The sequence below is a fragment of the Ictidomys tridecemlineatus genome, chromosome 4, assembly GCF_052094955.1.
Source record: "Ictidomys tridecemlineatus isolate mIctTri1 chromosome 4, mIctTri1.hap1, whole genome shotgun sequence".
In the NCBI taxonomy this organism is placed as follows: Eukaryota; Metazoa; Chordata; class Mammalia; order Rodentia; family Sciuridae; genus Ictidomys; species Ictidomys tridecemlineatus.
In genome coordinates, this window is record NC_135480.1 from 64,239,979 (window position 1) to 64,528,336 (window position 288,358).

Genomic DNA, 288,358 nt, shown 5'->3' on the forward strand with positions numbered 1-288,358 from the left:
GGCACAGCAGGGGCTGGGGCGGGTCCCCAGCATCCGCCTCCCTTGGAGGCCTGGGTTCTTGTGCGAGGGGTGCAAACTCGCTCTCGAGCCAGGGCAATGGTCCTTGAAGCCAGGAGAGCATTCCTTGTCAATGTGACGTGACTGCAGGGGTCAGTTGGAAAGGGCGGGAGAAATGGGTCATGGGAGGGAGCCAGAGCACAGCGAGTGCTTCCATCCATCTGCCCAGCTTCATCCTGGCGACCTAGTTCACTCCGAACCTACAAAAGACTGGTAAGGCAAGGGAGACTCAGAGAGCCTCAGTAACTTGCCCAAGGTCACACAGCCACATGGCAGCCCCGCTGAGTCTGAGCACCAGCCTGCTTCTCCATTACAGGCCTCCCTTGCCGCCAGCCTCTCTCTGGCTCACACGGGTGGGCTCGGGGAGGCAGGAGTCCGTCCTGCCAAGTGCACTGAGGCGTTGGTATTGGTGGTGACGACTGAGCTGCCGTCTGCTGAGAGGGGGTCACGGTCTGCAGACGCCACGGTCTGTTGGCTTTGCCAGCGGATGAAGTGGCAGGGCCCAGGTGGTTGGGTAGGTTGGGGGCCCTCGGCTGAGCCAGGGGAGCGCTGCCTGGGCCCTCCTGCTTCCCTGCCCCTTGGAGTGTGGAGGCAGACAGGCCACTCGGGTCCCCTGTGCGGTGGGCTTCTGAGGAGTGGGCTGGAGGGGGGCGGGTACTTAGAGCCAAGAGCAGCATCCCCTCCCCCACCCAACACCTGCAGATTAGTCAAGGGTGGCCACTTGGGAGCCACATCCTGGTTCCCATCTCAGCCACCCAAGCGCCTGGGCTGAGCACCAGGTCTCCTTCCAACTCCCTCTGCCCCTCTCCAGCCTGCCTGCCCCTCTCTGGGGCTCAGTCTGTCTGTCTGCAGGGAGTGGGTTGGCCCAGGATGGAGTCCCTGAGGGGTAGGCCACATCTGCCATCCTGAGCCCTGAGGGGAGGGTGTCTAGGATTACACAGGTGACAGCCCGAGGCAGGAGGCAGGAAGGCGAGATGGTCTCCTGAAGGACAGGGTGGTGGCAGAGTTTGGGGAGTGTCCCCAGGGTGGGTAGGTGGGTGGCGACCATTTTACCCACATCACCTGCCCAGCTAACAGGCCAGGGCCCTGAGGCAGTGGGAAGAGGATGAAGATGGGGGCACTTCGCTGCTCCCCCAATCCAGTTATCTTTCAAAAGCCAAAAAGAAAGGCTCAGTTTTTCTCTTTGGTGTGCATAGACAAAGATTGCCGTGTGATTTGGAACTGGACATACATAGGTTCCCAGCCCACCTTTTCCCCTGAATGCTGTGTGACCTTGGGTGACATACTCACTCTCCCTGGGCTTCCATTTCCTTCTGTGTAAAATGGAGCTAATGGCCCCCTCTGTCACAGGTGATGGCATATGGGAGCCAGAGTGGGCTCCTAGAAGATGCTGCTACTTCCCCTCCTTTCAGTGACTCAGTCCACCCACCCTGATGCTCCTAAAGTGGAGCAGGCCCTGGTGCAGGCGGGGGCCCCACACAGACCAGCCTCGGTCTTGCTGAAATTGGGCTCAAGGGTGACTGGAGAAGCCAATACTGTGGCCAAAAATGTTGGGATAATCAAGGGCTTTGTGCTGGCATGGAAGTGACAATGTTTTTTCATAATTGTTGACATTGGGCATTCATTACACTGTTCTGTGTAATTATTTTGCCTGTGTTTTATATTTCCTGAATTAAAGTTTTTAATTCTCATGAGTCACCCAAAATCATCTCAAATACTCCCACCTCTATGCAACCTTCAACCTGGCTTCCCCGGACACATTTGAGACTTGAACTTTATCTTCAGTTATTCCACGGAGCACAGAGATGCTCGTTCTTTCCGAGACACCCATCCTCTCCCTGGTTATAGCCCCTATGCCTCTAGTGATGCAGCCAGAAATAATACTGGTTTCCTTTGCAGCCTCCCTCTGCTGGCTCATGGCCATTCTAGCCTCTGCTCCGATTCTGGGTGGCCTGCCGGTGGGCTGAAACACAGGTGGCAAATATTTGCTGAAGGAGGGAATGCATTGTCACCAAAGACAACTCAGCAGGTGTCTGTGTGGCTTGTTGGAGGCGAAAGGGGGCAATCACTGGGGAAAGAATAAGTCCCACACCTGTGAAGAGGCCCAGCCAGTGGGGACCCAGCCCCTGCCGGGGTCAAGTTCAAAGGCTGAGGGAAAAGACCGGGGCCAGATCTGATGCTTGAACCGGTGTCATCAAAGGCAGGGAAGACAGCTTCAGGGTCACTGTTCTGAGCTGGCATGAGAAGACAAGTCAGGTCCCCAAGCAGGCTGAGGGACAGGAGCCCATCGGGGTCAGCTTGGAGACTGGTTTGGCTGTGCAGTGTGCTGGACTCATAACCCCATAGAGTCCCACTGCCACCCTGAATCTGTCAGCCTCAGCCAGGACACCTCCCCTCTGTGGGTCCCCTCCCACGCCCCCACGCCTCTCACCCCGTCCAGCAGAGATGACAGTGCCACCCTCTCCGGGGCCGTTCAGGGCGGGGCGGTGGAGGCTGACCAAGGGGCACTGGGCAGAGGAGCTGCGGTGTCCGGTCAGGTAGGGTCCAGCCCAGCTGCTCCTGGGAAGTCCGCTCGCCCGTCCACCTCTGCTTCCTGCATCCTGTCATCCTGTCAGGCCTGGGCCAAAAGCCATGCCCTGCATGTGGCCCTTCCCAGCAACTTGTAGAAGTGGCAGCTGCCCGGTGCTCCTGAGACTGGGGAGCTGAGAGGCCTCCCTGTTGCAAGACCAGCACACGAGTCCACTCAGGGTCATGCCAGCCTGGCTGTGGGCGCTGCTGGTCCCTCGGCCACTCCCCCTCTGCAGTTGCCACCTGGCCACGCAGCTGGCACCACCACCTCCTGCCCCCTATTGACCTTAGAGCAGCTCATGACAAGGTGCCGCTGGTCCTAGAGGCAGAGCTGTCCACTGCCTGCTGAGCCCCCTCTCAGGGCAGGGAGAGCCTAGGGACCCTGGGGTCCTGGGGAGAGAAGGGGTCTTGGGAAAGGGGAGTGAGAATTCCGCCATTACCCAGGAGAGGGCTTCAGCAGGCAGGAGTCCGACATCCCACGGCTTGCCACCTCCAGGCCCAGTGAGGACCCCGGCTTTGGACCCTGGCTGGGTTCTGCCCTGAAAGAGGAGGAGCAGAGAGAAGGGACAGCTGTGTCTGCAGGAAGGCCCCGGCACTGCAACCCCCCGTCCCACCAGGGCGGAGGCAGAAGAAAGGGTGCCAGGGCTTGGAAGTTTGGGAGCCATGGGGTGGTCTTGAGCTCAGTTTCTAGAGCCTCAGTTGCCGCCCAGAGGACTCTTTGGCTGGCAGAGTGTCCAGCAAGGCGGTGGCGTGAAGTCCCCTGCGGGCCTTTCCCTTGTTATTGATGTGCAGCTCAGGACGTGGGCCTGGCTGTCCTGGCAGTGTCCCAGTGGAAGGCAGCAGTGTGGTCTGCTCAGATAAGGGCCTGTCACTCCCAAACAGGATGGCAGCAGCACCGTCTGTGATTGCAGGGTCCATCCTAACAGACAAACCCCGGGAACAACAAATAATCCTGCTGCCTTCGCCTCTGTGCTCCCAGAGGGGACAGATGGGAAGTACAGGGGCTGGGGGGTGGGGTGGGAAGGCCTGGGGTCCTGCATCTGTCTGCTCTGGGACTCTGGGAAGGCCCAGTCCCTGCCTCCATGTGATCTTGGAGGTCCTTGGCTCTCTCTGGACGGCAGGGGTGTCTGTCTTTCTTCTCTTTTATTTATTTATTTTTGGTACTAGGGACAGGGACACTTAACCACTGAGCCACATCCCCAGCCCTTTTTTGTATTTTATTTAGAGACAGGGTCTTTCTGAGTCACTTAGGACCTGGCTAAATTGCTGAGGCTCACAGCAATCCTCCTGCCTCAGCCTCCTGAGCTGCTGGGATTACAGGTGTGTGCTGACTGTGCCCAGCTCAGGTGTCTTTCTGATTCTGGTTGATCCCAAACTGGGAAGTGAGAGGCAGTGACCACAGTCTCACCAGAGCTCCCAGTCTGCAAAGTTGCCCAGGAAGATCAAGCAAGTGGACTGTGAGTCCCAGGAGAGGAGGAAAGGGAGGGGAGGGCCCAGCCAGGGAGGGGAGAGTCAGTACCTGCCAGAGCCACTCCCTGGCTGCCTGGCGCCCACCCTGGTCCAGGACCCTCCTAGGGTTGATGTGTCTTTGTCCTAAGTTGTTACAGAGCTGGGAACCTACTGGGTTGAGCTGGGGCAGCCAACGCAATCCTTGGGTGCCAGTTCTTGTGACTCTTGGTAGGATGCCAATGGGGAAGGGCATCTGTCTTCCCCAGAAAGAATTTGAGTGAAACACAGAGTAGGAAGCAAAAGTTTAATAGAGCAAAAGGAGAAGGTCACGTGGAGCACCGGCACTGACTGCACGGACCACCTTGAAGAGGAGAGAGGATGGTGCGGTGCTCAAATGGCTGGAGCTTTTAAGGAAACCGAGTCCTTGGCTCTTGCCTTGATTTCCCTGCCTCCCCTAAATTGCCTAATTACCCTGTGGCTGGCCTCCAGCAACTTCCCCTGTGAGGGCCTGGATACTCTGGTTGACAGGGGCTGTGTGACGTGGTCAGTTGTGAGAGATCATGATGGCTCTTATCTGGAACCACAGTGCCCCTTGAGGAGTTATAATTAGCTGAAGCTGGGGGTCTTGATGGACCAGACCCTGCTTATCTGTGTTAGTTAGGGTCCCAGGATTTGAAGTACTAATTCCCTCGGGGGATTCCAGTTCTCTGCAGCCCGGGGAAGGCTAGGCATTCCGGGTCGCATTTCCAATGCTTGCCTGTTCAGAGAAGGTGGCCCACAGTTTGAGGTTTGTGGCTCCTGGATTCTTCTTGTTCCATAGGTCTGATGTCTGTCCTTCACTGTCCTTTCCCTCCACCCCCCTGTTCATCGATAACTAACCCACCTAACAAAGTGATGGGCCTCCCCAAGTTCTGTGGGGTCACAGTGGGGCATGAGATGCGCCATGGAGGTGTCCAAAGGGAAGCGCCACGTGGCTCACCCCAAGACCGAGCACCTCCCAGGCCACCCTCCCCCCAATCACATTGGCAGGTTCAACAGATGGAGGTTCAGCAGGGTTCAGGAACATAATCCCCTCGCTGATGAGAGCGGCTGTGAGGAAGTCATGACTCTGAGTCCCAGTGGCTCAGTCTAGGGCTGTGGATAGCCAGGGCATTCTGGGCCAGGTAGGCGTCCTGCGCAAGGAGGCTGCCAATCAGCATCCTCCTGGGAGCTGGTGCTGGGGGCAGGGAGTCCCTCCCATCTTCACGGAGCCTCCTGCACCCTTGGCCTTCCCCAGTCCTTCCCCCCATGCCCTGCCCCATCTGTCCCAAAAGCCAGGCACCCTAATTGTTCTCCAGGATCACCCTCCCAGCCTGGAACTCTGGGGACAATGCACATTCCATTCCAAGAATTCCACAGCCCCCACCCCTGCCCTCAGCCTCCTTCAAAGAGGCCGCTGGGCTGGGGCTGGGGTCTGTCCCAGCAGAAGTGCCAGACTGCATGTTCCTCCAGCACCTCCCGCCTTTCAAGGCCCAGTGCCTCTGTAGTTCTCCAGATGGTGATGAGGAGGGACCCTGCGGTGCAGGGTGCAGTCCAGGGCCTGACCAGTGAGGTTGAGCTTGGCTTGCCTGGACTCGGGCCAGCCCCTTCCTTGGTAGGCTGGGCAGCCCAGGTTAAGCCACTGCCATCTTGGGACCTCAGTTGCCCCCTGTGTAAAGAGAGACCAGAGGCTTCGGGGTCATGAGCCCCGGATTTGCAGTCAGACACCTCGGGGCTCTGCTTCCAGCCTTGACCCATGCAGGTTGCCAGGTTCCACCAGGTCTCAGTGTTCTCTTCCCTCAATGGGGGCAATTCCAGCCCGTCTCACAGGAGGTTATGGAGTTAGAGGAGCTTCACAGCAACCCTGTGCCTGCAAAGCCATTCGTTTAACCCCTCATCCCAATGTGATGGGGAGGCGGGGACTTCGGCAGGTCATTAGGTCATGGGATAGAGCTCTCAAGATGGGTTTAGTGTTCCTGTAGGAAGAGACTGGAGAGAGATCACTTCCTGTCTGTTCTCTGCCACGAGAGCACTGGCAAGCTCACAGCCATCTGTGTCCCAGGAAGCTGCCCCTCGCCACACTCTGGCTCCCCTGGTGACTCCATTTGGGACTTCCAGCCAGTTCCCTGGCTAAGGCACCAGCCTAGTATTTTGTTATAGGGTCCAAACTGACTAAGACACCCGTAGGACAGGTTCTGGTCCTGGTGAGGCTCAAGGGGGACAGCCATTCCTAAGACACCTTCTGGCAGCCTCCCCAGCATCGCTTCTGCCATTATTTGCTCCCAGCACTGACTCCTGGGGGACTCTGCCCCTTGCCTTTCCTTGTGCTGTCCCTGCCCAGCTTCTCTCAGCTGATCCTCACCTGAGTTTAAATGCCCCCAGGGTTGGGAGACTGAGGCAGGAGGATTGCAAGTTTGAGGCCAGCCTCAGCAACTTAGTGAGACCTGGTCTCAAAATAAAAATATAAGGACTGGGGATGTAGTTCAGTGGGTTCAATCCTCAGATCCTGTGGGGGAGGCCTTGGGGGATGCCAACGGGGAAGGGCATCAGTCTTCCCCAGGGACTTGCCCATTTCTCCCACCCACCACTTGGACGTCTTCTCCTCTCTGTCAAGTGCCCCTTGTGGTTGGCACTGAACACACACAATGCCCCCCCCCAAGACACATCCCTTGACCAGATTCCTGGCCCGACAGGGACCCTTGCTCATTTTACCATTCAGCCCCTTTCCTGAGCTCCTCCCCTGTGAATTGCCTGCAGCCTGCTTCCAGTCTGTTGGGGACAACAGACATTTGACACCCTCTGAAACACAGACATCAGAGCATGTAGGAGGCCAGGGACCACCCAGAGGAGAGGAGGGGACTTAACCTTGTTAGAACAGGGACTAACCTAGGAAGGCTCCTCAGAGGAGGTGGCATAGAGCTGGATTGTGAATGGTGGGTACAATTCTTCAGATACAGAGCAGGCACCTGCACCCAGGGTGCAGGAGCCTGTACCCCCAGGCTCCTGCCCTCCAGCCACACTGGCCTTGACCGTGGCCTACCCACCCCTCCTTCCCCAGCCTCCATGGGTTCTTCCCTCTGCCTGGGATGCCCCTCCTCACCCCTCCTCTGACCATCTCAGCTCTCCCTCAGGCCTTGCCTTTTAGGACCATCCCTACCCCAGAACAGCCCTTCCTGACCCTCCAGTTAGATCAGCTCCCATCCCTACAGTCCCATCTCCACATGGTCACCTATGAGGCTTACGGCTGTAAGTCCCATGAGGGCAGGGACCTCAGAGAGGCCCAGGGGGCAGTTCCTGATCAGATCCCAGAGGCAGGCAAGGCGGTCAGGGAGAGGAGCCTCTCTCCTGGCCCTGCATCCAGAGTCCCACACTCCCTCACAGGTGGGACAGGGCAGAGCCACTCCTGGGCCTCACACCAAGAGTCAGGAGCCACAGCAGAACCCCGGTGCCAGCCCCTTGTGCCAGCCTGGGCCTGAGCCTCCTCCCACCCTTGCCCCCACACTTTCTCCTCACAGTTCCTTGAAGTCGTGAGAACCTAGGGAGTTTCACCCACAGACCCAGGAGGGCCAGACGCCCACCTTCCCCTTTGGCCATGAAGAGCCACCTGGCATCTTCCCTCCCCTGAAGCCCTTGCTGATGCTGTCAGATGGGTTGGTCACCCATCTCAGAGCACCCACATGTCATCAGCTGCCTGCCAGTTAGTCCTCACCCTGCCCCCACCCCCCACAAACAGGACATGGGGGCTGCAGCCCCTTGGAGGCAGGGTCCAGGCCTGCCCCCTCGTGCATGCCCACTCCATATCCCCTACTCCCAGCCCTGGGACCTTAGTTGGGTTTGATTTTGGGCAGATAGATGGAGGGTGGGAGGAAGGACAGATGGACAGCAGGATTAGAGGAAGCCTCCAGTTTCCTCGAAGCCCCGAGCAGTTCTCTTGGTCCCTGGCACCTCCTGCTCTAGCCTCCCAGTTAGACAGCAGTAGGCCCTGCCCCCTCTTGCCAACTCTGATCTGGGGGGTCCCCCGAGATGGTGAAAGGAGTCTGGGCCCCTTCCCCTTCCTACTTGGCCCACATGCCCCTCTTGCAGACTCTATGCCAGAGAAGACCCCTGGGGGGAGGCGTCTGTCAACAGCATCAGGGGAGGGACACGATCAGCTCATTTGTCAGCCCTGCTGGCCGACACCTGCCCAACCTGCAGGGAGAAGCCGGCTCTGGCCTCCCCTCCGGTGGCCTGTTTCCCTTGGAGCCGGTTCCAGAGCTGCCTGCTACCCACGAGCAAAATCCACTCGTTTCCTTCTGAAAATACAAACCACTTCCTGGCCTTGCAGAGGACTGCCTGGGTGAAATGGGCCATGGTCGGAGAGAAGCCTACGCACACCTCCACCCAGCTGCTCAGAGATGGGCCCCTCCCCAACACACGGCATCAGCCCATCGCAGACTTCATCAGGGACTCCTGCCTGTGTGGCCCTGGGCAGGGGGCAGGGCAAGAAGAGTTCAGCAGACTTCCACGGGCACCCTCGCTATGCCAGGGCCTGGGCTGGCCATCGGGCTGACAGGTGAGCATGCCCTGCCCATGCCCTGAGGTCCAGAGAAAAGAAGCCAGATTTATCCCTCCAAACTGGATTTGCATCCTGGCTGAGCCACTCCTGGACTTTGGTACTGGATGCAGAGGACGCAGGGCTGAGAACAGAGGTGCTTCACTGTGGAGCCCCTGGCAAGCCTTACCTGTCAGGCAGGTGGCAAGGCCAGATATTCAGAGCTGAGCAGGCACTTGCCTCTGGAAGGGCTGAAGAGCTTTCAAATTATGGTGTGGATGAGAACGGCAGCCCGAGTCCCCAGGGGCCAGAGCCAGGAAGTCTGCCCCTACTGTCTCCGTCATGGTCCTGGAGCCCAGGCCTCTTGCTGTACAGAAGGGGAAGTCCAGAGAGGAGCAGGACCTTTTCTTAGGTCCACACCCAGGTGTGGCAGTGGCTGGGGTGGGAGGCGCCATGGAGCCTAGGGTCACTGGGGGTGTTCCCAAACCTAGAGAAAGGAAAAGAGGAAGATGGAGGCAGGAGAGAGAGGCTGTGGCAAGGATGAGGCCCCAGAAGGTGTGAGGTGAGTCCAGGTGTGGGTGGGGGGAGCAGGTCACTAGATTCTTGATGAACATCCACCCCAGGAAGCCCAGGCCTCGTCCTGGCTGCTGACATATGGCTGGTGACCCATAGACATCCCACAAGCCCTGCAGGTTCAACATGTCCATCCACCCCCAGACCAACTCTCCTTCTGTTCTCTCTCTCTCTCTCTCTCTCTCTCTCTCTCTCTCTCTCTCTCTCTCTCTCTCTCTCTCTCCGAGATGGCATCCATGCCCTTCAGAACCACAGCCAGAGAGTGAGCATGACCAATGGTCCTGCCTCTCCCCTCCTCACAGTGAACCTTCATCGGTATAGACCCCGGTGACGATGCTGAGCCCAGAGCTTACACACTACTGGGGGGAGTGGAAGTCACTACACACGCTTTGAGAAGCTGCTGCAGTTGAAGCTGACTGTGTCCTCTGAGCCCAGGTGTGGGTACACGTTTAAAAACTGGCTTTTAAAAAAAGAAGCTGTGATTTATAGTAGTTGCCAATTCTTGTGGTGTAAATAATCCCACGCTGGCCCACTTCAGACTTCCAAGGTGATGTCACCGAAGTCAGAGTCACAAATGGCTGAGTGTCCCAAACACGTACCCAAATGTCCCCCAACACACACATATTAGAATGTTCATAGCAGCGGTATTCCAACAGGACACTACCCAAACGCCTGCCAAACACAAGAAGGGAATAAACTGTGGTCTCTTCACACAAGGACCGCCATGCTGCGAAGGAAGTGAGACCTGAGCTTCCAGGGCCCGCAGCCCTGTCGCAGCTCACTGCCCAACGCAGAACGGAGAAGCCAGGCAGAGCTGTGAAATTCCACCGAGGCAAAAAGGCCAGGAACTAAGGAGGAGGAGGAGGGCAAGGGCAAGGGCAATGCCATCGTTCTGCCTCTGGGCCTCCCAGGTGGCTAGCACAGGTGCTCACTGGATAATTTACTGAGGGGAGTATTTATGACTTGTGCACTTTCTGGTACGCATGTTATAATTCAAGAAAGTTTTCATTTATAAAGATCACAACGAAAACTTGACTTCCCCTCACTCCTCCCACAGCCCTCATCATCTCCCCTGGACCACTGCCCTGGCCTCCACCTCACCTAATGCCAAAGGCAGCACTTGCTATTCATCTGAGAAGCAGATTTAACTGGGCATCCTGCTTTACCTGAAAACTCTACGCCAGCCTCCTGAGAGGTCTTAAAGGCAGTTCAGTTCCCCCCAACCCCTACTTAAACCCCTACCCACAGCTTAAACCCCTACCCCAGCTGCCCCTGGCCATGGAACACACCAAACTCCCAAATGTGACATTCAAGACTTTCTCAGCTGCCAGCCCCAACCTCTTTCAACCCCCAAGCCAAGTTCTTTTTTTTTTTAAGAGAGAAAGAGAGAGAGAGAGAGAGAGAGAGAGAGAGAGAGAGAGAGAAATTTTTTAATATTTATTTTTTAGTTTTCGGTGGACACAAATCTTTATTTTTTATGTGGTGCTGAGGATCGAACCCAGTGCCCCGCGCATGCCAGGCGAGCGCGTTACCGCTTGAGCCACATCCTCAGCCCTAAGCCAAGTTCTTTACACTCCCTCATTCTTTCATTCAAAGCATGTTGACCAAGCACTCATTGCGTCAGCCCTCTCCTGCAGCTCTAAAGCGTCCCTCTAAAGAACTGTCACTTTGCAGGTGCCATTCCGTCTGTCTCTGAGCCTCCCCAGAACTTAGCTGCCCAATTAATTCATCTTCAACATTGAGGTCAGGTCCCCTCTCCCCCCACCTCTGCCATCCCAGGGGATTCCCTGACCCTCCTGCCCCCAGGCTGTGTTAGGGGCCATTCTCGGGGCTTCCCTTTGTCCCAGCATTGAGTATACTGGTTTGTCATTGTCATTGCCTACGTCCACAACTGTCTCCCCACCAGATTGTGACCTCATTCTGGACGAAGGCCAGGTCTGACTCATCTTGAGGTCCCTAGCCCCCCTAAGGCCTGGAGCAGAGCTGGCAGCGGGCGCAGGTGGAGGAATGGCTGATACAGGAGTGTGGGGAGCAGCCCTGGAGCTTTCATGGCTCCAGTGCAGGTCCTTTGCAAGTGCTCCCGCGAGAACCCAGGTAGGGTCAGACCACGGGTCTCACTGCTGTTTTAGAGAGCACCAACTGTCTACAGGAGAGGCCAGAGCCTGGGGTGTGGGGTGCATAGTGGGCTGATAGCCAGGGATGGGGTTCTAGCTCTGCCTCTGCCTCAGTGGACCCCTGCTCCCTCCCCTCCCCAAGCCCACTTCAAACTGGCAAGGTGATGTCACTGAAGGCAGAGCTGAGAAGAGATGCTCTAAGGGACTCTTCCAAGTGGCACTGACACCAATGGCTGTGAAGGGGGCTGGGGAGACTGGAAGGTGTCTGAGAGTCTTTGCCATACGCCGTTTCAGCCCTTGCTTGTCTTCTCCAAGCTGCCCCTGGGCCTCACGCTCCAGCGCCTGTGGCTCTGGGGGGTGAGACTGACAGCAGCAGAGGTGAAGCCCGCGGCATTAATGGGGCCCATGTTTACCCAGGCTGGGCCCATAAAATGCCTCAAGCGGAACTGAACTCGGCTTTGAGCTCTGGGCATTGTCCGTTCCACTGCGGAGCCTTGGAATGGACCACCCGGGCGGGCATTTCATTCCCTAGACACCTTGGAAAACTCCAGAGGAGAGCTTGGGAATGCCTTGGACGTGAAAACTGGACAGAGATGGGTTGCAGGGCTTGGGGACCTGAGAGGCCAACTTGTCCAGCCCCCTGCCACAAGCAAAAATCCTCTGCAGGCTGCATGATGACCAAGGGAAGGACGACTTGGGCTTTCCCAGTATGCTTCCCCTCAGAACACTCAACTGGTATCCAGGGGACATGGCTTCGTGACGGGTCACCTCTGCCTGGCCTATGTCTTCTTTCCCCACACTTATAGAGAACTCTGAGGTCAGAGCCCTGGGTCTCTTCATCCTCTGTCATCCAGCCTGGCTCTGGAGCTCTTCTATGCACTGCCTTGAGCTCTCCAGACCAGGAACCATCAGACTTAGGCTTGACCTTGGGAAGTTTAATCTAGCCAAGAAACCAGCTGGGTCTCCAATGAATTAGAACATATAGCAAGAATTCCATCCATCCAAACACCCATCCATTCTCCACCCACCCTTCCATCCAATCACCCACCCATCCATCCAATCACCCATCCATCCATTCATCCAATCACTCATCCATCCTTCCATTCATCCTTCCACCCATCCACCCATCCATCTCTTGAGAACAGTTCCATCAGCTTCTAGGGAGCAAAGTTACCAGTGAAGACTCTGGGATCACATGACTCTGACTTTAAACCTATCCCCCACCGTATGACTTTTGGCTTCTGTCAGTTATATCATCTGAGAGGATGCAGGTACACAGATCATGACAGCTCCTGACATGGAGGCAGACAACCCAGGAAGTGGATCAAGTCTCCAGTTCCTGGTCCCTTCCCTGCACTTGCCCCTTTTCTGGAACAGACCCCAGCAGTGTGTTCCCATGGTCATATGCTTTTGTAAAATTTTGTAAAAAGTAAGCTGTGTTGGCCACAAAGCTCTGGTACCACTGTTTCTTTCCCCTCTGACTTCCCCCTCCATCTTCCCCTCCTGTCAAGGGGTGTTGAGTGGCTGAGGCATTTGGGGGATTTCGCCAAGGGGAGCTAGTGGAGGATCCTTTTACAGTAATTTGGGATTAGTGGTGTACACTTATATGGTTTGCGGTCACTTGTGGGTACAGTTACTACTAAAGGTCCTGGTGTAGGAACAACTTCCAGAATGAACACCCCTGCTGCCCACCGTACCAACTCATTTGGCCTCATAACTGCAACTGGCCCTGGAAGTCTGTGGATAGTGAGAGACAAAGTTTGAAGTGTGTGGAGCCAGAAGCTGCTCTGTGGAATATTCTTCCCGACATCAGATGTTTTCCACTGTCGGCAAAGAATTTGGGCTCTATCAAAACAAAACAAAACCTTTCCTGTCAAGAATATAACTGACAATGCAGTCTAATCAGAAATTATAAAAGCTTTTTTTCCCCTTGATAGGATCATGTGAAATAGAATTTACCAGAAGTCCTATATTTGTAAGGCACAGATCTAGAGCAATACCACAAATAGCAAATATATTTGGGTCTGAAGGTGCATGTTTTAGGCATCCCAACTATCGATAATAATAAACCAGTAAATCCTATGAGAGGAAAGACTGAATTACTTTCTACTCTTTCTACAGACAATATTGCAAAAGTTATTGTAATATGAGGAAACAAAAATCACAGAATTCAAAATTATAAGAGAAGTATTATAGGGATATGTCTAGCATATGAAAATATGTTGTTTTACTGACTTTGGTGATATGTGTAGTAATATTTGGCTTTAAAATTTTGTAATTGTGATCTTTCTCTAAAAAATATTCACTTTTGCACTTGGCTTTGTAATTTTGTATTTTTCTTCTTAAAGATACTCAATTTAACCCTGACCCCCCTACCCCAACAAACTGGATCCATTAATTGCTGGCCCCATTAATTGCTCAGTTAGAGCCTTCTTACTTGGTCCTCATCCTGGTAGGATTCCAGTTGAGGTCCCCCTCCTCCCATCATGCCCCCCAACATTTCACACTTGCAGATGTCCCTTGACTTACACAATAGGGTTACATCCAATGAACCTATCGTAAGTCAATAGTGCACCTGACAGTGAACTTGGCAACCCGCTGTCCGCCTAGCCACACGGTACCTGGAAAAGAGGATGTTCATCCTGGTGATCCTTGGCTGCCTTCCCGCACAGCCCAGCTTCTCGACGGAAGATCATATAAGCCTATTGCTACCCCAGAAAAGATGTACCTTCAAAATTCTGAGAGCTGGGGGTACCTGCCTGTAGACCCAACTATTTAGGAGGCTGAGATGGAAAGTCACTAAAGCCCACAAGCTCAAGACTAGCCTGGGCAACATAGGGGGGCCCCATGTATATTGCTTCTGTGCCACGATGAGGTTGAAAATCCTAGGTAGGTATAAACAGGTACATGACAACACAGGGACAAATACAAGCTCAGTGATGGCTGCTCTGAGCCCAGCTCAGCCAGCCAATGTCCCTGCCTCTCCCACCATAAATAAGCCCAGTCAAGGCTGTGTGTGACTCCCCTGCGTCCCCAGGGAGCAGGCCCCGTTTGGAGGAGGTGGCAGACCCACGGGGGGAATCAGGCTTGGTGACAGCCACAGCTGGGCTGCTCCTGGCTTCCTCCACTGTATCTTATGGAGCGAGAGTACACTTGGTGGTCTTCAACTGATCCCTTAGGATCCCTGGGGTGGGGTCAGCCTCAGTGGCCAAGGGACAGCTGAGTCAGCAGGGCTCCAAGTCCCCCTCACCTTCCTGCAATCAGAGCACCGTCCTTTTTATCTGACTTATTGATTGAGGGAGTTCCCTCAGAAAGTGTGATACAATCCCCAAAACTGGATGGAAAAATGACCGGGTTCCTCCTGCCTTGTGCAGCTTCTAGAAAGCTCTGAGTGGTGATGGAGGCTCACACTTGGAAAGCAGAGAGGGGCTGTGAGCTCACCTTACCTTTCATGCTTGTATCTCTTTTTCCCTGATCTGATTTTCCCTTCTCCTTTTAAAATCTGGTCATGTATTACATATGTCTGTGGGCCCCGCCCTTTTGGAATGAGGTAAGCTGGGGAGACATTAAGGGTTTAACAAAAGTTAAAAGTGGTTGAATGATAGATCCTATAATGTCCTCCCCTGAGCCCTGCCCTTCTCACAATGCTCTTGGTCTCTCATAGTGTAGCAGTCAGCTCCTATCTTCCCTGCTAGGGAAGAGACCCTCCAGGGCTTTATGCACCCAGGTCCTCAACAGATGGTTCCAGTTCTCACTGGAGAGAGAGGGAAGTATGGGGGGCAGGATATTTCCTAGATGGTAACCACCCCATCACTCATGGCACGTAGCAGGAACACTGGGACTGTGGAGTCATACACACTTAGGTTCAAATCTTGGCTTCAGAATCTGCCAGCTATGTGACCTTGGATAAGTCACTAGTTGTCTCTGAGCTTCACCTCTAAAATAGACTCAATGATCCCTAGGATGCAAATCAGTGAAGAACCAGTGAGAAAATATGTGCAAAGCACTCAACCTGCACCTGCCCCATAGTAGGTGATCAGGAAAGGGCTGGAGAAGGAACTGAACTGGCTGAGAAGAGCTTATCCCAAGCAGGCGCCTCCTCTCTCCCATGAACTCCTTGGCTCCAAGTCTAGTGGGGCAGAACCTTTTAATTGGGCCAGGCCTGAAGGGTGGGTGGGTGGAGGCGATCAAGCCTGCCCTATGTTGGCAGGCAGCCTGGCTCCCGAGTCTGCCTGTGTCGGCTGCCAGGCCCCCAAAAACGGGCTGTTCCAAGGCCTGTCTGCCACACGGCCAGCCACTGGCCACACAGCTTGCTTGGCTCCCCACCCTGTGGAATTCCTGAAGCCTGGTGTGCATGGTTAGGAGCTCAAGGTGCAAGGCTGGGCACCCAAGTAAGTGGAGGCCCCATAGAAAGCAAGTACCTCTGTGAGAGACAGAAACCCCTGGCCTCATGTGGGCAGAGTAAAATAAGGTCATATCATCCACTTACTGAGTACTGAGGATACGTAAAACATATTAATATAATTTAACTCCCTCTCAGAGGATTAGCCCTACTTTACAGGTGGGGAGACTGAGGCTTGGGAAGTTAAAAACGTGCTCAAGTTCACAAAGAAGGCATGTGCTATGGCCAGGGTTCAAGAGACACACCCTGCCTCCCCATGCCAGGCCCCTGGTACCAAGCCCTGCTCTGTGCCAGCCTGGCACTGGGGCTGGGTGACAGCATAGAACTGCAGGCTCTGCCAGGGCACATTGGATCCACATAGACAATGCTAAAAGGGGGAGCCATTCCCAGAGAGGAACCTGAGCTGGAGGGGAGGGTAGAGTGGCCTCTGTGCAGTCTTGAGCAGAGAGATGAGCCTCTGGCCATTGCTTCAAGTCCCCCGCGATGCAGAAGAGACACAGAAGGACACAGGGAGCAGGGGGAGAGAAGCTGGGCTTGTAACCCAGGCCCTCACCCCCGGCCTAGGGCTCCAGCCTTACCCTCTACCCACAGCTTCCCAAGGGTCCTTGATCACTGTTCAGAGGGGTGGCCAAGTGGCAAGGAGGTGGGAGCAGAAGGAGAACTGACCACTAGCCTGGCACAGCTTCAAGAGGACACAGTGGGAGACTCATTTCCCAAAGGGGCTGTCCGAACAGAGGGAATGGCAGACACATTGGATGAGCGAATGGGCGAATGGGTAGGTCCCAGGGTGCACAGCGAGGACAACGGAAAGGAGGCGCAGGAAACCAGATGTTGGAACTGGAATCCTAGAGGGATTTCTCCAGGGCAGATGAGCTCACATGAAAGTGCTACCCTGGGAGGAGTGAGCACTCCATCAGGGAGGGGTGGAGGTTACTTCCTGGGGGGCCCTTGGTCAGGAGGGCCAGAGTCAGGATTCCCCCCTGAAGATCTCGTCTCTGGCTCCCAGATTCCACCAGGGACAAGAGCCAGTGTCCCAGCCAGCTGAAAGGTGACCCCTGGGACATTTGGCTTCACCATATGGCTACATAAAGGGCGTCCTCAGTGCTCTCAGGGATGTTGTGACAGGAACTAACTCCCGTTACCCCCACTTTGCAAACTAAGACCTTGTCTACATTTTTCTTTTTTATATACATGGGGTGGGAGGACCTCATACTCAGATAGTTTTTTTAGGTACCCCCCACCCCCCACTCCTGCTAGAGTGGGGGGTGGGGGGGTTCCCCAGAACGGTCTGTTCTGGGTCATTTCTTCTTCCTCTTTATCTTCCCCAGGGCCACCTCCTTCCCCCAGTCCTTTCACATCTCTGAGTCTCAGTTTCATCCTCTATAGATTGAGAATGTAAGACTATCATGCACAATCAAAACAAACTGAGCAAAGTTATTAAAATAAAAGAATTCCCCCCCACTGGATTTGGGGCTACTGGGAGTGATATGCAGCCTCGAACATGCTGGGCCCCCGTGGGCCCTGCAAATGCCATTGGGAGGCCAGGCAGCGGGAGCCTGGGCGCTGCCCACGAAGGGCTGCTTCCTCTCGCTCTCCTACTTTGCCCCTCTGGCTTTGGCCCATCGCCTGGGACACATGGAAACTCTGAGGGCTTCAGACGCCATGTGTTTTATGGGCGTCTATAAAGTTGCTTTAGATAGTTTATAGGCCCTGAGACCGCCCGGGATCCCCTGACCCAGGGAACTCTGAGCTCTCTGGATAGTGAGGAACGAGGTTCCCAAACCAGAAGATAAGCCAAGGGGACTTGGGGACTGGGATAAATCCCTCCATCTGCCCTGCTGCTCCGAGAGTCTGAGAGGGCGCCACAGAACACTCTCCCAGCGGAGGGGGTGAGAGAGTTTCTACCTGCAGTGACTTCAGTGGTATCTGAATTTCAGAGGAAATAATATATCAGCCCAGCCAGGACCCACCTCCCATCAAAGATGTGCCACAAAACCATTCACCCAACAGTACCCTCAGGTCCCTAACCCGATATTTTATCTGGTCCATCCTTACAGGGCCTGATGTGCTTCAGTCTCACAGGCAATTCTACCACTAATGGTGACAATAACAACAACTAGCATTTGCCGAGTCTCATTCTCCATGTACATGTTACACGTTAGATGTACCACATGTTACATGTTCATATATGTAACTGACTTACATATATGAACTCACTTAAGCCTCATCGTGATACAGATGAGGACACGGAGGCACAGAGGGAAGTAACTTGCTCCAAACTCACAAGTAGCAGAACAGGGACCGAGACTTGTGAAGCCTGGTTCCAGGCCTCCAAATGACCAGGCCATACATTCCCTCATGAGATGTGAATAGAGACTGGAGGCACAGGGACCATGGGAACAGGGGAACAGAGAGGTGTCCTCTTGTCTAGACAGTCACAAAGTCCAAATGCAGATGTTCTGCTCAAACCATGACCCTAGTTCCCGGGGCAGGGGGGCAGTTGGGGCTAAAGAGGGGAAGGAGCAGTGCAGCCCAGACCCACAGAAGGGAAATGAAGGACCCCGGGACCCCATACTCAAGGGCCCAGAAAGCTCTTGGATGGCCTAGTGTCTTCAGAGCCTGGCATTCAGGACCCTGCTCCTGGTTGGCCCTGACATCATCCCTCTGTGAAAGCATCAGGTGAGAGTGGTGTTTTCCAGAAGGAGCCGCTGGACCACAGGCACCTGTGGAGGCACGTTCCCAGGTGAAGCTGCTGAATTAGAAGCTCAGGAGCCGGGAGGGAATGCTGGGGTAAAGAGAGCTCTGTGGATGTCGGAATCCCTTCAAATGCTAAATCCAGGTGCATAAGACAAGCCAGGAATTTTCTCTGAGCCTCCAATTTCTCACCTATACTTTGGGGATGAAAAAGCTCATGGCCACGTTGGTGCTGTAGTGTCCACGTATGGCCTGTGGAACAGTCTGGACTTGGTGGCTTGCCACTACAACAACTCCTTTTCACTACCATCTTTAAAACCTTCCCTGTTGGATCCCTCTCCTCGTTCTGAAAGAGAGCCAGGTGGGCCCCCACCCCCTGCTCTGTGTTCAGTTTAACAGACAGGCTCACTTTCAGGGGGTAGCAGGTGCATCCAGTCTGACTCCAGTGGGTTAATCTGACCCCCAATTCAAAGCTCCTTTTCCTCCATCACAGTCCATTCCCGATCCCCGGCTGGGAGGGAGGGGTTAGCTGGCTTCCTGTTTCCTCACTTCCTTGCAGACTTCCACCTTGGTCAGGTCTAGGATGGGGAGCAGAAAACCTTACCTGGGGCCTTCCTGGGCTGCTGAATCTGGTCTGGCAGCTTCTCTCAGGAGAGCAGAGTCCAAACACCAGCTTCTTCTTTGGGAAGCCCACAGTGGGATTCTCAGTGACCCTCTCCTTCTCAGTGACACTCTGACTTGCAATTCATTGACACAAGTGAGGCCTCCTCCTCCTGCTATCTTCACCTCTCCTCTTACCCCCAACAATGTCTTCCATTTTACCTTCAACTCCATGTGGATACCTTTAGTTGGGGTCTCCTGACTCTGCCAGGCAGCAGATTCTCTGGACTGGTTCTTATTAAATGACTCTGGAGTGTCCACTTTGGTCCACAAAAAAAAAAAAAAAAACCAAAAAAAAACTTGTTTCTTTGCCTGCCACCCTTTGGCCAGGCAGAGGTGTATCCTACAGCCCCCCAGCAATCCCTCCAGTACTAAGCCTTTATATGCATCCCTGTGCCTCAACTCCTGGACTTGCCCTGGGGAGGGACAGTCCTTGCACACACGGCCTCTGTCTGTCCTCTGTCTCATCTTAAACCAGGTTGGAAGTGGTGCTGGTCACAGAACTAGTTTAGGGCCATTTCTTCTTCCTGGGCATCTGTGGTGTGTGGTTTGGGGCCTCAGCACCTAAAACAAAGAAAATGTCTAAAGAAGATTCCAGACTCTTCCTGAAACAGAAGGAGATACAGATTCAAGGGAGGAAACAGCAGAGCTGAGAGCAGGGCTACCCCTGAGCCTCAGGTAGAGCAGGGCCTCTGCAGGCTCCCGGAGATGGATATAAAACCAGGGATTGGGGGGGATTCGTTTTTAATTAAAAAGCAATAGAGGCACAGATATAAAGTATCATGACACTAATGGTCCAGGAAATCTGGAACCTTAAATCATAGCAATTTCTCCCTGGAGGGCAGGCCTGGGACCTCAGGATTGGACCGAGGGCTTGCTGTGTGCCAAGGCAGGAAGTGATGAAAGCGAGCACGGGCTCCTCCCTGCTAAAGCATCTGCACAGGTGAGCACTTAGAGGCCTCTAGTCTCGTTTGGGGCCATCATTTCCCCAGTGGGGAAAACTGAGGCCAGAAACAGGTGCATCTACGTGGGGTCTCCTAGAGAGCAGGGTCAATGTGGGAACCAGAAACCGAGGTGGAGGCTCTCTTCTTGAATGGGCCTCGTGATTACATCCCAGCAGGGTCTAGGGAAGAGGAACTCTGCCAGGGTCGCTGAGCGCAGAAACTCAGGTTACTGGGAGGCAGTGGTGGATGGGCCTAGCATGGAGACCTAGTAGGGCAGAGGCCACCGGTATAGGCACTATCCAATGTGGCCCTTGTCCTCCACCTGCACCACCTTCCAAAAGGGGTTCCCTGGGTGACTCTAGAATCCTTGCCAGCCTCTGGCCACTCCAGCCTCAGTTTCACCATCTACTGGGTGAGGAGCTTGAGCTGGACCCTCATAGAGGCCCTTCCAGTGCTGACAACCTGTGATTCTATGAGTCTATTAGCCAGTTGTTCTGTTCCCCAAAGAGAGGAATTGCAGAAGGCAAGCACTGGGGTGGGGGCATGATGAATGGGGAGACAGGAAGTATTTTGAGCTCCCAGGGAAAAACTGTAACACCCCCCCGCAACCTGGAGGATCCCTCTGTGCCCCCTAATTCTCCAGATTTCCCTCCTTAGGGCTAGCCTGAGCCAAAAGCCAGACACTTCATTCATTCATCCCACAAGGATTTATTGCTTTCCAGGAATGCACCATGCTTCTTCTATAAATCTTAGGACGTCTGAGATGATCTAGCCAAAGTGGGTGGGTCTCCCCGCAGCAGCTGAAAGAAAGATAAGCTGCCAAACACCCGATGACCTCTTTGCCACATCAATAGAGATCTTGGACCCAAATCCAGAAAGACAGTTTTCCCAACTTACTCCATACAACTAGATTCCTAGAGAGGGGTGATCAGTGTGGGAGCAGAACTTTGAGTATAACCAGAGGAGGCATCCAGGGAGGCTGGAGTTCTGGAACCTAGAACACGGAGAATGTTGAGGTAGCTGGGCCAGGTCAGCTGGAAGAAAAGCAAACTTAGGAGACAAGGGTGCCACCAGCCCCAGGCTTCTGAGGGCATCTTGGGACAGAGGGTCACATGTGCTGAGACTTGAGAGCTAGAAGACCTCAGAGATTTCTGACTCAGTCTCTCCCCATGGGCTCCCTGATGGTCAAACTCTAGTCCAGCACCCACACTTCCTTTGACAGGGAGCTTCCTCCCACCTGCCATGTGTTTCCATGGTAACAAAATTTTGGCTGATAGGAAGTCCTGCCTATTTGTGGTGCCCCTCCTGTTACATCTGCACAACCTCTGTCAGATGCTGGACTGGGTGCTTCACCATCCTTTCTTCATCCAATTCCCACAAGGATGAGAAAAATGATGTCTAATTTCTACAAATTCTGAGGCTCAGACAAGTCAGATCCCTCCCTTAAAGTCCCACAGCTAACAAAAGAGCTGGGGTTCGGTCTTGTGGTTACAAAGCCATCTACACTACAGATCATTCTCTCTCCTGCTGCCACATGGAACTTCTTGTCCTTCTCCTCGTCTGCAATGCCCTTCAGGAGCCACCACCTTTGCCTGCAACCTCCTTGTGCCTGGAATGTTCTTCCTCCACATCTAGGAGAGGAAACACTTCCTTTCTCAGTTATGTCTCTCTTCATCGCTGTTTCACACACACCCCCAGCGCCTGTGCCTACTCTGTTCTGACACACAGTAGGCGCTCTGTGTTTGCATAATCAATACATGAATGCGTCCATAACGTCAGTCCTCAACTCAACTCTCCCCACCATGGAGTCTTCCTGCCTGCTGCCTCCAGGGTGAGGCTAGTTCTGGAGTCCTGCTCCCCACACACAAGTCCCCACACACTTCCCAGGTGGCCCTGGCACAGAAGAGGGGCTCAGAAAGGAATGTGGAACGCCAGGCAACAGTGGACCCCCAGTGAAACATCACGATGACCCTATCTAAACCCCTGCTGTTCCGGGAGAGGAAGCTGAGGCCCAGAGAGGAAAGAGATGAGAGGATGCGGATCCAAGCACTAAGTTACCATCCCATTAGATGTCCTGACCAAAGAAAGAAGGAGGCCAACAGGACCAAGAGGAGGCCCATGGAGGCCCAAGGTACCCCACTCAAGGCTCAAGTCAGCCACGCTGCCGAGGAGTTCCTGAGGCTACCTCTGGGGCCCAGGAGGGGTGAGCTGGGGGTCAGGGGGCGTTACTGAGGCCTCTGCCTCCCCACAGAGGCCTCTCATTTTCCAGGCCATGGGCCTGCTCCTGACTGCTGGAGGCTGGAGGAAGGCCCCTGTGGGTGTCGTGTGTAAGCCTGAGGTTCAAAGGCTGCCTGCAGCAGGCGCCAGCCCTCAGCTTCCGCCATAAATTTACAACCCCCAAAAAAGGCCTGCCTGCTGGGGCGGGGGAGGGGCTCCATGGCCGGCCAGCAGGCCCTACAGAGTCCACGACTTGTTGGAAAATCTGAGACAAAGTGGTTCATCCATGCTGGGGAAAGGCTGGGCCTGGCTCCGGGAAACGGGGCCTGCCCACAAGGGCCTCACAGGACGACACTGCTCGCACCCCAACCCACCAGGCCACTCCTGTAGACCACAGAGAGGACCCTAAAGTGAATGTGGGAGCAACAGAGGTCTACCAGGACACACCGAGGGGGTGATCAGTGATTTGGGGATTACCCCAGGAGAAAACAGCCCTGGGGAATGCCAGGGCAGCGAGCAGGCCAGGGCCACCTGAGACCTTCTCGGTCTTCCTCAGTTTCCTGCTCTCAGAAGCTGGCACCTACACTGGCCTCTAGTACGAGAGGCAGGACACCCCAGAAACTGCTTTTGAATCCCTGAGGTGGGGGGGGGGGCTGCAGGGTTCCTGACACCAAAAGCCCAGGTTTTGCAGAATGGGAAACTGAAACTGAGGGAGCCAAGCTAAGTGGTGAACTGGGTCTTCATTCAGGGTGGTCCGTGCAGCCGAGTGATCCCCTGTCTGGGTGAGGACATAGCTCCCAGGAGGAGAGCTAACAGGCAGTGCTCACCCAACCTCCCTTGATACCATCTCTGTGCCAAGCCCAGGCCTGACCTGAGGCCCTAGGACTATCAGATGTGCCCAGGGCCTTCCTGGTAGTTTCCTGGTGAGATAGATCCTGGGAGAGACCCCACCAGAATGTTAAATGCAGGCATAGGGACAAAATCAGGTGACCTTAAGGGAAAGTGGGTAAAGGAGACCTGGGCAGGAACCAGTATGTGCAAAGGCCCAGACAGCACACCCAGCAGGGAACAGGTGGGTTCTGCACAGTAAGGTAAAGAGTGGAGTTGGGGGGGGGGGGAAGAGAAGCAGGAAATAAAGCAGAAGAGGCAGGCAAGGCTGGGTTGGCAAGGGCTTTGTGGGCCAAGAGAAGGAGCCAGGCAGTCCCCTGAGCTCAACAGGATTCAAGGCCATCCCTCACCCACACAGCTGGTTGTGGCAGAACCAAACCAACACCCAGGTGCCCAGCTCTCTCACTCACTACAAAGAGCCGTGTGTCCCCCGGCCTGGGATCGTGAGGCACCAAGATCTGCCCAGGCACAGGCTGAGGTCATCCTCCACCCCATGATCTTTTCAAGGTCCCCTTTCTGGGGCCTTGGGAATCTCATCCTTGGCCAGTCCTGCCAGTCTTCTCTAGCCAGAAGTCAGCTCCCTGAAGTCTTTATTTAATTAGGCTCGTTTTCTCCTGGGTTTCAGGCTAAAAACAAAAACAAAACAACAATCTTGACCTCTCCCTCTGATGCTTGGAACTGATTTTCCCACCAGGTAGAAAGCAGCCCCCACACCCATTTCCCCACCGTTATCCGGAACTCCCAGCGTGGGCCAGGCCTGGGGGCCAAAGTGCGGTGGGTCAGGCCTGCCCCACTGCTGCCTGGGGAGGACTGGGGCACAGAGTCCGTATAAATTAATTTAATTGGGCCCTATTATCACTTTGCTCCGGGCCTGCAAGTCTAATCTAGCGTTGAAGTAATTCATTGGGTGTGAAGTGTCCTGGAGCCAAGACTTCCCTCTGCTCACGGAACAAACCTCTCCACACTTGGCCCCGGCCCTGGGCCACTGCAGCCTGGCTCAGCGGAGGGGCCATGCGGGGAGCAGGGCGGGCAGGGGAGGCCTTAAAAATAGCTCTTGCCTTGGCTGCCTCCCCTGGCTTTCCCAGAAGGAAGCCCCAGCCCACGCCCACCCCTCAAACACACGCTCAGCCACACAGACACATGTTGAGGGCGACACTTGGGCCTTCACAGACCCAAAATACAAATGCAAAGGTCCTAGAAGACCTGGGTGAACCCCAGATTACTACAAGATTTGGGGTAAGATTTTTTTTTTCTCCTTTCTGGGCCTCAGTTTGCCTTCCTTGTAAATTTTCCTGGCTTCTCTCTTTAGTATCTGTGAACTACATGACCTTTGGCAAGTTCTCTTAAGACTCAGTTTCCTCCCCAATGAAACAGGGAACCTAATAATGCCTAATGGTGTTGTTGAAAGGGTTCAATGAGTTAATGTGAATAACAGGATGGAACTGCGTCGGGCATACAGTAAGCACTCTGTACATGTTCCCATGTTAGTACTGTGATACTCAGATGGATGGTGGCAGGGAGCCCTCTGTGGAACTGTAATTGTGGAGACCAAGGTGCACATTGTAGTTATAATTTCAGAAAAGCAGGAGGGAGCGGGATGGCGTGGTTCCCACGAAAGTTTTGTCCCAGGATTAGGGCACCTGAGAGCTGAGAGAATGCAAGTTGCCCAGGATGGTGTTGTTATGATTCAATTTGCATAACTTATGGTGCAATTATTCATACCCTGATGCCAAGCTCATTAAGCAATCAGGCACCATGAACCTACTGGTTGAGCCCAAATTTGAAGGGAGACACGGCCTCAGGGGCCCCTCAGGGGTCCTGGCCCAAGGGCAGAAGCAGCACACTCAGGCGTGACTGCGAGTGTGCCCATACACACCAAAGGGGCAGGTGCCACCAGGACTCCTCAGGAGAGTGAGGAACACTGGCCTCCTGAGGTTGGAGAGACTGAGGATTCACTATGGGCCTGGCACCTCCCTTACCAACTAACAGTGGAAGCCTCCAGGCTCTGGACCTGTGCCAGCCCTGGCCATCTAAGGCACAGGCATCCTAAAGACCATTTACAAACCATGCTTCTAATTGTGTGTGTGGATGGTGATGGAACCCAGGGGCACTTTACCTACCACTGAGCTACATCCCAGGTACTCCCTCCTCCTCCTCCTCCTCCTCCTCCTCCTCCTCCTCCTCCTCCTCCTCCCCTCCTCCTCCTCCTCCTCCTCCTCCTCCTCCTCCTCCCCTCCTCCTCCTCCTCCTCCTCCTCCTCCTCCTCCTCCTCCTCCTCCTCCTCCTCCTCTTCTTCTTCTTCTTCTTCTTCTTCTTCTTCTTCTTCTTCTTCTTCTTCTTCTTCTTCTTCTCCTTCTCCTCCTCCTCCTCCTCCTCCTCCTCCTCCTCTTCTTCTTCTTCTTCTTCTCCTTCTCCTCCTCCTCCTCCTCCTCCTCTTCTCCTCCTCCTCCTCCTCCTCTTCTCCTCCTCCTCCTCCTCCTCTTCTCCTCCTCCTCCTCCTCCTCCTCTTCTCCTTCTCCTTCTCCTTCTCCTTCTTTTGAGATAGGGTCTCTCTAAATTGCCCAGGCTGGCCTTGAAATTGTGAGCCTGCCTTAGCCTACTGCCGAGTAGCTGGGATTGGGATTATAGGCATGGGTGGCCAGACTCCTATCGTCAATATCTATTAATGGACAAGGAAAGTAAGAGCTGTCAGGTCCAATCAGGATCTCTCTCTTCTTAACAAGTACAAAAGTAAAACCAAAGCCCTCTGCCTGCTGATATCTGTTCCCTGACTCAGGGATGGTAGGAAACAGGTCTGATCTTTTTGGATGAAACTGGGGAAAATAGAAAGAACCCTGGGTTGGGAGTTAGGAGATTTAGGAGTGCCTTTGCCTCTTGGACTCTCAATCTCCCCCTCAAAGCAATGGGAGAGATCCTCCCTCCTGCTGGGCTGCTGTGCAAATTGGGGGAGGGGGCACTAGCTTACAAACCCCATGTGGGGCTTGGCACAGCATGTGAACTCAGCCCTAGGAGTGCCAAGCCAGGAGAATGCTCAATCAACCCCTTACCTCTGCAAGAAGAGGCTTCATAGAAATCAACCCCCTGCCCTCCACTTGTAACCCAAAGGAGACTCTCCCACAGGGTTGGGCAGTGGGAAATCAGGATCCCAGCCTCGTTACCCAAGATGGACTCTTCCTCATTCTGGAGCCAGTAGCCGACTGAGCAGTCGGAGCTGGGGGAATGACTCTGCTCCCTGTTTCTTCTTTTTCCTCAGCACCCAGGACTCAGCAGAATCCAGGCCAAAAGGTTCAGACAACATTCACATAGGGTTCTGTGGCAGAAAAACCTCCAACACACCTGCAAGTTCAGACCTGAGATTACCTGACCAGGCCTGGGCTGGGGACGTGGAAAAGTGGTGGCTTAAACCTTGATTCAGAGGGTCTCCTCATCTTGCTCTTGCCCTCCATCCTGAGTTCTACATCCAGGTTCCCACCACCCGGCTGGATATCACGGTGCAACTCACTGCTGCTCTGTGAGCCCCACGGACTCATCTTTAAAATGGGTTAACACACTGTTCCTGCTCGCAGAGCTGTGAGAACCACCGCAGTGTACACAGCAGAGCTCTTGGTGGACAGTGACGGATGGCTGGGGAGTTGGGTGTTGGTTTGGCTTTATTGTTTGGCCTGTTTGATCCAGGATCCTGGGAATCACACATCCCAGCTCTGGCTCACCTTTCTTTCCCCTAAAACATGTTACATCACCCCCTGGCCCTCAGCCAGGACCGGGGCTGTGTCCCTGGCGGGGATGGGGCCTGGGACGCCAAGCAAGGATGGTTCTGATGCTGTGAAGTTCCCGCAGGAGGCCCAAGAGCTCCCCCACCTCCAGATTGTGTTCCTGGAGGCAGCCTCTGCAATGGCCCTCCAAGCGCCCTTGGTGGCTCCCTGGACCAGTCCCCTCCACTGGCCCCTCAACCTCCTGTGCACAGTGCTGGACTGCTGAGTTATTTGCAGCACCCTTCAGACACTGGTCCCCAACTGCCTCATGGTTCCCCAATGTAAAGCAGGTGCCAAGGAAGGAGAGGACACCTTGAACTTTCCAGCACTGTGAACCGAAGAAATTTCTGCTCATTGTAAATTACCTAGTCTAAATGGATGGAGCTGGAGGATGTAACACTAAGTGAAATTAGCCAGTCCCAGAAAACCAAATGCCGAATGGTTTCTCTGATTTAAGGATGCTGATCCATAATATGCTGCGGGGGGAGTGGGGAGGATGGGAGGATTAAATGAACTCTAGATAGGGCAAAGGGGAAAAGGGGAGGGAGGGGAAAGGAGGGGGCAGAGGGTAGGAAAGACGGTGGAATGTGATGGTCATCATTACCCTAAGTATATGTATGAAGACACGAATGGTGTGACTCTACTTTGTGTACAACCAGAGACATGGAAAATTGTGTTTTATATGTGTAATGTAAATTGTAACGCATTCTGTTGTCATATATAACAAATTAAAATTAAAAAAACAGACTAAAAAAAGAATAAAGTCTGTATCTATAGATCTAATAAAAAAATAAAATAAATCACCTTCTGTTACAGTGACGCGAAACGGACCAAGACACCATGTACGGGTGGTGCCACATACCTCACATGTGCTGGGCTTTCCTCGTCCCTCTTCAGGAATGACGTGCTAGAAGTACCTTGGCCTCAGCTGTTAGTCCCTTGGTGGGTGGGGGGCGTTTAGCTCTGCTGAGGAAAATTGCCTTGCCCAAGATCACTCTTCATCTAGGGACCAGGAGACTTGTGGACAGGGGCAGCCCAGACTTCTCACCCCAAATTGAAACAACTCTGAGTCTCATCCCAGTTCCAGAGCCCCCCATGGGGCCAGCGGAGGCCTCCATGAGATCACACCTCAGCTCAGGTTCTCCCCCGGCTCTGTCCTACTTGCTCCCCTTCCCTTTTAGAGTAGACAACTCCAGGAGCACTCTGGACACTACCTGCGTCCCAATCTCCATTGCAGAGGCAGCTGCCTGTGACCGAGGCTGCGTGAGGAGTGGTAGGTGCTGGTCCCCACTTACAGTTATCCACTTAGTGTTTCTTTGGCTCCCCGACTAGATTCCAAGCTCCAGGAGGCAAGGACCATGTTTTCTTTTTTATCACTGTAGCACTAGGCCTGGTATACATCCATGTTTAATAAATATGGGTGGCAGAAAGGGCAGAAGTTCAGGTGACCTTAGTGGGGGAGGGGCAGCTGAGAGCACACAGGTGGTTTCAGGGTCAAGGAAAACAGGACCAAAGAATTAAGGTTTAGATTAAGCCAATGTGAGGGAAGAGACAGGCCAGCAGCGGTGGCCATGCAGTGGGGTTGGGGGGGTGGGTAAGCAGGAAGACATATTCTTCCAGGAAAGAATATGTCTTTTCAGCTCAAAGAAGCTGAAAGAAGGCTGGGTGTGAAGCCCACCGAAGCATAGATGAGGCAAAGAGGTGGGCCCAGCTGGACACTGACCGGCAGAGTATGGTTTTCACCTGAGGGCAATGGGGAGACTGGAAGAGTTTACAAAGTAGAGAGAAGACACAGTGAGGTGTGCATTTTGGAAAGACATTTCTCTGCCACATGGAGGACCGGAGACCAGTCAGGCAACAGTCATGACCTAGGTGACGTGGATGGTGTGATGGAGAGGGGCACGTGGCAGGGGCCTACTGGGGGCAGTATCTTCAGACTTTACTTCCTGCTTGTTGGTCTTAGGGTGAGAGAGAGGAGGGAGGAGTCAGGAAGGATGCCTAGATTTTAGGCCAGGCCCTAGGATGGGGTCTTTTACTGCCCCAGGGAAACCTTGAATAGAAGCAGGTGGAGAGGGGCCCGGGGCACAGGTAAAGTGTTCAGGTTTGAGGAGCAAAGCGTTTCGAGGGATAAAGTCCAGACATCTGTGAAACCAACAAACAAATATTCAGGCTGGGACAGAAATGTGAGAGCAACTTAGAGACGGATGGTGAGTCTCAGAGGGAAGGGCCCTACAGAGGCTGCTCTGCAGTTCCACATAGTCTATACCTGGCACAGAGACCATGCTGGGTCAGTGTGGTTGGGTGGGCGGAGGGATGACTGGATAGGTAAGTGGATGGGTGGGCGGGTGGATGGATAGAGACAGATAGATGTATTCCTACCTTCAGGCTCCCCAAGGGTGAAGGTTGGACCCTTTCTTTATGCTCACAACCTGTCCTGGGCCTCAAACACAGCCACTACACAGGATGCCACTGTAGCCACTACCCTCACTGTGAGGAGGAGGATGGAGAGAGTGAGGAGGAAATGGGAGGAACAGGGAATAGACACTGCCCTCCACTAACGGGCAGGGAGCTGAGGTACCATTTTCCAGAATGGTGTGGCCGCGGCCGGCTCGCAGCCTAGCACTGCCAAGAGCCTCTTCATCCCTACAAGTACCTCTAAGGATCGCCAGGCCACACAGAGGCCTGCAGGAAATCACCCACTTGCCCAAATTCATACCCTCAGTCAGGACTAGGTATTAAAATAAATGGGTGTGGGGGCTGGTGTTGTGGCTCAGTGGTAGCGCGCTCGCCTAGCAAGCATGAGGCCCTGGGTTCGATCCTCAGTACCACATACAATCAAATAAAGGTATTGTGTCCACTACAACTAAAAAAAAATGGGTTTGGAGTTTTAAGCGTTGACTTCACATTTCCAGCTGGGGCTCCAGTCACTGAGCACTCACAGGTGGTCTGGCCTCTCCCCCTGTGGGTCCCGCTTTCCTCATTGACCAGATGAAGATGGAGATGCCAGCCCTCTGGAGCATGGAGGCGCTGGGCACGCTGCAGCACAGGCTGGGTGACCTGCAGAGCATTGCAGACGCTTTCTATTTCTGTGGGTGGATTGCAGGCCCTGCCCCCAGCCGCCCCCCCCCCCCCCCCCGCAGGCTCTGGCTGATGTCAGTGGGTCTGTGGGCCAAGCAGGCTTGCTTGGGGCAAGAGATCAGCTGAGACAGAGGTTTGTGAGATGAGGCCATGAGAAGCAGCTCAGAGCTATGGCAACTTAATGGGCTCTTCCTCCACCTTCCTGGGGAGGGGGGTTTAAGCTGAGGAGACAGAACAGAACAGGGAGGCAGTTTTATGCTGAGCATCTGTCTATGTTCTAGTCCAGCCCATATTCCCGATTCTCAGGGGCAGTGGGAAGACCCATTAAACCACAGCTGGGGCATTTGAAACCAGGGGGGACAGGGCTTTGGCCCATGGAACCCAGTTGGCTGGTGGCAGAGCTGAGGCCCAAAGTTTGCACAACAGGGAGAATAACTCAGGCCCTTTCTTTTCTTTCCTTCTCTCTGTTTCTGTCTCTGTGTCTTCAGCCTTCCTTCCTGGCCTGTCAGGGAGCTAGCTCAGACACAGAGAGGAGTCACAGGAGCCCCTGCCCTCAGGAACTCCGGGTCTAATGGGGAAACAAACACAGAACTAGTCAATGACAACACGGAACCTGTGCGACAGCAATCCACAAGGACCAGGGGAGCTCAGAGGGAGGCCCCCTCCAGGCTCAGGTGCAAAACAGCTTCCTGGAGAGGCTGAGCCTGCAGAAGGGGGCCCCTGGGGCTGTATTCCCACTGGGCAGGGAGCAGAGGTATGAGGGTCACGCACCAGGGCAAGGCACAGGAACCCACCGAGGGGACACTCCATGCTGATTCCGCCTCCCCACCAAAATCCAGAGTCCTTGTTCCTCTCCTCAGACTTGCTTTGCCTACCCTCGATAGTGGGGGGTTAGAGGGGGAACCACATGCCCACAAGCTGTGAGGAAAGCAGGACTCTGCCATCAGGCCCCGGGGCACATTCTCTCTGGCCCAGTAGCCATCTGCACGTAGGACCAGCACAGCCATCTGCTCGGTAGGACCAGCACAGGACATCAAGATGGGAGGTCACCTCATCTAGTCCCTGGCCCCCAGTACCACTTCAGTCATTCAACAAACAGTGATGGGCCCCTATTATGAATGAGTTATTCCCACTATTATAGTCATTTCAAGAAAAATAATAAGTAAACAAGCTTTCTCTGTACACAAGGGGGGGCTACTTGGGAATGAATGTAGTTCTGAAAAGCTACCTTCGAGGATAGATTCCCCTCCTGAGTGACTTGGCAATTTGGGGTCTCAGCTGCTCAGTGGGGATGGTGACACCTGTGCCATAGAGTGACCATGAGGGCTGGTGGAAGAGGTCCTTACATGGAGCAGAAGCACAGAGTGTGTCCCCTATGCTGAAAAGGGACGAGTGCCCTCCACTGGGCAGGGGAGGGCTGAGGCGGGGCGTGGGGAAGAGCAGGAGGCTGGGCAGAGAGGCCTGGGGCATGCTGGGACTCGCCTGGTTTCCCACTTGGGGTTGGGATGAGGCTTTACCCTCCGTCTCTGGCGGTGAATTGGTGGCACTGTCCCAGGGGCTGGTCTGACTTTTCTCACCAGGAAACCAGAGAGACCCACACAGGGCAGTAGTGACCAGAGGCCTTCATCTAGAACTGGGCAGTGGGGAGAAGAGGTCCCCCATCCTAAGACTGATGACCCAGGAAGAGCTACCTTCACAAAGTGGTGGACCCCTGGCTGCATCAAGGAGAAGCCCTGACCAGGACCCCACACGAGCCTCTGGGGAAGCCTTCCAGAGAGAGGATGACCTCACCAAGTGGTGTCACAGGGCTGGTGAGTGGGTGGCTGCCGTGTTAGGTATTGCCACCAAGCAGACACCCCTCCCTTCCCCAGCCACCACCTCTATGCCAAACATTACCCCACGCAGGGAGGTTGCAGCTAGAGGGAGTGGGGGTAGACTCAAGGTAGACTCCAGCACTGTCTGGATGGATTCAGACCAGGAAAGCTTCTGCACTCTCCCTCTGAGGGATGAGGATGGAGCTGCCATTGCACTAGTATTCGCCAAAGGGCTTCCTACAGGATCTGAGCAGCAGTCTTGGAAGAACAGGAGGCAGTGGCTTTGCATGGTCACTGAGTAAGTCTAGGAATGAGGAGTCCTGGGCTCTGGGCCTGGTTTGTCTTGGGTCCTGGGCACACACAGTCCTCCTCTGGGTCTGTTTTTCCTTCAGATCATGAGTGGCTGGGCTTTGACCCCCTCTATCTCTGACTTCTGTGTGGCTTTAGGTCTGGGCACAGGATATAGAGCGCCTGGGGGTACCTGTGGTACCTAGAGGGGCAGGAGTGGGCCAGGATCACTCAGCACGCAGAGAGTCCTCCTGTTCTTTACGCTGTGACCCAGAAGCCTGGCACTACTGCTGCAGACCTCTCATTAGCATGACCCCATCAATAAATATTTGCAGCTCGTTACCACACCCTGCCTGGCTTCTGTGGACAGCCCTGCCGTGGCTTACCTCCGACTGCTTGGCATCCTGTCTGCCAGCCACAGGGCTCCTCAGAAAGTCTTGGTATTTGGGCCCAGCCTGATCCCAGACCCTGAGTTTCCGGTCCGCCTGGGCCTTGCCTCTCCTAGATCACACGGTCAGCCTCTTCACTGGCCTCCAGCCACTGGTCCCTGCCTCATGGCTGCCACAGAAACACCATTGTGTTCAAATCTGTCCAGCCCCTGCCTGACTCCAGAACAGCTTGGGCTCCCCATGCTCCCAGGCAGAGAGGGAACCTCTCTTCTTCTTCTTCTCCTCCTCCTTCTTCTTATTCTTTTTGATGTTTATTTTTTAGTTGTAGTTGGACACAATACCTTTATTTATTTTAATGTGGTGCTGAGGATCCAACCCAGCTCCTCGCACGTCCTAGGTGAGTGCTCTGCTGCTGAGCCACAACCCCAGCCTGCCCCCCCTCCACCCAGTGAGAACCTTATTTCTTGAGGCCTTCTGTCCCAGGTCCCCAGATAGCTTTCTGAGAGCCCCACACTATCCTTGGTCAGACCCTGTGGGAGACCTGGTCCCCACTGTCCTGTAGCCTGAGAGTGGCCTACCCAGCCAAGCCAGTGCCTTCAGTGGCAGTCTGTGGCCTTGCTGTGCCAGGTCACCTGTGAGCCAGCTTCCACCGCTCACTTCCATGTGACCACAGGTGAGCCACCCCCCTCTCTGGGCTTCAGTCTCTTCAACAAAACAAGGATAATAGTTCCAGCTGGACCTTGATGTGAAAGGCTGCATGTGAGAGCATCTGGCACAAAATCTAGCCCAGGACAGGGGACACTCTTCTTGGTCATGATCATCCCAGACTGTGCCCATCAATCACTCATCAAAAAAGGCTGCCCCTGAGCTCCAGTGCAGGGCCAAGGCCTGGACCAGGGGACAGTAGTAAATCAGAGGCACTCTCAGCAATCAGCAGAGGAGACAAGTGCAGGAAGCTCAGGCACACTGTGCGCTCATGGTTGTGGGAATCCAGGAGGGACACCTAAGCCCCCATCTCAGAGGTACCCACTGAGGCATTGAGGACAGGTCAGAGTTTGACAGTAGGCCAGCACAGGGAGAAGAAGCAGGGGAGAGGCTGAGGCCAAGGACCTGGTGGACTGAGTGGCCAGGGATGCAGGGCAGATTTGCATGCTCAACCCTGTAAGAAGAGGGGGACATTGTCACTGGCTGAGTAGCCCTGGGGGATGGGAAGCAGGGAAGGGTTTCAGGGGGGAGGGTGGTTGTTGAATTTGTGTGTGAAAAATCCCTGGGCTAGGTGGGGAGGGGCAGAGGCAGGTGTAAAAAAAGACCTGCTAGCTGGTCCTGTGGGGAGGCTGGAGCAGTGGTCCAGGCCTGCAGACAGCACAGCTGAGTGGGAAACAACCCGGGGGTGGCAGGAAGGCAGTGAACTGGTGAGGGTTTCAGGAGGGGGAAGGGACAGATGACCTCCCACATCTGGCAACTGGAAATCCCTCTGGGCTACTAGCCTGCCCAGGGACTCAACCCATCACGCACTAGGCCTTAGTTTCCCCACCTGTGGAACAAGAGCCCTGGAGACCCTCCCTGCTTACATGACACACCTGTGGTTCTATGAAGCAAGTGGCCTTCCCCAACCTCATCCCAGCCCTTCTCTCAGTCTCCGCACTGAGGAAAGGACCCTGGTGCCCACCAAGCAGGATGAGGAGGCCAGCCTACCCAGGTGAGGACAGGTAGCCCCGCCTTGCAGGCTGAATGCACAGAGCTGCAGCGCCACCTACTGTCCACCTGGAAGAGGGACCAGTCCCAGGAGCCTGGATCTGACTTAAGTCCCAATAGACTGAAACATAGCAAGGGGTTCCTAGATGGGCCCATTACCCCCTGAGCTCCCCCAGGCCTTTCCAGGCCATTTACTAGACTCAGGATATTTTCTTCTCAAACGGAGTCTGACCACATCACCTTTGTTCAGAAACATCTCATGGCTCCTCATTGCCTTTGTATTCCACACTCACCACTCAGCCAGGCGTTCAAGGTCTTCCCACCAGAACCTGACCTAGGCAGCCTCATTTCCTGCTCAGCAAATATTCAGCTGTCCCCTAAATACTTCATATTTCTCCACCCTGATGGCTGTGCAGATGTTTTTGCCTCTGCTGGAAATACCCTTCTGTCTTCTTGGCTTAGGAAACTCCTACACAACCATCAAAGACCAATGCAGATGTCACTCCCTCCATGAGGTTTCCTTAACAGACATTGCTCCCCAAGTTCTCCACAAAGCACAGAGCCTGCCCCGAAGTAGAGGTTCTATTGATCCACCACCCCTGTGTTTTCCTCTGTCTCTGCATAGGCCAGCAATGTTTGTGTACCTACCTCTTCCTCTCCCAAGGCTTGAACTCCTCAAGGAAAGGGACAATTTTTTCTCTGTTTCCAGACCTATGTTTCCAAGCATAGGGTCTGGTGTTGAGCAAAACAGTATTTATTAAGCATCTACTATGTGCCATTGGACTAGCTGCTTTCCTGTGCTTAATTAACCTCATTATGGTGAATCAGTTCACCTGTGTTGAACACAGGGTCCTTTACCATTTTGCTCCTGCCATGAGCTTGCTGCATGACCATGGACTCTCATCTGAGCAAAGAGAAGGGTGCAACATCACCACTGGTATGGCTTCTTCAGATGGGATCCACCCAAATCCTGGGGCTCTGCTCACATGTCTCATCCTGTTGCTCCTAGGATGCCTGCCTCCCATGCCCTGGTGTCTTCCACAGCTGTGCCAAGCCAGGCCCTTGACAGTCTGTCTTAGATCTGCAGCTGGAACTAGTCTTCCAGGTATCTCTGCCTCCTAAAGAAACCAAGGCCCAATCCAATTACATCACAAGCTCCTCTGGAGGACAGGCCTCAGTCTGGTCTCTAGAGGCCTGTACAAGGCAATACTCCTGTGTCCCTATCAGGGTGACTCAGAGGGAAACCAGACTCCCAGGCCAGAGGGAGGAGTGTCACCACCTGGAAATGAGCACTGCTATCCTACAGTGCTCAGGGCTCCACTGGAAACTGAATGACCAAAGGTAGCATCGGGAACTTTAGAGCCTACCCTCTTGTTGTCCAGGGTACACAGAGGTCCCCTGACTTGTTTGAAGTCACTTAGAAAGTCCACAGCAGGAACCCAGGTCTTCCAATCTTTCTGTTCCTGCACTCTGTTATTTTGGTCAGAAAACTTTGGAGACGTTTCAGGAGACACTCAAAGGGTCCTAGTTTGGTTTCCAGGCTGAGCAGCTCTAGTGGAAGAAAAGCCCACTCACTGGGCACACCCCATACACCAGGCACATGGAATCCTTCAAGGGAGGGATCATGATCCCCATTTTATATGAGAAGAAACTTTCAGTGAATGAATGACATTCTCAAGTCACAAGTCTTCCCTAGAGGTAGAATTCTCCTGTGGTCTTAGCCACTGTGACCCTAAAGGCTGATGATTGTATAATACCAGACAGCAAACAATCAAATACAAGCTTTGCCTTCTGAAACCTTTGAGGGAGGAGGAAAGGCTTCCTGAGGTGGGGGGAGGGGATGCTGAAAGAAGAATCAAAGCTGGACAGTTAGGGAGGAAGGAATTTCCAGGAGGGACACATTGTGAGAAAAGGGAGCATTTAATCCTTTGTTTCCTACTGGGAAAGGCCCTCCTTCCATTCATTGTCTCATTCCTGATCCCATCTCACTCTGTCACCACTAAGGTCCTATCCATTCTACCTCTGAAATTCTCTTTCATTCAGCCCCTCTTCTCTATTCTCACCACTTATATACCCTGGCCCAGGCACCATGACCTTCGCTTTCAGACTCCTCACCCATGTTCCAAAGACCTCTCCAGTCCACCTCCCACACCACGCTGGAATGGGCTTCCTTGAAAGCAAAGAATCTGGTGTGTCCCACAGCTTGCCAGGACCCGTCCAGCACAGTAGTACAAGACCCTGCTTGGGACCCACCCTTGCCACTTTCTCCATCCCCATCTGGTGACACTTCATCTTTAACTCAATGTTTCAGTGGCACAAAATAGTTGTAATTTCCCCCAAATGTCACCCTCCCGACATGCCTATCCTGTTCCTTCTGTCCTTCATATTCTTTCATCTTTCCGAACTTATCTTAACCTTCTTCAAAAGCCTTCCTTTCCACCAGGGTAGCGTACCGAGCCCTTCTCTAGACACCCACCGCTGATCTGTGTGGGTCCCTGGCCCCGCCCCCGGCCCGCGCAGGGGGGACGCTGACTCTCCTGCTTGTAGGGTTCTGCGCGGGCGAAGGTGGGTGGGGGCCAGAAAGCGCACTGGAAAGTCATTTTTCTCTGCTTCCTTCGGGCCCAGGGAATATTTATGGGCTGCTGGAGGGAAGGCAGGGGCCTCAGCTGCCCAGCGGGCGGGAAGCGCCGCGCACTCGGCTCCCCTACAGTCCCCGGCGGGAGGTCGGCGCGTGCGGAGGAAAGCGGCCCCAGCCCCCAGCTTTGGGGCCTGTCCGCAGCCGATTAGAAAGCGACCGCAGCCTGGAAGCCAAGAGCCCCCAGCTGTTTCCTCCAACCGCGCTGGCGGGCCTATGGAGGTGGAAAAGAGCTTGGGAAGGAGACAGGTGTGGCGCTCGCCTGAGCAGCCCTCCGGCAGCTGGGGGCGCCTCTCCTTCAGAACTGCGCGCACGGCCCACTCCACAGGTGGGAAACTGAGGTGGTGCCGAGGCCAGATCTAGGAAGAGCGGTGCTAACTCCAGGGTACCCTCTGTTCACTGTGCCTCTAGGCACCAGTGGAGCTCGCTTATAGAGGAACACAAGAATCACAGGACAGTTGTTTAAAATGCAGATTCCCGGGCCCATCTCCCAGAAACCGGGAAGATCTGGAGTGAGACCTAACAATCAGCATTTTAAAACAAGCAGACAAAGTCACACATTGTGAAGCATTGGTGAAAAGACTGGAATGGGACGTCTCCCTTCAAAGGATGCCCTGGATAAAATAAAGGTGGACGGGGTGGGTCAGAGAGCCTGGACTTGGAAGGACAGAAGGAACAGAGCAAGCACAGGCCCAGAGGGCGACATTTGGGGAAATTCCACTTAGAAGGGATGGATTTGAATCCGAAGACAAACACTTTGCAGCGGAGTGGTTAACCTCTCTGTTTTTATTTTCTCTTGGTGAAAATGGAGATTACATTTGGCCTACCAGGTTGTATAATATAAGCGATCTGTGTAAAAGGGCTTAGCAAACTTCATCACCACCATGTTATTATTCACTGTGATTATGTAAGATTTTAGGCTCAGAGGGTGGAGGTGGTGAGCTCAGATGCCTGTCCTAACATTCACCCTGATTGGGATGAGATGCTCCTTCCTTGAACCACACATGGCTCCACTTCTGTTCCCAAGTATGTACTGCTTTCCTATGCCTAGGCTGACTTCTTTAAAGAACCTGTGCCACTTTTTTACCAGAAGGTGAGCTTCTCCTTTGGGGGGTGCCTCAAAGTCAGCAATAATATCACAGAACTGGATGGTGGTAACAGACCTGAGTTCAAATCTTAGTTCTGTCACTTACTAGCTGTGGTCTCTTGTTCTTGATCAAGCTCTCTGAGCCTCTATACCCCTAAAGTGTAAGGCCTAAATGGAATCATGTCTATAAGGTACTGTAATGTTGGTAACTCATTTGGTCCAAATTGGGTCAAACAAGACACACTCGGAGACTGAGGAGGGCATCACAAGGGTTGGCTTTTGACCTGGGCTTTTGGAGCCATGAAAGTTTGTAACAAGTAAAGAACTGGTGGCAAAGGGTCCTTCCAAGTCCTCTTTCACATTATGTTTACACTCTGTTTATAAGTTGCAGCAGAGAATTCCTGCTCTGAAATATGTTGTTGCTATTCATTTAGAATTGAAATAGGATAAAGACAGCAATTTGAACTTGCACTGTGGTCTTTCCTGAAACCAACTAAAATAACAGTAAGGGGATTTATCAAAATATTGGAAACCAGACACAGCCAACAAAGAATGAGTATAACTGAGTCCTAAGCAGGCAATAAAGGAAATTGAAAAGCAGCCCAGTTTACACTGTGAAACTCCCACATGTTCAGGCATTTGCTGTACCAGGTACTCCTGAAATTGGATGGATTGGGGAGGCTAAAAACAGGAAGATTGCTTGGAAATCTATTTAAGAATCAGACTCCCAGGTATTTTCCCCCACCTCTCTGCAGAATGCTAATATTTCCTGTAGCAGACATACAATATGATCCAGGCAGGAGACAGAAGGAGCTTTTCTCTGGACTAGCCCAAGAGACATGGAATGTCTCAATCAGATCTTTGTAGACAGCCCCAGTCATGTTTGCAGGGTATCAAATTTGTGATCTAGTATCCTCATTCTTAAATACAAGCAGACAGCAAAGCATGAGTGATGATTTGAGGAAAACCTTTAATAAGAAAGAGATTAAAACAAATAGCAGGAAGAAATTAAAAAATTAGAAAAGAGTAACTTTGCAAAATCCAGAAATATTAAAAAAGAAAACTATAATTAATATCCAAAGAAATAAGATATTATACCTATGAACAAGATTAGGATGCTACAAAAAAAGAATTACTGGGAATTAAATGTACAATAACAAAATTTGAAAAGTTACAAATAATGGTTTTGGGGGCAGAGAACAGAGATCTCAGGGCTGAAATCCAGCTGCTGCTCCACTTGCTGTGGGGCCCAGTGTTTCCAGTGGGGAGGTGGGAGGTGGGGCTCAAATATGGAGGCAAGTGGGAGCCAAGGTACCTCAGACAGTGCCAACAATTCCCAGCATGACTCTGGTAAAATGTTTATGGGTGGACTGAGCTGGCAGACCTCACCAGAAGGGTCAGAGACTATTTAAAAAATTTTGGAGAAATTAGAGAATGTCTGGTCATGAGAGACCCTACTACGAAATGCTCCAGAGGCTTTGGTTTTGACAAGTTTGCAGACCCAAGAAGTATAGATAAAGGGTTAGGTCAGCCACACCATGAGTTATGTTTCAAGATGATTGACTCCAAGGTTGCATTTCTTCTTCCAGCACAATCCAAGATGTTCACAAAAACAAATATTTGTAGGTGGATTATCTGGTAATACATTAGTGGAAGATGTAAAGCAATATTTTGAGCAGTTTGGCAAATTGGAAGATATTTGATAAAATCACTAATAGGCACAGAGGGTTTGGTTTCATCACTTTTGAGAATGAAGATGTTGTGGAGAAAGTCTGAGATCATTTTCAGGAAATCAATAATTTAATAAATTTAATAAATTATTGATTCCTTGAAATCAATAATTTTAAAAAAAAGGTAGAACAGGGGCTGGGGATATGGCTCAAGCGGTAGCGCGCTCGCCTGGCATGCGTGTGGCTTGGGTTTGATCCTCAGCACCACATACAAACAAAGATGTTGTGTTTGCCGAAAATTAAAAAAAAAAATATTGAAAATTCCCCCCCACCCTTCTCTCTCTCACTCTCTCTTAAAAAAAAAAAAGGTAGAACATAAGAAAGCTCAGCCAAAGGAAGCCACATTCTCACATGGATGTGTTCATGCTTGGCATGAGAATGCTGGGCTACCCCAACTTTATAATAACCTATGGCCAAGGCTACCTGGATTCACTCCTAGCTACAGCTATTAGTTTCCAGACTATTTGCTGATTTTACAAGGTATAATTTTTATCAACTAACACTTAAGTGAGGTGTAGCAAATTGGGGTTTGGCACCATGCAGTCTGGGCTGGGAGCACTCCTGCTACTGCCAGTGCCCACTGAAACTCTGTTCCCACTGCCTGTTTGAATGAATATTCTTTTTCTCATATTTATTCTTGGAAAATACCTTATTCCTTCACTTCATGTTTTTTCTAAACTTATTTTCCAGTTCCCTTCCATTTAGCCACCAGTATGCATTGTGACTAACATCACTCTCAAATTCCCAAAATGTAATGGGGCCAAGGGAACTTCTCACAAACGTCATAGAGACTCCTGCTGGGTTGGGGGTGGGCGATCTAGGAAGAAGGTGTAAAATTGTCAAAATGATCAAACAGGTTTGTTGGGGCACTTCATGGGGTGAGCTTTTAAGTGCTGGTAGCCCAGAAGGTTGTGGCTGTGTGACGTGGAGCATCTATGTTCTCTCATGAGCACACACAGGACTCCTCTACAAAAGCATGTGAGAAATGTAAACTTGAGGAGCAACTGTGAAACATTATCTGATGGTTGTTTGAAGCCAGTCTCTCAGTGGCTGTCACCATAAGAAGCATTCATCGAGAAGGAGCAGACAACACAGTTTCCCTGGCACCTCCATGTGTTGGCGCATGGATACCAATCTATACTAGGCTTTTTCTCAACTTCATACTCTCACCTCCTTGCCCATACTGGCTCCACCAGGCTAGGAAGAGATGGGCCACTGAGGACTTACTACCCAATCAGACCACTTTTCAGGGCTGGCATCCCTGATGGTCACCCCCATGATCCTTACCCCCTCTATGAAAGACTTCTTTGAAAGACTCTCAGTCTCTTGGGGTAATAGTGTTCAGCTCAGTTGGACCTCAAAGAGTCACCCCTTTGTGCTCATAGCTTGTGAGAAGTGACCCGAGTGCTTCCATTTGATGCATCCAATGTGAGAAAATCCATATTTTTGAAGGTCAGTGTCCTTGACAGCCAATATGTATAGCTTGGCTTATCTTATTAAAGATGCTTGATATAAAAATTTGTTAGACCTAGGAATTAGACCACAGATCCTGCACCTAATAGAATAAGAAGTAGGCCCAAATCTTCATCATGTCGGATTAGGCCCTGACTTCCTTAAAAAGGCTCCCAAAGCACACGAAATAAAATTAAGAATCAATAAATGAGATGGATTCAAACTAAAAACCTGCTTCTCAGGAAAAGAAATAAATCAATGAGGTGAAGAGAGAGCCCACAGTATGGGAGCAAGTTTTTACCCCACACACATCAGATAGAGCACTAATCTCCAGGATATATAAAGAACTCAAAAAACTTAATACCAAAAAAAAAAAAAAAAAAAAACAAAAACCAAAACAAAACCCAATCAAGGAGCTGAACAGACACTTTTCAGAAGAAGATATATAGTCAGTCAACAAATATATGAAAAAGTGTTCAACATCTGTAGTAATTAGAGAAATGCAAATCAAAACTACTCTAAGATTTCATCTTACTCCGGTCAGAATGGCAATTATCAAGAATACAAACAATAAGTGTTGTAGAGGATATGGGGGAAAAGGTACATCATACATTGCTGGTGGGAGTGTGAATTGGTGCAACCACTTTGGAAAGCAGTATGGAGATTCCTCAGAAAATTTGGAATGGAAACACCATTTGACCCAGCTATCCCACTCCTCAGTTTATACCCAAAGGACTTAAAATCAGCATACTATAGTGATACAGCCACATCTATGTTTATAGCAGCTGAATTCACAAAAGTTAAACTGTGGAACCAATCTAGATGCCCAGCAATAGATGAGTAGATAAAGAAACTATGGTATGTACACATATGGTATGTATGAATATTATTCAGCATTAAAGGAAAATAAAATTGTGTGTGGCATTTGCAGGTAAATGGATGGAGTTGGAGAATATTGTGCTAAGCAAAGTAAGCCAATCCCAAAAAACTAAAGGCTGAATGTTTTCTCTGATTAGTGGATGCTGATCTATAATGGGGGTGTCAGGAGCATGGGAAGAATGAAGGAACTTTGGATTTACCAAAGGGTATGATGAGGAAGGGTTATGAGGGTAGGAAAGATGGTGGAATGAGACGGACATCAGTACCCTAGGTATATGTATGATTGCAGGAATGGTGCATCTCTACAATGCGTACAGAGAATTGAAATGTTGCACTCCATTTGTGTATGATGAATTGAAATGCATTCTACTGTCATGTATAACTGAGTAGAACAAATTTTAAAAATATATATAATAAAAAGTTAAAAACAAGCAACAAAAAAATTGGTTAGTTTCCTTTGATTTTCTCATAAGCTTTTTCATGAATTTTTAAAATTTGTATGGTTTTTCCCAACTTCTTATGTTGGTTTGCTATGAATTTCTTTGCTTAGTTTGAACTTGACCTCATGCCTCAGAAACACTCCAGCCATTGTGAATTTTCTTCAACTCTGTAAATAGCTCATCTGTTCTGCTTCCTAATGACAGCACTTCCTTTAAGCAATTGAGGTAGAAAATTAAATTGTTTACCACAAACAAAATAAAAAACATGGTTGGTAGATAACTTGAGAAAATAGAGCAAAAAGGCAAAGAGAAAATAAAGAAAATTAGAGGGTAGTCAAGGGGATTCAACATTTGAATGACAGGAATTCTAGAATAAAGAATTGGAGAGCATATTGAGAACTGAAATGCATGAGTTGAAGATTTAAATGACTCATTGAGAACTCAGCACATTGTGTGAAAACAGATTCATACCAAGCCATCAAAATTTCAGAACTCTGAGAACCAAGAGAAGATCACAAAAGTTCCCAGGTAGAAAATAAAAATAAGTGGCCTTCCTAGAAAGGAGTCAGAATCAGAATGTCATTAGATTTCTCAGTAGCAAGATGGGAACTAGGAGTTGATAGGAAAATGCCCCCCAAATTCTGAGGGAAATAATTTCCATCCCAGAATTTTGTACCTGGCCAAATGATTAGCAAGGGTGAAGACAGGATATTTTCAGTCATGTAAGGTCTCTGTGCACTTTCTCGGGAAGCTACTGGAGGATGTGCCTCAGCATAAATGAGAGAGTAAATCAAGAAAGAGGAAGGCAGGGCATCTAAGGGAAGATTCAACCAGGAGAGGCGCAGAGCAATCCTCAGGCATGGTCATGCACCTGAAGGCAACTAACGCCACCTGGAACAGGTTGAAAAACTGGGAGAGCTCCCTTCAGGAAGATGAGACTGGTGGCAGAGCCAGAGCATGTCAACATGTTGAGAGATTTGCATAACTGTAACTGTTACTGTTACTCAGGGAAGGAAAAGTAATCAGAATACTGCGCGGCTCAGTTGTCAGCAGCGCTGACATGAGCTAATAATGAGAACAGTGAACGCTCTTCCAACCAAACTTGTGATGTGATACAGGGAGGAGGTGAGGAAACACTAAATGGACATGTGTATGGAAAGAGTGGTGCGGGGGTGGAAAGAGAAACTGAAAAATCAAGATGTACCAATATTAAGCAAATAATTTAGAATCAAAATTAGTTGCCTCTGCAGAGTGGAAAACGGTGTGTGTTGAGCTCTTTGCCAAGACAAACATTGTAGACTTTCTAAACAATGTGCATGTATAACCAATTTTTGTGTTTTTTTAAATTTTGGTGTGGTATTGGGATTGAATCCAAGAGCACTTTACCACTGAGCTGTATCTCCAGCCCTTTAAAAAAAAAATATATATATATATATATATTTTTTTTTTAATGTCAAGACAGAGTCTTTAAATTGTTCAGACTGACCTCAAACTTATGGTCCTCCTGTCTCCGCCTCTAGAATCACTGGGATTATAGACGTGTGCTACCATATGTCTATAATTTAATTTTTAAATTGAGTGACAACAAGCTTCTAAACTGGGGCACTAGTGGCACGAAGGCAGTCATTTTCAATAGAAGGCCTAGCCTGACACCTCCACAATCCTGAAGGAGACAAACAGAGTGGGGGACCCTGGTGGCTGAGTAGGTGGAACACAATTCACCCATCAAGGCAAATTCAAGTGCCATGCCTTTGAGACACCTGTGGTCCCTGCAATCTCATGTAATGCTTCCTTCCCTCACCCCTTCCCCTCTTTCATTAATGTGATGACTATATGAATTCAACCATGGCAATTTGGTTTGCTCTCATCTCTCCCTTCCATCTATGAACTCCCCAAAGACAGTGACTTCAGCCTGGTGACACAGAGAAGCTTTTCATTGGCTGAATGTGTAAATGATGAGCACCTTCTGAGAGCACATACTTAATGAATAGGAAAATACTATTGAACAGAAAGGATCTTCTTCCTTAGAATCACCCTTTCAGGAAAAAAGCAATCAAAAGCTTTATTTCACAACATTACTCACACATTGCTTTCATCAATTTAGTTCTCGGTTAGAAACAAGTCTCAATGAATGCATTTCCCTGCTTGAGGGGTGTGCCCTCCTGACCCAGCCTGCTGTGTGATTTGAACAGATCTCTTAATCTTTCAGAAGGGTTCCAGGACTTCCCTATATTTCAATAGAGAAAAGAGAGTAGAAAATAATCTCCAGGTCTGGAAGGCATGACTTGGGAATTGAGTTGGGGGAGATGGGATGTGATGATGGGGCACAAAGTATGTCTGGGAACCCACAGGTGTCCTGAGGATCTGCCCCTGGGGAGATGGGAGGGAAGAGCAAAAGCTAATGAAAAGCGGCTGCAGAGTGGCCTAGATGGAGGAATGATTCATCCCTGGAAATGTCCCACCCAGAGCCACTCTTCCTCACTGACCCTGGCTTCCAGTGTCCTGTCAAGCTGAGTCCTTCATCTGGAGGGATGTCTCTGCCAGATTCTTCCCACTCCCTGGGATGGGGTGGGCAGGGGCCCAGGCCCAGGCCTGCTTCTCTCTGTCTGGTGCCTCACTGCTTCAGGGGCTCCAGTAGAACTGCCGAATGCTCATCCTACCCAAAATGTTATTAGATCATCTAGCCTGGAAGATCCCCAAATTTTAGACTTTATGGGCTGATAAAATTTAAATAAAGAGATGATGACCAAAATAAAGTTACTAACTTATTTTGCTAAGGAAAAATGTTAAAAAGAACCACCAGTTGAATGCAGTGGCACCTGTGATCCCAGCATCTTGGGAGGCTGAGGCAGGAGAATCCCAAGTTCAAGGCCACCCTAAGCTTAGTGAGACCCAATCTCAAAAAAAGAAAAAGAAAAAAGAAAATGCTGGGGATGTGGTTCAATGGTAGAGCACCCCTGAGTTTAACCCCCAGTGCCAAACAGACAAACACCAAAGTCATTGTCTGGGGATGCAGCTCAGTGAACACTTACCTAGTATGTGTAAGCTCCTGTTCCCAGCACTGCACAAAAACGAACCAACCAACCATCACAATGTTGTGTCTTGACCTGCATGGGGGTTACACAGTGTTTGCATTGTGGAAGTGAATCAAGCTGTCCATTAATGAGCACGAGTATTCCAAGTATGTATTGCAGCTTTGTAAAAAGTTTACTTGAAAAATCATCACATACTATTGCACCATTGTTTCATCTAAGAAAAACTCATTTTCATGCCAAAATATGAAAAATGCATAATTTCAATGAAAGATCAGCCTAAAAAGGACATTAGTAAATTTACTTCACATATAATAGCAAAACAAATTTCAGGAAAAAAGCAATCAAAAGCTTTATTTCACAACATTACTCACACATTGCTTTCAACAATTTAGATTCGGATGCAGAGTGGAGTCCCACATCCAGCCGGTTCTTTCTTTTTTTTTCTTTTTTTCTTTTTTTTTTTTAGAGAGAGAGAATTCCCTTCCTTTAATATTATCCTCCAGGGGTCCCACATCCAGCCGGTTCTTTTTTTTTTTTTTTTAAAGAGAGAGAGAGAGAGAGAGAGAGAGAGAGAGAGAGAGAGAGAGAGAGAGAGAGAGAATTCCCTTCCTTTAAAATTTATCCTCCAGTTTTCAGCAGACACTACATCTTTGTTTGTATGTAGTGCTGAGGATCGAACCTGGGCCGAACACCTGTGGGTTCCCAGGCAGGCGCGCCATCGCTTGAGCCACATCCCCAGCCCATCTAGCCAGTTCTTAAACTCTATCACTGTTGTTGAGAAAATCCAGTTGCCCTTAGTTATCTTGAGGGAAGTGGAGGCCACACCCAGCATAGTTCCACTGCATTTGCAATACTCTCTGACCACTGAGAGAGGCTGAGAACCGAGACTGCAGCTGCCAACCCCACTGCTACCCACACTCTCCCTACCCTTGCAGGGTCAGGCCAGGCGCAGGGGACTCAGCCATCAGGCACCCTGATTGTGCACCACAGAGTAGTTACACCTTTATGGGAAAGGGATGCTGGAGACCAAGGACCTGGTGGCCAGGCAACCCATTTTCAAACTTAGGGACCATCTGTCAGGCTCCTTTATGTGAAAACTGGGGCCAGAGAGAAGAGTTGATATACTCAAAGTCACAGCAATTCAGTGGAGAGCTGGTGCTAGGACCTCAGTCTCTGGCCTGTCAGCCCTGTACTCTCCCCACCCACAAGTTCTCTGGCCCTGGAAGTCACCCTCTCCAGATCCTGAAAATTGCTCACAGGTCCTGCCATGTTGCTATAAACTCTTCAGAACCCTGGCTCTGGTGGCCAGAGCTGGGCTGGTTCTGGGCTACAGGAATCAAGTTACCTGCTCAGAGAGGCCCCCTCAAAGTCAGCAGCTCTCTAGCTTGGCAGGAGGACAACTTGGAGAGGCTGGGCCCACATTGGATGCCAGAGCTGCTACAATGGAGGGCTTCAGCCATCCAATACCTCCTCCAGGGCTGCTGTCACCAAACTCAAGCTGACACCCTGGCTCTGGGCAGAGGGTAGTGAGGGTGATGGAGGAGAGGAAGGTTGTTAGGCATGCTCTGCCAGACAGGTTGGGGGAGGGGGTTCTTGGCCTCTGCAAAATGGGTCTCTGTATGCTTCAAAGGCTTTGCTCAGCCACGTCTCCTCCTTGCTTCTCTCTTTATAAACATGCCCAGTCTCCACTGTTTACACAATGCTTCTTTATTTAATGATGCCATAGAGGCTACTTCAAGGAACTCAAGGGGCCTGGTCCACTCTTTGGGCCTTTGCCACCCAATCTGTGAAATGGCCAGTTGTGAGTATGTGAACATTTTTCAGGTTCCTATGAAAGCTGATGCCAACCACTGTGGTGGGGGCTTCCAGATGAGGACATGGGCCCTGGCAGTCCAGGTGGTATATGCTACTCTGAGGGAATGGGTAGGAATCCTTAATTTCCTCAACACATGTCAGAAAGACTCAAAACAGGAAAAACATCCCTTGGACTACGTGTTGAAAGGACTTGGAGTTCTGACTGTTGATGGATGAAAGAGTAATAAAATTCAGTTTAAGATTTTTTTAAAGAAGAGTACCACTAAACAATAAGATCAAAGACCTAGTCCAGCTGTCCTCATCTGACAGAAGAGGAAGCTGGCCCAGTGAAGGGCTGTTTTGCTGAAGATCATGGGAGCACATGGGGACCAGCCAGGAGTCCTGAGCCCAGCCACCTGACTGTGAGAGTCCATCAGAAGGCCAGGGCTGGCCACTCCATGGCAAATCTGCAGCTTCCAATGACACTCCCAGCCTTCAGCTTCTTGAAAACCTGCCATTCCATGGCTGAACCCACTGTAACCCGTCTTTCACTGAACTTCCTCCAACTTCTCTGCCCCTCCATGGGAGAGAGGCTGAGAATCAAGATAGCAGTCTGACTAGGCCAGCTGTTCAGCTTCTTGAAGCTTAAGCCTGCTCATCAAAAAGTGAGAAATTTCTGACCGTGAAGGACTGCTGTGTGGCCCACAGCTCCAGCCAAGAAAGTGCATGATAAAGTCAACATTTATGGGACCCCTGCCCTGGGCCAGACACATGCAAGACAGAGGATTATTTTCTGCACAGAGCAGTGTAAAGGTTGGGACAGGTGTGAGAAGCCTGAGTTAGGATTCTAGCCCAAACATCAATTGACTCACTGTGACCCTTAATAAGTCACTTAACCTTGCTAGGATTCTCCTTTCTTATCTGAAAAATAGAGACAAAAATACCTACTGTAGCCAGGCATGGTAGCACATGCCTATAATCCCAGTGGCTCAGGAGGCTAAGGCAGGAGGATCATGAGTGCAAAGCCAGCCTCGGCAATTTAGTAAGATCCTAAATAACTTAGTGAGACCCCCATCTCAAAATATTTAAAAAGGCTGGGGATGTGCCTCAGTGGTTAAGCATTCCTAAGTTCAATCCCTGTTACCAAAAGAAAAAAATACCTACTGTGAGGGTTGCTGGCAGGATGAAATTCAAAGCCTATAAATGAAGAGCTCTGCCCAGAGCTTGGCATAGGCAGACACTCAGTGCAGGCAGCCCCCATGCAGTTCTCTGCTTGCAAAGAGTTTCTGTGCCAATCCCAATCAGGAACACACATCCCTGGAGCTGGAGTCCTCACTCCAAGGATGTGGAATCCTACTCAGGTCTAACTGGGAGCACCCGTGTGGAATGAGGAGGCCCTAGGATGGGGAACTTGGAGTGGGGGTGCTGAGTGGGGCCAGCAGCCAATCAGGCCCAGCCCTGAGCCCTAGGGCTTTAGATCCTTCCCTCCCTTCAAGCAAGGAAGCAGGCTCTATGGAGGCCCTGGCCAAGCACAGTGGAACCTCTGTGAGCTCTTGGCTCTCCCTCCTCATCCCTGTCATCGCCCCCAGAGAACCCTGGGGGTGGAGCTCCAGGCAGGGAGCAGTTCTTAGGCTTTCCTGCTCCCCAAAGCCTCTAGCCACCTCTGCCTGCTTTAGCCTGGCATTCAAGGCCAGAAGGTCTGGTCTTAGCCACTCTCCAGACTCTGCTGAGCCCCCTCCCCTCCCAGGCTGCCACTGTCTCTTTGCACATCTGGTTCTCTCTCCCTTGGATCCTCTGAAGTGGAGGACTGTGGAGGGCCAGGGAGAGGCTCTTGCTCCAGGAGAGGTCAGCATTGTCCCTGTACCTTAGGCTGCTCCTAGGGCAATATCTCATCTGTGACGTGGCTAGCCTAATCCTTTGGGCCCTGCTTCAAGTCTCTGCTGACAGGGAGGCTTCATCCCTGAAAGCCACTTTCCTCCTTTGTTAGAGAAGACATTTGGCCTTTTGCAGGACCCTAGTAGGGCAGTTTCTGTTCACCTCAGGGATTCAAGGTTTCTTGAACTCCTGTTCTTGCCCCAAACCAGGTGCACATGTTAATTTTGTTAAAAACAAAAACAAAAGAAAAAAACCCCCTCCATCCTCCAAGTAAGTTGTTTCCTGAAACGAAATAAAGACCTTGGTACACTCAGGGTTAAGCAAAGTAAGTGTCTTTGCTGCAGGATTTGGGACTGGGTGGCCTTGAATATGCTGCTGTGCCTTGTGAATCCACCCAAAGGTTGGTGCTTCCCAAGCTTATTGCTGGGACTCTTTCCATGGCTCATCTCTGGGGTCTAGCATCATGTGGAGATATTGGGGTTGCTACCTCTTGGTGCAAGCACAACTGCTTTCACACTTTCTGCTCCCTACTTTAAACACACATACACAATACCTCGGCACTTCCCGAAGTACATTCCTTGGCTCACTGAGCCTATGATAGGTTCCACAGTCAAATGTTCTTGGGAAATTTTCTGTCAAAGTAGATGACAAATGATTGCTCACACCATTCCTTCCATCTGGACTGCTCTTTGTTTCAACCCATTTCTGTCTCATGAATCAAGGCTTGGTTCCCATGCTTTCTGCATTCCTGAGGAAGGCTTTTGGATCCTAGCAAGATACTAAAGATGCCTTATAGGTGTCCTAGATAGTCACTGAAAGAAAGAAGTTACTGGGAGCAATTGAGGGGTGACTGAAGAGGGGAAAGAAGGGACAAGAAAGGCTTGGTGCAGGATTAACGAGGTGACCGTGATTGGGCTAATAAGTGGGGCATGGAGAAACGTATGCTCCTGTGTCCACTCTACCTATTGTGGGTGGTGCAGGAACTCAAGCTCCAGCTAAAGCACTTGTTGAACAGCTCTTGGGAAACCTCCAGGGACAGCAGAAAGGTCCCTTGCTCTTAAACCTCCCCGCCGGGCTCCCATCCCAGTCTAAAGTCCCAAGAACACTTCTCACCTTGGGATATGGATCTGGGGGTCACTTGCCACATGGCTCACTCTGCCCTTTAGACCATGGCACTGCATGGAGCAGGTGTCTTAGTTGGTTTGACCAAAAACCTTGTGGGACTCTGGGCTGTCCTTGCTTTCCACCCAGACTCTGTAGTTCACTGAATACACCAAAACTGCCCCCTCCCCCTTGCTGAAGAGGGACCTCCCCAGGGATGCAAAATGGCAAGAGGTCAATTGACCTGCTTAACCTTAAAAATGTTTCCTTAAGAGCAATTCCCTCTGAAACTTTCAGCAAATTGCCTAATCTCTTTGAACCTCATTTTCCCAAACTCTAAAATAGGCCTGCCTACCTCACTGGCTACTTATGAATATAAATAAAGTAGAAAGTGCCTGGCACATGGAGGTATTTAGCAGCAGTTACTTCCTGTTTTCCCTAATGCCGATTCTGAGCTGCTAGAGAAAAATTGCTTCTTAGTTTTCCACTGTGTGGCATTGAAGAATCAGTTGGGATGGTCATGAGAGGGTAGCTGTGGGCCAGTTCATGCCAAATACAGATCTGCCCATTTCAAGGCAGCTTTCCCATGCTGCTCCCTCTGCAGAGTGCTCTTACCTTGCTGTCTTGTAACTAGCTGGTTTTCCTATTAGTCTTTCCCTCACCTCCATCTACGTCCCATAGGTGTGAATTCCCTTCATGTGAAGTGCCAGGGATGGCTCATCTGTGTCCCCAAGGCCCTCAATGACTTGGCACAGAGCACACTTACCAGACAGAAGTTTGGAAAGGCAGTTATCTGCAGTTGTCAATGAAGGGAGCTAAAAGAACAATTTGTTGCAGAGAGGGTACTCAAGGAGCCCTTGGCAAAAGTAAGCAGGCACTGGGGGCTCAGGCACAGAGGGGAGGTGGAGGTGAGAAGCAGGACAGATGGAGCTCAGAGACAAACAAGCTACTTTGTGACCTGTTCTGGGGCATTCATTCATTAATTTGATTAACAAATTCTAGCTATCTACAAATGCCTGGATCTTTGCACATTCTGGCTTGGGGTACTGCAGTATATTATATAAGAGGAATGTGGATCTGGCACTATGCATTCTTGGAGAAGTTACTTGACATCTCTGAGCCCCAGTGATATCATCAGCAACATGGTCATAACACCCAATGTTTCATACAGTTGTTCTGAGGATTGCGTGAGTTTATATAAATTGCCACATAGTCTCTGCTACATAACTCTTTGCTAACACAACTGCTAGAGATAATAATATTCATTCAGTCCTATGTGGTTAGAGCAAAGTCTCCAGCAGACCTTGGAAGTGAGACCAGAAATCCAGCTGTCACCTGACAGCTGAGAAAATGGGGACAGGGAAGACAGAGGTGCAGCAGGAACAGAACCCAGCCAAGAACTCTCGGGGCACTTGCTTTCTATCTACGTGTTGTTTCCCTAGGTTTAGAGCCAGAAGAGTGGGCAAGATGCTGGTTCACCCAGTGCTCCTTCAGGGAAAGTGGTCTGTAAAGCTGGGGCAGTCTGCCCATGACAGTACAAACCAGGCGGCTTCCTGGACGCATAGCTGAGGATGAACTTAGGCGCAATCTGCTGCAGGGCCTGCAATGTGTTGTGATCCCCTCCTCTCTGCTGAGTTACAGCCTGACCCAGGAGAGTTCATTTCTTCACTCCAGAACACTCTTACTGGATGGAGTGTGAGGCAATAGTGATACAGTGTACTGTGAGATTTTTACAGTGTCCACAGTTCTGTAATATCCTTGACTTCATTTGACCTCCACAGCATTTTTTTTAAACAGCTTTAGAAACTTTGGCTCAAGGAGTTAATTAACTTATCTGAGGTCTTGGTACAGTAACTAGGTATTTTCTCTAAATCTAGTGTTCATTCAATACTTTAAACGAGAGCTGACACTGAGTGTCTCCTTGAGGCCTGTTTGAAATGCTCCACCTGCATGATGTCCTAACACTCCTCACAACCTCCCCAGTCCTCGCAAAAATGAAGAGACAGAAGGAACTGACCCAAGAATACACAGATGGTAGGCAGCAGAGCCAGGGTTCAAACCCAGCCAGCCAAGTTCTATTGCCTATCTTATTCCCTTCTGTATCAGAGGCGGTGGCTTCTTCTCTTTTTTTTTGGCACCAGGGATTGAACTCAGGGGCACTCGACCACTGAGTCATGTCCCCAGCCCTATTTTGTATTTTATTTTGAGACAGAGTCTCACTGAGTTGCTTAATGCTTCTCTAAGTTGCTGAGGCTGGCTTTACAATCCTCCTGCCTCAGCCTTCCATTCTTCTGGGATTATAGGCATGTGCCACTGTGCCCAGCTGTATCAGGGCTTCTTAACCCAAAAGTTAAGAAGTTAAGTTCAGTTCTTAACACTTGGTCCAGATTATCCTGAGTTATGGGGGCTGTCCTGAATTACAGCATTTTTATTTATTTGCTTATTTTTGGTACTGGGAATCAGACCCAGGGCCTGGCAATCACTAGTCAAGTATTCTGTCATTGAGCTACACCCCCAGTCCCTGTAGGATACATAGTGGCATTCCTGGCCTCTATTCCCAAGGTGCATGGGAGCACTTGCCTCCCCATGGTTGTAATAACCAAAGATGTCAAATACCCCATGGGGGCAAAATCACTCCTTGTTATGAACTCCACTCTGTTATACTATCCTAAATGACAGCATATGGTTATTTTTTTTAAAAAAATATGGCAATACCTAATTTTAGACAAAATGTTTCTATAGAACTCTTTCCAAAATGAATTAACATTCAGATTCAGTCAACCCTAACTGCTCACTCCCCACCTAAACCCATGCAATTTATAGGCCATTTTAAGAATGAATTGATGCTTAGGGAAATCAAGTGACCTGCCCAGAATAACAAAGCCAGTATGTGGCAGAACAGGAATTTGAACGTTGGTCTCAAAATCCACATGGCTTTTTTAGTAGTATTCATTCTGAAGTGACAGAATTATATTTTCTCAATTCTAAGATATACATTCTCCCCACAATTTAATGGTTTTAGAATTGGGATGCAACTTAATACTAGTGTATGCTTCTAGTAGATTTTTAATTCCTCCAAAAGCTATTATTTAATTAAAAGTACATCTCAACAAACAAGTCTCTTAGAATTAAGCATCAAGGGCTTGGGCTGGGATATAGCTCACTGGTAGAGTGCTTACCTAGCACGTGCAAGGCTCTGGGTTCAATCTCTAGTACCTCAGGAAAAGAACTGTGAGAAGAGAATAGAGAACTTGAGCAATATGTTGGTGAGCCCCTCCTCTCTGCTGTTCCTGATGCTGAGTTACAGCCTGTGAGTGTGGAAGATGCTGATGGAGGTGGTAAGGAGAGAGCAGAGGGCAGTCCTTCCTCCTCAAGAGTGAGACCTGTCCTCTGCACCACTGTCCACACCACCCAGAATCCTTACCTGTCAACCCCCATCCAGCTCTGGTGACCCAGTTCATACCACACCCCTGTAGTAAGTTTTGCCAGGTCATTGATGTGAATCTCAGTTTTTCTAATTCCATCTTGAAGTTTCTTTTTCTACCCAATCATTTCAGCTGTAATAGAGTGTTTGACTGACTAAACACCTTCTCCTTCATCAGGGGCAATGTTAGCATCTTTGCTTCGTAGAAAAGGAGGCTGAGGTCCACAGAAGGACAGCAACTTGCCCAACATTTCTCTCAAGGTCAGTGGCAGGCCAGCAAGGGAAGAGTCTCCACGTTCTTCACATCGACACCTCATGCTTGCCCTGCTCACCACAACCAGCTGGTGAGCCATCAGTTCTGCCAAGGTTTTTCTTGGAGAAAGTGGCATTACAGGATGAATCTATGGTAAAAACTGTGACATCTGAGCTCAGAGAGGTACAGAGACTCAACTAAGGCCCCATAGCACCTCAGCAGAATTCAGACAGGGGCTCTTCACTGCTGGGCTGTGCAGCCCTGACCCTCTTTCACTCGAGCTTCTAAAGCCGGTCAGGCCTGCCTCTACTCTCACCAGCAGGAAAGGGACAGCAGCCTGTTCCAGGCCTCCCCAAGAAAACGAGGACTCTCACTGATGTCACAGGGGTTGTGGTCTGTCCCTCCAGTATGCCCCAACAATATTCTAACTTTTTAAGAGCTGGGCTCAAGTCCCCAACCTAACCAGTGACCTGACTAAAACTGACCGAAAGCCTACAGGGCTGGAGGAAGACAGGAAGTCTAGTCCCAGATGGTGCAACATCTGGGCAAGTAAGTTCCTTGGGGATGACTCTACCTCTTACAGGTTATTATGAGGACTATTAGCTTTTTGTTGCTGGGGCCAAAATACACAAGAACAACATAAAAACTTAATTTCAGGCTAATGATTTCACAGGTCTCAGTCTGTGGTCAACTGACTCCACTCTGGGCCCAAGGTGAATCAGAACAGCATGGTGGAAGGGTGTGGCAGAGGAAAGCTGTTAGCTCAGGGCAGCTAGGAAACAGAATGAGAAGTCAGGAACCGAATATAATCCTTCACGGCATGCCTCCAGTGACATACTCCCTCTAGCCAAGGCCCACCTGTCTACATTTATCACCCAGTAATCCATTCAAATTATTAATCCATCAAGTGGATTAATCCCAATTAGGTCATAGCTCTCATAATCTAATCATTTTACCTCTGAGCATTCCTGCGTTGCCACAGGAGCTTTTGCGTGACATCTCATATCCAAAATGTAACAAGGACTGTGATGATACAAGTCTGTGGTGCACTTTCAAGTACCACGGTGGGCTTGAAGTTGGCTACACACCTGTGTAGATTGGAGCCTCTGACTTTGCACAGTCATGGACCATGTGATCTCAGGAAAATTATCTCTTTGAAATTTCGTTCTCTTGTGGGCATAGTATATCGAGCTCATCAAATTATGAGTCCCTGGCATATGGGAGGCACTCAATTAATATATTCCCTCCTAAGAAAGCATCATTATATGAAACATTTCAGAAGTCAAACCCTTAATTCTATTATTTAAGCACGTGGATAAATCTCAAGTAATGGGCAGGAATTTAACCTCAAATGAATACTGAGATTGCCAATGATTTTAAAGCACCAGCAACTGCTTTTACATTTAGTTGTCTGCCTTGCAGGGAGGCTACAAAACTGGAAAAGAATTGTAGTCCAGAGGAAAATGCCTCTGTGTAGCAGGGGCAATTTAGGGGGGCACATCTCTTTATCCAGTTTCAGGTTTGTCCCCCTTCTCTGCAAAAAGGCAGGAGCCAAGACACAAGCAGGTTCTAAAGAGGGTCATGAAAATTATATGGGTTGTGGTTTGAGAAAGGAAGGAAGAAAAAAACATTGCAGGAATTACTTGACTTGGAAAGGAAAGGGTAAGACTGGTGATAAATAGGAGAGTATTATATTGCAGAGGAGGGTGGTTAGTCACATGCTAAGGTCATTACTGTGGCAGGGATCTGGAGGGACCAAAGGGATCATGTCTCAAGACTTGGAACATTTTGGGAAAATTATACAAATCATAGATATTATTATGATTAGCAATGTCCAAGGTAGGGTTTGCTTTTTAGTTTGTCTCTCTCACTTTGTAAATGTGCCCAGAAACTGTAGGGTGCACTCTGCCATATATATCCTGCACATGAAGCACACTGCTTATATGGCCAGCTCACATAGGAGCTCTAGGTTCAGCATCTCTTGGACACCCCTTGACCAGAACATATTGGCCAATACCTGGGCAGGACTTCCAACGGTTTTCATGGATTGATCTCTAAATCCCTTCTTCTTCTCCACCTCTGGTTGCTTTCCTCTCCTCAAATGCCCCAGCCACTCTGAATTCCTCACTGGTCCTAGAACACATCATTTGGTCATTCATTTAATAGTGTGGAGGGACCTGCCTAGAAGTTTCACACAGTGGGGATACCTCCACAGTGAACAAGACAAAGACCCTGCCCTGGTAGAACTTAAATACTAGTGTGAGAGGACAAACCATTTCTAAGAAAGGTAGGCGGCTAGTTCTGAAAGAATAGGCAGAAAAAGCTTCTCTGTAGAGATAAGTTAGGAAAGCAAAGACTTGAATGATGCAAAAAGTGAGCTAAGAGCTAATGAGGCCACACGTTTTAAGGCACATGTTGAATAAGCTTCTCTAAATGAGTTTGGGACCAGGAGAAACCAAAGATCATTTACAGATGGGCAGAGTGAGAAAGAATCAGAGTCTAGAGGACAAGAACTGAGGATGATATGGATCAATTCAAAGGCCTTAGGTCATGATCAGGAGTGTGGATTCTGGTGTAAGTGTAGGGGAACACCACTGGAGATGATCATCACTCTGTCTGCAGGATAGGAAATAAACTCAAGGGAAAGACAAATTCGAGATGGCTTGGACTAGGGTAATAGCAGCAGGGTGGTAAATACCTGGGGGAAAGACGTAGGGATGCCCTGGGAAGACACTTGAGGGGACTTTGAAGAATTAGCATCTAACAGTTTGCCATCAGGGTCAATGTCTTATCTTTGTAATCAAAACATGTGGCACAATAACTGGAATGATATAAGTGGACTTGGAAAAAGTATCAAATATTCTGGAATAAAAGTGTCATATATGTAACACTGAATTTTCTAGTTCAGAATGCTATTTAATCCATTCCAAGAGAGGAGAAACATATATATACATATATATATATAAAATGTGGAAAATAGAAATGTGAAGAAAGGAAAATTTATAATTCCTTAAACTCCCATCACCTGGAGACAAGCATTGGTAATTTGGTGTAATACTTTTCCCTTGGTCTTTTCATGCTCATTTTTAAAAAGCTGGGTATTTCCACTTTGACAAGAGGCCTGCTCTACTGGAATCAGTTGGTTTGGGTTTGAATCTCACTTTAACACTAGTGGCCTTGGACAAGTCACTTACTCTCTAAGCCGTGAAATGGAGATAGCAGCACCTACTGTGTCACAGTATTGTGAACCTAAATGATTCATACAAAGCACTTAATACGTGCTCAACATATGGTAGCTGTTATCAATACAAAGAAGTCCAAATATCACAGATACAATTATAAGGAAAGCTTTCAACATCTCATTTCATAGGAAAAAGGATCTGCATATCTACAATCTAATCATATGTACTCTAAGGAAAAATAATCATACCAAAAGTAGGAATTTGCCAAATAAGATGTAAGCAATATTAAATATTTTTAAAACCAAAATTTTATAGAAGCAAAAAACCGAACTGTGCCAAGTACTAACCCCAGATCCTAGCCTGTTTAATAAATCTCTCCCCTATAAAGCTGACATACGTATGGGATTACAGTTTACATTAATAATAGTATAAAGGGCAGATACTGCTCACCTGCCAAGAAATGATTCTTTCAGGTTTTTCATCTTCAGTTACGTCTGTGTGGTATGACAGGGCACAGCACCAATTCAGGACACTTCTGGTCACCCCTGGCTTCTGCCATCACGAAGCAATATGATTCTGAGTAAGTGTCCTCTCTAGTCTTCCATAAAATGAGAGGGGTTTTCTTTAAGACTCATTCAATAAGTTCTCAAACTCTACTATCATGCGAAATTTAGTTTAACAGGTATAATACAGGTATGAGGAAGAAGTACTACATGTTCACCAGGTACCGTGATAACTTGAAATTGCATACTTAATATCTTAATTATCATTACTGCTTATTGGGGGAAAATAAATCACACATTATGTGGTGTACTTCTAATGCCAAGAAAACAACAGCCACATTTTCACTGAAAAGGAAATGAGAATAACGTGAAAACATCTGGGGTCATGAGTCCCATAGTTGGTACCATTTTCAAAGGTCCATCTATTCGTAGCAAATATCAGTATCTCAGTGGCTTTAAACCTATTCCAGCTGGGTTTATATTGACAATGATGGTGGTGAATGCGGCTTAGTTTTATATACCAAAATTATTCATTAATAATGCTTGGGGAACAGCTATTGCTTTTATACATTTCTGAAAAACCTGTAGCCCACCCCTTTAACCTCCTGCATGCAATGTGGTATACTACTGAGCTTCAAACTGGGGGCCTCATCAGAACCACAAAGCTTCTCACAGGACTCATAAAACCAGGGGAAGACTTGGCAAACCTGAAAGCATGTGTAAGGGTTATGATCCAGATTCTAGGGATGGGGAGGCCTGCAGAGGAAGTAACATCTAAGCCAAGGGGTAAAGAGTGAGCAGTCAGTATGAGGGTAACGACATGCCACATTATCTGCACCCAACTAAAGGGCACCTCTTCTAGTTGGTTAAAGCCCTCCCATCTGTACTCCCCACATACCCTGGGATTTCCTCTAGCTATAGTGACCTTAAGTCCTGCTTTTCTCTGGACAGTCCTCTGCTTGAGTATTAATGGTGCCCCCTTTACAATCAGATGTACCCTGGTTAGGATCATAGATTACACTGTTACCCTACCTTTTAGTCTCTGGCTTGCTTGTGACTGAGCTCACCAAGGGCCTAGACTCCATATTCACCTTTGAATTCCTTTGCAAGCTGTTCCAGTCACTTTTGTATCACACCACTTAGCCTGGTGTCTGATGTAAATACACTGAGCAACACAGTTGTCCAAAACAATGTGTGAAATCAGAATGAACAGCAAATTCAAGAGATAACACATCAAACCTGTGAATCATTATATCATGTTGGAATCCTGATTTCATCTTTCTATGTGCCCTTCTGATTCTTAGGATTTTATCTGAAAAAGCAGGATGAGTACCTTCCTCACAGGACAGAGGAGTTTAAATGAGGTAGGATGAAGTGCTTCAGCACATACTTGCATATGGAACACTGTCAGCAGCTGCGGCTACTGTAGACAAATGCCCCCCCCCCCCCCACTGCCACAACACTGTTCTGCCTTAAGAAAATCAAATCAGCACCTAAGAAGCACCTAGTGGAGACTTGGTAAGTGTGCACTAGATGAATGCTTAGTCTAGTGCTAGGAGCTGGGTGCTGGCCAGATTCTTGGGTTACAAGATACATTTGTCAAAATTACAAACTACAAGTCAAAAGTTTTTACTCCTTTAAGTGCAGTTTTAATAATAAATTTCTAAAACCTCCTCCTTATAAGCATAGATTACAAAAAAAGGCAGCACCATCTAGTTATATTCTACTTGTGCTAATTAACAATTTAAACTTCACCTTTCTTGTAATGATACTCTAAAAAGTTATTCATATGAGCATGCCAACTTGGATATTTTGGTTCATCTCCTCTCTGAACTGTCAGCCTCTCAAGTTTTGTGTGATTAATGTATACAGAGAAAAGTAGAAAGGTCTTAGATTGAGTCCACAGTAGTTTTCTTGATCCCCAATTACAATATCCTCTTTTGCAGTATATCCTTGTCGAACATTTGGAATGAATTAAGACATTAAACTTCCAGATGTTTAAACTACTACTGTAAATTTAAACTCATTAAAAGGAGGCAGATTTACTACCTCTACTTAGTTTTGAAGTCTGTTGTCCACTGTCCAAATAATTTATGAGACCAAATACAGTGGCAGGTAGTGTATTCTATTTATATAGTATTCATGTCGAGAAATAAGGGGCATTTAAAAAGGTCTGGAAATTTACTGCCATTTTCACCAACCTATAGATCACACTTATTGTTGTTTCTAAGTTAGTAATTGTTTCCTGAAACTGATCTAGTAGATATTTTTATGCTAATCTGTACTAAAAATTACTTTGCTTTTTCTGGCCATAAAAAGCTGGCTGCAGAAGAACATTTGATTATGGTCAGAAGACAGCTGCACCCACTCTTGTGAAATAAATGAACCTGGATCTACGATCCTTTGTGGTAGTGTCTTGGCAGCCAAACAAAGGTGGCAGCATTTCTACACCCAGTTTGTAAAGTCTCAGGCTCCAAGTTTTTTTGCTGTTGTTGTTCTTTTTCTTTTTTTTTGCAAGGAGCCCATGTCGACTATAATGAGTGTATTTTAGATGTTGTGCTGAAAGCTGGCAATGGATAAAGCAAGAACATAAAAGAAGTCTATTCCCAAAGCAAATATTGCTTTTGCAAACCTTAAGAATGAAGTGGCTTTCACAATCAATTTTAAGATCGAAGGAGTGGACTGAAGTGCCAAGCTCTGGCACTTATTAGCTACATAATTTGAGGCAATTAATTTACTACTGTGAGCTTGACTTCTCAATTGAAAAATGGGAATAAAACCTCCTGAGTTCTTCTGAGGACTCAAATGAGATAATCAAGGCGCTTTGTAAACTCTAATACTGCAAAGTACACTTTCCCTCTTTTATGAATTACTCACTTTGAATAGTTCTTAAAAAATGGCTGCCCTAAAGTAAAACAAAATTAAACCAGATTCAGCTAAGTTGCTGCAGAGGAGCGGGCCTCCAGAGAACTCTTTCATCTCAAACTACTAACCTCATCAGATATCCTAAGAACTAAGTGAAAATTACACACATTATAAAGGATTTGTTCTGGGCTGGGGATGTGGCTCAAGCGGTGGCGCACTCGCCTGGCATGTGTGCGGCCCAGGTTCGATCCTCAGCACCACATACAAAGATGTTGTGTCCACCGAAAAACTAAAAAATAATTATTGAAAAAAATTTCTCTCTCTCCAAAAATAAACAAACAAGTAAATAAATAAATAAAGGATTTGTTCCCATTTTATAGTACCACATCCAATATTGGGCTTCAACCAGATAATTTAAAAAGGATGAGAGTAAATATGTAAAAAGCCAAGATTCCTCTAATTAGACACATTAAATCTTGAATGTATATTCTTAGATTTTACAACTGTTTAGATATGATACAGAACTTATTTATTTTGGTACTGGGGATGGAATTCAGGAGTGCTTAACCACTGAGACACATCCCCAGCCCCACTTTTTTAAAAATTTGATATAGGATCTTGCTAAGTTACTAGGACCTTGCTAAACTGCTGAGGCTGGCTTTAAACTCATGATCCTCCTACCTCAACATCCTAAGTTGCTGTGATTATAGGTGTGTTGCCATGCCCAGCAGAACATACTTAGAAAAAAAATAAAACAAAATGCACAAGGCTTTCCTGAATACTGTTATTGTTCTTTCCTTTAATTTTGGTAAATCTGATTTACTAAGGTCTATCTAATTTGTGTATGTAATTATAAAAAGTACAACCGGCTGGACATGATGATGTATACCTGCAATCCCAGTAACTCAGGAAGCTGTTGACAGGAGGATTGCAAGTTTGAGGTCAGCCCGGGCAATTTGGTGTGACCTTGGCTCAACATGAAAAAAAAAAGGGTTGAGATTGCAGCTCAGGGATTCTGCCTAGTAACCTAGCATGTGTGAGGTTCTGGGTTCAATTCCCAGTAGTGTCTAAATAAATAAATAAATAGTGCAGATTGTAGTCCCAGGGGCCAACTCCCAACTCTAGGCTATAAATTCTGAGTCAGAAGTAACTGGTATTGACAGCACCTAGCTGAGAAGTCAGGCATACAGTAAGCATTCAACTAATATTTGTGGAATACACACTCCCAGGTACCTCTTTCCAAATACCTTGCAAGAACAATCTTTTTCATCTGTGATCCTAACACTCACTCAAATTGCCATCAAGGATCAGTTTTTGAAAATTAGGACTTTTAAGCTTTCATTAAATGTCCAAACTAGAGAATATATATATATATATATATATATATATATATATATATATATATATATATATATGTTATAGACACAAACAAAAATAATGGGTACCTTAAAAGCTTAATCAATCCTTGTTATTTGAATGCTTTGGGATATATGATTGTAATGGATGAAACACAGGCCATATTTTGTAGCTCCTCCTAACAAGGGGAATCAACTCCTTGTCCCTTGAATATAGGCTGGCCAAGTGATTTGCTTTAAGAGTGTGGTAAAGGGGCTGAAATTGTGGCTTAGCGGTAGAGCACTTGCCTGGCATGTGTGAGGCACTGGGTTTGATCCTCAGCACCACATAAAAAATAAATAAATAAAATAAAGGTATTATGTCCACCTACAACTAAAAATATACTTAAAAAAAAAGTGTGTGAAGTGATGTGCCATAATTTCTTAAGTCATTTCTTTCATAGTACTCTAGGATCATCAATCCATAAGCCCAAGAAAAAAGGTCACATGAAGTCATCCCACCCCAGACTCAGCCAACCTGCTGGTAGAATGCAGAAAGCCCTGATGAGACAAGCAAAAGAACCAAGCAACCCACAAAATTGAGAGAAATGATGAACTGTTTCTTTAAGCCATTAAGTTTGGGTATGCTGATAAGCAGCAAAAGGTCACTGATGACAAACTACTTAATCTTCACAGCACAACCTTAAGGTAGGTTTTCTAGCTAAAACAAAGCAGGGTTAAAATTATTTAGAGGTCACATCATTCTCAGGAGTCCCTAATAACTAGATGCAGGCACTGACAGGTCAGTTTTGTGTCTCCTTCACTGTCATCCTGCAGTCATGAACTTGATCAGTTCTTTCTGCCAAGGACAGCAGCATCTCATCTCTTAGCACTCTGGCTATAATAATAAGTCTTATCTTTTTATAAGCTACATGGGCAACGTGTCCTGACTGGATAAATTCACTGGGCTTGCCCATGACAGGAAATGCATTTTGAGTTATAATTCAGACTCAGCACTCCAGCAAATGCACCCATTCTGCTTTCTGAAGCTCAAATAACTTATCCCAACATAAAACAGTCCAGTGGCAGCTCTGCAATTAAATTCATCCATTTACATTTTATCCAGCAATAACACAAACCCTGCTAAAATAGGGATGAGGATGAGGCTCAGCAGTAGAGTGCTTAACTAGCAAACATGAAGCCCTAAGTTCAATCCCCAACACTACAAAAGAACAACAACAAAAAACAACAGCAACCAAACCCGCCCCCCCCCCCAAAAAAAACCAGTCAGGCAAATCATACGGTTAGTAATTTCTCAATTTAAATCAACATCTTTTTCTATACCCTAAGTAGAAAACACACATACCAAGACAACAACCCCACAAAACACTTCATTTTTAAAAAAATTATACACGAACTTATATTTGTTTATTTATTTATTTTTATGTGGTACTGAGGATTGAACCCAGTGCTTCAAATGTGCGAGGAAAGCACTCTGCCACTGAGCCACAACCCCAGCCCCTTCATTTTGAAATTATGAAAATCATGAAGCTGGTTATCAAATATAGTTTAAAATAATTTACCATAAGAATGTTTTGGACCCAAAAAATAATGTACCTGAACTTTAAACAAAATTCACATTTTATTTAGATTGAAATAAACTATACAAAATTGATTTTCTTCACCAAAAATAACAGCAATATTTTCTGTATTATTTCTAGATAAACCGTGAAACATTTATTTTGTAGGTTTTCCAGGTTTTGCTTATAAATCAAGACGAGGCAGTAGATATAGTCATGGAAAAAGAAACAGACAAGTTGCCCATATCCACAGCCTCTGATTCTGTCTTGACCGTGAAGCAGAAGTGTTCACCATTTACCTGCTAAAATGAAGGTGTAGGCTTATGAAGACGTAGGCTCAACAAAGGAATGTAAACAGCAACAACCAGATGTGGAACAACTACAGCAAGCTCTTCCACTCAAATTTTAACTGTAACTTGTTCTTTAAATTCTTTTGATAAAGACAAAATCTATACTGAAATCTGTTTGGTGAGCTCACAACTCTGGTTAACTCCCTTAATTGTCCATTATAGATTTTAACACACTTAAAACTCCTAATAGTCAAAGGTCAACAGTAGGCTTCATTGTAACATTTCATAAGATGCATTCTTTTCTTATACCTCCTCAAAATTTATTTCTTCAAAATTGATAATAATACCTGACAACTGGATCCATGGTAATAATACATTTTATAACCTAAAAGACTTAACTAAAACAATTTCAGAGTGCTACTAGCAGAGGTCACGCAGAGGTGAAATGTGGTACTTCCAATGCAGTCTTCTGGAAGAACAGACAATTTTTCAAAGCACGAGAGCTCAAACAGGTGCCATGTACATAGGCAGATTACCAATGGCTAATGTATTCATGAGGCCTGTAGGCAAAGATATTCAGTGATAAGTGACCTACATATACCTTACGGCTTTTCTTCCAAATATCAAATATAAGAGAAAGCCCATTTAAAAAGTCTTTTAGGTATTTTCAACAGTTTCTGAATTATCTGTAGGAAGCTCTGACTTAGTTGTATATAGTTTGATATATGTGTCTACCATTAAATCCAGATCATGTTTTATATCAAAATTTATGTTAAGCAAAGCCAAGTTACTTGACCTTTGGTCTGTCAAAGTGTTCCTCAAGTATGCTTTAAGACGCTTTCGTCCATTTTCATAGCGTTCATTCTCAACCTTCATTACAGGAAGAATACACAGGACCTTCAGCAAAGCATATACATTAGGAAAAAACTTGATATCAGGCAAATGAAGGGCTTCATAAATAGTGGATGGAAGCTCTATATCTTTCCCTCGATGTTTCCATTTGATTCTCCAACAGTGTAGCTCAGCTGAAAGCGTGTCGGGATTAGGCAAGTCACTTCTGTACATGTCAGCATGGTGCTCCTCTGATGTATTAAATTTGAGCTGTCCCATGACTGACGGTACAAGAGATAAGCATTTAAGAGCTTTGAGGTGCTGTTCTGAAAATATATCTTTAAGTTCCTGAATGATGTGTTCCACTGTTGGAACACTTAGGGTTTCTTTATAGTAACTTTCAGAGGTTAGCTGAGATTCCAGGTTACCCTGCTGAGCCCTACGAAATTTCCCAGGAAGTTTCATCTGAATATCAAGTTTGGTTGCCAAATTTGTTGCTTCCTCAAACCAAAACTCATGATAAACTTCAATATTTTCCATTACTTCATTGAGTGAATGTAGTACTGCAGTTAAGCTACTGGCAGCAAAGAAGACATCAGAAGTTTGTCCCTGGAGATTTTTCCCAAAGGCTCTTGTAAAAGATAACACATTTTTAAGAACAACAATGGTAACAATGAAATCAAAATCTGTTACTGCACTACAGAGTACAAATGCACGACCAGTTATACAATTATTCCATCTAATATTTGTGTCACTATTTATACCATCTAAACATAAAACAAGTGCTTGCAGGAGATCCACCAAAATTTCAAAAGCATCATGCCTGCCTGTCCACTGAGAATGGCAAATTTCCTTCAGTTCTTTACCCCTTTCTTCACTGTTCTGAAAAAGAACAGAAATTACATTGTCAAGTTCTAATAGCAGTTGTGGTGATCGATGGAAAAAAGAACAAACTTCTTCAATTGTTCCTAATGCAACAGACACCCCCATCACAGGCACTGATTTTGCCAACCACATGTTTAAGGCACAGGAAGAGCAGAGTGTGTAGATAGCTTGAGGGTATTTCTCTAAAAGTCTAGAAGCAACAACTTTCATTTTGGAAGAGAATCCGCTAGACACAATGTAAGCCTGGCCACGACAATACTCCATATTTAGTCCCCACTTCTCAGTTATGGTAGTGTGAAATTTCACAGCCAAAATTTCTGCATCAGCTTCATAAGGCAGGAAGCCCACAAATTCCTCTCTCAAGTTATGAGACTCATCTACAAACCTCACCAACACGGGAAGGTGCTCTTCCCCTGCTATGTCCACCACATCATCAGTGATAATGGAAAAGAAGTGCGAGTCTCTCACTTCCCTGAGGGTTTCTTCCCGGATGCAACTCTCACAGATCTCCAGCATCTGTTTCTGTTGTGTTTTTGAACAGAACAATGTGTTAACTGCTGTGGTCTCAAAGCGTTTTCTCAGGACCTCTTCACCAGAATTTATCCGGCACTCCAACAGGGCCTGAAAGTTATCAGGAGTGAAGAGACCTTCTGGGATTTCATCAGCCTCATGCCCGTCCAGAGGTATATTTTGTTTTCCCATAAGAATCAAAATTTCAAATAAAGATTTTAAGTACTCTTTGTTTTCCTTCTCTTCAAGGGTTAAAGGCAAAATATCTTCATCCTGTTCATCACCCCCTTCTTCTGCACTGGGGTTCTGAGCATTGCTATTGTTTGTTTCTTTATGTTTTTGTTCCTGTTCAGAAGTTTCATCAACTGGAAAACAGAGAGTTAATTTTACAATCCCATAAGAAATCACACAATACAAAGTACATTTTTGGATTGGCTAATATTTTAAAACCATAAACTCATTCATCCAACATTCACAGCATCTATCTACTAGACCACAGAGGAAGACAGAATAAAACAAAGACAATAGAAGGAGAAACACTGGGAACAGATTTTAATTATATGTGTAAATAAAGTTGGAATGATTTTTAATTAACATATATATTATACAGAACAGTGACAGTCCATGCCTTCTGAAGTAAAAGTAAATATTTATGGAGGACACTGTGTTTAGCATTTTGTGTGCATCACATTAATCTTTATTCAGGCAGATGGTATCAACCCCACTTGACAATAAATTACTTGCCCAAGGCCACAAATGCATTTATAAGAATAAAAGTGAAATTCAAATTCAAGCTTGTCTGGCTCCAAGGTCCATACAGATGCTGTTTCTACCAAACCATTAAGCCACACTTTTATATGAGAGATGAGACAGTTATACAACCAATCCAATATAGATTTATGTAACTGTTAGGGCTAATATTAGAAATCTTCACCTAATCTCATATTTGGATGAGAAAAGTGAGGCCCTATAAGTTAAGAGTCCTGCCGACAGTCATACTGGTCAGTGGCAGCCCTAGGAAAATAATCCATATCTGAAGAATCACCGAACCTAGCTCTTATATAAGACTATGAGAGGGCCACCAAAAACTGTACATTTTTACTGGGGGAAGGGAAAAAAGTTCAGAAGAGAGAAGCTGCATTTGATTCTGATCCAGATAAGAAGACATGAGGGCACTTCAGTTGGTAGAAAGTATTCCAGCAACAGCACCAAGATAAAACAGAGAAGCGGGCTACCCAAATACAAAGCGAAATCTGGTGTGATTAGAGGCTGGGTAAGCTGTGCTTCCAGGCCTGCCAGAGCAACACCAGGGTTGAGCAAGGGCAGGGATTACTCTTTCCTCACCCCTCCTCAGCTCAGAGGCCATCTATTCATCATACTACAAAGCAAACAGTGTTTTCTCCACTATGCAGGTTTTTGCCATCCACAAAGCAAGAGGTTATCCTGGATGCCTGCCTGACAGCCTGTCTCCTTTCCTCCTTCCTATATTCCTTCTGACCTCCATTACTTCTCTACTCTCAATCAACAAGTATTAATTCTATTGTTTTATTTTTTTAAAGGGATGTTCATTAAGGAGCAAAAACATAAGGTGAAAAGCTAGTCACTCTCCTTTGGACATCTTTCCATTAGTAAGTCATCTGTTTACAAATTCCCTGAGTCCTGGCTTCCCTGCCAACAGTGTTACTCTTCCTACTTCCAACAGTGTTCCACATAACATGAAATGAGGTTCATGCCATCACCTACTTACAAATTCCTCAATGGTTCCCACTGCCACACCCTATAAATTCTGGCCTCTATGGTCTCCTCTGGGTTCATTTTCTAAGTATCATGGTTTACCAGAAATTCCAATACCACCAAAGTGAGGGCACTTTCCCAAATCTAGCACCCTATTTCATGCCACTCTACTTTTGTATAGAATCTTTCCCCTCCTTTCTTTGCTTGAGTCCATGTCTCCTTATCTATAAAGGGAGAATTAAAATATTACTTAACACAGAGCTCTGTCATAAATGAATTAATATTAAGTACTTAAAATGATGATTTGACCTCAATAATAGTTTATGTTAATTGTAGCAAGAGAAGAGAGATGAAGAGGATAATAGTAATAACAGGAACAAAAACAACTTTCAGCTGCCATTCTTTGGCAAAAGCTCAGGCATCAGCACCTGCCACTACATCCAACACACCAAGTGCCCCCCATAGCATTTATTTCTTAAATGTTTACCAAAAACCTATTATGCACAAGTTGGGTAGACATAAATGTCTGCCCTTCCTTCCCTGCCCTGGGATACTGTCTGTGTTCCTGACACCTGAACCACATAGAAAGCAACACATTTTCAAGGCCAGCACAGGGCAAAGTGTGTGGCTTGGCAGAACTCAACAAAGACAAACTAAAAGACTTTAGTCTCTGATAACTTCAGACCACAGGACAAAGCTGACACGCTCTTACATCCATTCTCAAGGTAGGTTGTGGACATAAAACATATTTATTTGTTCTTACCAGATCAAGGCCTTTTAAAAAGGCATTCAGAAGCTGAGTCATTAACACTATCACTTACTTTTTTTCTGTTTCAGTGTCCTGATTTCATCTTCACTCTAAATAACAAAAAAATAAGAAAAAATGAACAAAAGAAAAAAAAACCATGTTTTAGAAAACTGACCTCTAGTGTATCATCTTAAACTCAAATAAAAACCTATTTTGAATTGTTTTACTCTTTCAAGAGCATAATTTATATTAAATATGTTCTTCAAACAGATGATAAGAAAACCAGAATAATAATTATTTGCTAATTACTCCAAGCTTATAATAAAGTCCTAGAGGGGAAAAATATATCACTTATTTTCTCCCTAAAAACCCTAACTTTAGGTTATAAGTGTTTACTAAATAATAAAGGGAATGAAAAGTACACCAAGGCACTTGAAATCAAATTCAAGAGAAAGTAAATTATCTCCCTTCCCAATCTAACCTTGGAGATGCCTCCTAAGAGGGAGGCTGCTGAATTGTAGAACCTAACAAAAATGATGAGGATTCCCTGGGAAGTAGAATTAACAGAGTGCCAGCATGGAGAAGAAATGAATGCATATAGCATAGTTTATGCACTATGACCCCTACACAGGATTAGATGGAGGAGGAACTTTCCAGCTGAGTCCTTTACTCTCCCTCCAAACCTCAGTGATAATCAGATCACAACCCACCCATTACTTTTGTGGAAGGAAAGTACCAGTGCCAGTTATAGCTGGGACCACACAGTACCCACTGAACAGCTCTGGATATTCTGCTGATAAGAATGTTTCCAGGCAGGTCAACCTGCAACACTCCCTCCTTAACTGGTGGGCTGCCCAGTTACAAGGCTGGAAGACCTGGAAGTGTGCCTGCTATGAAGTATTTGATGTTTCCTAAGAGGGAGAGTTACAGGGGCATGGCAGCTACTGGACAGGAAGTGATTGAGCTCCTCACCCCTGGTACAAATTACTAAGAAGAAAAAATACTCATTAAAATAATATGTCAGCATTTATGTATAAGAAGTTTCAGAAAAATAGAAATAACAGAGGAAAGAAGTGCATGAAGAAATTAAAACTGAGAATTTCCCAGAATTTAAAAGATATAAGTCCCAGGGTGGGGAAGCAGCTTAGTGTCAGAGTGTTTATCTAGCATGCATGAAGCCCCAGTTTAATCCATAGTTACACAAAAAAATAAATACGTAAAGAAATTGTAAATAAAGACATAAGTCTTCAGATAATGGTCAATATGCTAGATAAGAAAAAAATTCACACACACACACACACACACATATAGTTCAATGAAATTTTAAATGTCAAATGTAAAAAAAAATTATAAAAGTTTTGAGAGAGAAAAAGTAGATCACCCAAAAAGAATAGAAATAAAGCTGGTGTCAGATTTCAACAGCAAGATGAAAGCAAAAAAATAGGGAGAGGGCTGGGGTTGTGAGAGGCCTAGCATGTGAGAGGCACTGAATTGGATCCTCAGCACCACATATAAATAAATTAATTAAATAAAGGTATTGTGTCCACCTACAACTAAAACAAAACAAAAACAAAAAACTAAGAAGAATCTTCTCCCACTAACTATGTGCACCCTCAATGCATCACTTAGTAACATGTCAAATAAAAAAACACAACCACCCCATCTCCACAAATTGAGATGGGATATAGCTCAATCACAGAGCACCTGCTTAGCATACACAAGGCTTTGGGTTCAATCCTCAGCACCAAAAAAATCCGACATTTTCAAAAATTTGACTTTGTGTGTTCCTAAAAGTATTTTAATAGTTTCTTCAAAGAACCAGCATTTAGACTTATCAATGATTGCTGTTATTTGGCAGCTATTTTATTGGGTTTCTTAAATTCATGGATGGAACTAATTATTATAATAAAAATGTCAATTCAAAGCAATTATATAATGAAAATCCCAGAGGATTTCTAGGACAACTTGACACAAGAATTCTCAAATTCATATGGAGGAATAAAGGTTCACAAATAGCTAAGAAAGTTTTGAAAAAGAAGAGCTTAAAAGTGACTCTATTTGAAAGTAAGATATATTACAAAACCATAGTAGTAAAAACAACGTGGCACAGATGTAAACAAACAATCCAGTTTGGAACAGATCCAGAAGCAGCCTTGTGTTAAACCTGGTATAGGGTGGGGGATGTGGCTCAAGCGGTAGCGCGCTTGCCTGGCATGCGTGTGGCCTGGGTTCGATCCTCAGCACCACATACAAACAAAGATGTTGTGTCCGCCAAAAAACTAAACAATAAATACTAAAATGTTCTCTCTCTCTCAAAAAAATAATAAAATAAAATTGTCTCTAAAAAAAAAAAAAAAACTGGTATATAACGAAGGTGGTATTTTTTATACCACTGGAGGAAAGGATGAATTCATTAACAAGATTATTGTTAGGGTTTGGATCTTAAATGTCCCCAAAAGGCCCACATGCCAGTCTGAGGCGTTGCTGGGAGGTAGTGGAACCTTTAGGAGGTAGGGCCTAGTAATAGGAATCTAGATCCCTGGGGGTGTGCTCTAGAAAAAATATAGTAGGACCCTGGCTCTTTCCTCCTTTTGCTTCCAAACAGCCATGAGGTAAGCCGCTTTGCTCCACCATGAGCTCCCTCCCAAAGTACTGTTTCGCCATAGGCTCGAAAGCAACAGATCCAGCTAACAATGGACTAATACCTTTGAAACCATGAGCCCCAAATAAACCTTTCAGTTGTCCCATATATTTGTCATAGGAATGGGAAATTAACACAGCCACATCAAAAAACCTAATTTTTCATAAGGAGAAATATAAAGTTAAATGTCACTTGGAAACCATACAAAATCCAAATGGACCAAAGATCTAAATATGAAATGTAAACAGAAAAAAATGAGGAAAATTTAGATATTATCTTAAAAAACATATAATAGATGAATTGATAATGACATATATTAAATATAATACCTAACTACCTAAGAGAAATGGAAATAATAGTGGAAGAAGGAAACACAGTAAAATAAAATAAAGGCCTTGCCAGTGGCAATGAGAAACAGAAGCCATGGACTTAAGGAGTCTGAACAGCTTAATTTTGTTCACTTAAGGTCAACAAAAACTGAAAATGATCAGAACTGAAAAATATCAAAGGAATATAGAAATACATGTAAATTATGCTGTATTCAAAAATTTAAAGCTTTTCTAACCCTTGTCAATATTTTAATAGTGACAGAATCCTCATCTCTAAAACAATCCATGCCTCAACTTTTATCTCTTCCTTCTCTTTATCCCTTTGTGCTTGATTCTGGAAACCTACCTCAGCTCCATTTTCCTTAATACCAAAGAAAAAGTAGCTCTTCTGATTATCCCCAGTCCCAAGAATAAAATGAACTAGTGGCCTGAAAGTGGCAGCACACTTGAGCCTAAGTCAACTAGTATCAACTGGTTGGCTAAATTCAAGGGAGGTTTTCCAATTTCAACTGTACCAAAACAGATTAATTATCTTACATCCAGTTTTACTTAGTAATCATAGAATTTGTTTCCCATTATGTTACCTTTGAAATAGAGAACAACTTGGGTAAATTTTTAATATAAATGCACCTTTATTTGACTTCACAGTATTATGGGGAGGTGGGAAATCTGAAAGTACAAAGACATACCAATTCTTTTATTCGTTTTCTGTGTCTACTATGTGGATTGTTCAAATGACTGGTAAGATCAAATATTGTTGGTATTGCATTATCTCGAAGTACTGTCCTATAAGGACTCTGAAAAAGAAAAATGTGTTAATTCAGAGATGGTCCTTCAGAAAAAATAAAATTCTATATTAAAGATTTCTCCAGTATTTCTTTAGCTCTAATATACAGACTTGCAGTATCTGATGTCAATTTAAGTTGGTCTATACTTCTGTTTTTGTATTTGCCCTTTTGGTAATCTTACTATTATAAATTAAGAAACTGAATTGATAGTAGGTAAAAAAAAGGTACTTAAATTTTGTACATATATTTCTAATTCAGTTTCCCAGCCGCTTCATCTGTTCTATCTTTCCATGAGCCCACCAGGCTATAGGATGTACAAATCTCCCAAATAACCTACCTATATGTCCTACAACAATGCTTCCCTCCTTACCTGCTGTTCACATCACTTTTGCTAATATTACTGAAGCACCAAGGCACAGTAAAAATAATATTGCACTGGGACCCAGGAGATCTAGGAACTAATCCAAAATCAACTAGTGACTCACTAATAGCCCCTTAGCTAAATTAGTTTCCTTTTGTGGACCTCCTCTTTTGATTCAGGTACTGACTAGATCAACATTTCTCAAAATGAAACTATGCACACATTAGTGATCAGAATGCTTGCCATTTCAGTTGTACCACTATCACTTCCATACAATCTATTTAGTTAACCCTGTCTTAAGCAACCAAAACCGTAAGAATAACTTCTAACAGGCTATTTATATTTTAAATACATATTATAAAATCCTAAGATAAAAATAGACTCAAGAACAACAACTCACATACACAATCATTTTTGCAAACCCTACACTGGGTATTTTAAATTCCCTTCTAGCTCCAATGATCTTATTATTGAAGGATGATTATTCTCTATTTTACTTCCTGTTAATTAATACAACTTAGCTAGAAGCTGGATCCATACCTAAATGGTAACAGTTTTCCACAGTTGGCCCAGAACAAACTAGGTGGGACAGGAAGTTTATTAAGAGGGTAACAGATGAATAACTTCTATTATACCCTTGGCTAGTCAAAAGACACACTAACTTTACTTTCTCCCTTAAGTTGCTATGGAAAACACCACACACACACACACACACACACACACACACACACACACACTCTCTCTCTCTCTCTCCATTTTAAAAACTTTCTTGGGAGCAGTAATTGTTTCAAAGCTGACTATTGAAGTACATTCAAATATATCAAGCAAAAATAATAACCCTTCTAAATAAGTTTTTTCATCCAGAGAACAGAGGTTAGAAAGGACTGAAGGGAAAATATGTATCTAAATGGAACAAATGATCTTGGGTTTTATCCAAAAGATACTATACTTCGGAAGGATTTCTATTCAGAGACAGTATTTTCCACTTTAATCCCATGCATCACAAAAAACACAAAGAAGGAAATATGATTTCTTAATGATACGCTTCTAGCACCTGGCTAGTGATCCTGAATCTACTGGGGAGTTTGATCAGGAATCAGAGACACAACCACTGAAAGGAGCAAAACCTCGGATATCCTAAGCTTCTCATCTTTCCCATTGAGCAAAAGCTTTAAAAATAAACAAACATATACATACATACAGTCAACTCTTGATATGTTAGCAATTATTAAGTAAAGGAAGGGATAAAACAGTCAATGAATTTTAAAAATTTGAATTAATTTGCTATTTTTTTTAGCAAATAAAGCAAAGACCAGAAAACAATGAGTCAAAAAAGTGACATTTTATAAATACTTATTTATAATTATAATATATGACAAAAAAGTTATAAGCAATTTATTTTAATTCAGTATCAAGAATTAATCTTTTTAACAGCTGATTTAAGGTTTGTGCAAACAGTATTAATCTTACTTTACTTTGGGGGGTGGCAGGGATTGAACCTAGAGGCGCTTAATCACTGAGCCACAACCCCAGCCTGTCCCCCTTTTATTTTGAGATAGGGCCTTGCAAAGTTGCTGGGGCTAGCTTTGAATTTATGATCCTCCTGCCTCGGCTTCCCCAGCTACTGGGATTACAGGTGAGCACCACCATGCTCTGAATATTAATCTTAACTCTAGCATCAAAGATAATAAAACATTTGGCTTTGGCTGAATTAGCCATGAATATTTACTAATGAGTACATAAATGCCAATCTAATGAGGCAAAAACTCTTAAACATTTTAATACAGATATCAGATAATCCAGCTTTTAATACCAGCATCATCTTATACATACAGATAAAGAACATTTTTCACATTTGGGTTAATTTATTTGAGACTGACAAATCATTCAGAAATTATAAAAACAAAATCTCACCTTTTTGTTCTATGCTCTGACTAAACAAGAATACAAGAGTACACTACATTTTAAATTTCTCACATTGATATGGTTGGAATTATCCAAATAAAAAACCATAATTATGACTAAAATAAAAATGCATAGGGCATTTAAATAATCTGGGATATTTTTACTTAGTGTCAAGAACATAAAAGCAGTTTGCCTTTTAAACATATAAAACCTCTTATTTTGGTTGATCATTATTACGCTCTTAACAAAGCAAGGCAAAAAAATATCCCTCAAATATTCGTGATTAAACTGTTGAACCGGAATTGGCTCACCTCCCAATGACTTCACAAGTATCTGCTTCAATTAATTTTGAGAAATAAAATAACCCAATCATTCTTTAGTTTTCTGATGCCTCTGCAAAATGTATCTGAAAAAAATATCAAAATAAATTGCTGCATAACAATATATAGTGTACCTTCAAATAAAGTTTATCTCGATATCTGAGATGATACATTACTTATACCTAAACAAGAACACTGTATATATTATTTACCAAAACTTTGTTCCTTACTGATTATAAAGTGTTTCACTTTTGCTTCATTTCAATCAAATCTGACCTATTTGTGCCCTTTATGCATCACAGCAGTAACAGAATCCTAGAGGGTTAAAAATCTAGGTCTGGTCTAATCTCATTAGAAACTGGGGCCCAGAAAGGGAAAGGTCTGAATGCAAAGATTCAAATTGCTGATGGAAATGTTTTTTTCAAATTACCTATGATTTATTTCCTACAGTATCTAGCATGTAAAAATTAATTGTTGGTTCTAAGAGTACATTCAAAAACATGAAAACAAAGAGTACTACTCATAGATGAAGATATCACTTATGAAAAAGTTCTAGAAGAATTGCTCCAAGTTAAAACATCATCTTAAACACAGTATTATGATCATCTAGAACTGTCTAGAGGATTAAAAGTGGTCACCTCTGGTGAGTGGGAAAGGAGCATCAGGAATAGGGGAATTAAGAAAACCTCAGAAATTTTAGAACAAAATAGAAGCTATTCCACTCCAAATTTATCTTCATTTTTTTTTTTTAATAATTGTGGGGTAGAGGGATACCTTTCAATTATTAAAACTTACATTTCCAATCAGACAGAAAGAGAGAGAAAGAAACCAAGCTCTCTTATTACTTACAGTTCTACAGATCATAGAGGTCTCGAAGTGTTTGGCACATAATCGATAATGTTTATTTAGTTGATCAGGTGTTTTATCTTCCAAGTCAGCTCTCCTACAATTCTCCACCCACTTCTGGCATCTATAAATAAAACCAAAATACAATCACAAAACATGAGCTAAACGTTTAAATTTCAGCATTTGGTTTTAAAGCAAATACATATTAATAACAATGAGTTCCTGCTCCCCTCCCGTAGAAAATAATTTGGAGAAGTTGATTAATAACAAAGTGAGAGTTGGAAGGGACCTTAGACATCATAAAGTATGATCCCTTTGATTACAGACAAGATTAAGAAGTAATGTGCTTAGTTATGTCCAAATTCAGCAGCAACATCGTTGGAGAGGACTCAACCATCAGCAGTAAAAGTGAAAAAGTTGTACAAGGCCAAAAGTCTAATATTCCTTTCAGAAATTAAGCAAATGAAACAACACCATTACTGCAGAAAATTAGCAGGTAGAAGTACAATATATAACTAGAATTTCTTGGGGAAGCATGAAGACTATATTTAATCTAAAATGATACACAAACTAGATTATAAGTTCCATGAATGCAGCAACTGTGTCTACACCATCCAACATACAGAAAATATTAAGATCCTGAACAAGATAAAGTCCATGTCCTCTTAAGTGCTTAGCTAAAAGGTTTTTTGTTTTTTGTTTTTTGTTTCGTAGCAATTGGCAGACTTTAATATTCAAGAAAAATTAAGTCCATCATACACATTAAAAATATAGGAAATTTCATGCAGACATGAAGCTTCCAATTCAGCCTTTGTGGCAACTTTTAGAAGGAGAATTACATATAAATACAGTACACTTTGTAGTTCCCAAACTTCATAATTTTATACTGTGATTTATACAGCTTCTCTTTATATTTTATATATCCCACCTCACTCATTTAACACAGCCTAAAATCTGCACCACTTCAGAATATGAAAAAGAGGGGGGAAAAAAAAAAGCAAGCACACTGACCATTTTGCAAACAATTCTTTTGTGTTTTGAGCTAAATTAAGGGGGGAAAAATGTTAAGGCTTACATACTTTAGTAGCCAGGACTAAATTTAAGAAATACAAAGTTAAATAGATCCTCCAGTGACATTTCTATTATTGATTAATACCACATTTTCAAGTTTAGAATATATTAACTGCAAAAGTTACAAGAAAAAAACTGATGCAAATTTGAATAGACATTTAAAAATAATATTCATGATGCTAAAAGGTTATTTGCAGAATTGTAGCTCAGTGATAGAACGTTTGCCTAGTATGTGTGAGGTGCTGAGTTTAATTCTTAGCACTGCAAATAAATAAATGGTCCATTGGCAACTAAAAAAAAATTTTTTTTTTTTTTTAGAAAAAGAAAACACTAACTAAAAGCCCAACCAAACATTACTATATACCCAAAAGAATGACTATAGTATAAAAGGCATAATACCAAATGTTGGGGAGGTAAAACAACTTTACCCATGGACAAAAGAAAGGATAAACTGGTATGTTCATTCCATGGAATGGGACTTGCGATGGAGTGAACAAACTGCCTGTGATCACACAAATCATGTTAAATGGAAGAAGCCAAAAATACCTATTATGTTAACAGGCAAAACTCATCCATGGTTTTGTTCAGAAAAAGTTAACACAGATCATATGCCTAAAATTGCATTCCCCAGAAAGGCTTGTTAAAGAGTGTGTGGGAAATTAGCTGGTAAATAGTTGTCCACACTGATATAAAATACTTCCTAACTGGTAAGGTGGCACTGTGCCTACACTGTGCAAACAATATGATTTATAATGAATAACTGCCCTCCTTCTGGGAGTCCGGAACTTTTGAATATACTAGGCAGAAGTTGCTTATTGACCAGGCCCTAATAAAAACTCTGGGCACTGAGTCGCTAACGGACTACTCTAGGGAGAAACGTAGCCCATAGATTGCTGCATTTCCTGGGGGAAAATGGTCTCTGAACTCTATGGGAAGGATAAAGTATAAGGAAGCCTCAATGAACTCCTCTTAATTCTGCTGGTGTCTTTCCCACTCATGATTCAGATGTATACCCTTACTATAATGCTGTAATATATCTTAGCTATGAGTACCACCACGTGGAGAGTCCCGTGAGTCCTTCCTATGAATCTCCAAAGAGGGGGTGGTTTAGGGTTCCCCAACACAGTGAAAGTCAGTGTAGATACCACTGGAGAGAGGTAACAACTGGCAGTAGGCATAAAAGAGGACTCTAGGATCCAAGTAATGCTCTGTATCTCAAATAAAAAAGCTTCTCCTTGTTCTTCTCCCTGCCTCCAAACCTAACTTACCTAAATTATGTGAAAGTATACTAATCTAAAGTAGTTATTGCTAGAGCAAATGAGATAATGACTAGGAGGGCCACAGAGGAAAAGGAGTTTGGAGTGCTAGCAATATCCTATTTTTAAAAAAATTTCATGGACATGTCATTCTGAAAGTCCAAACATGATGTAGGCTTATGATTTGTGATCTATGCATGTTTTCACATCAATAAAGTTATAAAAATTATTTATGATCACAGTCTTTCCTACATACATGTATACATGTATATATTCTTAATATATTATTTATATATTTGTGTGTACATGTAGAACATACACATACATTCACACAGTTATATAAGTATCTCTCACATTTTTACTAACATCTCCCCTTTCCCAGTTTTGTCATTGTTTTGCTTCCTGTATTCCACACTGTGGGCTTTTCCTTTAATAAAGTGGATTCACATATTTCTTTCCATCACTAATACCTTTTTATCTATCAATATATATCATTATAGACATTAAAACCGAAAACAATTTTAAAATGTTTATTAATTCATTAATAACCTCCTTTCATGTTAACATATGAATATTTTAATGGAAATATACTTTCAAAATAAACCACATACTTTGGATTAGACAGAGGGGAGGGAAGGGAGGGGAGAGGATGTGGGGGTAGGAAGGATATTATGATCTTATGTGCATATACAAGTACATGACTGGTGTGACTCTATATCACGTACAATGGAAGAACGAGAACTTATACTCCATTTATTTATGATGTATCAAAATGTATAACTAATTTAGAACAACAAAAAAATCCCACACTTAGTGAGAATGATATTTTCCATCTCTGCAATTCTCTTTAATATATTACTTAAAGATACATTCTCAGCTCTGCTTCTGTTTTTAATATGTCCACGAATCCAGCCTTACATTAATATGCAGTTTTAAAAAATATATTTATTTTTTGGGGGGAGATGTACACAACACAATGCCTTTATTTTTATGTGGTGCTGAGGATCGAACTTGGGTCCCACCCATGCTAAGCAAGCCCTCTACCACTGAGCCACAATCCCAGCCCCTTAATATGCAGTTTTAAAAGGCTATTAAAACCTCCTCCCTGGTGGATGTGGTGGTACAAGCCTATAATCCCAAAGATCCAGAGGCTGAGGAAGCAGTAATCACAAGTTTGAGGACAGCCTCAGCAACTTAGCAAAACACTCAGCAATTTAGTGAGACCCTGTCTCAAAATAAAAGAACTGGGGCATGTAGCTCAGTGACAAAGTGCCCCAGCATTCAACCCCCCACTACCCTAAATTTTTTTTTAAAAAATCTAGAAAGCGCAATACATAACATCCAAGCAATAATGCATTTTGTGTTATATAGCCCCCAAAATTCCATTGCATATTCCTGAGGGCATGAGCATGAAAAAGAACAATAACATCAGTGTTATGAAAATAGCGTTGACACTGCAGACTCCCTGAGAGTCTTGGGAACTGCTAAGGTCTGAATGTCTGTATTCTCCCCAAATTCACATATTGAAACTTAATCTCCAGTGCAGTGCTTTTGAAAGTGGGTAATCTGGGAGTGATTAGGTCGTGAGGGCAGAGCCCTCAAGAATGGGTTTAGAGCCCTTATAAAAGGGACCCAAAAGAACTTGTTTGCCCATTCTGTCATATTAGGATACAGCAAGAAGGTACCCACCAATGATGCTGAAAGCAAGCCCCTCACCAGATAAATCTGCTGTCACTTTGACCTTAGAATTCCCAGGCTTCAAAACTGTGAGAAATGAATTTGTTGTTTATAAATTATCCAGTCTAAGGTATTTTGTTATAAAATTTGTTGATTAACAGATTACTTGGTCTAAAATACAAACCTTTGTGAGTCCCCAGAAAACCACTGTTTTTTTTTTTTACAATTTAACAAGACAGAGAACTCTCAATTAACTTTGATTAAACTGCCAAAGGAACCTGGAAGACAACCATCACCATCACTGCCTCATAGGCGAGTAGGCACTAACTGCCTGAGATGGAAGAAGAGTGCTTCAATTGCCCAACTCACTCTAATGGGTGCAATTCATTGATTTGGGCCTGAGCCCGGCTGAGAGCTGCCCCTAGGTACCTCCTGCCAAGACTCTGCTTAGGCAAGCTACCCTGAGACAACCAAAATTTCGGGCAATAATTTTTTAACTTTAATTTTCAGTAATCAGTGACCTCCATGCTCCTGCCCTAAGCTAAGCTGATCATATAATTTCACTTAAAAAAAAGAAAAGCATATCAATGGCATTTTTCTAAACCAATAAGAACTATTATGTATGTAAAATTGTACATTTTGTTCATTACTGATTATGCTCTTGAATTTTTAATTATTTCTAAATATCTGTTCCTAAAAGTGTACATGGAATTTATAAATATGATAGATGGGAAATGCACTGTTTAATAGCATTAAATATATTATCTTAGTTGTCAGTTAACAATGTCAATTAACTTCAACAGGTAGGTTGGTAACACACCCTTTATCAACCTTCCTTACTACTCGTTTATAGGAAAAAAAAAAAACTACTTCTTTGTACAGATTAACTGTGGGCACAGTGAAAAGGAAACTGAAAAGTTACTTTGAAGACATTATGTTAAATAAAATAAACCAGATATAAAAAACAAATCTTATTATTCCACCTATCTGAGGTACCCAGAACAGGCAAGTTTACAGAGACTGAAAGTGTATTAGAGGTTACCAGAGACTAGGGACAGAATAAGAGAAGTGACACTTCAAGGTTACAGAGGTATTTTTTTGGCATAATGAAAATGTTTTGGAAACGGTGGTGATTGTTGCACAACATTGTAAATATAATCAATACCACTTAACTGTACACTTAAAAATGGTTAAAATGGGGCTGGGGTATAGTTGAGTGGTAGAGCTAGCATGTGTAAGGTCTTAGGTTTGATCCTTAATACCACAAAAATAAAAATAAAAATGGTCAAAATGATCAATTTGTTATATAGACTTCACCAAAAAATTTAAAATAATGTAATATACCAAAAGCCATTGAATTATACACATTAAATGAGTGAATTATATGTGAATTATATCTCAATAAAGATATTTTTAAAAAAGAGTTCAGAAAAGTTTATTATTTGGTCTTGAACTATTCAAAGGGCTCTTACATGAAACAGGGAACAGACTTGCTCAGTGTCAATCTGGGGACAAAACTAAATCTCAAAAGCATAAATGACAGGAGGCAGATTTGCACTCAAAACAAGAAAGAAACAATAGCTGCTGCTGTCCAGGACCTCTAGATGTCTCTCACAAAGAAACCTGGAGTATTTTAGCAAAGGCAGATACCACCTGTCAGGAATGCATATGGCTCTCCAGAGTTCATGAGTGCCTTTATGGTGAAATGCAAAACTGGATTTATTTTGTTTTCAGGAAAAGAGTCCTTATTTTAGATTCTCAAAAGGGACAATAACTTCAAAGAAGGTTAAAAGCCATGACTACTGAGGGAATTTCAGCATTCCAAGAAGACTCCACTAGACCTAAAATTCCTTCCAAATCTGAGAATATAATCCCCAATAGACCATATTTCCCTGAATATAATGAAAAGAGCACTCAATTACATATGGACAGAAATCACTAGTATCCCTTAATCTGTTGTTTCCCATTCCTCCTGTCCTCTACTCCTTGGCACCCACAAATCTGCTTTCTGTCTATGGATTAATCTATATATTTATATTTTATATAAATGGAATCATACAATATATGATCTTTTATATCTGGCTTCTTTCACTTAGCATAATGTTTGAAGTTCATCTATATATCAACAGTAGCAGTACTTCATTATTTTTTATGGTAGAACAATATTCCACTGTATTAGTACATATTTTGTCTGTTCATTCAAGCACTGACAGACTTGGGGTTATTTCCATCTGTTTTGAGTATTATAAGCAGTGCTACTGTGAATGTGTGGTATATGCTTTTTTAAAAAAAATTTAAACACCAGTTTGCAATTCTTTTGGCAATATACCTTGGAATTGAACTGCTGGGTGGTATGGTAATTCTATGTTTAACTGTCACCTCACTATGGTTTTGATTTAAACTTCCCTAATAACTATTGGTAGGGACCATCTTTTCAAGTGCATGTTAGTCATCTGTATCTCCTCTTTGGAGAAATATCTATTCTGGTCCTTTGCCCATTTCCTCACTGGGTTATTTGTTTTTGATTGTTGAATTTAAGAGTTTTTTTTAAAAAAATATATTTGTATTCTAGACTCATCCATTCTATTCTTTACAAACATCTTCTTTCATTCTTTCCACCTTTTGGTAATGTTTCTTGATAAACAAAAGTTTGAGTCAGATGTGGTCATGCAGGCCTATGATCCAGTGACTTGGGAGATTGAGGCAGGAAGATCACAAGTTTGAGGCCAGGCTCAGCAACTTAATGAGGCCCTAAGCAACTTATCAAGACACTGTCTCAAAAAAATAAAAGGGCTGGGAATGTGGCTCAGTGGTTAAGCACCTCTGGGGTTCAATCCCCAGTACCAAAAAAAAAAAAAAAAAGTTTATTTTGATGATGCCCAATTCATGTATTTTTCCTTTTATTTCATGTGTTTCGGTTTCATATCTAAGAATCTGCTGCAAATTCCACAATTTCTTCTAAGAGTTCAATGGTATTAGTTTCATGTTTAGGCCATTTAAATATTAGCCATTTTGAGTTCATTTTTGCATATGATATGAAGACAGACATCTATTTTTTAATATCAAGTCTTTCAAACTTCACATGACCCAAATCAAACTTTTAATATCCCACCACCAACTCTACTGTTCCCAGTGTTTCCCGTCTCAGTAAATGCTCAGGTTAAAAATTTCAAGTCATTCTTGATTCCTTTTTTTTTTTTTAAAACCTGTATCCTATTGACATCATCTTCAAATCTTATCTCAAATGAAACAATTTGCCACCTCCTTTTTTACTAATCTGGATTATTGCAATAGCCTTTAACTAGTCTTACCACTTTGCCTCTCTACAAGTTAACAAGCAGTTAGTGATCCTGCTAAAATTTCTCTGCTCTAAACCCTATCTTAGAATAAACGCCAAAGTTTTCTATGGACTACAACTTCCTGTACAATTTGTTCCTCTTATACACACCCTTTCTGGTTGCATCAACAAGCATGCTGTCTTTGCACTTATTGTTTGCTGAGTCTGGAATGCTCTTCCCCAAGATATCTTCATGGCTGGCCCCCTCACCTACTTTAGCTCTTTGCTCAAATTCCCCATTTTAACAAGGCCTTCTCTGATCACTCTACTTAAAATAACAATTATGGACTGGGGCTGTAGCTCAATGGCAGACCACTGGCCTAACATGTGTGAGGCACTGGGTTCCATTCTTAGCACCACATAAAAATAAACAAATAAAATAAAGGCATGCTGTCCATCTGCAACTACAAAAATAAATAAATAAAAACGTAAAATAGAAATTATGCCTTCCCTGCTACCACTAATTTCCCTCCAATCTTTGCTTCATTTTTCTCCATGGTATTTATTACTATCTGACACACTATTGTATATATTTTACATGATTGCACCCCCCTCCCCCAGAACGCAATCTCCTTGAGTAGGGACTTTTGATTTTTTTCAACTGTACCCACCAGTGCTCAAAACAATGCCATGCACACAGACCTTCAACAAATATTTGTTGAATTAATAAATAGCATGCTATAGCTATATCGTAACCGCCTGTTGATATATTTCCCCCAATGACAGCGACACTGGCTCATTCACCTCTGTATTCCCAGCACTTAACATTAGTGTTCGCACATAGTAGGCAATGCTTTTAAATGACTGAATCAACAAGAAAGGCTTATGCAACATTCTCAATCTTTCCAACAGTCCCTACTCTATCACTTCCTAAATGTAAGTTCGGTATGTGGGTTACCTCAAAAAGGTTTCAATATCAATTCCCACGCCCTCACGCGTATTCCATGATAGCCCCACAATAACCAAGAGAGATTATGAGTAACGGTCAAAGCCTGAACTTTATCATTGTGTAATGACAAGTCCGAAGAAAGGAATAGTGGCCATCAGACTCGAGATCAAAGCCGGCGGGCGGCAGGGTTCGGAACAGAAACGCTGTCTTGGGGTGGGGGATGGCAAGGAGAAAGAAAGGCCCAGGTGACCACAACTGGAGTCCAAGTCCCAGTTTGACAGCTCAAGAAATGAAAGTCCAAAGAGGAAGGCGACTTGCCCGAGATCACACAGCAAGTCAATCAGGGCGAGAGCCCACCTCATCCCGCCTCCGCGCCAAACCCCAGCCAGCGCACGTGCTCCGAGGTCCCCTCCACCCGCCGGCCAGCAGCGAGTCCCTTCTGTGGTCCAAGACTAGCGGACAACAGTGTGCGGTACCTCCCAGGGCCCTCGGCCCAGAGCCTGCGGCCGGTAGCGCGCACCGCGCAGGTGGGCCCGGCCGCCCGCTCCAGGGCGCCCTTACCTGGCCGGATCCCGCGGGAACCTGAAGAAGGCCAGGTCGGACTGCGTGCTCTTCCGCGTGCAGTTGGGGGCAGCGCAGAAGTTCGGCATCGTCGCCCGCCTGCCGGCCGGCCCAGCCCTCCCCTCCCCGCCTCCTCAGGGCAGCCACCCGCCCGTCGGGGCCGGGGAGGGGAGCCAGGCCGGCCAGCCGGCTCGGCAGGGCCGGCGCGCGGGGAGGGGCGGGCGCGCGAGAAGCCGCGAGGGGCAGGAGGGGCGCGCGGTCCGAGGCCGGGCTGGGGACGCGGCTCCACAGTGCTGTGAGCGGCCGGGAGGATTTACCGCCGCCGCCGCCGCTGGTGCACCTCCCGCCCGCCCGGGACGCTGCCGCCTCCTTCCCACAATGCACCCTGGCGCCCGGGGGTGCCCTCTCTTCCCTCAGTCTTCCTCCCCCGCCCTCCTTTCCGTCGACTTCCCCGCAGCCGGGCACGCGCACGGAAGCGCGCCTTTGCCGGGGTGCGGCAAGGAGGAGGCGGGGCCTGGCGTAGGCTACCGCAGTGCGCCTGCGCACAGCCTAACCCTCAAGGAGCGAGTTGCGCATGCGGGACAGCCTCTCGGGACTCTGTAGCTGGCGGGCGCTAGGTTCCTCCGGTAGGTTTCGCGTGTGCGGGTTTCTGCAGATCTGGGGCGAGCTTGCACGTTACATCACCATTGCATCTCTCCTTGCTTGTTCAAGTTGCCACCACTTTAGACGTGTGTGGCAGAAGTCGTAGAGCCGCGGAATTGGGACGATCTTGGTGACCAATTTGTAAACTCCAGGCAGAGCTGCGTGTACGATTTGGACGCAGACGTGGATTGCAGGGGATTTGATTTTTCTTGACTTTGCAGCTCCTTTTTGGCCCCGTTAGCTTTTCAGATCAGACGTTAAGGGGCGAAAAATCCGAAAAGCAATTACTCTTTCCTGATGGGGTTTCCAGGGGAGAAAGAATAGCGACATGATTATGGCTATAGCCCTATAGAGATTGGTCCCTCTGTCTTCCCCTTATAATTGTGGCCTGTTAACTTTCCTGTGTATACTGCCAAAATGAGTGACCGCTATTTAGAACAAAGGATTAGTATAAAATTTTGCGTGAAATTGAACAAGTCTGCAAGTGAGACCCACCATCTTTTAAAAGAAGCCTATGGGGACGAAGTCATGTCAAGGGCCCGAGTTTTTGACTGGCACAAACGATTTAAAGAAGGGCGGGAAGATGTTCGAGACGATGCACGAAGTGGTCGGCCTGTCACCCACAGGACAGATGAAAATATCCAGAAGGTCAAGGACTTGGTTTGTTCAAACAGGCAGTTAACCGTGAGGATGATGGCTGAAGAGTTAAATTTAGATAAAGAAACCGTTAGACTCATTCTGAAAGAAAACTTGAACATGAGGAAGGTTTCTGCCAAGGTCATATCAGGTATTTTGAAAGATGAGCCTAAACATGGAAAACTTGATTTGCGATCACATCTGTCAAAGGACACTAGGAAAAACAGCTCATGTGTGAAGAAGAAGTTAACAAGTTCTGAAACACGGAGTCATCTGCAGGGGGAAGCTGGTGGGGAAATGCCTCTGTCTGTGTCGGGTCCCAGAATCCATTACCCTGACAACCAACTTCTGCAGCCATCATCTTCTGCCAGCTTTCCCATCAAAGTGGCCCAGGATTGTTTCACACCCTGGTGAAAAGAATCTGAGGGTAGCTGAACCTGAGCTAGGAAGTTGCATCACTGTTGGGCAACTTCATTTGCTGCTCCTGTTTTCTGTCTTCTCTACTGCTCCTCCTTGCTGGCATGGCCTTCCTATTTTATGCTGGACTGTGGCCATCTCCCTTGTTTTTCACCACTTTGAAGTGCTTTGGGTGTTGACTTCTGTTGCTTGCTTCTTTATATTTCTCTTGCTTAACAAGTTTGGATCTCTTCATTGCCCATATGTCAATTTGTTGTGGCTGTCCTGTTCTTTTGTTCTCAACGTTCTGCCTCAGGGGATCATCCATATCTTTGTGCACAGGGAGAAATGTCTTCTGGGAGGACCCCAAAAGGCCTACTGTTTCATTTACTTTGCAGTCAGAGCCTAAGGTATGGTACAGAAGGCAGTGGCCTATGGACCTGTTGAACAATCTGGGTCAAAGGCCCAAATGACTGGGTAGGAGCCCCTCAGAACTGGGGGGGAGGGGCGTTGGCCACCAATACTGATCTTCTTTTGGACCTCCCTTTCACAGAACAACTGGATCTGTTTCATTCTAGTCTTGGACTTTGGCCCCCATTTATTTGGGTTTCCCCTCACTGGAAGAGGAAGATCTGATCCTAGGAAATATAAACTAGGGGATGCAGGCCAAGACTGATATGTGAGGAGAAAGACCAGATGATTCTCCAGACCCTAAATTAAGGGAGTCTGCAGTCTATTTGGTGTGTTTTGAGCACCTGCTGTTTTTAGAACACTTCTGGGCAGAGATAATGTAAAGTTCTTAAATGAGATCACCAGGTGCAGTTGGGCTTCACAAAGGAGCTGGTTCTTGAACTGGATTCATGAGGAAGGGTGAGACAAAGGGCTATGAGATTAGGGAACACTTCCCAGGCCAGTGAAACAGCACGACGCTGGCAACCTGAAAGTGGCCGCAGAAAGTGATGATACTTGGCTAAAATAACAAAGATTAAAGGTGAAGGTGGTGGTATTGCAGAAGATGAATAATGGGAGATAATTTGCTTTCTCTCCCCTGTCCTCAATTCTATGCCTGCTGGCAGTTTATAAATTACTTCCCCGAGTCTGTAAGTAGGTTTATGATAATGCATTTCTTTGGTTATCTGATTTTCCCATTGAACCTCAAAAAGTAGTCTCTCTGTGTCCAAACTGTCTTCTGTGTTCTTGCTGCTCTGCTAGGACTTATGGATTGGAACTTTTCCCCAGGGGCTTCCAACTATTACCACATAAACTAGCAACGTCTCAGAATGTCTGATAGGGAACAGGAGAAGCCAGGGGGTAATAGCATTTCACAGCATTGGTTGGTGTTACCCAAGGATTTTGACACAACAGCTCCTCTTTAACAAGTAAGGAACTAAACTAAAGTGGGGAATAATAGAGGTTCCACACTTATTCATTCCACACAGGTAACTTTTAGTTCTGTTCTTTCATTGTCTACCACTTTCAAAAAGTTAGAAACTCCTCTCTAATACCTGTCAGTTTGGAGAAACTTTGAAAGCTAGACCTTGTGCTACAAAGAAAAGATAATAAGAAAACTCTTAAACCTAGCAGATTTCCATCTACTTGCAATTTCTAGACATTTTGTTTTAGGACCATTAAGTCTTCTTACCTCAGACAAAGTCCTGGGTTCCCCAAAGCACACTGGACTTCAGGAGCAAATCCCCACCACTCATTGTTGCAGTTTTATTGCTGAATTTATTTATCCTGCTCAGGCCCTGTTGTAATAATTGCACAATCACATGTTCCTGGGCTCAGGCTAGAATCCCACAACACCTGAAGACATTAACTCCAACCTATAATAACACAGAGGTCCTGCAAGAACTTATTTCTGGGTTTTATTGCATTCCCTGTAAGCAGGGCTGGGGTAACGATGCCGCTCCCTGGTGATGATGCCGGACCAAGACCCACGCAGGAGTGTAGGATACCAGAAGCGAAGTTGGCCCAGATAGGGTTTGAACACAGAACACCTGGAAGTAAGGTAATTGGGAGTGTGAATTCAAATTTTTCCAAGTGTCTGTCATGAAATGGACAGCTTATATCCTTAGATGATGTCCTAAATAGTCATTAGTTGAACTACTACTTGAACCATTGTCCCTTTGCAAGGCTTCCCATAAAATATTCAGTGATGATGTCATGCTTCAGATTTTTGAGAAGTAAAATTTCTGTCCTAAAACTCATCTAGAGCAATCTAGTCTCACATAGTACTCAAATCGCTAAACCCAAGACTTCCACATGATCACCCTGGAGTATCCACGGGAGTTCTTAGAACTCCTTATGTACCCACTTGCCAAATGTACTCCATTGCTGACCCACATTTACCCTGGTCTGCACTTGTGGGCCAGGTCTCTTGAGCTCCTGATCTTGTAATCTCAAATCCAGCCCTGCATCACACTCAAGGCTCTTGTCTTTGGCTCATGCATATACCCCTCTCAATTTATTCTTCACCAGTTTGTTTTCTGGTTCTGGACCACACCTCCAAGAGCACCTTTTGGCCACTTTGGTGTGTTGATCCTTGAATTGCTCTTTTGTTATGGCCTTTCACTCAATTTACTCTTATTTCTCTGAATTTTGGGTCCCTCTTTGAGCTCTCTGCTTTAGCCATGTTTCATTGGAGCAGAAATTGTCTGCTCTACCCCTACCCACCTCTCAAGAAGTGGGTAGGGCAACGAGGGGAATATATGTTCTGGATTTTGTTTTTTTTTAATAAGGGGCATCGGTACCCAGGAGGATGGGAGGAGGTCCTTGCCTCTCTTAGCCACTGTTGGTTGTACTCCCCAGATGCAACTAGTTTCTCAAGGAAGCAATCTCCTTATCTCTGGCCCTGAGAATCATGAGTATTCAGAGCTATAACATCCAAATCCCATTCTCCCAGCCACTGTATTCTGTCTGGCAGGAGAAGTTTCACCTAATTGCAGATCAAGCGTGGCTCTCTGTGGGACATTAGGAGAAGAGTTGGCAATCTGCAAACAATAATTCTCAAAACCATAATTCTCAAGCTTAAAACAATCAGTGAATCTTTTTGGCATTTAGGTAGATCTTCCCCTACCCACCCATATTCTCACTCCCATTTTGATTCAGAGTCCACATGGAATGTTCTGTGCCAAAGCTAAAGTCCAAGAGGAATAGATTGTTCCTGGGGCAGATCATCCCATCATTAATTTTATCTAATTCTCTCGCTCTCCGCCCTGCTCCATTTACCCCATTAAAAATTATTTTAAAAAGAGAAAAAAAATTTCACCAATCTTTGAGAAAAACACAAGTACGGTTCTATAGTCTTCTAAATTCTGCCCCTGGCTCTGAGTCCTTTTGGAAATGTTATCTTTTGGGGAGAATGTATACCTGGGACCTACTTTCCAGAGCCTTCCTTTCAGATCCATTTCTTTGTCAAAGTCCACACTTGATATGGGAGATGCCCAGATAAGTCTGGATTCTAAATGACTTAAGGACACCTACTAAAGGAGTGGATCACTATTGGGGAACTGTCTGTCACTCCGTTGCATACACGATTCACTTTGCCTGCTCTTTGCAGACATCATCACCAGCAAGCCTTGCTAGGCTCCCTGGGATTACATCTCACCAGGATCTGTTAGAGAGCCTCCCTTTGCTCCTGAACTAACTTATTCTGCATTCTTCAACTACTGTTGCAGGGATCAGCCCTCCTAGATTTTACCAGGCTTTTACATCCTATCGGAGGCAATCCTTCTATATTTATGTTCTCTGCCTTATCAGATCTTTACAAATACTGTGCAAGTTGTATCACCCAGTATAAATATCCAGAAACAATCTAGTGGGGAGCTTCAGTACCTCCAAGGACCCACTTGGGTCTACTGAAGAGCCAGCAGACTTCTATAAAGAAAGCATCCTAGGCTTTGTGGGCTCTATCATCTCTGTTGCAGTTACTCAACATGTTAGTGCTAAAGCAGACAAAGCTAATATGAAAACAAAGGATCATGGCTATGTTCCATATGAAACTTTATAAAGGGATACTAGGATTTGAATTTCACATAGTTTTTACAAAATATAATCTTGATTCCTTTCCCCCAACCATCTAAACATGTAAAAAAGAAATTGTTGGGCTGGGGTTGTGGCTCAGTGGCAGAGTGCTTGCCTAGCATGTGTGAGGTTTGATTCTCAGCACCATGTATCAATAAATTAAAAAAAAAAAGAAAGGTCCATTGACAACTAGAAAAAAAAATTGTTTAGCTTATAGACCATGGAAAGACAGGTGGTATACCAGACTTGGCCCATGGGCCATAGTTTGCCTACCCCTGATCTAGTGTGTGTGTGTGTGTGTGTGTGTGTGTGTATGATGATAGCTTGTTTTCCATCAATAACATCGTTAAGGCCAAGTGGATCTGTCAGTGTCTGACGATTTACTATACAGAAATTGTGGAATCTTGAGACCAAGAGAATGACCTAGAACTGAATGATTGGCTATTTCACCTTGACCATATTCCAGTTCACAAAATGAATTTTGTGCTTTTTGATTAAAAATGATTTTTTGCAAACTACCACCTGTGTTATTCCCATGTAATATCTCAAAACCTATTTTGGCAATATTAGAAATGGTGCCAAGTTGCAATTGGCAATAATGGAATGAACTAAAGGTAATTCTGAAAATGCTTTCACCATGGCATTTGAATATGTTATCACTTATTAAAGTGTGTACTATGGAGGTGGCAAATCACAAATTTTTTTTGCAAGTTTATAAAAATAAATACTATATATGGGTGTGTGTATATGTATGTATATTTACGTGTATATATATTTGTGTGTATATATGTATGTATATATGTGTGTGTGTGTGTATATATATATATATATATATTTTTAACCATGTAACTGTTGTAACTGGTGCCAGAGTATGTACTTTTAGATGAGTATACTTGTTTTTCCTCAAAAGAGATCTTTATTGTATCACCTTCACTTAAGCTGATTTCCCAAAGTTGCAATAATCTCAAGGTTGAACAGAACTTTATAAAGAGTGATCAGCCAATCATTTTTCCCTTGAACTAGGAGTAAATCAACCCTCCACTGGCTGAAAGGCTATCTGAAAGAAGATTCTGTATTAATTCACTCAATGAATGTTGAGTGGCTGAGGTACCAGGCACTGTCCTGTGTGCTGAGGTACAGCAATAAACAAAAGAGACACAGGCCTTACATTTGACAGTCTGAAATCTAATCATATGACTCTTTACTCTTCACTGTTCCATGTGTTCATACTAACTTCTTGTTAACTGCAAACCTGGAAATAGATATGACCTTTGCCCCAAGACTTTGTGCCGTGGTCATGATGCTTCTCCAACTGCATTAATAATGGGAGGACTGTATGCTCCACTTAAATTTTATTATCCTTTACATGGATCTATATTGGTAGAAAAACATGCTGGCAATGTTGGAAATTGTAAATTGGCAACAGCTTTCTGAAAAGCAATTTGGCAGTATCTATTAGGAGGAACTTTAAAAATGTTTATATCCTCTGATCCTCTAATTCCACTTCTGGGAATCTGTCCTAAAGAAATAGTCTAAAATGTGAGCAAAATTTATGCTTACTTATCTAAAAGTCCAACAGGAGAAAATTGGTTAAATAAATTATAGCATGACTATACAATAGACCTAGTATGCAGTCAACATAATAAATGTTTACTAAGAGTATTCAGCAGCACAGCAAAAGTGTTTATAATGTTTAGTGAAAAGAGTGATACAAACTGTACATAGGAACCCCAAAATGTTTTTTCCCCCAATGGTTAGAAAGGATCTGCCAATTCTGGGTGGTTGAATTTTATGGGTGTTTTTAATTTTTTCTGTTTTTTATACTTCCAAAGAATATTTCTCCAAATAATGTTACTTTTATTATCAATAAGCATCAAAAGTTGGCAATAGAGAGTAAGGCTACATCTGCAGTGTTGATCCATGAACAAATTAATTGGCTGGGTCAACATGGAGGCTGTATGATATTGTGTTGGTTTGTAACAGAAGGGAAAAGGACCTGCCCCGGAGGAGAAGGGGAAGTGACCAAAATGCCTGCAAAAAACCAAAGTTGTTATTAGGAGATACCATGAGTGGAATTTCCTGTTATGTGGCCCTAGGTAGGTGAAAGAACACTTATGAATCAAGTATATTCTGACAAATGAAAAAGGATATGAAATTCTCTCCTGGGTAAAATTAACCTCTTTTGGATTTTACTCTCACATTCTCTCATACAAAATGAATTCTTAACATGGATTTTATTATAGCTGATTCTCTGAAGAATTCTGAGCCTTCCATATAATTTCTTTAGTATAGGAATAGCTTTCAGTGTGCCAAGTCTACCTCCTCCCATACAGGGACACTCAAGCAACAAGGGTATATATATACTGGAATATTTATGTTCAGCATTGAGAATGCTACATGCAAATCATTAATCATCTTTAATGTAACTTACAAAACTCTTAAGGTTTGCAAATGTTATTTTGATGGTATCCAAAATTATTGTACTTTTTATTTATGTCTGAAGAATAATAATCACATTGTAGGATTTTAAAGTGAGATATTATATTGCTAATGCCTACCCATAGATGAAATTGTTCTGGTGGGAAAACATGTACTCACTCACTTGTTGTTTTTAAAAATGATTATCATTAAAATGTTAAATATATCTCCTTGGTGAAGTTTCAAGCCTTCAAATATGTATACAAGGTAAATACATGTTTTATAGACATATAGTTTATAAATTTGTCAAGCTAGATGAATTCTTCAAAATCTTAACGTGTAAGTCCCTCGTTTATACAAAGGACAAGAGTGAGACTTGGGGTTTAGTTTTGGTTCCTTAGCTAGCTGGGTGATTGGGCAGTTCATTTGCAGCTTCCAAGTATCTTAGCTTACTCATCCATGACAGTAAAATAATACCATTTATCTCATAAAGTTGTTCATTTTTTCATTCAACAAGTATTTATTGAGTGTTTATATGTATCTGACACCGTTCCAGACATAGAATACAGCAATAAATAAGACAAAATATATTTCTCCACATGAGCATGCATTTAAGAGAGGGAGACAGATAAGCAATAAGATAAATGAGTCAAATATAGTATATTAACCAAATGCAGTAGCATAGGCTTGTAATCCTCGCCACTCAGAAGTTAAGGCAGGAGGATCATAAGTTTGAGGCCAGGCTCAGCAACTTAGTGAGACCCTATCTCAAAATAAAATGTAAAAAGGGCTGGAGATGTAGGTCAGTGATAGAGCACCCCAAGTTGTTCTCCGTACTGCAAACGAAACAATAAACTATACACATTATACATATATTTGTTAGTGATTATTAAATGTGAAGCTTATATTAAATAATATATATCAATAAAGTATATGAGGTACAGGACACAAGACCTAGCATGTAATAAGTGCTCTGTAGATAGTATCTTTTGCTTCTTTTTCTTCCTCCTAGCACCTGAATTATTCTACGTGATTGTAGCAATCTGCAAAAGGCCTGAGCAATTATTGCCTTCTGTCTCCTGCTAGTTAATAAGCCTAAATCTGCTTTTACCTAAAAAGACAAATTCTTAAGTTATTTTTGTACTTCCTGTATGGCAGAATAATCAAGGTGGTGCCTAAATACTGTTAGAAATGGCCTTTTCTGGAACTCGTTGGCAGGAGTCTTTGAGTAGGGCTGAATGGCAGGTGTTAGTCCACAAAGACAAATGCACACTATAATTGCTTTTTAAGAAAAACAAACCAGAAGACATATTAATGACTGTTTCTCTTAAAGAGAAGCGTGTGCCCTGTGTCCTATGCCAGACTTTGGAAAACTGAGGAAAACTTGCAGTGTTACGAGACTGGCTACGACATTACTTGTAGGAGACTGGGGCCAGGAAAAGGAAGCTTTAACATCTGTGGTTTGTTGGTATTTTTGCTCACTGTAGAAAAATTGGAAAGTTCAGAAATGTATGAACAATCAGCCAGAAGTTTATCTCTGGTATTCAAGTCTTTCTCAGTGTCTTAGTTTCCTCTTTCAGAAATATCCAGCAAACAGAATTTACTGAATTTCTTCATTAGGCCTGGTCCTGTATTAGGCACAGAGGATACAGCCCCTGCCTGAGACACTACCCACCTTTGTGAGCTAGGGGAAGAAGGGACAGAGGGGCTCCAACCACAGATCTTTCCCAGAGGACTGTCTAAGGAACAAGCTTTTGTAAACAATTTGGAACAAAAAAATTGGAATCATTGTACTTATCATACTTGTGGAAATGAGAAATCTGTGGTATGAACAGGTGAAATGAATAGCACACTGATAACTGGTTTCTGGTTGTGCCACCCCTAACTCTTCTAGAAGGGACCTGAACTCTATCCACAAGGATTTGGCTTAGCATATCATCTCTCAGAAGAAAATGGACACTAGGCCGTGGCTCAGTACCCCTGTTATCTTGCTTGAAGAAGCTAATAAGTGAAAAATCAGAATTATAACCCCGATTGGATGAGGAAATTGGCTCAGGGAAGTTGAGTGACTTTTCTTGAATCACACATCTAGTTGGTGGCAGAGCCAGCATAATAATGAAGGACCTTAAGCCTTTCTCAATCCAGTGAGTTTTTTCTGTTATACCGTTGGTAATAATTTCCTTTATAAATCATGTTAAATCTTGCATTAAAATCATGTTCAACCTTTCATTTAACAAATGATTTACCAACAGTTGATTTATACACAATTTTTAAACAGTATATTTATGGCAACATGGTAGAGGATTTTTCTAAATTTTCTTGGGGTATCTAGGTCCCCTGGTCCTTCTTCCAGAGGTGTGTATTCTTAAGTAAATGTTGGAATTCTGTCATTCTTTTTTTTCCAGATGTTCTTCCCAAGTGATGTGTTTTGTTTTGGGTTTTTAATATTTCTCACATATGTTCTTAAAGTCTGGGACCATAAATCTTAATAAAACTCTCGATTATCTCCTCTGTGCTGTCTCAGATTTCCAAGTGTGTTTGTATTTATGATACGATGTCTGAAGTCATGATGCTATCACATAATTAAGGTTTACATCCCTATACCCTGATCTTGTATTTCTACATGTTCTAAAAATTCTTTACACTTCACTTGTAATGCCAGTATAGTGTGCCATGACATTTCCATAGTAACATGTTTCAAACAGGAAAACAAAGAGAGCCCAAGAAAAGAGAAGGTTTCAGTGAAAAGGAGAGGAGGAGAGAGGGAAAAGAAGAAGAAAAAGAAAGAAAATAATTAAAACTATTACAAGTAGTAGAATACATAAGATGAAGTGAGGTAGTAGGGAAAGGGATTATATATTCTATTCTAGTGTGGTGTGTCTCAAGAGCACAACATTGTTTGTACTCAACTTGTTATGTGGGTGCCACCCACCAAGTGACCCACTCAGAATTACATGTTTCTTTCACCCTTACATCTGGGTGGGTCTGCGTCATTCTTCTATCATTTCTTACTATCACCTACCTTTCGCCATACTGTCCTGAAATCCACCCTCTATGTTTCACTTGTGCTATCTGATTTGGAGTTTGTTAAAAACCAGAGATTTGGACACTAGTATTTTGAGCTGGCTCAGCCTCATTCTCTCCTCGGAATGCCTTCCTGCTGCCCTCCACCTGACAGGCTCCCTCTCAACACTCAAGTCTCAGCCTTACCATACATTTTCCCTGTCACCCCATTGGTAAAGCAGTCATCCCCAGTACACAATGCATATTCTTATGTTAAAAAATTGTAATGTTTGTCTGTGTGAAATGGTACATGCCTGTAATTCCAGTGGCTGGGGAGGCTGAGGCAGGAAGATCATAGTTCAAAGCCAGCCTCAGCAACTTAGTGAGGTGCTAAGCAACTCAACAAGACCTTGTCTCTAAATAAAATACAAAAAGGGGCTAGGGATGTGGCTCAGTGCTTGAGTGCCCCTGAGTTCAATCCCTAGTACCAAAAACCAAAACTGTAACATTTAACTGAACTTAATTGTTTGCATGATGGGTTTTCTCTCCATCACATCTGATTCTTCTCTGTATTCCTGGCATCTAGGATTAATCTTGCCTGGAACTGCTGAATAAATGTTTGATGGATGAATGAAAGAAGGGACTTTTATAGTAATTGCTTTTTTGTTGTGGTAAAATTCCCATAACAAAATTCACCATTTTAACCGTGTTAAAGTGTGTTTCATTGGCATCTAGAATATTTACAGTGTGGCTCAGCCATCACTACTATGTAATTCCAGAGCATTTTCATCAGGAAAACTCATACCCATTAGATGGTAACTCCCCTTCCCTTTTACCCCCAGCCTCTGACAGTTATCAGTCAACTTTCTTTCTAAATGGTTTTGCTATTCTGGAAATTTCATACAAATTGAATTATACAACATGTGACCTTTAGCAGCTGGCTTCTTTTACTTGGTATCATGTTTTTGCGGTTCATCCATTTTGTAGTACATATTAATGCTTCATTCTCCGTTGAAGGTGAATAATACTCCATTGTATCAATATATCACATTTGTTTATTCTTTCACCCATTGACTATTGTGAATAGTGCTGCTATGAACATATATGTACACATTTTTGTTTGCATACCTGTTTTCAGTTCCCTTGGATATACCTAGGAGGAATGGAATTGGAAGGATTATAGGGTATTCCTATGTTTATCTTATTGAGGAACTCACAGATCATTTTTCATAGTCACTGTACCATCTTACATTCCCAAAAGCAATGTAGGACATGAGGGTTCCAATTTCTCCATATTCTTTCAACACTTGTGATATCTCATTGTGATTTTGATTTACATTTCCCTAGTGATGGCATTGAACATCTTTTCCAGTGCTTGTTTGACAAGTGTATATCTGATTTGGGAAAATGTCTATTCAAGTCCTTTGTCCTTTATTTATTTTATTTTTTTTGTCTTTTGTTGTTGAGTTGTATGAGTTCTGTGTTCTCGAGACCTTTAACAGATATATTATTTGCAAATGTTTTCTTTTACTCTGTGGATTTCCTTGATTAGTAGATAGTATTCTTTGAGACCCCCCCAAATTTAATTTTAATGAAGTCTAAGAGTTATTTAGTTTTGGTCTTTGAACCATTTTGAATTTGTTTTTGTATATCATGTGAGATAAGTGTCCATATTCATTTGTTTCTGCTTGTGGAGAGCCAGTTGTCCAAGCATCACTTTTTGATAAACACTATGCTTTCCCCATTCTCACCTTTGTTTTTGATCAAATTATAAATTGACAGGCCTTTTTTTTTTTTCTTTTCTGTACCACAAAGATTGTTCCACTGTCCCCTGGCTTGCATTGTTTCTAATGAAAAGTCTGTAAAATGCTTATCTTTCTCTGTACACACTGTCTCCTTCCCTTTTTAAGAATTTATGCAGCTTGATTATGATATGTCCTGGTATAGTTTTCTTGTTTTTTGTGATTGAGTTTCATTGAGCTTCTTGGATCTGTAGGCCTAAAGTTTTCATCAGATTAGGAAAATTTGTGGCCATTATTTCCACAATTTTTTTCTGTCACCCTCCTCTCAGGAACTCCAGTTACCTCCTTGGACCACTTGAAGTTGTCCCAGAGCTAACTGATGCTCTTATTTTGTCTTGTCTTTGTATACTTTTTTGGTATATTTCTCTTGCTATGTCTCCAAGTTTACTGATTTTTCATTCTGAAATGTCTACTCTATTTTTATTCCATCTTGTATATTTTTCATTTCAAATATTGTAGATTCCATCTCTAAGGAAGTTTGATTTGGATTTTTAGTATATTTTAAATTTTGGAATAATTTCAAATTTACAGAAAATTTGTAAAGGTAATATAACTGGAGATATAGTGTTAGAGCACATGGAGGCCCTCCTGAGCTTAATCGTCAGCACACACACACAATCACAAAGTGATTTCTCTTCCATTTCCAGTTCTCTCTGTTTTATCTTATAGTACTGTGGTGCAATTTCAAAAGTAAGATACTGCTGGGTGTGGTGGTGCAAGCCTCAGCAGCTCAGGAAGCTGAGGCAGGAGGATCTCAAGTTCGAGGCCAGCCTCAGCAATTTAGCAAGGCCCTAAGCAACTTAGACCCTGTCTCAAAAAAAGAAAAAAAAAGTGCTGGGGATGTGGTTCAGTGATAAAGTGCCCCTGGGTTCAATCCTAGGTATTAAATATATATATATATATATATATATATATATATATATATATATATATACACATACATACATACATTAGGGGGTGGGGTTGTGGCTCAGTGGTAGAGTGTTCACCTAGCATATATGAAGCACTGGGTTCGATCCTCAATACCACATAAAAATAAAATAAAGGTATTGTGCCCACCCACAACTAAAAAATATATTTTAAAAAAAGTACATTACTATTTTTTTGACTATGTTACACAAAACAAACTCCACACATTATTCACATTTCAAAAGTTTTTCCACTAAAGTCCTTTTTCTGTTCCCAAATCAATTGAGAATATACCACCTTCCATTGAATTGTCATGTCTCTTTATTTTCCTCTGATCTGACAGTTTCTCAGGCTTTGTTTTTCATGATCTGGAATGTTTTGAAGTAACCTTTTTCCTCCTCCCTTTCTTTTTTTTTTTTTTTTTGGATATATATTTTTTACTTGTTCTTTTTAGATACATGAAAGTAGAGTATATTTTGACACATTATACATAATACATGGAGTATAACTTATTCCAATTAGGATCTATTATGGTTTGGATGTGAGGTGTTCCCCAAAAGCTCACAAGTGAGACAACGCAAGAAGATTCAGAAGAAAAATGGTTGGATTTTGAGAGTCTTAACTCAATCAGTGAATTAATCCTTGATGGGATTAACTGAGTGGTAACTGAAGGCAGATGGGGTGTGGCTGGAGAAAATAGTTTTTTGAGGGGCATGACTGTGGGGTATATATTTTGTATCTAGAGAGTGGAGTCTCTCTTTTTCTCTGCTTCCTGATGTAAGCTGCTTACTTCTGCCACACTATCTCGCCATGATGTTCAGCCTTAGCTCAAGCCCCAAGGAATGGAGCCAGCCTTCTATGGACTAAGACCTCTGAAACCATGAGCCCTCAAATAAACTTTTCCTCCTTACAATTATTCTGGTCAGAACCTTGGTCACAGCCGTGAAACAGGTCCCGTTCTTGTGGTTGTACATGGTGTGGAGTTTCACAGGTTTCCTCCTTTCTCTTGAACTCACTGCCTTGTGCTGAAATACCCTTCTTATTATCATAATAGAAAGTATAATAGCCACAAAACATTGATGATATTAACTTTAGTTACTGGATGATAAAAACTTTTTTTTTTTTGGTATAGGGGATTTAACCTAGGGGCACTTCACCACTGAACCACATCCCTAGCCCTTTTAATGTTTTGTTTTTGAGACAGGGTCTCACTAAGTTGCTTAGGTCCAAGTTGCTGAGGATGGCTTATGAACTCAAAAACTTCCTGCCTCAGCCTCCGAGTCACTGGGATTATAGACCTGTGCCACTCTGCGCCCCGTTTGCTAATAAAAACTTTAAGGAAATTTTTGCCACTTTTTTTTCTTTCTGTGAAGCTATTCTTTTCCCCTTCTCATCTCTGGAAGCAAATCACCACATTCAGCCCACACTCAGGGGAAGGGGAAGGATTAAGTTTCATGTCCTGGAAGGCAAGAGGTGATATCTAAATATATTATTTGAAAATTTTTAGACACCAAGATATGGACACTGAGTGTATCTGTTGCTACTAGGATTTGGGTCTTTTTGATATGTTCTGTGTCTCTACTAACAAGTCCAGTCTTTAGATTATTGATTACATGTAATACTTTTAACTATTTTAATGTCTGTGGGGAGTTGATGGCATGTCTTAAGATGTAAGTGTGTCGCCCCATGGATTGAATTACACTCACCTATTCCCTTGTAATACTACTCCTTTGCAGAGTTTGGGATAGAATGTTCCATGGAAACTCCCTTTGTGTGTCCCCTTCTTTTGCTCTGCCTTTGGGTGTGGCCTTCCTAGATGTCAGTCAACCTGCTGACACCAGACATCACAAAGCTATACTCAACTCCCTGAAACCTGACCCCGTGCTTCATTTAAATGACTTCTCCTCAATAAAAGTGTTCAGCACATGCTTTCTTTTCTCCTTCTGCAGACCCTAAAGGTCAGAGGAGCTATCACAGGATCCCAAAGAAAAAGGTATCTCTGTCTCTGTGTGATTATTTCATGCAGCCCAGTTCACTTGGAGTGACCCTGAGTGTTTTAGTTGTGAGGAACGTGACAATGTCCTGATTTATCAGTTCTACCTATTTCCCTCAGTTTCAGTTGATTGATTTTTCTCCTCATAATGGGGCCCTTTTGCTTTTTGGAAATAGTTTTTGGCTACTACTCTTGAGCTTTGTTGGATGGAACCAGAGTAACCTGTTGTGGCAAAACCCACTTGATTTCTTGTGAACTCTTATCTTGTCATGCTGAGTGTTAGAATCAGGAATTGGATCATTGTTATCTCTGAGAAGGGCCCTTCTAGTTCTTTCCCTGGCCTTTGGTAGTTTACTCCTATACATGCTGAAGACTTGTGGGGGATCCTCAGCAGATAGACATAGCTTTCTTTCTGTGCAATTCTCTTCTCTATGGTGTTCTTCCCTATAAACTCTAGCCACATTGATTTCCCCAGATTCAACTCACATAAACTATCAGGCAGGCTCATTCTGGGTTTACCCCCAACATCATGGCTTCTAGAAACCCTCCCCAGGAAGTCAACAGGGAGAATCTTAAAGCTAACCTTATTTCTACCTTGTTCTAAGGGATGACCATGATATTCAATGTCTTAAAAATCATTATTAGGGCTGGGGATGTGGCTCAAGTGGTAGCCCGCTCACCTAGCATGCGTGAGGCACTGGGTTCGATTCTCAGCACCATGTAAAAGTAAAATAAAGATATTTTAAAAAAATCATTATTATTAGGGCTGGGGATGTGGCTCAATGGTAAAAAGCCACTTTCCTAACATGTGTGAGGCCTTGAGTTCAATCCCCAGCACCGCTAAAAAAAAAAAAAAAAAAATCATTATTATTTTTTACTACTACTAATAAAAAATAATAATTTTTTACTAATATTTGAGATAGGGGCTCACTATGTTGTCTAGGCTTGTTTCAAAACTCATGAGATCAAGTGATCCTCCTTTCTTGGTCTCCTGAATAGCTGGGACTACAGGCATATACCACTGTTGCTGGCTCAAACCATTATATTTTATGTTCTGTCCAGATTTCAAGCTGTTTCATGCAGGAAGATAAATCTAGTTCCTACTTCTAAATCTTGGCTAAAAGTGAAAGCTAAGCATAGGGAATTATTAGAGCCAGAGGCTCTAATAATTGGAACACAGGTGTACATATTGTAGGATCCAAAGAGGTAACGTCAATAGTGCTTAAGGATGACTGCCTGGATTCAAATTATGGTTCTGTACTTCACTAGTTATATATCCTGAGTCAATTATGTAATCTTTCTGGATCTCAATTTTCTTATCTTAAAATGGGAATAATAATAGTCCTATTTCATTGGTAGGAGATGAAGGTTAAATACATGCAAAGCATTTGGAATAGTGCGAGGAGCATTCAATAGATATTAAGTATTATTATTATTTTTTATAACTTGTTGAATAAAGTCACCAAATTTTGGCTGCGAGTTTCCCAGTGATCCTAGCAAAGTAGAAATATTAGTTAAGAATTTAGTGCCTGTAAACTATACACAAAACTTATTATTCATGAGAAACACAGATTTTGCAATTTTTTTCTCCCAAGATTCCTATTAAGTAGATACTGTATGATATCTGAATAATGTACCAGTATGGAGATCCATTCCCCAGGATTTTTTTCTGTACCATCCTTTCAAATAAGCCCATAACTTCCTACCAGAGCTCAATCTAGTAAAAGTGATTTCACCATAACTGATAAATCGAAATACATTTCCCCTGGCTGAATCCAGAGGTAAAGTTTATAATGGCACTGTACAGGGAGCCTCCACACGCCTTGGCAAAGGGAAGAAGGACTGTCAGGATCTAGGAACTTAAGTTTGGAAAGTCTTAGAAGCTTGATAGTCAATAGTGTTCAAATTTTCAATACTAATATTTTGTCAGCTTACCCTAGCAGTTATAGAGGGAAGTATGTTAAAAATCTCTCATCAGGGGCTGGGGATGTAGCTCAAGTGGTAGCACGCTCACCTGGCATGTGCAAGGCACTGGGTTCGATCCTCAGCACCACATAAAAATAAAATAAAGATATTTGTGCAAGTTACTATTATGGCATTATGTAAAAATGTGGATGTGTAACCGATGTGATTCTGCAATCTTTGTAATGTTTTGAATAACCAATAAAAAAAAGATATTGTGTGCACCTAAAACTAAAGAAAAAAATTAATATTTAAAAAAAATCTCATCATATGGACTTAACTATTTTTTTTTGTAATTCTGTTAGTTTTAGCTTTATATATTTGGAGGCAATGTTGCCAGTGGGTACATAGAGGTTCTAGGACATATCTTCTTTTTTTTTATTATACATTTTTTATTGATATAATTTCTTTAATGGTCATTTAGCAAGGATCCATGAATAGTAAATGTGACCTTTGAAAATGAATGTACTTCACTTTTATTATTATCTGAGTATATGATATTAGAATGATCTTTTTTCCCCATCTGCTTTTTTTTTGGTATTTCTGTTCTTTATATATATATATGACAGTGGAATGCATTACACTTCTTATTATTACACACATAGAGCACAATTTTTCATTTCTGGTTGTATACATAGTATATTCACACCAATCTGTGTCTTCATACCTGTCTTCAGACCACACTCTACTAGGACATATCTTCTTGATGAATTTTCTTTTTCCATCTATCATTAATAATGTTTTATGAGTTAGGTTAATAAAGTTGATTAATATTCATTATTTTGCTTAGTATATTTTCCCCATTCTTTTAATATGAGTCATTGTTTTTAATGTATTCTAGTAATCAATGTACCACTGATATTTTAAAAAAATCCAATCTAAGAATATTTGCTTTTTCTTAAGCAAGTTTATATATTTCTTATTATTATGATATATTGGGGGATATTCCATCTCATTTTGTTTTGTCTAATTGCCATGTGTTTTCTCTTATTCTCTTATTCTGCCTTCTATTGATATGGTTATTTTATTTAATCCCTTTTATTCTCAATAGTGTTTTGAAAGTTATTCTAGTTCTATTTTTTCTATGGTGTTCCAACATGATTAATGTAGATACTTGACTTAGCACTATGAAGTTAACCAGTATCTCTAGTTCATTGTAAAGATTTCAGGAGCTTTAGAATTATTTATTTATTTATTTTAAATAGTTTTTTAGTTGTTGATGGACCTTTATTTTATTTATTTATATGCAGTGGTTGAGAATTGAGCCCAGTGCCTCATACATGCTAGGCAAGTGCTCAACACTGAACTATAACCCCAGCCCCTAGAATTATTTATTTCTGATCTCTACCCTCTTCTAACATCTAAGCAATTTGAGTTTCAGTATTTTAGTTCTAACTTACTTTAACCATTTACCCACTTACCCCACAATTAGATGTTTTAACAACCAATGTTTGTTTATATTTGCAAATCTGTGTATCAGTTTCTTTGCTTACTTTTTATAGAAATACAGCTAATATACAGTAAAACTCACCCTTTTAAAATGTAAGTCTATAGTTTTGAATATATTTAAAAATTTATGTAACTAGCCAGGCATAGTAATATAAGATCACAAGTTCAAGGGCAACCTCAGGAACTTAGTAAGACTCTCTCTCAAAAAAGGAATAATGAGGGCTGAAGGTATAGCTCAGTGGTAGAGAGCCCCTGGGTTTAACCACAAATACCACAATAAAAGAAAATTTTGTGTATCTTTCGACACTAATTTTAGAACATTGTGGTCATTCTCCAAAATAACAAACAAACCCATACCCATTTACCATTACTAATCACTCCCAATTTCTCCTACTCCAGTCCCTGGAAATCACGAATCTACTTTTGTTTCGTGGATTTGCTTATTCTGGAAATTTCATATAAATGAAAATCTAGTTTATCTCATTTCTAGCTACTTTACTTGGCAGGAAATGAAGCTCCATCTTCTAAGCTTTAGTATTCAGTGGAGACCCAGTTCACCACTCAGAAAGATTGTCTGAATTGCCAAAGCCATAAGACTTCAAGTGGGTAAACAGGTTTTGTGTTCAGTCTGTTTGTCCATAAAATCTCAAGGAAGACTTCCAGGTATCTTAAGGGTAGATTGGTACCTTTGGTTTCTCTCCATCATTCGTCTTTATGGACCATTTTACTGGCATTTTGCTAAGCAGATACTCTGAAAGAAGTTTCTCCTGTTTACTAGGTAAGGCTGTTTTGGGAGCAGAAGAGGGTGGAGTAGAAAGCAAACAGGGGAAGCCATGTTCTCCTGAACCTGAGAACCTCTAGAAAGATGTAGAGGCCAACAGGTATTTCCCCCACTATCCAGAAACATCTCCAAGCTCCTTTGAGGAGGATAATTTTCTTAAACTTAGCAACATTTATATCAAAGTTAGAGTTGCCTTCTCCCAAGACTTCAACCTAAAAGGGTATATTTATTTGAATAGTGCTTCCATTGCTTTAAGAATTTCTATACCTTTTATTTGAAAATTGGCTGCAAACCAGACAACACTTTATTTTAAGAGCTGGGCATGCTCTTGCAATGGGGGAATTATAAATTGGTTTTCTTTCACAGAGCAATATGGCAGTGAGCATCATGAACCTTAAAAGAGTTTAAGCCAGTTGGCCTAGAAAAAACATTTCTAGGAATACTTCTTAGGAAAAGAGATGCCAACAAAGACATGTACATGTATACATATGCAGTTTATTCATTGCAGCATTTTTTTGTAAAAGAGTAAAAAGAAAATGCCCCACAATTGGGAAATTGTTAGGTTAATTATTGTATACACACTGAATAAAATAATGCAGCCATTTAAAGTGATATTTTTAAAGAATCATCCATGTTGTTTGAAGATGTTCACAATAGGTAATAAAATCACACTATAAAAACATATACATTTGGGCTGGGGATGTGGCTCAAGTGTAGCACACTCACCTGGCATGCGTGCGGCCTGGGTTCGATCCTCAGCACCACATACAAACTATGGTGTTGTGTCCACTGATAACTAAAAAATAAATATTAAAATTCTCTCTCTCTCTCACTCTCTCTTTAAAAAAAAACATATACATTGTATAGTCTCATTTTTACTTCTTATATGCTAAAAAAGGCTTAAGATACACCCAAAATGTTAATAGTGGTTTTATCTGAGTGATGAAATTATAGAGGATTTAAAATTTCATTATACTTTTATACAATTTTATTATTGTGACTATAAATATTACTTTAATAACTAGAAAATTATGTATAATGAACATTGACATTGCTTTTAAATAAAGAAATATATTTTACTTGGAGAGAAGACATCTACATCCAAGGAATTGAAGATTTAATGGAGGAAATCAGACAGATACACAAATAAAGAGTGCTGCAAGGCAATAACGGCAACAACAGAATTTTTACCAAGTATAGAGGGAACGCTCTACCTGATAGAGTTGAAGTTTGGTAAAAAGAGAAAACATTTGTGCAGGGTCTTGAAGGATGAATAGGAGTTCTCTAAGGCTATGTAAATTGTTAAGCACTATGTAAGTGGAAGTTAGTCTTTGGCCTTTATTATTACTGCCAAGACTTACCTCATATAAAGCTCTCTTTCTTCTCTCTTTCCCATGGTCCCTGAAGCACAGGATTGCTGGGACAGGAAGCAGCAGCAGTTAAACAGTCACACATCAGTGCTCCAGCAAGTGAACTGAGGTGCATCCAACTAAGGCCCAGATTCAGGACCAAAGGACATAAAATTATCTGGGAGCAGAGCCAGGAAGGTGCTGGTGGGTAAACAGTTCCCCTCTGTTTGCCACCCTGTGGAAAGACTGGCTTTGCTTGGGGCCTCCACCCTGACTATGGGGCCATCTCTACCTGGGGGATGGTAAAAACTGAGAACGAGTATCACACATCAGTCTGTGATTTACATTGGCAGGAAATGATGTGTCAGATGTCTTACAGCCTCCAGACAGGGTGGAGTGGAAAGAAGGGGTGTGAGTGAGGGGACCAGGAAGGGTGGTAAGAGATGATCTGTTCTGGAGAAATTCTTGGAAGCTCGAGATTAGAAAGGGTTTCAAAGTTTTCTGATCTGTTCCTCCTGGTCCTCCCAACAATCCCATCACATTGTTATACTTCTCTGCTTTCAGGGTGCAGCTCAGTGGTCCCATTTTCTGTTACCACCTACCTCAATTCCTCTTGCCTTATTAATATCATGAAAAAAAAACCAGTGCTTGTAGTGTGCCAGGCCCCATGCTTATGTTATTTTTTGACTGCAGCATGTACTCCTGTGCCTCAAGTTGTTTATTTTGTCATGTAACAGACATGTATGGAACACCTACAGGCAATGCTCCAGATGTTTTAACAGAGTGGAGGAAGAGACAGCCAGGATCTCAGGTTCTCATGAACCTGTCTGTCACTCTAGTGGGAGAGACAGATAATAAACAAATTAAAAATATGAAAATATCAGGTTATACATGGCACAAAGCAGCCAAAGTTTTTACTACCTCTCAATACCACCATGCTAGGGACCAAGCTAATAGTCAGATGAAACTTTGGGAGACAAACCACATCTAGACCATAGCAGAAGAAAACAATAGCAGTATGCCTGGAACACCCTTCCTCCTTTATCTGCAAATGAAAATCTTATCAGGCATCTGAACTCAATTCAAGTATTGCCTTTTCAGGCAAATCTATCTTGATTTCCCAGGTAGAAGTGACCACTGCCTCCCCATTAATCCTGAGTGACTTGTGTGTGCACAGTGTAATGCTCCGCCATTGTTACCATTCCAAATCATTGCTACTCTTTAGGACAGCACTGAGCTCCTATGTAAATTTCCAATGCATAGCACAGAGCCTGGCACAGGATCTGTGATCAGTAACCATTTGTTTCTGGAATATAAGAAATGTCTCATAGCACTCTATCAGAACCTCCCTGATGGTGCTTATTCAGTCGTGGCAACATTTATTGATCACTGCCAGGCCTTGTGCTTTTACTGGCCTCACAACTGCCATGTGCAGTGTTATTCTATTCTGTAGTTAAAACTCAGACCATCAAAGAGACTACCTGAGGCAGCTTAGTAATATAAATCAGAGTTGAGATTCAAGCCCAAGTCCTCTTGATGCCAAATTCCAATGCTTCATCTCTTATGTGGTACCATTGGCAATGCATTAGTTCATCCATGGATCTGTCTTCTCTTAAAGAACCACTTCCCAAAGGAAGGCTCTGTACTTGTCTCCATTCTATATTCCTTCTGGCACCAGAACAGTACATATTCAATACATATGTCTTAAACCTACAAGAGGTAGAAAAGAAAGAATGAATGTGTGAATGAATGCTTCAGATATCAGTTCATGGGAGGGTGTTGAGCTGGAGGAAGAGGAGCTTCTCAAGGGGCTGATATCTCCAGGTCTTCTCTAAGAGGACCTGGGGAAAGCTGAGGACACTGTCTCAGGTCTAGCTCATTTCTTAGAAATCACACCTTTTGCTCAACTGCACATCTTTGCAGGCAGGCGGGCAGGCAGGGCAGAAGGGAACATGCATGGTTTCCAATGAGTTGGGAAAATGAGGTTAGGTTTCGATTCAGATAGTTATTTGTATTTTCTGGGTCTGCACGGTCAATAAATTTCCAACGAGCAGTGATTCTGTTCCTCATCTTTCACTGCTTTATGGGACATCAGGGAACGAAAGCATAACATCCTGCTTTCCCATAAGTTCTCTGGCCGCTATCCTGGCATCAATTAAAGACATGTCTATGCAATTAATCAAAACCAATTTGGAAGCACTCTGGCACTGTTCCTCTGATGTGCTGCCTGCTCTACATACAGTAGTTCCTCAGCTGCAGTGATGGAGCCAGGCACATAGGGGCTTTTGATGAACTGGCTGTGCTGGCCCCAAGTGTTAACTATGTCATCTGACATGACTAATGAGGCTCTGGACTTGATCTGCGTGAGTGGAGCAGCCCTGCTGTCTGGAGGAGGTTCAGTTTCCACAGCCAGCCTGGGAAGAGGGTTCAGCATTTAGGGTCCACACTCCATTATGTCTACTGGAGTCCTGGAGGCCTCTAGTGTTGGAGCTGGGAGTTGTCCACTGGGAGGGTGATGGAAATTGTGGGCAGAATCTGTGCTGGGCGCTGGCGTAAATGTGACCCAATTTAAACTTCAGCCTCATTTATAGACATGAAAACCAAGACCCAGCAAAAGTGTGGGGCTTGCCAAAGACCTGAGTTTGAGAGAGAGAGAAAGGAAAAGGGATGGCTTTTTGACCTTGAGAAATTAAACCACTAGTGGAGCAGGTAAATGGATAATAACTGGGGCTGGATGCAAATATATGCTATCAAGGTTAAACCACGGGGTTCCTTCCTTCCCTTTGCAAACCTTTATCAGGGAGAATGGTTGCCTACGCCATTGTCACCTCAACAATGCCAGGAGAATGGGATGTGGATCAGAGATATGAAATTGAATCCCAGCCCTACCTTGAGTTGATAATAATCTTGGGCAAATCATTTCATTTTTCTGAGCTTTAGTTTCCTCAGCTGTAAAACTGGAACAAGTAAATATTGCCCACCCAGCCTACTTCCTATCCTATAGTGTCTTTGTGAGACTTGACAGAGTTAATGGGTATGACAGAATAAGAGTCTTTGTATATGTTAGTTTTTAATCATATTATCACCCCCTCTAAAGAGCACTGGCTGAAATCTCTGGAATATGGATCTACAGATAACTTTAACTCTCTTCCTCTTCCTGCCTCTTTCAGAATGCACAGGAAAGAAATGGATATAAAACCAATTGGTCATCTGCCTATAATCCCAATAGCTTTCCCAGAGAGTCCATCACATGTAAAGAGGAAGAACTCAGCCATTGTAATTTAATGTCATTCCACATGTTGATTGAGCACCTACCATATGCCAGACTTGGCCATGTTGTGTGGGGAATCAGAATTGAATAAAACATGTTTCTTGGCCACCTTGAGAAGCTCACTAGTTAGTAGGAGAAACAGACATGGACATAAATAACTATAATGTACTGCAAAAAAAAAAATTACAATTGCCATAGGAAAAATACAAGTCAAGCGCTTTGTGAGCCAGAGGAGGGAATGATTCATTCCCCAAAAGCACATTGGGAAAAGGTTCATCAAGGAAATGGTACTAAAGCATGAACAGGGTTTAGCTTTCTCAAGAAGCAGGAGAAAAGGCACTCCAGACTGAGAGAACAATGTGGGCAAATGTGTGGCATCTGGAAAGGAATGGTGACCTAAAGGACAGAATGAAATCAAGTGAGGTATGAATATGAATATGAACAAAAGAAACCCAGGCATGGACATTGCTGTTGCATTTTGCTTTTCTGGCTGATGTCACCTTGGCCGCTGTCTCTCAATTAGAGAGAATCTCAAGCAGGCCCTTCCTCCAGTGCAGTTAACTAAAGCCCCCACTAGGAAAGCTAATGACATATGAAAAATGACAGGGAACCAACAGATGAAAACACTCCCAGGCTAGATGGTGCTGGATCCCAGCTGTACCTCCCCAGCCAGGCAAGAGATTCATGTCAGATGTGGCAATGACACCAACACTGCAGAGAACCAAAACCTCTTGGCCTGGGTCACATGCTGCATTTTTCTCCTTCCCTCCACTGTCCAGGAGAAGCCAGCTTCTTTACCAGTGCTGCCATCAGAATGACTCTGGAAGACCCACAGCTACAGACGGACTCCAGGCATGCTGTGGGCCACCCCAGAGGTTCACATTTTCTCCGTCCTTTCCCTCTTTCATTATAAATTGGTTTTTATTGTGCAAATGATACAGTGATAAGAATGGAAACCCTAAAAATAAAAGAAAGAGGAAAAAGAACACTCACACACTACCTGTTCCCATTTCTCCTTGCTCATTTCTGCTCTTTTCTGGGACATAATTGCTTTTGGTTGCTTTTATCTCTGGTACAACTACACATTCTATTTTGATGATGATGATGCTTTTATCTCTGGTACAACTACACATTCTATTTTGATGATGATGATGATGATGATGATGATGATGATGATTTTGGTACTAGAGATTGAACTCAGCGGCATTCAACTATGAGCCTCATCCCCTATTTTGTATTTTATTTAGAGACAGGGTCCCACTTAGTGCCTCACTGTTGCTGAGGCTGGCTTTGAACTCGTGATGCTCACACATTCTATTTTTACTGCTCAGCATTGTATTTTAGTATTTTCCATTTTGCTATTCACCAGTGTCCATGCAGTCTTGCCCTTATTACCCAAAACTGAACAAAAATGCCAGTAGCCATGTAAAAGGGACTTCCCTTAGATAACATGATCTTTATTGATGATTAGCATCATGTTGCAAAGGAAAAAACACTGCCCTGCCACCACATTGACTTGAGTTAATCTCAGCTCCTCTACTTTGAATCTACAAGCTCTTGGGTGGATTACTCCATCTCTTTGAGTTCTCAGGATCTTATTTGAAAAATGAATATGGTTTTAGTACCACCTGTATTGGACTGCAGAAAGAATTAAGTGATACCAAAAGGAAATGCTCAAAAAAGGTAGCTCCCCTTATAGAGATTCACCCAGCATCCACCTTGCTTTTTTCTCTCTTGTCTACATTTGACTACCTTTCCTTCCCCAGGCCCAAAAGGACTCCTGGGAAGCTCACCCAAATTCTGACAGGCATATTGGTCTGCATATTTACTGCTCATTGAGTGAATGTGCCATCCTTTACTTACATATTCTCCACTGATGGAAATTTTGGTTGTTTTCCAATCTTTCACTATTTTCAATAATGATACAATAAATATTTTAGTGGATAGTGCTCACCCATCCTTTAAAAACTGCATCTCCTTAGGAACAATTCCCAGGAATAGATTCACTAACATAGAGATTAGAAACATTTTTAATGGCCTCTAAAGTAAATTTCTAAATTGTTTCCCAAAAGCTTTGTGCCTGTTACACTGCCGTAAGTTCAAGGGAGAGGACCACTTGGGCTGCATTATAGGTTCTTGGACTCTGGCTGCAAACCTCTCTTCTTGCTTGGTTTCCTACTATTTTTTTTTTCTCCCAAACTGCCTCCCAAACACCCACACTGCATGGGACAACTGACTATTTCCCCCACAAAATGATGCTCCCATGCTTTTGTGCCTTTGTATTTCCTATTGATCTTTACCACCCTTGTCCAAGAATAACTTCCATTATAATGCCTTCTCACCTGGAGCTCAGCCCCTGTGGAACTGGGAATGTCTATACTCCCTGAAGACTCAGCTCAAATCTCTTGATTCTCTGTGAACTAGTTCCAATTCTCCCAAAAAGGGTTAGTCATTTCTGCTATATGTGATGCCTAGAGGGACCTTTGGCATCCAAGTGTTCACTGAGAAAGAATCATTTCCAACCCAGCTAACCAATCTGTGTCTCTTTTCTCTCCCTGATTCCTCAACCTCTTGTACTGAACAATCACCACGTTATACTGAATTATCTAAATATTCTTGGATCCACTTTTCTCTTTCTCATTACCTTTGCTATTGGCTATTGCCTCTTGCAACCATCTCCTAAATTTAATTTTTTTTTTTAAAAAGAGTAAATGCACATAGCTCAAAAGTCAAAATTTTCTCTAGGGTTTATAATAAAAATAGTAGAGTCCTGCTCTATCCTTCCCCACTTCTAACTTTGCTCCTCAGAGACAACAAAATACTTTTTAATTCATTCGGTTGTTTCTTTGGTATATGCTTTCATTTTCCCAAAAGATACTTATACTGCTGTCTCCTGATCTTAAGTTCAAACATTATCTACTGATTTTGACAATAGATTTCTCATTTTCTTGTCTATAATCCAGTATACTAGACCTATAATTATATCATAATTTTTTGTTAAATAATTGTTCAGTACTTACATATTATAAGCAGAATTACCATGAAATATATTTTTTTCTCTGAGATGCCAGCATCCCCTCTAGGATTACTGTCTCTCCTGGTAAGGTCTAAGCCTGCTGGGGGCAGGCAGAATACTTCTCTAAGTATTATGGGATTATGCATGGGAGGTGAGGAAGGCTAGTTACTGGCAGGGGGCACCAGAACAGATTCTGGATGTTTCCCATGCAGGGTACCTGGGCAGGCAGGTGTAGCAAGTAAGGCTGACATAGGCCTTCAGAGGGAGCCAAAGGCAGTGCCCAGAAGGGACTAGAGGGTGATGGTATAAGTACTAACTGATCTAAACAGATGCTGGCCTTTTGGGCAGGGTTCTAGAGCCCCTGGCTATACTTGGTATTATATTTTTAGTGCTAGATCCTGGGAAGTTCTAGAGAGCTCTAAGATAGGGAAGTGTGGGCAGGGGCAGCCAGGGCAGTGGCAGCAGAATACTCAGAGTTCAGGGTAGTTAGTGTCTACTAACTACTACTTTCTACTCAGCATAGAAATATTTCAATTGTTTAACAATTAATAAGGTCCAACAGAACTAGCACAGTCTTATTGGCTCTGATTATGACTCTATGAATATTAGTCACAATCAAGTTGTGTAAAGCTCTATAGTTAAGTTTTCATTCTTGTTAAGATTTTAGTTTTTTCCTAGAGTTAATAACTGCCTTAATGTTTTCTTTTGATTAGTTTCTATGTAACCATCACTAAATCTTCTTCCAAACTCTTTGATGGAACAGTATCAGGTATTTATCATTTCTAGCTATAACCCAGATACTATGCTAGGCAGTAGGGACTCATCTAGGAGAAAAACAGACATGGTCCCTGATTTCATTGAGTTTATAGTCCAGCAAGGGATCAGATATGAAGCACAGTTATCCATTGGAACTCATGGGTGGTTGATTCCAGGACCACTCTAACAGGTGCCAAAATCCACAGATGTCCTTTATATAAAATGGACTAGTATTTGCATATAACCTACATACATCCTCCCATATACTTTGAGTCATCTTTAGATTAGTTATAAACACAACACAATATAAGTGCTCTGTACATAGTTATATACCATATTGCTTAGGAACTAATGACAAGAAAAAAATCTGTACATTTTTATTATAAATGCATTTTTTCCTCAACTATTTTTGAATCTCATTTGGTTGAATTCGTGGACGCAGAACTTGTGGGTGCAGAGGGCCATCTGTAATAATTGTTATAATGACAGAGGGTGGGTTCTCTGGGAACATATAGCAGAAATACCTCATCCAGTTAGGGAGAGAGGAAAGATTTCACACCTGAAGAGTGAATGAAAACTATTCATTCGGGTAATATATATTTTCTGAGTGCCTATTATATACCAGGAACTATTATAAGGGCTAAGAATACAGAACTTCACAATATAAGGCAGTTAGCTTCCTGCCTTCCTGGAACTTACATTCTAGTAAGGAGAGGCAGAAAATAAATACAGAAGATAATTTAAAATAAAACAAGAATTGTAAAATAAACAGAGTGCCATGATGGTAGATGGTTGGACAGGAGGTCAAGAGATGAAGCTATTTTAGGTAGGTTGGCAAGGTCATGGAAGGTCTCTCTGGGCAAGTCAAATCTGACTGATATCTGAAGGATATGGATAGCCAGCCATGTAAAGAGAGAGAGAAGAAGAGTGTAAGATCTGAAGAGGAACAAGTTTCCAGGTGATAGGAAAAATGGAAAGAAGTTCTATATGCTAGAGCATGAAGGGGAAGAGCTGTTACTAAAGCTAAGCCAATAAATATAAGCAAAGGTAGGGGGCCCTGTTTCCTGTCCTAATAATATCGATAAAATCCCCACTTTGCAGTTATTTGTCTATTTGTTGTAAGATACATTCCCACCCTCTCTGTCCTCCTTAGTATTACAGGAAGTATAGAAACTTGCAAATTATATTCTTTGAACCCCCTTGCTAGATAGAAGGTGTTGGTGGGAGTGAAAGTGTGTAGGGGTAAGAAATTCTGTTTTGTTCTACTTTTTGGTGGCAACTCTAGGAGTAGTGGTAACAGCACTGGCTCCTAGGATCCTCCAGAGCCACTATTCCTTCTCAGCAGCGTGTCCCTGGTAAACTAGTACCTACAGGAGACCGTTTCACCCAGGGTGGCAGCACCTTCCTCATCTCTCCTCTAACCTTTCATGCCCTTTCCAATGTGGGCACCTTCAAGTTCTCAACATCTTTGTAAACAGTTTCCTGCATTAAATCTATTTCTGCTTGAAATTATCTAGAGCAGCACTGTCCCATAGAACGTTTTGTGATGATAGAAACAGCCTAATTTTGCAGCCCAATATAGTGCCTCTTAACAATATGTAGCTAATGTGATTAAGGAACTGAATTTTCCATTTTCTTTAATAATTTAAATGAAAATAGCTACATGTGGTAGATGAGCATGGTGACACATGCATTTAATCCCAGTAATTCAGGAGAATGAAGCAGGAGGAACTCAAGTTCAAAGCCAGTCTCTGAAACTTAAGAGACCCTGTCTCAATTTTTTTTTTTTTAAATAGGGTATGGGGAGGAGCCTGGGGATGTAGTCCAGGGGTAAAGTGCCCCTGGGTTCATGGCTATCATATTGGCTAACACTGATCTAGAATGATTGTTTTCCTGATGGAACACTCACTGACAGAAAAGTGGTCATGGGAAACTGACCCTCAAAGATGGGAATCTGGAATTGTAATATGACCTTAGCAAGCTAGAATTCAGTGATGACCTCATTGCAGTGGAAAATGGGACACTGTGTCAGGGAAGAGCCCTAACCTCCTGGAAGATAGCAAAGAGTAATAAGTCTCAGTGAAAGTGTGTAGGGGTAAGAAATTCTGTTTTGTTCTACTTTTTGGTGGCAACTCTAGGAGTAGTGGTAACAGCACTGGCTCCTAGGATCACATGGCAACTACATGTAGTAAGGTTGTGCTCTTCCTAAGGATAAAGCCTAGGCCAAGGGCTTAACAAGCAGTCAACAAGCACATCTCCCTCCCTGGGGAATGAACAGTTGGTATAGTAGCCATGCTGTGGCCCCCTTGACCTATCTTATTGTCTTTGTAACTATACCGAAATGACTTAGGGCCAGAGGATGTTAGTCCTTGCAGTTTGGCACATTTTATGAGGCTATACAAAGACATATCTGGAAGCCTCTGGTGAATATCATTTCCTAACAATTAATGGTCCATGACATGGCATGCAGTATCAAAAGAGAACAGAAGTTTAGTAGATTAGACAATAAGGAATGGAGGGAAGGGAGGGAGGATAAGAAAAGGAAAGACAGTGGAATGAATCTAACCTAATTTTGCTATGTACATTTATAAAAACATCACAGTGAATCCCAAGAATGGGATCCTGACTAGAATAAGATACCCCTGCTTGTATAATTATATCAAAATGGAGTCCACTGTCATGTATAACTAAAGAGAACCAATAATAAAAGAAAAATTATTTAAACTCACATGTGAGTACCTAGGATGAAATGCTTGTTGAAGGCAAGTCTTTGTGATTAAAAGGATTTTTTTTTTTTGGGTACTGGGGATTTAACTCAGGGGTACTTTTCTACTGAGCTACATCCCCAGACATTTTTTTTTTTTTTTGGGGGAGACAGGGTCTCACAAAGTTGCTGAGGCCTTGAACTTGCAATCCTCCTGCCTCAGAGTCCCAAGTCACTGGAATTGTAGGCATGCATCATTGCACTGGCTAATTAAAAGGATTTTAAATGGACTGGCTGCTTCTGACTGTGTCAAAGATCTCATAAAAAGAATTACATGTTTAGAGTTCTAAAATCTTAGTTCTAAGTGTGTTCAAAGAAACAGAGAGCTTCTGTTATAGTTCTAAAATATTTTTTAAAAGTCTGAGCTATGTAGGACTAATATAATTGAAAATTTTGATCCTTTGGGCACAAAGTTATAATGTTATTAGGAATCATAAATTCCTCAGGCTTCTTACATGGAAGTTAAGGCACCAGATTGGAAGGAATGGGACCTTAAAATGTGGAATGAAGACATTTGGGTCAACTCAGACAAATAGGAGAATCTGGTATGCCTAAATCCTTCTGAGCTCCAGAAATATAAAAAATAAGCTAAGTGTCTCTTTTCTAATTTGTTGGGGGAAGGATGGGAATATGATCATGATTTTTTTTAAAAATTAATCCCTACAAAAGGAAGAGAGGGGTGGGGGGAAAGAGAGTGAGCGTGTATGAAAAGAAGGGGGGTGGGGAGAGAGTAGGAAGAAAAGAGAAAGTGAGAGCACATGTGGGCAATAAGGTATCTGTATCCCCTTAAGACCATTCAAGATTCGTATGTTTGAAGATGTACTGTAAAAATTCAGAGTTCTTTCCAAGTAAAATGAATCTAGGTGTCCTACCTCCTTCAAATCACTCTGCTGCTATGTCCCATCCTGCCTGTTATTGTACTAGAGGCAGGAGAGGTCCATGTGGAAACACAAAATTCCCTATCATAAATCTGTCAGCTTTGGATGTATTTGTAGCCCTTTGCCAAGTCTGATTCCAATCCTCCTCTTGGGGGCCTATATTTCCCTCTTCCATTTGTTCTACACTTTTATTGTTTATTGAAATGCTCCACTTTCTGGGATAGTCTCCTCAGGAAGTAAGTCATCATGCTTTTTTGCTGTGGTTGGGATTCCAGGAGTGAAGAAGGACGAAGGGGGAATGATTCCAGGGTGCTATCTGGGGCTCCATGCAACACCCATGGCAACTTTACTGGGAACTGCAGAGCTAAGACTTCAGTGCAGTGATAATACTTGATAATGCCCTTTACTCATCAGATGGTAAAGCAGTGAATAAGTCAGGGGTGTGTGTATGTGTGACCTTGCTCTCAATCTAGTGGTGAAGACAGAAAAGTTACAATCCTGGGAGATCAATGCAGTGATACAGCTGAGTGCAAGGTGCTTTAGGATCACTTAAGTTGTGGATGGGAAGTGGAGAAAGAGCAAGTACTTTCCTGAACCTCATCCTCAATGGAGAGGAGGGGTGACTCAGGTGAGAATAGTAATGAGGTTGGCATTGATCTCAGCAGAGGAAGTAGCATAGGTAAAGGATGGGGAGAGGCAGTGTGGTCATTCAGGAACACCAAGTCTTTGCAAGGATTGGAGGCTTGAGGTTGAGGGGAAGTGACAAAAGATGACCCTCCAATCCATTTTACACATATTGGGAATTAGAATAACATGCTTTGCCTAAGGTCACACTTCCTGTAAGTGACAGAGCTGGGATAGGAGCTGGGATCTGACACATAGCCATGGTCCTGGGTGCTGTGGAGAAGCAAAGGAGACAGGAGATGCTTCCTGCCCATCAAGTTCCCATCCTGAGTTGAGGACTCAAAGTGATCTGGCCTTTTAGTCTTGGCCATTGAACTCTTTGGTAGGGGAGGTGGGATTGCCTCTAGTACCATCTAAGGGCAAGGAAGCCAGGGGAATGGACCACCTAGCACAGATCATTGTGTCATTGGGCCTCCTGAAACAAAGGGGAACTACTGGGAATGGACAATTGTACCTACCAGATTAGGGTCTGGCACATTAATATACAGAATCACAACTGTAGAACAATAATTATAAATTGTTACTAGTGCACAATTCTTCAGAGTTTTTTTCCAGGCTGGGACCAACCCCAAGATCCTTCACAGGAGATCTGTAGTCCAAGTATTCTGACAATAGTTATAGATAATTATAGTAACTAGCTATTATTTACTAAGCACCAAAGACTACATATGTGATTTCATTTAATTTTATAACCATTCAACAAATTAGATAATCCTATTCCTAATTTACAGAGGAGGAAATAGGGGCTTTAGGAGATTTGTGACTTGAATAAGTTTGTATAGTGAATAAGAATAAATAACAAGAATAACTCACAAATATTCAATGATTACCATGTGCCAGACTTAATGTTTTAGCAGGCATTGTTAGGTGTCTTTCTGTTAGCCCTCTGCTAACATGATCCTAATTTTGTTCAGATACCCATTCCTTAGGAAAACGGACTCTATCTCCAGTATGACTGGCCACGCCTTTGTCAGTCACTGAATTAAAGTCAGGTTTATTACCCAGCTCTGGTCAAATATGTGGGAGAAAACATCAATAAGGAATTTCTGGAAAAGGTATTCTCACTATTAGACACAAAAGAAAAAAAATGACCTTTTTCTGCTGTTGCATATTGGGGTCTGTATGTAATGCTTGGAACTGTAACAGCCCCTTAAGATCATGAGGAAATCTAGCCTAGGAAAGCCTTCACACTGAGGTTAGTGTAGAGGATAACCATGGAACAAACCTGGGTCTTTTTTTTTTTTTTTTAGAGAGAGAGAGAGAGAATTTTTTTTAATATTTATATTTTAGTTTTCGGTGGACACAACATCTTTATTTTATTTATATGTAGTGCTGAGGATCGAACCCAGGGCCCCTGTGCATGCTAGGTGAGTGCATTACGGTTTGAGCCACATCCCCAGCCCAAACCTGGGTCTTAATGAATGTTATGGTTTAGATGTGGTATCCTCCAAAAGCTCAGAGTGAGACAATACAAGGTGGTTCAGAGGAGAAATGGTGGGTTTGTGAGAGTCTTAATCCAATCTGTGATTTAATCCCCTGATAGGGATTAACTGAGAGGTAACTGAAGTGATAGGGTATGGATGGAGAAGGTGGGAAATGAGGTGTGGCTTTGGGTGTAAAGTTGTATTTGGGGAATGGACTCTCTCTGTTTCCCTTTGTTACCCTCTCCTCCTTCACCTCAAGCCATGAGGAATGGAACTGGCCTTCTGTGGACTAAGAACTGTGAAACCATGAGCCTCCAAATAAACCTTTATTTCTTTACATTTGTTCTGGTCGGGTCCTTTAGTCACAGCAGCGAAAAAAACTGACTTAAACAATAAATGAGGCACTGGGGCTGTAGCTCAGTGATAGAGCACTTGCCTTGCCTTGAATGTGTGAGGTACTGGGTTTAATGCTCAGCACCATATAAAAATAAATAAATAAATACATAAAGATAAAGAAGCTATTAAAAAAAAAAAAAGAATGAGCCAATCCAGAGAATTCTCTACTTCTGAACTTGTTATGTAAAATAATGAATTGTCTTTACTGTTTTGGCTATTTTGAGTTCTCATTTGTTACTTGGAACTGAGGCATCCCTGGCTGATACACATTTTTCTCATTTAATTGCCACCAAAAGTCATGAGGAGCCGGAGTTGTGGCTAAGCAGTGGAGCACTTGCCTAGCATGTGTGAGGTACCACATAAAAATAATAAATAAAATAAAGGTATTGTATCCAATTACAACTAAAAAAATATTTTTAAAAAGTTCTATTTAAAAAAAGTCAATGAGGATGGTGTCACTATCTCTATTTTACATATTAGAAAATGAAAGCACAGAGAAGTTGCATAATCTGTCCAAAGTCAGAGATAGGAAATACCAGAAAAACATTTTAACCTAGTTCTGCTTAACCCTAGAGTTCTTAACCAATCATATTGAGTAAGACAATGAAAACTGAATCCAGTCTGGCTGACTCCAAAGACCATGCTCTTTCTTCCACATTTCATTGCCTACTGATTTCTGGATGAACTTCATAGAATCTTTGATGTTTGGTACTTAGAACATGATGCCCCCCATAAGGATGAGGTGGGTCAGTCACAGGACACAGGGCAGTTTTGCTGCAAGTAACACACGAGTTGGTTTGGCCTTAGTCCTCTATTGCTAGCAGTCTGGGCTTTTCTTGGCACTGGGGATTGAGAACATCTAGCCTAGACCCCAGTGAGACACAATGGGACTAAATCTGGAGCCTTTCTGCACAAAATTCCTCTCTTGTCCCAGGTATTTATTTCCACCTGGATGGATCAAACCACTTTTCTGATTGTCCTGATGGAAAATGACTTGACATCATCCCCTGGCAAGGATGCCAGGGAGATTCCTAATATAAAGGATTGACAAAATGACACCTAGGAGCTAGTCCTTTGCTAAAGAATATAGGGTTACATGAGAGGTACCATGAAAGCTTTTTTCAAATCCACCTAAAATATGGCAGGAATGGGAAACACAACCAATTCAAGTAAATATTTCTGAGCATCTTGCATTCACCAGGCCCTATCCAGAATACGGTGATACAGATACATGATATCTGACCCATTGTCAAAGCTCAGTCTGGAAAAAAAGGCTAAGGTATAATTAATTTTTATATAATTATAAGGCCATACAATTAAAATAAGTAGTCTATACCCAGGATGTGTTGCAGGTATGTCAAGCTTAAAGAAGTAACATGTGACTAGGCTATTGGGGGCATTAAGAGGTGGCATTGTGATGAGATTTATAGGATGGATAGGGCAAGAAAGAAGAGAAGAACCAGGGCAAGAAGAGAAGAGAAGAACCAGGGCAAGAAGAGAAGAACCAGGGCAAGAAAGTTCCATGCCTGCAGAGAATGCCAAATGTCACTCTAGCTGGCACATGTGTCATTTAGAGTAAGAGATAAGACTAGATAAAGCATTTTGGAGTCATCTTGGGAAAGGCCCAATATGCTAGGATACATAATTTAGTTTTAATTTTATAGAAAATGAGGACCTGCTGAAGGCTTTTGACCAGAAGCATAGCATATGTAGCATGTGCTATAATGTACATTAACTCTGCAGTTATAAGCAGAATTGATGTGGGAAAAGTTGGGGAGCAGGGAGATCAATTTGAAAGCTTGGGAATCCCTTCTCCCTGATCCCCCTGGTGAAAGTACTGTTTCTAAGACTAGTGGATCCCAAGCATCTGGCTTGCTGCAGAGAGGCAGCTTTGATGACCTGGGAGGAAACTCACACTTCACTTCTAGGGTTCCCGCCCAGCTGGGGGCTCACAGATGTCATAGTTTACATCGCAGAGGCGCTGACAAAACCAGAGGACTGGGATCAGTTACACAGGGAGAGGAGGTAAGACTGCCAGAGCTGAGCTACAGAGAATCATCACTGAAGACAGGAGGCCCCCAAGGAGCCCAAGGCAGCCTTCTCTCACCAGCTGTTTGGAGCGCAGAAGCAAGAGTTCAAGTATCTCAGGGGGCTGGATACTTAGAAATGAAGTGCAGTCCTAGGATGTCAGGATGGGGTGGCTGGGGGGAGTGGGCGGTGGCCTGAAGGATTCAGTAACCCTCTTACTGAAAAACTGGGAAGTTCCCAGGCCCCCAATTATAGGGGAGCAGCTCAGTCTTTTGGCCCTAGTTCCAGGGGTTGGGAGTGTACTGCACTCCCTCTGGGCTGTTGCTGGCTGCAGAGAACTCCTGCCATTAGCTGCTTTGGGGCCCAGGACAAGCTCTTTTGTGTCTTCTCAATTTCTTTCTATTTGATTCATCACTTATTTGAGGCTCTGAGAGCGAGTGCTGGCCTCTCTTCGACAAGCTCTGCCCAGACATGTACATCTCTCCCACACCTTCTTTAAGACTAGCACACCCGACACATTCCTTCCTGATGGTCTGAGTATTGCAAGATCTTATGAAAGTAAGGTGGCTCTGTGAAGTCATCACTCTTCAGATAACAAACAAATGAAGAGAACTGGTTTTAGGAGAAATGTGAAGTCTTTTAAAGCGGGGAGTTTCTTTGCTTCCATGCAGAGACATGCATCTTTCCCATTTTGTGAAATGCCTGGCTCCTGTGGTCTAAACCTCCATTTCTCTTCTTTTCAAGAGACAGTGGTACTCAGAACTATTTCTCCCTTTAAAGAAGAACAAGAGTGCAAATATGATGACAAAAGGTGTGGTGAAGAGTAGCAGTTCCAAAACACATATGGGATCTAAAAAGACAAACAACACTCAGTTCATGTGGGAATATATGAGAGTCCAGCAGGGCCAGATCTTCATGTTTTTCTACAGAAGGTAGAGATCCAGAACTTCCTATGAGAGCTCTCAATTTAAAAATTTTAACAAAACAAGAAAAAAAATTATGTAGGGCAAATAAAGCACATCTCTGGGCCAAATCATCTTGATAATTTACAACTTCTGTCCTACTGGGTAAGGCTTGAACTCCTTAGTTTGGAACCAAAGACATTCATGACCTGAAATTTAGTCATCTTCCTCCATTTGCCAACTATGTTGTCATGTTCTTCCACCACACCAAGCCATCTGTGGTCCTCCAAACTCTGATCTCTCCTGTCCTCACACCTCTGCATCACTACTCTCTGTAAGGCATATCCTCCCTTTCTCTGCCTGGGAACCTCCTATGCAATTTCTCAAGACTCAGATCAAACTACCCTCCTCTGAGGGCTAGCCTTCTCTCTGAGAGGTTAGGTGCTCTTCTATCTGCCCACAGTACTCTGGACATGCTTCAGCCAGGCCTCTTACCACACTGTCCTGAAACTGCTGGCCTCCTTTTCTGTCGTTTACCAGCCTGAGAATTCCACGAAGGCAAGGACTTTCATAGTATTTAACCTAAGAACCTCAGGTAGGGTGTGGAAAATATGCCAACAAAGTAAAAATAGCTAATCAAAGAGGAAAATGAAAACTCAAATGAGAGAGATCCAAGGCCTGAATATTTCAAGTAAAAGGTCTAAGAGGTGATAATGGGTCATAAACAGAAGCCAAGCCAAGGAGTCTGAAATTGGGATGATTATGAATTGAGAAGTAGGATGCAGTGAATGGTTTAAGACATAAGCTACTGATGGGGTGAGGGTGTCTGGAGCCTGTTTTTATAGGGTGCTAATAGTGTGACAGAGATATGGGTCTCACTGCCTTAATGTCTTAGTACTGGGTTCCACTACCAGCTTCATAGTCTGATGAGTTTCTGTTTCAATCTTTCTTTCTTCCTTCTTTTTTTTTTTTGTGATGTTGGGGATTGAACCCAGGGCCTTGTGCATGCTAGGCAAGCACTCTACCAACTAAGCTATAACCCCTGCCCCTCTATTCTCTGTTTTAAAAACTCATTGTCAAAGGAAACATCTATTGGACATTTACACTGTGTTAGGCACTCAAACATGATAAACACAGAGAGGAGCCAGATATTACCACTGTGCTTGAATTTACAGAAAACTATGAACTGTTATAAGATGAACATATAAACTAACAGATAATGACAATAAAACAATATAAATGTTTCAATAGAGAGAAGTACAGGGACTATGGCAGCATAGAGGAAGGAAGCCTGATCCATTAAGTCCTCCAAATGAGAATTTACCTGTGGTCATACTGCTAGAGGAGCAGAACCAGGATTAGAGCCCAGGCCTGATGGACTTAAAAGTCCAGACTTTTTCCATTTTAGTGAATTATTTTCCACTATAGAAATGACTTTATGGTTATGGAAGTGGTCATCTTGGGTAAGCTGCAACTGTATGGTTCTTGATTAAAATTGACTAAAAAGCAATAGTTGTATGAGTTTTGGGAAGGAGAAGTGAATTTACAGCCATTGTGCTCTGACAATAATGGGAGTTTGTAATAGTAACAGATGAAGAGGTGACAGAAGTTTCCAGCTTGTCCTCACTTTCCTCAACTCACCCAGCTTTTCCTGACTCCTGACCTGCTTCAAGCCCACCACCAGACATTTGGCTACGGATCCAAAGATTCTGTAGATGTTTCCATCAGCTCTTCTTTTATAGCCCCTAAATGACAGCTGGTTGTGCTTGGCTTCTTCTGGAATTAACTAGTTGGTGATCCTTGCTTCCAGCTACCTTCAGAGTATGCTTTCCCCAGCTACTCTCACAGTCATAAAAGTTCAAATTCTTATAATAATAAACCCTTTATTCCTTAACTCACAGTAGTTCTGCTTCTTTAGTTAAAAAATGCTGTGCTTTCCCAATGAAGAAAATAATCAAGTGCACAAAATAACAGACTAAAATTAGGTTTACATTTCCACAAGTCCAGTGTCCTGTATTTGGTATTTCAGAAAATATTTGTTGAATTGAAGTTTTAGATTACTTCCAGTTAGTTGTTAATGCAGATATCATTGCAAAGAATAGCTTCTGGGAAAGATTCTGTTTTGCTTCTGTTTCTTTTCCTAAAATCAATTCAAGGGTATAGATCTAATCCTTTATGGCTTAGACTCTTTTAAGTTTTTTTTAGGGGGGGTTGGGGAGTGCCAAAGATTGAACTCAGGGGCACTTGGCCACTGAGTCGCATCTCCCACTCTATTTTGTATTTTATTTAGAGACAGGGTCTCACTGAGTTGCTTAGTGCATCACTTTTGTTGAGGCTGGCTTTGAACTTGTGATCCTCCTGTCTTACCCTCCCAAGCTGCTGGGATTACAGGCATATGCTACCATGCCTGGCTAGACTCTGAAGTTTTGACCCAGAACAATATCTGTTATCTTGGCTATATCTGTTCTTCATCCCTTCAGTTGAGATTTTCCCCTGGCTTCAATTTTCCTCTCTCCACTTTCTACCCTTGGGGTGGGGAGTGCAGAAAAAAATTTACTCTTGTGCATTTTCTCCAAAGAAAGTATTTCTTCTATAATCAGATCAGCAAAAGAAGGTATTTTGGGTTACTCTTATGGGAATGTTTCCCTGGCCTGGCTAGGTTAGAAGTGAGAGAAACAAAGACATCTGGGAATTGAGGCTCTGCTTACTTGGTCTGAATGGACTGCAATCAACTGTAAACCACTTAATTGCCAGGGAATTTTCTCCTTGCTACTTAGACCATGCAGCACTTGTTGGGAAAAGACACATTACATGTTCATTTGCCTTGTGGAATGTAGGATTAAATATTACTTCAATTAGACAATCATTTATGGAATGTCAATCCTAAACTAGTCCCCATACTAGTTGTTGGAGATATTGACCTTGAGACATTTTCAGTCTATGGGGGAGGGAAACACAATAAGTTACAGCACAAGTTGGCCTATAGTAAGTAAGTTCCAGAAAAAAGGCATAAATAAGAACTCTGGAATGATGAAAGTGGTAAATGTATCTGATAAAGAAATGGAGAAGTTGGAGATAGGAACCAGAGAGGTGTCAAATAATGTATAGGTAGAGGAAACTAATACTTAATAAACTGACCTGGGTTTCATACAGGAAGGTGAGCAAGGCTAACATTTATTCATTGATAATCCATCCTGTATCAGTCACTGAGCAAGGTGCTTTACATATTTTATCACATAAAATCATTCCAAAAAACCCATCTGGAGGAAATTGAAGCATAAAGAGGTTATATAACTTGAACTTGATATAAAGAACCTGAAAAATGGTGGAACTGGGATTCAAATTTAGAACTTTCTGACTTCTAAGAACATTCCCTGCTCCCATTTGTGCTTAGAGAATTATTTTCAAAAGACAGGGCTGGGGTTGTGGCTCAGTGGTAGAGCACTTGCCTAGCATGCGTGAGGCACTGGTTCGATCCCTGGCACCACATAAACAAATAAAAGAAAGGTAAAAAAAAGAAATCTAAAATCTAAAAAAGAAAAGACAGTGAGATGACTACACAGAACAAGGATTCTGAAAGACTTAAAAAGGCAAAGAGGTGGAAGAAGGGATGTGGTAAAATATTCTAGGAAGAGAATGAATGAGAGGGATACAGCTACAAGGTAGGGCCTGAAGGGCAAGGCCTGTTTGTGGGGAACTCAGGTAGGGTGGTGTGACTATTGGAAAAACATTGCCACATGCCTGTGTCACTGCCTTCTCAGATTCAACAAAAAATCCATTTATTAATTCTGTACTGCTGAGGATTCAGAGCTTTAAAAGCTTCAGTCATTGCTCTCAAGGAGTCTCCAACTAAACATAATATGGTAAGATAACTGCTATTACTACTGCCTTATATGCAGGATGTTTGTGTGCATGTGCGTGTGTTTGTGTGTGCATGTGCACATACTCATACAAGCATTATTTGGATCACTTCCTTCCTGCAATCATTTCTCAACAATATATTCCCTGAGCTCTCCATAAGCGTGTGTTCCTCTATTACCTCTGCCTTTAACAAGGGTTGGATATGAACTGCTGGCCTTGAAGTGATACCTTTAAAGCCCACAGCTTCTCAACAAGTGCCCTTTCAACAAAAGAGAGACCTGACCTGATCTTCTACTAGCTCACTTAGAAAATAATGATCAACCCTGGGGTCACAAGGGAAAGATCTTAATTGGAACTGACAAGAAAGTGAACACCTTCTACCATTTCTCTGCAGACTTCACAAGTGCTCAACACTTCTTAAAAAGAATATGGTTCCAAGCCTTACATTCAGCTGGCTTACAGCAGAGTTTTAAAAAATGCATTTCATCTCTGGCAAATCATAGCAGAACATCATAAACAGCTGGAAACTCTCTGAGGTGAAGACAAGTTGGATATTATGTTTGGATTTATAGGTCCCTCCCCCATAATAGCTGATTTCCATTTCTGACAGGGTTATTATTTCCATCTTTATGAAATATCTTGGATCTCACCTTGGATAATTACTGATTTTCATCAGCTCTTCATCTGAGGAATCTTAGCACTTGGGCGAACCTTAAAAAAAAATGCCTTTTTTTTTTTTCATTTTTCCAAAATGAACTAAGGGAAAACTCAATGTGTGAAACTGTGTCTTTAGTTCTGTTTTCATTTGCCATTCTCTTTGGCTTCCTAATAATCAAGTCATTAATCAGTGTCAAATCACTGTCCAAGGCACAGGCAAAATTCTTGCCACTCAGGTTACAACATGGATTAAATAGCAATCACTTGTGTTATTAAGTCTTGTTCTCTCCCATGAGGTACTATGGAAATTACAGACCCAGAAACTGTTAGGGCATAGAAACCAGCTCAGAGGACATCTAAGATTTTCATCCCGTAGTGTCCATCACAGTTTTTGATAGAGGGCTTGAAGTTATTTGGCAAAAACTCCCAGCTGAGGACTACGAAGAATCTAACATTCCTCATGTTAAGCTGTTTTTTTTGAGACAGGGTCTAGATAACTTGCTCAGTCTGGCCTTGACCTCACAATCCTCTTTGCTATGTCTCTCAATAATAGGATTGTGCCATCACATTCAGCTCACTTTGCTTTTAGAGGTTGCCATGCTGTATGTCCTCTTGTGTTTCTGTGCTTTGCATCTCTTACTCCCCTGCCTTGAGACTCCTGATATTCTCCCCTCACTTCTGCCTGGTAAACACCTGATAATTTTATGAGGCACAGTTTAAATGCTACTGTGCTAGGAATCCCTCTGTGATGGGAAGAATCCTTTTCTTGCTCCCATAGAATTTTTTTTTTTTTTGTACTGGGGATTTTGAACCCAGGGGTGTTAACCACTGAACTACATCACCAGCCCTTTAAAAAATATTTTATTTAGAGACAGGGTCTTGCTAAGTTGCTAAGGCTGGCTTTGAACAGGCAATTCTCCTGCCTCAGCCTCCCACACTGCAGGAATTATAGGCGTTAATACCATAGCATTTCATAAGTGTATTTTTGAACCTTTTGTTCCATTTTGCATTCCACCAGCAATGAATGAGTGGCTCCACATCCTCATTAGAATTTGGCATTGTCAGGATATTTTATTCTAGCCATTTTATTAGTGGTATCACATAGTGATTTTTTATTTGCTTTTCTCTAATAACTTATGTTGAGCACATTTTGTGTGCATATTTTTCTCTTTGGTTAAGAGTCTTTTCAAGGTTTTTTGTTGTTTTTTTTTAACCTATTTTTAAATTGGGCTGTTTATTTTTGTCAGTTAAGTGTTTTGCATGCAGCCTGCCTTTTCATTCTCTGAGGTCTCTTGCACAGAACATTGCCTTCACACCTTTATGAAAAATCAAGTGAGACTTTTATTTACAGGAAGATGTAATGTAGTTTATTTATTTCTACTCTTTTTTCTAGGTAGAATTAAAAATCCTGTACATTACATTTAAAATATTATATGTAAAACACACATAAACATAACAGTGACTCATATATATATATAAAACATGTCAAATACACTCTACTGTCATGCATAACTAAAAAGAACAAATAATTACCAAAAGACGACGACAACAACAACGACTATGAAAGGTGGAGAAGCAGACTGGCCAGCGCAGAACTTAATACTCAAAGAATACCATGGTGCTGAGTTCTTTGGTTTTTTTTTTTAATCTCATGTACTCTGGAGTGGGCAAGGGAGAAGTTACTACTCAGAAATGCCCAATGGGTAGATTTTTTTTTTTTTTAAAGCCTTGAGAAGTCTAGCTCTCTCTTGTAAAAGAAACTTTAGGAAAGGAGCAGCCTCACAAGACAGAAAACTGCTAAGACTATAAGTGCTTTACTCCAGCTGAATACAACAGAACACCCTCTTCCCCCACAAAGGCCAAACCCTAGCCAGGCTGAAATGAAACTAATTCCCTCTCCCCACTCCTGTGATCATGTCAGAGAAGACAGGGAAGCTTGGCCTATCATTCTCAAAGGGCAGTAGCAAAGGATGGGGCTGTGGCTCAGTGGTAGAGTGCTTATCTAACATGCATGAGGCACTGGGTTCAAATCCCCCGCACCATATAAAAATAAACAAATAAAATAAAGGTATTGTGTCCAACTACAACTAATATATATATATATATATATATATATATATATATATATATATATATATATATATATATATATAACCCCAAAGGGCAGTAGCAAGGCCTTCTCTCAATACTTCCCCCTTTCCCGCTCAATAAATGCCACATGTAGACCATGGATTTCTATCTGCACCTGGTGGTAATGTAGTGCCTCTCTCCTTCTCTGGTGGGAAAGTATCAGATAAGGCTTAGTGAGAGTCAGAACTTTCATCTCTGATTAGTGATGAGGCGACTCAAAAATCTCTGACTAAACTGAAATGCTTGTGTTTCCCCAAATTCCAGTGTTTATGCTTATGGATCTGCCATTGCTATTTCTTTCTCTGCTTTGAGTATCTGTTCCTTATTTAATCCTATCTGTTAAGGCCCTGCTTATGTGTTGTCTTTTTGGTGACTTTTTCTTGCTAGCTCCCAGGAAGAGTGAGTGTGGCTCTTTAACTCTTTTACTCACGACTTCATAAAACCACAGACACCATCTCTATGGCAATTATCTATATATCTGTCTCCCCTCTGTAAATTATGAGATCTCAAAAGGCAGTTTATTAATCTGTTCTCCAGAGTCAGGCAAACTGCTTCACTCAGTGAGTACTCAATAATAAACAAAAAATGAACTTTACTAATATGCAAATTCTTTAATGTTTAACTAAAATCATTTTTTTTAGGAGAGAAATGACACATCTAACCTTAAAGAATTACTCCCTTGCTTATACAACGCAATTCTTTTTTACAGCAAGTAAAAGCAGAGACTAACTGCTTTCACCATATTAGTATGGAGTTGGTTGGCAGCTCTGTGTAGTTTGTTTTCAGATTATATCTTTCCCCCTTTAATTCTTCTTTTGCACACAGATCATTTTGGCTTTAAAATTTAATATTCACCCATCTAAAAAGCAAGACAATTGTATAATGCAGATACATGGGAAAAGCATGTGTTTTTTAAATCAGATCTAAGTTTAAATCTTGGTTTGACTGTTGCAGTTTGCATTTCCTAAAAATGGCCAATGTCCCTGCCAAGCCCTGATCAAATTTCAGATTCTTGGGTGAAAATAAATCTTACTATTTGAGGCCAGAAAATTTTGTTTTGTTATGCAGCAATTGATCACCAGGTCAAATTTTGATACCAGGAGTGGAATACTCTTATAATATATATCTAAGATATAGTTTTGTGACCAGTGTTAGTGGATTGTCTTGGAGAAAACCTAAAGGTCTTCAAAAGGGCTGTCAGCAGCTGGGCATAGTACAGCACACCTGTAATCTCAGCTACTAAGGTAGGAGGTTCACAAATTTGAGGCCAGCCTGATTAACTTAGTGAGACTGTCTCAAAAAACAAAAGAGGTGGTAGTTGTACCTCAGTGGCAGAAAGCTTGTCTAGCCTGGGTTCAATCCTCAGTACAGCAAAGGAAAAAAAATCCTCAGTTTTTTGCAAAAGGGAAAAAAAGAAGAAAATCTAGTAATATTGTCACTTGTGATAACATGGAAATAGAAAATGTGCCTAATGGATTAGATGACCTTATTGATAAGCTTTCTAAACAAAGTAAAGAGAGAGAAAGAATAAACTATTAAGGATAAGGGAGGGGTTGGGGTTGCTTGCCTAGCATATGTGAGGCATTTGGGTAGATCCTCAGCATCACATTTAAATAAATTAAATAAAGGTATTGTGTTCTTCTACAACTAAAAGTATATATATAAAAAAAGATAAGGGAGCCAGGACTTGGTAATTTTAAAAATAAAAATTTATCATTCTTAGCTTCTACAGAAGGCAGATGATATTAAAATTAAGAAATTACTTCTGGATGGAGATTAAATCTTGGGTGCTATTAGGACAACATGGTCTAAAGGTAAAGTCAAGGGCATGACTTCAGTTATGGTGGCGTTTCAGACAAAAGTCCTGCTGATGATTTTTTTTGTTTTAAAATTTTTTTTTGTAGTTGAAGATGGACAGAATGCTTTTATTGTATTTGTTTATTTTGTGTGGTGCTAAGGTTTGAACATAGTGCCTCATACATGCTAGGTAAGCAGCTCTGCCACTGAGCTACATACAGCCCCAGCTCCCTGCTGAGGATCTTAAAAGTATGACTTGAAGATCTTTAAGAAAGAATAAAATTGTAATAAATGTTAAGCTTATTGCCCCACAATACCCTTACAGGAAGAGCAAGATTCAGAAGAGTTTATCTTGAGGTTTGTGAGTGGGTTTTTCATATGGTTTGTTAGAAAGATTCAGGGTTGGAGATGTAGCTCTTGGTAGAGGACTTGCCCAGCATGTGTGAGCTGTGGGTTTGATCCCCAGTACCGCAAACAAAACAAAACAACTAAAAAAATTTTTTAAGAGAATTGTATCCAAGTAAATATTTCACATTTAGATCAAAAGCAACAGAATACTTAAAAAGAAAATTGGCCTTTGGATTCCTGAACTTCTCTGAGCTGGGAGAATGAGAAATTACTTGGCTTCAAACATCAGCTTTTTTTTTTTTTTTTTTTTTTAATGGAAAAAGAAGAATGACTCAGAAAGCTGAACTCACAAAGTTCTAAAGGTGGAATCAAGAGCTGCAGAGGATCATGCATAGGCCATAAGACTTGAGCCCTTATTAGAGAAATAGTTTTAGAATTATTATGGTCCAATGACTCTGTGGGCCTTTGCTTCCCTTTTTAATATAAATGTGTAAAGTGGTTATCCTATGGCTGTGCCACCATTGTATGTTGGATGTATAGTGAAAAGTCTCTTTAGTTCTCAGGTCTTCACAGGGAAAGGAACTACAACTGAGAAATCTCACCTACACCTGGCTCTGATTTAGATGACAGAATCCTTGTCCTCAAGCCTAAGTCTTCTGCCATAATGGGAAGAAACTCTGAGGGATCCTGGGTAAGGGAAATTGAAGGACTATTTTTGCATGTATGGGGGGATATAAATTGTTATGAACTGTGGTAGTTGATATTTTCTAAAAATGGCCACAGTAATAGTCCTGGTCCCACGTGGTCTTTATGAATTCTACCACACTTCCATCAAGAGATGGAATCTATTTTCCTTTTCCTTGAATCTAGGTAGGCTTGACTGTTCTAATAAAGAATATGGTAGAAATAAGGCTAAATTGCCTCCAGAGTTTCATTATAAAAGTGATAATTTCCTCATCTTTCTCTGGTCACTTGCCTTGGAATCTGCCCATATGTTGTAAATCTGCTCATATGGAGGTACCACAAACAGATGTTTCAGCTGATAACCTCACCAGATTCCAGTCAACAGCCTACGATGATTATAGAAATAACAGAGCTCTTAGATGATTCCATACCTCATCTCTCAGCCTTCAGACTGGTCCAGATGATGTGAGTAGAGGTTAATTAACCCTACAAAGCCCTACTCAAATTAGAAATTTGTGAGCAATGGTTTGTTAGGCAAACATGGATAACTAGAATTCCTTAATATCTGTGTGTTCTTGGGAAGAGTCTTCGGAGATACGTGACTTTGGATGAATTATTTTTTCTGTCTAGGGCTTGGTTTCCTCAGCTGTAAAATGGAACAATAATTACTATATCTTAGGGACGGCATAAGGTTTAAATGAGATGCACACCAGTTATTCTTTTATAATGGGTCTTCAATAAATGCTATCTATATATATATATATATATATATATATATATATACATATACATATATATACACACACACATTTTTTTTGGGGGGGGGTACTGGGGACTGAACTCAGGAGCACTTGATCACTGAGCCCATCCTAAGCCCTATTTTGTATTTTATTTAGAGATAGGGTCTCACTAAGTTGCTTAGTGCCCTGCTTTTTTTTTTTTTTTTTTGCTAAGGCTATCTTTGAACTGGAAATCTTCCTGTCTCAGCCTCCCAAGCCACTGGTATTACGAGAGTGCACCACCGAACCTGGCAAATGCTATCTAATGCTTTTTCAACTTGTTCCCATCAAGTTTTTCTAGCTTTTCTGCTTTGTACAAATTTCCTTTCAGGGGATGTGTTATATCCATTTATGCATGTATATATAAACTTCATTTTATATCATGTATTTCTACATATGTACACATTGTGATACTGTAGCTTTTATACTGTTCTTTTTTGGATCACTGTTCTGGGGCAACTCAGCTACCACATCCTGAAAATGCTCAACCTTGTAGGGAGATCCACTTACTAAGGAACTGAGACCTCTTGCCTTTCTAACTTGCCAACCACACTGAGTGAGCTGCCTTGGAAACTGACCCTCCAGTCTATCAGGCTCAGATGACTGCAAACTCTTGAGAGACCTGAGCAAAAATCACCTAGCTAAGTCACTTTTTTTTCCATTTATTTTTTTATTGATTTTTCTAAAAATTAAATGACAGCGGAATGCATTACAATTCTTATTACACATATACAGCACAGTTTTTCGTATCTCTGGTTGTATATAAAGTATGTTGACACCAATTTGTGTCTTCATACATGTACTTTGGATAATGATGTCTATCACATTCCACTATCCTTGCTAATCCCCTGCCCCTTCCCTTTCCTTCCCACCCCTCTGCCCTATGCTAAGCCACTTTTGATTCCAACAGAAACTGCAAAAACAGTATGAAATTCATAATACACATATTAAATGTTGTTAAGCCCCTAAAATTTGGGATAATTTATGATGCACTAATGGTTAATAGTTCTATACATAAGGGGCAAGGATGTAAGGAAAAAACTGACCTGTAGTTAAGGTCTGTTTTAGGGTCAATGTGGAAGGAGAGAGAACTGAAAAGTGTTGAAAAGACTTGAGTTTGAAATAAATGACTGTAGGGTCCAGGATAGAATGGGAAGAAGTAAATCCAGTGAAGGGGAACAGACTTGGAGAACTAGGAAAACTGTAAGCCAGCAGATTTCACTGAAGTTGAAGAGCAGGTTTGGTGAGTGCAAAGGACTAAGAAATCTGAAATAAAAGAAGGATTGGTTTAGAACATGAACTGCCATGGCTGCTGATATTCAGAACAGTTCAGGAGAACAAAGTGCAGGATATGGTCCCAGAAATGAACAGCAGCAGTAATGAAAGGCTTTTATACTGGTGTTAAGGTCACAGTGGACAATGAAGCAACTTAAGCTGATGATAGCACACTTGTCAAAAATCTTCTCCCTAACAGTGAAGGAATAGAGATTACATGGCTTAATGGTGAAAGCCTCAATGTAGATTGGTTTGGATATTGTAGTGACAAGTTACAAGAATGTCAATTTTTATTCCTGGTTCAAGACATGGAAAGTGGGAGAGCAGGAAGAAGTCTCAAAAGAACTTCAAGAGAACCAATGAATTTAAGGAAAATGCAAGATTCTAGACAAGGTAAAGAGGTGGCAGCAGTGCTCTAGGAAAAGGTGAGATATACAGCTAGCACAGGCTTGCTTGCAAAAAACACTATAATTTTTATTTTGTTGGTAATTAGGAGTCATGGAAAAATTTAAGAGAAGTGATACAATGAGTTTTTGACTGCTCACTCTGACAGCCACAGAAATATGATGGACGTACTGGGCAAAGGCTACACTGAAGTTCCTGTGAAGGAAAAGGGTTTGTAAAAAGCCCAATCCACAGAGGTGACAAGGACCTTACACTCCACTAAAATAATGAAGCTTGCTATTTGGGAAGCAGAAACTACTAAAATTCAATGGAAGGCGAGGGTGCTGAATGAAGACAACTAATAATTACTTTCCAATCCATTTTAGATTGTCCAGAATTGTTTTTTGATAATCCTTTGAACCTGGGCATGTAATTCTAAGGTATCTCCAGTTTATTTTTTTCTGTCTCCTGGATCTACTTATGTTATCTAATATTTGATATTCTACTCTTTTGACTTGATATTTCCATTCTTAGTACACACTTTAGCTATTATCAGTGTGGTAATAAACTTCCTAAAAGTAAGAATTTAAGGGCCATATTGTATAGAGAAGAGCAGTCAACAAAGTTCCAGCTCCAGTACTGCCATGAAATTCCCATTGACTTTGGTTAAATCGTTTGACTTCTTAAGATCTCATTATATTTTTCAGTACTGAGGATTGAATCCAGGACCATTATATCACTGAGCCACATTCCCAGTCTTTTTTTTATTTTTAGACAAGTCTTGCTAAGTTGCCCAGACTGGCCTTAAACTTGTGATCATCCTGCCTCAGCTTCCCAAGCTGCTTAATTAACAGCATCCACGACCATAACTGATTTTTCTTTTCTTTTTTTAAATGTAGAAACAAATCTCTAAGGACTTACCCATTCTAATTTGCCTTTCACAGACACTTTTGTCATAATGGTAAGATCTACCTTTACCAATACAGCATGACAATAAAAAAGTGGTAGATAGAAGGCATCTTGAAATTTAAGGCCAAGCTGCTTAGCTGGAAGGGGAATGAAGCTTAGACAGGTATTATGCTTTTGTACATTTTCTCAGGCTAGAGGTAGTTATAATTATTTGTGTCTAATAGGATATTTAAATCTTAGTTTTGGGGCCTGGAGATATAGCTCAGTTGGTAGAGTGCTTGCCTTGCATACATAAGGCCCTGGGTTCAATCCCCAGCATCACACCCATACCCCCCCCCCAAAAAAAAAAAAACAAACCAACCAACAAAACAAAAAAACCACTTAAGTTTCTTCTTTGTAAGTGTAGGGTGACTCTCATTTTATTGACCACACACTTCCTGGAGCCAAAGTACCTTCACATGAAATCATGGTTTTGCTAATTACTAGCCTATTACCTTGGGCAAGTTATTTAAACATTCTATGGCTTAATTTCTTCATTCATAAAATGGGGCTAGTATGAGGCACCTGGAACAGAAAAAGCCCTGGATACATTTTAGCTATGTGTTAGGCACAAGAGTACACAGATCTGGTGGGCCCCTTGCCTTAAAAAAATTGTTATCTATAGTCAGGAATTTTCAAATGACCATAAATTAGTGTTCTGCGCTTTGTAACAACCTGTGTAGTAAGTGATGTAGGGACAGACATGGGATTGACTGCCTGTTTCATCCTATAGGGAATGGTAGGGGTAGGGAAAGTTTTTTGAGGGTAGTTTGAGTCTGATCCTTTAAGAAGAAAATATTATGAAGCAGCTAGAGACAAAATGGAAACAGTAGTTTCTGATTGCAAAAAAGTAAAATAAATAAATAAAAATTATTAGGAAAAAAGGGGAGTGAGGTAGAAAGTAGTAGTTGACAGCACCATCACTTAGGAGCTCGTTAAAAACTACGTCTGACCTTTATCAAGCTATTTAACCTCCTTCTTCTGCCTCAGTTGCCTTAACTGTAATTAGGGATAATAACAGTTTCTACTTCAAGAAGTGGTTGGTAACTCTACTAAACTTTAAATTGTTTAGAACAATAGTTGGCTCCTAGCAAATGCAGGTAACCACATTCACTTAAATGCTGCTTCTCGTGTAAGGCTCTGTTTTTATAAGTCCTTGTATTTCCATTTCTGTCATTTTGATATTCCTTGTACAGAAAGGTCACTTGGAGTTCCAAAAGTCTTGGAGTTACACAGCCCAGTTATCAATTCCTAGTTGTGTGAAACTGGATGAGTTCCAGTTTCATTCATAGCATGGGGGATATATAAATTGTAGATGGACACAGTACCTTACCTTCATTTTATTTATTTTTATGTAGTGCCAGAGATGGAACCCAGTGCCTCATGCATGCTAGGCAAGTGCTCTACCACTGAGCCACAACCCCAATTAATTAATTGGATTTTTTTGAGAGAGAGAGAGAGAGAGAGAATTTTTTTTTAACATTTATTTTTTTTGTTCTCTGCGGACACAACATCTTTGTTTGTATGTGGTGCTGAGGATTGAACCTGGGCCGCACTCATGCCAGGCGAGCGCGCTACCGCTTGAGCCACATCCCCAGCCTTAATTGGATCTTAATTACAATTGCCCGAGATGTTGCAAGGCTCAAATCCAAGAACGTATGTTACATTTTACAAAGTCTTCTATTAAGATTTCATTTACTATCTTATCAAGAATTCTTAAGCTACTGGCCTCAAACAAATGTAGTGGAAGATCAAAGAGGAAGGGTAAGAAATTTAAATGCTGTCACTTATTTTCTTACTATCCTCCAACACCAATGATCTCACACATTTGTTCATATTGGTTCATAATTTATTAAAAAAAACTTTTATCTAAGTTGTGTATCACAACATCCCCACTGGGTAGTATTCCTACTTTCTTCTTTTTTCCCCCGCGGAGCTGGGGAATCAAACCGAGGACCTCCCGCACTCTACCACTCAGCTGCTTGCCCAGCCGCAACTCTATTTTTCGAGAAGTAATGGAAATAGCAGAATGCATAATAAAAACTCCTTTTGACTTAAGCATTTCTACCGCATCCTATATTACCATAAAGACAAAATTTAGAGGGAGGACACCCACAAAATTTGCTAGAATCTTCAAAAATACCAGGCACTGGCTTCGATCTCACGGCCCTGAATAACAATATACTGGGCGCTTTTCTATCTGTAAAGTATGGGGTGACAAGACCTTTACAAAATTGTTGAGTGATTAAACAAGACCAAAGGCTGAGGGTGAACCTACCACGTTGTAGTGCCTCAAATAAACCCCTTCTGCTTCTTTCCTTTGACAGATATAGCGCCAGATACCATTATCATTCCCTCTTCACGTATGCAGGAACCCGGTCGGAAAACCTCCGGTTCTCCTTCTCTACTCGCAACTCCGTTACCCCGAGATCGGGCACGATCTCTGCGATGTTCACTGTTCTCGTTGCGTGGACTATCTCTTCTCGAGTGATCGTCTAGGCGGCTGGAGGACACTGATATTTGCCCCCACGACGCTGAGGAATCTGATCCTAATCCTCAATCGCCCTTCAGAAACGAAGCTATGTACCTAACCTCGCTGGAGTAAAGGTCGCCAAGAAGCCTCAGCTCCAGATACCAGCGCCATCTTGGCCGCTACGTGTGGCGTCACACGTAGCAGAGAGCGCAGTCGATTGGCTGGAAGACAGCAGCCGAAGGAGAGGCGCGCGAAGCCGGAGACAGGAGGGTATGTGGGAGAAGCCAAAGCCAAAGGAACTACAATCCCAGCCTTCTTTGCGCGTGCGACGGCAAACTGGGAGCGAAAGAGGATGGAGTTTGGATTCGGACCACAACTCCCAGCAGCCCACGCGATGCCTGCCCTTTCAATATGCGAAGGAAAAAAGGGACAGGATGAATGGAAGGCCTTTTGGTACCCGTTCTTCGAAAGGCGGGAAAGGCGAACTACACCTCCCGACCGGCAGCGCGCGGCTGCGCCTGCGCACTGGTACTTGTCGCCATCTTGCCCCTTCTGAGGCACCGCAAACAAACCCAATTCCTGGTGTCTCCTAGTCTTGGCGGAGGAGCATTTTAGATGAGCCCCGAAAGGCCGGGCAGGTGGGTGACTCTTAGGCAGGGTCCTGGGAAGAATTGGCAAGCAGCCAGGGCAGAGGAGTGCCGAGCCAGGCATTCGGAGCCCGGCTTGGGGCGCCCAGCCCCATCCTCCGTTGTTTCCTAACGGGATCGTGGGGCTCCTGGGGGTGGACTGAGGGGACCTCCGGCAGGCCTGGTGCTGGGATGCCGGGGTCCAGCTCTGGCAGCCTCCCGTCGAGTCCGCTCTGGCTGGCTGTCCGCGCGCCTACTCTTTCTCCGTTGTCCTCTCCGCAGAGGAGGGAGCGCGGCGCAGATGCCGGCTGGAGCCCCTGACACCGGCTGCTGGCTGAAGGGACTTGGGTCTCGCGGGCTTGACATTGGGATCGGCTCTGAGAGGCGCGGGCGCAGGGCCTAGGCGGGCTGCTCTTGTTGTGGTGGTGCGAGAGAGTGCGTGTTTGCAGAGGGGGCGGGGCGGGCATGCCTCCTTGACACTTGAGTGGGGGAGGATTCTACGAGATCCGTGTTCCGAGAGCGGGCTCTGGCAACCACTGCCCGGTTTCTGATGCGCTGCGGCCGGGCGGTGGGTTCTGCTGGCGGGGACGCGTTGGGATGCCGTGACGTGGTGCTCGATTCCGGCGGCCGCCGGCCGCCTTCAGGATCCTATCGGGAGGCGGGGACAGGCTTGTGGAGGGAGAGGATTCCTTTGGCTCTGCCCCTTCTTCCTCCTCCACACCCCTTTTCTTTATGTCATCCTGCCAGCTGCGGCGCGCAGTCCAGTTCTGCTTGCTCTGGGTTGGTTCTGAGCTGAGAGGACTATGGGAAGTAGGGGGAGGGGGGCTCAACTTCGGGCGTAGAGTCGGAGTTAGCAGCCCCAGCACCTGGAACAGGATACACAGTTATTTTTGTTCAGTGTTTTACTCCTAGGCTAGACAGTGAGCGCATTCATTCATTCATTCATTCATTTTATTCTCCCGCCAGCCATTCTTTTTATCTGTCTTGCAAATATTTACAGCGGGTCTACAGTGTGCTAAGCAGGTTTTGTGTGAACACCCAGCGCTGTGTCTTTTTGTCTTCTAGACTAGGGAATTCCCAGTAGGAGGTAAGTTCCTGGCATCTAAACTTTCGGCAAGTAATGGTTTAATGACTACAGGGTCTAAATTAATATTTCATGGCTAAGATTTGACGGGAGAGTTCTTTATTGAGTTCCATTAACCCAAGTGACACGCTAGGAGCCTTACCTATTTATCTCAAGAGGAAGCTCAGGGAAGTCAACTATCATGTCCAAGGTTGCACAGGTACACGCGTCTATTTTTAAATTACATGTCAGCCACTATGAAAGAACTTGACATGCACTGTTCTTTAATACTCATAACACACTGGTAGTATTTACTCTGTTTCAATAGATTTGTAAAGTGTAGGTTCAGAGAGGTCAGTTTACCCAGGATCACACAACCAGTAAATTGGAACTAGGAACTGACTCTAAAGCTTATGATCTTTCCTGTGATAGTAAACTCTTCAATGGTAATTTAAATTTTCACTTGTCAGAAGTTGGAAAGTGTGGTAGTAAAACATTATTGTGAGACATCTTACTGTTTTTAACTTCTTAACCTGTGGATGGATTTCCAGGTGAGTGGCCTTTGGAATGTACTTTGGTAATTTGCTATTTTGTTTTTACTTCTGGTAGGGAGGACAAGCTCTTTGGGGCTACCAAACAGAAGCAGCAATGCCTGTTGTGTGGCCAACCCTTTTGGATCTCAGCAGGGATGAATGCAAAAGGATTCTTCGAAAATTGGGTATGATTTTCATTTTTGATGAAATGAAATGATGTTTCATTATTTCATTCTATGATGTTTTCCCTTTCAATTTGGATCATGGTTGTTTGTATGGATGTAATATCTCCTGCTATACCCAGATCCTTTGGTGGTATAGTCCTTACTTTTCTTGTTATTTTTTCAGTGCTTAGCATGGCCATTCGTACATAGGAGGTGCATGAATCATCATAATATGAGTAGTTAAGACTCATTGAGAGCTGTTTGACTATTCTGGGTCCATTACACTCAATATCGCACATAATTCTCACTTAAGCCTAAAAGGTAGGGGTTCTTTTTTTTGGTCTTGTATCTTAAAGATTGAAGGTTGGAACCCAAGATAATGCTGACAGTAAGTCTTGGAGTCAGTATTTGACCTCGAGAATATGATTTTCAGTCACACTTTAGCATATGTGTGAATTATGTACTATTTTTGTATTCTCAGTTAATGCAAGATTTGCCTTCTTTTCTAACTTATATTTTATTAGTATCAGAAATAAAACACACTTTACATTAATAATATACAATTTAGCGCTTCTTTTTCCTTATAGCAACCTTTCTCAACTGACATTTAGGGAGAGAATTAAGTCCTAATGCCAAGGCATCTATTGAATGTAATGGACTGACGTCTCCCATGCATCTAGAATGGTGTTAGTCATGTGTCATCATTGGTAAAATTTGAGAAAAAGTTACCCAAATTGTTTTCTGTGTTCTTTGATTCAGATGAAGATCCATAGTTGAGAAATGCTGCCTTAGACTCTAAGGCAGACTTATCACTGAAGTCTCAGGCTTGTATAATAAATGAAATAAATGAAAAATAACTTGAAAAAGGAAAGCAAATGTGTTGGCAGTGGGTATAAATTACTTAGATAAGGGCCTGTGATGATTCCTGACATCTGAGCATGTTTAAAGTAGTTACTTTCAAACATCACTTATTTGCAGCTAAATCTTTGCTTCAAAGGAAATCTTTGTTGGGAATTCTTGAATTTAAATCAGATACAATCATCACTACTTTAGCCCTGCCTGCTAATAATTCTTGCCCTTTTTATTTCCCTCAGGTTACTTTGAGGATTTCAAACCACTTCCTAGTATTGTATTTTAGCAAGTTGAAGAGAGTTATTTTTTCTGGGGGTGTGCTGGAAGATGTCAATCATTCATCTCTTTAAAATTTTATGCTATATCTCAACTTTTAGTACTAATTTGAAGATCGTTTTCTATACGCTAGCAATTAACATAATTTCCTATCTGCTGATTATAAGCGAGACTCATATTTATTTCATAACTGAAATTGTTACGGAGGAACAGACAGTAGATTAAATTAGAGTTTCTAGGTTTTGGGGCCTGAATCTAGATGTCATATTTTAATATAAAAATGATAACCCAGTATCTGTTAAGTCTAAATTTATCTCTAGTTGTTCTCATAAATGGCTGAAGTGATCTATGAAAATGGTTAGTTATTCTTGTGACCAAGAAAACCCTACAAAATCAAGAGGTTAAAATCTTCATGTTCACTTTAAGCATACCAGTGAAGCTGCCCAGACTGTTAAGGGTATGCATCCTGAAAAGCCACGAAGTATCTGAAAGATGTCATTTTGTAGATGTGATGAGTACCATTCTATCATTACAATGCTAGGAGATTTGCCCAGAGCAAACAGGAACTGGATACAGGGTCAGTATCCGGAAAAGAATGCTGAATTTTTGAAGCACATGCTTTAACACACAGTGAATAATGCTGAACTTTGGGGTTTATGTGTAGATTTTCTGGTCTTTGAGTATATCCAGGTGAACAAATTAGTTTAGGATCAGATTAACCCATTCATGAGCTCCCCCTTTCACATCAAGATGATCCTACTGAAAAGGAACAAGTTATTCCTAAACCAGAAAAGAAGGCTGCATGAAAAAAGAATGTATCACAGAAGAAACAAAAATGTACAGTACAGAAGTAATTCATTATAAAATAAATGCAAATTTAAAAAAAATTAGAGCTGTGTGGGTAATGCTGCTGGAGGAAAACAGCTGTCCTACTTGGTAATATCATCTTCTGTGACCCTTTGGGAGTGTGAGTCTTCTTAGTGATTTGCCAAAACACTTCCTCCCCACCTATTGGCTCATTATCATAACAACAAACCTTTGAATTGCCTTCAAATGCTAGCCAAAGGTCCAAAGTTTAGGGAAGTTTAGGGAAGATTCCTTATTTAAAAATTAAAACAGTTTTAAGATTAGTTTTGTCCTTTTAAAATAATTATAATAGTTATGTGCTAAACAGATTTTACTTAATTATCAGGAAATTGGTATAGAGAATTTCTTTATGATACACTGAATATACCAGTGATAGGTAAATGCTTTTTACTTTCTGTCCTGTTTCTCCCTTGTCCTATTTTTAAGAACACTCCTGAGCTATATCACTAACATGAGGCTTTATGGACTAGAGTATAATTGAATAGCTGATTTGGCTAAATGGAATGGCTTGAGGGCTTTATAAAAATGGTTTGACTATTCTTTTGTTTTCTGAAGTGTTCTTGTTTATTATTTCATTATACTTACTGTTATTGGCGTTAACACTATAAAAGAATGGCATAAAAAAATAATACCATATGGGCTAGAGATACAGCTCAGTTGGTAGAGTGCTTGCCTTGTATGCACAGGGCCCTGGGTTCAATCCCCAGCACCACAAATAATAATAATAATAATAATAATAATAGTAGTAATAATAATGATAATGATAATACCAGAGGGGCTTAGATTGTAGCTCAGTGGTAGATTGCTTACATGGCACCTGTGAGGCACTGGTTTCAACCCTCAGCACCACATAAACATAAAAGTATTGTGTCCATTTAAAACTAAAAAAAAAAAAAAAAAAATTAAAGAGTAAAAACAATTCCAGAAATTCAAGTTTAACATGTATGAAGATTTGAGAAAACCCATGAAAATGGTTGTCAACAAACGTGAAGGAATTTGGGAAGCTAGAAAGGCTTCTTCACAGTGAGTGAATTTCTTGAAGGAAGTGCTATGGATTGCCTAGATATGATAACTGGTCAGAGTCCTAGTTTTGTTTGTGTGAGGTTACTATCTTCTAGTTTTGTGTATGACTTTTTATTTAGATTTAAAATGAGACTTGACCAGAATGCAGTGGTCAATACTAGCAAGTTCAGGAGGCTCAAACTGAGGGATCCAGGTTTTCGGGTCAGCCTCAGCAATTTAGTGAGATCCTGTCTCTCTCTAAAAAAAAAAGACTCAGATGTAGCTTAGTGGCAAAATGCCCCTGAGTTCAATCCTCAATGGGGGTGGGGGGAGACTTAAATATTTGCCATATTTTTTTTCTTTGAAATAGTATCTTGATCATCATAAATTCCATAAGTCAAAGGGAATTTCTTTTTCTTTTTCCTCTAACTTCCTCCTTCCTCTGATCTATTTCTTTTTATGGCATTGCCATTCTAAACACTTTACAAATGGTAAAACTTGACTTTTTTTCTTCTGCCATTACTTCCACAGTCAGTCAATTACTTTGCCTTAGCAAATAAAACTTTTTAGGCGGGAATCAGAGACTTTTCTTAGCCTGGCCACAAACTACTTTTCCATATTTTTTTAAAAAATACATTTTTTAGTTGGAGATGGACATCTTGACTTTTATTTATTTATTTATTTATTTATTTATTTATTTATTTATTTTTTATGTGGTGCTGAGGATCAAACCCAGTGCCTCATATGTGCTGGGCAAGCACTCTGCCACTGAGCCATAACCCCAACCCTACTTTTCCATTTTTATCTTCTTTATTCCCATACATGTGTGAATAAGACTTTTATAATAGTTGTTTTTATATATTTATATAGTTCCCTTGTTCTGTTTTAATCATTTTGAGGAATGAACTTTTGGTCCTGTAAGTGTTTTTCGTGGCATCTTATAGTAGTAATTTTCAGTGAGTAGTTTGAAATGAATTAGTGACTGTCAGATCAGGCTGGGCAGCCAGCAACCAGTGACTATCCAAGTCAATCATTTTACTTTCCTTAGTGTAAAACTCTCAATTGTAAGTTACTAAATGTTTTTGGAAGTTAACTGAAGTAATATAAAATACTACTACTCTACCCTCTCTATTCTTTTTCCACATTTGCACCCTCCCCTCTCCACTTGGAAACATTTCTCTTTCTGAATAAAGCTTGTGTTTCCAAACTAGAGGATTGTTTCTCTTCTGTGCCTTTACACTGCATGTAAACTGTATCATAATTGCCTAATGACTGGTTTCACTGTAGCTGTATTCTACAGTTAACTCCTCAGGGGCATGGTTTTATCTGGCATATGTGTAATAGAACTCAATATTGATTTGTTGTATAAAATAGTCTATAAATGGGGGCATAAACATTGAGAGTATAGTGAATTCTTTATTTGGTTACCCTCAGTGCCTTTTTGTACTCTATTCTGGGTCTGTTTCCTTGAATTAAGTATTCCCTTTACTATTTCAGAGTGGCAGTCTTGTCCTTCAAGAGAAACCGTAAATGTCCATAGTATCTAGTACAGAGTGAACATTCAGGATGGCCGTGCTTAGGGTAATACAGTTGGACCTGACATTTCTGTCTAATGTAATTAGGCTATTCTTCGATATAAAGCTTCTTTTTGTCATAATTGTGAATGATATGAACTGAATGAAGCTACTGGCCTTATTATTGGTATAGCACTTAGTCTGTAGGCATGCCTGTGTTGTATGTTCCACATTTATTGTCTGTTGTGTCAGGCATTGTCATTAGCAAATACTTGCAGCAGATATCTCTAATCTGAATATTTATATCCCACCATTCTGTTTTGTTCAAACATCTGTTTCATAGTGTTAATGGCTGAAAACAACAAATATTATTTCTTTCCATTCTGTAAATTGCTGGCATTATCTGAGCTCTCTTGTACAGCTTTACTTAGCTTAGCTGGGGACTAGGTACAGCTGAGGTGACTGCGTCTCTTCATGTGTCCTTTTTTTCTGGGCTTCTTCACAGATTGGTGATCTTTGGGTTTCAAGAGAGTAAAGCCTCAAGTGCAAGTGCTTTGCAAGCATCTGCTTGCACCCTATTTGTTCATATTCCTTGGGTCAGAGCAAGTCGCCAAGCCTAAAGTCAGCGTGGGAGGACTGTACAAAGGCTACATAGAGAGGCAGGCATGTTTCATTGAGAGCTCTTAAAAACTTTTGGTTTTATATTTTAACCAGTACTAGAGACTGACAGTTTCATTTCATAATGGTTGTTTCTGTGTGAAGAGTGAAATGAAGCTGTTGGGTATTATAATTCAGTACATTATGCCTCCTCCCCTTTTTTAAGAATGTTTCATGTTACTTAGCTAGACATTTTGATGGTAGTTTTTGTAGATGTAGAGGATCTTAGATCTGGAAGTTACCTACAAAGTTCCTTTTAGGTTTCTTTAAACAGGTTCAGAGATGAGAAAGGATTTGTCCAAGATCACACACCTAGTAAGCAGCAGTGCTGGAACCAGAATTTTTGTTCCTGAATTTCAGTTCTGAGGCACTTAGAGTATTCTAAACTACCCAGGTGGCAGGCAGAGTATAGTTTAAGTTCTTAGTCAGGCTTAAGGAATTATTTCAAGGGTACATCAGTGAAGGTACCTTTCAATAATGCTAAGAACTTATCAGCCTAATTATATAACCTAGAACTTATTCCAAGTGTTGGTAGCATGTGAATTAAAGTTTCTTCAGTGATGATGTGTGAGATTTTTATACCAAAACATTTTACATATGATTGATATGAGGCAATAGGAAATAAATGCTATAAATTGTAAAAGCCACATTTTAATCTTATTAGATTCAATTTTTGAAAGGAATTTAAAGAATAGTTGCTTTTAACTGATTTTAGGCTTCTAACTCTGAAGTTTAAGTATGCATAGCCATAGTATTAAAATATTAAAGGCCTATCTTGATAAAATAATTTTCTTCTTCTAGAATTGGAGGCATATGCTGGAGTTATCAGTGCACTTCGGGCACAGGGGGATCTCACCAAGGAAAAGAAAGATCTTCTTGGAGAACTCTCAAAAGTTCTTAGGTAAATTATCATAAAAGTTTGGGTGATGTGACTCTAGACATTTCATTTTGAGGGGGTTCAATACTTTTCACTCTAAAGTTGAAGAACAGAGGTATTCAAATTTTTAGTGCTTTGAGATCCTATTTCAGTTTGTGTGCTTCGTTACAGAAAATTGTGTGACTTACCCTTTATTTTGTAATCCACTCAGAAAGGGTATAAAGCAGGCTATTTTAATTTTGGACCTCTTGGGAAAGGAAGTTACTTTTGACATAGGTGAAGGAAAGAAAAGGTGGCAGCAAATGAATATAAGATCTAGAGTTGGAGGGAAGAAAGGGATGCCTTTCTTTCATATCAGGTATCCAGGAAGATATCTGATATGAAAGTGGGTGGTACTATAATCTTACACAAACTGTCCCTTCTGCTTTACTAGAGTGGTACTTGAATCCAGTAAAAAGTTATGGTGAAAGGTATTCCTTGGTACTTTTGTCTTGATCCATTCTAACATCTGGAGCGGTTTTTAGAAAATGTTTTCTAAACTGAAATTTGCTTTCTGCATTTAAACCCATTTTGTCTTTTTTTTTTTTTTAAGTGAAAATATGGAAGAGGCTCGTCCTCTTATTTCACATTAATATAGGGGTATTGTTGAGCCAAATTCTCAGTCTTATTGTTTGTTGTTTATGTTTCCTCATGAATTTTGCTTTTTAGCCGTTTAAATGTTTTGGTCCATGGTACACCTTTAGCTTTAAGTGGTAAAGAATTCTATTGGGAGAGTGGTATTTATTTTATTATTTATGAATAGAATGGGTTTTTCTTTTTAAAAAATTGTTTAGTATTAACTTTATATGTATTCACTGCAGGCAAAGGATCAATATAAGCACATTTTTACCACTGGTAACATACAATAATGTAGATGATAGCTGAAGTAATGAGTAATAAAATATTATTGCTCTGGTGTTAAGTTTCATAGCACATAGCATTATATTGCCACTCTCATTTCTTTATTATATTCACTAAACATGAATTATGGATACTTAAGCTTTAGGCAAGATCTTAGAAGATTTTGTTCTAAGTTCCAAATCTTCTTTTCATGCAGTCAATCAGCAATCAGCATCATGATTAGGAGGTCATTGAATATCTGTTTGCGTATTTAGATAAACAGAAACTCTGCTAATCTTGTCCATGACCAAAGATTTCTAAGATTTGGAAGTAATGCCTTGATAGGCTGATTTATCTGCCTGTAATTTCTATTTTTTTCCTTCAGTTAACACAGAATCAGTATGAATCCTTTTCTAAGACTTTGAAGCATTTAGAGATATATATTAGGCTCTTGTCTATATCTTTTCACAAAACAATCTTGTTTCCTGCCTGAAACAAAATGTTGGTTTAACCATTAATGAAAGTATAGAAGAGAACTGCCTGCTTGGCAGAGTTCTATAATGGCTATTTTTTTTCATAGCATCTCAACAGAACGCCATCGTGCTGAAGTTCGGAGAGCAGTAAACGATGAACGGTTAACAACAATTGCACATAAGTAAGCCATTAGTCATACCACCCTGATTTTTTATGACATAGTATAACATAGTTTTGAAACAGTCTTCCTATTGTGTAGCAGATTCCTGAGTCCTTTATCTTAATAACAATATCTCTATACTCGGGGATCCTGACTATAGTGGTAACTGTTTATTCAATTGGTTATATTTTTTGCCTTTTGTTAGTAGATAGCTGAAGGCAAGCTTGAAGTACTCAGGTCAAATCCCGTTACAAGGTAATCTCTGTTTAACCAAAGATCAACTCAAGTTAGCAGATGATTCACTTACTTGAAGGCTAAGTTCAATAACAAAATAATATGCCTCCTCAAATTGAAAGTCCCTTAGAGGTTCTTTGTAATGATATTTGATATGTATGTAATTTCATAAGTAGGCATTATAACTTTGATATCTGGCTCTAATTATTTCCCATATTTTGAGATTCAGAAAACAAGACTGTAAAAGGTATGTTCTACTTTTAAAAAATATGAATATATTTAAATTTACCTTAAAAACCAACAAAATGATAAAGGATTCATATCAAATTCATATCAAATTTTAGATCATTAGAAGTGACAGATGGGTGGAGGGTGGTGGAGGACTGAGAGCAGGAATCAAACATTAATTGAATATGAATGGAGACAGTGCCTCCTAAAGAATAGAGTGGAACAAAATGATCCTTTCATTGTTAATATAAGATGATAGAAACATTTCATAAAATGTTATACTATACTGTTTTTTATTTTTATGTTTTAACATGAAATAAAAATAAAGGAAAAAATTCAGTGCATTTCCATAATGTGATAACTTAAACTTGTATTTAAATCAATTGGCAGAATTTGAATTTACCTTAAAGATCCTTTAATTTTATGTTGTGCTTCACTGTTCCTCATTTTACTTAACACATAAAATGGGGTGCTGTCTTTTTAACAGCATAGTTTGAAAGTTGAGCTGTTAATCCTGCAATTTTGAGATTCTTCAGTGGGAGGTATGCACTGTAGAAATTTGGAAATTTTCCATTAGAGACATTTAGAATTTAGTTGTTAGGGTAACATGGTTGAAACATTCAAATATTAATGTGTTCCTTCTTTAATTTGTTTCCAAACTTTTGAATTGGGATGCTCTAAAAATAATAATAACTGACTTTAGATTCCATTTTGAGAACTGGTAATAGGAAATTTTTGTGCTAGATAATAAAGCAGAAAACAACAGTAGCTTGTGTTCAGAGGCACTTAGAGACAAAATTAGTACTTTAGAAGCGTTGGAACAGTATTGTGGGGCAACTAGTTGTAAGTTGATGCATCAGTGTCATACTTAAAGGATAACATTTATTTAGTCTCCTTTTCCTTTTTTCCCCTTTAAAGAATGAATTTATCCTTATATTTGGGTGAAAGACCAAGTTACAGGTATGCAAATAGGTTATTATTATTTCAGGCTTTTTCTTGTATTTATTTCCAAATTGAAGCTCTCAATTATTCAGGGGCACATCATTCCATTTATTAATTAACCATGCCCCTTGCTTTTCCTTCTCTTCCCCTCCTCCCCTTCCTAATATTGCCCATCCTTTAGCCATTTTGCTGCTTGGGAGTACCTCTAGTCAGAGGGTGGGAAGGGAGAGGAGGTGAAAATTTTAATTAGTCATTTCACTACTTGTTAGTTATCCTGGAAAAGATTTGATGGAAGAATTTACTAGTATTTGCCAAAATATTTTTGGATAATATATGGGTTTCTTTAATCTATATGACCTCTCCCTTTCCCTCCTCTCTCCATTAGCATGGATAATTGAGAGTTGGCTTTTATCTGCCTGTGTTTCCTCTTTTTTTCTCTCCTTTCTGATTTCTTTAATATATGAATTTCATTTTTTGAAGAGTTTACTTCAGTGTATAATTTTAAGCTTCTTAGGTCTTTCTATATTCCTGTTTTAATATTTTACATTGTGGTTTTGGTTTGACCAGATGTATTTATTTGGTGAGCCCAAGGGTGAGTGGGGACTGATGACTGCCTTCTTCTGAGAAGTAGCAAAGAGCCTAGTTCCAAAGATTATCTATGGGAGGGCTTCATACTCTGAGTTTGAAAAAACAACTAGAGGAATGCATCTGAACTGCCTACATTCCCTTTTTCCTCTCTTTTTCCTCCCCCACTGACTACAGCAGTTTAGGCCAGAAAGAATGTGGTTGAAAGGTGATTGGAAAGCCCAGAAGAGATTGAGCACAAAGGAAGGAGAACAAAGGGATCAAAAGTGCGGTGTCTGGGATCAAAGTGAAGCCATGCTTGTGGTTTAAAGCATAGCATTTGTTTATTGTTTAGCACCAGGCCACTTATTAAGTTTGATACTATAATTCAGTTTTGAATTATAACAGAATATTAAAGCTTCAGATTTTTTGTTGTTGTTGTTGTTGGGCCATTCTTGCCTGCTTCGTCTCTACAGTAAGAATAAAGTGGCTGTCTGGAATTTCTGCCCTCTTTAATCCTTTCACCATCAGTCACATGTTCCCAGGATACTTGTGTTTCTATATGAGGATGAGAATTTCTTATTGGTGGTACCCAACACACCAAAGGATTGATGTGAGGGTCAAGGTAGTTTCATTAGTATCATTTTAGATTTCTTAGAATAAGGCCTAGAGCAAGGTTTCCACCTTCCTTTGTCCTACTTAGTATAAATAGAGAGGCATGCTTACATCTATACCAAGATATCCCGTGAAGCCCTTCAGTAAGATATTCATAGTTTGTAAATTCAGTTTAGATGACTTGTGTAAACTAATGCATATTTACACCTTCATTACTAAGCAAATAGGAATTTTGATCTAATTCTAACACAGTATTTAATATTTCACTTACTTAAAAAAGTTTGAGCATGCTTGCATGAGTGGAAATTTGGAAGATTTATAGATCTAAAAAGTTGCAGTTGTGCCTTTCGCACCGTAAGTTTGTCTTTTCAATAGCATATATTCATGTGCTTCAGATTATTAATCTTCCATAATTTCTGCCACCATTTAAACAATGCACCAGGTAAGTGTAGATATCACTTTGTGTGGTAACTCACACCACGCAAGTTTCTAATAAAATGTTAGCAAATAGAAGTAAGCCAATAAATATTAAGTAGCTTTTAGAATTTTTTCCTTAACCAGTTAGCTATACTCTTTTCTGTCTTATTCATGCCACTTTTGTTTTCCAACTAGTATCAATGTGGATCTTATGTAATTTGTGAGGCTTATCAGGGTTTCAGGATCTCCTCTTTTCTTTGTCTTAGATAAGACTGTGTTACATTATGAGGGAATTTATAGATTTTCCACAGTAACACATGTTGACTCCTCAATTTCTAGAAGGTCCTTTCTGAACTAATGTCCTTCTTAAGCTGTGAAGTAATTTATTCTATTCAGTGAAAGTTGGTAGTCATTAGACAACAGTGCACAAATTGGTGTAAATCAAGGGCAAAAGTTAGACATAAAAGCCATTTGGAAAATTTTATATTTTCTACTTATGTAAGCAGATAATTTCAGCAGCATGTTGTATGCTTGTTGAAGGAGACATTTATTAGTTGTGGGATCTTATGCAAGTTATTGCACTAGTCTGTAACTCAGTTTCTTCATCTATAAAACAGAGATAATAAGACTATCAACTTCATAGGTTGTTGAGAGAATTACATGAGTTAATACACGTAAAATGTTTAGAATAATGCCTGATATATATTAAGTCCTTAATTGATTTTAATTATCATTGCTGCCATCATCATTATCATCATCATTGTCATAATTCCACCGCCCACTAACAAGGGCTTTTGTATAGTCTATCTAAATCTAGAGAATCAGTGAATATACAGAATCTTAAACTCTAGGTTGAGTTGTATAATCTGTGGTTTCAAAAAAAGTCCAGATATTTCTGATTTTGTGAAGAGATCAATTGTTTCTGGATAAATCATTAGGGTCTTTCATGGAACCAAATTAAGAGAACTGATAATGTCTTTTGATATTGCAATCTCTGGTCAGATTCCTGGAACAAAACTTGCTCAAGAATTTAGGGTAGAGAACTAATAGTGCTGTATGCCTAGAGAAAGTCAAATTGCCTCAAATCTGGCTTAGAGTGAAGGGTGGTATCAACAAATAAATATAAAATAGCAGCAGATTTCTTTTACCATCCTCATATTTGGTCTATTTTTAATAGGAGATTAATATAATAATATGATGAACATGGACAGTGACACATACTGTCATACAGCTGTCTTCTTCCTTTACTACTTATTAGTTTCCCTCGTTTACTGCCTCAGTTTTCCTTGTTTGAAAGCCTTTAGAACCTCTGGCCATTCAGGCAGTTAGATAATTCTGCAAAAGTTCAATGAATTCTATCCTTAATTATTAAAGAAAATCTGATTTTTTTATGAGCACTTTTTACTTTCTTGGTTTAAGTATAAAATAAAATTCTAAGAGCTAGTAGAAATAACAGTTTTTATTAGTGAAAACATTTAAATTAATGAAAACAAAATATTTAGAAGGCAAGAAAAATTTCATATTATCAATTATGTTTATTATAAGATTGAGATTATAGAATAAAATGTATAAAATCTAAGTGTATGATATCCCTTGTATTCGTAAGTTTGATCTTGCTTGCTTAAAATAAAGCCTCTCCTATTCATTAAGAGTACTTTTTGTAATTTAAAAAGTTATGTTTATTTGATTCATTTTTAATAATTGAGAACCCTTGTAGCAGCATTTTCTCTTTTGTTTAGTATGTCTGGACCTAATAGCTCCTCAGAATGGTCCATTGAAGGTCGTCGGTTGGTACCACTGATGCCCCGGCTAGTTCCCCAAACTGCCTTCACTGTAACAGCTAATGCTGTTGCAAATGCAGCCATCCAGCACAATGCATCCCTTCCAGTGCCTGCAGAAACAGGAAGCAAAGAAGGTGAGTAGAAAAATAATTCTGTATTAGTGATTACTTTTCCCAGAATTTTCAATAAAAATTATCTTATTTTTCATCTATTTTTGTCCCAGTATTTAAAGGTTATGAAACATAATGGATAACTATTCTGAAACTAAAAACTACCAAGTTTTTAGCCTCAGCCCAAATTAAATCTTCCTTTTATTGAAAATGTGAATTATGTTAATATAAAATTGCAAAAGCCTTCTTGGGATGAATTTTTGACATCAGTGTATCTTGTTAGAAATGAGTAGAAGACTTTAATGGAAGGCATTAGAAAATAAATAAGATGGCAAAAGTCATTCAGGTGCTGGAAAAAAAAAGATACTAAACTAATTTCTTTAGAAAATAGAACTCTCTTTTTTTTTTTTTTTTTTTTTGTCTTTTGGAATCAATGGTATATGCCTCCAATCTGTTCTAGTCAGTGTGCTGAATCCATTACCTGGCAGATGGAAATACTTTCTCATTGTTGTTTAATCTAGTAATTGACACATGCTTTAAAAATTCTTGAATTCTCCTGAGGCCACTAAGAGTCATATTAAATTTGAGACCATATTTAAATTGACTGTAGTAGTTTAGGCTGGTTTTGTAAGACAACAACCCTGAAAACAATGCATTTTGTCAGACTATGAAGAATTGCTTTTTCTTGCCTACCCATGGGCTATGGAGCAGAATGAGACACTTCATGCATGCCAGGTTCTCAAGGAAGCTGTATTTGCAGGGAAGTAGTTATTAGTGTGCAAAACTTAGCCTCCACTTGGTTCCAGCTTTCTCTGTTGTTGGAGAGGCATCTTTCTTCTCTTCCCACTTTTGCCTTTTCCACCTACCAACTGTGGTAGAGTGGAAAGAATATATGATTTCCAGTAGTCAAATCTATATTTGAATCTGAGTTTGCCATTTCCTAGTTTTGTGACTGTCAGCAAGTCTTAGCATCTGTGAGCCTTGGATCCTCTCTAAAATGAGGATTCGGTGGTGTGAAAATTAGTGATAATGTATGGAGAGGATTTGGCATATAGTGCATGGTATCCAGTAAATGGTGCCTATGAGCTATTATTCTTGCTGTTGTTGAGCTGTATCCCTTCACTGAATGACAAGAGGTTGAAATTTAATGTTGTCATTATTTTAGTGAGTTACTGTTGTACCACTTGGGTGGCAAATGACTAGTGAGTTGGCTTATATAAAAGAACCTTGTCTTGGTTCTTCTAGAAATTGCTATGGTTAGGGAAGAATTATCCATCACCCCGTCTTTGATGCCATTAGTATTAAAAGGGAATACAAATATGTGTCGTTGTCCAACTCTTGCCATGAATGAAAAATGATTTTCATTTTTTTCTTAGTATAGCTTTGAGTTTGATTTCTTTGTAGCTGTGTTTTCCATTGGCAAAGTCACTCTGCAGATAAACTGTTAAATATTTGGGGAAAACTCCTTTAAGTGATGATTTTCAGGATAATATCTTTTAATCCATGGACCTAATACTGGCCTCTAATCTCTGATCACATGAAAATAATAAAATTGGCCTGCAATAAAAATAATTTTTCTGTGTGCCTGGGCAATTTTGGTAAAAGTTAACAGCAAACTTTTTTATCGTTCCTTCAGTAGTGGTTTGTTATTCCTACACAAGTACCACGTCAACCCCAACCTCTACCCCTGTTCCAAGTGGCAGCATAGCAACGGTTAAGTCTCCAAGACCTGCCAGTCCTGCCTCCAATGTAGTTGTCTTGCCAAGTGGAAGTACTGTTTATGTCAAAAGTAAGTGATACTCTGAGTGTTATCAGGGCCATCTTGGCTAAATACTGCAGCATAGGCTCCAATTAGATCTGCTTCCTGGAATAAATCATCAGGCCACTATTAGCAGTGGTTAGTTTTCAAAGATTCTAAAGAATTCCTTTCTTACCTGTGACCAGGAATATACTGCTTTCAAATCAGTTCTGGGGTTTGAAAAATAACTTCTTTTTTGTTCTCTCTGGGGAATCTGCTTTGAACGTGCTATCCTTCAAGTTTTCACTTGTTTTGATTGTCATGGAATAGAAGTGTGAATAGAAATGGAAAGAATGAGCTTATGTGATTTATTCAATGTCTATTCCTATAATTGTAATCTTTGTAGTGTTTTATATTTCATATAAAATATTATCTACATGTTAAATTCAGTGAAGCATTCTATAGAGTCTTTTATATTTCTACTTGGTTGTAACTTTTAAAAAAGTTTTTATTTTTGTGATTTTTAACTCCTTGATTCTACCCTATGCAGCATTCTGATGTGCTGTTCGCTTTTTGTTTTTTTCTGGTTTTTTTGGTGTTAAAGATATGGGGCTTTAGTGATACTGTAAAAAGTTATTTTACTTAAAAATAATTTTGTTTTTTGTTTCGCTTTTGATGTCAACTGGAAATCATTAGCATTTGCTTTTCATTTTACTCAATGTAGTTGTAAGGTGAATTTGTAACATTTAGAAGTGAGTTTGCTATTTTAGATAGAGCTAATTCTAGATCATTGTCAGCCCTGTTTAGTGTCTAAACATTAAAGGCATAAAGAGTTACATTTTATTACCAACCCATGAGTTATAATGTAAAATTTTTTGTATGTCTTCCCTACACCTCCTGTGTAGGTTGCTATGTATATTTCTAATTTGATTTTTAAGAAGTCTACAAATACAGTTGAGGTTTTTAGGCATAAAGAATAAACTGAGAGCCTTGGACTATTAATAAGTTTATAATTGATTTCTGTGGATTTAGCCAAGGTGGTCTTTTAAAATAACTCTACAAACCCAATTTTTGACCATTTGTTTTTAAACACTGGAAGTGAATTCCAACATGAAGAAACCATTTCACAAAGCATGCAATTTAAAATAAGAAGTATATTGCTTTATACTCAGAAATCAGACTAAATGACATCAGTTTAGGATATGATCAATTGTTGATTTACCTAACTTTGTATGTGTAAGGCACTATACTGGGGAAACCAACCAGTAAGATTTAGTTATTTCCTTCTGGGAGCTTTTTAATAATGGGAGATATGCCCATAAGTAGTCACATTGCCATGTGATAAATGGTACAGAAGAGAATTTACAAAGTGCTTTGTAAGTTCTGAGGAGATGTAGATTAGCTTTGCTTAGAGGAGTAAGGGAAAGCTTCACTAAGGAAATAGTTTGCAGGATGATGAAGAGGTCTTTAATGGTCTTTAATTGTTTTTCCCCAAAGAACAATCCTACATAGAGACCCAGAAATTGAGTATCTCTGGGGAATGATGAGTAGTTCAGTATGCCAGGATTATAGAGGTGTCCAGAATCAGATGCACAAGGCATTATGTTTTTGGAAAGATATGGGGCCTTTAATGATATGGTAGTGATTTTGTGCCACATCTTACAGGGAGCTAAAACTACTAAAGAATTTTTAGGCAGTGAATTTGTCATGATTAGATGTGAAATTTAGTAACCGGTAAAAGGATGGAAGGTAGAATAGAGGTTAAAAGATTGGAAATACCAACATCTTTTAGGAGGTGATTGCTAAAATACAGGCAGGAGGTAAGAAGGCTTGACATGGAGAAGTGGCTAGAAAAAAAGAGGGAGAAATTTCAGGGCTCCTTGGTTGTTTGGACAAAAGGCAAAAGGAAAGGTCAGGGATGACTTGATCACAAACAGGTTTTAAAGATAAGTATAAAATACAGTATTAGTTTGATGTAAATATAACAATATTATCATTGCCTTTCAGGTGTTAGCTGTTCAGATGAAGATGAAAAACCCAGAAAACGAAGGCGAACAAACTCCTCTAGCTCCTCTCCCGTTGTCCTAAAGGAAGTTCCAAAGGCTGTTGTTCCAGTCTCAAAGACCATCACTGTGCCTGTGAGTGGCAGTCCCAAGATGAGCAACATCATGCAGAGTATTGCCAACTCCTTACCACCCCACATGTCTCCTGTGAAAATAACCTTCACCAAACCATCAACACAAACGACAAACACAACAACACAGAAGGTATGTAGTGGAGGGAGTCTCTGTCTACCAGTTTTTCTTTCCATCGCTTTGGGAAAGTATGATTTTGATTTAACAGACTTGCACTGAGTGCTTACTGTGTGCTTGGCATTATGCTGGGAATGTTCACATGTCTTACTTGTTTAATTCTGCATGTAAAACTTGAGATAGGTATTATTATTTCACTTTTTGTATATGAGACTTAGATGTGGAATGATTTGCCTAAGGTGACATAGCTAGCAGGTATACTTCTAGACTTGTGCTCTATTTGATAATTGTAATGTCTTTTGGAAAAAATTTGAAATAAAAAAGTTTTTTGAACTTAACAGTAAGCTTACCTTTAGGAACTCGTTTTTTTTCTCTGTCAGATAATGAAGCTGTCAGAATAGGTGTTTCTTAGAAAAATGGAGGAGTATAATTAAGTGAATAATTGTTATTTTCTTTTTTATTCTTTGAATGCTATCATGAATGTGTTCCTAAGCTCTTCCCTAGGTATGTTTAAGACCTCAGTATTCTGTCAATTTCATGTTATTAGAACCCCCAGTCTTCCCACACTAATGTGGACTCATGGCTTTCTAGGCTTGTTGTGCACCTGTATTTCTGGAATCTCCCTTTATCATCATTCTGATTGTCCCCTCTTTTAGTTTATGCATTCATTTTTCTAGAGCATATTTTCTAGTAGTTTTCTGGTATATGGGTAGATGACAAGTCAATTTCTTGAGACTTTGCATGGTAGAGTGCAAAATTTTTTTTCCTACCCTTTCACTTTCCTAATGGTTTAGTTAGGTAAAGTGTTGTAGGCTGGAAATCATTTTTCTTGTAGGCTTTTAAGATATTGTTCCATTGGCTTCTGGCTTCCACTATTGCTTTTGGGAAACCCAGAGCCATTCTAATTTCAAATCCTGTTGTCTTTGAAAACTCTCAATAACTTTCAGAGTTCTGAAATTTCAAGGTAATGTTCTTTGATTTGGATCTTCATTTTATCCATTAGCTTGTATCCTCAGTGAGCCTTTTCATTTTAAACATTTATGTTCTTCAGGACTCAGAAATTTCTTGAGTTACTTCTTTTTTTTTTCCCCCCCATTTCTTCTTTTTGCATCATCTATTATTTAGGATGTTGAACTACCTGAATTGATCCTGAAGTTTTCTTATTTCTTGTCATTCCCATTTTCCATTTGCTTCCCCCACTCCCCATTTTTGCATAGTTGTTAAAAATTTGAATTCTGGAAGCAGACTTTGTGGATTCGAATCCCAGCTCTTGCCACTTACTAGATATATAACTGTGGGAAAACTAAACTGTATAATAAAAATTCTTATCTATAAAATAGAGAAAACAATATATTTTTTTAGGATTTTGGGATATAAATAAATGAGATAATTTATGTAAAGCTACTTGAGTACAGCCTAGTGCATAGTAAATGTTCTGTAAGTATTATTAGTGTGTTCTGATCTTTTAACCTTCTTTACTATTTGTATGGAATTTTTCATTTTTGCTTATCATACTTTTAATTTCTAGTAATTCTTCTTCTCTGAAAGTTCCTTTTTTTAATTGAAATAGCATGTTGCTAAAGATTCTATGAAAGCTTAGAATCATTGTATTATTTTACTTGATGATATTCATGATAATTTTTTTCACGTTCTTTATCTTACTTGCAAGTTCCTTTTTATCTATTTGTTTTGATCTTTTTCATTTCAGAATTTCCTTAAGTGTCTGGCTGTCTATTTATATATGAAAGTGGGAAATAAAGAAGACAGAAATCTGTCTATATGAGTGGGGCATGTTGACTGGTAACTTTTTAAATATTTTTTTTAGTTGTAGGTGGACACAATACCTTTATTTTATTTATTTATTTTTATGTGGTGCTGAGGATTGAACCCAGTGCCACATACATGTGAGGCAAGCACTCTGCCGCCGAGCCACAATCCCAGCCCCGACTGGTAACTTTTTTGTGAATTTTCCTAGCGGCTGTTTTGTTAAGAAACACTATCTTTTTATCTCCAGCACTTGTCACTATTTTTTTAGGGCTTTTTTTTGATTGGTCAGATTCCTCAGAGAAGACTCTTCCAGTCTCCTGCCTTGAGCAGTATAACTCTAACTGCCAGTATTTGAGATTAACTAGAAGAAGAGGTCTGGATAAACTCATTATATTGACTTGACTTAATCTATTTTCAGTATAACACCAGCCCACCTCAGCTATATCTAGTGTTATCAGATTCCTTCAGATTTAGTCCTTCTCTTGAGACAGTGAAGTCCTAGTCTTCCTTGAGATTTTTAACTAATTTTCCTCTCTTTAGTCCCACTTTTACTCTCACTTCAGAAGTGTCTGGTGTTCTTAATTCCTCAGTCTTTCTGGGATATTCAGGGTTTTTTTGTTTGTTTGTTTGTTTCTTGCTCTTTTGTTTGCTGCCATAGGTTCCCATTTTCTTGGGTATGCTTGATCCATTACTTGTCTGTTTTCCAGTTTCCAAAACTTTGTAGCTGTGTCTCCCTCTCTCTTTTTTCTTTTCTTTTAAGATAACATCTTACCATGTTGCTCAGGCTGTCCTTGAACTCTTGGGCAGAAATGATCCCCCTGCCTCAGCCTCCCACTTAGCTGGGATTACTGGAGTGTGCCTCTACGTCTGGCTGTTTTTTGTTTTAACTCTACAAGGTTTATATGCTTTTTCCCCCTTAATAAACAAACAAACAAATAAATAAATACAAACCCTACTGTTTTAGAGGGATTATGGGGAAGGAGTAGACATAAATTCTGTTCAGTGCATGGTATTTCCACTTTCGAATCTTTAATTTCATGATAACTTTATTAGAATCTCTTGAGTTTTCTGAAACAATATCATTACATAATATATAAATTATTCTTAATGACTGGAAGTGATAAATGGAGCTGGTTTTATTTTCAGTCTGAGGATAAGTGGTTATAATATAGTATTAAAATCAAGCAAGAAATTTTGTTTCAGGAGTCTTGGGTTGGAAATCCAGTTTTCCAGCGTGAATTCAGATAAATCAGTCTTTCTAAATCTTTTTCTTTATCTTTGAGATGAGAGTAATGCCCATCTTAAGAGGTTTTTGTGAGGATTAAATGAGATTGGGTAAAGTGAAATATAAGGTATGTACTAAAAGAAGGTTAGCTTCCTTTCTGTCTCTGTCTAGGTGTTTTATAGAAAGTAGTGTTTTGTTTATCTACACTGTTGGCAAGGAGTTATTCCAAATTAAGTAAGTTTATCAGTTTTCCGAAGCTTACGCCTTGATGTGTTAAAACTGACTATTTTGATGAATCCTTAAATGTCATACTGAGCATAATTTTTATATTTTATTTGATGACGCTTAAGATAATCCTTCTGAATGTTACTTGTTATATAGTATTGTAGTTCTTGTTTTCTGAGCTGGTCCTAGATTAGGTGGCATCAGCCTGCTATATTTTGAATTGCTAAGGCTATTTACTGTAATGTTTTTACTGCCTTCATTACTGGATCTTATTATATCAGTAGTAATTCTCTCTTCCTATCTTCTATTTTTAAAAATGTTGTATCTGAGAAATAACATACTAACCGATAGCTAAAAGAGCACCTATCTCTGATTCATATCCTTCTGCTCCCTTACTGTGTTTTATTTTTATTCATTATACTTATGAATAAAATGACGCATTATAGTTTAAACTTGCTTATTTTCTATTTCTTCTATATAATATATGCTACTGAGGATGGAGACTTTGTCCTATTCATCACTGTATTCTCTAGTGTTTAGAATAATGCTTGGTATGTACTAGTTGCTAATTAATATTTGTTGAATGAGTGAATTAATTAAAACGAATAAATAGATCTGGTTCCAATACTAGCTCTGCTACTTCCCTAGAGCCTCAGCTTCTTTGTAAAATAAAGACAATAATAGTACTTCTTGAGTTATTAGGAGAATTAAAAGGGATGATTCTTGGAAAATAACTTAACATTGTACTTTATGTCACCTAACATTATTAACTTTACAGTCTTTCTTTCTTGGTAGACTCATGTAAAAATGCTTATAATAGCTGGGGTTCATGTGTAAGTGATGTCTGTAAACTAAGTTTCTTTTGATTCATTGATTTTAGTATGTCTTTATTTTATTCTTTCGAATTTTCAGTTAAGAGTGGGTAGTTAAGTTTATCAGGCTTGTGGTACTTTTAAGACGGCACATTTATCTCCAAAGTCACTTACGAGCCATACCATGAAATTTCAGATTCAAAATCTTAGATTTGTTTACTGTATTTAAAGCTAAACATTAAAGGGAGATAAAAAAAAAAAGACTCATTTATTCTACAAGTAATTATTGAGCATCTACTAAGTTCCAGAGGTAAAACTCTTCTACTTCATGTGTACTCAGTGCCATCAGTTTTATTATTTCTTGGTCAAGTGGAGTATGGGTTGGACTACTAAATATTCTGTGGCTGTTTTATTCTTTTGTTGTCCTTTTGCTGGGTAATTGGATTCACTTGGAATCTATCCAAGGCTGTTGTCGTTACTGCATTTGCCTTGAATTTCTCCCAAATCTTGTATAAGTCAATTTAGGCATTATTTTAGGTAAAGTGACTTTTAAATTAAGTATAATTATTTATCAATTTGTGGACTTTATTCAAATTCAGATAAGTTGTTCGTTTTCAGAGTAGACAAATCTCCACCTTTAATTAATGTGGTGCCTTAATTTTAAATATAACATTGGTACAGCACTGATATAAACAAAGCAGCAGAATATAGCTTTATGCTTTCATGTGCTTGATTGATATTTTTCATTTTGTCCTTAGGGTGCAAGTCCCAGCACTCTTAAGGAGTTTTTGTGAGTGCTAGAAGGTCAGTAATTTGAATTATGGCCTGAATAAACTGTTTGGTTCACTTGGTTTCAAAATCCCTTTACTTCCCTATTGTAACAAGTAACTTTAAAGTGCAAGCAGATTTCCCCATGGTGGATCTCTAATTTTGGGTAGCCTCTTTACAGATCAGAAATCATCTTGCACAGTGATCTCAAAATATGCTTTATCATTTGTATCTATAACCTAAAATGTGCTCTTAAAGACTCCAGATTTATTTTGCTGAAATTTTTGTTGTCTTAATGTTATAAGTCTACATGGATACTCTTGTTCTGAAATTGCAATATATAACAAAGTGATCTCTTCCTTTTGCCTTGCCCATGACAGAAATTGCTAATTAACTGAGGCATACTTTCCTGCCACACTGTGGTTAAATGCTCTTCTGTACCACAGTCATTATAAACATTGTGTCTCCAGGAAGATACTACTACTGGTTTAGAATTGACAAAAGTGAAACCTAATGGCTGTTGCTACTCTAATAAGTTTGGTTGTAGTAGTAGCTATGAGTTTTTTGAATTTTAAGGGGCAGTAGAATTTGGAGTGAAGATAAAGAAAATGTTTTTAATGAAACAAAAATGAAGCACATTTAAATACATTTCCAGATTGATTTGATACATGCCTTTACTGATAACCCTTTAACATTTATTATGTAGGAATAATCTACTAATAAGTACTGTTTGTTAACTGCCAAATATTGACCACCTGCTATGTGCCTAGTAAATGCTTTGCATGATTATTTTTTCTAACCCTTGTAATGATTTTTGCAAGGTGGGCATTATTATCCCCATTTTATAGATGAAAAATGGAGACCAGAGATTTTATCGTCTAGGGGCCTGCCATTTCTAAGTGGCTGAGGCAGGATCTAAGCACAGGTTCATTTGACTCTTATGTTTATAGTCCTGTTATCGTATTGGTCGTCTTCTCAGTTTGTATGATGGTTTCTTGGTGGTTGTTTTGTTTTTTTAAATACTATGTAGATATTTGCTGATAAAGGTGCTTATTATTCAAGACCTGTCTTTCTTGACTCCTCAAATAATTACTTGTAATGGACAAGTACTTATATCTTGCAATTCTTTATAAAGCTGAAAATAAATAACATTATTATAGTTGAAGCTTCTTTGAGATGCAGATACTGAGTACAGACTTATTTAGTACATTTTGATTGATTTAACTTCAGGCTTTCTTTACGACCAGTGTAAAAATGAAAAATAATTTCTCCCTTAAATTCTTGGGATTTTTCAAAACTTTTTTTTTTCTGTGCTGGATAGGTAAAGATAATGTCAGTGAAAGAAGAGGAAGATACTCTGTTCTGTTTTGGAAGAAGATACTCTGTTCTCTTTTGGATATTGCTAAAGGAGCATTTTTTTCACCTCAGAGTAAAACTGTGATACTACAGATTTATGAATAGTTTAAGGGTTTTCAATTATACAATGGGGATAATAATAGTATCTGTATCATAGGATTGTTGGCTTATTTTAAAAAGCCAATATATGTTAGCTCTAGGAGGTATTCTCTTTTCTATTTTTTTCCTCATCTTGCCATTTCCATTCATCAACCAGTTTTATTTTCTCTACTTCTCAGAATAATCTGAATTTGATAATTTTTTTTATTCGTACTACTAAAAACTTGCCTAGTCTACTCCAGTAGCTTCTCACTGCTTCTCTTCTTACCTCTCACTACATAGCATCTAGAGTAATCTTAAATATGAAACCCATTTTGTTGTTTCTTTATGTAAAATGCTCCCTTAATTTCTCATTATTCTTAGTATAAAATCTAAATTCTTTAGGTTTCAAATTTGATCTGGCCTCTACTTACTCTAATCTCTCCTTGCCCTATATGCTTTTACTACACTTCCTTTTTTTTCTGTTTATAAATACATTGCTAATTCTGACCTTAGGTTTTTTATTCAATACTGTTCTCTTAGTTTGAAATGCATTTTCTCAAAGCAGTCTACAATTTTCTAGCCGTATAGGCTGTAAACCTTGATGTCTTTTTCCTGCCTTTCTTTTTTCATTTTTCCCTACCAACCTATGAACAAATTCTGTTGGTTTTTCCTTTAAAACATATTCAGAATCTGTTCACTTTTTATGACTTCCACTGCAAACACTTTGGTCACCATCATTTCTGCTTCATTTATTACAAAAGTTCCTAATTTGTCTCTGTTTCTACCTTCACTACCCTCCTGTACTTTCTACCTATTAGATACAGTGACACTTAAAAAAGAACAACAAAATCTTATTTGTTAGAACAGTTTTAGATTTATAGAAAAGTTAAGAAGATGGAACAAAGAGTTCTCATACACCTTATACTATTTCCCCTATTAATATTTTTCATTATATGAAACATTATTGTAATGAATAATATTAATGCTTTAGTATTAACTGAAGTCCATAGTTTATTTAGATTTATTTGGTTTTTACTTATTGTCCTTTTCTGTTCCAGGATTCCTTCCAGGATTGCTACTTTGTATTTAATTGTCCTGTCTCCTTAAACTCCTTCTTTTACTGGAGTTTTTCAGACACTCCTTGTTTTAGATGACTTTAATAATTTTGAAGAGTACCATTCAGATATTTTATAGGATGCCTCACTATTAAGATTTGTGTGATGTTTTTCTCATTATTAGATTAGGGTTATAGGCTTCCGGGAGAAAAACCACAGAAAGAAAGTACCACTTTCATCTCATACTGTTGAAGGTATAAAGAGTCATCATGGTCTTACATGACCTAATCCATCATTACCTCTTTGTAGTTGTCTCCTACTGCTCTCTGCCATATAAATTTCAATCATATTCTTTAGATTGTACCAAGCTCATTTCTGCCCTAAGGACTTTGTGTTTGCTACTCCCTGTACCATCAGACACGCCTCTAGATAGAAATACGGTTCATACACCTACCTCCTGCTTTCTGCTCAAATGTCATCTTAAAGATAGGTTTTCATTGAATACTTTGTAAAATACCATGCAGTACTCCTATCATGCTTTATTTCTTTACCTCGCTTTATTGTTCCTTCAGTTATAACTTCATGACATTATTTATTTTATATTTTCTCTCGCCATACTAGAATGTAAATTCCATGAAAGTGTGAACTTTGCTTTGTTCTTTTTCTATCCCCTGCATCTAGAACCATGCCTGGCACATAGTAGATGCTCAATATATATTTATAAATGAATGTCCAAATTACATTTTAGAAAGATTGTGCCAATTTATACTCCCTAAGTAGTAGGTTGAAATGTTCACTCCATCTTACTGTATATTACCTTTAAAATATTTAGCAAAAATTGTTACTTTTAAATAATTTTGATGATTGCTAGTAGAGTTTTCATATATTTTTAGTTGTATATTCCTCTCTGTTGAATTTTTGTGTAGTTTATAATCTATTTCTAAGTGATATATGAGTCTAAATGCATTTATAGTATAGTAGATATATGTGGAAATAACTCATTTTTCCTTCTTTAGGTAATTATAGTGACCACATCACCAAGTTCAACCTTCGTGCCCAACATTCTCTCCAAATCCCATAATTACGCAGCAGTCACTAAGCTTGTACCAACATCAGTCATTGCTTCCACAACTCAGAAGCCACCGGTTGTTATAACTGCTTCACAGTCCTCTCTGGTCAGTAGTAGCAGCAGTGGCAGCAGCAGTTCTACGCCATCACCTATTCCTAATACAGTTGCAGTAACAGCTGTGGTATCCTCCACACCGTCTGTAGTCATGTCAACAGTAGCACAAGGTGAGTGATTTACCATTTAATTCTGTCTCTGTTGGTGTATGGAAATTTGAAGAAAACTGAGTATGGGTGAAGATCTATACTCTTAGATAAGTGATTACTTACTCTTCCACTTCGCTCAGTTTGAGAATGTTAAATTGGTAGGTTACTCAGTTGTCTTGTATCTGACTCCTACATTCTGTCTTGTCCTTTTTTTTTTGGTTAATTTTTTTTTTCTTTTAATTGGTTTTTTATTTATCGCTCCATTTTTAAACAAAGAAGTAAACATGTATATATTGTATTTTGCCATTTTCTTTTTTTTTTCTTTTTATACTGGGGATTGAACCACGGACGCTTTACCACTAAGCTACATTCCCAGTCCTTTTTTAATTTTTTATTTAGAGACAGGGTCTTGCTGAGTTGCTTAGGGGCTTAACTGCCCAGCAGGTTTGGAATTTTTTGGTAGAATTTGCTGTGTGTCATATTTTATCTGAACTACACCATGTTATCTTGGAATATTTCTCTAGGATTTGGCCAATGTTAATTCCTTATTCATTTTATTTACAAAAAAAAAGCAAAACAAAACTAAAAAAAAAAATGGTAGAGGGAAAATGCCTAGGATGAAAATGATTGATACTGTTTAACCAGCATATTGTTTAATAGTCTTTAACATCCTAAAAGACAAAACATAGGTTATATTCTTACATTTATATATCATCTTTTCATTTACTTGGCTTTACTTTTTAGTGTTTGTTTAGGGGGTGGCTACATTTTTTCTCTGGGGCTCATGTTACAACTCAAATATTTCATATTCCTTTTTATTATTCCAATGAACTATCTGAAAGTGTATAACTTTATAAACAAAAGAGGTTTATTTGGCTCATGGTTTTGAAGAAACCCTAAGGGTCAAGGACCCTCATCTGGTGATGGCCTTCTTTCTGGCAGAGTTCCAGGATAGTGTAGCGCATTACATGGCAAAAGACAGGGAGCCCAAATGTGTCTCTCTTCAGGTCTTTTTTCATGTTTTTTTTCTAATTTTTTTTATTTTTTTGGTCCTAGGGATTGATCCCAGTGTGCTTTACCACATCCCAGCCCTTTTTATTTTTTATTTTGAGAGAGGGTCTCTAAATTGCTTAAACATTTGTTGCTAAGTCACTGAAGCTGGTCTCAAACTTGAGATCTTTGTGCCTCAGCCTCCTGAATTGCTGGGATTGCAGGTGTGTACCACTTGCCTAGCTTCTTTCCCTCCTTTTCAGAGCCACCTCCTAAATGTTCTGCCTCTAAATACCATAGTTGGATTATTTCTCCCTTTTAGTATATTATTTTTTGTATTAAATTTCAAAATGTGAGCCCTGTGGGGAGACACTCAAACCATATCTAAACTGTAGCACACATTCATTCTGAATTACCAAAATGTAGCCTGAACTATAGTTCTTCCAAACATGGACTAATATGTTTATTTTAGTGGTGTTCACTGATATTCTTTTGGACATTCAAATGTTTAAATAAATTGATTGTTACAGAGCTCCTGGATTGCTAATACCCAATTTTACTTGCCAAGTAAGTGTTTGCAGTGGTTACAGTGATAAGTGATTGAATACATGACTTCACATAAATCTGTATTGGTTGAATGACTGATTTTTAACAAAAAGAAAATTTATTATTTCACAAAACCAGAAGTCCAGAGGAGGAAGGCTTTACTTAAGTTAGGCAGTAGCATATTGACCATCAAGGACTTTTTTGCTTTTCGGCTTTTCTTGGTTTATCAGCTTTTTTTTTTCCAGGTAATGCCATCATGAGCAGGATGAGTACATTACAAGTATTACATTCAGGTTTGAAAACATCCCCAAAGACTGAAGATACAATTTACTTATTTAGATATATCTTGGGAAAGAGAAAACCTTTCCCAAAAGTCTCTGAGGACAAGATTCCCTTCATGTTATGTTGGCAAAAATAATTGGGCTACCACGACTAGCTTAAATCAGTTAGGAATTGCCCTCTAGGGCTGGCCTTAGGGCCATTCTCCCCCAAAAGTACATGCCAATATCCAGGAATATAGATCCTTACAAGAAGAAAAAAGGGTTCTGTTTAAAAGGAGGGAGGGCAAAGGAGAAAGGAAACCAGATTGACAACCAAGATTGTGTGCTGCATTAGATTATTTAATAGATGGTCTTAGAACAATTGATTTTTCATTTGAATCTGTACATGTCTGAGATTGATAAATCTAAATATAAAACTAATTGATACAGGCTGGGAATGTGGTTCAAGTGGTAGTGCGCTCGCCTGGCGTGCGCGGGGGACATTGGGTTCGATCCTCAGCACCACATAAAAATAAAAATAAAAAAATAAAGATGTGTCCACCGAAAACTAAAAAATAAATATTAAAAAATTCTCTCTCTCTCTCTCTCTCTCTCTCTCTCTCTCTCTCTCTCTCTCTCTCTCTCTCTCTAAAAAAAAAACTGATTGATAAAACTGATAAACCTAAAAGTGATTGATAAAAATTATTTAAATTCTGCTTGTTTTTTTTGTTTCTTTGGTTGGTTTTTTGGGGTACCGGAGTTGAACTCCGGGTGCCATTGAGTCATCCCCAGCTCTTTTTAATATTTTATTTAAAGACAGGTCTCCCTAAGCTGCTTAGGGTCGTGCTAAGTTGCTGAGGCTTTTGAACAAGATCCTCCTGCCTCAGCCTCTTGAGCTGCTGGGAGTGCACCAGCATGCCCGGCTAAATCCTGCTTGTATTGACTTTTCTTTTTTTTGGGGGGGGGTCTACTTGTGTCAGTTACTGAGAGAGGAATATAAGAATTTCTAGCTATATTTATAGCTTTGTACATTTCTCCCTTTTATTTTGTCGGGTTTTGTTTCATGTATTTTGAACTCCCTTATTAGGTATACAAATTTAGGATTGTTGTATCTTGATGAATTGACCCTTTTGGTCAATTCATGAATCATAAAGATGAAATGCCCATCTTTAACTCTGGTAACTCTTGATGTTAATTAACATTAGTGTTTCAATATCTACCTTTTCTGACATTAATATAGCTACTCCAACTTTCTTATTATGATTGTCCTTTTCATTTTAACTCGTGTCTTTGTTTAAAAATATATTTCCTATGAACATTGTATAATTAGGTATTGCTTTTCTATCCAGTCTTACCATTTCTAACTTTTAATTGGAATGTTTTTATCCATTTAACATTTAATTTAAATATCAATATGATTTAGCTTAAGTTCATCATCTTGACAGTTGTTTTTATCTTATCTGTTGTTTATTCCCTTTCCAGTCCTTTTTAGAGTTTATTGTGTTTTCTTTTTTTTAAAAAAGGATTTCAATTTTATTTCCTCCATTGGCTTAATAGTTATACTTAAAAAAAAATAGGTATCCTAAAGTAAGGTTTTCCAGCATATGTTCTCAATATTATTATACTCCATATTATTGACATTTTGGTCCAGATAATTCTTTGTTGTGGGGACTGACTTTTTCATTGTAGGATGTTTGGCATTATCCTTGGCCTTAACTATTAGATGCTAGTAGTGTACCCACTCACAACAGTAAAAAGTATCTGCGTGATTGCCAAATATCTTAATTGTCCTCAATTGAGAACCCAGCTTTAGAGCTTACAATATGCATTTTAAATTTATGACAATCTACCTTCAAACAATAAGACACTTGGGGTTTTATGTTAGAATGAATGCATTTCCTTTTTCCCATCTTTGTGTTATGGTTTTTGTATATGTACAAACCTCTATTATATGAACTTTGCCTTGTTAATAGGCTTAAACAGGCACTTGTTTGATTTTTAAAGGAATTATAAAAGAGGGTGAAAAAAAATCTGGGGATAATTATCAAGCTCATCCTGTACTTTTGCTAATCCAGCCTTGGGATCAGCTATTTCTCCAAGGAGCCATAGTTGTTTTTTTTTTTTTTTTTTTTTAAAGAGAGAGTGAGAGAGGAGAGAGAGGGAGAGAATTTTTAATATTTATTTTTTAGTTCTCGGCGGACACAACATCTTTGTTGGTCTGTGGTGCTGAGGATCGAACCTGGGCCGCACGCATGCCAGACGAGCGCGCTACCGCTTGAGCCACATCCCCAGCCCAAGGAGCCATAGTTTGTTTAGTGGAAAGTGATAAGCAGAAGCTAAGATATGAGTGCTAAATATGCTTACTGATGGAGAATATGTGCGTATAAAAATGTGTGCATGTGTGTCTACATGCACATGTTCACTCACATTAATACACACACATATTTATGTTTACATGTATTTCCCATATGTTGAAAACTGTTCATACTGATACATCCAGTTTCAATCAAACACTGCATGTTAAATTCTACTTTTCTCTTTCCCTACTTTAATAGTGGAAAACCTAGCCTCCACTATCATATATTAACTTGTTTTATCAGTCCTCTAATATGTAACCTATTTCTCATCCTTGAGGCTATGGCCTCCTTCCCTAAGCAGTAGCTCTCTTCCCTCCATTAGATCTGATAACCTACATACTTCTGCCTCACATCAGTTGAGTTCTAACGCCATTCCCCAGCCACCCCTTTGCTTGGGAACCTAAGGGCAAAGGAAGAGGACCTTTTACTTGTTAAAGCACACGTAACCCCTTTCTTTGAAAGGATAGATTTGTGTGATCACATATGATTATTTTCTCCTGTATGCTTTGTTTTTGCAGTGCTAGGACTTAAACCCGGCTCCTCATTTATGCTAGGCTTCTCTAAACTTGAACCCTCCCCAAGGTAGGGACTATTCGCAAAATAGTTTCCCCAAGATGTAGCATATAGTCTGTGTTCAGTGAGTTATTACTGAATGAATAAATACTCAGAGTCTAAGTACATCATTCAGGTCACAGGCTGTTATGTGTTTATGTGTTGAAGGCATGAATTAAATAGAATTCTTTGATTCTTAAATCACCCTGAATGCTTTTACATCTGATACTTTTCCTATACAAAAGTGTATGGAGGGCTGGGGTTGTAGCTCAGTGGTAGAACGCTTGCCTAGCTCGTGTGAGGAACTGGATTCGATCCTCAGCATCATACATGTATAAAATATATACTACTACAACTAAAAAAAAAAGCATATGGAGTGAAAATCTTTTTACCTCACAGAGGTTTACTCATTATATTGTTTGACAATACTGAAGAACTCTAAAGCTTTCAGGTAAGTTATATTCATTTTTCTTATTATAAAGGAAATTGTCCCATTTTTTTTTAAAAAAAGTATATGGATATAATACAATAATATTATAACATAGAGGTAATATAGAGGTTAAATAGTTTAAAAATAATCTTTCACTTGTATAACATTTTATACTCATTGGATAATAAACTCATAAAATGTTGGCACCAAAAGGGGCTCCAGAGATAGTCTAATTCAACATGATTAAGCAATATAGAATACATATGTCACAAAAATGACTCCTAACATAATGAGTACTGCCCCTGATAGACCATAATGAAGAATGTGAACCTGGTACTGTAATGAGGGACAATTCCCAATGTCCTCTCTTTGAGTTAAATGAGAACCTGCCTCTAGAATCTCCTACTTGCATTCCTTTTCTGCTCCAACAAGCTGATTTCAAGAAATGGGTGGGAGTGAAGGAGATGGGGAAGTGTCTAAGTAATGAAAACTGTTCCTCATCTTTGGTTTTACATAATCCACACAGTAACTCTTGCAGAATTTTAAGGAAAGGAAAATTACAACACATGAGGACATTGAGCCTATAGAGACTGACTTCTTAAGGTTTATCCATCTCCATCTTTGCTATTCTTGAGAGACATTTACATAAGAATGTGGTATTAGGACTGGGGATGTAGTTCAAGGGTAGGGTACTTGCCTTGCTGGATGCTCTGGATTCAATCCCTCCACCCAAAAGATTGCCCACCTATCCCCTGCATTAAAAGAGAATCTGTTGTTGTTGTTATTTTGTAATGCATGTATTTGCCATGGTAGAAATGTGGTAGAGGAAGCTGTTAAATAACATCCCTAGTACTTGAGAATTAGGCTGTTTATACTTAGTTTTTTTTTTTAATTTTTAATTTTTTTTTTAGTTGTAGATGGACACAATACCTTCATTTCATTTTATTTATTTATTTTTATGTGATGCTGAGTACCAAACCCAGTGCCTCACACATGTGAGGTAAGCACTCCACCAATGAGCTGCAACCCCAGCCTTATACTTAGTTTCTTTTTATCTTTTCAGCAAAACTTAAAAAATTAATATGGTGAGTTATATTCTAGTTGTTCCTGCTAGGAATATTAACTCATTGACAATGTCTAGTTGAAGAGTTAATAAATTACAATAATATTACAGCTGAAAATTCTGAGAGAGGGAAGAACTTTTCAAACTCATATATATTTAGTGGAAGTTACTAGTACTCTTTACCTGAGTGTGCTTGCTAATACGAATATATTACTGAAAAGAACCACCAGAATTTTAACTGTGGATATATTGCATATGCACACTTATAACTTTTCACAAGATTATTTAATGACCAAGAGTTCTTAAGAAATGAATTTATAGATGATTAGTGATGAGATATAGAAAAGCTACGTTGCCATGCTAAATAATTGAAAAGACAAATGGTTAAGTGTGAGTTATTTTATCTGATGCCATGTTTAAATTGGGTGATGACAACTTGAAAAGTAATATTATAAATATGTATTGCATATAGGATTAAATAATTAGTTCACTTCCTATAGAGAGATCTTTCTGCAAATTTTCTGTCTGCTACTCTTTCTTTCTACCCTTCACCAAGGGAAAATCAGTTGTTTTCCTCTGAGAGCAGTACTGCCTACCTTGCAGTTTGAGGACAAGGCATCAAATATATAAAGCCCCATACATTATATCTTACAGGGTGCTCAGTAAACCATAGTTTTTGTTAAATTTCTTGGACTTTATTATCTACTGTAGTAATCTAAAGTAATTTTAATTATGCTTTCCTGTCAAATTCTCTTTACCTTTCTATAGGTGTATCTACATCAGCAATCAAAATGGCATCAACAAGACTTCCTTCCCCCAAAAGCTTAGTGAGTGCTCCAACCCAGATTCTCGCACAGTTTCCTAAACAGCATCAACAGTCTCCTAAGCAGCAGTTACATCAAGTGCAACAACAGACACAGCAACAGGTGGCCCAGCCTTCTCCAGTATCTCATCAGCAACAGCCTCAGCAGTCCCCTTTGCCACCTGGTATTAAACCTACCATCCAAATCAAACAGGAGTCAGGTAATTGGAAAATGTTTACAAGATATGTTACCTCTTTTCTAATCACCCGTTCTCTGAGTCCTCCAGTCCGTAACATGGTGTGTCTATGTATTTAGGTTGTCTTTGACAATTGCTGTACATGTTTTGTTAGATTTATACCCAGGTATTTAATTTTCTTGGAATTATTATAAATGGCATTGTGATTTTTAGTATCAGTTTTTGAGGTTTTCATTGGTGTATAAAAATGGTATTAAATGTATGTCCTTGGGGCTGGGAATGTGGCTCAAGCGGTAGCGCGCTCGCCTGGCATGTGTGCGGCCCGGGTTTGACCCTCAGCACCACATACCAACAAAGATGTTGTGTCCGCTGAGAACTAAGAAATAAATATCAAAAATTCTCTCTCTGTCTCTCTCTCTCTCTCTCTCTCTCCCCTCTCTCTCTCTCTCTCTCTCAAAAAAAAAATGTATGTCCTTAAACCTTGCTGAACTCACTTATTATATCTAGGAATATTTATGTAAATTCCTTGAGATTTTCTACATACATAGAATAATTTACCTTTACATTTTTTCCTTTTTGTTACTGGGAATGGATCTCAGAAGTGCTTTATCACTCAGCTACATACTCAGCCCTTTTTTTATTTTTTATTATGACACAGGGTCTCACTAAGTTACTAAGGTTGGGCTTGAACTGCCTCAGCCTCCTAAATTGCTGAGATATAGGCATGTGTGTCCAGCCTAGAATAATTTTTTAATTATGTCATCTATAAATAGAGAAAACTTTTTGCCTGTCTGCCTGCCTTCCTTCATTCCTTCCATTCTTCCCCCCCTTCCTTTTCCTTTCTTTCCTTCCTTTCTTTTTCTTTTTCCTTCCCTGCCTCCTTGCTCTCCTGCCTTCTTCCTGCCTTCTCCCACTGGCTAGAATTCCCAGTACTATGTTGTTAAATGATTGATGAGAAAGCATTCTCTTTCGTCGTTAAGTATGATGCCAGCTGTAGGTTTTTTGAAGATACTTTTTATCAAGTCGAGGAAGTACCCCTCCTATTTTTCTGGGACTTTGTTATGAATGGATGTTGGATTTTGTTAAGTACCTTTTCTCTGTTCAATGGATATGATTTTTTTTTAGTCTGTTAGTATGCTGGATTACATTGATTGATTTTTCTGTTGAACCAGCCCTGCATATCTGAAATAAACCCTACTTGGTTTTGATGTATAATTCTGTTTTACACATTGCTGGCTTGAATTTTTGTTTCTGTTCATCAGAAATATTGACCTGTTGTTTTCTTATTTTGTACTGTCTTCAGTTTGCTTGAGCTCATAAAATGAGTTTGGAAGTGTTTCTTCCTTCTCTATTTTCTGAAAGAGATTGTATAACATTAGCATTAATTCTTTACATGAAACCATCAGGGCCTGGAGATTTCTGTTTTGGGAGCTTTTAAATTATGATTCAATTTCTTTTAATAGAGCACTATTCTGATTATCTGTTTCATCTTGGTTGAATTTTGATGGCTTATGATTTTCAGTCCATTTCTTCTAAGTTATCAAAATTTATGAGTGTATATATATTTTTGTGTGTGTGTGTGTGTGTGTGTGTGTATATTTGTTAGTATTAGTTCCTTATTATCCTTTTCGTGGCAACAGGATCTATATTATTGTTCCTTGTTTCATTTTGTATTGGTGGTTTTTGTGTCTTTTTCTTTGTCAAACTTGTAAATAGGTTTATTTATTTTATTGACGATTTTGTGTGTGTGTATGGTAAAGGGGATTGAGCTCATTTTATCACTGAACCCTATTCCCAGCCTGAAGTTTTTTGTTTTTTTAATGTATTTTTTTTTTGGTTGTAGATGGACATAATGCCCTTATTTTCATTTTTATGTGGTGCTGAGGATTGAATCCAGTGCCTTCCACATGTGAGATGAGCACTCTACCACTGAGCTACAACCCTAGCCCAAGTTTTTTTGTTTTTTAAGAAATAGATTTTTGATTGTTCCTTCCCATCATTTTTCTGTTTTCAAATTCAGTATTATATCCTTCCTTTTATTTTGGGTGGGTTTATTTGCTCTTCTACTTTCTTGAGATTGGAACTTACATTATTAAGACTTTTTCTAAGCATTTAACATTTATGTCTACATCTGTATAAATATGTTTGTGATAAATTTCCCTCAGGCATGTTTTAGTAGTATCCTGTATGTTTTGATATGTTGTGTTTTCATTTTCATCCAATTTTGTGTGTTTTTAAAATTTCCTTTGAGACCTCCTATTTGATCTCTGGATTATTTATAAATGTTTTATTTTATTTCTAAACAGTTGGAGATTTTTCTATGGTCTTTTCAATATTGATTTTTAGTTTGATTTCACTGTGGTCTGAGAACATACATAACATCATTTCAGTTATTTTAAATTTGTTGAGGCTTGTTTTTGGCTCAAGATATGTTCTACTGTGGTAAATGTTCCAGGGTGCTTAAAGAAATATACTAATATTGGGTGCACATGTATAATGTGTAAGTCAGATCTTGTTCTTTTTTTTATTAATTTATCCTGGTTTTTGTCTTTGTTTTTTGGTACCTGGGGTTGAAACCAGAGGCTCTTTACCACTGAGCCACCTCCCCAGCCCTTTTTATCTTTTATTTAGAGACAGGGTCTTGCTGAGTTACTTAGGGCCTCACTAAGTTGCTGAGGCTGGCTTAGAACTTGCAATCCTCCTGCCTCAGTCTCCTAAACTTCTGGGATTAGAGGCATGCACCACCAAGCCTGGCAGTTATTTTGCAGTCTTGTTAGATTTCCTATATGGTTAAATTTCTCATATGGTTATCTATCACTGGTCAGAATGAAATGTTAAAGTTTGCAACTATATTTGTAGGACTTCACCCCAGAATTATTTATGTGGTTTTGCTTCATGTATTTTATTTTATTTATTTATTTTTAAAAATTTTTTAGTTATAGGTGGATACAGTGTCTTTATTTTACTTTATGTGGTGCTAAGGATTGAACCAAATGCCTCATGCAAGCGCTCTACCTCTGAGCCACAACCCCGCCCTCCTTTATGTATTTTAATGCATCTGTTGTTTGATATATATATATTTAGAAACATTATATATCTTGGTAGATTGGTTCTTTTTCATTATTTAGTATCCCTTTTTTTCCCCTCAGTAATTTTCTTTGCTCTGAAGTCTACTTTTCTTAGGGGGGAAAAAAAGATGATGTTTTATTTTTATTTCCATTCTTGAAGTTTTATTCCAATTTCAATTTGGAAAGCTTGACACATAATCTACAAAATGATGATATCAAACCCACATTAGTATATTTAGTCCATGTAGTAGAAAACTACAGTGATTTTGGATTTGCCAGGTATTATGTTGATTGGACACAGTGAATTGTATTGCCTTTTAAAGTCTACTTTATCTATAATTAAGATAGCCACTCCTGTTTTCTTTGGATTCATTATCTCAACAATATATAATTTCCCATCATCTTATTTTCAACTATGTGTGTTGTATTTGAAATGATTTTCTTGTAGACAGAACTTAGTGTGGTTGGGTTTTTTTAAATTCACTCTGCCGGTCTTTGTCTTATAAATTATGTCTTTGGACCATTTACATTTAAGGTAATTGTTGATATGGTAGAGCTTAAGTGCTATTTTATTATTTGTTTTCTGTTTGTTTCTTCTGTTTCTTGTTATTCTGTTTGTATTTTCTTGCCTTCCTCTAGCTTGTTTGAAAATATTTTAGGATTCAATTTTGATTTATTTATAATGTATATATCATTTTCTTCTATTTCCTTAGTGTTTGTTTAGTGTAATGTGGTATTATAATATACTGAAAAAAATTATCACAGTTGATTTTTTTCCCTGCATATTACACTGTATTTGAAATAGTTTTATCTTTCTAGTAAAAAGGGGATTTTATTATATGTATATACACTGTTTCCTAGTTTTGCAAGGTTCTAGTTTCTGAGGTGTTTTGGTTACATTTTTATTTGTGATTCAGTTATTTATTTTGACATTCATCTGTAGTCTTTGTGTGTGTGTGTGTGTGTGTGTGTGTGTGTGTGTGTGTGTGTGTACAGTTCATGTCAGGTGTTTTTTTGTTTTTGTTTTTGTTTGTGTTTGTGTTTGTGTTTTTTTCTTGGTACCAGGGATTGAACTCAGGGGCACTTGACCACAAGCCACATCCTCAGCCCTTTTTGTATTTTATTTAGAAATAGGGTCTCACTAAGTTGCTTAGCATCTCGATTTTGCCGAGGGTGGCTTTGAACTTGCGACCCTTCTGCCTCAGCCTCCCCAGCCATTGGGATTACAGGTGTGCACCATCACTCATGGCTTCGTCAGGTTTTTGTTTCCATGTTATGTGTGCTTCCTAGCAAGAATTTTAAAATTTTCCCTTTTTTGTATGGATTAAAAATAAAATCAAGTTTTCTTGAGATTATTTCATAAAGCGTTTGCTTAACTCATTAAATGTGTTCAATTCAATGGTATTTTTAAAAAATATTTAATTTTTAGGTGTAGTTGGACACAATGCGTTATTTTATTTACTTATTTTTATGTGGTGCTAGGGATGGAACCCAGGGCCTCACACGTGCTAGGTAAGCACTCTACCACTGAGCTACACTACAACATCAGCCCATCAGTGGTATTTAATATGTTCACAGATCATCTATTATGATTTTAAAATATTTCTATCACCTCAAAAAGAAACCCTATATCCTTTAGCTATTACCTCCTACTCCTTGTACCGATCCATAAGCATCCCCTGTTATGTTTTTCTTTTCTTTTTCTTTCTTTTTTCTTAGTACCAGGTATTGAACCCAGGGGGGCTTAAACATTGAGTCACATCCCCAACCCTTTTTATTTTTTATTTTTTGAGACAGAGTATCACTAAGTTGCTTAAGGCCTTGCTAATTTGCTGAGGCTGGTTTTGAATTTGCTATCCTCCTGCCTCAGCCTCCCTAGGTGCTGGGATTTTAGGCACAAGCTACCATGCCTGGCTCCCTATTATTTTTGATTTCTAGATTTTCATATCCTGTACTTTGATATGAAAGAAATTATATAATATGTGATATTTTGTGTCTGGTTTTATTCACTTAGCATGTTTTTAAGGTTTATGTATGTTGTTGTATATATTAGTATTTGATTCTTTTTTCTGTATTTTTTTATTAGTGTGTTATCATGGGATTTGTTGTTATATATTTGTATATGCACATAATATGATTTGGCCAGTATCATTCCCCAGTATTTCCCCTTCCCTCTCCTTCTTCCTCCCCCTGGTTCCTTTACTCTACTGATCTCCCTTAGATTTTTCATGAGATCCCTGCTCCACATTTCTTTTCCTTTTTTCTGTCTAGCTTCCACATATGAGAAAACATTCAACCCATGACCTTTGGCTTATTTTGCTTGGCATAATGTTCTTATATTCTATCCACTTTCCTGCAAATGACAATTTCATTTTTCTTTATGATTGAATCCATTGTGAACAAATACCACATTTTCTTTGCCCATTCATCTGTTAATGAACACCATGGCTGGATCCATACTATGGCTGTTGTGGATTGTGCTACTAAAAACATGGGTATGCGTTTGTTCATTTGGATGGACATTGATATATATTTGGATGGTTTTTACCTGCTGGCAATTATGAAAATGCTGCTAAAAACATTTGTGTGTGAATTCTTGAATATTCAGTTTTCGTTTGTGTGTGTGTGGGGGGTGTGTATTAGAATTGCTGGGTTATATGATATCTCTATATTTAATTCTTTGAAGAACTGCCAGACTATTTTCTAAAGAACTGCATCGTTTTACATTCCCACCAGCAATGAATGCATGAGAATTCCAAATACTCTACATTCTTGCCAATACTTGCAGTTCTACTTTTTGATTCTAGCCATCCTAATTTCTAACAAGTGGTATTTCATTATGGTCTGAATTTGCATTTCTCTGATGACAAGTATATTAAGCATCTTTTTATGTACTTGTTGGACCTTTCATATATCTTCCTTGAAGAAATACCTACTCAGATTCTTTGCTCATTTTTAAATTGGGTTGTTTGTCTTTTTGCCATTGAATTGTATGAATTTATATGCTTACATTAAACTCTTATCACATGCAATATCCATATATTCCTCCCATTCTCTTTAGTTGTTTCTTCAGTTTCTTGTTGATATCCTTTAAAGTACAAAAAAAATTTAAATTTTTGATGATGTCTAGTTCATATCATTTTCTTTTGCTGCATATGTTTTTTTAATATTTTTTAGTTGTTGATGTACCTTTATTTTTTATTTATTTATATGTGGTGCTGAGGATAGAACCCAGTGCCTCACACATGCTCTGCCACTGAGCTACAACCCCAGCCCCATTTTTGCATGTGTTTTTAGTGTTATATTTAATGATTCTTTGCCAAGACCCAAGATCATAAAGTTTTTTTCCTATCTTCTAACACTTTGTTTTACCTCTTTGGTATCTTTGATCATTTTTTACTTAATTTTGTATATTATGTGAGGTAAAGGTATGCTGTTTGGATATGGTTTGATTGTGTTATAAGGGTTTATGTGTGAGAAGTTTGGTCCACGGAGTGATAATGTGAGAGGTGGTGTGGACCTTTAAGAGATGGGGTCTAATGGCAGGTCCTTAGGTCATTGATCAGCTATCCTCAGAAACTCTTGTGGTACCCCTGAGTTATTGTGAGAGTCTGTTACAAGACAGCCTAGGGTTGGGGATGTAGTGTAGTGTTAAAGCACTAGCATGTGCAAGGCCCTTAGTTTGATCCCTAGCACACACATAGACACACACACACACACACACACACACACACACACGAGTTCTACCCATGAATTATTCTTTGGTGATGTTTTATTCTTGCTTACACTTCTACCACAGTGCTCTCACCAGAGGCTAAATCAGTAGGGCCAATGATCTTGAACTTTTATACTCCAAAACTATGAGCTAGATAAGCTTCTTTACTTTATAAAACTAGCCTGTCCCAAGGATTTTGGTGTAGTAATAAAAAAATAGACAAATACAAGGTCCTATTTCATTATTCTGTATATGCTATCTAATTATCCCAGCATAACTTGTTGAAAAAATATTTTTTTTCCCCATTGAATTGTCCTGGTAACTCTGTAAAAAAAATTAGTTGACCATAGGTGTATTGGTTTATTTCTGGACTCAGTTCTGTTCCATTGGTCTGTGTCTGTGTGTTATGCCAGTACTGTACTGGTTTGATTTCCATTGGTTTGTAATAAGTTTTGAAATCTTAAAGTGTGGACTTTTCTGTTTTGGATTTGTGTATAGAACAATTTGTGTCCCAGGCATTGTTTAAAACAACAGAGAAATTATTCAGCAGTTGTAATATGAAATTTGTAATTCACCTATCAATTTCTACAAAAGTCATCAGAATAGGAATTGGATTCACTCTGTAGATTAATTTGAGGAATATTATCATCTTAATGTTAAATCATTTGCTTTGTGGACATAATATATTTTCCCATAATTTAGATTTTCCTAGCCTGGCACATTGGTGTGTGCCTATAGTCTGAGTTACTTGGTGGGGTGTTAGGTGACTGAGGCAGGTTCAGGTTGGTTGCTTGAGGTCAGGATTTCAGGGCCAGCCTGTGCAACATAATGGACCCCATGTCTTAAAAAAAAAAAAAAGGAAAGAAAACGAATTTTTTTTTTTAAGTGGATTCCTTAGTTTTTTCTAAATAAAAGATCAGGTCATCCGCAATAGAGATAGTTTCTGCTATTCCAATCTGGATATTTTTATTTCTTTTTTCTTGCCTAATTTCCCTGATTCGAACCTCTAGTACAGTATTGAACAGATGTGGGAAAAACAGACGTTATTCTTTTATTCCTTATTCCTTCTAGTCATAGAACTACCGTTAGTGTCCCTTGTGAGACACTAACCAGTACACTAGATGTACTGGTAACACATTCTTTCAGTTTTTGCTTCTATGATAAAGACTTTGTTTCACCTTCATTTTTAAGATAGCTTTGCTGAATTATAGGATTTTTCCAGTGAGTTTTTTCTTTGAGCTCTATTTTATCCTTTACCCTGCTAACTTCTGTTGTTTTTACTGAGAAGTAAACTCTTAACCTCATGTCAGTTCTTTATAAGTGATGAATTGTTTTTCTTTTACAAGATTTTTCTCCTTAACATTGAATTTTAGCATTTTTACTATGGATCTTTTTATGTTTATTTTACTTGAAGTTTTTTAAGCTATCTGGATGTGTAGGTTATTGCATTTTGGTAAATTTGGAAAGTTTTCAGCCATTATTTCTTCCTGTTTCTTTGCATGTCCCCTAATGTTTTTATTGGAAATTGGACATTTATTGGTAATATAATGTAGCCAAGTACTGGTCTCCTCCCTCCAGGAATTTATTATTGTTATTTGCTTAGTTATTTGTTTAGATAGTTATTTTAGAAGTCTGTTTTCTTCTCCCTCCTGCACCTCCTCCCCTATAGTGTTTTTATTTATTTTTTTAAGTGTATTTTTAAATTTTTTAGTTATAGATGGACACAATATCTTTATTTTGTTTGTTTATTTTTATGTGGTGCTGAGGATTGAACCCAGTGCCTCACCTGTGCAAGGCAAGCACTCTGCCATGATCCATAACCACAGCACAAAGTTTTTATTTTTTATTTGTTCTTTTTAGTTACACATGACAGTAGAATGTATTTCGACATATTATAAATACATGGAATATAACTTCCCATTCTTGTGGGTTGTACTTGATGTGGAATTACACCGATCATGTATTCTTTTTTTTTTTTTTAAAGAGAGAGTGACAGAGGAGAGAGAGAGAGAGAATTTTTTTTTTAAATATTTATTTTTTAGTTCTTGGCGGACACAACATCTTTGTTGGTATGTGGTGCTGAGGATCCAACCTGGGCCGCACGCATGCCAGGCGAGCACGCCACCGCTTGAGCCACATCCCCAGCCCCCGATCATGTATTCTTATATGAACATAGGAAAGTTATGTCTAATTCATTCTACTCTCTTTCCCATTCCAATCTTCCCACTTTCCCCCATTCCTCTACCATGTTAACTCTGATACTATTCCTCAGGGAACTTTGACATGACAATAATATTAGTATGGCTCTTTCTTTTCCCTGGCCACATCCAGCTATTAAACTCTACAACTGCTGAATAATTTCTCTGTTGTTTTGAACAATGCCTGGGACACAAATTGTTCTATACACAAATCCAAATTTTGAACCCTTTGACAGAATAGTTTCTGGGGTTCATTTTTGATACTTGTTCTGACCCCAGGAGGGCTCCTTTCAGTTTTCTTATTCCCCAGTTCTCTTCTATAAATTAGCCTGTAATCTAGATTGTTGTCTTCATTAAATTCTTGAATCTCTTTCCAATTACCTTTCACCACATCCTCCAGTATTCTTGAAAATGCTCAAAACTTGAACTTCTCCATAATCTGATACAAATGAAGTCAATTCCTTTGGGAAGATAGTACGAGCTGTCTGTTTTTATGACTTATTTCTATTTTCAGACATAGTCTCTGAGCCAGAGCTCTGGAACTGGGAGGAGTGGGGTCAATGGTAAACTACTCTCCAGGTAGCACCCCTGCTTTAGGCACTAAGTGCTCAGTGAAGGTTGGATCTGGAGAGCAGTCTGAAGTTAGTTAAGCTTGCTGCTCCTGGTGGTAGATCCACTGCCTCATAAGCTGGGCTGAGGTGATTAGTGCTCCAGTATTCTTAGTGATGCCCCACCTGAGTTAGAGCATTTGTCCATGAATTAGGGGCTGAACAGAAGAAGGAAGCACCCACCGCTTAACTGCACTTGCTCAGAATTTAGCCTTAACAATAAATAGCTAGGGGCAGGATGGGATAGCTTAAGTCCTGTTCTTTCTAAGAAGAAGGCCCTCCAACTGGAGTAGGGGCAGAAGGAACCCTGTGTCCTTGCCCACAACAGTCTGAAACTGAAAGGGACAAAGGAAGAAACTATTTTATAAACTTTAGGTGGATTTTCTTGAGTAGATTTCTTTTTTCATTTGCTATTTGACCTAGAAACCATTTCCAGAGCCTTTCAAGATTATTGTTTCACAATTTTCATCACTTTTCACTGGATTAGTAGATTAGCTTAGTCCTTCATGCTATCTTACCAGAAATGTATCTCTGGAATGGTTTTAAGTACATTGGAATTATTATTTTTTAAAGGACAGTAGAATTGTCCAGTGCAAGTATCTGGGTCTTATACTTATTGATGGGGGATGGAGTTCTTAAAAATTTCTTTTATGTAAACTTGTCTATTTTAATTGACTTTCTTTTCCAAGGTCAGTTTTCTTTAAAAAAATATATATATATGTTTTTATTTATACACAGACACAATACCTTTATTTTTATTTATTTATTTTTATGTGATGCTGAAGATCAAACCCAGTGCCTTTCATGAGCACTCTATCACTGAGCCGCAACCCCAGCCCCCCAGGGTCAATTCTAGTAAAGGATATTTTCCTAGAATATCATCCAATCCAGATTTTCAGTTTATTTGTTTAGGATTGAGCAGAATTATCTCTTATGATTCTCTTGTTTTTTTCTGTGTCTGTGATTATTTCTTTAGTGGCTTCTTTTTATATTTGCTTTATTAGAAGTCATTAATGAAATAGAAGTCATTATTCATCTTACAGCTTCACTGTTTATAGCTTATTATATTATATTATCAATAATTATTTATTTTCACAATAATAATTATTGAATTTTTTTCATGTATTAGTCAGTTTATAATTTGAATTTATTTAATCCTCACAATAGCCCAATGAGATATAAACTAATATTATTTTTACTTAATAATGATAAAACTAAGTCACAGAGATTAAGTAACTTGTTTAATTATGCCTAGATACCATAATTTTAATTTTTTATTGACTATAAGATGTTTAATATTTAAGAATTAAGTTATTACGAATTATTTAATTATTAAGGCTGTTAAATACGTAGACCTGTTTCCTTCCTAATGTCTCAACCTAAGTCACCATCTAAAAAAGTTATAATCCTTGGTGGTTGTCTATAGTGAAATATTTTGTTTCATGAATTATTCAGTGAAAATAGTATTGTGACTTGGTTTGATTTCTTATGATATTCCTTTCATCCCAAGTATTTGTGTGGAACAGATTTGCTTGTAAAAGTACAATTGCTAACTTTGATTTAAAAGCTCTTATATGATCCCAACATATACAAAAAGTCAAGATTTATTTTTCTTCAAGAACTTTGTTAATGTAATGTCCTACTTTCATTCCTGAAATGAGAAAAATTAGGAAAGCCAGGAATTTTAGGCTAAAAGTTGAAAGAGTCTCATCAATATGAAAAAAAACATCTCCTTGCATAAGACTGAGTAAATATATGTATTACTGCCCTCTTGGGTTGGTATAAGGGACATGTTTTTAAAAAACTTTGTACTGAGATTCATCTTTCTTCTTTCAAAGGTGTTAAAATCATCACACAACAGGTTCAGCCAAGTAAAATCTTACCTAAACCAGTGACCGCAACTCTTCCCACCAGTAGCAATTCCCCTATTATGGTGGTTAGCAGTAATGGTGCAATTATGACAACTAAACTGGTAACCACTCCTACGGGTAAGTCTCATGAGCATCAGTCCATTCATTCATATGTTCATCAACCAAAATCTCTGTACCAGTGATATTCTCTACATTGGGGATCAAGAGATTAATGAAATAATTCTTCAGAGACCTTTCTTGATCCACCTACTTCCCTAAAACTGGCTGTCTCTTACTATTCTTTCTCATGGTCCTCTGTTTTTTTCCTTTATAGAACTTACCACAATTTCTCATACTTTGCTAGTGGTTAATTTATTTTTCACCTATTAGGTTGTAAGCTCCCTGAGGGTAAGGGATCACGTCTTGTTTATTCATCATATATAGAGAGTTGGCCTGTAAGTAGGTGCTTGTTGAGGATTTGTTGTCCAAATGAAAACAATGCCAACCCGTACAGGATCTTACTCTGCTGAGATCAAGAACCTGTGTCATAGGATAGTAAGTGTTATTGAGGCTGAGGGAAGCACAGGATGCCATTATGCCCAAAAAATAAGCAGTCAGCCTGTGTTTGAGAAAGTGATATCGTAGGACCTTGTAAATAGTACTATCCTTTGTGACCTTTAGCAGGTTACTTACTTTTCTAAATCTTTTCCCCTGTCTAATTTAAATGGGAGACTAATATCTAACTCATAGATTATTGTAAGTTTTAAATGAAATCAAGTATGTAAAAAGTCCCCAGTATAGTGCTCAGTAGCTATTACTATTAATATTAGAATTAGCCATTACTAATATTTTAAATGTCTTGTAACTCTTTTTTTCCCCCAGTGGTGTGCTGATGATTTAACTCAGGGCCACATGAATGCTAGGCAGATACTCCAGTTGCTGAGCTATGCCCATGGCCAAAGTGTCTTTAACTCTTAACCAAACTTTTTGAGGAGGGCCAGTATTTAGATGACACAGTTTTAGACTGTACTGTTTAGCAGTACAAAATGATACCTATCTCAAGTATTATAAGCTGTCCTTTATTGACCAGTATGTTGAGATCTGTACAAGCATTGTATTTAATCTCCTTTAGGCTTTATTATTTCCATTTTCAGTGACTTGCATCAACCAGTTTGCCTAAGGTCACATAGCCAATAAGAAGAGAGCTGAGATTTGAACCCATATCTGTTTGACTCCAGAACCTATGTTTTGTTTTGTTTTTTAATTTTGGTTAAAATATACATAATATGAAATTTACCACTTTCAAATATACATTTTATTGGCATAAAGTACTTGTCCATTGTTGTACAACCATTAGTACCATCTATCTCCACAACTTTTTCCTCTTCCCACACTGAACCTCTATACCCATTATATAAGAACTCTCCATTTCCCCCTTTTTTATAGTCCTTGGCAACCACCATTTTACTTTCTGTTTCTATTTTAAACACTGTTATTCTCATATTAAATATATCATACTTAACCTAAACTTTTCTCCATTTGGCTCAAAGATATTAATATTATGTGTATATATATATGATTCCTCATGTTAGGGGAGGGCAGTGAAAAATTATACTGTGCCCGTGTTTGTCTATATTAGAATAAGTGTTTCCTATTTTAAAACAAAAGCCAAAATTGAATGTATGATTCATAGAATTCAAACCTTTGGTGCCCATGCCTTATTTACTTTCTACTAGGGTTTTTGTTGTTGTTGTTTAAATTTGGATGTATGTTTGTAACTAGTTCAAACTGATTCTACTAAATGTTTCTTCACTCCTCCCTTTTTTGAGTAATGGATGTATTTTTTAAAGGTTAATAAATTGCTAAAATAACTTTTTGGGGGGTTGGGAATATTAGTGGCTATCAGAATAGTCTTTGAATCTAATTATTATTATTATGACAAAAAAAATTAAGTTGAAAAAAGTATTACCTTGGTTGTTGTTGTTGCTTTTTTTTTTTTTTTTCATTTCCCCAAGGCTAATAATTTTTTTTTCAGGAATAGTCTGAGACTATACTGTAATAGTCTTACTGGCTGTGTAAGAAATAAAGAAGGCACATCTGGTTAGTTTCTAATTCCTGTTTGGTAAAGAGAAAAGTCCCCAAAATAGTGGGAAAGGATATAAAATCCTTTGAGAGATATAAAGAAAAATATTCTAGTAGGTCAGTTAAAGTTGAGGAAATATGTAAGTGGAGAAAATTTTTAGCTATAGAGAAATATTCCTGGCAACTCTTGGCAGCTTCAGCTTTAATCTCTAGTAAAATGATGGAATAACCCTTTAAAAGATGGAAATATATTTAGAGGTCAGGAGAGTATAAAAAAGTAAAAGTTTATAAAATTTTAGACAAATAATACTGCCTTATTTGCTGAGTGCTGACGTCAGGTTTGGCACTAAGACAACATAAAACAGATGCAGATACCTTAAAATCTATAATAAAAATATCTAAAATGCTCTGGCAGGAAAGATGATTAAATTTTAAGTTTCTTTTGGCATAAAACTAGTGGAAGAAGGTAGTTGAAGAAGGGAACAGGCTTAGCGCTACTTTCTTTTGAGTTAGTAATTTGATGCAACACATCACAAAATTTTAAGTGTAAAATTAATTCAAATTGACTTGGCATTTGTTCTTGCTATGTGCATTGAAGACTGACTGTAAAACTCTAAATTAATGTCTTGACACCTGAAAATTCCATTTTCAAGTTAAAGCAATGTAGGTTACAATGAATTATGGTTAAACAAGTTATTCTTCTGTAAGTGATGATGAGTTTTTCTTTTGGCTTTTTCTCTTCTGTAGGTACACAGGCAACCTATACCCGGCCAACAGTGAGCCCATCCATAGGTCGGATGGCTGCAACACCTGGAGCTGCAACCTATGTGAAAACTACCAGTGGTAGCATCATTACAGTAGTACCCAAATCATTAGCTACTTTGGGGGGCAAGATAATTAGCAGTAATATAGTTTCTGGTAGGTATATCTGAAATATATCAAAAGCATAGGTATTGTATAGTGAGAGGAAAAACATTTTCACTATTGAAGGATTGCTTGATCTCATTTTTCTTAGAAATCTAAAGCTTTGTTTTTAGTTCTTGTGTTTAGAGATTAAATATTTCTTAGTTTTAGTATTAAATATTCACATGTAAAGCTTTTGATAGTTCTAAAATTAAAAGAATAATTACTTGTTTTTAATCACAATGCAAAGATTATGGTTGATTTTTGCATAGAGATTTTTAATTTACAAAATATTCTCCCATTTGTCAACCCAGTCAGACTTTATAGTAACTCTTCAGGTGGTTATTATTGTGCCCATTTTACAAATGAAGACAGATTTGGATTTAGAGATCCAACTGACCTATCCATGTCTGTACAAGTTAGAGCAGTGGAAGAAGTAGTATTAATACATTGAACTCAATTGAAGGAACATATCTCATAATTTCAGTTACTAATGTTACTTTAGCCTGTTAAAAATAAAAATATTTGAATATCTTTAGTTGCTTTTCACCATTTATCTTAACTGTTTGCTTTTAAAAAATATTTTACTCAGATAGTAAGGTTGTTAAACATCTGCCTATTTATTGTTATATTGGAATTTTACCTGGTTTTTATTGGCCTGCAATATTTGGGTCATGGACCCTGACGTGGAATGTTAACATGGCATCTATTTTCACTGATTATTATTTTTTAATTAAAATGATCTAAATAATCTCTGATAAAGCAAGCCTTATGATTTTAACTGCTGCCATTTTTGTAGACTAGTCGTATTTTGTTTGCTCCTGGTGAGTTGTTCTAATATTATAAAATCAAGGGACTGAAGTTTCTGGCAGTAATTTGATGTTGCTGATAACTCAAGGAATGAAAAAAAGCAAAGCAGAGCATGGTATTGGCATCAAGCACTATATTTAAAGCTGTTAATTTTGGCTCTTCTTTTAAGTGTGTAAGTGAGAAAATTCAGTGTTTGCCAAACTGAGGAAGATGAAAGTAGGGAAAGAGTCATTGTACTCTTAACTTTTAAGAGGATATTTAAATAACACAGTGATAACTCAAATTATAATTTATTACTTGACAATATCTTCAAATAGTATAGAACATTTACTCAATTAAGCATTTTTCAAAAAGTTATGTTTTTCATTGGTAGGTAACTTTTTATGACCTTAGGATTCTTTTTTTTTTACTTATATATGAGTTTATAATACCATATAGCTTAAAGGGAATGTTAGATGAAGCCTTATTTATAGACCTTATTCATGATGTAGTTGTTTTGTAGTAGGTTAGAGGAACATAAGCAGGCATATTTTCCTAGAGGCAGAGATTTAAGATCTATATCCTTTATATGTTATCCACCTTCATATTAAATATAGAACCACTCACTTGTTTGTTATTTCAAGTAAATGGGTATACATGGGAAGAGTTATTAAGCTTTTCTGGCACTGTAGCATATACTTACTTGGTATACATGCAACTTTACTCATTGCATGAAGATTATGATGTCTTCATATTTCCTTCACTGTTTGGCATTTTTCCTCATTCCTGATTGTTCTAAATGGATCCTATGTTTACTTATCACTGTTCTTTATAAAGATAGTTCTCTTTTTTTTGTAATATTCTGTTATTCTGTGATCCTAGGATTTAGGTTAGTTTATTAGTAGTTTTTAAATCCCTTTGTATATTCATCATAAACTGGTAATCTGGTTGAATGAAGTTAGTAGTTTTCTGTCTTCATCCATAAGCAGATATTAGTTTCTAAAATTCTTTCCCTCAAGGGAAAGGAGAAATACTGGGGAATGATATTGGCCAAATTATATGGTTATATTGTGTGCATGTACAAATATATAACAAGTCCCACCATTATGTACTACAACTATAATGCACCAATGAAAAATGAAGAAATAAATAAATAAAATTTCCTCCCCCTCCAAAAAGCAGTTTTCCTAAAATACATTTCGACATCTAGCTATAAGACTAGAAGACTTAACAACAACAAACTTTCCTTTCATTGTGGGGTAATTTAGAAAAGTACAAAGATAAAAACCACATAATTTTGCCACCCATGGAAATGTGTTAAAATTGAAATGTATTTTCATTCCTTTTTTTACTCATTTGTTTATGTGAATATATGTATATTTTTAAAAATTGGGACATAATTTTTATCCTTGTTTCATAAAATGTGTTGATTATTTTTACATACCTAGTAAATATATTTTGATATCCCTTCCAGTTGCCACATAATATTTTCTCATGTGATTTACCATAATTTAACTATTTTTTTATTGTTGATGTTTTTGATTGCTTACAGGTCTTTTTATTGTTATAAATAATCCTGAAATGAATATTATTATATATAAATTATTTGTGAATTCCTTACTCCCTTTGTATAATACCCTAGAAGGCAAATTAATGCTTCTTCAATACTTTCTAGAAAGCTCATTTTTTTAAACTAGAGTAAGCAATTAAATGGAAGTGATGACTGTTCTTACAGCCATTTAATTCATATATTAATCAAATAGTTATATGTGTATATACATGATAATTATCAGGTTTGTAAGCTTTTGTGAGCCATATTGAGTGTTGGTTGAAGAAATATACCTATTTTATGTAGAAGTTTGAATCCTTTCAAAATGAATCCATTTTCTTGACTCTGAGGGCATTATAAGAACCTGTGACAATGGCAAGACTTAACTATGATTCTCTTAATCTTTACTAAAATGTCCAGACAAGGAGCTCTTGTTTATACATTTTTTTCCCATTCATTCATTGTCACATTATTTGAGAAAAACAACATAAAACATTACCCAAGAGACTGAGATTGTGTGGGTTTTAAGAATCTGTGAATAGTAAAATATAAGCCAATAAATTTCTGTTTCTCTTTAAGCCAACCTACCATAACATGCAAACTTTTCCAAGTGTATTTTTTTAAAAAATAAGAATCATTGGAATGCATCAGAATCATAGCCCATTATGAATCAAATGTGATTCACAAGTTATTTGCAACCATTATGCCTTTACTTTTAAGTATGGACTATATAGTGAGTTCTCTGATATGTTATGATTCAGATGCTATGATACTTAGACTTGAGTTTAAGTACTAGAGTTTCATTCTCTGCCCTAAAGAATGCTAAACAAATGACTTGGGATGCATTCTGTTGTATCATGAGAACTATAAACTCTTTACTATAAAAGCATAGAAGATGGTCTCTCACTGTGTGTGTGTGTGTGTGTGTGTGTGTGTGTGTGTGTGTGTGTGTAATGAGTAATATTTCTAGATATAGAAACATGCTCCTTGGAATTTCAGATATTTATAATTGATCATTGTAGACAAATTTTATATTCTATTTTAATATAATGTTGAACTTGCTTTTCCTTATACTAATCCTTTTTCTTTGAGTTTTTTAACTTTATTCCCCACCCTCCCATTTTGTTAAACTGGTGGACATGGTTCGCAACTATTCTTATAAACTGACGGGCCTTTGAAATGAAAAGGATAGACAAATAAAATCCATTGGTTGAGCAAGTTTTGTCAAAAAATGGTTCATATATTTTGGTGTAGAGCTAGAAACATAGTTTACATTTCCTTGAAGTAGATTTTTGTGCTTCCTTTCTAAAAACATTTTTTCAGTTATCAAATATTTGGTGAGAAGTGCAGTGTCCAAAGAGATCTTCACAGTTAATTACATACGAGGGACTGGACTTAAGAGTTACTCTTTAAGTTGGTTTAACTTTAACTTTAATGGGTAGCTTGGTTTTTGTGGCTTGTAACAACTTGCTTATTCAGACTGTAGATAAAGGGAAAAACTGTTGTGAAGCTAGTGGGTGGATAAAAGTGTTTTTTTATATAATCTCTGAATGTTTTACTTTGAACTGATGAGATCTTGGATAATGACAAGTATGTTATAAAGGTATTTTTATATCAAAATTGACAAAATTAATAATTCTTAATAAAAACAACTAGAGTACGTCTATTCTTAGTGTAATCTTATTTATAAAATTCTATTAATGATTACTACTGATTTCCAGTGGAAAATAATAAAATTTTGTTTAATTTTTCTTTTCAAGAATATGAGTCATGTTTTTATTAAGTTCCTATTCTGTACTTAGTCACTGTTAAGTAATGTATAGACCTTTATAAGAATATGACTACCTGCTTTCTTATGCAGAGAAAATTATAGGAGCAAAAGTAGCATTGCGGTTGGTGTGATCACCATGGAAACCAACACTGAAGGAGAGATACATGTTAGATAACCTAATAATTCACACCTGACAGAACCCTAAAAGCTAGCTGAGGAATTTGGGGCTTTATGTGGTAGTTTGTGGGAAACCATAAAGAAAAAATTACTTGTTAGCCTAGAATTTATGGAATTTACCGTGGAGTAGGAACTAATGAGATCATATTGGTAGAATTAGGGCCAGAACATGTAAGATTTTGAAACACAAGAGGGAAAGTTGGGATTAGATCCAATGGAGATTAGGGAGGTTCTTAACCAATTTAATATGTTCCGGATTCTTGACATGATAAAATTAGTTTTTTTTTTAGTATGTTGGATATGTCAGGGCGCACCAGAGCTGTTTCTGTGATAGAGAAACTTGAAATAGGGAGGCAATATGGAAACTAGAGAAGAGGAGGGCCTGCCTGTTGAACTAGCGTTGATAACATTTTAAAAGACGACTTTGCTGATAAAGTGAGCTCATTGACATACTTAATGAACAAATGTTATAAAGTAATTCCGTTCACTGTGCTAAGCACTGAAGGAATCAGTGGCACAAAGAGTACAGAGCTCATGGGCTTTCATTTGTTACTGGGTGCAGAGTCAAGACAAGGCATAAATCAAGGATTTACAAAAGGATTTTCAACTTGGACAATTAGAATATAGAGCATAGATTTAATAGGTGGTTAGATTTGATAGGTTGAAGAGAAGAATTTTATGGAAGGATACAGGGAAGAAGACAATATGGTATTATGTTTGTATAGTAGATCTTAATGGTTAAAAATAAAAATCTACCTATAAAATATACAGTATAAGTCAAAATTTCATTCTCACAATCTCTAGAGTTCTGCAGATTACAAAAGTACATGTTGAATCTGAAACTTGGTCTATGTGTCTGTTTACTTTTGTTTTGTTTTTACCTTTGCTTAAGGAGAGATTTTGTTTTGTTTTAATTTTGCACAACATAAACAGAAATGATCATCACTAGTTCTTAACTCAGGCCTCCTTTTCTTCCCCCTTTTCTAAGGAACAACTACCAAAATCACTACAATCCCAATGACTTCCAAGCCTAATGTGATTGTTGTGCAAAAGACAACAGGAAAAGGAACGACCATTCAAGGCCTCCCTGGCAAAAATGTTGTCACAACATTGTTAAATGCTGGAGTAAGTAAGAGCTTGAACTGCAGATTCAACAATACACTGAAAATTTTAAAGATTAGCTATACAAATATTTGCCTAAGGACTTTTGAACCCTACAATGACCAGAATGGCTTGATTTACCACTACTGTGATATAATAACTATTAAAACATCACCAACTGATGCCATTTTTTAGAATAATTTCTAAAGCATCTGCTCTTATTTGCTCATAGTTAGGTTGCTTCTGACCATGATTTAGATACTTAGCTTGGTCCAGATGGAGAATTTCATTGGCTTAACTGCAGAAATACTTCTTTTGGAACATGATTTTATTCATACTTATGGCCAGTAGATATCGGAGGAGTATTTGGCATAGACTAGGCAAAGAGAAATATTTGGGTTTAAGATGAAATTAATTTATGGGGATATGTTACTTTAATTTTTTTCATTTTTATCTCTGACCTAGTTTTTTAAAAAGTCAAAGGACTGATTTATAGTTCTGAAGATGTTGTCGGGACAAATGAGGCAAGGCACTGAAGATAGCAGGAAACAGTTTTATTTGGCTGCAGCCAGGTTCAGAGGGCACAGCTTTTGCTGTAATCAATTAATCCCCTGAACCCTGAGTTCAGGGAGTTTCAGAATTTTATACCCAGCAGGTAAGGGGAGGGGCTCAGAAGTTCACAGTCTGCAGAAGTTCACATAAAAGCAGCTTTTTCTTTCACTGTTCTGGGCAAGTTAACTCTTCAAGGACAACACCTGAGAAGGGGAGAGCTTCTTCTCCCCTTTCTTTCCTCACTCTGCCAGCTGTTACCATGGAGCCCATTTGTAACTTATCTTAAAAATGTAGACATCTCTATGAAGCCCAGCTCAAAGCCAGGGCCTTGTTTGCACATTTCTTCAAAGTACTATTCTGGATATGTTTGTGAAAAACTAATAAGGGGGTGTCCAACACCTGGAGTGCTGGTATCTTCTTGGCCAGTGGCCAAGTAAACAGGGCAACACGAAAATAGGAAGTTTATCTACATTGGACTCTTTCGCAGAGACTCTTTTGCTGAGAGTCCTAAAATCAACCATGGTGAAGAGGGCTTTTCTGTGGAGAAAGGGGGTGCCACTTCAAAGGCAGTTGTTAAGAGGTTTATAGGTAGATCTGATCTTGTGTCTTAATATTGTACTTGTTTGATCTTGGGTGACTTATTCAGCTTCTCTAATCTTTCATTTCCTTATTTGTACATTGGGGATTATGGTAGCAATTTTAAAAGGGCTTAAAATAGTGTCTAGCACATAGGAAGTCCATTATCATTGGTTTTCTTTAGATTGCTACTACTCTTGGTATTTAACTATTTAGGCTTTGTAATGTCCTTACCTTTTCTGACTTCTCTAGAAAATGGAATGCTGTCCTTTTAAGTAGATCACATGAAAGCTTCTTAGGCATCATGATTTTTGGAATGTTGGAAGGGATCTAGCAGTAGACTTTCAACATGTGGGAAATCGGATTGTTTTTAGATTGAATTCACATAGTAAACCAAAAATAGAGCCAAGAATAGAATTCAGATTTTCAGAGCCCTTTTAAATGTGGTTTATAGTTCAATAGTACTTGATATATAAGCAGGGATGCCATATACTATTGGTCCTGTGTGGTTGGAGAGATCGAAGAGTCCTGTGAGAGTACTCTCTACTAGATATATCTGAGCAACAGTTAAACATAGGCAATGCTAATAAAATAAGCAGATCAACATATAAGAACAGCTTTTTTACCACATAGGAACATGCACTTGCTCACCTATGCATGCCCAAAGTACACATCAGGAAAGCTTCTTAAAAAAAGTCTGCTAGTTATTTTTGTTCACGTTGTTATACTTGGATAGGACCCATCAAGCTGTTGAATAGATAGGCGTGCCCACTTGCAATCTAGTGGATGTTGGCCACTTTCCAGAACTGCTGCTGTCAAGGATGTGTGTGTATTGAAATAAGTAATCACACAATTGGCAGACACTTTGTTTCCCTTAGATAATTACCACAGATAGTTAAATTTAACATTTTTTGTAATGCAAATATATTTAGCTCCAAGTCCACAGAGTGATTGCTTTTTATCCAATTGACATGGATAAAAAGCACTTTATTTTTATTGGCTGCTAAGTTTGGAAGGCCACGCATCTAGAAATTAAGAAAAACTAATAAGGTAAAAATTATGAGGTCTTTTTTTAATTTCCTTTTTATTTCATGGATCTTAATTTTAAAACTTTTTTTTTTTAATAGAGTCTTACTATATTGCCTAGGCTGGTCTTGAACTCATGGGTTCAAGTAATCCTCCCACCTTAACCTCCTAAGAAGCTGGGACTACTACGTATGCCACCAAGCTCAACTTAATTGTAAATTTTTAAATAATTTAGTAAAATCACTATATTTGAAGTTATTTTAGCTAACTTCAAGTAAAAATGTTGAAATCATAAATGACCAGAAAATGATATTTAAGAATAAGGCAGATAAAAATACAAAAAATGATGAAAAGTTACTGGACTTTATCTAGTGTAATTAGTGATATTAGTAACATACTAATAATAAAACAGGGGGAATGCCTTAAGTTTTTCCTTTTTTTAAAAAATATAACTTTAGAAAGAATTTTAATATCTTTTCTCATCTGTTGCCTATACTTTTTCATGTAGACATTCTATTGTGTCCCCTTGTAATTTCATATACATAGAATTTAAGGGATTTTATTTTGTATTTGTATATTTAGTTATAATATATTGCACAATAACTTTTTAATTTCATAAATATTCATTTCAGATACACTGAAAGGTAAAGAAGAATGTTGGGGTGAGACCTAGGATCCTAACTCTTGGATGTTAACATATATTCTTCCAGAATTTTCTGGCTCTGTTTTAATATGTGCGTTTTATGAATGGCATAGTATATTAAGGATTTTTAGATGTAATAATTTTAAAAAATTTATACATTATGAAATAATTTTAATTTTTTCTTTGGTAAAGTTGTTCAGATGACTTCTAAGATCATTTTATTTAGGTCTGGGATTTTTGATAATTTAGGAACTTTGTACTTTGTTATATAATCCTTTTCCCATCATCTTGGTAAAAACCTTTCTGTGCTTTTTCCTAAGAGGACTGTTTTTATTATTTAAATGCATATAAATCTCTCATATATAACTATTGATTTCAACTTAGGGAGAAAAGACAATTCAGACAGTGCCAACAGGAGCAAAGCCAGCTATCATCACTGCTACAAGACCTATCACCAAAATGATTGTAACTCAGCCCAAAGGAATAGGTTCCACAGTTCAACCAGCAGCTAAAATTATCCCAACAAAAATTGTTTATGGGCAGCAAGGGAAAACACAGGTATGCTACAAGATATGGTGATCTTTGTTCTTAAATTCCTAAAATTTTCAGGTAGAAATTAGAAGGAAAAGATTAATAAACTTAAAAAAAAGAAAAATTATGAAAAGTTTGGACTGAAGTGTATAATAATCTGATCTCAAAATCTGTTTTTTTTTCTTTCGTACTTTTTTAAAAATATGTTTTTAGTTGTAGGTGGACACAATGCCTTTATTTTATTTATTTATTTTTATGTGGTGCTGAGGATCAAACCCAGTGCCTCATATATGCTAGTTGAGTGCTCTGCTACTGAGCCACAACCACAGCCCCCAAAGTCTTTTTTTATGGTATATTGCATATTATATAATTTGCTTTACTTGAACCCTTTATAACAGAGTTACTAGTTGAAGATCTAGGAACTTTTCTGAAAATTTGCCTACGAATTTGAGGCTCAGGATTTAATATTATGTTGCCAGGCTAGTGTCTATTTTGTAGATAATTTAATTGCTTTTCTGAGAATACAAAGAAAGCAATAGCAGCTTTGGTTGAGAAATGCTATATAACATTTTTATAAAAGACAATAATTTACTTATAAACTTATAATTTGCCTTTAGGATCTATTCTCTCAGATTATAGCCAAATTGTTTACATACCTAAAAAACTAATTTTAATGGTAAATTCATATTGCCTACTGAGTTCAATAGTAAAAGTTTTATTTGCTTCATCATAATATAAACCATGTTTTCATTCTTGAACTCTTAGAAATGAATGACTTCACAGAGTCTGAAAGGTTTATAATCTTGTAGATGGTAGAAATAAAAATGGCTGTATTTAAGTTGGCATTTTCATTCCATGGACAGAATTGAAGTCATCTCCTTGAGCCCAGATTTTGAAGTAGAAAGGTTCAATTTGAAAATTTTCTCCCACTTCATTTGTTTCAGTATTTATTTTAACTTTTACCAGAAGTTGATCCATCGTACTTTCTATGTTGCTTCTGATAGTAGTTTCAACAGTGTTTCTCTGGAGTTTCTTCAAAGATTACTTAAGTCTCAAGCAAATTTTCTTTTTAAGGGTGTGTTAGTTAAGAATTTCATTTGGTTCCTGATGAAAAGACACTTTAAAAATAGTGGCTTCAACATGTGAGGGTTTCATTTTTATTATATTAATAAAAACCAAGAGGATGTTCTAGACTGATGTTGTGGTTCATAAATTCCATTGGGAATTTAGGCTCCTTGTGTCTTTTTGTTCTACTGCCCTTATCTTGTGGCCATTATTCTATTATAAGCCTACTGGTTGTAAAATGACTTCTGAAATAATTATGGATGAGAAAAAATTATGACTGTTGCAGTCTGTCATGTACTATTTAAAGTGATGTACATGGTTTAACTGTAATTTTGTCCATAAATTGAATTTGTCTTTGGTGGTCAATGCTGTGCCCGAAGCATACACAGAATGATGTTTTCCTTACCAGAAAAAATGTTAGTTCATAATCTAGAAGTTTAGCATTTTAAATAATGCTCTAAAATTTCATCTGTTTTTGCTTTTCCTGTAGGTTCTTATTAAACCCAAACCAGTAACATTTCAAGCCACAGTTGTTAGTGAACAAACAAGACAGCTGGTAACAGAAACATTACAGCAAGCATCCAGGGTAGCAGAGTCTGGTAATTCATCTATTCAGGAAGGAAAAGAAGAACCACAGAGTTATACGGATAGTAGTTCCTCTTCCACAGAGTCCTCTCAAAGTTCCCAAGGTAAGATTCATTTTAATTCTGATTTATGTAAGTACTACCTGACATAATACCCTAGATCCAAAATAGACATTACTTCAGGGATTTCAAACCAAATTTGTATGCTTCAGTATGTCAGTTCTTTTGATTTTAGTTTTTTTTTTTCTTTGTTTGATGTTTAATCAGTAGGCTAAAATTTTACTTTTGGTAAAGTTTACCATTCTTTCGTACATGGCATGTATTCATTAAATAATTGATAAACTTCAGATGATAATTTTACCAGGTAGGTAATATTAAACTCTTGATTCCCAAATGGTAATTTTTATATTCTGCTGTTTGGTTTGGGTAAGAAAGGGAATAAGTATATGAGAAACTGAATATACCTTTTGAAATGATTATTGATAAGCCTTGAGAGAGAATCAAGATATCCAGAGATGAGCTATAAGTGGGGTTCTTTTAAATTTCAGTTTACATGGGATAAGTCCTAGTTTTTATGTGTGTTGTTTTAGCATAATTAATAATGCTCCCTTTCACTGTCAAAACGATGGTAATACTATGGTTGTCTTAATTTTAAAAAGAAACTTTGAAGCTAGACTCCATAAGACAGAGGCTGTTTGTCCTCAATGCTCTTTTAAGTATGTTACTTTTCTAAGAAGTCTCTTGGAATAAACTCAAGCCATAACTTTGAACTTTGCACAAATCTCATTCTCATATCACTCAGTTATCTTAACTGCCCTTCTTGTCAGGTGGTACAGGTTGAGTAGCCCTTATCCTAAATGCTTGGAACTCAGAAGGGTTTCAGGTTTTGGAGTCATTAGATTTTGGAATTTTGCATATACACAATGAGATATCCTGGGAATGGAACCCATGTTTAAGTATGGAATTCATTTATGTTTCATATACATCTATATACTTAGCTTAAGGATAATTTTATACATTATTTTTAATGTACCTGCATTTTTTTTGTTGGTTGCTCAAAACAGTACAATGCTCTTGACATATCATATTTCATACATTTGATTCAAGTGGGTTATGAACTCCCCCCTTTTGCAGTGTACCTGCATTTTGACTCCCATTTGCAGTGTACCTGCATTTTGACTCAAACCATTAAGATCAAGTGTGGAATTTTCCACTGGTGATGCCTTATCAGTGTTCAAAAAGTTTCAGATTTGGGGATTAAAGTTCTCAGCCTGTGTGTCTATGCATTCGGATGCATCTAAACAAAGTTGTTTATTTTCCTTATTGCTCTTTCTTTGCTCCGTTTCTTCTCTCTGCCTCCCCATTAGATTTGCTAGCATGCTTTCTTAACATCATCATTTTTCTAAAATATATTCTTCACATTGTGCAAATACTTTTTCTTCACCATCATCATTATTTTGAGTTGGGGGTCTCACTGTATTGCCCCTGCTGGGCTCAAACTTGTAATCCTGCATTCTTAGCCTTCTGGGTAGCTGGAATTATAAGCATTTGCCACCATACCTGGCAACACTTGAATATTTTAACTCTTTATTGGAGTATTCACACGTTAGTTTTATATGGTTTACATTGTGGATCATTCTATTTTTTTTCAATTTGATAACTATTTATTAGTGTACTATGTGTTAAATATTGTGATAGATCCTGTAGAGGTTGAGTAAAATATAGTTCTTGCCCTCCAGGAGCTTAAAATCTAGAAGAGGAGATTAAATTTTAAAAAAAAGGAAATACACATACAACTCCAGTGTAACAGTTTTATTAATAAACAGCAACAACAAAAAAATGTCAAAGGCTGAAAGTGCATACTCCAATGAGGACAGGATGAGAAATCTTCATGAAGGAGGTAGCATTTGAAACAGTCTTAAAAATAAATGAAAATGTTGATTTTAACAAACAGTATATTACTCATTTTAGAAACTGTATGATTTCTTTCAGCATATTATCAAAGATGTTCTGATTCACTTTATCATTCTGTATTGATTATAAACTCAGTGTATATACTATTTGTGGAGTGATGTTTATTCTCTAGTCATTTCTTTTGGACCTGCTAATTTGGTATTTATAGATTCTGTTCTTAGTTTAACCAGTCAACTGCTTTTTCCTCTTTTATTTTTAAGTCTTCAGGTAGTTCCTTAAGTAATACTAATCTTTTTTTTTTTCCCCAAAAGAAATTTTTCATGGAGGGCAGGTAAAATGTTAGCTTGTGAGTTGGTGCTAAAAGGGGGTCATGAATAGTAGATGTCACTATACAGGTTATCCTTTGAAATTGCTAGTCTTTTCCTAAGGGAGTTAAAGGACAATTAGTACTTCCCCAACATGCCATTCCCTTAGTCAGATCTCTGCCTCATATATTATTTGTTCCATATCTTTCATTACATATTCTTTCTTTCGGTGGGAGACACCAGGGACTGAACTCAGGGGCACTAGACCACTGAGCCACACCCCCAGCCCTTTCTTGTATTTTATTTAGAGACAGGGTCTCACGGAGTTGCTTGGTGCCTTGCTTTTTTGCTGAGGTTAGCTTTGAGCTCTAGATCCTCCTGCCTCAGCCTCCTGAGCTGCTGGGGTTGCAGGCATGCACTATCATGCCCCACTTGCATATTAAAAGTATTCTGTTGTGAAACATAAAGTTTTCACAATTTAGAATAAGTGTATCTATTAGAGTTGACTATAAAGCCAGTTTTTATACTCTGTTTTCCCCTCTCCCCCATTGCTTATATAACTCCTTGAGTGCATTCTCACAAAGGCCAGGGCTGGGAATGTATATGCTGTCATTTAAAGAGAAAGGGATTAAGGTTTTAATCAGTCAAGAATCATGCTGACTTTGAAAGTGTAGGAGGGCCATGCCTACTGGGAATATGAGGAGTATCTAATAACCCATTTCCCCGCTACATTGCTGCTTTCAATGTTTTTAGCCACATTTTGATGTTGTTTTGTTTGAATATTAGGGATTTACTACTGAGCTACAACTCCAGCCCCCAACTTCCCTTTTTTTTTGAAATGGGGTCTCTTGAAGTTGCTGGGTCTCTTGAACTTGTAATCTTCATTCAGCTTTCGAAGCTGCTGCGATTACAGGCATGTTCCATCATGCCTGGTCACCTTTTCTTTTGATAAGATTTCATACTTATAGAAAGGTTACAAGAATAGTAAAAAGAACTGTATACAGTATATATTCTTATCTAGATACACTGTTTGTTTACATTTTGCCCTATTTACTTTTTTTTGGTGGGGAGTGGGTATCAAACCCAAGACCTTGTGAATGCTAAGTGCACACTCTACATTGAATTATACCTACAGCCTGTTTATTTTCTCTTCCATGTGTATAATTTTAAAATTTCATAACCATTTTGGAGTAAATTATAGGTAGCTTTTTGCCCCTTAACATATTTGTAGGTCTGTATTTCTTACAGGTTATTCTCCTTATAACTAAGTACAATTATCAAAATCAAGAAATATTATGTTGTCATAATATTATAATTTTAATATTTAATAATCCATATTCAAATATTACCAATTATCCAGTAATGTTCTTTATAGCTTTTACACCATCCACATTCCAATTCAGGATTGTGCGTTGCATATAGCTACATTTAACTGTCCTTGTTCTTTATTCTCCTTTAGCCTGGAATAGTCTTTTAGCCTTTCGTTGTATTTTTTGACCTTGACATTTCTGAATAGTGTACGTCAGTTATCATGTAGAATATTTTTATCTAGTTTTGTCTTATATTTTATTATGATTAGATTGAGCAGAAATTACACAGATAGGTATCGTATCCTCAGTTTTATCAGGAGACACATGATATCACTTGATTAAGATGATGTCTTACAGTTTTCACCATTATGAAGGTAATATATTTCCCTTTGAGATGAATAGTTATTTGTGGAAAGGTGCTTTGAGACCACTTAAATATCATATTTCTCATCAACTGCTTTCCAGTAGTTTTAACATCCTTAGGTCTTTTTTTTTTTTTTTTTTTTTAGTACATTTGATGGTTGACATTCTAGTCCAAGTAAAACTCAACCTTTTCTTGACTTCAGATATTTGGGATATTTGCTTCCTTGTATAAGCAAGTCCTGGTGTAAGGATATCTTATGCCAAAGAAATAGCCTCAATTCCACCTGTGCTTCCTATATTTCTCCCCAAAGAGGAGACGTTTAGGCCTTATGTGTTATTCCTAAACTGTCTCCTCACAGGCTAGAATAAAAGTTTTATCGTTACCCCACTGTGAGACTTCCCTTGATCACCTGGGAGGATTCATAATTCTTTTTACATTTTTATGCTGCCAATATTGTTTTTTTCTACCAGCTGTTTTAACAGTGACCACTCTGTACCTTTTGTTGGGTTTATTATAATTGTTTTCTTTTCTACTAGTCTGCCACCTTTTCAAGGGCAAGTGAGGATAATATTCATCTCCGTGTATCTTGTATTTGGCAAAGAAATTAGGTACCACCGAGTAGTAAAAGTTTCTCAGAATGAACAAACAGTGGAAGAGCAACTATAACTGACTATGGCATAAGGTTAAACTTTAGCCTTATAAATTCATTTTTGTTGTCTGAATCCAAAATGTTTCCTTTTTGTAGTTCCCCCTAACCTAATGGATAGGCTTTTTAAGTTGTATAATTCTTGGACTATTGCTGAGATAATGATAAATAGCTAAAAGACCAGGTCTAATGGATCAAGTCCTTACTTGGCTAAGTAACTTACTGAAGATTGGACTGTATGCTTCCTATTAGTCCTGTTCTTTATTTTCTCCCCAACTGGCTCTTCTGTTTTTCCTTTTCTCACTTAGGAATGGGCCATCCATATTGGGTTCTAGATTTTTTTCAAATTATTAAATATTTTTTCATCTATATTCAGCCTTATTCCCAAAAGGTTTTTAAAGTGGGTTGAATAGAAGATTTTATTAAGTCAAATGGAAGAGAACAAGGAGACAAAATCAAAGGTAGAGTATTAAAATGGAGCAGGGCATGAGGCAAATACAAAAATGATATTGTAAAAATATTGCTTTGAGTAAATCAAAACTGAGTTTCTAGGATGATTTTTTTCCTAAAGATTCATGATCTTGGTAGGTCAGAATGAAGGTGAGAAATAAATCTAGGTTAACTACTAATATACTTTTTTGCAAAATCTTTCAGAACCATTATGTGCTCATTTGTGTTGTGAAGGATGAAGAATGGGATATAAAATATAAACTGTTACTCAAATTTTTTGAACATGAAACCCTCCTTTTGCAGAACATTTTGAGAAAATAATGTACTCTGAAATATTTTGGGCAATGCTGCCTAGGCAATCAAATACTGTGAAGGCCTTGAGCTTTATGATAGTGCTTCAGAGGAAGGATATCTTGTATGTCATTGGAGGAATACAGATATCTTAAGTCTAGTTTAGAAAACATGGTTTATGTAGGTGAGGCACCTGGGAATCTTTTTTTTTTTCCTTTTGTACTGGGGATTGAATCCAGGGGTGCTTTACTACTTACTGAGTGAAGTCCCTAGCCTCTTTTTATTTTTTATTTTGAGACAGAGTGTTGCTTTGCTTAGGGCCTAAGTGGCTTTGAAATTGGGTTCCCTCAGCTTCAACCTCCCAAGTTGTTGGGATTACAGGCATGTACCACTACGCCTGGCTGTGGGAATCGTTTTGTATGAGGAATCGTTGGAGACAGGAGATTTGTCATGGAGAAGAGAAAATGGAACTGAGCTGGCAGGAACATGGGAGCTGTTGTCAGTTATTTTGAGGACTATGATGTGGAAGAGAAAAAATAATTGGTCTTTGTTGATCAGGGACATACACTAGAACCATTGAGGAAAAAAAAACCACTGGAAGACCTGTTTTTACTCAATATAAGAAAACTCTCTAATTATCATAGCTGTGCAGCAAGTAATAAGTTCCCTGGTGTTGGAGTTCCCAGATTGGAGATATTGTTGCGAATATTTTAGTGTAGGATTGATGATAGCATTAAGCGAACTTCAAGATTCTCTCTAACAAAGAAATCTTAAGATTATATGAAAATGTATGTAGACCTTTTGTTATAATGACACAGGAGATATTCTCCCATAGAGAATCCCCGGTCTGCCTTTGGTTGTAATACTACTACTCAACATATAGATGTGCAATAAATATCTGGGGGTGGGGGGCAGCAGGCACTGTCCTCAAGAGAGGCAGAGAAGTCTAGATGTATGCATGCTGCATAAGCAGATGATACTCTTAGATTAGGCTCCAAGCCAAAATTAAGGTGGAGAATCATTCAAGCAATGATTTTCACATATAGTCACATTTTAATTTTGTGTCACAGCTGTTGAAGTTGCTACTGTGATATTTGGTGAGGGTCAACTCTTTTTCTGAGTATGGACAGAAAGAGATGGTGCAATCTCCAAGTCCCTATAGGGTGATATTATTTGGGATGATGGTCTCTGTTGCTCCTCTTTGGAAATTTGTTGCCCTTTGTCTGTCTCTACCTTATCTCTACAAATCCCTGCCTCCTTCTGGATATTCAGTGTGTCTCATAGAGTTGGGTTACAAAGTCATTCTTTGTATCATCATGATAATTTCTTAAGTTTGAGAGCTTAAGTTATATAAAACTAATGATACTGTAATATAATTAGTTATTTTTAAGTTTTAATTCTGCATATCTACTTAGAATGAGTAAAGGAAAACTGTTAGGTCCTTTACCCAGCATTTGGTCTTCCAGGAGAGTGAGTGTCCTTGAATCATCTGGGTTTGTTGTTACTGTTTTTATTGTTTGTTTCTTGGAAGTTTAGTGGAAATTTTACATCCCTGATGTGGTATATATTTTGTGGGAAATAGTTTGTTAATGGTATTTGAAAATTCTAAATTATTGTTGTATATTGATTTTGTTTTCTTCAGGAAGACTGTTTTGTTTGAGGAGTTGTTCCCTTTACCCCAATATTTTTGGACAATTTTGTGGCTTTCGAAAATATGAAGCTCTAACAGTGTGGAACTTTTGTTATGTTTATTCTTGGTTTGGGGCTACTTGAATTCGTTTTTGTTTTTCTATGATATTTTCATTTGACTATTCCAAATCAAAGTAGTTTCTTTGTAAATATTTATCTATTTGCCCTAAAAATTTGATATTTGCCTTAAGATACAAAGCTATTTATGTTTCTCTCCTTTATAAAATCTAAATTTGATAGTAAGATCATGTCTTTATAGCCTCTTCAGCTTCCTGTGTAGTGTCTTGAATAGAGGAGTTTAGGAAGTAATAGTCTAGTCCAACATGCTTATTTTATAGCTAGAAAACTCAGTAATTTGTTACTTGAGTTGATGCACATTTAGTGTTTATAGTGTAACTTTATACCATGAATATGATAAACCTTTGAATTAGGGTGTTAATTATTTTGAAACTAACAAAAAGTCTTAGCATTGAGAGCTTCCAGGCCACAATGACAACAATAACATTTCAGTTGTCCCTCATAGTTATAAAGCTTGTTTACATATAGCTATGCTCTGCATCACATTGTGGTTATCAGTGGCTTGCATATACAATGATGGAACAACTGATTATACCATATAGCCTACATGTATAGTAAGCTCTGTCATCTGTTTGTCTAAGTATGTTCTATGATGTTCACACAGTGACAGAATTGCCTAACATCGTATTTCTCATAACATACCCTGTTATTAAGTGACATGTGACCGTATATCATTTTATCACATCCTCAGAAATCCTGAAGTAGGTAATTTTATTGTTCTCAATTTAAAAATAGTGAGACTAAGACCCAAAGAATCAACTTGTTTATAATTGATCAAGTTGGGGCTCTACCCCAAGACTGACTTCTAAATGTTGCGCTTATCCTCTTGCATCATGCTGCTTCTAGATCATCTAACTTTTCTTGTTATCAGTGAACAGGATTTCCTTTCAGTAATTCAGCCATTTAATAAGTGTTGACTGAATGTTTAGCTGTAATACAAAATACATTTTCAGGTGCTTTGGGGGAAATAAGACTCCTACAACATTTTGTTTTACTAATACCCAAACATGCATTCATCTATGCAAATGCACACCTGTTTATATAGCAATAATCACATTGAGTTGTATTTTGTCTTTTACATGTTCGTCTTCCCAACCAGACTGTATGCTTCTTGAGCATCCTCTGATAATTCTGTAAGCTCCTTTATGTCCTCAGTGCCAAATATAGATTCTTACACATAGGTGTCCAATTTATGAAATAAATGGATGAATAAATAAGTGAATTCAGAAGTGAAATTCTGAGGAATTCTTTGAGGGCTTACAGTCTTCTTGGGGAGATAAAGCATGAACTTTACAATAAATACAAAAATAAAGCAAAAAAGAAAAAACAACAAATTGTTTTATTTTAAAGAAAAACTTTGTTTATAGGGTTTGTTTTTTTTTAACTAATATAAAACAGATTCCCAGCCTGTAGTTCATGTAATTGCTTCCCGGCGTCAGGATTGGTCAGAACATGAGATTGCAATGGAGACTAGCCCCACCATAATATATCAGGATGTATCCAGTGAATCACAATCAGCTACTTCAACAATCAAAGCTCTTTTAGAACTCCAACAGACAACAGGTATGAATTCACATGCTCAATTGAGTGAAGCATGTTTTTTCTGGAGACGGGTTGTGCTATAAAATACTATCACTGTTATATATTTTTTTGCTATTATTTGAGCACATTTTCCCCCTCTGGACTTGTCATTGATACAGTCTGTTTACTTGTTAGTTCTTTAAGGTGTACATAGGAATACTGGAGCACAGATGGACTTTAGTCAATGGAAAGGGGAAGAAGTTGGAAGAACTGTCTTCTCCATCTCCTGCTTAAATAGTACAGTCCTCTTTCACCAGAAAGGAGTAGGTCTATCACTTCTAGGCACAAAGATAGATGAGTATGGTTTCCACTTACATTTGGGCAGGTGGAAAGACCCCTACTATACTCTTTGATATTGGTAGTACAATTTTGCTCTCATAAAACATTATTAATAGCTCTTGCTAACATTCTAATTTGTTTTACTTTCAGATTTCTTTGTATGGGTTATCCACTTGTATTTCCATGCAAAGCTATAACAAGATCCCATCATTATTTCTAGTCACTAAATATTTTTAATAAACTCTAGGACAAAACTAGATAATGATACTGAGTTTTCATAATATAAGTCAAAGATTATCAGTATTCAAGGGGACAGAGCAATGACCTCATATAACCTTTTTATTGTATGGATAAGAAAGTTGCGCTCAAGAGAGTTTATCCTATTGGTTAGTGACAGAATGAGGCACCACATTGGTTGATCACTAGTTGAAAAGTCCTTCTCTGCTTATGGGTGACTTTGTATTCACTTACAGTTGTTTTGCTTTCTTTGTTTAAAATGATTGTTTTTATTTTGTCACATTATGTCCTTTGCAGGGAAAAATCTTTCAGTGGACTTAGTAATTGGTTACTGTTTATTCCAACTTTGACTATCTACTAGCTGAAGAATACTGGCATTTAATGTAAATCTTAGGTTAATTCTTCTATTGGTGTTATTTTTGGCCTTATAGATGCTTGTCTTTGACAAATTTAGCCATTTCTATTAATGTTTATAGAGGTAGAAACTTTGAATGAATAGATTTTATAGAAAAAGTGATGCTAGATAGTAAATCTATACTCAGAAATCATTCTTGATTCCAGATCATTCTATGAGATGTTTTTGCTTTAACAGCTCTTTTTTTCCTAACAATGAAAATTTTATTCTTTCGTCATTAAAGACCTAGTAACATTCTTTGGAGATATCTTAAATTTTTAATAGATCAAATTAAATTAGTCAGTGGATTGTACTCTTCTGAGTAGATGTGCCCTAGAGCAAATCATGCTATGTGCTGCTTACTTACCCCTTATTTTTAGGTTGGAGAACTCCAGGGACTACCTTGAAGGGTAATGGAAATACCCTGAGGAGAGTATATAGAAGGGAAAGAACCAGCTGTTTGACCTAGAGATATGTGGGGGGCGGAGATTTTTGTGTGATTGCATCTGAGCCCTTGCTAGGCTGCCTGGATATGGTTATGCAAATTATGCTCTAGATAGCCATACATAGCAGTTTGCTGTTTTCAATTCATTGTCTCCATAGTCGCTGCCAGTGTGGCATCCCAGAGGTCTGGTTCATTATTCCCGTGGACAACTCTGGTTTTGTACTTGTTTGTAATAAAATTTAACTTTTCCCCTGACTTTTTTATGCAGTGAAGGAAAAATTGGAATCTAAACCAAGACAACCCACTATTGACTTGAGTCAAATGGCAGTGCCTATTCAGATGACCCAGGAAAAGAGACATTCTCCTGAGAGTCCATCAATTGCCGTGGTAGAGTCAGAACTAGTTGCTGAATACATCACTACTGGTAGGTGTCCTCTTAAAACATAGTACTAAGGTAGGAAAGCTACCTTTCTGGATTTCATGGGATGGTCATTTGGGGGGAGAATATATTCTTTATATTTCTAGCTCTTTTCCTGTTTGTTTTTAGAGCAAACTCATACCATCCTTGGAATTTGCTCTGCCTTTAGTGGAAAAAAATATTCACAGGATGTTAGAAAGATTACAAGTATTATAAAACTACAAGTTGGCCATAAATAATATTTGTGAATATAGAGCAACACTGGTAGGAAGAGCATAAAATATCTTTTGTCGAAGATTAAGTATTTGTATGTATTTGGATTTTTTAGTTTTGGTGGGGGGAGTTGAGTTAGGAGAGAAAGAAAATAGAAAATCCAGCCCTACTTTTGTTTTTATATAAAAAACAAAAATGTGGAAAACCTTAAATCTCTATGAGTTCTGGTAAAAAGCAGATTAGATATTTGTTTAAATGTGGTCTGGCAGCAAAACATTAATGAGATTTTGGGATGGCACATATGGAGAAGTAAAATAGGAAGGATAATAGGTCCTTTTTCTCATATTCTGGCAAGACCACACGTGGAATTCTGCTTTCTGTTTTGGACACTTCATTACCTTATGATTTGAAAGAGTTTAGAGAATCCTATTAATAATTAAAGGGTTAGGAGAGATAACTAATGAGGCAATATGTAGAGAATTCCTATCTTAAGTTTTCTTAAGCAGTGATTAAAGGAGAACATAAAGTTATAAGTATTTAAAGGATATAAATACTGTAGAGGAGAAGGAATTCTTTGGCATCATTTAGGGTATATATTAGGACCAATGGGTTAAAATTGCACAAAAGGAAAATACAGTTGATAGTATGGAAAGCCATCTAGAATCTTTAGAATTGTTTAGCAGAAAGCTAATTAAAGCAGAGACTGTTATGTTGGGAACTGAGTATTAAACTCTAGGGTAGACTAAATTGTCAAATTGTAAAGTAGATGAAAAGACCTATGATTTCTTCCCTTACTTATCCTTTTCAGAACGCACTGATGAGGGGACAGAGGTTGCTTTTCCCCTTCTAGGTAAGTGGTGTGCATCCATTTGTAGTATAATTGAAGGTAAAAGATGATTGTTGGTGGTGGGGGAACACTTAAATGGATGCGCTCTACTCTGATCTGGTAGAGGAAAGGTAAGCTCCATTTAGTGAAAGAGAAATTTTCCTTTGCAGAGTAACAAGATTCTTTCTCAGAACTGAACAATTTAATGCTGGAAAACAGAGGACTATTTGAAAGATATAAGTGTTTTATGGTGTTTATATAGCCCAATTAAGGTCACTTCATCTTTTTCCAAATGTTCACTCTGTGATATCATCCCACAAAGTCTCCTTCCATCATACAAGCAGTCATATTGAGCATTTTACTTTGACTTCAAAGATTGCTGCCCTGGCCTGCTGTATAATTCTGTAATGGATGTTAGTTTTATGACTTTCTTAAACTTCAGTTTCCTAATCTCTGGAGACTTGCTATGAAGAAATTTATCATGTCTTAAAGAAGATTATTTTTAAATAGTTACTTGATATTCTATTAAATTTATTTTTTATTAAAAATGTAACAGTTATGAAGATTAGTATGGGTAGCAGAAATGTTTCATATTTTCTGATAATTTTATCAGAAATTCTTTGTTTTTTAAATGCCATATATTTTCAATGATGCTTCTATTAAAAATAACTTGCTCGCTTTAAATATTACTCAAATTTATTTTTTCTTCTATTCAGTCATATTATAATTTATTTTAGTAGTTGTTTTAATGCAGACTCTGATTTCCTTTTGTTCAATTCAGTTAAGTACATATGGAAGATTTTATTAAATTTTATAATTTAAAATGTACATATAAAGTATCCTGTGAAATACAGTAAGGTACTGCAGTACAGTTATAAAAATACTGCCTATAAAATTTCCCATTACATGTAGTCATTTGTGTAACAACAGGAAAAATACTGCATTTGTGAATATAGGAGAAAGTATCGCTGATAATAAAGCTTATATGTATTTCGCTAGATAATTTTAAACTTTTGTCCTTTAGGACATAAATGGTATTTTTATATTAGTTTCTTTAGTGACCAGTTTACTCTTAGACGCCTTTCTATTTTCTAAACATGGGACCAGTGCTACTTAAAGTTATATGAACAGTAGGATCATGCATTATTGAGTTTTGATAATCTCAAAATCCTTAGCTAATTAACAGATTTATTTTACTTTTTCTGTTTCTGATTCAAAGAGATAGTTTGACTCATATGTCATTTTTAAAGCTCTGTAGATTTGGAAGTGGCAAATGTTTATACTGTTTAAAAAGTTGAAATCGAGGCAGGTAAAATATGATACATTGGCGCCTATATAGTTTTAGTTATTCTCTGGGGCCTTTTCAGCAAGAGAATAAGAAGTAGAAATACTACACTCTCAGCCCACTTATGTCAGCTGAGCTAAATCTAAGATGACAGATTTTTCTATTTTGTTTACCATGTATATGTTTAAGAGACAGACCCTGGGTTCAATCCTCAGCACCGTGAAAAGAAAAAAAATCAAACAAAACCTCAGGGTTTTTAGAGGTTGTTAGAGAGAGGGTAAGTGACTTCTTCAAATCACATGGCTGGTTCGTGACAGAGTGGTACAGAATCTTAGTGTGACCCTTGGTCTAATTTTCTTTCTGCAGTACCCCCCACCGGGCCTCTTAAATTTTTAGGAACCATAAAGCTATGAGACATTGTCAATTCATATAAAGAAGTGTCTCTGATGTTCACATTGCATTTGGAATTGAGACGAAGAGATTAAAGAACTTGTATTACCTACTTTTCTTAAAGATATGTCTGGGATTACAAAGACTCCTTATTGCTTTGTTCCTTTAATGAGAAAAAAGTCATTGGAGAAAGTGAGACAACTCCCAGGAGGATGTAACTTTAAAGGGTTTGTTCCTCCTTGGTGATAATAGTTTTCACAGCACTTCTGTATACATTTCTCCTCTCATCCTTACAATAACTCTGTTATTCCCATTTTACAGATGAGAAAAGAGAGTCTCAGAGAAGATAAGAGACTTTCTTAGAATTACACTGCTCATAGATGGGCACATTCTGCTCTTCTGCCTCTTAGTTCGAAATACCACTGTCTTTCTCTGTGATGAAAGCTCACAGACATTTGTTTAAAATGACTACTGGTTACAGATGCTGTGGTGATTTCTGGAGAAATATCATCACCTCCTCTATTTTCAGTCAGCCATAGATCCCAGCCCCAACAGCCCTCCCAGCCCCAGCGGACCCTGCTCCAACACGTGGCTCAGTCACAGACTGCAACGCAGACATCGGTGGTGGTGAAGTCCATCCCAGCCTCTTCTCCAGGAGCAATCACCCACATTATGCAGCAGGTTGTATATCTTCTTTTCCTTCCTATCTTCTGTAACCGCCTCAATCCTGAAATAAGGTTCAGTTTCATCTCCTGTCTTAGGAGGAGAAATAACTGAATTGTAGACTGTTATATAATTCTTTCATCTGTGAGGAGTGGAGAGGAACTGAAGTAGGGATGATTTTAATGCCAGAAAATAAGAAACAGTGTTTTTGAACCTTCTGTGAACTCTTAGCTTATCAGAAGGATGGCAGTCTAGATGAATCTATGATATCAGAATTGGTCACTGTTAACTGTGTATCTTACTCTCATGGAAGCATTTATCACCAAGGTAAATTAAGATTTTCAAATGAAATAGTATTTGGCTTACTAGCTGTTTACTATGGTTTGTTTTGTTTGTTCTCTTTTATACTTGTATAATGAATCCTAATGGAAACATTATAAACAAGTAGGAAAATAAATATTTGACCTCTTTAACTATATGTGAACAATTAAGAAGGAAGAAACTCAGTAGGAAGGAGAGTGAGCTAATATAAAATGGAAACATCTGATATTAAGGGTAATGAGGGTGAAAGAAAAAATATGTTGATAAGTTGATTTGAGTCAGACACTGTGCTTTGAGCTTTAAGTACATTAATTTGTTTGATTCTCAACCATGATCGTGGAAGGTGAATTATCCCTCTTTTACAAGTGAGGAAACTCATGCTCACAGAAGTTAAATAACTTGCCCCAGGTGGCAGAGCCAGGATTTAAACCTGAAGTGAACTTCCTCTGTTATATAGTTGTATTATGGATATCAGCTTTAAGCATGACTTTTCTATAGTCAAGTAAATCACTGTCACTCAGCTGATAGCAGTTGAACCTAATTGTAGGCACACTCTCTGGAAGGCAATGAAGAGATGTTGAATTGAAAGTTTCAAATGAATCTCAGTTTTAAAGTTAGAGTGGGGGTGTAGTATGTGACAAGGCAGAGGGAAGGTTGAGAGTAGTGTGATCTTGTGTCCCAGAGGGAAGCCAGTTGGCTACAGGTTTTGCTGGTTAGCGCATCTCAACCTGGCCTTCACCTGCAGGTCCTGGCATTGACCTTTCTTAAGGCACTTAAAGGTCAGTCAGGCTGTCCCTAAACATGTGACTCAAGATGGATCTCCCAACACAATTATAAGTGACACCAGGCAGTCTTCTTTCCACTGAAAGCAGTGCTCCTATCCGCTTCCCATCTCCCTCCCTCCTGGGAGCCAGGTCACTAGGAAGTTGTTCCCTAGTAGGTCTGAAATCTGAGTGCATGTAGACACTATGAGCCATCTCCATCCTCCTCAGGGAGGCCTTCTGTGGGGACTCGGTTGGGCATGTCTCAGGCAATATCCCTGACCTGTACAGCACTGGACATGCACATGGCCAGAGTGGGCTTCTCAGAGCCTTGGCTTTTTTCTGGACACCTCATTCCTTAGTTGCTGTATTCTGTCCTTAGATAGATGAGTATTTCTCATGGTTAGGCCACAGAGCTGTTTGCTTAGCTTGGGATCCTGTTTTATTTGGGGGCTGTGCTTAGGGGTCACCTTATTCCTCTAATTCTGATCTATAAGTTCTGGGCCCTCAAGGATATTTCCTGTACTAGCAAGCAAACCAGATTTTGAAGTACTTAATGCCTGAGAATTCAAATGACAGGAGTTTTGATCTAAAGCCCCTTGGGGTTTCTTGGTTTTTTTAGGCTCTTGTGAAAATTTTTGAATGATCTCATAAAGTCTTCTCCAGTTCAAGGAAAATGTAGCAATGTTAGGTGTTTTTCTTATTCTTACTTTGTGCCTCTTTTACTTAGGCATTAAGCAGTCACACTGCTTTTACCAAACACAGCGAGGAACTTGGAACTGAGGAGGGCGAGGTTGAAGAGATGGACACTTTAGACCCTCAGACAGGTCTGTTTTACCGATCTGCCCTGACTCAGTCACAGTCAGCTAAACAGCAGAAACTTAGCCAGTCCCAGTTGGAACAGACTCAGCTGCAAGTGAAAACTCTGCAGTGCTTCCAGACTAAACAGAAGCAGACCATCCACCTGCAGGCAGACCAGCTCCAGCACAAACTCCCGCAAATGCCCCAGCTTTCCATCAGGCATCAAAAACTCACCCCTCTCCAGCAAGAACAAGCACAGCCCAAGCCAGATGTACAGCACACACAGCATCCCATGGTGGCCAAAGACAGGCAGCTTCCTACTTTAATGGCACAGCCCCCGCAAACTGTAGTACAGGTGCTTGCAGTGAAAACCACGCAGCAGCTCCCTAAACTGCAGCAAGCTCCGAACCAACCAAAAATCTACGTGCAACCCCAAACCCCCCAGAGCCAAATGTCGCTCCCTGCCTCGTCAGAGAAACAGCCGGCAAGCCAGGTAACGGAATATTGATAGCATGCAAAGTTACTTCTCTGTTCACGGAAAAAAATGAGAACATCAGGACCCTATCATGATAGCAGTGCTTTCTCCTGGCAAGAGGAAACCAAAAGCCTCATTACGCTGGTATTACTTTGCCCCGTCAGAAGGTTGACATTAGGGAAGAAATGCACTCATTAACATAGGAAGAAAAAAAAAAAAAGCATAGCACTCAGAACTTGATTTTCCAGGCAGTTTTTAATGAAATCTCTTCAGCAATGATCAACAGTGCATAGAAGCGGTATCCCCCAAATTATTTTTATTTTTTAGGTGTAAATATTTACCTTCATGCCTGTAAACTCCTATTTCTGTGGCAATAACACTAAGTAAATTGAAGTCTTTTAAGGAACTTTACCTTAAACAGAATATCTTCCTTTGTAGTTTACATCATCCATCTAGTTAATAAATTTATCATCTAGATTTATATTGTAGATTGCAGAGGAATTATTTGTGGATAATCAAAAGAAAAATTTTATTAGAAAAAAAATCAGTGACCCTGGAATGATGTGTGTGTGTGTGTGTATTATAAGTGTGTGTATATATATATATATATACATATATATATATATATATATATATATATATATATATATATATATATAGAATATGTTTGTATAAATGTTTTTTGAAGCAAAAGATTGGAAAAAAAACAACTTCACTTTTTTTTTTTAATTTTAAAAAGCTGAAGACTATATGAATTAATTTGAGCCAGGTTGAATGTGTACTGTTTAGGGATGTAAATCCCAAAGGAAAACTAGGCTGCTGTTACTTTTTTTTCCTTTACTACTGTAAACTTTGGCTGGCTGAACAAAAATTCTTTCAACCCCTCCTCTTTCCCTAGGTTCCTTAAAAGTAACCAGATCCTTCCCATCCAGCCCTCTTACTAAAACACTGAGCTTCAGAATGTCTTCCTAGTATACCGCACGAATGTTTCTTTTGCCATATTGTCTGGGGTGTTTGATTAGTTTTTCTCAAAGAGATGTAGCTGTAACACACACAACCCCAATTTATTTTCAGGTGGAGCAGCCAATTATAACTCAAGGATCCTCTGTTACAAAGATAACTTTTGAGGGGCGCCAGCCTCCCACAGTTACAAAGATAACTGGTGGCAGTTCTGTGCCTAAGCTGACATCACCAGTTACAAGCATATCTCCCATTCAGGCCTCTGAGAAGACAGCAGTGTCAGACATATTGAAAATGTCTTTGATGGAAGCTCAGATTGATACAAATGTAGAGCATATGGTAGTGGATCCCCCAAAGAAGGCTCTTGCCACTAGTATGCTCACGGGTGAAGCAGGATCATTACCCTCCACCCACATGGTGGTGGCAGGGATGGCGAATTCCACTCCCCAGCAACAGAAATGTAGAGAGTCCTGTTCAAGTCCATCTGCTGTTGGCCCTCCCCTAACGGCCAGAAAAATCGATGCACCAGGAGTGCCTGCGACAGGCCAATTCATGCGTATTCAGAATGTAGGCCAAAAGAAAGCTGAAGAGAGCCCAGCAGAAATTATCATCCAGGTAAGAATTGGAAGGAAAATGAGAACTCTTGGGCAGATGGGAGGTTGTGGGTTTGGTGCATTTTGGGGATATCACAGAAAAGAGTCAAGCCCAGATGGCAAGAATACCCAGAGATTATCTTCAAGGTGGTATTTGAAAAATTTCATTGACTACTTATTATAAATTACAAATTTGTATTTATTTTCTGGAAGAGAATTATAGAAAATTGGTGGATATTGTTACAAAAGATAGTGTAAAGGTAGCAAAGGGCCCCAAGCCCATGTTTCAGCTTGATTTTATGGCCATCCTTGCCAATGTGTTAACTCAGCAAATCAACCCAAAAGATCAGTAGTTTCCTGGATTCACACTTTGGGATCCCAATATTTGCTCAAAAAATCTTGGAATTTAACTAGATGATACTTCTCTTCAAGTTAATTTCAGAGATTGTTTTTCCTTGAAAAAACAGTTCTTGTTCTTGATCTAATTTATGCTTCTTAGGACAAACAAAACCCAATAAACTGGAATATCTGGAGAAACATATTATACAGAGATGTTTCTAATTACTTTTATATTTAATTTGAGATTAACTGTAAACTTTCTTAATTTCAATCATTTTTATTTTAATAACCTTGTTATGGTTATTGTCATGCATTGGTAAGTTAACATAATGGAATTATTTGTTGACAGTATATCTTCCTGTGCTTCACATTTTCTTCATTCTAAAAGCCATGTATCTGTCATCCTGCATAAAAGATCAAGTCTGAAGAATTACTGAGTCAAGACTAGCTAGCCCTTAGAAGTGTGTTTTTATTCCCTCTCACTTTGCAAGGAATTAGGTTATCTTCTTGACTTTTGTCATTTTTTTGCTAAGCTGCTATATAGCGTGAAAGTTATCAGGGCAGCATATTTTAGTTAATTGAGAATTTAGATTTATTGACATGTTGCTAGTTTAGGATTTACCATAAATTCACTGTTGTGTAACTTGGAAATTGTAATAAACGTTCCCCTTGCCATGATGCCAAGCTGTGAGATAATACAAATCGACCACTGTTAAACCAATTGAGACATAATTAACTATGGGGGCTTAATAATAATTAAGGTGAGTAGAAATAGCCATTTAATATTCAAAACATTTGTTTCTATATAAAAAAATTCAGTGAATTAATTAATTATTGGCAAAAGGTTTCATTGTGATTTTTTTAAAAATGTTTTTCTGAAGAGGATGGGTATATGATGGAAAAAGGATGGTATTTTGCCTTTGCCTTTCACTACTTTGGGCAGTGCTACTTAACCTCACTCTACCTTGTTTTCCTTATTAGTAATAGGAATAAGTAATGCCTACTTTATAGAATTGATGTGAAGTTCACACAAAATTCAACATCTAGCACAGTGCCTTACTCATACCTATTATCCAATAAATGGTAACTATTATTAATTTTATGAGAATTTAATGTGGCTAATGGGGGGGTTAGATTGATATACTCACTATATTGAAATTTCATTTTAGATAGCTTATTTGGAAATTATTTTTCTCACTTGATGAAAAGGAGTGAAAATATATTATTTTTTCACATCAAGGATGATAGCTAATGAGTAGGTTCTCTAAAGAACTCTAACTTATAGCATATCCCTTGTGCCAGGTGTTCTGTGTCAGAAGACAGGAGGCAACAACACAGTGATTAAGAACCACACTTTTGAAGCCAAGGTTCCCCAGATTTGATTCCCACCTGTACTCATTACATAATAGCACTGTGACTTTGGGCAGCTGAATTAACTTCTGTATCTCAGTTTCTTTACTTATATAATGGAGACAGTTAAGGCCTACCTCACAGGGGTTGTTTTGAGGACTAAATGGGGAGGGGAGTATATAAAGCACTATATTAAATATCAAATATTTGCTACAGGGCTGGGGATGTGGCTCAAGCGGTAACGCGCTTGCCTGGCATGCGCGCGGCGCTGGGTTCGATGCTCAGCACCACATAAAAAATAAAATAAAGATATTGTGTCCACCAAAAATTAAAAAATAAATATATTAAAAAATATTCTCTCTCTCTTTAAAAAAAATATTTGCTACAGAGCAATGCACAATAAAGTTAGCTTCTCTTATTATTTTCATCATTAATACATCGTTAACACATTTCATATCTGATTAGTTATGCTTAGCTTCAGCCTGAAGAATTGATTTTTACTGATTCAGTAATATCTATGGGAATGAAAGAAGAAATACTGAAGTGCTTTGATTCCTTGAAGAATGCTCTTTTAAAAATTAGCGTCTTTGGGGCTGGGGTTGTGGCTCAGTGGCAGAGCACTTGCCTGGCATGTGTGAGGCACTGAGTTCAATCCTCAGCACCACATATAAATAAAAAAATAAAAAATAAAGGTACATCAACAACTAAAAATATTTCAAAAAAAACCCCCAGCATCTTTTTTAAAAAATATTTTTTAGTTTTCAATGGACCTTTTATTTTATTTATTTATATGTAGTACTGAGAATCGAACCCAGTGCCTCACACATACTAGGCAAGTGTTCAACCACTGAGTTACAACTCCAATCCCCAAAAGTCAGCATCTTTGATATTACATGTTTGAAGGAAAAGCATTGTTCTTTGTAGACAATCTTGAGTTCATTCATTGGTTCATTCCGCATGTATTTTTTAACTACTGTGTTTCTAAGCCCTGTGCTAAGTGCTGAGAATAAAGCAGTAAACGAGGGATATATTATCTTTTGCAAATGAATCTATATATATGGAATTCATAGACTCTCAGAATTATAAGGATCTTTAGAGAATATATCTTCCAACCATTATACTTTATACAAACTTAAGGCTCAGGGAGGTGGACTGACTTACTCAGAGTCACACAGCAAGTCAGCCAGAGCTGAACTAAAATCCACACCTGACCCTATCTAATACCTTTTTAATAGTGATTAACTATATGGAATGGGAACTAATGCCTAGGTATCTTAGATTATTTTCTTGATAGTGTTAAAATTAAATTTACCTCTCCCCAAATAAAAAGTTATTTTGATTCGATAATTTGTAAAGTGGTGATATTCAACTTTGCTCTGGGTTTTTAATGTTAATAATGTTATTAATTTGTCAAATGTTTGTTGAGCATCTAATATGTGCCAGCCTCTGTTCAAAGATCAGGGTATTTAACAGTTAATAAGATAGCCAAGTCTGTGTGCCATCCATGCTTTCAGAGTTACCTTTCAAGGATCAGGATCAATTCAGCAAGTGATAAATGCAGTGAACAAAATGTAACAGAAAGTAAGGGGGGTGGGTCAGCCCATTACTTTTGGTTTAGTGGTCATGCAAGGGAGGCCTTTCTCTATGCCTTTGAGCTAAGATGCAGATGACAGAGTAGCTAACCTCCTGGAGTTTTTGATGAAAAGGATTCCAAACTGGGGAAAAGCTAGTACAAAAATGAATTTGGCCAGAGGCTGGAGCCATGGTGAGGAGTTTTAATTGCATGGTAAATACAAAAGGTAATGATTACAGAGTTTTTAGCAGATATAGTTTATGAACTGATAATCCTTTTAAAGTGATCTGATAAAGGTGAGGAAAAAGAATAATGTGACACAAGGCAATGTGTTTATATGTACTTACCCACAGACCTATAGCCAGGGTGTTCTATCTACTGGTGTTTTTATTGTTTAAAAGGCAAGTTTTGGGTTCTCTTGCACTTGAATGCTTTCACTACTCTCATTTTCAGTAAAGATTATCCCAAACAAATTACTTCCCCTTGAACTGCCAGAGAGGCTTGAAATATATTGTGAAGTTAGCAAATTATTTATCTTCCAGATAATAAGGACTAAGATTTGACTTAATGATCAAATGAAAATATCCTTTAAAATATGTTTCCTGAGTTTGTCAGTATACTTTAACTTCCTTTGTTAGAAGAAGTGCCATAAAAGAGAGGAAAGATTACTTTGAGTTGCACAAAACTTGGATTTCAATCCTTGCATTAACCCTGACAGCTGTGTGACTGATTAAGTCCTTGCCGTCTCCAGTTTCCTCATTTGTAAATTGGGAATAGTAATTTCCTTATAAAGTTGTTATGGGGATGTAGTAAAAAATCATGTGGAAGCACCTAGCACAGTGCCTTGCATGTAGATGTCCAAGATGTCAGTTGTTTTTTGTTTTTTTTTTTTCTTTCTTTCTTTGTTTCCTTCATGTCGTTGGGGAAATCCTTGTCACTTTTTCTTACCATAAAGATTCTCTCCTGCCTCTTCTCTTCCAGGCCATTCCCCAGTATGCTATTCCTTGCCACTCCAGCTCCAATGTGGTTGTGGAGCCCAGTGGGCTTCTGGAGCTAAACAACTTCACCAGTCAGCAGCTGGATGATGATGAGACAGCAATGGAGCAGGACATAGACAGTAGCACGGAGGATGGAACCGAGCCCAGCCCCTCTCAGAGTTCTGCCGAACGGTCCTAGTGTTTTGGACACAGGAGTGCACTTTAAAACCTGCTTGGTTACCAAGTGTCCAGGGAAACTTGTATTTTGATGTCTAAAAAAAAGCACTTTGCCCATACATAGGCTGTGGACCCTGAAACAGCAGTGTTTCAACAAGATATTGCTGCAGGAGCAGCATTTTAACAAGATAAAGCTCACAGGGGAATGTACTTTTTTAAAAAAAAATAAAAATAGAAAAAAAAAGAAAGAAAAGAAAAAGATGCACATCTACAGAGACTTCAGACTTGATACTCTTTTTCTGTTGGACCATGGCCAATGGAAAAGTTTTGTCTTACAGTGGAAAGAGACCTTTCCTGTGAATGTTTCTCAACTGGTTTCCACTGAGCAAAATGTCATAAAAAAAATACCATCAAAAAAAGAGAACATGAATAGTTTGTATTTTGAAATGATGTGTCAGGAACAATTTTTTTAAAAATCTTGTATGCTTTTGAAAATCCCTGGAAGTGTTGAATTGGTTGAAGTTTTACATTTGCTCAGTTCATAATTAGTTTATAAATTTCTAGGAAAGTACTGGCATTAAAGATTCCTTGTTGGATGGTAGAAACCAGATCCCTAACCAGTGAGAAGTGCTTTTTGGATGGCTTGTACATTCTCATCTGATGTATGCTAATTTATTGTGTTGTTCTTTTGTGCTCTAGGTGGCACACTTGCCTTCTATTTATTTAAATGTAAACATTTCAAAGCAGACCATATTCCTTCTGACACATTTCTTGTAAACCAGAATTGCATACCCTTTCCACCTCCCATTATCCCTCAGCTGGCTCCCTGCTGTAAAAAAACTTATTAGAAAATGTTTCATTGTGAAACAGAGGAAAAGAAACATTTTCTGGCCCAAAGGAAATGTTCATTTATGTTAAGGAAAACAAATTATTCAATCATATGATGCTCTCTTAATGTTGAAATTGCACATTCATGTTAGACTGAGACTTTGAAAATAATTTTTACATACTTTTGTTTAAACCTCTTTGAAATGTATAAAAAGTTAATCTGTAGTTCTCAATGTAATGATTTTAAGCATTCTACCTTTTTAAGACACAGTTTGTTTAAGCAAAGTCTTGTGATCACTGTCACAAGTAGAGTGAGGGGTAAGGGGGTGGAGGGTAAGAATCAATTTGGACAAGTTGTGGCAAAGGAAACTATACTTTTCATTTTTTAAAAAATGTAAATAGAAAAATTTTTAACGGTTTTATATAGATTTCATTATAAATAAGCATTTTAAGACTGACAAATGTTGAACTGTACATACATAGATCAGCATAACTGCCCAATTTTTTGGTGCTGAAGTACTGTAAGTAGAATTCATCAACAGTCTCCTAATTTTTGCGTCTACATCGGGAAAGAAAAAAAAAGCTGTGATACTGTGGTTAATAAATTCCCCGTAGAATGACACAGAAGGTTTCAACACAAACTTTCAGAAATAGATGCACTGGTCTATGGTGGTTGTCAATATTTCTACTAGATGATAATGACTTACCCATAGATGGAGCTGTTGGATATCATTTCATTGTAAAAATTCATGTTTGAAAAACTTTGTGACTGTTTCTAGTTGAGTAATTTTTTTAACTTCTCCTGGGTTATAGACTTCTTTGAAAATCTGATTAAACTATGAACTCTTTCACCAAAAAGATACACATGCCAATATACATGTTAGATTTCACATACAATTTTAGGGACTCTTGGGTCCCTAAATGTGTCCATGTATTCCAGGTTAAGCCCTCTCTTGTGGTCAGTCCATTACTTACAGATGTAAGTTTTTATAAAATAAAATCTTCTAAATATTCATGGGTCAGATAACAAGAGCGAACTTGAATAAAGTTATTCTGCATATTCGAACAGCATAGCATACCTGTATCCCTTTGAGAATTTAGCCTTAATATGTTTCAGCAACTGAAATGGCAAATGAAACTGGTATAGTCTATGTACAAAATCAAGTAAGAGATTTAAGATATTTTTTTCTTTCAAAGGTGCCAATGCCAAGTAGACCACAAACTTAACTTATTAACAAATATTAATTAGGGCTCTTCTGTGTGCCAGATATTGTTCTAAGCTGGGATACCATAGTGAACAAACATAAAATCCTACCCTTACAGAAGTTCGTGGGCACGGCTTCCAGCTGATGAAATAGATGTGAGGAATGAAGGAAGGAGAAAACCAAAATGAGGCTGAGGTTTCTTGAATTATTAATGGTGACACCATATATGGATTTTCAGACATTCTTTTACTGAAAGTCTTAGCATTGTATCTATTAGTATTTCATGTTTATTCTCATAAGTTCAAAGTAATTTTATATTATCTCTTTGAAGGATATTCAGAGATTATGATGCAATTCTACCCAGTTATTAGAATTCTAAGAACTGTTAAGCAGTGATAAGAAAGAATCATGGTGTTTAAAATAAAACTATATAGTTTAAAGTAAACTTTAATAAGTGCCTAATACTTCAGATAGAGCTTTTGGTGAATTTAGAAACAACTTATAGAAAAAAATAGCTTTATTGGGATATTCATATGCCATATAAATTGTACAGTTAAGTGGGTTTTAGTACATTTCCAGAGTACTAATTATCTATTGCCATAATCAAGTTTTAGAATATTTTCATCAACACCCAAAGAAACACTATTCCACTGAACATCCAACTCCATCCCGTAGTGGTAGCTACTTTACTTTCTGCCTGTGGATTTGCCTCTTATTGTATCATAAATATAATCATACAGTAGATGGTCTTTCATAACTAACTTCTTAGCACAATATTATCAAAACTCATTCATATTATATAGCACATATCAGTGGCTTTTTATGACTATTCCATCATGTGGATATGTCACTTTTAAAAATCCATCAGTTGATGGACATTGTTTCCACTTTGGAGCTGCTTATGAGTGATATTGCTGTGAACACTTGTGTATAAATTTTACTGATGTTTTCTGTTCTCGTGGGTTTATACCTAAGAATGGGGTTGTTGGGTCATGCAGTAACTGTTTTAACCTTTTGAGGAACTGCCAGACTGTTTTCCACAGAGAATGCCAGTTTTTCATTCCCACCAGCACTATATACAGCTCCAGTTTCTCCACATCCTTGCTGACCCTTGCTACTGTCTGTCTTTTATTTAGCCATCATAGTAGGTAGAGTGGGTACCTGATTGTGGTTCTAATTTACATCTCTTTGACTCGATGAGCATTTTTTCAGGTACATCTTAGCCATTGGTATGTCTTTGGTGAAATACCTATTCAGGCCCTGTGCCCATTTTTTCAGTCAAATTATTTTTTTTCCTACTTAAATTGAGGACTTTTGAAGTATAAGAAATGCTTCTAAAGAGAAAATCTGTCTCTGGTAAGTTTTCACCTTAAAATATTAGGTTAATTATAGTTCTTCCTCTATAATGTACCAAATTGCTTAACATTCTTAATTAGTATAGTTTTTTTAATATTTATTTTTTTGTAGTTGGACACAGTAACTTTATTTTATTATTTATTTTTATGCAGTGCTGAGGATTAAACCCAGGGCCTTGCACATATGAGGCGAGGCTCTACCGCTGAGCCACAACCCCAGCCCCTTAATTAGTATAGTTTTATAGCTGAAAACTTGTTTGTTTTGCATTTCTTTCTGTAAGGTTCTCACAGTCACCTGCCTTGGGTAGGAGATAGCACAAAGGAAATAGTGGTTAGGTGATCTGGATTTGAGTCCCAGGCTCCTCTAATTATTGCTCATGTAAACTTGAGCAAGTCACATTCCCTCTCCACATTAGTTTCTGTATAACCCAAAGTATTTCTGACCTCATGAGAGAATTGTGAAGACTAGGTGAATTGTTCTTGTAAAATTGTTGGGTGTGGTACTCAGTTTGTTGTTGGTGGTTTTCTTTTCTTTTTTCTTTCTTTTTTTTTTTTTTTTTTGAGTCCATTTGTTATACCACTCCCATTTTATAAACAGAAAACAAGGACTCAAAGAAGTTGAAGACTGTACCAGAACTCATAGGTTAAATGCAGATGGCATCATGCTGAACCACTGAATTAGTGCTGTCTCTAGAAAGCCACATTTGTGCCACCAAAGGAGACTGGTTGTTGAAGCATAGAGGAACTTGGTGTGGGACTCTCAAGCATGTCTTGTTGGCCATAAGGGTCTTTACACAGGTGCTCAGTTCAGGTGTGTTTGTTTCTTAGTTCAATTATGTGTCACAAATCCCATATAAGAGGAAGTAAAGTGAAAGAGCACCATATAAGCAAGACTTCCCAGAAAAGATAGCGAAAAAACAGACTGCTGCCTCAGCTTGAAGGCTTGCAAGACTTTGAGCTGTGTCAACCTATATATTGAAAAAGAAGAATTGAAACAAGAATAGGGTCAGATTTATACTTGTAAGAAGGCCCACTCTGCCTTCTTCCCTCTTCCCTGCTCATAAATACACTAACTGAAAGTACTTTTTTTTTTTTTTAAACCAGACAAGCTGACAATCTGTGAACTTTTAGAACAAACTCTATAAAGCTTAAGACAGCAAGGGATAGAGCAGCATTACATTATTTGATTCCTTAAAATAAATGGTAAGTAGTCTTCCCTGCACATAGTTCTGCCCAGTGTCCTGACTTTCTCCTCCTTGCAACAAATAGTCGCTGGACACTTTCTGTGTGCAGACATTGGGCATGCAGTTGACCAGGGGTTTCAAGCCTACTAAACAGGCATATTATTCAAACAAGGACAATGTATTACATGGTAAGCCATGATAGAGAAATACTTTGTACCATGATAACATTTGAATGGGGAGGTTGAGGAGAGTGTCTCTCACGAAGGAGTGTGTGAACTGTGACCTGAAGGAAGGGGGAGAATTAAAATTTAACTAGGCAAAGAGGAGGGAGGACAATTGTCCATGTAGTAGGGACAGCAGACTCAAAATTCTGGTGGGAGAAAATCTCAAGTAGGCTTGTGTGGCTGCAGCACAAGGAGCAAGGGAATGGCAGAAGGCAGAAGCCAAACAGTTTTGCAGGTTATGATAAAGGTGTGTTATTATTTCTTTTGTTGTTTTGTTTGTTTTTGCAGTACTGGGAATTGAATCCAAGGATTCTGTGTCACTAAGCCACATCTTTATCCCTTTTAATTTTATTTTTTTATTTTGAGACATGGTTTCAGAAGTTACCCAGGTTGGCTTTGAACTTGTGATCCTCCTGCCTCACTCTCCCAAGTCACTGGAGTCATAGGTGTGCACAACTTTGCTCAGGAAAGCGTGCCTTTATTTTAAGAACAATGGCAATTTCTTAGAAAACTTTAAGCCATTGGAACTGGCAGAACGAACTCATGTTGTTTTGTTAGAGGAAAAAAATGGCATGTCTTTTTTATGTCAGTCTCATTTCCTTGTCATTTTTTGGAACATCTTCTAAAGTTTCCCAAGACAGTATGATTCTGGCATTTAAGGCTCTGAGCCAAAGCCTGAACTTGCATTCTAGATTCATATCCATTGCACTGCCTCTGCCCACTGCACACCTCCCTAACCCACACACACTTTATGCCCTGCACTTGAGAGTCTCATTCATCCCTCAAAGTTCAGCTTGATGAATTCCCCTTCCTTCAACAAGGCTGCCCAGATCTCTTCAGTGAGGAACCATCCCTCCCCACTGCTGAGTTCTCTAGCATTTGGGGGAGGAACAACACATGATTAATAGTACTTACCCAGGTTACTTTCTGTGAATGACTTGCAGTATACAAGGATTCCATATAGGCAAGGATTCACATTAAAAAAATATGTTTTGAAGTTACCCAGTACTTATGATACCTGATAGAAATTCTAGGTGTGCACTGTAATACAATATGAGGATTCCTTGGAATCCCCCACAACATACCTCTCGAAGTCCTTGAAATACAATATTCTAGAGAGTCTTTCTAAAACATTCTTTCAGCATTAAGTGATAGGCCCTGAGCTTTCTCAGTTTTTTTCTTAGGCCAGTGTTCATTTGTTACTGTTAGTGAGATCATTAATCTTGATAAGATTCACTGTTATTCAGCTAATTGCATTCCTATTTAGTTCTGCACAGGATCGCCTGTTTTCCTGCATCGGAGCTGGTGTTCATCAGGGTTTGTGCTCAACCCACATCCTCGCTCTGCAGTCTTCCTGGGGCTTTCAACTTCCACCTACATATAGATGAATTGATAATTCATTGAATGTATTTATTAAGAGCTTTATCATAGGCACTGTTCCAGTTCCTAGGGATATAGTAGCAAACAATAGCAAAAAAAAAAACCAAAACACTGCCCTATGTTACATTCTAAACAGGCAATAAATTAAAAATGCATACAATCTTAGCAATAGCAAGAAAAAAAAGATAAGGGAGGAGAACATAAAATTCTAAGGTCTATGTGAAAGTTTAGATAGGTCAGACAAGGAAGGTCTCACTGAGAAAGGGGTTTGAAAAAATTTGGAAGACACCTACAGAGCTACGCTGCTAGCTCTGCAGGTGTCTGCAGGAGGAGTGTTCAGGTGCAGGAACAGCAAATGCAAAGGCCGGAGTTACACACCTGGCACATGTACAAGGGTAAGGAGAATAAAGAGAGAGAACTAGAGTGAATGGAGAATGAAGAGTAGGACATTAGGGGAGGGGGAGAGCTGGTTCCTAGTTTCCCCCCATTTTTAAAATGGGTACATTATAGTTGTACATAATGATGGGGTTTCATGTTATATATTCATATGTGCACACAATATACATAGGGTTCCTCGTTTTCTGAGTGTTTTCATCATGAAAGGGTGTTGGATTTTATTTGTTGTTGAATTTAATTTGCTATTATTTTGTGAGGATTTTTTCATCTATATTTATAAGGGATATTCATTTGTAACTTTCTTTCCATGTGGTGTCTTTATGTGGTGCCTTTATCTGGTTTGGGTCAGGGTAATATGAGCCACGTAGAATGAAGTAGAAAATGTTCCTTCTATTCTTTTGGGGAGCAGTTTGAGAAGGATTAGGGTCAATTCTTTAAGTATTTGGTAGAGTTTGCCAGTGTTTCTTTCTAGTCTTGGACAATTCTTTTGTGGGAGGGCTAGGGATTGAACACATTGTGCTCTGTCATTGAGCTGCATCCCCACCTTGCTAAGTTGCCCAGGCTGCCCTTAAACTTGGGATCCTCCTGGTTTAGCCTCTTGAGTCATTGAGATTGCAGAGGTATACCACTGCACCTGGCTCTTTTTTAAAAAATATTTATTTGTGTATCTTTTTAGTTTTAGGTGGATACATTAGTTTGTTTTTATGTGGTGCCGAGGATTGAACCCAGTGCCTCATGCGTGCTAGGCGAGCACTCTATCACTGAGCCACCACTCCAGCCCTTGGCTCTTTACTTTTTATATCAATCAAATTTGTTGATTTGTTCATGGTATCTTTTTTTTTTTTTTTTGAGACAGGCTCTCATTAAGTTGCTTAGGGCCTCACAAAGTTGCTGAGGTTGGCTTTCAACTTGCAGTCCTCCTGCCTCAGCCTCCAGAGCCACTAGGATTATAGGCGTGTGCCACTGTGTCTGGCTCATAGTATTCTTATAATTCTTTTTTTTTTAACAACTGAAAATCAATTTATTAAAACAGTTGACTTAGGCATCTGCAATGGTGACTTCAACTTCCACTCCTGGTTCAATACTGGTGGAAGTAATCTGTTTAACAATCTCAGAAGGGCTGTCTGTGAAAGTCAATGAGTCGCTTGTGTATTCTCATCTGGAAATGATCCCATGTCTTGGAACCTTCACCACAAAGTGTTTTTCTTGTAGTGATCCTCAAAGTCTTCGTAGGCATGCGAACAGGTCCTTTCACTTTGAGATTCTTTTCCTTTGCACCTCTGATCAAGTCAGCACACACTTTCTCCAGCGACTTCACGTTGCAGCTGGTAAGGGTAATTCTGATTCGATGATTCGCCACCTCTGGTTCCACGGGTGTCTTTCTGGTGTCTTTAAATGCCATGGCTGCGGCGCAGCTTCCTGACCAACTTGTTCCTCGGCAAGAGTGAACAGCAGTGAGTCAGGAGCAGAAGCAGGCAGAGGACTGCTCCTCCGCACCAACAACCGCGTCGCTCGCTAAAAGCAATTCTTTTTACTTCTATAAAATCGGTGATAATGTCCCTACTTCCTTTTTTTTTTTTTTCTTTACTCTTAAGCATCTTTTACTGCATCCTGTAACTTTTGGTGTGTTGTGCATTTTTCATTATCTCAAAGTGTTTTCTAATTTCCTTTATGATTTCTTCTTTGACCCATAGGTTGTGTAATATCCACATTTGTGAATTTTCCAGTTTTCTTTCTGTTATTTCTGTTTCCATTCAGTTGTGGTCAGAGAAGATACTTTGTGTGATTTCAGTCTTTTCAGACTTATTGAGACTTGTTTTGTGGCCTAACATATGGCCTATTTGCTAATGATACAGGTATGTGCATGCACATGTGAGGATGTGTACTGGTAATGGAAGGTGGGGTGTTCTATATGTATTTTTTTTACATCTAGTTGGTTTATAGTGTTGTTGAAATCTTTTATTTCCTTATTGATCTTTTACCTAGGCATTCTATATATTATTGAAAGCAGTTACTGAAATTTCCAAAAGTTTCCATTATCATGGAATTTTTTCTCCCTTTGATTCTATTAATATTTGTCTCATATTTTGGTATTCTGTAGTTTGGTACATATCCACTTATAATTGTTATATCTTCTTGATGGATCAACCCATTTAACAGTATACATTGTCCTTTGTCTCTTGAAACCGTTTTGACTTGAGATCTATTTGTCTGATAGCCACCCCAACTCATTTTTGGTTAAAATTTGTATGAAATACTTTTTTTTATCCTTTCACTTACAGTATATTTGTATCTTTGGGTCTAAAGTAAGTATTTCGTGGATAGCATATTGGATCACGATTTTAAAATCCATTCTATTATTTCTGCTTTTGGATTGGAGATTTTAATTGATTTACATTTAAGGTATTACCGATTGGAAAGACTTCCTTCTACAATTTTGTATTTGCTTATGCCTTTTTAATCGTCTTGCACCTTTTCAATCCCTCATTTCCTCCATTACTGCCCCACCCTGTGTGTACTGTGTGTGGCGGAAAAGAGTTGTTTTGAGTCCCTTCTCATTTTTTTTTTTTTTGCATCTTTTTTAGATATCTCCTTTGTGGTTGTTATGGGTATTTATATAAAGTGTCTTAAATTTATTGCAGTCCAGTTTGAACCAATACTGACTTCAACAGTATACAAAAATTATATAACTTTGTCCCCCCCCCATGTTGTTACAGATTACATCTTTATGTGCCCCAATAACATATTTATCATTACTTTTTAATGCATTTGTCTTTTAAACCATGAAAATCATTGTCTTTTAGACCCTGCTGCAGGTTTTTCTGGGCTTTTTATTGATGTTGTTGTTGGAGGTTATACTAATTTGTTTGTTTAGTGACTTTTCCTACTTTTTTTTTTCATAGATTACATTTCTTTTCAAATGTGGTTCCTTAAATTTCTGTTCCTTGGCTTGTGATCAGCTAGTGATTGACAGATCTTGAATGTCAGAAGCTAAGCAGACAAACAAAAACACTTCTCCCAGTCTTTGCAGATGGCCTCTGTGCTCTGATCCCTCTTTTAACCTTACCCAGACTTCAGTGGGCCTAGGACCAATCAGAAGTCTTAAAACCTCACATGTTTTATGGGATGAGACTTTCTAAATTTCTTCTTACACAAGGGTGCTTTTAAATGTTCTAATTTCCCAAGGAAACTCCCTGCTTTTCCTTTCTGGCCTTAGGTGATCTTTTACATATCCCAACCAAAATCCTTTGCCTCAGGCATCTGCAGATTGTTCACCAGCCTGACAGTATTCCAGAGTGCTGTCTGGTGCTATTCTGGTCTAGGTGAGTTGAAGTTAAGACAAAACTGAGATGAGCATCTTGCATCTGTCCTTCAAATAGCCCTGAGATAGGTTAGAATACACTTGCAGAATAATTTATAAGTAAAGTCTGCTCTCGTCTTCCAGAACTAGGGAGCAGGGTCCTGCAGTGCAAACATGGGCTAACATCTTCAATACTGTCATCAAGTCAGGGAATTGGGCACGTCCTATTAAAAATGTCACAAAGTGTTTTCTCATTTATTATTGTGGTAAAATATACCACATATATATTGTATATATGTAGCAAAACTACCATTTAAGTATTTTTTTAATATTTATTTTTTAGTTGTAGTTGGACACAATACCTTTATTTTATTTATTTTTATGTGGTTCGAGGATCAAACCCAGGGCCTCGCGTGTGCTAGGCAAGTGCTCTACAGCTGAGCCACATCCCCAGCCCCCATTTAACTATTTTAACTATTTTTAAGTGGATACTTCAGTAATATTTAGTATGTTCATTGTTGTGCCATCATCACTACTATCCATTCCCAGAACTTTTTCACCAACCCAAACTGAAACTCTGTACTCATTACATGTTAATTCCCTGTTCCTGCCTCCCCCTGTTCCTGGTAACCACTATCTATTTGATTTTCCTTTTCTTCTTGGTTCAGTGTTTGGATGACTGTTCATCTAAAATCTGACAGTTGGTTCTGACATTCAGTTAGTTTATTGATTCTGTTTGCAGTGATAGGAGTTTAGAGCTACCTACTCTGCCATTTTGCTGACATCACCCAACAGCAAGCTTTTAGTCCTGGACACCTTGGAAGAGCAGAATGGCCATTAGCCAAAATGGGAAAGACTGTGGGAAGATTGCATTTGGCGGACAAATATCACAGATTCAGTTTTGAGTATATTCAATTCAAGATGCCTACGAGGCATCAAATAAAGAATGCAGGTAGACAGAGAAGAAAAGAGAACCAAAGACAGAGTCCTGGGGTAGGATAACACACAGGTCAGGAAGATAAATCAGCACTAGGAAAGAGACTTAGTAGGAGTAGCCAGAAGGGTGGGAGGTGAAGCTGGAGATTGTGGTGACTTAGATAGTGTCTGCAGCTAAGTAAGAAGATTTGTGTAGTTGGCCACATGGAAGTCATTGGTGACCTTGGGAAGATGAGTTTTGGTGGAATTGGAAGCAAAAACTAAGGGGAATGGGAGGGGAGAAGTAGAGGCTAAGTACAGATAATTCAACAATTCACTGTGAAGAGGAACAGAGAAATGAGACAGTTGCTAGAAGGGTAGGTGGGATCAAGAGGTGTTTTTTGTTATTGTTTGATCATTTGTTTAATTTTCTTTCTTCCTTTCTTTCAGCCTCCTAAGTTGTTGGGACTAAAGAGTTTTGTTTTAATGTGAGGATTTGGGATGAGATTGATCCAATGAAGAAGAGATCTCAAGTTCATGATGCAGGAAAGAGAATTACTAGAGCAGTGTCCTTGAATAATGAGAGGGGATGAGGTCTAGTAGGGGTGCTGGGCTCATCCATTATAACAGAAAAAGATGATGTGAGGAGACAGAATCAGGCAGGTGGAGAGATGCATTTCTTCAATTTTCTGTTGACTCCCCAATCTATATCTGCAATTGCTACTCTTCCTTGAGTCAAAACCTTAGGATATCCATGACTGGATTTCCTAAAAGTGTTCCAGCTTTAAGTTGTCCCAAACCAAGACCAACTCCTTTCCTTCCAACTCTGCTGTTACCTCCTGTCCATGGCCTCCCATCCATGCTGAAGAGGGGAAGTGTCCGTGTTCCGAGCATGGTGGAGGCCTGAGAAAATGGCAACCCAGAGCTGAGGCTGGAAGATGATTAGGCATTTACTACAGGGGTTCAGAGGTGGAAGAGGCACAGACAGGGCACCCCAAGGTGAGTGGGAAACGGGCTGGGTGTGTGTGACCAGGAGCAGTCACCCAGAGGCCAGCGCACAACAGCAAAGCCTTGCCAGGATCTGTAGAGTTACCCATTGTTTGTTATATGATCCAAAGAGCTGCTTGAGTTTTTCCTCCACAGCGCTGGATTATCTTCTTGCTGGGAGAACCCTGACAATCAGGTCTTTTCTTCCTCTGGACCTGGCACAGGCTGCTCCATCCTTGTGTGGTGATTTACCTCTAGTTGTTGATCAAACCCCCTGTTGACCCTGCATCTCCAAATTCACCTCCTGGGCCTTGCCTGTCTCCCTCCCCCTTATTAGCCTCCTCACTGATTCCTCTTTTATGGTTCTCACCTGAGATCCTAGTTCTTCCTCCATGAGCATTTCACACTGAGAGTTGACCTTAGCACAGGGTCTGCGTGGAGGAAGCCTCAACAAGTTTGTTGACTGACTGTACAAAAACCCACAAGCCATCCTGGTTTTAGGTCTCTGCACACAGGTGCACAGATTCTTACTAACTGAAAGGCACAAGCAAATTGCAGAAATAACATCCTTATTTCAGTTTGTTTTTAGTTGAGGATGTTATTGTTGTGAGATGTTTGTGTATCATCCATTCTGGACTCAGGGGACAGTGCCCATCTCTGCTGTCATTTGTTCTGTTACTTCAAAGTACAGGAAAACCACGGGTGGTGATTTTAGAATCTTATTCAGAACCTTCAGTGAGTGACTCATTTTGCATTGACGACTTTTCCGGATTGCTGCAGTTCAAATAAATTAAGCAACAGGACATTGTTGTTGTTTTTGTTGTTAATTTTAACCATTTTAGATAGTAAATTTCAGACATGTGTTATCATACTTTCCTGACCAGGATTCCACTGGCTCATTTCTTCAAAATCACGATGAACATAGTTCTAATTTTCCAGCCAGCGATGAGTATACAGAGACTTGCTGGAGGAGGACTAGGAGGAGGAGGGGTAATTTAGTGCTGTCACCTGGGAGGCAGCTCAGTCTCTCTCCCGAGCAGAATCTGAACTATAGGCCAAAGTCCAAGGTCTGAGCAGCCACAGAAATTAAAGGAGCAAGTGAGGGAAAGACGCTGGCCCTGACCCCAAACACGGCCTGTGAATCTCTGACTTCAACGCACCTTTGAGTCACGTTGGATAAAATTTTAGCTTATTCTGATCCAGTAGATCCAGATTGGATTCTGGACTGGGATCTGATTTCTGCATTTTTAACAAGGTCTCAGGCCAGACTAGTGCTGGGGGCCACAGACTACACTTTTGGTTTCAAATCTTCAATTGACCTCTGAGGTTTTCTCGTGGTCTTGGGTGGACCTTACTGGGAGGCTGATCTTTAGAGTTGGCTCTGAGGCATCCGCACACAACCCTGGGACTCATGTTCCTCCAGGGCACCTGCTCTCAAGTTTACAAAGTCCCTGTTTCCCTTCATTCTCATAGTGCTCCTGGGAGTTCAGGTAGCAGCACTGTACCAACTGGGAAGCCAAGTCCCGCTGACGTACCTCCCCAGACTGGATCAGGGCTCCTCCTCAGGGCTGTGTCACTGCAGTTGTTGCCTCTTGGCGTGTCTGTGCTGACTGTAGACAGCCTGTGGACTCTTGGCACTGTGGGAATATGGGGGCCAGCTGCATGTCCCATGTGTGTGTGCCTGTGTTAGAACGAAACACTGATCACCACTAGCAGCGCCAGCACTGGGGGCCCTGCAGGCTCCCCTGGGACACCCTGGGACTGGCATTTCCTCTCTGCTTGAATCTCTTGATGATGCCCTTGCCTCATTTTATTACCAAAATACTGTCATTGCAAGCAGCAGTGACTGACCCCCTGCAGCACCTGCCAAGATGCTGTTAGTGCCGCAGCCCTTTAAGTCATCGAATTTGGGCAGGCTGGGCAGGCTTGATCTGCAGCATCTGCCTCTCTGCCTAAGGGTTTTATCTGGCCATTAGTGGCCACCTTGCCCTGTGAAAGGCACTGAAGTGCTGGGGAAATTCATGCCCCTCATTCCACCAAGGGCTAATGGAAGCTGGAGTAAAATTAAGCCAACTCTTAAGTTGGGCCACTCTGAAGTGTTTTCAGCTCTGTTGAGGCTTACAGTGGCAGCTTGCTTGATAGTGTTTCCCTTATTCGATGCCTTCTCCTCCTCCTCCTCTTCCTCTTTCCCATAATCCGGATTCCTGGATCTCATCCTAAACAAATGATAAACGATCAATAACCTGTCTCCAAGTCTGCTGGGCAACCCACTTCTTCCAACCACTCCACAATTTCTACTGACCTACTTACAGCTGAACCCACACACCTGACTTTAGTCACAGTGGAGAAGTGTTCCATTTCCTTGGTAAGGTATCATCCTCCACCAAAGACCTGGCTTCTCAAAGATTTTCCTCCTCACTTTGCCCCCCCCCCAATCTATACAACATAATAATTCTCCTCCTCCTCCTCCTCCTCCTCCTCCTCCTCCTCCTCCTCCTCCTCCTCCTCCTCCTCCTCCTCCTCCTCCTCCTCTTCCTTCTCCCTCTCTCTTAGATCTTTCTAACTTGCAAACATACCTCAATATGACCTCTCAGGCCATAGTCTTCCAATTCTGGCCAATATGGAATAACAGTGACTTGATTTTCTGTTCTGCCTGAAACAATAATATATGACAGTGGTTTTCAAGGCACTGGACATCAAGCAACAAAGGCTAGAATTCTTGAGAGATGGGAAGCCTGTGATTGTCCCAGCAAAGGGAGCAGAACCCAGACAAAGCCTGGTAGACTCCATTCATCGAGCAGACAGCTGAATCAGAAAGGAAGCAAGAACATGCAGGAACCTGCAGAGGGACACGCCAAGCATTCAGAAGGAATCTGAGCGTGCATATGAAGAAACTACCTGAAGCCAAGGAAAGATGCACCAGAGAGGATTAGTGTAAATGGAGCTGGCCAGGAATGGTGCCTTTTCCTGCCAGTCCAGTCTGGAAAGCCTCATGCCTGACAAGACATGGGGTAGAGGACTCAAAAGGGTCTTGCCTCAGTAATAGGCAATAGTAATCCCTAGACTAAATGCTACTCTCATCCCACCAAAGTTTAAAAGAAAGACCAAAAGGGCCAAACTGTTGCCAAGCAACATAACTGCATCCCCGAATATTTATATAGATATAAAAATGTCCAAATCTCAAGGTAATATTCATAATTTTAGATTGAATAAAAAGTGCCAGCCTTGCAAAGAAGAAAGAAAATACAACCCAAAATGAGAAAACTCAATTGAAACTGACCCAGGATTGACACAAATGTGAAATCTGGCAGACAAGAACATTGAAACCATTCTCACAGCTGCCTAGTTAGATACATTCACAAGTTAAGTGAAGATGTGGGCAAAATAAAATAACCCAAATCAAGCTTCCAGAGATTAAAACTATAAGGTCAGCTACCAATAAACATACTGAACAGAATTACAGCAGATTAGGCGTTTCAGAAGAAAAACTAATAAACTTAAAACAACAAAAACTACCCAAAAATGAGAGAGAGTACTAAGAATAATTTTTTAAATGAATAGATCTTCAGTTAACTGGGAGACAACTTCAAGAAGTTTAATATATGCATTAAGTGGATACCTTGGGAAATAAAAGATATGGGAGAAAACGTACTTGAAAATAATGGCTGAAATTTCTCCAAATTTGATGAAAACTATAAACCCATGTGTCTAGAAGCTCAATAAACTCTAAAGCACAAGAAATATGAAAGAAATTAAGGCAAGATAATTCATAGTTGAATTGCTTAAAATTTCTGATAAAGAGAAAATCTTAAAAGCATCAAGGTCAAAGGAGAGAAGACATGTTACAAACAAAGGAACAAAGATTAAATAAGTAGATTTCCTTTCATAAATAATTCAAGCAAGCAGACAGTGGAACAATATCAAATACTGAAATAAATCAGTACCAATATTCTATATCCACTGAAAATATTTTTCAAAACTGAAGGTGATTTTGATAATACACTGTTATGGGGCTGGGATTGTAGTAAGCTGTAGAGCGCTCACCTAGCACGTGCAAAGGCCTGGGTTCGATCCTCAGCACCGCATAAAAAAATAAATAGATAATACACTATTATGTAGGATGTTGAAATTAAGGGAAATCTGATGAGTATATATGGGAACAAAGAAGAGAGAGATCCAAGAGCAAGATGACTTAAACCTAATCACATAATCAATCACATTAAATGTAAATGGTGTCCTCCTAATAAAAAGGCATAGATCCTTAATTTGATTTAAAAGCAAGATCCAATTATACATTTTCAAAATAGACATAAATAAGTTAAAAGTAAATGTATTACAGGCAACAATAAATGTTGGCAAGGATGTGGGGAAAAAGGTACCATCATATATTGCTGGTGGGACTGCAAATTGGTGCAATCATTATGGAAAGCAGTATGGAGATTCCTCAGAAAACTGGGAATGGAACCACCATTTGACCCAGTTATCCCACTCCTTGATTCATACCCAAAGGACTTAAAATCAGCATACTATAGTGACACAGCCACATCAATGTTTATAGCAGCTAAGCTATGGAACCAATCTAGGTGTCCCTCAATAGAGGAATGGATAAAAAAAAATGTGTTATATATACTCAATGGAATATTACTCAGTTTTAAAGAAGAGTGAAATTATGGCATTTGCCAGTAAATGATTGGAGTTGGAGACTATCATGCTAGGTGAAACAAGCCAATCACAAAAAAACAAAGGCTGAATGTTTTCTCTAATAAGTGGATGCTAATTCCCAATAAGGTACCGGGTGGGGCACTAGGGAAGAATAGCATTACCTTAGATTACGTAGAGAAAAGTGATGGGAGGAGAGGGGATGTGGCTATAGGAAAGATAGTAGAATGAAACAGGCATTATTACTGTATGTATAATGTGACTACATGACCAATATGATTCTGCAATATGTACACTCAGAAAAATGAGAAATTATATCCCATCTATGTATGATATATCAAAGTCCATAAATGCATTCTACTGTCAAGTATAACTTGTTAAAAGAAATTTTTAAAAATTAAAAAAAGAAGAGGAAAAAATAAGTAAATGTATTAAAATATATTCCATACTAACAATAAGAAATTTGAAGTGACTATATAAATGAGAGATAAAGTAGATTTTAGGGCAAAGAATTTTATCAGGGATAAAGAGTATTATTTTACAGCAAGAAAAGATCAATTCATCAAGACTAGATAATCTAGAACCATATAAGCCTAATAATAGAATTTCAAATTCTATCCGGGGGAAATTTGATAGAAATGCATGGAAAAATGGCAAATTGAATTTGTAGTTTAAAATCTTCCCACATAGATTAGTCCAAGCCTACATGAGCTCAGTAGTGAATTCTACCCCACATTTGAGAAAGAAATCAGGCAAATTCTATGCAAACTCTTACACAAAATAGGAAAGAAGGAAATACGTCCTAACTCATTCTATGAAATAGTGCTTCCTTCATACTCCAAACACACATACTACAAGAATTGAAACCACAATCTAATCTTACTCATAAACAGTTGTAAAAATTCCAAACAAAATTTTAGCAAACTGAATCTAATTTAAAAAGACTAATACATCATAACCTAGTGGAATTTATTCCAAGAGAGAAGGTTTGCTTAACATTTGTAAATCAATCAACACAATCAAATTTTTTAAAAAATGATAAATTTCTCAATTGGTGTAGAAAAAAAAATTTTATAAAAATCCAGATGCATGCCCAATAAAATCTCCGAGAAGACTACAAACAGAGGGAAATTCCTCTACCTGATAAAGCGCATCTACAAAGGCCCCCACAGCTAACATAATATTTAATGGTGAAAGACTGAATACTTTTCCCATTGGATCAGAAACAAAAAACCAGGATGCTCATGTCACTTTTACTCAACACTGCACTGGAGGTTACAGCTAATGCAATAAGGCAAGAAAAGAAAAGAAAAGAAAATGCATTTACATTTAAAAATTAAAAATAAGTAAAATTGTATTCACAAATGACATAAATATCTTTGTAGAAAATTCATTGAAAACTAGAAATACATTAGTATATGAGCTTATTAAGTTTGTAGAATCCATGATGAACTAAATAAAATCAATTGCTCTTAAAAATAAAAACAGATTAAACCTCTGTCATGTTGAATTAGGTGATAAAACCAAAAACAATCTAAAGGAAAGAATTTGATAAATTAAACTTCATCAAAACTAAGGAACTTTTTTTTTTTTTTTGCATCAATGGATGCTATCAAGAAAGTGAAGCTGGGGATGTACAGCATTTACCTAGAATGCACAAGGCCCTGGGTTCAACCCCCAATATCCACCCCCCCACACCAAAAAAAAAAAAGGAGGGAAAACAACTACAGAACGAGAGAAAATATTTGCAAATCAAATATTTGATAAAGACATAGAATCTGAAACATACAAAGAACTCTTAGAACTCAATAATAAAAAGTTAACCCAACTGAAAAATAAGCAAAGGATTTGCATAAACATTTCTCCAGGGTTGATATACAGAAGACCAATAAGCATGTTATGATCATGATCATAATGTTAACTTGTTGAGAAAATGGTTTCTTATCTTGTTTTTTGCTACATACACAGTAGATTAAACAGTAACAAACCTGAAGCAATAAAATTGGCCAACCATGCACTAAGACCTCTCAAACTATGAGACAAAATAAATCCTTTCTCATCAAAGTTGTTCTTGTCAGATATTTTGGTCACTGTGATGCAAAACTGATTAATACAGATATTATTAGCTACTGTATAAGTCTGTGTGCTCCTCCTTGGTCATACTCTTCCTATCTTCTCAAGACTAAACCGCTTTCCTGGTTTTTGTTATAATACCTTGCTTTAAAAAATACTTTGGCATCTACTTACTTATGCATGTTTAAATAATATATTAATCAGTTTTTTAAACTTTTATGTAAATAGAGTTATGCTGATGTAGTCTTCCATGATTTGTTTTTTTCATTTGACATTATGTTCATAAGATTCTTGTGCATGGAAGGGTATGACTATTCATTATTGTTATTGTATATATAGTGTTATTTTTTTAAGAATTTATTATTATTATTATTTAGTTGTAGATGGACATAATACCTTTATTTTATTTGTTTATTTTTATGTGTTTGCCGGGGATTAAACCCAATACCCCACACATGCTAGGCAAGCACTCTGCCACTTAGTCACAACCCCGGCCCCTCTATAGAGTTATTTTTAAAAATATTTTTATTAGTTCTAAATGGACAAAATGTCTTTATTTTATTTGTTTATTTTTCTGTGGTGCTGATCACTGAACCCAGTGCCTCATACATGCTAGGCAAGTGCTGTACCACTAAACCACCACACCAGCCTTGTAGTGTTCTTTTTATTAGATATAAATTGATTTCCCAGTCTACTGTAGGTGAATGGTTTCTAGTTTTTCTATTATGAAAATTATGCTAGAAATGTTTTTGTACATGTGCATTTTTATCAGGCTCAGGAATTTATATAAATTGATTCATCTTTACTAGATAATGCCAAATAATTTTCTCAGGTGATTGTATTAATTTATAATTCTAGCAGCAGAGTATATTCCCCATCTTGGGCAAAATGTAATCATTTTATACTAATTATATTTTGCAATATGATGAACAGGTGATCATATTGCAAAAATACACACACACACACACACACACACACACACACACACATAAATTTTAGAGTAGATTTCTTGCCAAGATAGGAAAGAAGTCTTGTGTAAAAATTCTCTCTGTTGCTAGCATCTGACATTACCACGGCTGTTTTGTTATAACTGAGAAACCAACTATTAAACAATACCCTTTATTTGGGTTTTGCTAATTTTTCCACTAATGTCCTTTGTTTCTGTTCCAGGATTCCATCCAGGATACTACGCTCCATTTATGTCTCCTTAGTCATCTCTTGTCTATGGCAGTTTCTTAGACTTTCTGGTTTTTCACGGCCTTGACAATTTTGGGGTGTATTGGTCAGGTATTTTGAAGATTGTTTCTCAGTCTGTGTTGTCTGATGTTTTTCTCATGGTTAATCTTGGGCTATGAATTTGAGGAAAGAATACCAGAGAAGCAAAATTCTCATCATATTTGATCAAGTGTACCTGCTATCAGTGTGACTCATCACTGCTGATGACCCTTCCATGTTCTTCAGAAGAAAATTACACACACACAAACACACACACTCTCCCTGAACTTAAAGTGGGAGAATATTATGCTCCACTTCTGGAGACAAGAAATATCTATGTAAGCTATTTGGAATTCTTCTGTTTGAAATATTTGTCTCTTCTCCCCATTTTTTTTTACTGTAGTAAATAATTTATTTATATCAATATGACATAATTTTTAAAAAATAATTTGGGCTATAATATACTACCACACTATTTTGTTGCTGGAGTTGTTTTAGCTTTGATCATTGGAGACTCCTTCAGATTGGAACCTTTGTCCCTTGGCATGTCCCCCAGCCTTTCGTTTTTGTAATACTTCCTTCTTTTCTGGCACTGCTAAATTCTTCAGGCTCATCTTGCATATTTTCTAACCCTGCTCTAGAAGCAGCCATCTCTCCAGGTAGCACTGGTTCCTTTTAATGGAGAGTGGTATTAGAAACCAAGATCTGAGTGAGGAGTGTGATCACTATTACTGGGGTGTCACTGCTTTCAGTCCCCATGCTGAGAAACCTACTGATTCATGCCTAAAGCACCTCTAATCATTTCTGTGTATGTCCATGTATCTTAACTATGCTGATGCCTCAGACTCAAATCCAGTATAACCCTGTTCCCTCTGGCCTTCCGCCTTGCTTAAATGTAACTCTCTGCCCCAACAGTGAGAAATCTCCCATCGATCATCCGTTTATCTATTTGTTCAACCTCAGTATTTATGCACAATTGTGAACCCATATCCCTGCAAGAAACTTTACCAACTAGAAAACAGTGTCTGTGAGTAATTCCTCTTGTCTTTACCCTCTACAGTTTCAGTCAAAACACTTTTTTCAAAAAGTTACTTAGCTCAGCTCCTTTTTCCTTTACCCCCTTCAAATGTTGTTTCATACATTTGTAATACAGTTAGCTTCTTTTGTTGCAGTCTGCATTCCATCCTGGAGCCCTTGACCTTCTGGTTGATTGATTTTCAAAATTTACATGCATTAAAGTTCACTTTGCTGTAAATTTTGATAGGTTTTGACAACTGCATAATGTCACTTCTCCAGAACCATACAGAGTAGCTCGATCACTCTAAAACCTCCCCTATGCTTTCCTGTCTGTTATCAGCTCCTGTCCCCAAACCTCTGTCAACCACTGGTCTGTTTTCCATCCCTATCATTTTCCTTTTTCAGGAAAAAAAATATATACACACACACACACACCTATATTCGTATAACAGGTAGCCTCTTTGGTCTGGCCTATTTCACTTAGCAAAATACATTTCAAATTCATAATTTTCCCATTAATTAATGGTTTGCACTTTTTTACCACTGAATATTATTCTATTGTACCACGATGGGACAGTTTATTTTATGTGTCAACTTGGTTAAGCTATAGGCCCAGTTATTTAATCCAACTGGTCATGTAAGTGGTGCTGTGAAAGTATTTTATAGATGTGGTTAACATTTACAACCAGCTGATTTTAAATCACATAATGTGGGTGGCCTCATCCCATCACTTAGAAGCTAGAAACAATCATGTTCAGGATTTTGTATTTATTTACATGTTTGGTTCACATTAATAAATTACTAGGAGTGTGATGCTGGGCAGTATTGTAGTCTATGTTTTTGTTTGTTTGTTTGTTTTTGAGAAACCACCACATTTTCTTGCATTGTAGCTATTCTGTTTTGCATGCCCCCAGGACTGGGGGAATGGTCCTGTACTCCACATCCTCACCAGCATTTGTTATTGTCAGGATTTGGGATTTTATGCATTCTAATATGCATGTAGTAGAATCTCATTGTTGTTTGAATTTGCATTTTTCCCTAATGACAAATGATTTTGAGTGTAATTATATTTTTATTTTTACTAATTATTATAAAAGTAGATTTGATCTTCATATATTTATAGGTCATATGATGTTTCTTTTTATAAAATAAAGCTGTTCAAGATTTTGTCCATTTTTTCATTTGACTCTTATTATTTTCTTAATTATTTATTTATTGTACTAGAGATTAAACCCAGGGGTGCTTAACCACTGAGCAATATCCCAGCCCTTTTTATTTTTTATTTTGAGATGAGGTCTTGCTAAGTTGCTTAGGGCCTCACTAAATTGCTGAGGTTGGCTTTGAACTTGTGATCCTCCTACCTCAGCCTCCCAAGCTGCTAGGATTATACGCATGTGCCGCCATGCTGGGCTTCTTCTTATTTCTTTATGTATTCTGGGTTTAACTTTTTTTTTTCTTCTGATGTTGTATATTGCAAATGTTTTTCCTTACTGTATGGTTTGGTTTTCACTCTTGAATGCCCTTCAATGAACAGAAAACCTGTCTTTGAACTAGAGCATTTGCTCTATTTACATTTCATGTAAATATGGATATCCTGGATATATACCTATTATTTATTTATTGTTATTTTGTGCTCTCTATGTAGTCCGTCTGTTTTATTTCTTGCTCTCCCTTTCTTACCTTCACCTGGACTATTTTGTATTTTTGATTTTTCGTTCTACTGGGAAAATTGGAAGGAATCTTCCTCTCTTTCCTTTTTGTTCTACTCTACCTTCCAAATGGTTTCTTTAGAAAAGAAAATATACTCCTGAACTTAACAAAATCCAGTGTAGTCAGTATCTTTACCTCTTTCTTCTCAAGCAATAAATGGAGCTTAGAACACACAGCCATGCTGGGGACCACGTCCTTACCACACGGGGCTTTGTGGAACATTTCATATCCAAGTTATAGCAGCATGACATTGCCTGTGTTCTGTCTGAACTTCTAGCATTTCTTATCGTTTAGGTCTTTTAGCAATGGTATCTCTTAGTTTTGGTTTTGTTTTGTCTGAAAATGAATTTATTTTAGTGGGAATAGGCTCCTGGGTAGCAGTTCTTGCTGTTACTACTGTTTTCTCTTTCAGTGCTTTGAAGGTATCACTAACCTGTCTTCTGGTTTGAATGGTTGTAACAAAGAGTCTGGCACAGTTTTTACCCTTGTTCCTCTCACAGTTATGTATCCTCTTTTTTTCCTTTGTTGATCTTCAAGATTTTCCCTTTGTTTGTGTGTGTGTATTTAATATGAAGTATCAGCTTCAGGGCTTGTTTTTTTTGTTGTTGTTGTTGTTTGTTTGTTTATATGTAATAATTTGGGGATTTTCTTGGCTTCTTAGATCTGTGGTTTGATGTCTGTGTATTTTTCATTATGTTGGAAAATTCTCAGCCATTATCTCTTAGATAGTTCTCGTTCCCCATAGTCTGTCTCTCCTCCTTCTGGGGCTCCAAGGGCACGTATTTAGACTGTTTGGTATCATCCCACTGTTCTTGGATTCTCTGCTTGGTTTTTATTTTTTTGTTTTCACTCTTCTTTGTGTTTTAGGTTGGATAATTTCTACTGACCTATCTTTGAGTCCACTGACTTATTCTTCAGCTATTTTGAGTTTTTTGAAAAGTTATGAAAAGAATTCTTCATCTCTTGTATTGCAAATTTTGTTTGAGGGATTTCAGTTTGACTCCATATTATAGTTTCTATCTCTTAACTTAAACTCTTCCACCTGTTCTTGAATATTCCACCTTTTCCACTAAATCCTGTAACATATTCCTCTTTGTTATTGTTATCATTTGATATGAAATGTCCCCGAAGACATGGTGTGTTGAAGGTTTGGTTCTCAGTGCAGCAGTGTTCAGAGGTTGAGCTCCTGGAAAGTGATTAGATCATGAGGGCTCTGACCTCATTACTCGATCGATCCATTTGATGGATTAATGATTTGATGGCATTATTGGGAGGTGGTAGAAACTGTAGGAGTTGGGGCCAGGTTGGAGAAAGTATGTCACTGGGGGTGTGCCCTGGACAGGTATATCTTGTCCTCAGCCCTTTCCTCCCTGTCTCTGCTTCCTGAGTTTCAGAGCAGCTTCCCTCCACCATGCCCTTCCACCATGATTCTGCCTCACCTTAGGCCCAACGCAATGGAGCCAGCAGACATGGACGAATCCTCTCAAACCATGAGCCCCAATAAGTCTTTCCTCCTCTAAGTTGTTTTTCTCACGTATTTTGTTCCAGTTATGAAAATACAGTTGTTTAAAAGCCCCCTAGTGATAATTCCAACATCTGGATCATCTCCATCTCTGAATTTATTGATTGCCTTGTCTCTACAGTAGATTGTTTCTTGCTTTTTGGGGTATGTCTTTTATTTTTGATTAGATGTCAGAAACTGTCAGAAACAGTATGGAAAATGAAATAAATGGTTCTTACATCTGGAAATAGGTATGTCTTCTACAGGGCTATTAATAAATGGAGAGGAGTTGATATCAGGACTTGAGTTGGATTTGGGTTTGTTGATACTGTGGTCTTCTTGAGTGCATCACAGCTTTGGATTCTTCTAGAATGACTTCGTGATTAGGGCTGGAACTGAGATGCTGGAGGAACCATGTCGTGATCCCTGCCAGTCTTCTCAGTGATCCCTGCACTCCTGCACCACAGAGGGGCTCTCTCCACACCCTTGCTTTTCTTCCACTGGTTGGCTATGTTGCTTCCTGCCTGGTGCTTGCAGGCTGCTAGTGGGGGCCAGGAGGGTTCTCTTTGTTAGGTTTCATCCTCAGTCCTGGGCCTCAGGGGTGGGGAGGGGCTTTCTCAGCATTCCTGCGCCTTCTTTACCAAAAACATCTAAGGTAGTTCTTGTACTGTGTAGGATTTCCCGCTCTCCTCCCCTAATAAGAGATTCCTGGTGGTATTCATTTAGGATTCTGGGTCTGGGACAGTTTCCTTTCCTCTGTCCTCCACTATCAGCCATGAGATTTTTTTCCTGTGCCCTTGGAGCAACAGGTTTGTTATCTCTGCCCAGGTAGCTTGAGGTTTTTGTTCATGTGAGAGAAGGGTCTTGGCGGGAGGACCAGGCTGTGCTCCTTATTTCTGAAGACCTCCCACACAGATGCTCCAAGCCAGGTGCTCTGTGCTGTGTGCCTCATTCACCCTTCAACGCTTTTTCCAAGAAAAGAGCCTGAAAGTATGTTGAAATTCCCTTGGAGTGCGGGCTCCACACTGTCATGCTAGCCAACACTCAGCTTTTAGCAGCTGGTTAAGCTTTAAGCTGTTTTCTTCCTATTTGCTTTTCTGGTGGCCAGGGCCTCATCCTCCTGTGCTCTGTCCCAGTTTCATCTCTCCTCAAAGGTGCCTGCCCTTCTTTGGGATTTAGGGTACTTAGTTGTCCTCTGACCTCAGATCTCTGATTTAAGAGAAGTTATAATTGGGGGCTGGGGGTGTAGCTTAGTGGTCGGATGTGTCCTTAGCATGTGCAAGGCCCTGGATCAAATCTCCAACATGTAAAGAGAAAGAATGAAGGAAGGAATCTGAGGTCAGAGATGACAGGTGACTTGCCCCCAGCCACACAGCTAAAAAGTGACAAAGCTTAGATAAAAACCCAGCCAGGCCTGATTTCCTAGCCTGAGTTCTTTCAGTCTTGCTTTTTGGACAGGTCTCCCCTGATCAGCTGGGTCCTGAGCTCATCCCTGCCGTTCTCTTCCTCCTGGGCTCACAATACCAGAGGAAGGCCTTGCTTAGGGCCTGGCTCAATCTACCCTCTATGCAGCCTCGCCACACCAGCAACTGGAGACATCTCCCCTGCTGCATCAGGAAGAAGAGAAAGTTCTTTGCTTCCTGACATTCCCCAGACAACCAGGCCCCAGGGCTTTCAGCCAAGCGGATCCCCTCCGGGTGCCTCCAGCCTGGGTCCCGGGTGTACACCCTGTCACAACCCAGGAATGTGGGCATCCAAGCACCAGCAGCAGACAGGCTCTCTGGCTGTCAGCCGAGCCAGGGCCCCTGATAACTGACAGGAGCTGACAGACCATGAGAGAGGGAGGCTGGGCTAAGGAACAAATTGCAGAGTGACTTGGTTTGTGCAGACAGTGAAAGGCAGCTGGGTCTGGCAACCTCAGATGAGCCACGGCCTGGCAGGCCTCGGTTTCCCAGTCTACGGAATGTGGATGATATCTCTTGGCTCTCTGCCTCACCAGGCAGTTGAGAATAAATAAATGTGATTGGTTGTCCTGCCTGTTTACATCCCCTGCCTCTGCCCATCTCAAAACCACAGGGGAAACTGAGGCTCCGAGAGCACAAGTCACACCTCAAGTTGACCTCCAGGCCTCCTCTCTCTGCGACCAGGACCCTTCTACCCCAGCTTCAGCCACTTTCTAGCTCAACACATTCAGGAAGGGGGGCAGCTTCCTTCCTGGGGCGGAACTAGTTCAAGGACCCCTGGAGGGAACCCTGGCGCCCTGGTCTCCAGGCTTACGACCATCACTGACTCTCTGCAGGAAACTGGGCAGAGGATTTCCTTTTCGGGGTCTTGGTTCCTTTATTGTAAAGTGGAGGAATCTGAGAGCAGAGCTTCTCGAACTTTAATGTGCTTGCAAATCCCAGAGACCTTGTTAATGGACAGATTCTGGCTTAGCAGGCCTGGGGCTGGGCCTGAGATTCTGCATTTCCAACAAGCTTCCAGGGTCAGCTGATGCGTCTGGTCCTGGGATCAGATTTTAAGAGCAAGGGCCTGGAGATGCCCTAAGGGTTTCCAAGTCACGTATTTGAGGGCTGTTGGGGCTCCCAGATTCCTCCCTCCTGCATCCCGCCAATAGACTGTCCTGAAGTTCCTGAAACTGCTCACTGGGGGGTGGGGGGTGACTTCCCTTCTCAGGGATTCTCCCTCCTTCCTACCTCAGTCTGGCTGCTCCTCTCTCCCTGCCTTTGAGAGGGCCCTCCTCCTGCTTTTTGTAGATGGAGCCCTATCTCTGTGGAGGGCAGCTTCCAGGCTCTAGGGCGCAGGTGCAGGATTGAGAGAACCCGGCTGCCAGGAGGTCTCCCACCCTAGCAGCCTCGCTCAGTCCACTTTCCTGCCCCTCCCTCCATGCCCACCCAGCATCAGCAGCTGCTGGAGGGAGATCTGTGTGTATGCCATTGCGATTTTGTAAAGAAAAGAGGGTGTGTGTTCGTGAGGAAGGAAGAAACCAACATTTATTAAGATCCTATTGTGTGGCAGGCAGGCTCATTCCAAAACACTGCTGCTGGCCAACCCTTGACGGTAAGGTACGCTTGTCTTTAAGTGTCATTCTGGTGATGAAATAAGAGGCAGCATGGGAAACTCCTGGGTAACTTGTCAGCAGTCTGAGGAGTGGACAGAAGCCAGCCTGGATTCACAGCATTCAGGAAAAAAAAAAAAAAAAAAGAAAAAAGAAAGAAAGAAAAAAGGAGGCTGGGGAGGGAGGGGTGTCCAGCTCAGAGAGCCCTGCAGACCATGGGTGGGGTCTGACTTCTTTTAGAGGACAGTGGGAGGCTGGGAAAGGGGTGCGGGAGCTTGGGGTTGAATCAGATGGTCCAGTGTGGCTACTGAGTGGGAATGGAGGGGAGGTGACTGGTGGGGATCAGAGAGACTCCTCATTGGTGTTCCTTCAGCTCTGGGATGGTGGCCTGAGCAGGCTGTGGGACAATCCTGTTGTCTACATCCTAAATATCTGGAGAGCAAAATAGCCATTCTCCGACCTCCCCTGTGAAAATCACCAGCAGGGGGCAGCACAAGTCTCAGGCTCCCCCTTGGGATCAAGGTTTTCCCCAGACCCCCCGGGGTTGAGCCCCTGGGCTGGGATTGGAACCTAGACAGAACTCTGGGTCCTGGGAGGGAGAGACACCAGCAGGCAGCGCCCTCCTGGGTCAGCCATGGTCCATCAGCATGAGCATCACCCGGCTCAAAATAGCCCCAGACACACGGAAAGATGGCGTCCCACTGTTTCCCCCGCCACAGCCACACACAAAATAAACATCCCTAAATCTCCACGGGGCCGGACTCCGGAGGAGCAAAGGGGAGCGAAGACGTGGCCGGCCGCCCACTGAGAAGTCCGGGTTGGGTCCTTTTCGTTCTTTTCTCGGGGTCAAGGCTCCGCTTCCTGACATGAGTGTGGAGACTCCCACTGCTTTCCCAGAGGCCCCCGGCTGGCTCTCAGTGTCAGGCTGCCCTCTCCCTCGGGTCACACGCCTCAGACATGGTGACACTGATGCGACAGCTACAGGGACACATGGGGGAGTTAGGAGGCTCAGGATACTCCTCTGTCCACCAGGAGGCACAGCTGGAGGCTGAAGGGAGGGTTCTCACTGAGTGCCAACTATGTGCCTGGCCCACAGCAGGCACCTCCTCAGGCATCATCCCATTTGACCTTAACAAAAAACCTTTGAGGTAGTTAGAATCACTTCCCATTTTACAGATGAAGAACCTGAGGCTTGGAACCGGCATGGACTGTTGAAGATTTCCTAATCAGGACTTAATTTTACATACATGGCTCTAAGGCCATGTGCATGCATGGTCACGGGTGGGCTTTGGGAGAGCCCCCCTTGAAGGCTGGTCAGTGGGTTCAATGAGCCTAAGAGTCACTTGTGCTCAAAATTCTCTCTCTTCCCTTGGGTTGGGGTAGCCTCAGGTCCTGAGAGTGATCAGGCAGCTGAAGTGAGCTTGGATTGTGGGCTGAATTTTATTCCCCCCAAAACATATGCTGAATCCTAACTTCTGGTGCTCATGAGTGTGATCTTACTTGGAAATAAGTCTTTTCAGATGTAATCAAGTTAAAATAATTTGATTGGTGCAAGCCCCAATCCAACATGACTGGTATTTTTTAAAAACTTTTTTTTTAGTTGTAATTGGTACAATATCTTTATTTACTTATTTTTATGTGGTGCTAAGGATCGAACTCAGTGCCTCACATGTGCAAGGCAAGTGCTCTACCACTGAGCTACAGCCCCATCCCCGTGACTGTTTTTTTGTTTTTTTTTTTTGTTTTTTTTTTGTACTGGGGATTTAACCCAAGAATACTTTAACATCCAGTTCTTTTTAATTTTTATTTTATTTTTTTGAGACAAGTGTCCCACTAAGTTGCTGAGAGCCTCCTTAATTTGCTGAGACTGGACTCAAACTTGCAATCCTCCTACCTCAGCCTCCTGAGTTGCTGGGATTAAAAGTGTGCACCACCATGCCCAACCATGACTGGCATGCTTATAATAATAGGGAAGAATAAATTTTGTTGTTTTAAAGCCACCCAGTTTGTGGTACTTTACCACAGCTCTACAAAACCCTTACAACTGGCATTGGCCTAGCTGCCCCTCAGGAAGTAAGCAGAACTGGGGGAGAGGCACAGGGAGCAGGGCTCTATTTTCAGCACCATGTGGGGAAGAACTTCCTCGGGTCAGAGCTGTCCTCAGAGGAGGGGCTGCCTCCGGGGCATATGTACAAAGAGGGTGCCTGGCCACCTGGTAGAGGTGTTGGGGTGCTTGTCTCTTTCTTACTGATTTTTGAGAATTTATAACTGCATACATAAGTATAAATATATAAAGACAAGCATTGGGCTGTTGTGTCATTAGCTTGTTTTGTATTTCAAACATGCTTCCTAGTTTGGGACTTGTCTTTTCACATTCTTTATGGTGTCTCATGATGAGCAGCAGTTCTTCATTTTAATGTCATCAAGTTTGTCCATCCTTATTCTTTATGCTCTGAACTTTTATTGTCTGTTTTTAAGAAACCCCCCTTTCCTCCAAGGTCATAAGAGATGCTTCTATATTTTTCTGAAAAATTGAAATGCCTCTCCAAACATTTTTTTAAAATATATTTTTAGTTGTTGATAGACCTTTATTTATTTATTCACTTATATGTGGTGCTAAGAATTGAACTCAGTGCCTCACACGTGCTAGGCAAATGCTCTACCACTGAGCCACAACTGGAGCCCTCCAAACACCTTTTTATTAATTTGGGATTGATTTTGGTGTAGGTATAAGAAAGGGATCTAGTTTTGATTTTAAAGAATAGACTAACATCTGTGTTAGCATTAGTATCATCATTATTATTATTTTGGTGGTGCTAGGAATTGAACCCAGGGCCTTGTGCAAATGAGGCAAACATTCTACCAACTGAGCTATATCCTCATCCTCCAGTATTAGGGTTATTAATTGATCTTCAGTTCCATCTTAGTCCTGCATCTGTCCTTGCTCAATACCTTGTAGTCTTAACTTCTAGAGTTTTAGTCATTGACTGCATTTGGCTTTGTTGGTCTTTTTTTTTTTTTTTTTTTTAATTGTACCAGGGATTGAACCTAGGGGTGCTTAACCACTGAGCCACTTAAATCCAGCCTTTTAAAAAAATAGATATATATCTTAGCTAGAGACAGGGTCTTGCTGAGTTGCTTAGAGGCTCCTTAATTTGCTGAGCTGGCTTTGAACTCACGACCTCCTGCTTCAGCCTCCCGAGCTGCTGGGATTTCAGGTGGTGCCACGGCCCCAGCTTGCTTTGTCAGCCTTGACAGCAGGTAGAACAAATTCTCCCAACTTCTTCTTGTTCCTCTGGAATATCTTTGCACTATAATTATATCTATTAACAGTCATGTGAAGAATTCTTAGTGGTTCATTTATATAAAAATTCTCTTAAAATAGCACTGGTATCACTACAAATTTGAATTATTTATGTTAAAATTTATTTAAAGAGCCAGCAAAAGCTCAATCTTTTGGTATACATTCTTCTAGAAAAATGTCAGTGTATATACCAACATCTACACAATGCATCTGTGTGTATGTTATGATGGAATCATTCTTCGTATGTGATCTGACATTAACTTTTTCATAAATAGGTCTTAGATATATTCTCATGGTGGAAAAAGAGAACTGCCTTATTTTTAAAACAATGCTTGCAGAGTATCCCATTTGGGAGAAGGACTGTAATAATAGTCAACCAATTCCTTATTAGACACTTTGGTGTTGCTTCCAGCGGCTTCATTTTAAAATCAACTTTACTTTCATTAACAAATTGCCATTCAGAAAGATGGCATCATTTATACTTTCACTAGCCTTAAATCATGCTGCCTTTGGGATCACACAGGCACCTGCACAAGGTGGGTTTTTTTTTTTTAAGAAAATAACTAAACAGATAAAGAATGTAATAGACATTGTATGTCCACCCTCTACATTTTCACTGTTCCTAAGCAGCTTTTATTACAATTGGTTTGGAAATTTTAAAGGCAGATTGGATGGGATAACAAATCATCCCTTAACTGCAGTGATTATCTGTTCCTACCTGTGTTCCATGGAGACCCCAGACCTGAGTTACTTTCAGGCAGATGCCAGACATCATATAATTTCATCTATAAATACTTCAGCAAGTCTCTCCAAAAGATACTCTTTTCCACACCTTAAACAATGAATGATTTTCTAATATGATCAATTTCCCTGGTTGAATTTTTCTTAAAATTTGTTTATGGAATTAGGGAAAGGTTGGTCAAAGGTTGCAAATTTCACTTAGACGGGAGGAATTGTGTTCCACAAGAGTGGAAGTTTCAGTGTTCTCACCTAAAAAAAAAAAAAAGGTAAGTGTATAATGCTAAATATCTTGATGTAGCCATTTCATGGCATATATGTCAGAACATCATGTCACACACTATAAATTTATATATTTTACTTGTTGATTAAAAAAAATAAAGAATAATTTTCTTGAATAAGATCCAAAATAAAAGCCAGACATAATCTGTCTCTTCAAACTAAAAAAAATTAAAACAAATTTAAATAATCACACACTGAACCACTTGAGACTGGGCTACAGACCTGTTTCCCCATCACCCCCCAAATCTTTCATGCGTTCTACAAATAAGGACTGTCTCCTCTATACCAGCTGTACAGCCATCCACTCCAGGAGACCAGTGTGGGTTTGTTGGCCGGTTGCCCAACAGCGCCTCCTACAGCCCATGGACTCAGGCCAAGTGCGGACACTGTATCAGTTGTCCTCCCTTTTCCTCATGGCATCTTACCCAGTGCTGTGTGACTTTGATTGGTCTGCCTGCTCAGGATGATAAAGGTGATGTCTGCCAGTTTTCTCCACTGTGAAGTTACTGTTTTCTTTCTTTCTTTTCTCTTTTTTTGGTACTGGGGATTGAACCCAGAGGTGCTTAATCACTGAGCCACCTCCCCAGTCCTTTTTATTTTGGGATAGGGCCTCACTCAATTGCTGAAACTGGCTTTGAACTTGGGACCTTCCTGCCTCAGCCTCTCGAGGTGCTGGGATTACAGTCCTGCTCCACCAAGCCCAGCTCCTTTGTGATTCTTTAAAGAAATACTTTGAAACAATGCCAATCTCATTCCTCATCAAATCTTTAATGTATTCATTTGTTTCAGAGTTTGACTTATAGTTTTCTGTTTTGTTCAGAAAAAAAATAAATAACCTGCAGTTTTATTCAGTGGGTTGTAGTCTCTTGCTATCATGATTCATTTTGATGTTTCAAATGTCTGCAGTGTGGCCACTGGGAATCCCTTCAAGCTGGCTCCTGCTTCCTTTTGAGAAACCCCTTTTGAGAAAGTAGTGTCCTTACTTTCTGGCACTACAGGATGTTCCATGTTGATTTTATATTTCTCCTGTCCCCATCCTATATATGGGCATTCTCTAGGAAAGGAAGGATTGTGATATTCTAACTGCACTATTCTCTATTTATTAGCTAGAATTCCTTTCTTTAAAACAACAATAACAACTTCCTTTCATCAACTACACTAGTTCATTTCCTTGAAGTGCAGTAAAAATAGATGTCGGGACAAATGAGTCTTTCCTTTCACTCCTCAGTTTTCATAATAATGAGTTGGTTTTCTAGCCTTCTCTGAAGGTGCTCAGTAAAGTAATTTTAATATTATTATAAACTTACTAATTTTATGTATGTCAATTTGCCATTATTTCTATCCATGTCCAAATTGTCCCAGTGACCAGCGGGACCCTGTTTTAACTTTTACCCTGCCCTATGGGTCAATCAGCTTTTCATTGCTGTGACTGAAATTCCTGACAAGAACAGCTTAGAGGAGGGAACGTTGCTTTTGGCTCACAGTTGCAGAGGCGTCAGTCCGTGACTGCCTGACTCCATCACTCTGGGCCTGAGTGTGGCAGAGCATCCTGGCAGAAGAATGTGGCAGAGGACAGCAGCTCAGTTTAAGGGCAGCCAAGAAGGAGGGGGGTAGGGGGAATGGGGAGAGAGAGAGACAGGGAGACAGGAAGGGGCCAGGGACAGATATCATCTCCACGGCCACACCTCTAAGGCCTACTTTCTTCAGGCCTCACCTGCCTGCAGTTACCACCCAGTCGTCCAATCAAGTTATTAATCCACCAAATGGATTACAGAGGTTGCAGCTCTCATGATCCAGCCATCCCACCTCTGAGCATTACTGCAGCACCTCATACACGAGCTTTGGCGGGGTGGGAGGGACATTCCAGATCCAAATCCTAACACATGTCAATCACAAGGGAACAAACCCACACTGACTTTTTCCCAATAAAAACATCACTGGGAATTTCATCTGGGGTTGCGTTGACTTCATAGGTCAATTTGGAGAGAACTGACACCTTTGAGGTGGTGAGCCTTCCTGTTCCTGGATGTGGTATACATCCCTGTTTATCTGGACTCCTTGACTGTCTTTCAGTGAAGTTTTACTCAAGACCTTGCACATCTTTTTGTTAGATTTGTTCCAAGATACTGTGTATTTTTATTCCTAATAAGAATCATGCCCTTTCTAAAGTACATTTTCTAAGTGAAATAGAGATACTAAAATGAAGTGCCATTGACCTTTGAATATTGATTTTATATCAAATTGCTAAACTCTCTTATGAAGTCTAACAATTTGTAGATTACTTGGTTTTCTTATGTAGAAAATCACCATCTCAGAAATGTGACAGCTTTATTTCCTTCTTTTAAATCCTTTTAACTTTCCATTCATTTTTCTTAATACTTTTTTTTTTTCTGGAACTTCAAATACTATGTTGAACAAATGTGGCAATACTTGTCTTATTCTTGTTTTAAAAAAGTACTTTCAAGAGTCAGAATTTAGTAAGATGTTTCCAAATGGCTTTTTGGGAGGCAAGGTTAGAGATCAGAGTTAGAAGTTTTCTTTATGTTACTTATTTGCTAAAAGTGTCATTTTTAATCATGAGTGCATATCAGATTTTATCAAAATTTCAAAAGTACCTTTTGAAATAATTCTATGAGTTTTTATTTTATTTTATTCTGTTAATAAAAACAGTTAATTTACCAATTTTTCAAGTGTTGAATTCTCTGGTCAGAGAATATGGCTTATATAAAGGTGGATCTTTGGAGTTTGTCGAGACTTGATCCATAGCTTGGTTCACTATTAATGTGTAAAGGAGGCCCATGTGTGTTTAGAATTGGGTGTGTTTTCTAGTCACTGGATGTGGGGTTCTATACATATGCATTAAGTCACTTCTTGTTGGGGTTGCTGAAGTCTTACTGATTATTTTTATTTAAATTAAATTAGTTAATTAGAAGTGTTGGGAATTGAGCCCATAAGTAATGTACCACTGAGCTACATCCCCAGACAGCTATTTTTATTTTTAGATGAGGTCTCCCTAAGATGTTAAAGCTGGCCTCAACCTCACAATCCTCCTGTCTCAGCCTCTGGAGTAGCTAGGATTACACCACACCTGCAGCTCACTGATGATTTTTGTTTCTTCAAATCCTGATAGACTTTCTACTGTTTACCATAATGTCAGGCTATTGGGTATATATGAATCAAGCAGTTTTAATTTTTTCTTAACTGATTCTTTAATGATGACTTTATAGAAACATTATAATAATGTTTCTATCTTCAAGTTTCTTTTAGTTAATATTTGGAGTATTTTGTTTCATCCTCTAACTTTCAACTTTTCTGGGTTCTTGGAATCATTATTGTTTGCGCACTTTGACGATCTTCATCTTGTTATTGTGATAACTGATGTCTATAATTGACTTCTACTATAAGCACATAATAGGTGCTCAGGAAACGAGCTGATGCCAACTCTGAGCCTCGTGGAGACTGGAGGTGGGGGACTGGGAAGGAAAGTGAGGCTTCTTCTTGTGGCCGTGCTGTATGTCACTATTACCCCCCAGTCTGGGGGGACATGGTTTTTCCTGAGAAAAGCATGGCATTTCCAGAAAGACTTGGCTGAGAAAACCCCAGCCTAGTCTGAGGCCTCATAACTGTTTCCTAGAAACTAGATGTGAGTGAACCACGGCCGGTGCCAGAGTCATCGCATACATTTCCTGTTTTTCATCCACCAGCTAATAAAGTTATTTCCTCCGTGTGCTGAGCAGGAAGGCCCCAGTGCCTCAAGGCCCGAGGCCAGCTGTGATCCACCACCCAGCTCCAAGCAGAGGGCGGAAGTGGCCTGGGCTCCCTTGGGGAGGAGCTTCCTCTCGGCCAGGGCTGTCAACTCTGTGTCCCTCTGTGGCTCCCCGGCACTCACAGGGGGCCCTGGGGCCTAGCACCTCTCCATCCTGTTTCTCTCCAGGGCTGTGTCCTTGGCCTGGCCGTCTCCCAGCTGTCTGCCCAGTCCTCAGGTCCCACAAGTCCTGGAGTTGCCATCTGTCCCTGGTGCTCCAGCCTGCCCCCAGCTCCGTCTGAACTGCAGCCGTCTCCAGACTCCTGGGAGGCACTTGGCTCACACAGCGTGGAGGATGCTCTTGCCTGGCCACAGCTCTGCTCCCACTTCTGGGAGCTTCCCCACAGCGAGGGTGGGTCCGATTCCTGACGTGTCCCAGGTGTGACCTGGGAAGGCTGCTCAGGGGAGCTGTTGAGTGATCCAGGGAATCTGGAGTTGAATCCAGGGTGACACCCTGCAACCCAAGTACCCTTAGCCATCCTCTCTGGCTGTTGTTTCCAGAACCTTCCGCCTCCTGTCCCTTCTCTGAGCCTGCTCTAGGTTTCATATTCTTCCCCACAGGTGGAAACCTCTGGACACCCTCCTGGTGGCTCCTCTCAGCTCAGGGCTCTGGTTTAGCCTCTGGAGCAGACGGTCCTGCACCCGCTGCGTTGGGTCTTGCTGCCAGGGACATGTCAGCGGGTCATTCTTTCCATATTCTCTGAAACACTTACGGAGCCTGGAACATGTGCCATGAGCTGGGGACACCGTGTGGTCAAGGCCCGGCTTCAACAAGCCGTGCTCAACAGGGCAAGAGCAGAGTGGCGGGCAGTGGCATTGGGTGTCCACCCGCAGGTGTGAGTATGGTGGGTCCAGCCACAGGGTGGCAGGGGAGCAGGGCTGCGGGAAGCTGGTCCAGGGCACAGTCCCTGCCCAACAGCAGGACGAGCTACAGGGCTCGGAGCCCAGTACCCAGGATGGAATGTGGCAGAAGGAGGGTGCGACAGCCCTGGGGCCTGGGTCCACTGCACACAACCCTATCAGAAAGATGGGGGGAGGACCCCACACGCTGGAGGTGGACGGCCTAGAGCAAGTGGCTGTCGGAGCCCAGGTTTGTTCTCTGTAGAAGGAATATTAATAAACCCCACCTCACTGGAGGATGAAACCCAAAGCCAAGGGCACATATAAGGGGCCCAAGCAGGAGCCCGGCTCAGGCCACAGGCTTACTTGGTCAGTCCCCGGGCATGGACTGAGGCCAGCACAGCTGAGAACACTGTCCTCTGTTCAGGGGACAGAGGTAAGAGGCCAAGGCGGAGGCACAGGGAGTTCAAGAGGAGGGAGAAAGAGCTCTGAGCTGGTCATTTATATGCACAAAGTCGAAGTTCCCAGAAGCCTGGAGCTGAGCGCGTCACCGCTTCCGTCTTACCCTGTGGAAACAGAGGGACGCTGATGTTCCAGTCTATACTCCTGGGACGCCCCTCATCTTCCAGTAAGGCTGGGTGGCGTTGGCCTGGCCTCCGTGTCCTTTCTCACAGAGTCCTGGCCTCTGGGGTCCACCTTCCAGGTGGCCCTGGGTGTGCACTGCTGTGGTTTATAACACTTGATTCATCCTCGACCAGTTCATCTTTTGTGTCCAGCAAAGTCTGGTGGCTTGCAGACACTGGGGTCCCTATTCTGGCGCTGGCTGGATGGCACTGCTGGCTGATTTCCTGCACCCATAGCCCGAATGAGCTGGGTGGTCTCTGGGCTGAGCCCCTGGAGGGCATGCCCACCTGCCCATCCCTGGACCAGGCTCCAGTGCCCAGCCTGGCCTGGCTCAGACTAGGAGCCAGGAAAAGACTTGCGAAGAAGGAACGGACAGAGGCCCTCAGAAGGTCAACGCGTCTCCCTGTGCAGAAGAAGGCAAAGACAATGGGGTGTGGTGCCCTGTAGTCCCAGGTATGCATCCCACCTGGCCATAGGTGCGGAGTGTGTAGAAAAATTTGCATAATGTAACGTTTACCCTTGGGTCCTGTTTGAGTGTACTGTTCATTGAGTGGCATGGAGGACATTCACACTGTGGGAACCACAGACACAACCCAGCCCACAACACTTTCCTCATCCCTAACCCTTCGGCTTTCTGTGGCCATCAGGTGAGTGAAGCCCTCCTCTGAGCCTCATCCTCTAGTTTCCAAGTCAGGGAGTGCCACCCGGCCTCCGGGCTGGAAGGCTAACAGAGTGAGCCGGAGCCACAGCCTGGGTCAGGGAGGCACAGCCAGGAGCTGCTCTGTTGTCCCTGAGCTGGGCCAGCCTAGTCCCTCAAGGCCACTTTCTACAGGGCATTCTTGAGTGTAGTGGCAGTAGTCACTACGGTGTCATCATGACATCAAAGCCGAGGAGAGAGGCCTCCAGCTGACCAGGAAGCCGGGACACCAGGCCCTGAGCCTGCTCCGACCCTCAGTGCCTGTGAGGCCTGGGCCAGCTGCTCCTCCTGAGCCTCCGCTTCTTCCTGTCCTCAGGAGTTCCTGAAAGGGCACTTTTTTTGTTCCACGGTGCCCAAAGCCCCTTCTCCTCCTTCCCCAACCTACCTCCTTCCTCACCTGGGCCCAGAGGTTGAGAGCTTCAGTTGTCCTGAGTGTGGAAGGGGAGTCAGCTGGTTCTAGGGCCTTCTGCTTCCTGAACACGACTATAGTGTGTCCCCTGGGTCACAGGGCCTTGGGGCTGGCCCACCTTCCTCCCTTCGTTCCTTGGCTCACCCATTCACTCACTCTTAGTGAACCACTGACTGTGGGGGCTCTGTGCTGGGCCAGGTGTGGGGACCACAGAGAAGCATGGCATACAATGCCGTCTCCCAGGGACTCCCAGTCTGCTGGGAGGTCACAACCAGGCACAGATGTGGTGTCCAGGGCAGGCCCTGTGAGGGTGAGATGATGCCTGGTGCCCTCTGTCCTGAAGGTGAGGTGGGAGTGGCCCATGTGCCACCGCTAGCCTCTCTCCTAGGTGTTTGCAAAGCAGGGGGAAAAAAAGCTGTTTGTTGAGTGACTTTGTTGTGAGGAACCAGCGAAGCCTGCAGGTAGAGCACTGAGCTCTGTCGCGCAGGAAATGTTCGTTCGCAAACACCCCACAGAGCTGTTTTCCGTGGACCCCATGGGGAAATCCGTCCATCCCTCCGCCACACACTTGCTAGCACCTGATGGAACAAAGCATCAGGCCAGCACTGCCTGCTTCACACAGAAGCGAGCTGCTCTGCTCCGCGAGGGACTTCTCGAGAACCCTTAGAGATGCTTATCACTTCAGCTGTGGTTCTCAGAAGGGACCAACAGCTGAGCATGAACCCTGGGTCTGGGGCACACAGCATGATGCCCAGGCCCCTCCCTCCAGATCCTCTGTCTCAGGGGCAGAAGACAGGTGTGAAGTTGCAAGCAGCCTGCCCTGTGTGGGAGACCTCGTGGCCCCAACAGGGCTGCAGAGGAGTGCCGCAGAGGGACTGACTCCATCTCGGGGAAGGAAGGATGGAAATTGAAGCCAAGGGCCACGTGGGCCAGCTCCAGCACTTCTTCTCACATCGCCACACCCTCGCTCCACACACGCAGGCTCTACACTCCACATTTTGCAGATGTAAGAAGCTGAGGTTTGGAGAAGTTGTGTGGATTGGTGACCCAGGCCACCACCATGCTCCATGGCCTCACTCCCTTTCTGAGCGCCTGCTCTCCCCAGTTCCCACTCCACCATCCTGTTCTCTGACTTCCTCCAGGTGTTGCCTTAGAACCACTGGACCAGAGATCTCCATCCCTTCCCTGTCCCAAGCTCAGGTAGGAATTCCCTGGTGCAATCCACAGAAAGCAGTGACTTGGAAATCTCCACACCTCCCAGACCTGCCGCCTGGAGAAGGCCTTCTTCCTCAGATATAGCCCAGGTACCGTCCAGGTACTGGGCACCACCCTGGGGTGTGGGACTGGGGATGAGGCCTTTTTGTTCCATTGTCTGTCTGGTCCTGCCTGGCCCCACCCTGAGTGGCTGGGGTTTGGGGCAGACTCATGGCAGCTTTGCCAACCACATGTGGGTTTGCTGATGAGGCAGCAGACCCCGCACCCGGCTCTCCTCCCTGCCTGCATATCAGGTTCCCCTGGAAGGAACATCAGGGCCCACTCCAGACCAAGCAAACCAGAATCTCTGGGAGTGGAGCATCAGTATCTTATGAAAGTTCATTATGCCAGGTCCATCCCAGCGGGCCATAATGTGGTCCTCATGGTAGCAGCCCGGGGTGGGGGGCCGCTGAGCCTGGGAGGTAATTTGCTTGAATCTGCCACCCTCCTCACACCCCAAAATTCATATGTTGAAGTTCTAACCCCCAGTGCCTCAGAATGTGGTGGGGTCTTCATGGAGTTAATCAAGTTAGAATGAGGTCAGACATACCCAGAAAGAGTGTGAAGAAGAGGCAGAGATGGGGGTGAGGCACCTCCAAGCCAGAGGACCAGCAGAAGCTGAGGAAGAGCCGGGCACAGTCTCCGTCACAGCCCCCAGAAGGAAGCCACCCAGCAGGCACCCCAGACAAGACATTCCTGTGTCGAAGCCACCCAGTCCGAGGGGCTCTGTCAGAGCAGCCTCAGGAGAGCAACCACCTCCTTTCTACAGGGGAGCGAAGCCGAGGCTGTGGGGTGACTTTCCCAGGAGGGCACGGAGGACCTCGGTGGCTGGTCCCCTGCCCTCAGCTCACCCAGTTTGCCCAGTCACGCATCCTTGGTGCGGGTGATGCTCTAAGCTCAGGGGCCCCGTGGGAAAACAAGCAGCAGGTACAACCCCCCGCCCCGGCCAGGTGAGTGAGCTAGAGGCTCAGGGCACATGTGAGAGACACAGATAAAATGAATCAGGGAGAGAGCAGAAGTATGGAGCCATGTGTTTTTAAACTGGGTTTGGGATGATGACCCTACGGCCACTCCCAGACCTCCCAGGCCATGCTCCCTACTGGGCCTCTCTCCTTGGACCCGTCCCGCCCTGTCTCTCACCCTGTCCACCTCTGGGAGCTGGGAGTGCTCCCTCTACAAGTGCAGAAGGCGCTAACTCGGGTCAGGAACGGCACCCCAGTTTGGAGCAGCCACCTGTCTGTCTTGGTGACTGTAGGCTCAGGGCCATTTCTAATCAGCAGTCCAAACCCAGACCTCAGACACTGGTGGATCCAACGTCAGAGCCCACGGTTGGACCCTGAGCTCTGCACGTCTGCCTTCTCTTCTGTGACCGTCAAATCCTCCAGCCTTCCTGGGGACCCTCCCTGATGTGTCCTATGAGAGCCAGCAGGAGGCTACAGACAGATCCCAGGACCAGCAGCCCTCAGGCTAGAGAATCAAACCCCACCACTTTCTTGACCCCCATCTTCCCATCTGAACAATGGGCACAAACCCCCAGGATGAACCTCTGAGGTTTTCTGGGCTAAGCATGGATGTGACTGAGTGGAGTGTGCAGGTGGATGGGCCGCAGCGAGGGCGACTGGCCCGGGGTGCTCTATGGGTTAATGTGGCCCCGGAGGCAGAGTCTGAGGCCTGCAAAGATGAGAGACAGGCAGGCTCCCCCCGCCCCCGAGATGCTCTCTCCACCTGGGGTCCTTCGGGGCCTTTCTCCTGTCTTCTGCAGGGAGCTCCTGGCCCAGGTGACCCCTGTCTCTAGGGAGGTCACACCGCACTGTGGGCAGCTCCTCTCTCCTACCCGAATCACACTGGGGTGGTGCCCCCCACCTCTGAAAGCCCAGCGTTTCTGTCGACGTCTCTGGTCACCATGGGAGTCCTGGGGTGCTGGAGGCTTGGTGGGCAGCAGGGGGCATCCAGACCGACCCTCTAAACCGGAACATCCTCAAGCCTCACTGTCCTCTTGCCTCTGCGGTGCCCCAGCCAGAGCAGCACAGGTCCTGGGGTGGGGTAGAAGGACAGTCTGGTCAGACAGCCATACTGCCACACAGGGCCCGAAACAGAGGAGGTGGCCTGTGGGACCCTCAACTGCATGTGGTTCTCGTACCGCAGTCTCTCCCCTGCTCAGGTCAGGGGGCACCCCTGCTCTGTCCTGTGTGTGGAAAGACAAGAAGGAGGAAAGCCTGTCCTTGGGGGCCTGCGTGGCACCATCTGTCCCAGCCTTGACAGGGCAAGGTGAAGGAGGAGGCTATTGCTGCCACCCACCGGCCCAGACCTCCCTGCCTCACTTCCTCCGAGGGACAGGTGGCTAAGGCCCCCGGCATGTGCCACCCTCACTCACTAACCTCAGGGGGTCAGCAATCCTGGGCTGGGCTGGGCTGAAAAATTCTCTTGGTGCTGGGTGGCAACTAAATTCTGGTCCTGCTGTGTGACTTTGAGAGAGTCACTTGTCTGCTCTGAGCTGGCCCCTTCATCTGCCAAGTAAGAGTGAAAATACTTGTCTCATGGGGTTACTGGAAAGTTTAAATGACATAGGACACTTGGTACTGAGAGCCCTCTTGTTACCTCTGGGTCCTCAGCCCAGGGGACACCTGGCACTGAGGTTCACCTGCTCCGTGCCTTCCTGGGAAGACCAGATCACCCTGCAGCCTCTATAACCGTGTTGTGTCATGTAGTAGCCACGTGTGGCTAAGTGTAACACACACAGGACCTCAAGACCTGACCCAAAAGAAGGATGTAAAACAGATCATTCACAATTTTAAATATTGATTATTTGTTGAAATATTTTTTGATGTATTAAGTTAAATAAAACTTATTCAGTATATACTAATGTGGATGGTGGGGACATATAGAAATGTGTGTGTATTTGGCTGACATCCTGTTCCTGGGAAGTACAGTTAGAGAACCGGAGAGGTCATTTTCTGGGCACCTTTTTGGTGGCTCCCAGGAAGGTGCCTTTGGGTTTCCAGCGGCCCCTGGAGAAGATGCATTCCCTGGGCCATAGGGCTGCAGACCCGCTCCCTGTGGCTGCTTTCCCTTCCCCACAGCATGCAGCCTCCCAGGGAACAGAGGGACAGCTGGAGCTGTTGTCCCTACCCCCTGCCTGTCATGAGTGTCGCCAGTGAAGCCCACAACCCGGCAAAGCCCGGCTTCCCAGCTGGTACAAACCCAAGGCTGTGTGGGAATTTCCCCAGTGTCACTTTCTCCCTCCCAGCTGACTCCAGGGAGGTGGCTTCCTTGCCCCAGGGCCTGAGTCAGCTGTGAGGAATCTCCTTTCCTCTTGAGAGGGGCTGACCCACCATGCCTATAAGCATGACTTGGTCAGCGAGTCAGAGACCTCAGAGTGGATCCAGGGTCTGCCTCGCATCAGCCCTGTGGCTGCAGAAGCCCCTGCCCGATGCACCTCAGTTTGCTCAGTTATGAAATGGGTATAATCATTGCATTTGCCCCGTAGAGCTTCGGGGGTTAAATGACATCACTGAGCCGTGACCCTCTAGCGCTTGCAGTTGTCGAAGGATCTGAAAGAGAGGGATGAGGCTTTTGGTCCCAGCCTTGCTCAGGCCAGTCGTGAAGAGGCAGATGACAGTGGAGCAGGACTGGGCTCTCGGTTCCCTCTCAGGCCTGGGCTGTACCTGTCCAGCAGCCCTGTTCAGTTGAGCAGGTAGAGCCTCTTACGGGCCCTTGGAGGCCCAAGGCTAGCCCAGAGCTTGGTTTTGGGGGGTTTATCTCCAGGCCTGTCTCTCCTCCCCACACTCTCAGGAAGACTGAGGGGGCGCTCTGAGGAAACGGGTTCAGGGTGGTGTGAGGAGAAACTGGAGATGGTTTCCAGCCTTTGAAAGAAAGTATCCATGACTCCCGTCCTAAACTGGGTCTCCCCAGACAGACCCTGAGCCAAGGACTGGAGGCAGATTGTTCGCTCAGGAGGTGACACCAGGAAACTCAGCAAAGAGTGGACAAGAGAGACAGGGAGGGAGAAGGCCCACGATCTGAACTTCCTTGAGCAGGTTCCTGCCGTGGGCAGCCGATCTCAGTCCTGGTGGCTGCTGAGCTGTGGAGAGAACAGTGAGCCCCCAAACCCAGCCGTTGGCCGCTCCTCCAACAGCCATCCTCGGACTGCGCCTGGGGTGTCCAGCCTTTGGCATGTCCCTGCTCAGGGTGATGTGCTACTGGTGCCTGATGCTAGAGGAAGCCTTTGGGGACAGATGGGGACTTGAGGCTGGAAGCTGTGCTGGTGTGGGCCGGTGTCCCCGGGATCAGTCTCAGCCCGGCTCTTGGAGTCCTCTTGAGAAACCCATTCAACCCACCAAACATGTTCATTGCAGCTTTTACAAATACGTAGACCCATGTAGTATGTGTACAGTGTGTATCTGCCATCCAATCCATCTGTCCTTCTAGATGTCTCCAGCAAGAGGAGATTGGCTTAGTGAATTACGGTGCATCAACAAGACAGACTCTTCTTCAGCCAAGAACAAAGATTGTTGCAACAGGTGGAAGAATGTTCCAGAAGAGAGGTCGAGGAAAACATGGCGTGTGCACTCTAGCCCCACCGTGGAAGGTGTGGGCAGTCAGGCCTCCTCCAGGGAAGCAGATGGTCAAGCTTTAGTAAGAGATGTGTTGCCGGGACCTGGCTGGCCTCGTGATGGGGGCCCGTGAGACAAGCCCAAAAGCTGAAGCACTAGCCGTTGGGAAGGCGGGCCGGGACCCTCAGGCACCAGCTAAAGCTGCTGTCCACAAGCCGAGGGTCTTCCTCTTTGGGAAAACCTCAGCTCCGCTCTTAGATCCTTCTCCGCATTGAGGCTGTCCACTTGGGTCATCCAGAGTAACGCTACCCACTGATTTGGAGTCTATGCCTGAAAGCCTACAACAGCACCTTATTTGATAGCAGGACGGTGGCCACACCGAGCTGACACAGAACTGGGCACTATGGAAGGTATGTGAGGACACTGTTGGGTGCTGGTGACCAGAGTCACCTGTGGAGCAGGGTGCGGGCCTGCCCGAGGCCACAGAGCAGAGGTTAAGCATCCGTCGGTGTCGCTGGTCCACCCCAGTCTGAGGCCTGATCCTTCAGGCTCCCCCCCCCCAGCAGATGTGAGGTAGGAGGGCACTTTCTCCTGGGGTTTCAGCCCCAGTGTTTGTCACTGCTGCGCACGGTGCCAAGACGATGTGCTGGAGCCTCTCCTAGGCCCCCTGGGACTGGGTGGGAAGGACTGTCCAGGGACAAGGCCCGACACATGGATCCTATCAGTGAGCTCATGCTGACTGGCCCTCACCAGACTTTCCCTGGCCTGGTGGGGAAGCCTCCCCGTGGGTCTGAGTCTACACAGCCTCCTGCCCCCAGAAGGGCTGAGGTACAGCAGGGGGTGAGTCAGCCTGGTTGGCTGTGTGGCCTTGGTCAAGTCCCGGCCCCCTTTGGAGTTCTCTGACCCCCACTGACTCTGACATGGGAAGCGTTTGGTTGTGCCAATAGCCTCAGTCCACTCAGGCTGTTATAATAAAATGCCATCACGGGGGGGAGGGGGGTTATAAACAACAGACATTTCTCTCTCAGAGTTCTGGGGGTTGGGAAGTCCAAGATAAAGGTGCCTGAGACCTGGTGTCTGGTGAGGGCTGCGTTCTGAGGGTGCCTTGTGGCTGTGGCCTCCGGTGGTGGAAGGGGTAGCTGGCTCTCTCAGGTGTCTTTTATAAGGGCACTAATCCCAGTCTAATCTCATCGCCCCCAAAGGTCACACTTCCTGATAGTATCCATCACCTTGGGAGTTAGGGTTTCAACACAAAAATTTGGGAGGCACAAATATTCGGACCACAGCCCCCGTGTTAGCCCGTGTATCTTGCAGTGGGGCCTGGAGTGGAACGTGAGGACACAGCAGCGTGTGCAGACTGGGGTGGGGCTGGGGGGCACGGGATGGGGCAGCTGCCTGGAAAGCGTGTTCATGCATGAGCCTGACCTTTCCCTGCTGGCCCCAGGCCTTGTGCTGGGTCCACGGGCCCAGGCATCCTAGAGGACCCCCTTACAGAGGGAGAGGAAGGGAGGGAGGAAGGGAGGGAGGACAGAGGGAGATGGGAAGGCTGTAAGGGAGGGAGGACTAGATGGGGAAAGGACAGGGCCTGAAGGGGCAGGTGGGGAGTGAGTGACAGACAGAGGGATGGGGGACCTAGGCGGGTGGCAGGGCTGTGTTAGGAGCAGTCCAGTTCTGCTACTGGCTCAGGACGTGCAGCTGGATGGTCCCCAGTGTTGTCCAAGCCCAGTCCTTCCACAGAGGAGGGGACTGAGCTCCGGGAGGCAAGCAGGAGGCTCAAGGTTGCAGGAAGATAGAGGCGGGGGGCTGGGGGTCGGCTCCCAGGGTGGGCTCCCCTCCCCTGCTCTTGGCCCAGGGCTCCTCCCACTTCCCAAGACCACGCTCAGAGAGCTATCTCCTAGAGCCAGGTCGGGGGTGACTGGAGACAGGCCCTGAGAGGAGACCAGGGACTCAGAGACCCCCAGGCTCAGGCAGGAGGCTGACAGAGGGGTCCTTGGGCCATGCTCTGAGATGAGGCTGCTGAGGCCTGGCCCGGGCCAGTGGGCAGGAGCTGACCTCTTCTTCTGATAGCGACTGGGGCTGCCCAAGACTGCTGGCTGCGGTGGGGACCACTTGGGCCCCGAGGGCTCCAGCTGCCCCAGCTCCGGCTGGCTCAGCATTTCCCTGTCCTCTCCCCACGACGCCATCCCTCCCTGGGCCCACTTTTCTCTCTTCTCCGTTCCTTCCCTCTGCCGTCTCTCCTCCTCTCTGCTGAGTTTCTTCTTGGCATCTGGCCTCTCTGGCAGTCTCTGCCCTTTTACTGAGGGTCCTCTCTCAGTGCCTCTTTGTACCTGTCTGGTTTTTAGTGGATGTCACTGTCCCCGCCTCCTGTGGTCACTTCAGCCCGTCCCCTTCTTGCTTTTACTCATCTCCAGTCTTTACTCTTGTCCTGTCTCTGTCACCTTCTGTTATTCTTTCTGCCTCCGCCTAGTCCTCCCTCTTTTCAAGGGCCCAGGGCCCCAGCAGGCAGCTCTGGACAGCCCCCGCCCTGCCCTCCTCTGGTAACAATTACTCTGGGCTAGGATGGAATCCTCCATTCAGACCCACAGGCTGCACATGGGGACCAGATGGAAACTGATTCCTCAAGAAACTAAACACTGTGGGCAAACAAGTGGGAGCCCCTGGAGCGGGCCAACCAGTCCGAGAGCACAGAGGCCCTGTGGCTGCCCTGGGGACAAACCCGCCAGGAGCATCTTGTGTGGCAGTGGGGACTGCTCTGTTCCCTGGATTGAGAGACCCATCGGGGGCTGGCCCCCAGGAGGCAGATCGGGGGCAGCCAAAGATGGTGGACAAGGGCCTCTGAAGATCACGTCCTCCTGCTCTGATTTATAGGCCAGAAATCTCCATACCTCACCAGTGACCCTCTCAAGGTCATCAGTGACAGGGAAATAGGCCATAAGGCTGGAGTCTGAATGGTTTGGCTTCCGTGCCCAGCTCCACCATGTCCTGGCTGTGTGACCTTGGGCAAGTCACTGGACTTCTTAGTGTCTTTGCCTGTAAATCAGAAATAACAGCGCATTGCCTCCAGGCTGATGGAGGGCCCGTCTTCTGGGCACTGGCCCAGGGCCTGGCCAGAGGGAGGGTCCCATCCATGATTCACAGAAGAATAGGGAAATGATTATCACTAATCCTTCTAAAGCCCAGCTCGGCTCAGAAACCCACCAGGGCTCTCCATGGCCTGCTGAAGTGAAGTAAGCTCTCAGGGTCAATTTTCTGTCCTCATCTTATTCAAGTTGGTCCAGCCAGGGCTTCCTCTTAAACCTGGGGCCCCTGTGGCTCTGCCCACTCCACCTGCAGCCTCTTCTCACCCTCCCACCAGAGCCTCCTCTCCACCCTTTAGCGTGGCTGTGCCCCAGGGCAGGCTGAGGGTCTCCAGGTTGTGGGAAGACCCCTGCCTCTAGCTGGGCCTCGCCCTGGACCCCTCCTCACTTCTAGCCTGTTCTCACGTGGACCTTGACCCTTAATGGAGTGTGTCACTGTCCCCCAACCTTCCCCTCGCTGGCGTTTGGCAGGCGTGGCTGAGCTGTGTCTTTCTCTCAGATGCCACGTGGGAAATGTCAGCAGAGTGTCTTGGCCCAGCCTTCAGAAATGCACCCCGCACTCTCCACTTCAGAGGCTGCTGCAAAAGCCCTGCAGGTCCCCGCTGCTACTGTCCCACCCCAGCCTTCTGTGGGACCCCTTTCAACAGTAAAACGTGATGTGTATGTGACCATGCATTTGTCAAAGAACTGGACACTAGCAAGGTGTGTTTTACTACTTATAAACTGTATGTTCATTTAAAAAATGGAACAAAAAATAAAACAGACCAGGACACTCTTCCACATGGGCTGAAGGGCTCCTGTCCCACTCTGTGATGGTCTGTGGGCCCTTTGCAAATACTGGGCCACGACCATTTAGTAGGTCAGGAAATCAATTTAAGATCTTGACTAGCATTATATTTAAAAATTGAACAGGATAAAACACGTTAGAGTAGGTACATAGAGTTATTTCAGTTTTATTTTATATATGTGTATTTGTATTAGATTGCAATATAAATCTTAATTCATATATTAGGTTGAAATAAATAAAAGTTAAGTCACTGCTCAGTACGGGCTGCCCCCAGACCTTATCACCTCCTTACTTCATCTCTTACCCTCACTCCGCTTCAGACTTACTGACCTGCTGCCTCAGGGCCTTTGCACTGGCTCATTATTCTGCCTAGAATATTCCTCCCCCAGATCTTTGTATGTCTCTCTCTTTGACTTCCTTCACTTCTTTGGCTCCAACATCAACCTCCAGAGAGAGGCCTTCCAGACTGGCATGTTTGAAATGGCCCCCACTCCCGGTTTTCCTGTAGTTCACTTGTTTTACATCATTTTTCTTTGTGGCACTTATGGCTACTTGAGATGCCATGCACTTGATCTGGCCACTTCCCTCCACTAAATGTCAGCTCTGTGTGTTGGGGTAGTGCCAGTTTTCTTCACTATTGTTCTCAAGTGCCTAGAACAGTGCGTGGCCCACAGTGGGACACTTAGCGAATCAGGACTGTCCTTACCCTAAAGGAAAGTGGGATGTGGCTAAGATGGCCTCTGCCGTGGGCTGTTCCTGAATCTGCCTCCACTCCCGGGAAGGAGAGAGGGCAGCCCTGAGGGTCGGTGGGGCTCCTGGCTGCTGCCATCTCCTCTGGCGTCTCTGCTGATCACTGGAACCCCGTCGAGACCTGGCTTTTCTGTCCTCCAAAACCTTCCTGGAAGTTCCTGGTGTGCTGGACCCTCGAGGTCCCCACAGACTCCTGGGCCTGTGCCCTGCTGGAGTAGACAGCATGGGGCTGCTGCGGTGGGGACAGTCTGTTCCAGTCGGCAGGACTCATGGGCGGATCGCCCCAGCTGAGGCAGAAGAGGGAAGCCCACGCCAGATGGTGGGTGGCACGGGCGAGAGGGAGGCGTCTGGCGCCAGAGGCTGCCCCTCTGTTTGGAAGCTGGCCTGGCCATAGCCTCCTATCCCACCCGTGACAGCCAGAGAACCCCTCGGGGGCCCATGCCAGCCTCAGCATGACTGACACTGTGGATGTGGGGCAGGGCTAGAGGAGAGGACCAGCCAGATGGCTTGAGGGTCAGGGAAAGTCCCAGCTACCAAGATGTTCTGATTCCCCCACAGTAGGCCAGGCTCAGAAGGCTGGGAGAGCCCACGGGGGATCGTGCACTGCGGCTCCATTCCTTGGGCGGAGACTCGGAGGACACACATGAGCACCAGGTCACACAGTGAGCTGAGGCTGTGACCCACCCCTCCAGCCCTCAGTCTGTAGTCCCAGGATGGGATGGCCAATCCCAGGTGGCCACTTGAGCCTGGGGCAGGAGGAGAGCCTTTGTGGCCAAGGTGGCACTCCATGGACTCTTTGTTAACACCAACTGGTTGGATTTCAACAGATAAAGAAAGCCTTTGTGGGGTGGATTAAACTATTTCAGAAGAGGGCAGTCCATGTGGGACATGACGTCATGCTATGGCTGATGTCCAGATCTGGTGGGTAAGGGTCCTGGACAAGAGCCAGGTGAGGCCCAAGGTCTTATTCCAGCAGTCCCAGCGTTACCTGGAAGTTTCTATCCAAGCCCCGCCCCTGCCCCCGCCCCCCCCCCCCATGATGGGAGCTGCTCCTCTCCCCCACTGCCTCAGGCAGCGCTGTCCCTACTTACAGGTGGCTGCATCTCCTTGCCTAACGCTAATGCTATTTTGGGATAAAGAAGCTACCAGAGGAGTGGCCCCCTCCTGCGGGGATGCTGGGGGCTGGGGGCTGGAGGCAGGCGCAGGGCCTGGGAAAACAGTCCATCAAAGCTGCCTGGGCAAGTCCCTCCAGCCATGGGGAGCGGAGGGCTGCAGGGTCACAGCAGATGGCTAAAAATAGGGACACTCGGAGGTGGAAGTGGTTCCTGCCAGCCGCAGGGGGCCGTCCAGTTCCTTCTCTCAGCGGGATGAAGCTCTCTGGGACAGCGTGTGTGACACTGAGTGAGCTCCCTGTGCCAGGCCCAGCCTGGGGCTGGATCAGGTGCTGAGAGGACCTCAGTCTGGACTTGGCGTTAGGTCTTGGTCTACGTCTGGGTCAAGGCTTATGTTATCTCCTGAGTTATTCTTGAATTCCAACCGTTCTCCATCGTCCCCTCCTCTGGGAACTTGTGCTTGGAGCTGAGACTCAGAAGTCCCTGCTCTTAGGAGCAAATGTTTTCTCTGGGAGACAAGTTTGTCACTGGCTGACCCCTGGGTAACTGGAATGACTCACTCCAGAACATCGAGGTCTCCCTGATGGGAATGCAAGGTCCCAGAGGGAGGGGTCCTATCTGGCGCACTGATATGAACCCGGCAGCCCTTAGATCAGCGCCTGCCTCCAGTGGGTCCTCAGTAAATATTTGTTGAATAGCTGAATGAGTAACTTTACCCAGAGCATAGAACAGGCTTCATGAAGGGGTGGCCTGGGGTGGGCTCTTGAAGAAAGGACTGAATACTGAGTCAGTCCATCGGAGACATGCGTCTCAGGCACAAATAACTGAAAGACACAACAACGTGTGGTGCATGCAGGACACTGGCTCTAGTTGATGTGCGAACCCAGACGGAAGAAAGACTGAAGAGATCCCGTGGGGCTGTGGACCTGGCCAAGGGCCCTGCTGTGTAGGCCAGAGGGGTCAAAATGGGACATAAAAGGTGATCCATTCTTACAGAGAGAAAATTCTGGAACTTTTAGTCATATTTATTTTTACTTTCTTAAAAAGAAAGTTTCAAGCTCTACTAATGTTCAACAAATAGATGGACATCGGTGCCTCACCTTGTCCACACCATAGGTCACGTGTCCCCTTCTCACAGGCTTGTGAGAAAAGCAGTGTGGGTTTGGCTTGACCATGGCACCTCTGCCCTGTGAGTCTGCCATAAGATGTCATCGAGGTGTTTAATTTTGTAAAGACAAATGGTAGAATCTCTATGAAATTTATTATTGATAGAAGCAGTGGCCACCAAAATCCTCTGCATCACATAGAGATTTACCTGTTATCTCACAGCAAAACCCATCAAAGACTTACCCACCTTACATGAGTTTTATATATATATATATATATATATATATATATATATATATATATATATCTTTATAGTTGTTGATGGACCTTTATTTTATTTATTGATATGCGGTGCTGAGAATTGAATCCAGCGCTTCACACATGCTAGGCCAGTGCTCTCCCACTGAGCCATGACCCCAGCCCAAGGTAGACCTTTTTGAAAAGGCAAATGATACAATTGCGCTGGCTCTTTCTGTGATGATAGCTGATCCCATCCAGCAGATCTTAAAACAAATAAATACATGGCACCCAGGGAAAGGCGTTGTTTCAAGACTGAAGAAGAAAGGTGCTGCTTTTGGAGAGAAGCCCGCATTACAGAGCGCAGTCTGCAGAGTGAGGCTCTGGGATGAGACTGTTGTAGTGGCCATGTGTATCACCACGTGTCACATCAGCATGTTGAAAAACAGGAAGATCAAATTTTATAACACACTTAAAAGTCTTCCAAGTGAAGAGTTTCAGTGTGTTGTGAACAAGAGAGTCAAAAATATCCAAAAAGTAACACCTCTGAGTAGCTTCCAGGAACTGGATTGACATCAGTTGAATCAAATTTCAACAAAAAGCCTGTGCCCGGAATTGATGGTGGCCCATGTGATTTAGTAAGCACAGCAGGGAGTGTGTGGTCTTCCAGGTGGCCCTCTGGCCCCTGGGGAGTTGTCTTCCCCACTACATCGGGCACTTAACCAAGTGGAAAGATAATGGAATCTAGTCCCAGATTCTCAAATGACTGTACCACATCTTTAAGCCAAGATTTTATTTAAAAAAGAAGGCATGCTTAATCACTATTTTGAGTATATATTTAGACACAGCAAAAAGATTATTAATACCATTCAATAAAATGAAAACGAAACTTTTAAAATGTTTAAATTTTAGGTCTTCAGTGGCAATTTTGGTATATACACTGTTTTTAAAAAATTTATCCAACATATCTGTTTGTATGGCAGCATATGTATATAACTTCTATATAAATAAATGTATATATTGGGTTGATTATAAAAACTTCCTAACTTCCTTCCTTCCTTCCTTCCTTCCTTCCTTGTAGGAGGATGGGATTCTTCCTTGGCTGAGAGTGATGAGAGAAGCTAGGGAGCAATTTGGGAAGAAGACAGTAACATTGGAGGCCACTTTGGAAACTGCAGGCAGGAGTCTGGGGGGGAGGATGGGCAATGATCATGACCCTGCTCAGGAGGAGCTGAACTGGGTTGGGCTGAGAGCAGGTGGGTTGGGGTGGGCTGCACGGGTTTTTCAGAGGAGGCAGAAATGCCCCTTATAGCAACTGAGGGGGTGAGGCATTGGGGAGAACTGGGAGGTGCCCTACTGCTGCCCAGGGACACTGTCCGGTGTCTCAGGGTGGTGATAGTGTCTTTACTGAAGTGGGGGATGCAGTGGAAGGGGAGGAGCAGATTTGGGGGCAGTTCATTTTTAAGTGTCCCTGTCCAAGTAGGGCCCCTGGGAGCAATCAGAGACCAGGGCCCAAGGTCAGCTAAAGCAGTCATGGTTAAAATGTCCCCAAAGACCAGACATGGTCTCCTCCTGACTAACTGTCCCCTCACAGCCCAGCTGAGCAGGGAGGGCTTGGTGCCTGCAGTCTGTGTGGGGCAGCCAAGGTCCCAGGTCCCAGGCCACCGGGTCTGCAGGTTGCCCTGGTAACAGGCTCTGTTATGATGCTTCCCAGAGCCAGGGGTCTGTTAGTCAGAGCTAGGCAGGAAGGGGTCATCATGTCCCCTCTGGCCCTGGAAAGCCTGGCGGGCCAAATCTGGACACGCCTGGGAGTGGTCCAGGGACAGATCATTGTCTGACTGGGTCGTGGCTGTCAGTGGGGCAGAGAGCAGCAGTCATGGGAAGAGCCTGGTCCCTCAGAGGCTCCCCTCAGGGACCTGTGCCACCATCACTCTGTGGGGCCTTCACACACTGGGACGCGGCGCAGGCAAGTCAGACCCTACGCTCTGTGTTATGTGGGGGGTCCCTGCCTCTCAAGTAAGATGGGACTTCAGGGTACAAGGAGAACTTGCAGACAGCCTCAGCCCTGAAACTGCCCCTGGGGAGGTTCCCACCCTTGCCTCAGGGAGGCCACTGTGGTTCCACCTCTCAAGACCCCTTCTCAGGTCAACTCAGAGCCACCGAGGAAAGGCCACTCCCTTCAGATGGGTCTGGTATCCGGCACCTAGGACAGCCATCCCCCCTTTTCCTGGGCCTCAGTCTCCTCACTGTCTGCCGGCAGGTGCCCAGGAGACCTGACCCCATCTGCCCCTGAGCCCACCCCACCCACAGAGCCTTGCTGCCCAGGCCTCCCCCCGCCCCCCCCCACCCCCACCGCCCCCACCGCCCCCAGGCCTGTCTGTGGCCTGTCTGTGGGTCGCTCCTCCCACAGGCTGGCGGGCCTCATCCTCCTCATCTGGATCTCCTGTTGCTCCTGTTGCTGCAGGACCTGTGACTAAAGGCAGTGAGAGGTCTCGGCCCAGGACCCATGAACAAACCTCCTTCACTCTGAGGTTAATGCCCCCACACAGTGGTCCCTGTGCCCACCCCACCCTTAGCCACTCTCAAATGCTGTCCCCAGGGAATCCCGGGCTGAAGGTGCTGGTCTCAAAGTGTGACCCGCCTGCACAGCTCGGGGAGCCACTTCCCTTCCCTGCGTCTTAGTTTCCTCATGGGTAGAGAGAGGGTGTCGAGTGATCTCACGGGCCCACGGCAGAGCTGGCTCCTGCGCTCCTGGTCACATTTTTAGAATGGTTATTTTTATTCCCCACGTGGGCGGCTGGAGCTCGGGGGCGCTGTGACGAACAGTCCTAGGCGCGGGCCACGCCCACTTCCCTCACCCCTCCCGTGGGCTGGGGAGACTGGGGGGCTTGGGGAGCCACGCCCTCCAGGAACCCGCGTCTTCACAGGAATGTCAGGAAGCCCAGCGTCAACAGCAGGGCAGAGCTGAATCAGCAGGCCCTCCCATCCCTCCGGAGCCCCAAGAATAGAACAGGAACCTTCCAAGAAGCAGCTGGGCGGGCAGAGGCAGCAGGCCCCCAGGAGAACCTGGCCTCAGTCATCCTGAGCAGGTCACCTGAGCTTCCTGAGCCACAGCATCATCCTTACTGCCTCTCCTGGCCTCCCACTGCGAATCTTACTGTCCCAAATCCCTACGTCTTGCGGGATGCTGTGGTTTCCCAGCGCCACATCCTGGTTCAAAGCTTTCCCTCTACCTGGACTGCCTTCTCTGTTCCTCTGGGCCCAGTCACTGCCTCTAGGAAGTGTCTCCAGGTCACTTACCTGGAAGGCACCTTGCAGGCATCCCTTTAAAAGTCTCCAATAAGAATCCAGCTCAGGGTGTGCTGCTGGGACAGCGGCCGGCCCTTCACAGTTTTCCTCTCATTTCCCTCCATTTCATGGACCAGGAGGCTGGGGCTCAGGAAGGTTTAATAATTTGACCCCGAACACCTAGGATTCTAAGCAAGGTGATGTGAAGACCCCTGCCCTTCTCGCATGCCCACACATTCCACTTCCATAGTGTCCCTGAGGTCAAATGAAGTTAATGTCTTTCAGGGTGAGTTTAAAAAATAAAAAATTAACCAGAAGTTACCAGGGTCTCTCCAAAGTTCTTTTCTCCAAACTACCAGCACTAGAAACTTCTGATAGAAACGTTTCCCCAAACAAAACACTTTCAGTGCACTCAAAGGCCTGCGAGGAATGTGTTAGTCCTTGGTCTCCTCAGGTCCTCTTGGGACTGCCTGTTGGCCTAGATGACAAATTTACCAGCATGAGGACTGCAGTGACATCTGTGGTCACCAGGTAACTCCAATGCCAGGCAAAGCACTAAGGTCTTTGTCTCATTTCATCACAACTCAGCAATATGGGTACTATTATCCTCTGTCACTGGGCCAGGGACCAAAGGGGATGGCATAGAGAGGTTGTCTGTGACCTGGACAGATCCACCTAACTCCAAAGTTCATGTTCTTCACCGCCTCACCAGGGACTTCCCCACACTTCCTTTCAAAGGGCAGGGCCTCCGCCATGGCCAGGGGACGCTGTGTGGGGGAAGCATGGGTCTCTGGTCAGGGACCTGCCTGGAGCCTCCCTCAGGGCTTCCTGTCTTCCAGGGGCCTAGAGCTTGGCAGGCCCTTGGCACCTCCTGGTCTGGTCTCGCCCCTGCTCACACGGACTGTGGAGCTCCATGGATTGTTGGAAGTTTTTATTGAGGAAGGAGCTGGGATTCAGGTCCTCACTTTGTTATTTACTGTTCAGTGATCTTAGTTACTCAGTTCTCTGGGCCTCCTGGAGACTGTCTCACAGAGGGTGTGGAGGTGACATGAGCAGGCACTTGGTGGCCAGACTGGAAGTGAGCCCTGTCAGAGGTGGGGTGGAGGGCTGGGTAGAAGGAAGCCTGACCCACAAGACCAGGTCCATCAGGTGGGTCAGCAGGCCAAGGAAGGAGGGCAGGAGAGCAAGAGATGCCACCCCTGTGTGGGGACAGGAAACTTGAGTGAGCTTTGCTCCCTTCCTGTGGGCAGCAGGAAGAGAGAGCGCTCTGCTCTCCTTTGGAATGTGCCCCTGCCTCCTCGGTACCGCAAGACACAGACCTCTAGCATTTGGGCTGAATTAAGAACTTCAGACGTCAGCTGCCTCTGAATCACAGGCTGCTCCGAGCCCCGGGAGCAGTCCGGGATCATATCCTGGAGGGTGGTTTTTACACGGTGTTCAGCAGGCTCTGGGGAACTTTGGGGTGCCTGGAGGAGAGGGCTCTGAGCCTCACCCTGGCTTCCCTCACAGCAGCTCCCTGTGTCTGCATTATAAATTGGATTCCTTTTATTTCAAGAGAAGAGAGGAGTCTGCATCCAAATAGAGAAAGGGAGGAAAACCACTCCTGTATCCCATGTTCTCATTTTACAGAGTTCTGGAGAAGTCACGAGCCAGACAGTGGGCGGGTGGGATTGGAGCCCTGTCTGCTGGGCTCATTAGTGCATACCTTCGTTCACTAATCAATTCAACAAGCACACACCAAATGTCCCCACTGTGCCAGGCATGGTGGCAACCAGGAGGATTCAGTGGAAGCCAAAAGAGAAAGAACCCCTGTCCACAGCGCTTAAAGTCTAAGGAATGACATGATTAATGACAGTCCACATATTGGCACATATTTCCATGTGCCATATATTTTACATGTATCAACGTCATTCAGCAAGGGGGTAGAAAAGATGGTGGAATGAGATGGACATCATTACCCTAAATACATGTTTGAAGACATGAATGGTGTGAATATATTTTGTATACAACCAGAGATATAAAAAATTGTGCTCTATATGTGTAATATGAATTGTAATGCATTCTGCTGTCATATGTAACAAATAAGAATTTAAAAAAATGGATGAGCTGGGTGTGGCACAAGTTTGTAATCCCAAACCTGCAAGGCTGGAGAATTGCAAGTTTGAGGCCAACCTGGGCAATTTAGCGAGACCAGGTCTCAAAATAAAAAAATAAAGAAGGGCTGGGATTGTAGCTCAGTAGGAGAGTCCCCCTGAGTTCAATCCCCAGTACTGTAATAACTAACTAAATAAATAATAAACAGATGGATTGATGAAGACGTGTTAACTAAAGCAATGGAAGGGGTTGGGGTTTTGGAGTACTTTCTAAACTAAGGGAACTACATGTGCAAAGGCTCTGTGGCTGGGAGCCCAGTATGTTTAAAATGGAAAAGGAGACCATGCAGCAGCAGCTAATCAGATAAAATTAAAAAAATGTGAGAGGAGAGCTGGTGAGTCAGCAGCTGGTGTTCAGGGCCTTGGCCTGAAGGACCGCAGCAAGACTGCAGGTATATAGACGCAGGCAAGCACCGTGGGACTCTCACAGCGATGCTGGTGATGGCACAGAGCTTGCCACTGTCACTCAGGCTGTCTTGCACTTCCTTCTTTCTGGCTTCATCCATCCGCCTGGGGACCCCAGGACAGGATGTGGGATCTGGAGGAACTAACTGCAGAAGGAATTGTCAGAAGTCTCTGTGGCGGTTCAGGTGCCAGCTCTGCTGCTCACTATGTGATTGGCAGGTGCTTTTCTCTCCTGCAGAGTATATTCAGATGGCCCTTCCTGCTCGCCCTTCCTCAGAGGGCCATGGAGAAGAGGCGCCATGTGTCCAGCACTTTGTGAAGAAAGGTTAAAAGGTCATGATCTCTCTGCCACAGGCTGCCTTCTTTCTGGGGTCCGGGGCCTGTGTGGGCAGGGCTGCCGCAGCCCTTCTCTGTGGCTGACGGGGTTTTCTGCAGACGGAGCTGGCTTGGATCCTGAGATTGGAGAGTAAGACTCCCAGACCTGGGCCGCTCCTCCCCAGAGCCTGGGCACTGTGGGGAGGTCAGGGAGGAGGCGCTGGGAGCTGAGGACAGGCTCCATGGTCCTGGAGCTGACTCACTGCAGGGAGGCAGGGAGCGGAGGGGAGTCTGGGGTCTCCTCGGCTGGAGTCATTCCTGTTGGTTGATCAGACACCCACTTCCTGCGCAGGCTCAGAGTCAGCCCAGGGAGTACTGGTGCTGGGCTGGGAGAGGGGGCCAAAGCCTGGAGCGAGGAGCCCACCTAAGATCATGCAGTTGCTGGGGGGCAGAGCAAACAGAAGCCAGCAGAAGTCAGTGGGGAGGAGGGGGGAGGTCTTCTGGTCCAACCTCCACACCATGCACACAGAAAAGAAGCCATAAAAGCTCAGACCTCCCACAATTACAGGGACAGGCCAGCCTGCAGACGCTGGACAGACGGGTGACAGGCAGTGGCCATAAGGTCTCTATTGCCCAACCTCAGGGACTCTTATTCAGAGACCTTGGACATTTCCCCAACATCCCACTCCTTGTCCTAGTCACCCTCCCCAACACTCCCCTGTAAAAGTCCCTCTTACCCTCTCTCCAGGCCAGCCCCGCTTCCTGCATTCCCAGAGTCAGGGTCAAGCCCGGGATTTTGCTGGCCCTCAGCCCAGGATCCAGCGACCATACAACCATGCTTGGTGTGTCCTAGACAGAGCCTGTCACCAGACCCCAGTTCTACTCACCACCCTGGGGTACCCATCAGTGAGGGACGACATCGCCTGCTCTGTGCCCCAGCCAGCTAGACACCTGTCCCCTGCCCCCTTCTCCGGACAACTTCTTGATCCCAAGGCATTCCTTCATCTCTGAAATAGACCTTCCCTGCTTCTTGCCCTTGGTCAGGTTCACCCCCATGGCTTCCCCGCATCCCACCCATCTTGATGGGAACCTCCAGCAGTAGCCGGAGACCTCTTTTGGATGCACAGTTCTTGATTGATGTCCTCAGAGGAAAGCCCAGACTCCTACATCTGGGGTTGAAGGCCCTTCTTAATGTTGTGCTGGCTCCTGCCATGATCCCGCCAGTTCCATTGGGTGCCATTCTCCACACCAATCAACGTCTGGGTCCCTCCTCAGGCCTCTGTCCCCCAGATCCCTGCCCAAGGCTCTTTTTCCTCCTCTCTCTGCTCTCACTCCTCAAGGACCACATCCCTCCATGATGTCCCCTAGATAGTGGCACCGAGCCCTTCCCGTGCCCCCAGACCCCTCAATGGTACCCCGTGCAGACCTTGACTACGTGCCTGTGACACTGAACACACAGCCCCCTCCCCAGCCTGTGAGCACCTCAGCCCAGAACCAGGTCTAACTGGGTTCAGGAAAAAAAGTAGAAGGAAGGAAGAGGGAAGAGGAGGAAGAAAGTGTGTACTCAAGCACCTCCTCCCCCATGATTTCCCCCAGACAGACCCCGTCACTGCCACCTAGGCCCTTGGCTTGCATGTCTTTGTGGCACAATTGTAGGTGGCTCATGTCAACTACTCATGTTCACACAGGCCCTGGAGCTGAATGTGGGAGCTGAAGGCCCTTGAGGCTGCACTTGGATTCACAGATGGGAAAGCGGAGACTGGCGAGGAGCAGGCACTGCCGAGTGTCACACTGCAGACCAGAGCATACAAGATTCAAGACCGAAGCTCAAGTTCCTCTGAAGGGGACTCGAGTCCACTCTCTGAGTCTGCTGCCTCCATCTATGAGCAGGGCAGAGGCCTCCTGCTGGGCCTCTTGATCCCAGAAGCACATCATGGGGGCAGCCTTTGTGGCAACCAGGCCAGAAGGAGCTCACTTACCAAGGGGACCCCCAATCCACAGGCCCATGAGCAGCAGCAGGGCCTAAGTGTGATGGTCCCCATGCCAAGGGTGACAGGGGGTGAGAGCAGAGAGGAGGTCATTTAGAGGTGATTTGAAGCTCTCATGGGGCTCTGAATAGGTTGGACCTCAGTCTTTGTAGCACACCCCTGAGCACCCAGCCCTTCCCTTGCTTGTGTGTGTGTGTGTGTGTGTGTGTGTGTGTGTGTAAAAATTGCTCCCTAGCACTTAAACCCAGGCCCTTGCATGTGATAGGCAAGTACTCTACCACTGAGCTACACCCTGAGCCCATTTCATTCTATTTTTGCCCAGGCTGCCTTTGAACTCACCATCCTCCTGCATAAGCGCTGGAGTCCCCGGGATCACAGGCCTGCACCACCGCACCCAGCTCTATCCTTGGATCTTTAAAGCTCGCTGTAGCTCGGCTGGGCAGAGGTTGCCCTGGGATTTGACAACCCCTGCTCTCAGCCTCCTCAGCTCTGCCACTCACCCACTTGGGAACTCGTGCAAGAGGTCTAACATCCTGGTACCTCAGTTTCCTTCAGTTTCCTTCTCTGCGAAACGGAAGTAACGTCTATGTTTGTTAGATGGTAGGGTTGCTGGGAGAATTAAATCGTGCAGAAGAGCGCCTGGCATGTGGGAAGTGCTTGCTGGTGTGAAGGGACTTTGCTTTTAGGTCACACAGGTATATCAGCTGGCACGGTGGGCTCTGTGCTGCGCTCTGACAGGACATCTCAGGCCATAGGACATTGACAGAAAGGGTCCTTGAAGCCCTTCCAAATCTTGTGACTTGAAGGGATGTGTTGAAGGGGGAAAGCACACATCCTGGGTGTTGAGGAAGAGGACCCCAAGTGAAGCGGAGCCCGTCCTCCCCTCTCAGTGCTGGCCCAGGGCTGCAGGGCCCTGAGGGGGTGGGGAAGGTCCATCCCCTGGTGTCTGCTTTGTGTCTTCCCAGGACAGTCCCTCCTCACATCAAGGGAGGCTCAGCAGGAGAGTTTACATTCCCAAGTACCCCAGACAGCTGCGATGATGATAAGACCGTCTCTGCTCTGGGAGCCTGGCAGTGCCTTTATCTCTCTAGATAGGGCCCGGCTGGCCCAGGCTGGGGGAGGGAAGGGAATCTTCCGGTTTCTAAGATGTCTCAGAGCCAGACGCCCAGGTGCTGCAAGCCCACTAGCTCTGGTGTGGTTTCCCTAGAGTCCTCCTGGGCCTGGCTCCTGCCTGCTGTCCTCTCCTCTCCCCTCCCACTCACCCTTGACCAGAGCCAGCCAGGAACCGCCTAGACTATTTCCTTCATATCTTGGTCAGTCTGTGAGCAGCCGGAGGGCAGGTCCTCCTCGGATCCCTCAGAGCTGAGGCCTGACACTTCATACCTACTCAGAGCTCCTCCTCTCTTCCCTCCCCCTCCCTCCCAGTCCGAGACAGGCAGTGTTTTCCTCCTCTTCCTTCTTCCCAAGCCTCACATCCCTGGATTTATTCAATGAGCACTTACTATGTGAGAGGCAGTTGATTAAAACCCCAACTCTTGAGAGAGACTGGTATGATGGCCGTTTGACATAGAAGGATGTGTATAGAAGGCCGAGCTGGGCTCTGAGGTTCAGTACCGAGGGCACAGAGTGGATGCGAGGACTGACCCCAGGTTTTACCTATGGTCCGGGGTGGGGCATGAGGAGGAGCTCACCTGTACCTGGCTGAGGGGTGACAGTGAGAGGCCTGCAGAGGAAGAAGAGGATATTCCTGTTGCCTGGCAATGTGTAACAAGCCACCTGAAACTGAGTGGCTTGAAGCGATGACGTTTATTTTGTTCTCTAATCTGCATTTGGGCGGGACTTCTGGGGGCTAGGTTGCCTCTGCTCCAGTTGACCTTCCCGGACATGGTGGGACTCTGGAGCTGAAATTGCCTTCAGAGCTGTTCAGCTGGCTTAGCTGGGCTGCAGGTCAGGACATCTACAGGGCTTGTGCTTTAACTCATGTGGCTTGTGCTTCCTCACAACCGGGTGCCTGGATCCCAAGAGCCAGCATCCTGTGAGAGAGGAGAAAGATCAACAGATAGACAGTTGGAAGCTACATCAACTTTTAAGAGTTAGCCTTGGGGCTGGAGTGGTGGCTCAGTGGTAGAGTGCTTGCTTTGCATGTGTGAGACACTGGGTTTGATTCTCAACACCACATATAAATAAATGAATAAAATAAAGGTCCATCAACATCTAATATATATATAAAGAGCCAAGGGAAGCTGGGCAAGGTGATGCACACCAGTAATCCCAGTAGCTCAGGAGGCTGAGGCAGGAGGATCACGGGTTCAAAGCCAGCCTTAGCAATGGTGAGGTGCTAAGCAACTCAGTGAGACTCTGTCTCTAAATAAAATACAAAAATAGGGCTGGGGATGTGGCTCGTGGTCGAGTGCCCCTGAGTTCAGTCCTTGGTAGCCTTCTACCAACCCCCTACTCCCCACCAAAAAAAAAAAAAAGAGTTAGCCTAGGGAACTGTGCAGTGTCACACCTGCCACATCCTGTTCATTGAGGCAGTCACAGAGGTGTGCCCAGTTTCAAGGGGAAGGGGATGGGCTTATCTCTTGACAGGGAATGACAAAGTTTCCAGCGTAGAACTGGAAATATTCATGAGGCTGTTTTGGGGAAATTACCATCTGCCCACAGGGACCTCCTCTCCTGGCTGTTAGTGGTCCTCGGTCACTGACCTGGCAAGATTCTTCTGGGGGCTTGACCAGTACTTCCCCTTTCACCCACCTTTGAAAGCATGGCTATAGATGGTGACGGGGCGGGACTGGATGGCTGTCTACTGAGTGCTTAGTGCGTGCCAGGTCCTACATGGGGCACGACAGGTCTTAAGTCCTTGGAAACTGAGGCTGGGAGAGGTGAGGTGACTTACCAAAGTCACAGGAGTCATCAGGAACGCTTGGGTTTCAAACCAGGTCTGCGTAGCTCCGAAGGCCCTTCTGTTGCCCACGCACCCGCTTTTCCTGGGGGTAAGATAAGGAAGGCACATTGGGGTGAGGGCTTGAAGCTCCTTGGCCCTGGGCAGATCTCTGCATCTCTCTGAGCCTCAGTTTCCTCATCTGTTCAGCAAAATCATTTAAAAAAAAGAGCCTAGGGAAGCCGGGCCAAGTGATGCACCTATATATAACAGACTTTAAGAAACACAACAATAAAATAAAGAAATTAATGAAATAAAACGCTCAGTTGGGAGCTCAGCACTGTCTCTGGCGCACTGTGCTCTGGACCCAGATCACCCAGGCCCTCAGGAGACAGGACCTCCTCAGGTATAGGGGGCAGAGCAAGCTGAAGCAGAATGGGCCTCTGCCATTACCACGGGGACTCCCTGGTTCCTGTTGGCTATTTTTAGGCTTGTGTGGGCAACCACAGAACCACACGTGGGGCTTCCCATCGCCTGGCCAAGCCTCAAAGAGCAAGTGAGCACTTCTGATGGCGAAACTTGGGCCTCTGAAATGACGATGGACCTCTCTTCCCTCCAGTGTCCCCAGGTTGACATCGGACAAAGCCCAAGAGCCTGAGTTTCCCCGTTTATAAGCTGGGGATGACAGTAAGACAGTAGCCCACACCTGTAGGCTGCTGGCTTCCTGCCCGATGCTGGTTGAACCCCTCCTGGGCATCTTCTCAGGTGAGTCTGTGAGGCAGGTTGGAAGAAGCGGAAGTGACTTGGCTGGAAAAGTGGGCAGGAATGGAACCAGGGCTGGAGCTTTTGATCCCTGTGCCCTCGTCCTCCCCAGACAGAAGGAGGGTCACAGGGTTAGTCAAGACTGTGGGTGTGGGTGTTTGTACACTGGAAACTAGAATGGAAACTGCCCAGGCCAGGGAGAAGTCAGTCCATGGAGACCCCTCCGAGTCCACCCCAAGCCAGCTTTGGCCAGAGTGCTTCCCATTGTCACCTGCTTTCCACAAAGGGAGACTTGTAAGATTTTATTTTGACGACTTCTTTTTTTTTTTTTTTTTTTTTAAAAAAAGGCTTTGAAAGCCACTCAGGGTCATACTGAAAATCAAGTCACTCACCCAGGGCACACTTTGGGGACAGAGGCCCTAAGTGTCCGAGCCCTTGACACCAGTCCATTCCACAGCAGTGGCCCTGGGGACCTCCACCCAGTCCTTAGAGGAGCCCAAGCCTCAGGCCTACCCTCTCCTTGGCTCACATGGGACCCTCTGCCATTCTTACTTTTTGGGCCCAGGAAACCATGTTCCTGGAAGAGCCACCAGCCATGGTTAGGACTCAGACGCTCTGTAATTCCCCAAGGGGAAAAGGAAGAAAAGCACAACCAGAATATGTTTGTGTCAGTGAGTAAGAGTGTGTCCGTGTGTGTGTACACAGCTATCTGCTCACACATGTGTGCTCACACACCACATGTACTGCGTTTGATGCAGCACACTTCCCACACACAAATACGCCTCTATGTACACATTCACAGATCTCCAGCTCACATGTCCCCCTGCCACACACACACACACACACAAACACACACACACACACCACTTCTGTCCATATACCAGTACACATATACCTTGCAAAACACTCACACGCCCCATGTATTTAAATGGATTAGCATAAATACAAAACCACAATTTCTACAAAAAGTACAAACATGCACAAATATATGCATATTTACATACACCCAACCCTTACCCACTTCCATGGAAAAGCAGGTACATAATATATTCACACCGTGGAAGCTTGTATACAGACGCTCACACAAGCATGGGTGTGCAGGTATAAACGTGAGTATCCCTATTTTCTTGATTTACATATGTTCATACCCAACAAGAATCAACACAGAAACATAAGTATCCATGCATATATAATAGCAGCACACACCACAGTCATTTGCTCATGTTTGTGCAAATCCATACACACATGCCTGCATGCACGATCGCACCCTCACCTCCACCTGTACAAGCTCACCGCCGCTGCACACCATGACACACACTACTTTTCTGGCTCTCTTGTTACAGAGCCACCTTGCAAAGGTGCAGAGACACAAACACCTAGTTCCACTTCACCTGAAAACCCCCAGCCCCTGCGCGTGGGAGGGTGAACCAGCCGCCCTCCCTGCAGGGGGCACAGTGGAAAGTATGATCCGAGCTGACTTTTGCAAGAGTAAAGATGAGGGTTTTTCCCACCCTGTCACTTCACTATGTCAGGGTGACCAGGGCTGCCTTTGCTAATGGCCCCTCTGACTCTAGGACAGTAAGGTCTAACACAAAATTACAGTTTACTCAGCAATGAATAAGCCAAGGCCTGGTCCCTGCTTCGTGTAGGCCCTGTGCTGAGGGCTGGGGTAGGGAGAAGAGCTGGCCCTTGGGCTGCACCATGGGGGTCACAGTTGGGAGGAGGGTAGGGGTGGGGTCCACAGGAAAGCTAGGTCAAGTTCCTCGAGGTATATTCACTTGATGACCAACTTGTCAACTGATCGATTTTCGAGTGACCAGTTTGCTGAGTATACCAAATTTATACTTAATTTTTTAAAAACTCAAATGCATATAGCAATTATGTTGGGTAGATTGGTATTCGTTTTTGTTTTAGTGCACTATAGTACTTTAAGGAATGTTCCTTTGGCCCCAAGCTAAGGGCCCAAGGGTGGTTGAGTTAACAAAGGCACTTGATGTTTAAAACTGGAGAGGGACTTTCTGGGGACATCCACCAGCAACAGGGCCATTTGGGAAGCCTACAGCATGACAGGCTTTCTGGGATCACCTGACTCAGGTGCCAGATGCCTTGTACCTGGATTCTCCTCCGACTTGCCCCGTGACCTTGGCCAAGTCCCTTCTCTCATGGCCTCTATCTCTGCATGAACGAAGAACTCATCTTTAGGCCTTGCTGACATTTAATGAGACCCTGGAGCTTCCTGTGACTTCAGACCCCAGAGGGGATCTGGATCTGGACCACAGGCACCAGAGAAGGTGCTGACTCTGTTGGGAGCAGCTCAGCCTTGCTCAGAACAAAAATCTGTCAGACAGCTGCCTGGGTCAGAACCAGGCCCTTTCTAGGTCCTTTCCCTGGCCCCAGGCAGAGAGGCCTGGCGTGCTGTGGGTGGGGCACAGGGCTAGAGAGGGTGGGGCCCAGCTCACTTTCCTTTCCTGGTAATGTGCTCTCTAACCTCATTTCCTTTTTCTGAAGGGAAATGCCATTGACATCACACAACTGGATTTTCAGTGAGGCCGAATGAGACCTCGTGATCCCTGCTCAGGCAAGAAGGACACATACGCGGGCTAGACGCACATTTGTCCCAGGATGAATTTGCAGAAACCCTAATCTGAGGTTTCTACCCTCTGCTTTACACATGGGATCAGAGAGGGGCAGAGTCATGGCCTGGCTTCACAGCCAGACAGCAGAGCTAAGGTCAGAACCCAGGCCCCTGCCTTCTACCAAGGCACTAGATAGAGGGGTCTAATCTGGCCCCCTATACCCTTGTTAATAACAGCACCAACATCTACTAAGTTAAGGAGGCTGATGCACAAGGATCACAAGTTCAAAGCCAGCCTCAGCAACTCAAGAGACCCTGTCTTTAAATAAAATATTAAAAGGACTGGGGATATGGTTAAGTGCCCCTGGCTTAAATTCTTGATACCAACCAACCAACCGACCAACAAAAAAGCAAAATAAAAACAAACCCTTGGCACCCACCAAGTTGCCCAAGCCAGAAACTGGCCTCCATGCGGCCTCCTCCTTCTCTGGCCTCCTGCTTGTGGCAACATGCTTACTTGTCTCCTGCCTCTGTTCTGGGCCACTGCCCAGCTTGGGCTTCCTCATCCCTCTCCAGGAGATACCTAGCTGGGGCTCTGGTCTCCTCACTCACACACTCAGGTCTCTTTCTCTGTCCAACTTCTGCCCAGCTGCCTAGGTGACATTGCTAAGGCAGAGTCCACAATGTCCCTCCCTGGTTGCAACCTTTTCAGGCTCTTTGGCTGGGAGTTCGGGGCCCTTTGCATGCCCATCTTCCTCTCAGGTGCTCCCCCTGAATGTCCCTTTGCTCCCTCGTGCAGAGATGACTGTGTCCCCTGACCACACAGCCTTTGTGTATCTGCTCCTGCTCTTCCCTCTGCTGGGAGCCCCTCCCTCCCCTGCACATCCCCTCTTACTCTCCCCCAGGGAAGGCTCAGCACTTCAGATCTCCCTTCCCAGCCTCCTGCCTTGGAGGGAAAGAATCTCTTTGGCCTGTAGGTCTGTCCTCCCCTAGTGCCAGGAAAGCAGTGAGGACAGGTTATGGTGGAAAATTTTCAAACATACAACAAAAATAGAATAGTACAAGAATCCATGTGTCCCCAGCTCCGACTTGCACCCATTCAAAGTCTCCCCTGGTTGGATTATTTGGGGCAAATCCCAAACATCAAGTCATTTCATCCATAAATATTGTAATCTGTATTTCTAAAAGATAAAGCTGTGATCAGATTACCAGTATCCTGCCAAAGTTTTGAATAATAGAATTTTATGATCAAATATCCAGTAGTATTTTACCAACTATCTCATAAAAGGTCTCTTATTTATTTATTATTTTTTTCTTTTTTGATATATTTTATTAAATGGCTGGTGTCTGGCACAATGGTTCACAGGCTTTTGAACTGAACAGACCATTAAGATTTCAAGATTTTTTTGAGACCAACATAGAATTACTAATTTTCACTTTGCCAAGTCCAGATGTTTAAAATGAACCAAGATCACCATCATAAATGAGTAAGCTCCAAAGCAATGTAACCATAACAATCTCAGATTTTAAAACAAAGCTTCAAGATAAAAAGGTATTTTTTTGGGGGGGGGGGCGGGTGGTACCAGGAAAATTGAACTGGGGGGGCACTAACCACTGAGCAACATCCCACATCCCCTGTATTTTATTTAGAGACAGGGTCTTACTGAGTTGCTTAGCATCTCACTATTGCTGAGGCTGGCTTTGAACTCATGATCCTCCTGCGTCAGCCTCCTGAGCTGCTGGGATTACGGGTGTATGCCACCGCACCTGGCTAAAAAGGTCTTTTAAAGTTGGGTTTTTTTGTTTTTTTTAAACTTAAGATCCAAAGAGGGTCAGTACAGTGTATTTGGTTGTTGCAATGATCTCTTTCAAGCTTTTCCTACTTTTCTTTGAAATTGTTTGTTAAATAAACTAGGTTGTTTGTCTCATGCAGTTTTTTGGACTTTTCTGTCTGTGTCACCATTATTTGGCATGTCCTTCAGCCCCCTGTGTTTCCTATAAATCAGTAGTGAGATCTAATGACTTGATTAGATTCAGGTTTGAAGTTTCAGCAAGAATATTCCACAGGAGGTGCATGTGTCTCCCTCAGAAGTGGTATTTGGAATGTCTGGTTGTATATTGTGCTTTCCATCTTTGATGATCTCTGCCTATATTTATTATTTCATTAGGCATTTGTAAGCAACGGTATTTTTATTTTATATTACTTCTTCATTTATTAGCTGGAATATTTCTATAGAGGAAAAACTTCTCTCCTCCACTCTTTGGTTTCTCTGAGGTACAATTGTTCAGGCAGGATAAACACTTCCTGCTCTCCCCTTGCTTATCATTTGCCCAAACAATGAGTTGATTCTCTAACATTCTCCAAGACGACCAGCTAAGATTTTTTTTGTTGGTAGGTTTTGTTTGAGGTTTTGAACCATTATCTTGTATTTTAATACATTTGAAAGGTTTCGATCCTTTGTAGTTATTATATTTGTTATTACCCATGTTGTTCCATCTTTGACCCGTGAGGATCTCTTTTTTAATTGGCTTCTGAGTCCTTTTGATCAGACCCTAGTGGAATTATAACTTCTTCACTTTCTGGTATGACAAAATGTTCAGAATTGTCTTGTGCATTCTCTGCCAGGATATGTAACCAGCTATTTTTCCAAGAAGCCCAAGAAGTCCTGGTTCTTTTTAGTGAGAAATGGTATTTAGAGATCACGTATCTCTCTCTACATCTGGTGCTAAGGGTGCTCAAAACTATTTGGTTTGTCTTACTTCTAGACTTTTTTAGTCTAGTATAGGTACATATGCTACATGTACAACATACTAGTGACTACAGATAGATAAATATATCTCTATGTATATATGTATGTGTTTATGTGTGTATGTATGTGTTTATGTGTATATGCATGTATAATCTCCTACAAATCAAGTTACAGTCAAATTGCCAGATTTCTAAATCACTTGAAGTAAGTCAACTTTGCACGATGAAGCAACCAACTCAATATACACATTAACTTATTTCATTTTGCTTTTGATTTGGAAGGAATGCTTCTGGTTTTTATTCTGATTTGATTTTGTTTTATTGTTATACAAAACATTTACCTGGCTCTAAAATTGTTCTACAAAATGAGGTATTTTCAGAGAAATCTAACTTCAATCTCCATTCTCTTGACCCCATTTCTTCCTTCTTCTCATGGACAGTAATTTTAAAATTTTATTTATTTTATCTTAGCGGATTTTTAATTAAAGAAAATATGCATGCCTTTACGTATCCCTTTCCATTTCTTTGATAAGTAATAATGCACTTTTTAATACATTTTATTCCACTTTCCTTTTTCACTTAACATTGAACTCTAGAGACGAAGCTATTGTGACCCACAGAGATCTGCCACCTTCCCTTGGCTGGCCACAGAGTGCCATTGTGTGGTCAACAATTCCCTACTAGTGGATACTTGAGCGGTCTCTAGATCTTTACTATCACAAATGGTGTTGCCACGAATAGCTTTGTGAATACGTCTTCTTTTTGCCAGTGAGTCTTTGGAAATAGATTTCTAGAGACAAGATTATCAGGTCCAAGGGTACATATGTAAATTTGCTAGAACTCATCAAATTCCTCTCCATGTAGGGCTTGCGCCATTTCACATTCCCACCAGACAATAGACGAGAGGGCCTGTTTTCCCACAGTTTTTTCCAATGGGGTACATTCTTAAACTTCTGGATTTTGGTAAGATGGAAAAATAAGAATCTTGGCTTAGTTTTAATCAGCATTTCTCTGATTAGGAACAAGGTTAAACAACTTTTCACATGTTTAGATTTTGATTCACTTTTGGGTCCCCAGTGCCCAGCACAGGGCCTGACACAGAAGAAGCTCTCAGGAGAGATTTCTGGAATGAAGGAATGGAAGAACAGATAAACAAATGAGGAAATGAAGTCTTAAAGGCGATGGCTGACTTGCCCAAGGTCATGTGTCCAGTTATCATCAGAGTTGGAACTAAAATTGATCTGGCTTTTTCTTTTTTCAATAATACTTTTTTTTTTTGAGAGAGAGAGAGAGAGAGAGAGAGAGAGAGAATTTCAATATTTTTTTGTTTGTTTGTTTTTAGTTTTTGGCAGACACAACATCTTTGTTTGTATGTGGTGCTGAGGATCAAACCTGGGCCGCACACATGCCAGGCAAGCGCACTACCGCTTGAGCCACATCCCCAGCCCTGATCTGGCTTTTTCTCCTTGTCTAATTTTTCTGACTGTAAAATGAATAGACGTTTTATAGCAGAAAGTTTAGAAAGCACAAGAAAGTATAAACATGAGGAAATTTTTAATCTTTCTACCAAATATCAACCATTTTTAGCATTTTTGTATTTCTCACTGGTCTTCATGCACTTCTTTCCGTTTTGTTCACACCACTCGTATACGATTTTTGTATGGTGTTCTTTCTTACACTCTTCCACTTGTGTTAGCTTTTTGTTGCTATAATAAAATAACTTAAGTAGGCTATTTATGAAGAAAAAGAGGTTACTAGCTCACAGCTTTGAAGGCTGAAAATCTACACAGCATGGGTCAGTGTCTTGTGAGGGTCCCGCAGTGGCTGTCGGAGGACAAAAGGAAGCCAGCGAGCTGGGTGGGACCAGGATCCGGCTTTCATCGCAAACCTGTCATGAGACTACCAGGGGGTCCCAGGACAGCTATCTTCACCCCTTTTGAAGACACACCCCCTGCTGACCTAAGGACCTCGCACTAGGCCCCATCTCTAAAAGGTTCCGCATCACCACCCCTGGAAACAAATGCCAATACGTGAACCTTTGAGGGGACAAGCGGCATCCCCACCATAGCACCACACTCATGA

General features: G+C 41.8%; 3 protein-coding genes, 2 long non-coding RNA genes and 2 pseudogenes across 17 annotated transcripts; 4 read left to right on the plus strand and 3 right to left on the minus strand.

The window, feature by feature from the left end:
* The first annotated feature begins 39,142 nt into the window (after positions 1 to 39,142).
* LOC101960656 (RNA-binding protein Musashi homolog 2-like) lies at positions 39,143 to 40,083 on the plus strand (annotated as a pseudogene).
* A 23,055-nt stretch (positions 40,084 to 63,138) lies between these two features.
* Thap12 (THAP domain containing 12) lies at positions 63,139 to 84,420 on the minus strand. 2 transcript variants are annotated; one of them, XM_078046699.1, is made up of 5 exons: positions 84,280 to 84,420; positions 75,492 to 75,612; positions 71,958 to 72,065; positions 68,372 to 68,408; positions 63,139 to 66,181 (listed from the first exon to the last, which is right to left on the minus strand). In XM_078046699.1, the coding sequence occupies exons 1-5, from the start codon at positions 84,366 to 84,368 to the stop codon at positions 64,248 to 64,250; spliced, it is 2,289 nt and encodes a 762-aa protein (XP_077902825.1). In that variant the 5' UTR covers positions 84,369 to 84,420; the 3' UTR covers positions 63,139 to 64,247. The 2 variants fall into 2 exon arrangements, with proteins under 2 accessions (XP_077902825.1, XP_077902826.1); XM_078046700.1 differs by lacking the exons at positions 68,372 to 68,408; positions 71,958 to 72,065; positions 75,492 to 75,612; positions 84,280 to 84,420 and adding an exon at positions 68,314 to 68,328.
* Positions 84,421 to 84,712: 292 nt separating this feature from the next.
* On the plus strand, positions 84,713 to 109,912 carry LOC144377140 (uncharacterized). The gene is made up of 2 exons (XR_013437806.1): positions 84,713 to 84,905; positions 108,816 to 109,912. It is a non-coding gene; the product is annotated as an uncharacterized LOC144377140 (long non-coding RNA).
* Positions 84,861 to 107,922, plus strand: Gvqw3 (GVQW motif containing 3). 2 transcript variants are annotated; one of them, XM_040284972.2, is made up of 2 exons: positions 84,903 to 85,810; positions 107,651 to 107,922. In XM_040284972.2, the coding sequence occupies exons 1-2, from the start codon at positions 85,339 to 85,341 to the stop codon at positions 107,905 to 107,907; spliced, it is 729 nt and encodes a 242-aa protein (XP_040140906.1). In that variant the 5' UTR covers positions 84,903 to 85,338; the 3' UTR covers positions 107,908 to 107,922. The 2 variants fall into 2 exon arrangements, with proteins under 2 accessions (XP_040140905.1, XP_040140906.1); XM_040284971.2 differs by lacking the exon at positions 107,651 to 107,922 and having other exon boundaries at positions 84,861 to 94,908.
* Positions 109,913 to 137,605: 27,693 nt separating the features above from the next.
* Positions 137,606 to 226,669, plus strand: Emsy (EMSY transcriptional repressor, BRCA2 interacting). Of its 11 annotated transcripts, none has more exons than XM_005323219.5 (22): positions 137,606 to 137,738; positions 139,399 to 139,507; positions 145,456 to 145,555; positions 146,991 to 147,065; positions 148,425 to 148,466; positions 151,784 to 151,959; positions 153,572 to 153,724; positions 155,681 to 155,940; positions 164,231 to 164,507; positions 171,453 to 171,707; positions 183,111 to 183,260; positions 185,952 to 186,122; positions 191,382 to 191,518; positions 194,676 to 194,849; positions 196,378 to 196,576; positions 204,917 to 205,081; positions 206,723 to 206,878; positions 207,894 to 207,935; positions 210,116 to 210,267; positions 212,062 to 212,625; positions 213,682 to 214,182; positions 218,404 to 226,669. In XM_005323219.5, exons 2-22 carry the CDS (start codon positions 139,438 to 139,440, stop codon positions 218,596 to 218,598), a joined length of 4,014 nt encoding a protein of 1,337 aa, XP_005323276.1. In that variant the 5' UTR covers positions 137,606 to 137,738; positions 139,399 to 139,437; the 3' UTR covers positions 218,599 to 226,669. The 11 variants fall into 11 exon arrangements, with proteins under 11 accessions (XP_005323276.1, XP_021580782.1, XP_077902822.1 ...); XM_021725107.3 differs by having other exon boundaries at positions 153,575 to 153,724; XM_078046696.1 differs by lacking the exon at positions 213,682 to 214,182.
* On the minus strand, positions 226,186 to 226,550 carry LOC101961988 (small ribosomal subunit protein uS10 pseudogene; annotated as a pseudogene).
* A 52,427-nt stretch (positions 226,670 to 279,096) lies between the features above and the next one.
* LOC144376845 (uncharacterized) lies at positions 279,097 to 280,300 on the minus strand. The gene is made up of 2 exons (XR_013437216.1): positions 280,206 to 280,300; positions 279,097 to 279,342 (listed from the first exon to the last, which is right to left on the minus strand). It is a non-coding gene; the product is annotated as an uncharacterized LOC144376845 (long non-coding RNA).
* Between the last annotated feature and the right edge of the window lie 8,058 nt (positions 280,301 to 288,358).

Bases quoted from the DNA above. Each gene is read 5' to 3' on its own strand.
- Thap12 (XM_078046699.1), bottom strand. From the start codon at position 84,368: ATGCCGAACTTCTGCGCTGCCCCCAACTGCACGCGGAAGAGCACGCAG. The intron at 68,409-71,957 runs GTATGTCTTTGT...TTTGTTATTTAG, and splicing joins GAAAACGAATAAAAGAATTG to AGTGAAGATGAAATCAGGAC. The intron at 66,182-68,371 runs GTAAGTGATAGT...TCTGTTTTCCAG, and splicing joins GACACTGAAACAGAAAAAAA to TTGATGAAACTTCTGAACAG.
- Gvqw3 (XM_040284972.2), top strand. From the start codon at position 85,339: ATGAGTGACCGCTATTTAGAACAAAGGATTAGTATAAAATTTTGCGTG. The intron at 85,811-107,650 runs GTTCTGAAACAC...CGATTCAGATAG, and splicing joins TGTGAAGAAGAAGTTAACAA to TTATTTGTATTTTCTGGGTC.
- Emsy (XM_005323219.5), top strand. From the start codon at position 139,438: ATGCCTGTTGTGTGGCCAACCCTTTTGGATCTCAGCAGGGATGAATGC. The intron at 210,268-212,061 runs GTTGTATATCTT...TCTTTTACTTAG, and splicing joins TCACCCACATTATGCAGCAG to GCATTAAGCAGTCACACTGC. The intron at 214,183-218,403 runs GTAAGAATTGGA...CTTCTCTTCCAG, and splicing joins CAGCAGAAATTATCATCCAG to GCCATTCCCCAGTATGCTAT.